Raw genomic sequence first — 259,807 nt, forward strand, 5'->3', positions numbered from 1 at the left:
TAGGGTATGTCTATTTTTAATTTTCTGAGGAACCTCCACACTGCTTTCCAGAGTGGCTGCACCAATTTGCATTCCCACCAACAGTGCAAGAGGGTTTCTGTTTCTCCACATCCTCTCCAGCATCTATAGTCTCCTGATTTGTTCATTTTAGCCACTCTGACTGGCGTGAGGTGATATCTGAGTGTGGTTTTGATTTGTATTTCCCTGATAAGGAGCGACATTGAGCATCTTTTCATGTGCCTGTTGGCCATCCGGATGTCTTCTTTAAAGAAGTGTCTATTCATGTTTTCTACCCATTTCTTCACTGGGTTATTTGTTTTTCGGGTGTGGAGTTTGGTGAGTTCTTTATAGATTTTGGATACTAGCCCTTTGTCCGATATGTCATTTGCAAATATCTTTTCCCATTCTGTTGGTTGCTTTTTAGTTTTGTTGGTTGTTTCCTTTGCTGTGCAGAAGCTTTTTATCTTCATAAGGTCCCAGTAGTTCATTTTTGCTTTTAATTCCCTTGCCTTTGGGGATGTGTCCAGTAAGAAATTGGTGCGGCTAAGGTCAGAGGGGTTTTCCTGCTTTCTCCTCTAGGATTTTGATGGTTTCCTGTCTCACATTCAGATCCTTTATCCATTTTGAGTTTATTTTTGTGAATGGTGTGAGAAAGTGGTCTAGTTTCAACCTTCTGCATGTTGCTGTCCAGTTCTCCCAGCACCATTTGTTAAAGAGACTGTCTTTTTTCCATTGGATGTTCTTTCCTGCTTTGTCAAAGATTAGTTGGCCATACGTTTGTGGGTCTAGTTCTGGGGTTTCTATTCTATTCCATTGGTCTATGTGTCTGTTTTTGTGCCATACATATTACATTTTATACTAACAAGATCATATTGTGCATCTAATTCTGCAACTGGATTTTTTTTCACCTTAATAATATATTTTAGATAAGAGTGACTGGGTGGCTGAGTCAGTTGAGCACCTGATTCTTTTTTTTTTTTTTTTTTTCTCTTTTTTTAAGCATCTGACTGTTGATCTTGGCTCAGGTCATGATCTCTGGGTTCATGGGATCGAGCCCCTGGGTCTGGCTCTGTGCTGGAGGCTCGGAACCTACTTGGGATTCTCTCTCCCTCTCTCTCTCTCTCTGCCCCTCCCCCACTCTCTCTCTGCCCCTCCCCCGCTCTAACTAAATAAATAAATATATTTTTTTTAAAGAATAAACTTTAGAGATCCTTTAATGCCAATACATGTATCTCATACATTTTAATTGTTACTTATTATTCTATTATATAAATGTAACCCACTTTTTAACAATTCCCTTTGATAAATGTTAAGGTTGTTTCTATTTTTTCCTTTTGCAATCAATGCTATAATGAATAAACATCTTTGTACATTATGTGTGTACAGAAGCTCAAGTTTCTCAAAACAGAGAACAAGAATGGAATTAAGGATTTAAGGGAAGGCACGATTAAGTTTTGATAAACACTGAGTAACTACCTCCCAAAAAAGCTGTCCCAATTTACAATCCCACCAACACTGTTTGAGAATATTAATTTCCCTCACTCTTACCAACTAGATGTAATCTATTTTTAAAATATTTTTCAAGCTAGGGATGTCTAAAATATCTCATTTTTGTACTTTGCTTTTCTCTCTCTCTCTCTCTCTCTCTCTTAAGTAGGCTCCATGCCCAGGAGGGCTTTATTTCACAACCCTGAGGTCAAGACCTGAGCTGAGATCAAGAGTCAGATTCTTAACTGACTAAGTGACCCAGGCACCCCTGTACTTTGCTTTTCTCATTGCTAATAATTGCACATGTTTTCATATTTGTTAGCATTTGTATTTCTTCTGTGAGTTGCTCATTTTTCTACTGTATTGTCAGTCTTATGAATTTGTAGGAGACCTTTATAGTTAATTATATGGTGTTTTTTTGTGTGTGAGAAGTTTTCATTTTTCATGTAAACAAAATGTTTAAGAATGCCTTTCCTACCCACCCACCCCTCAAATTTAGAAATACTCTATAGCTTGCACTATTACTTTGTGTTTGAGGTTTATCTGTTTTAATCAAACAGGAATTTATTTTTGTGTGTGGTGTGAAGAACGCTTGGAGCATATTATTTTTCCTGAATGGATAGCCAGTTGTCCCAATATTTGTTACAGCCATTGTTTTCCCCTCTAATTTGAAATGCCACCTTTTTTATATACTAAATTCCAATAGATAGGGGTGCCTGAGTGGCTTAGTCGGTTAGGCAACCAACTCTTGGTGTTGGCTCAGGTCATGATCTCGTGGGTTCGTGGGATCAAGCCCCAAGTTGGGCTCCCAAGCTGACAGTGCAGAGCCTGCTTGGGATTCTCTCTCTCCCTCTCTTTCTGCCTCTGTCTCTCAGAATAAATAAATAAACACTTAAACATTTTTTAACATTTATTTATTATTGAGAGACAGAGAGAGACAGAGCATGAGCACAGGAGGGGCAGAGAGAAGGGGAGACACAGAATCCAAAGCAGGCTCCAGGCTTTAAGCTGTCAGCACAGAGCCCAAAGCGGGGCTCAAATTCACGAACTTCAAGATCATGACCTGAGCCAAAATCGGACAATTAACCAACTGAGCCACCCAGAGGCCCCAATAAACATTTTTTTTAACTTACAAAAATTCCAATAAATAGATGGATGGAGGAAAGAATCTGGTCTTGGACACTTTATCCATTAAAGTGGATCCCAAAAGGCATCATCCCAAAAGATGCCCCCTTCAATGCCCATCACCTACCCTACCCTCCCTCCCACCCCCCCATCAACCCTCAGTTTGTTCTCAGTTTTTAAGAGTCTCTTATGCTTTGGCTCTCTCTCCCACTCTAACCTCTTTTTTTTTTTTTTCTTTTTTTCCTTCCCCTCCCCCATGGGTTTCTGTTAAGTTTCTCAGGATCCACATAAGAGTCCAAATTTCATTTTAAAAAACAGATTAATTTGAGTAGCAATGGCATTTTAATTTTTTAAGTTTATTTATTTATTTTGAGAGACTGAGACCATGAACAGGGGAGGGGCAGAAAGAGAGGGGGACAGAGGATCCGAAGCAGGTTCTGTGCTAACAGCAGAGAGCCTGATGTGGGGCTCAAACCCAAGAACTGTGAGATCATGACCTTAGCCAAAGTCAGACACTTAACTGACTGAGCCACCCAGGCACCCAGTAATGGCATCTTTAAAATAAGTGGTCTTCCATATGTCTTTATTTATTTGGATAGTCTTTTATATCTTATAGTAAAACTTCATAATTTTATTCATATAGGACTTTCACATTTCTTGCTAAGTTTATTTCTTGATTCTTTATAGATTTTGCACCAGTTGTGAATTTCTTCTTTTCTGTGACATATTCTAATAAATTATTGTTAGTCCATAGAAAAGCTACTGATTTCTATATGATTATTTTATATATAACCATATTATTAACTCTTATATTAATTCTAATTATTTTTCAGTTGGTTCACTTAGATTTTGTAGGCACTATCTCTCATCTTGAAATAATGCTTGTATTGGGGCACCTGGGTGGCTCAGTCAGTTAAGCCTCCAACACTGGCTCAGGGCATGATCTCATGGTTCATAGGTTTGGGCCCTGCATCTGGCTCTGTGCTGACAGCTCGGAGCCTGGAGCCTGCTTTGGATTCTGTGTCTCCCTCTCTCTCTGCCCCTCCACCTCTCGTATTCTGTCTCTCTCTGTCACTCAAAAATAAATAAATATTAAAATTTTTTTAATTAAAAAATGCTTGTATTGTGTCTTTTTTCCAATTTTTATACCTCATCTTTTCTTGTCTCTCAGCAATAGTTAAGTACTCCAATATGATATTGACTAGTAGAGATGATCATTGGCATGCTTTTCTTGTTCTTTAATTTAGTGGGGTTTGCCATTTTTATTGTGATAGGTAATTTTGTAGGTAGACTCAATTATCAGAAGCATGAATGTATTATCTAAACAAATTGTTGACTTAGAGTTGCTTTCTTCAACAGATAGCAAGACATCATAGAAGAGATATTCTGCAGCTGACCCCCCCTCCCTTGGTCCCATAGAAACGTCCTAACCAGAGGAACAAGATGTTAACAGTTGACTTGAGGCGAGTTTCATGGAGACTAAGGACCTGCCCAAATACTTTCTTAGTTACTCTTTAAACCCCTTCCTTAAATGATTAACACAGTTTGTGTATATTACAGTAACATGTTCAACTTAATAGGAGGCACTTGCATTTAATATAACGCATTTGATTTAATAGAATACGTCTGTATATAATATTTACATACCTATTTAACTCTGGATGATTGCCTTCATAGAGGTCATCTTATGGGAAACCTCCACTATAAGTATAATGTTTGCCTTTGGTTTCTGGTAGATACTTTTTATCACATTGTGGAAAGATAATAACAATAGCACAAGCTACCATATATTTGTGATAGTTACTGTTGAAAGTGCTTCATATGTAAACTCATTTAGTTATATTTACTAACTCATTTAGAAAATCTCCTTCTTGGGGCGCCTATGTGGCTCAGTCAGTTAATTGTCTGACTTCGGCTCAGGTCATGATCTTGTGGTTGAGATCGATGTGGGGTTTGAGCCCCACATCGGGCTCTGTGCTGACAGCTCAGAGAGTGGAGCCTGCTTCGGATTCTGTGTCTCCCTCTCTCTCTGCCCCTCCCCCACTTCCTCGTGTGTGTGTGTGTGTGTGTGTGTGTGTGTGTGTGTGTGTGTGTTAACAGGAGTGTGGGATTTTACTGAATGCTTTTTCAGCATCTCTTGGGATAATTGTATGACTTTTCTCCTTTATTCCACTATGTAGAGAATGAAATCAATATACATCTCCTAGTGTTGAATCAGAACCTCATGGAGTCCCCTGATCCATCAACATCATCACTTTTCAGTAATTATCCCACTCTCCTCATGTTCTTTTCCACTCTAGATTCCATGGTACATCATTGCAATCACAATATTGTAAATACTCATAATTCTCTTGTCACTTTCTCTTCATTACACTCACTGACAGAACTCCAAATCCTCCTAAACCCAACTGAGTAGTCCATGTCTGCTCCCGAGCAGCAGGACATGGCTGCAGAAACTGGAGTTTGTTTTTCAAATGAAATTTCTGACTACAAACCTTAAATGAGACTCAGAACAGTCCAGCAATTCTGCAATGTTCCGCTGGTAGTTTTGCTTTCCCACTGTCCAATACGACCTTTTCTTCTCCCTTCAAACCTTCAACATACCTGATCCCCCTTCACTTTCATATGAATTTAATTTGTAATTCATTGAGATTCATCCTCCTCCCACCTAATCTACCAACGTTTCTTTTTTTTTTTTTTTTAACTTTTTAAAAAGTTTATTTATTTATTTGGAGACAGAGTGTGTGCATGTGTGTGAGCGGGGAAGGGGAAGAGAGAGAATCCCAAGCAGGCTTTGCACTCTCAGTGTGGAGCCCAATACAGGGCTCGAACTCACAAACTGCCAGATCATGAACTGAGCCGAAATCAAGAGTCGGAGGCTTAACCATCTGAGCCACCCAGGCACCCCTCTACCAACTGTTCTGATCTGTATTACAATCCATATTCTTTGCTTTTTCACCTGGGCCTACACTCTTATCTTACATCCTTCTGCTTTCCCAAGGATCAAATTCCTTCTCTCTGCTGTATCATCAATTTCTCCTTCTCTACTGGATCATTTCCATCACCAAATTCATATGCCTTAGGACCTCTCATCTTAAAATACACATAAATACAAGCAAAACACGCCCTTGACAGCATATCTCACTTTAGCTAACATTCCACTTACTCCTACTCATAACAAAACTTATGGAAAGGTTGTCTATAGTTGCTTTCTCTGCTTCTTAACCTTTGATAATGATCCAACCAACTTTTTAGCCTCTGCACTCCACTGAAATTGCTCTTGTCAAAGCTATCATTGACCTCTAGTTTGCCAAATTCACTTCTCTTTTGTTCTCATCTTAATTGACCTCTATGAAGTTTTCAACATGGTTAACCACTTCCTTCTTGAAACACCTTTTCTTAGCTTGATAATATACCACTCTCCTCATTTGCTTCTACCTCATTGGCTGATGCTTCTCAGTCTCCTTTGCTGCTTCTTGTTAAGCCAACCTCTAAATCTTGGAGTGACTCAGAACTCCATTCTCTGCCTTCTTGTCTTCTCACTCCTTTGGTGATCTCATCCAGTTCCAGTGGTTTTCTTTTCCTTTCTTTTTTCTTTTCTTTTCTTTTTATTTTCCTCTTCTCTTCTCTTCTTTCTCTTATTTTCTTTCCTTTCCTTTCATTTTTTAAGTAAGTCCTATGCCCATCGTGGGGCTTGAGCTTATAACCCCCAGACCAAGAGTCGAATGCTCCGTCCACTGAGCCAGCTGCCCCTCCAAGTAGTTTGGTTTTCAACACCTGATGGCTGACAAAGACTCTATCCTTGATCAAGATTTAGACACTCTCCTCTGAATCCTCTTTTGACTAGGCCTCATCCTTGGGCCCTATTCTCAGCCTGCCTAGTTTTAGCAAGAATACTGCTAAATCAGTTTAGTGAGAATCCTCCCACCCCTGATACCTGATCAAGTTCTCATATCACACTTTTGTCTAAGTCCTAGGCTTGTCTTTAGCAAGAATCCTGTTAAGCCAGTTTATCAAGAATCCCCCTACCCTTGATGCTTCCTCTTAGTAAAATTGACCCCCATACTTTCATTGGCTGTAAATCCCGGGCTGTCTTTGCTGTATTCAAAATTGAGCTCACACTCTCTCCCTTGTTGCAATAGTCTTGAATAAAATCTACCTTCCATCTTTAACAAATGTCCAGTGAGTAATCCTCTTTAAATTGGCTTCCAACTTTATATCTTCAGCCCAGACCAGTCCTCTAAACTCCAGATTTCAATATACTATTGCCTCTTTGACAGCCCCTTTCAGGTAGCTAATTGGAATTTCAAATTAAACAGATCCAAAATAGGACTTTTTTTTTTTTTTAAGCTCTAAGCCCAACATAGGACTCGAACTCACAACCCCAAGATCAAGAGTCACATGCTCTATGACTGATCCAGCCAGGTACTCCTTCCCCTCTCATTTTAGTAGAATATCTTCCTTTCCCAGACAGGCTAACTAGAAGAGAAGCTAGGCACTAAAACATCTCTAATCTCCTAGCATTCAGTTTTCTTCCTCTCCCTCCAAGCTACTTAACCATGGCTACTATGATGATTTTAAAGTACAACAATAAATTCTTTGACATCATTTTCACTGAGAGGTAGGGTCTACAACCCCTCTCCTTGAATATGAGTGGGCTTGTGACCACTTTGGCCAATAGAATATGGTGGAACTATATGACTTCTGAGGCCGAGTCATAAAAGGCCACGCAGCTTCCACTTTGCTCACTGGAACACTGTGTGGGAGCTCTGAGCAGCTATGTCAGAAATCTGATTATCCTGAGGCCACCATGCTGGAGAGGCTGTGTGTAGATGCTCCAGTTAATTGTCCCAGCCTACAAGTACAAAGGTCTTATGCCATGTGCTAAATATTCAGGATGCAGAAATAAATGAGGCAGGGTTCCTTCTTTCAATATTTCCCACTAGCTACAGCTTCAAGAAGAGAATCTAATTGTCTTCTCTCTACCACCACCCCCACCCCACACATTGCTTTGATATTGTAGGGGCTTTTCTTCCTCCTATTCTTTTCCTCTTCATGCTCTTCCTCTTCCTCCTCATGTTCCTCCTCAACTTCTTCCTCCACATTTTACATTTTCCTCTGATCTTTACTGTCTTCCTTTTCCTCCTTCTCTTTACAACCCTTAGGTCATGTCTTCACTCATTTTTACTTGTAGGAATGAGATTTAGAGTTGGGAAAGGAAAGGAAAAGAGACTTATCTGTTGCTGTCATAGTTATCTATGGCTGGGTATCAAATCACCCCAAAAGTTAATGGCATAATGAAACAACCATTTCATAACAAGTGTTGGTGAGGATGTGGAGAAAAGTAAAACTTTGTGCACTGTTGTGGGAATGCAAATTGGTGCAGCCATTAGGGAAACCAGTAATGAGGTTACTCAAAAAATTAAAAGTAGAAATATACAATCCAGCAAACCCACTTTTGGGTATTTACCTGAAGGAAATGAAAACACTAACTCAAAAAGATATATGCACACACACCCTCACATTCATTGCAGAATTATTTATAATTGTCAAGAAATGGAAGCAATCTAAGTGTCCATTGATGGATGAATGAATAAAGAAAATGTGTTGTGTATATATACAGTGGAATATTATTCAGCCTATAAAAAATCTTGCTATTTGCAATAACATGGATGGACCTTGAGGGCATTATGCTAAGTGAAATAAGTCAGAAGGACAAATACTGTATGATTTCACTTATATGTGGCATCTAAAACAGTCAGACAAACAAAAACAAGAAACTCTAGATACAGAGAATAGATAGATTGGTGCTTGCCAGAGGCAGGAGTTAGGGAGGAGTGTGAAATGGGTGAAGGGGGTCAAAAGGTCCCAAATCCCATTTATAAAATAAATAAGTCCTGAGGATATAATGTGCAGCATGGTGATTACAGTTAATAATATTATACTGTATTATTGGTTGAAGGTATATTATACCTATTATTATTGGTTGAAGGTAATATTATACTGTATTATTGGTTGAAGGTATGACTCTTGATTTTGGCTCAGGTCATGATCCCAGGATCATGGGATCAAGCTCCATGCTGAGTGTGGAACCTGCTTAAGATTCTCTCTCTTTCTCGACCCCTCTCTCTGCTTATGTGCACACGCTCTCTCTCAAATAAATAAATAAATAACAAATAACATTATACTATATATTTGAAAGTTGCTAAGGGAGTAAGTAGATCTTAAAAGTTCTCATCACAAGAAAAAAATTGTAACAATGTGTGGTCACAGATGTTAACTAGACTTATTGTGGTGATTATTTTGCAATATATACAAATATTGAAAACATGTTGTACACCTAAAACTAATATAATGTTCTATGCCAATTCTATCTCAATTTTTTTAAAAAAGGCAACCATTCTATTATGCTCATGAATTCTATGGGTCAAGAATTCAGAAAAATAACAGTGGAGGGCACCTGGCTGGCTCAGTCAATATAGCATGCAACTCTTGATCTCAGGGTTGTGAGTTCAAACCCCATATTGGACATAAAATTTACTTAAAAAAAAAAAAAGAAATAATAGTGGAAATGTTTTTCTGTATTCTGGAGCCTCATGTAGCAAGACTCAAATAGATAGGAGTGACTCAAATGGCAGGTAGCTGGAATCATCTGAAGGCTTTTTTACTTATGTCTGGCACTTCAGCAAGAATACCTAGAAAGCTGGTGTTAGCTGGGACAGTCAACTGGAACACCTACACATGGCCTCTCCAACGTGATGGCTTCAGGGTAGTCAGACTTCCTGTACAGCAGCTCTGGGCTATGAGACAGGGCTCCAACAAGCAAGGTACAAACTGCATGACCGCTTATGACCTGGCCATGGAAGCTACATGGCATCAATTCTGCAGTTCTTGGGGCGCCTGGGTGGCTCAGTCGGTTAAGCGGCCGACTTCGGCTCAGGTCATGATCTCGCAGTCCGTGAGTTCGAGCCCCGCGTTGGGCTCTGTGCTGACAGCTCAGAGCCTGGAGCCTGTTTCAGATTCTGTGTCTCCCTCTCTCTGACCCTCCCCCGTTCATGCTCTGTCTCTCTCTGTCTCAAAAATAAATAAACGTTAAAAAAATTTTTTTTTTAAATTCTGCAGTTCTCTGTTGGTCAAAGTGGTCACAAGCATGCTCATATTCAAAGGGAGGGGACACAGACCCCACCTCTTAATAGGTGAAAGGTCAAAGCATTTGTGGCCATATTTTAAAACCACCACAAGTTCTCAGCTGAAATGTCACTGTGTCAGAGAGGCTATCCCTTCCTCCTTTCTCTAAAATGGTCTCCCCTAGGTACTTTATCTCATTTTCTTTATTTATTCAACTCTTGTCATGATTTGTAATTATCTTATTCTTTTGGTTTATTTTCTTTTCATTGTTAGTCTCACTTCTAGACAATGAGCTGCATGAATAGTCTAGGGAAGCCCGCTATTCTGGCTCATCCTTGTGTCTTCATTACCTAGCCCACCTAGGGTTTGGCATATGGCAAATACTCAATAAATAGTTGCTAAAAAAACTCAGTAACATGTAAGTCAGGGCACTTGGGTGGCTCAGTCAGTTAAGTGTCCAACTTCAGCTCAGGTCATTATCTCATAGTTCGTGAGTTTGAGCCCCATATTGGGCTCTGCACTGACAGATTCTTCTTCAGATTCTCTCTCTCCCTCTCTCTCTCTCTGCCCCTCCCCCAACTCGTGCTCTCTCTCTCTCTCTCAAAATAAATAAATAAACTTAAAAAAAACCTCAGTAACATATAAGTCAATGAATATTTTCATATTAACTTAATAGACTCTAAAGAACCATAAAAGTCATCTGACCTTACCTTTTCATCATTTCAAACTTGCTTCGATACTCTCAGAGTCTGGAGCTCACTACTTCCTGAAAACCCCTCCCTTTGGATAAGTCTAGGCATTAGAAAAGTCTTTTTTAAATTAATAATTTTTAGGGTGCCTGGGTGGCTCAGTTGGTAGAGCATCCAACTCCAGCTCAGGTCACAGTTCCCCATTTTGGGAGTTTGAGCCCCGCATCCGGCTGTGTTGACAGCTTGGAGCCTGCTTCAGATTCTGTGTCTCCCTCTCTCTCTGCCCCTCCCCTGCTCATGCTCTGTCCATCTCAATCTCTCTCTCTCTCTCTCTCTCTCTCTCTCTCAAAAATAAACATTAAAAAATAATAAATTAATAATTTTTCCCAACTTGTAGGTTAAAGAAGGCTTGTTCAGGGCTGGGGAGAAAGTCAAAAGGATTGGGCATTTTTTGAGCCCTAAGTGCCAGGCACTGTGTGAGGTGCTTTCCATTCATTATCTTCTTTGATCCTCTAAATAACCCTATGAAACAGTTAGTGTCATCTCCGTTTCACAGATGAGAAAGCTGAGGCTCAGAGAGATAAGGTGACTTACTCAATGTCAGGTGGCCTATAGACTTGAAATTTGAGAATTACAATATAGAACTGAAATTCAAATCTGAATTCCCTAATTCATTCCCTTTATTTCATCTTAAAGAAGAGAGTGAAACAAAGTCAAATGTCCCAGTTCAAAAGTGTAGGGGAAATAAAGGCTGAAAGTAAAAGCAAACATATTAACTGATTTGTTTGTCAAAGCCTCATGTTCTGCTCTCCTTGGTAGCTATGCCAGCTCATTGACAGAGATGGCAAGATCAAATATAGTTGCCAAGTCTCTCTATTCCTGGCCCTAGACCATGAATATGTAGAAAGCTGCCTGCAAAATAGAAAAGAGGGCAACTTTTTAAAAAAGTTTTTATTCAAATTCCAGTTAGTATACAGTGTAATGTTAGTTTCAGGTGTACAATATAGTGATTCAACATTTCTATACAATACCCAAAGCTCATCAAAACAAGTGCACTCCTTCGTCCCCATCACCTATTTCCCCCATCTCCCCACCTACCTCCCTTCTGGTAACCATCAGTTTGTTAAAAAAAAAAAAAAAAAAAAAAAAAAGCCACTTCTATTCAACATTGTACTAGAGGTTTAGGGCAATTAAGCAAGAATATAAAAGAAAAAGCATCCATATTGGAAAAGAGAAAGTAAAACTATCTCTATTTTCAGATAACATGATCTTATATATAGAAGATGCTAAAAAATTCCCCCCCCCCCAACACAAATTAACTGCTAGAGGCAATAAACAAACTCCGTAAGGTTGTAGACACAAGATTAATATAAAAATAAATTGTATTTCTTTTGTAAAATTTTATTCATTTTAAGTAGTCACTACACCTGACATAGGGCTCAAACTCATGACCCCACGATCAAGAGTCACACGCTCTTCTGACTGAGCCAGCCAGGTCCCTGCCCCTCAATTGTATTTCTACACATTAGCAATGAGTAATCCAAGAATGAAATTAAGAAGACAATTCCACTTACACTAGAATAAAATAGGAGTAAAATCAACCAAATAAGTATAAAATTTTCACTCTGAAAACTACAAAATATTGTTGAAAGAAATTAAGGAAGACCTAAATAAATGAAAATATATCCTTTGTTAATGGATTAGATGATTTAATATTATTAAAATGGCAATAATCCCCAAATTAATCTACATATTGAATGCAATCCCTATCAAAATTCCAACTGCTTTTTTTTTTTTTTTTTTTTGCAGATGTGGACAAGCTGATCCTAAATTTCATCTGGAAATGCATGAGACCCAGAAGAGCCAAAACAATCTTGAAAAAGAACAAAGTTGGAGGACTGACACTTCCTGATTTCCAAACTACAAAGCTACAGTAATCAAGACAGTGTGATACCAGCATAACAAAACACAAAGATTGACAAAATAGAATTGAAAGCCCCAAAATAAACCCCTACATTTGCATTTGATTGATTTTGACTAGTGTGCTAGACCATGAGGGAAAGAACAGTCTTAAACAAATAGTACTTGACCAACTGGGTGTCCACATGCAAAAGAAAGAATTTCAACCCTACCTCCCACCATATACAAAAGTAAACTCCAAAGAGATCAAAGTCCTAAATGTAAGAGCTAAAACTCTAAAACACTTAAAAGACAACACAGGAATAAATCTTCATGACTTTAGGTTTCTTAGATATGATAACAAAAAAGCACAAGCAATCGAAGAAAAATTGGACTTTGTCTAAATTAAAAACTTCTGTGAACACCATAAAAGAGAATGCAATGACATCCCACAATATGGGAGAAAAGTTTTGGAAATCATATATTTGATAAGGGATTTAGATCTAAAATGTATAGGGGTGCCTAGGTGGCTCAGTCGATTAAGTATCTGACTCTAAATTTTGGCTCAGGTCATGATCTCAAGGTTTGTGAGTTTGAGCCCTGCATTGAGCTCTGTGCTGACAGCACAGAGCCTGCTTGGGATTCTCTCTCTCACTTTCTCCTTGTCCCTCCCCTGCACATGTGCACATGCACCCTTTCTCTCTCTCAAAATAAACAGACTTAAAAAAAAGATCTAGGGGTGCCTGCATGGCTCAGTTGGTTAAGCATCTGACTTTGGCTCAGGTCATGATCTCACAGTTCGGTTTGTGGGTTTGAGCCCCATGTCGGGCTCTGTGCTGACAGCTCAGAGCCTGAAGCCTGCTTCGGATTCTATATCTCTCTATTTCTCTGCCCCTCTCTTCTCATGCTCTGTCTCTGTCTCTCAGAGATGAATAAACATTAAAAAAAATTTTTTTAAGACTTAAAATGTATAAAGGACTCTTACAACTCAATAAGAAGAAAGATAAATAACTTATTTATTTTTAACTCAGTTAAAAAAAGAAGATTTGAATCAACATTTCTCCAAAGAAGTTATACAAATGGCCCATAAGCACATAAACAGATACTCAATGCCATTACTCCTTAGGGAAACACAAACCAAATACACAATGAGATACTACTTCCTACCCACAAAGATAGGTATAATTTTTTAAATGTGAAAATAACAAATATTGGCAAGAATGTGGAGAATTAGAGCCCTCACTTATTTCTGATGGGAATATAAAATAGTGTAGCCACTGTGGAAAACATTTCCTCAAAAAGCCAAACATACAGTTATCATATAACCCAGGAATTCTACTCCCAGGTACATACCCAGAAGAATTGAAATTTATGTATCTACATAGAACTTATACGTATGCATATAAAAACTTGTAACGGGTGTTCATAGCAGCATTATTATACCTCAAAAATGAAAACAATCCAAATGTCCATCAACTGATGAATAAATCAACAAAATACGGCGCATACATACAACGGAATATTATTCAGCATTAAAAGCAATGAAGTATTTTTAATGCCAAGATAAGAAACAATTTATTATAAAGAGAAGAAAAATTTCCAATCCAAAATTCAGAAATATTTCCAAATTTGCCACAATCAATATACATGAACTATACAAATTTATACCAGTTCATAATTTACGAAATAGAAGATGAGTGTTCACAAAGGAGATGGTGGTTTGTGGAAAAGACTATGACCAGGTTAAGTACAAGGAAAGTTACAAACCAGACCCCCACTTTTTAAAGAAGTTTACTCAGTCCTAGAAAACTACAAGCTAGCAAATGTACCGAGAGCTGGCTGGTGCTAACACCATGGTTGAGACAGTGTCTTTTTAAGGGTCTTTTTAAAGCCTGTTGCCATGGCAGATTCTAGTCACTTGTTACTCTCAAAGCCAAAAACACAACACAACTTCTGACCATTTCCCCAGGTCATGCTTATTAGGTTTGTCTTATGTACATTTATACATATTTTTAAGTGCTAAGTAAAAGTCTTGTCAAATTTTCCAGTGCAACCATGTTTAAAATGTTGAGTTCTCCGATGCCTGACATGAAGGTCAGCCCGACCCAAGGCTTCTCAGCCAAGTGGGACAACTACAAGGACAGGTGGAAGAAATGGGAGCCCAGCATTCATGCACCTGAGCCTTGCCTCATTCTGCCACCTCTGTGCAGCTCAGCATATCTTCTGGAAACTGTTATGTTGCAGTACCAATGCTAATAAGCGAGCAGTTTACGTGAAAAAAAAAAGTTGAAGTTTCCTATTGAGCTGCCAAAAAAGTTAACAATTTTCAAGTGTAACTGTGCAAAATCTACTGCAGAGAAAGGTTCTTTGAAATACAGATTTGCCTTAAAAGCAATGAAGTATTGATACATGGATAAACCTTGAAAACACTGTGGTAAGTGAAAGAGACTAGATTCAAAAGAGCACATATTGTATGATTCCATTTATATGCAATGTCCAGAACAGGAAAATCCATAGACAGAAAGTAAATTAGTGGTTGCCAGGGGCTGGGAAGAGGAAGGAAGGGGGAGTGATTCCTAACAGGTATAGGGTTTCTTTTTGGATGATGAAAATGTGCTGGAATTAAATAGCGGTGATGATTGCACAACCTTGTGAATACACTAAAAACCACTGAATTTTACACTTTAAAATGGCAAATTGTATAGTATGTGAATTTTATCCCAATAAAAAAAATGCAAAAGGCTGCCAATGGAGGAGGAGCAGGTGGGCAGAAATTCCATTTGGATGCCAGGTGGTGTCTCTTGGCAAGCTATCTGGTTCAGTAGTGTCCAGTGCAGGTTCCTCTCCTCAGCCAAGTGGCTCCACTTCAGCTCCCACTTGAGATCTTTGTTTGAATAAGGGGTTCCCCAGCTAAAGCAGAATGAAAGCCCTTGATCAATTGCCAAGAAGCTCCTCCCCAACTTCTAAGCTCCAGACTTGTGGAGTGTTCTGTGAGGAGAGGCCAGGGAGTCAAAACATCAAAAGAGAGCAGCGGCCCAGACAAGGGTTGGAGTGTCACAAGCAGTGCTGTGGGCTGGAGCCCTGCCTTCTGACAGTGTCCACTAGCAAGGCTCCCTCTGGCTCGATCTGGTCTCAGGGGAGCATTGACACATTCGAGAGGTTTAGTTTCATTCATAAACCTCAAGTGAGCATGTTCTGGCTCTCACCCTGGGATGGGTGAGCCAAGTCCCTGTCCTCTGGTGGCCCAGGTACAAGATGTGTAAAGATGCTCAGTCCCTGACAGTTTTGCTCCCCTCTCTTGGACTGAGCTGAGACCTTGGGTTCTCTGTCTCTCAAAGGACAGGGAGACAGTGGCAGGGAGCAGCTTTTAGCTGAGCAGGGAGTGGGTGGGTTGGGAAGGAAGGGAAGAAAACATTAGTGACTATTGGGGACTTACTCTGTGCCAGACACACAGGAACATGCACATATATGATTTAACTTCCTCCTTACTGACTCCTTTAGCAGTAGGTGAAGGGACTGTCCCAGGTACTTGGAGCTAGTATGTTGTTGCACTGAGATTTGAACCCAGGATCATGAGATTTGAAAATATGTGCTCTGAAGAAGCTGGAAAGCTGGAAGTTCACCCAGAGGTTTTCATTGAGGCCCCTCCATTGGACTATGTCTAGCTCCTGCTGTTTATACATTACTTGATCATTCATTCATTCATCCCATAAATTTCCCTGAGTAGGCACTTGGTGCCAGATAATGTGTTAAGTAACAGAGACACAAACCTGAATACCCAAATAAGGCTTAAGCCCTGCCTTCAAGGATTTATAATAATGGTAGCTAATCCTGGACTGAACATAAAACCAGCAGCTAAATTAATTATACCACCAAGGGAGGCCCTATGGTGGTTAGGCCAAATGGCAAGTTTCTTTGTTCATTTGTTTTGTTTTTAAAATCTTTATTTAGTTATTTAGTTATTTATTTACTTACTTACTTACTTACTTACTTATTTGAGAGAGAGAGAGAGAGAGAGAGAGAGAGAGAGAATCCAAACCCCGACTCAGGACTTGATCCTTTGAACCGTGAGACCATGACCTGAGCTGAATCAAGAGTTGGACATTTAACCGACTGAGGCACCCAGGTGCCCAGCAAGTGGTTTTAATATGAGAATGAAAATTCAAGGTTTGGGGCAGTGGGGGCAAATTCTCTACCCACCCCCCACCCTATCCTATAGATGTGTGGGGTGTGGGAGAATGAGTAACCACCATCAGAAAGAGCTGAGGGGGAAGTGGTATTTTGGGGCCTGGCTTATTCTGAGCCACAGCAGGAAGTGGAGGGAGGGCTTGCTGAACAGGCCAAGGCTCAGGGGAGTTACTGACTACAGACTTTTGGTGTGGGAGGGCTCAGTCAGAAGGGTCTTGGGAAAGGGAGCAGTGGGTGCGAGAGTGAGTTTGGAAATGAGAATGCAGATGATCAGAGTGGTCAAGAATGACAGACTGAGACACAGGGACTGAGGTTTTGCAGCTCCAACCGAAACTAAAGGGTCAATACATTTCACACTCTGGTTTCTGAGGCTATTTTTGGTACAGGAAACAAGCTATATTGTCTTTGCTCGGGGTATCAAATAGAACATGGGGGAAATTTGTTAGGAAATGCAAGAGGGAAAGTCAGACCCAACTCAGGCTGGAAGCCACCAGCACTGTTGAAACTATGGGAGGAATTTAGCCTGGAATGGAGAAAAAGGGAGGTGGCTACTAGCTTTAACTCAAAGACTGACCTCCAGTTGGTTTTTCTTATCCTCTTAACTGTAAACCAGTCTGCTTATTTAGTGAACACTTCCTCGTCTTTAAACTTGCCATCTTCTATTACTGTTTCCAGTTAATATCTGGTTTAGCAGAGAAGTAGCATGGGGCTCTGGAAAGAACTTGGAATACGTACGTTATCAGTTACTGTAAAATCTAGTCACTCAATTAAAAGTTCCATTTCCATAGCCAGTCAGGGATGGAAGCAGCTAGAACTAGAATGCAGAATTTAGAATTCCAATTTTTCCATCCTCCACTGCCGCATCATATGATGCAGACACTGACTTCCTTATCTTCCCTGAGCTTCAGTTCCCTCATCTGTACAAATACCTTCCTTAAAAATACCTACCTTATAGGTGATTGTGAAGATTAAATGATGCATAAAGTCCACAGTACAGTGCCTGGCCATGGTGTGCCCCTAACATTTTTAATCATTACAGGTGATAGTTACCTGGTTGTTTGGCTGCACATGGTAGGTGCTCAAATGAATATCTCATTTTACATGTTATGAGCTGACCCGTGTTCCCCTCAAAATTCATATGTTGAAATCCTTACCCGTACTATCTCAGAATGTGACTGTATTTGGAGATAAGGTCTTTAAAGGGGTAATTAAGTTAAAACGAAGTCTGTAAATTGGGCCCTAATCCAGCCCGACTGGTGTCCTTACAGGAAGAGGGCATTTTGACATAGACATATACAGAGGGAAGACCATGTGAAGAAAACGAGAAGACGGTCATCTACAAGCAAAAAGGAGAGATCTCAGAAGAAACCAATCCTTGATCTTGGACGTCCAGCCTCCAGAACTGGGAGAAAATTAACTTAAGTGTTTAAGCCACTCGGTCTGTGGTACTTTGTGATGGCAGCCCTAGCAAGCTAATACAGCACATACACATTGTATCTTTTTAACGGGTGAGCGGACGGCTCCCTTGTTCTGCTGGCTAGAAACTGCTTCTCGGCCTGTAAGTGCTGTGCTCTCCATCCAACTCAAAGTTCCAGCTAAAGGCCCCAAAGGTGCTGGTCCTGCTGGGCTGGCCATGTTGCCCTGGACTGGGTGTTGCTCCCTTGGCTCTTGGCTGCTACGAGGAGACTTGCTGACCAGAGGTGCTTGGGGTGGGGGGCCAGCAAGAGAATGCACCATGCATCATGGTCCATTCCCGGGTGCTTTCGGGCTGCATGGGGAGGGCAACTTGGGAGTGTGATTAAGATGAAGCAATGGAGGAAAAGTACTGCATCTGTGCTACCCTGGTGTTCTCTGTCCCAGGACAGTGGAGAAAGAGGAGACAGAGGAGAAAGAAGGGGTCCGAGATGAGAGGAAAGAGAGGTGCCTGACGTGAATCATAGGACACTTACCACCCCCAGAAGTAAAGAACTGTGTCTGCGTATCAGTGGGCTCTGGAATCCCGGTCTTTTGCCGGGCACTGTTTGCCGGGTGGCTCTGGGACCACGGTGCGAAGCCAGGTCCAGGGCCTGGCCGCCCTGGACTACAGGGCAGTGCGGGCGGGCATGCGCGCATCCGACACGTCCTCGGGGCACTGCCCCCTTCGGACGCGCGCCCGCCCCCGCCCCACCCCGCCCCGCCCCCCCGCCGGGCTCGGTGGACCCGGCGCCCGGGGCCGCGCACGCCCCCTCCGCGAGCCGGGACCCTGGGCCGCGCGCGCCCCGCGCCCCCTCCCCGTCCGGCGGGCGCGCGCGCTGGCTCCCGCTCCCGCTCCCGCTGGCAGCGGCGGCGGCGGCGGGGATTGTTTTTGTTGTCGCTGAGGCCGGAAGAGCCGCGGGAGCCGGGTCCCTGTCCCCGGGCCGGGCGCCGCCGCCGCCCCCTGCCCAGCGCCCGCGCCTCCGCGGCGCCCCCCCAGCGCCAATATTCCGGAGATCAAGCGTTACGCGGCGGCGGCGGCGGCGGCGGCGGCGGCGGGGCCCGGAGCGGGAGGCGCCGGGGACCGGGGCGAGGCGGCCCCCGCCGCCGCCATGGAGGCGCTGGGACCTGGTGAGGAGTGCGCTCGGGCCGGGGCCGGGTCGCGGCCCCGGGACTGGTGGGCGGGCGCGCGGGAGGGCCAGTCGCTCCGCGTGTCCCCCATCGGCCCTTGCTTACCTGGGTTCGGGCCGTCAGGCTTGGGGGAAGGGGATCCGTGCCCCACAGCACAAGGCAGAGGGAGCTGACCCGGGCCTCGGGGGGCGGAGACCGCGCCCCAGCCTGGAGAGACAACCCAGGTCTCGAGGTCCAAGGGAGGCAGGCCCAGGATGGAGACCCGGGTTGCCAGGGGGAGGGGAGACCTAACCCAACCTCAGGGGGGGCGGTCTGCGCTCCAGGGTTGAGGCAGTCCAGTTTGGTCCTCAGAAGGAATGATCTGTGCCAGGTGCTCAGCCGAGGCCTGGTCCGGACTGGACCAGGAAGGACCCCCTTGAACTGCCAGGGGTATTCTTAGCATGGGGCCACACCCGTGTTTTTCTTTGCACTGGTAGACAGTCCAGAGCCCTCAGATAAGGAAGAAGAACTTCGCCCAAATACTTCTTATGACCCCCAAAGGCCAAGGGGCAAAGTACCCTCCCTTTCTCAAAGGCCCTGAAGTCTTGGGAAATATGGTCCTATGCCTCTCTTAGTCTGTGCGACAGTCCCAGAGTGATCAGGGCTAGTGCCTTCGTGACAGGTGAGTTACCAGCGAGCCCGTTCTAGCATAAGCTTTAATGCCTTGAGTTCTCTTCTCACTGGGTTATGGGTGGTTGTGGGGATCAAATAAGGGGAAAGTGCTCTGGAAACTGAAATTCCCCATCTTTATGAATGACCTCTGTTTATCTCCCCCAGTTGACCCAAACCAAAGGAACCATTCCAGGTTATAACAGCTGCCCTGCAGACTGAGAACCTGGTGCTCCCACCTCAAACTGCACCAGGTTTCTAATGCCTCGGCTAAGTAGGGCAGGGTTTAGAGGCTGTGATAGAATTAACTTTAATATCAAACCCTGTCTACATAGTGGACTTCGTTGTAGGGCCCTTCATTTTTTTAGTGGATAGAAAATTCACTTTGCCTTTTGAGTTTGGAAACTGCAGGTTTGTTTACTTAGAACTTGTTTACATAGCTGAATGATTAAACCCTACCTTAATTGGCTGCTTAAAGTATTTTTTAAAGGCCCACATAATCAAATTTCATATGCCTTTTAAAAATGAATTGGTTTGTGACATTAATATTATTTGATAAACCTCAATGTGAGCATTACTCTGGGTTCCTTCAGCTATGTCCCCCGGCTAAAGGCATGATCATGTCTTTAGGAATGTAACAGACTTCTGTTCAAATCCAATCTAGTAATTTAATAGTTGTATAACCTTGGGCAAATTACTTAATTCCTTTGAACTTTCATTTCCTCATCTATAAAATGAGGGCAATAATAATTATGTGCTGCAAGATTGTTGTGAGAATGAAATGTATGTGAGCAGTCTTATTGTGGAGACTAGTGCATTGTAGGTATTCCACAAATGTTTCTTCTTCCCTCCCGTTAGTGATTCATAATTGAAGCAACTGTTGCATTTTATGAGCTGATGCTGGAAGAGACTATGTAACTGTGTATACAAACTGAATTTCATGGAAAAGATCAACCTGGTAGAGTTAGGAGAGGCCTAGGGACTTTGTTTTTTTGGTTGGTTTTAGCTTTTGCAGATTTGAAGACTTAGTTTGCTCAGGATTGTGGAAAGTTCTCACTAATCACACTTTAAAGACACAAATGAATATATTAAAATGTCACATAGATCTTTCCTGTTGACTGGAATATTTTCTTGTCTGCTGTCTAGCAAACTCCTTTTCTGGTGTCACAGTATCTTGGAAACCCAATTAATAATAAGCTGCTTGCTGAGCATAGAATTGGAGCAAAGGGAGTTGATAGTCTTGTGGGATATTTTATCCAGGCTGTCTTAGGACCAAGAGAGAGGCACTTCAGTTTTGTTCAAACACGCTGGTCTAGTGCTTTCTGCCCTCCTCACTTGAAAATCATTGAAGCATTCTTAATCTTACTATGCTCTCCCCTCACCCCATTTTGGTTTCTGGCAATAATAACTTAGAAATGTATTCAGTTAGATTACCATTTATTTTGGCTATATTAATTATGTTTATTTTTACAGTGCTTTACAGTCTGGAAGGTGCTTTCATAGCTCTTAGCTCATTTGATCCTATGAGAGGTAGGTGAGGCAGGCATTAGCCCCATTTTACAGATGAGTAAAGAGATTCAGAGAGCGTAAGTGACTTCAAGGTCTCAAGGCTGAGAGGTGAAATGCAGATGAGTCTGGGTCATCTGACTCCTAGTCTATTGCCCTCTTCTTCATTTTTTAAAAATGTTTTTTTTAATTTTTATTAATTTTTGAGAGAGAGAGAGAGAGAGAGTGTGTGTGTGTGACTGGGGGAGGGTTAGAGAGAGACACACAGAATCCGAAGCGGGCTCCAGGCTCTGAGCTGTCAGCACAGAGCCTGATGCGGTGTTCAAACTCATGAACCACAAGATCATGACCTGAGCTAAGGTCCGACGCTTAACCAACTGAGCCACTCAGGTGCCCTGCCCTCTTCTTCATTTAAGGTTGACTTCCTGCAATCTGTGTTGAGTAATGTTTCCTTTTCAGAAGATGTAATTTTCTGACTTTCTCACTAAATTTTGGAGATACCCCCATTATAAAGCCCAGGGACCTTTGAGCACTGACTGTAACAGTTATTCAAGTACAATCATAACAGCTAACATTTATCAAGCACTTACTATTATCAGGTACTGTGGTAAGCCTTATGTATACATTATCTAATAGGATCCTCAAAATTGATTTATGAAATAGATTCTATTATTACCACACTTCCCATATTTTATAGATGAGGAAACTGAGGCACACAGTGACTAAGAAACTGGTCCAAAGCCATGCAATTAGGGAGTGGTAAAACCAGGGTTGAAACCTACACAGTTTGGTTTTGCCATAGCCACTATGCTTTACTTTCTTTGTAAGCAATTTGCTAAATTCAAAGAAATCAGCTTTGGGAAAATTTTAGGTTATAGTTTTCTAAATAAATCTCCTAAACTTATTCAAAGAAATGACCACTCACCTCCTCGCTTTTCTCTGCTACCAAAGAAAAGGAACACACTATCTGTCTTTCTCCGTTAACCCCACTTCTTTCATTTCCTCTGTCTCTTTCCCTTTTGGTGTCAAGTATTTCAGAGAGATATAGATACCACATGATTGTGAAGTACATTGGGAAGAAAAAGCACTGGGCTGGGAGTTAGGAAACCTAAATTCTAGTCACAATTTAAAATCAAAGCTATATGTGCTTGGGCAAGTCATTTGCTCCAAAATTCTGTTTCTCAATTTCTATCCTAAAGCTGGATTTATGATACAGTGATTGCTTAAATGTACCTTGGAATATGCAGGACTGACTTGTCTATGATTTAATTGGGTGAATTCAGTATGACTATCACCATTGATATTATTTATTATTTATCTCTTACCTTGTTTTTAAATGTCTTACCACACCTAGAGTATATCCCTTCTATGCCAGAAGTGGAACTCAACTCCAAGCAATAATATTTTTAGTATAAATTACGCACTTTTGCTTTAATGAAAAACAATAGTCAATTCCTGGGTTTTAGGAATGACTGGGTTTCTGTTTGGTTTCTATCTAGAGCTAGAGATGATTGGTACAGACATACCTTGGAGATATTAGGGGTTCAGTTGCAGACCACCACAATAAAGTGAATATCACAAAAAAAGCAAGTCAAGTGAATTTTTTGGTTTCCCAGTGCATATGAAAGTCATGTTTACACTATACTGTAGTCTAAGTGTGCAATAGCATTATGTCTAAAAAAAGTACATGCTTTAATTAAAGAATACTTTATTGCGGTGCGCCTGGGTGGCTTAGTTGGTTAAGCATCCGACTTCGGTGCAGTCTGTGAGTTGGAGCCCCACGGCAGGCTCTGTGCTGACAGCTCAGAGCCTGCTGGAGCGTACTTCTGATTCTGTGTCTCCCTCTCTCTCTGCCCCTCCCCCGTTCATGCTCTGTCTCTCTCTGTCCCAAAAATAAATAAACGTTGAAAAAAAAAATTTTTTTTTAAATAAAAAAAAAAAATAAGACAATGATGAAGTTTGCCATATCAATTGACTCTTCACAAATCGTTTCTCTGTAGCATGCAGTGATGTTTGATAGCATTTTACTTATAATAGAACTTCTTTCAAAATTGGAGTCAGTCTCTCAAACCCTGCCACTGCTTTATCAACTAAATTTTTTTAATGTGTGATAGCTCTATATACTTTTATTTTTAATAATTTATCTTTTAATTTACATCCAAGTTAGTTAGCATATAGTGCAACAATGATTTCAGAAGTAGATTCCTTAATGCCCCTTACCCATTTAGCTCATTCCTCCTCCCACAACCCCTCAACTAAATTTATATATTCTAAATCCTTTCTTGTAATTTCAACAATCTTCACAGCATCTTCACCAGGAGTAGATTCCATCTCAAGAAATCACTTTCTTTGTTCATCTATTTTTTAAAAGTGTTTATTTATTATTTGAGAGAGAGAGAGAGAGAGAGAGAGAAGAGCAGGGGGGTGGGGGGCAGAGAGGGAGAGAGACAGAATCCCAAGAAGGTCTTGCACTGTCAGCACAGAGCTGACATGGGGCTCAAACTCAAACTGCAAGATCATGACCTGAGCCAAAATCAAGAGTTGGATGCTTAACTGACCAAGCCACCTAAGCACCCCTCTTTGTTCATCTATAGAAGCAACTCCTTTCTCATCCATTCAAGTTTTATCATGATATTATAGCAGTTCAGCCACATCTCCACGTCTCATTCTAGTTCTCTTGCTATTTCCACTACATCTGCAACTACTTCCTTTACTGGAGTCTTAACCTGCTCAGAGTCATCCATGAGGGTTAGAATCAAACTCCTGTTAGTGTTGATTTTTTTGACCACTTCCCATGAATCATGGATGTTTTTCATGACATTGAGAATGGTGAATCCTTTCCAAAGAGTTTTCAATTTACTTTGCCCCGATCTATCAGAGGAATCACTATGACAACTATAGCTTTACAAAATGTTTCTCAAATAGTTAAGTCTTGAAAGTCAAAATGACTCCTTGATTTATGAGTTGCAGAATGGATGTTGTGTTAGGAGGCATGAAAGCAACACTAATCCTGTTGTATACGGCTGTCAGAGCTCTTAGGTGACCAGGTGCATTGTTAATGAGCAGTAATCTTTTGGAAGGAATCTTTTTGTCTGAGTAGTAAATCTCAACAGTGGGCTTAAAATATTCAGTAAACCATGTTGTAAACAGATGTGTCGTCATCCAGGCTTTGTTTCACTTATAGAGCAGAGGCAGAGTAGATTTAGTGTAATTCTTAAGGACCCTAGGTTTTTCAGATTGATATATAAATATTGGCTTCAACTTAAAGTCACCAACTGCATTAGCCATTAACAAGAATCCGTCTGTCCTTTTGAAGTTTTGAAGCCAGGCATTGACTTATTCTTTCTAGCTGTGAAAGTCCTGGATGGCATCTTCTTCCAGTATAAGGCTGTTTCATCTACATAGAAAATCTGTAGCCACCTTCATTCATTATCTTAACTAGATCTTCTGGATAATTTGCTGCAGCTTCTACATCACCACCTGTTGCTTCACCTTGCATATTTATGTTATGGAGATGGCTTCTTTCCTTAAACCTCATGAACCAACCTCTCTCTTCTAGCTTCAAATTTCACTTCTGCAACTTCCTCCCCTCTCTCGGCCTTCACAGAATTGAAGAGAGTTAGGGCCTTGCTCAGGATTAGGCTTTGGCTTAAGGGAATTTCGTGTCTGTTTTGATGGATTGGTTTGCTTGTTTATTTATTTATTTAGAGAGTGAGTGAGCACAAGTTGGGAGGGACAGAGAGAGAGAGAGAGAGAGAAAGAGAGAGAGAGAGAGAGAGAGAGAGAGAGAGAGAGAGAGAGAATCCCAAGCAGGCTCCACACTGTTAGCACAGATCCCCACATGGCACTCGATCTCATGAACTGTGAGATCACGACCTGAGTCGAAGTTGGACGCCTAACGGACTGAGCCACCCAGGCACCCTCATTTTAATCTTCTATCCAGACCACTAAGAGTTTCTTCCTATAAGCAATAAGGTCGTTTTGCTTTCTTAACACTTGCATGTTCACTGGAGCAGCACTTTAAATTTCCTTCAAAAACTTTTCCATTGCATTCACAACTTGGCTGAGTCTTTGGCACAAGAGGCCTACTTTTGGCCTGTCTTGGCTTTCCACATACCTTCCTCACTAACCTTAATCATTTTTAGCTTTTGATTGAAAGTGAGAGATGTGGGACTCTTCCTTTCACTTGAACACTTAGAGGCCATCATTGGGTTATTAACTGGCCTACTTTCAGTATGGTCGTGTTTCAGGGAATAGGGAGGCTCAAAGAGAGGAAGAGAGAAGGGAATGGCCAGTGAGTGGAGCAGTCAGAACACACAACATCTTTGTATTAACTTTGCTATCTCATATGGGTGCAGTTCGTGGCACCTCAAGACCATTACAACAGCAACTCAACAATCACTGGTCACAGATCACCATAACAAATACAATAATAATGTAAAAGTTTCAAATGTGAGAATGACCAAAATGTGACACAGAGACATGAAGTGAACAAGTGCTGTGGCTGGAAAAGTAGCGCCAATAGCCTTGCTCACTGCAGGGTTCCCACAAACCTTCAATTTGTAAAAGACTCAGTATATGCAAAGCACAATAAAGTGCAACTAAATGAGCTATGCCTGTACTGTTCAACTCAACATTTATTGAATTCCTACGATGTGCTATAGTCATTGAGTTAGATATTGAGGAGGTAACAGTGAACTGAAGGTCCATTTCTTCTAAGAGTTTACAGTCGGATGGCCGAGACAGTAATTTAACACATTGTTTCTACATACTTGTGCTATGTACTCCCTTATACAGAGGGTCTTGGATACACCAAGGATTCATCTTCCAGTCTGGAAGCCTTCCAGAAAGGCTTTCCAAAGGAAGTCCACACCTAACCTGAGTTTTGAAGGAGTAGAATTTAGAAGAAGAATGAACCATGAATTTAATCTGTGAGAAGATTTTCAATACTTTAAAAATTAGTATACGGAGATCTGTCAACACATATTTCGTTAAAGGGTTTGCTTTGATTTTCCTAAGTGATGTTGAACCAGAATAGCTTCTTGCTTCAAAGTTTTCTCTCCTTTGAATTGCCTTTGTTCTTGGTGAAATGCCTTGCCAATAAGAACCTGTTGTAACTTTCCATTGTAATCACAGCCCACTGTACTCAACACCTATTTGTAGCAGAAAAGATGTTTATTTTTTAGGCCAGTGTCTACTTGACATTATCCTCAAAAAGAAGTAAATTTTCTTTAGATAAATATTACCCAGTCTGTGTTTCCTCAAATCCTTATCTCCTGAATAGTGATAGGTATCTGATTTTAAAAACAGAGAAAACTTAGGGGAAAAATAAGTTGGGTAAATGATTAATGTTATTTATTATAAAACTCATTAGAGAATTTAATGCAATAATGCACATTGAAACTTTGAGAAGGGAGAGAATATGCAATTTCTTTAGCTTATGGAATCTTTTCTTTTTGTGGAATATTTTGTGAACCATCAATGGAATAATTTGGGTTGACTGCCCTGTCTAGACCAGAACTTCTCGCCCTCAGCACTATTGATATTTTGGGTGGATACTTCTTTGTTGTAGGGGCTGTCCTGTGCATTGTAGGATGTTTAGCTGTATCCCTACCCTATGTCAATAGCACCTCCTGAGTTGTGACAACCAAAAATGTCTGCAGGCATTTGTCAGATGTTTCCTGGGGGACAATATCTCTCCCACACTGAGAACCACTGGTCTAGACTGTAAGTTCTTTGAAGGCAGACACTCTTTTTCCTAAATCCACAGTGCACTTTGACATGTAATAAACGAATAAACTAGACATTATGATCAAGCAATGTCACATTGTCCAGATAGAATCTGGACATGAGGTTATAAGCTTTAGGTTATAAAGTCTAACATTATTGGTATTGTTTCACTATCTAAATTAGCAAGTAAATTAATAAATGTAGCTGCTGTTAATCTCCTGCCTGTACAAACTATAATAATGGAGGCTAGTTTGTGGAGGATTAATAGATGATCGCCAGCCTGAACATGGTGATGATCCCTAGAGGTTAGGGATGGTTTTATTTTAAAATGCATATAATTTGGGGGCACCTGGCTGGCTCAGTCCATATAGCATGCAACTCTTGACCTCAGGGTTATAGATTCAATCCCCACATTGGGTGTAGAGATTACAATGTAGAGCTACATTGGGTGTAGCTACAGACCTGATGCTCATAGGAAGTTTTATACAGTAGCCTACATCTGAGAGGAGATCATCATACTGTCTATATAATTTTGACGTCTCCCATAATCAAAATGATAACAATATGGCAAAATATTTAAAAATATAGAAAACCTGAGGTTAAAAGATATCACAAACTCTTTATATCAGAGTATGTTCAGTGAATAATAAGATCTCAATAATTATATCTATTATTATTATCATCATCACGATTGTGAAGGGAGTATTGTCCTTTATGACCAAATAGCACATCAAATGCCTTTCAATCTCTTCAGGACCTCCATCCAGCCTGTTTCAGCCACCTCGTCGTCCTGGCCTTGGAACTGTTGGGAAACCAATTCGACTGTTAGCCAATCATTTTCAGGTTCAGATTCCTAAAATAGATGTGTATCACTATGATGTGGATATTAAACCAGAAAAACGGCCTCGTAGAGTCAACAGGTAAGGACTAGAAAGAGTAGATTTCTATATATTTAAATGTGTATCATTTATTTATTATGTATCATATTGTTTTCTAAATTCTTTCAGCATATAGGCTTTGTTTTTTCTCTAAGATGGTAAGTTTCTTGATAGCAGCTTTGTTGTCTCATACTTGGTTATCCTCTACAGATTCTAACAGTGCTGGATACATTATTGTCCAACAGTAAATACTTACCAAATGAAGGAGAAAGTCACTCTCATTGTCCAATGGTAGCAGAAATTTAAATAATAAAATAAAAATAGGTGAAGCGTTAGTATGTACAGGAAACTAGAACTATCTGAAAATTCTGGGGCTTCTGGCTGGCACAGTTGGTAGAACATGCGACTCTTGATCTCGGGGCTCGAGATCAAGAGTCAAGACCAAGTTCCATCCTGAAATTGGATATAGAGTTTAATTAAAAATAAAATCTTAAAAAATAACTATCCCAAAATTAATTTTATTATTAAGTATTGGTATTGGGCATGAGAAAAATTTAAGTGTAAAGACAGAAGAATCATCTTGGAGTATTGAAAAAAGTGAAGTTCAGAGAGAAGTTCTGTTTAATTCTAACATTACCCAAGTGGGGTCTGGATGAGATGATTTAAGCCTTTTTGGTGTGTATGGCAGGAATTTACCAAATGTGAAGACATAGTCCTGTAGTAGATATCTTTACAATGCTAAGAGCACCCAATTTTCTTTTTTCTGTTTTCACGCCATCATATTCAACAATCCTTAATATTAAGATCCTTGCTTTCTAAGAATGCCTTTGGTGTCAAGTGCAATATTTTATGCTGCTGGATATTTTTCTTATTATAGATCAATAATATGGCTTTCTGGTACAGTTTAATCTCATGCAAGCCCATAATTGTTTGGCTATTGTATAACTGAAATCAACTGCAATAGTTACCATTAATGGCTACCATTAATCCATTCAACGAACATTTTATTAAGTGCTTACTATGTACCAGGTATTGTTCTGTGCTCTGGAAATACAACATGAACAAAACAGGCAAAAATTCTACCCTTGAGGAGCTTATATTCTAATAGGGGAGAAGACCAAAAATAAATGAATTAGCAAACAAAAATTATTACGTGTTAGTTGGTGATAAGTGCTATGAAGAAAAATTAAACAGAGAAAGAAAATAGAGAATGGGGGTGGGGTGAGCAACTGAGATGTTTTTAATAATTTTTTGGAGGTAGTGTCAGCACGATGTGCTGATGGATTAAACATGGGATATGAGTGAAGAAATGAGTCATGACTGATCCCAGGGTTTTTGTCCTGTGCAAGTGGAAAAAATAGAGTTGCCACTTGTTGGAATGGGGAAAACTATGGGTTTTCCCTAACCCAGTCAACAGGGCTGGCAGATCAGGAGACCTGTTTGGGCATGTTAGGGCTGAGATGTCTATTAGACATCCTAGTGGAGAGAGATGTTGAGTAGGAACTCGAATAGATGAGGTCGGATTTAGGCTGGTGACAAACATTCGAAGGTCATCAGCATATTGGTGGTAAAGCCATGAGCTGGGTAAGATTATATGGGAAGTGAGCGTGGTTAGAGAAAAAAAGACTGTAAGAGAAAAGACTCTAAGCACCCCAATATTTAAAAATTAGGGAGATGAGGAAGCCAGGAGACTGGCATGGAAAGGCCACTGGGATAGGTGAAAACCAGGACAGAACAAGGAGGCAAGGGAAGAAGATGTTTTAAGTTGGAAGACTTTATCATCTAATGTTTAAGGAACACTGAATTTAGCATTGTGGAGCTCACTGGGGACCTTGACAAGAGTAGTTTTGGTGGAGGAGAAGTGGAGAAGGTTTAGGAGAGACAGGGAAAGAACAATTAGAGACAACTTCTTTGAGGGATTTTGACACAAAGGGGAACAGAGAAATGGGATGTTCAAATGGGGAGGAAGTCAGGTCAAGGAAGTTTAATTTTGAAGATGAGAGAAATGATAGCATATCTGTATGCTGAAGGAAATAATCCAGTAAAGAGGACAAATCTGATAATTCAGAAGAGAGGAAGATCCTCGGAGTCCTATCCATGAGCACACCAGAGTAAGTAGGTTTATTGTGTGGCAAGCACTGTTGTAAATATTCTATGTATATTTATTTACTTAATACAAAAACTTTGTGGTAGATATTGTGATTATCATAATTTTACAAATGAAAAAAAAAACAGATAGGTTTCTTGTAACTTGCCCAAGGTCATGCGGTTCTGCCACTTATTCACTCTGTGACCAGGGGCAGATCACTTGCCTATGCTGATTTTTTTTTCTTTAAAAAAAAATTTTTTTTAATGTTTATTTATTTTTGAGAGAGACAGAGTGTGATTGGGGGAGGGGCAGAGAGAGAAGGAGACATAGAACCCAAAGCAAGCTCCAGGCTCCAAGCTGTCAGCACAGAGCCTAACACAGGGCTCGAACCCACAAACCGTGAGATCATGACCTGAGCTGAAGTCGGACTCTTTACCAACTGAGCTACCCAGGTGCCCCAAGTTATTTTTTTTCTATTTATTATGAAGTAGCATTTTTTTTTTTTCTGTTTACTATGAAGACAATAATCATTGGCCTACTTGTCTCACAACATTGTTGCATAGATTAAGTGAGAGCAGAGGTGAAAATATCTCTTCACTATAAAACTATTTATGGTTATAATTTAAGAATGTAAGATGAGGGGGGCACCTGGGTGGCTTAGTCAGCTGAGCGTCCGACTTTGGCTCAGGTTATGATCTCGCAGTCTATGAGTTTGAGCCCCACGTTGGGCTCTGTGCTGACAGCTCAGAGCCTGGAGCCTGCTTCAGATTTTGTGTCTCCCTCTCTCTCTGCCCCTTACCCGCTCGTGCTCTGTCTTTCTCTCTCTGTCAAAAATAAACATTAAAAAAATTTTTTTTTAAAAAGAATGTAAAATGAGGAATTACCCTGCTAATATGAAAATTGTTCTTAAGTTAGCTTTTTTTAATTGGTAATATATGATACTGCATTTCTCCATTAATTTTTTTCAGTTGCGTGATTGAGTTTATAAATGTGTGTCTTTTCCCACAGATTTTATTTGTGGAATATTAATGCCTTAGCCAGTTGTAATATGTTTTGGCTTTTAAGATATAGTTCACACATGTAACATTCACTAGACGTTGGTGAGATATAGAGCTATCATTGACTCTAGCATTCCAAAATCTCACACACTCATCTGTCCATCTCAAACCATAATACTCTAGTTGCCAGGTAACTAAAGCCGGCATACAGAGTGGTCCAGCATATGTACACACACACACACACACACACACACACACACACACACACAAGAACCCTGAAGTAAAGCTAGGCATGCTTGATTGAGGCTTTCATTCTAAAAAGAAAGAAACTACATTGGTAATCTTTATGGAATAAGGATATTTTACATTTCCTTCTCCACACTGCTCAAGAGTACTTTGGCATAAAGCAAGACAGTATGCAGAATAATAAATTACCAGCATTTGGCAAAGGGATTGACTTATTCCTTGGAGTATATGCATCTTAGATTTATTGGTCCTCAGATTTCTGAATTTCTGCCTACTCTCTTTTCTGAAACCATTATACTTGAATGAGGATGGTTAGTTGCTAACAATTACGAATTACGAATACTCATGCCAAACTTAGATGCCAAAGATAGGTTATTCTCATAAGGCTATATTTATCATCAGAGAGGATTGTGAAAAATAAGAGTTTGAGAGGCTGCCATAAATTTTATGCTCTCTTTTTTTCCCCTGCTTTCTTATCATCTCATAGCTGCTTTTGCTCACTTGTTGCCACCTTTCTTTAGTTGACCATTGCTAACTATTTTTTAATTACTGAAGTCAATTCTAACTTTAACTCTTACTTTTTCCAAGTAGTTTTGAACTCAGTTTAGGTGATTAAAGTATAGTGGTAGTTTCCTTACTATTCACCATTTCTCAAAGCTAATTGCCACTCTCTCCATTACTGTTAAGAGAGGTAGTAGACACAATGGTACGGCACTTCAAGATGCAAATATTTGGTGATCGGCAGCCTGGCTATGATGGCAAAAGAAATATGTACACGGCACACCCACTGCCAATTGGACGGGATAGGGTAAGTGTTAATAGTCAGAAATGTATGATAGGCTTAGGTCATTTCCATAGAACAAGAATGTTTCCCTTTCTAATGGCAACTTATTTCTTTTTTTTTTTTTGCCTTATTTTTAAAATTTTTATTTGTGTTGAGAGAGAGAGAGAGAGGAAGGGGCAGAGAGAGAGAGAATCCCAAGCAAGCTTCATGCTGTCAGCGCAGAGCCCTATGTGGCACTTGAACTCATGAACTGTGAGGCTGTGACCTGAGCCGAAACCAAGAGTTAAGAGGTTAAGAGTCAGACGCTTAACCAACTGAGCCACCCCCGTGCCCCATGGCAACTTAATTCTCAGTTGTTTCACATAGTGTTGATAGATTTGTTATTGTGTCCATATTCCCTTGTCCCTTAGTCAATCAATAATTGAAGATGAGATAAGCATTAGGATCTAGGTTGATTATGTCATCTCTACATACATTCCAAGGTTTTCACATTGCTAAAGTACTTGCTACCTGAATCTGAACAATGGAGTCTTTATAGAGTATAGAAAATTATCTAAACCCACTGATGAAAATATTTGTAATACCATAATAACTTTTTCTAAATTTATTTTAACTAGAAAATCAGTATATAAATATCTACTCATTATAAACTTACTTAGACAATCTAGAAATACTGTGATTTCCAGCCTCCTCACCTGCCTATACTCTTCATCCCATTTTCCTTTTTAGAAGAAACTATTCTAATAGTTTGGTATGTATCTTTTCAGATATTTTTATGTGCATTAGCTATTTATGCATATGTTTATGTGTAATCTTGTTTGTTTGCATATCATTCTATGATTCACTTTATCACTTAACAATATGTCTGGAAGGGGCACCTGGGTGGCTCAGTCACTTAAGTGTCCACCTCTTGATTTCAGCTCAGGTCATGATCTTACGGTCATGGGATTGAGCTCTTCACTGACATTGTCGAGCCTGCTTGGAATTCTCTTTCTCTCTCTCTCTGCTCCTCCCTGACTCACGCTCTCTCTAAATAAACAAACAAACAAATAAATAAATATAAAAAAAAACAATATGTCTGGGGGATCTTTCCATTTTTTTTACATTTAGAGGTTTTATTATTTTTTTAAATTCAAATTCTTTTTATTGTGGTAAAGAGTACATAATGTAAAAATTACTATTTTATCCATTAAAATGTTTTTTTAATGTTTATTTACTTCTGAGAGAGAGACAGACAGACAGAGCATGAGTGGGAGAGGGGCAGAAAGAGAGGGAGACACAGAATCCAAAGCAGGCTCCAGGCTCTGAGCTGTCATCACAGAGCCTGACACGGGGCTCCACCCATGAACTATGAGATAATGACCTGAGCCAAAGTCAGACTGTCAACCAACTGAGCCACCCAGGCACCCCTTAACCATTTTTTTTTTTTGAGAGAAAGAGAGAGAAAGGGAGTGGAGGAGAGGAGCAGAGGGAGAGGAGAGAGAGAGAGAGAGAGAGAGAGAGAGAGAGAGAGAGAATCTTAAGCAGGCTCTACACTCAGCACAGAGCCCGATGTGGAGCTTGATCCCACAAATCTGAGCCAAAATCAACAGTCGGATGCTCAACTGTTTGAGGCACCCAGGTGCCCCTAATTAACCATTTTTAGGTGTACAATGCAATGGCATTTAGCATATTCACATTGTTGTACAATCGTGACCACTATTGATCTCCACAACTTTTTCATCCTCCTGTACTGGAAGTATGTACCCCTTAAACAGTAAGTTCCCCCTCTCCTCTTCCTCTAGTTCCTGCTATCCACTGTTCTACTTTCTGTCTCTACAAACTTGACTATTCTAGGTACCTCATATATATGGAATCATACAATCTTTGTCCCTTTGTGTCTGGCTTATTTCACTTAGTGTAATGTTTTCAAAGTTCATCCACGTTGTAGCATTCCCCTTATTTTCAAACTATTATTTGCATAATGGTCAATACTAAATTATTCCCCTATTGATGGAGACTTAGGTTGTTTACAATGTTTTGCAACTACAGAAAGTGTTAAAGTTAAATATCCTTATGCATATACTATATTGAGTATTCCTGGGATCTTTTTTTCAGCCTTTGTAAATAGGTATATGTAAATGTGATTTTTTTTTCCTTAGGTTGATATGGAAGTGACACTTCCAGGTGAGGGTAAAGACCAAACCTTTAAAGTGTCTGTTCAATGGGTATCAGTTGTGAGCCTTCAGTTGCTTTTAGAAGCTTTGGCTGGGCACTTGAACGAAGTCCCAGATGACTCAGTACAAGCACTTGATGTTATTACAAGGCACCTTCCCTCCATGAGGTTAGTATCTTCATTTGAGTTCTTTCCCAAAATGTCAGGGGTTTTTTTGGTAGGTTGCATCAGAGCCACTGAAAGGTTTCTGCATAAGTCATAGTTCAAACTTGGTTTCAAGTTTGTTTATAAAGTTGAGAGAGAAATGAAAGACCTTGCACGTTTTTCATTGTGAAACATGCCAACTATTTTTTCAGGTACACTCCAGTGGGTCGTTCTTTTTTCTCACCTCCTGAAGGTTATTACCACCCTCTGGGAGGGGGCAGAGAGGTTTGGTTTGGCTTTCACCAGTCTGTGAGACCCGCTATGTGGAATATGATGCTCAATATTGATGGTATGATGGAATTCTCTTTTGATTCTTTGTTCTTTTGGCTGGCTGTTTTTTTTTTTGTTTGTTTGTTTTGTTTTGTTTTTTTGTTTTTTTTTTTGTTGTTGTTGTTGTTTTGTTTTGTTTTTTGTGGTGCTTTCCCTCTCCCTGAAGCTAAGTATCCTTCCTCTCTGTTTGTTAGTATCTGCAACTGCTTTCTACCGGGCTCAGCCTATCATTGAGTTCATGTGTGAGGTTTTAGACATTCAGAACATCAATGAACAGACCAAACCTCTAACAGATTCCCAGCGTGTCAAGTTTACCAAAGAAATCAGAGGTAGGTATTTGCATTGTGGTAGTCTCAGAAACGCAGCTCAACACGGTGGAAAGAGCACAGTCTTGGAGTCAGACACATCTGGGTTTCTAGCCCAGCCCAACCAGTTCTATCAGTGGGACCTGTGGCTAGATACTTAATCACCATGAGTCTTAATTTATTCATCTCTAAGGTAAAGATAATAATATGTATCTTTATGGTTGATGTGAGAATTAAAGGCAATTAAATGTATAAAGCTTCTTGCCCAGTAGCTGACACATATCAGACACTCTAAGCCTTACCCACTTAATAGCTTCCGTTTTAATAAAATAACACAAGTTCATTTATTATCCCTTTGGAATTTCTTTTCTTCTCGTTATTAGCTTTCTTCTCTCACTAGAACACAAGCTTCATCAGGGCTATCTCTAGATCTGATAATAAGTACCAGAGTAGTTGATGCATAGTAGATATTTATTGAATTAATTAATAAATTGAAGTAGATTGCCCATCTTAAGTCATCTGGGTTCTAAGTTTTTCTTCTTAGCTGAGACTTTTTGCCTGTACATGATGAAATTGTTCCCATATCCTTGCAACTTTTGTCCTGTACAATGCCATGCCTTTCCAAAGACAACATTTAAACCTGTTTTCATCACTTTGATTGTAACTAACACCTAATGTCTTGACTTTTTTTTTTTTTACTTCAGGTCTTAAAGTTGAGGTGACCCACTGTGGACAGATGAAACGAAAATACCGAGTTTGTAATGTGACTAGACGGCCAGCTAGTCATCAAACGTATGTTAACCACATCTAAAATGATACTGTTACATTTTTTGGTAACAGGAAGCTGCTATAATCATTTGAGAAATTGGCATCCCATATTGTAATCTTCAAAATCACTGTAATCCTCTTTTAAGCACCAAAGCTTTAAAAAATGTTTTAAGTATTTTTGATGGAGACATTTAGAAAACATATCTCTTGGTGTTTGATTCATTTCACCTCTTAAACACAGAGGATGCCAAACACAGATCAACTTTTATGTAACAATGCCGAGTCATGATTAAAAGCATCCTTTATTATACTGTTGTAATTCTCAATGCGTGTCCCAAAGGGTTTGTCAAGGCCTATACATCATATAAGGCTGTCATGGGAAGATAATTGCTTTGTGTTTTGTTTGGATTTTTCTCTCTTTGTAGTTAGTGGCTACTTCTTCCAGCTGTCAGTATGTATGGCATGCCTCTTAACAGCTCACTCATTTCCATTTTCCAAACTTATTTTTCTTTTCTTTCTTTTTTTATACGTTTTTTAAATGTTTATTTATATTTGAGAGAGAGAGAGAGAGAGAGAGAGAGAGCATGAGCCGGGGAGGGGCAGAGAGACGGATACAGACAGAATCTGAAGCAGGCTCCAGGCTCCGAGCTGTCGGCACAGAGCCCGATGTGAGATCATTGGAGGTGCCCCTCCAATCTCATTTTTCTAATCACCCAACTTCTAATCCACTGGGAACTACGCATAATCAGAAAATATATATGAAAGTGCTTTTTTTTAATTTACTATATCTGTAAGTTTTATTCTTGTAATCAAGATCTTTAAATTCATATCTGACATAAATAAATTGGCTCCTCCAAGTAAAGAGCATGAACTTAAATATATAAACGACATTATTTTGTTTAGTCAGAAGACTTTTGTTTGTTTATATTCTACTCTGACTTATTTTTTTAAACAAATTTTTTAATGTTTGTTTATTTCTGAGAGAGAGAGCACACACGAGTAGGGGAGGGGCAGAGAAAGAGAGAGGGGGACAGAAGATCTGAAGTGGGCTTTGCTGACAGCAGACAGCCTGATGTGGAGCTCGCATCCACAAACTGTGAGATCACAACCTGAGCTGAAGTGAGACGTTCAACTGACTAAGCCATCCAGGTGCCGCTAGTCTTGACTTTATTTTAGATCCATGGTTCTCAACGCTTAAACTTTAGTGTACATTGGGGCACCTGAGTGGCTCAGTTGTTTGGGCATCCGGCTCTTGATTTCAGCTTGGGTCACAATTTCATGGTCTATGAACTTGAGCCCTGCATCAGGGTCCGTGAGACAGTGTGGAGCCTGCTTGGGGTCCTCTCTTTCTCTGTCTCTCCCCTGCTTGTGCTATCTCTCAAAATAAATTAAAAAATAATAGTAAATAAAAAACCTTTAACTTTAATGTACATCAAAATCACTGGGAGGGCTTTGTTCTAGATAATAGAAGTTTTGGAGTGATCTCTGGATAAATGTGGTATATTAATTCAGTGTGATTTGATTAAATTGTTCAGTAAAAACTCATCTGCATCTGATGTGAATTTCTTAAGAGTTATAAAATAATATTTCTTGTATCCTTCATATTATACCATTGACTTAATTCTCTAGGGGAAAAAAATGTTACCCAAACTTTATGAAGTCACTATTGAGGAGTGTAGCTTTTTTTAAAGAACTATCTTTTTCATTAATTACTTCACATAATCCTATAAGAATAATTATACTTGTAGGCTTGTATGATCTTTGCATACAAATTAAAAGCACATAGTTTTAACGTTTATTTATTTTTGAGACAGACACAGAGCATGAACCGGTGAGGGTCAGAGAGAGGGAGACACAGAATATGAAAGACTCCAGGCTCTGAGCTGTCAGCACAGAGCCCGACACGGGGCTCAAACTCACAGACCGTGAGATCATGACCTGAGCCAAGTCAGCCGCTTAACCTACTGAGCCACCCAGGCACCCCAAACGCACATGGTTTTAAATATCACATAGGTGATCCTCACTGCATTGTTACTTTGTAGGGCTGTAGCAGTTAAGAAAACAGATTAAAGTTATTACCAAATATTTGCACCAAGTATTTGAGATAATTTGCCTCCTAGAAAAGCCAAAGAAAGGGAACCTCTTAAATCGCACTCCCCAGTTTATATTACATATCCTGGCAAAGCCTCATTTTCATGTATTTAGTCTTGTTTCCTCCAGACCCACATATATCTGTCCTGGTTTGGGGATCTGGAAATTGGCCTCAATAACTATGTTACATTCATGTTACAAATAGTTCTCTTAAACAAATAAAACTTCTGTGTGGGGGGTGCCTGGGTGGCTCAGTCGGTTAAGCGTCTCTCTTTTTTTTTTTTTTTTAATTTTTTTAAGTTTATTTATTTTTGAGAGAGAGAAACAGCACAAGCAGGAGAGGGGCAGAGAGAAAGGGAGAGAGACAATCCCAAGCAGGCTCCGCACTGCCAGTACAGAGCCCAACGAGGGGCTCAAATCCACGCACCGTGAGGTCATAACCTCAGCCAAAATCAAGAGTCAGATGCTCAACCGACGGAGTCATCCAGGTGCCCCAGCATCTGACTCTTGATCTCAGGGTCGTGAGTTCAAGCCCACTTTGGGCTCCACGCTGGGTGTGAAAGCTCAAAAAAAAAAAAAAAAAAAAAGAAGATTGACCTTTGTTTTTTAAGTGACTGATCAAGGTAGAAAATGTTTGTAGGCTTTTGTTTGCTTGCTTGTTTAAGAAAAAAAAGCCTCGAAGAAATTTCTGAAAAGATGTTCTCTCCTGTAGTTTTCCTTTACAGCTAGAAAATGGTCAAGCTATGGAATGTACAGTAGCCCAGTATTTTAAGCAGAAGTATAGTCTGCAGCTGAAATATCCCCACCTCCCCTGCCTCCAAGTGGGACAAGAACAAAAACATACATACTTGCCACTTGAGGTAAGCTAAGCTGAATTTTCTTTTGCCAAATCTGCCAATCTCTTGAATGAGTTAAAAAAAAAAAAAAAAAAGAAAAGAAAGAAAGAAATCACGTTCTAGGCTAGTGGCAGAATCTAGTATTAGTTTTTAAAATGTTTTGGGCAAATAGCTTCACCAAGTAACAGCATTTTCATGTTTTGAGGAATGGAAGATGTAAGATACAGTTTAGCTCTATCTAAGGCTCACGACATAGAAACCCATTACACAAAACGAATTTCTCTTTGCCTCTCGGTAGGTCTGCAATATTGTGGCAGGACAGCGATGTATAAAGAAGCTCACGGACAATCAGACTTCCACAATGATCAAAGCGACAGCAAGATCTGCACCTGACAGACAGGAAGAAATCAGTAGACTGGTCAGTAAGTCATGGTCTTCAAGATAAGCTAGCTTTAAGATGAGAAAAGAAGAAAATATAAAACTCCTGGTGGGACACAGTTACTCTTTGGTTTTTATATACGCAGGCTTTCCTGTTCCTTAGGTGAAGAGTAACAGTATGGTGGGTGGACCGGATCCATACCTTAAAGAATTTGGCATTGTTGTCCACAATGAAATGACAGAGCTCACAGGCAGGGTACTTCCAGCACCAATGCTGCAGTATGGAGGCCGGGTAAGCTTTTTATTTTATTCAGCAAGCTTCTTCCAACAACCAGTCAAAAAGAGAATAACCCAGGGTTTCTCCACTACACCACACTGAATTTACCCATAGTTTTGTTCAGTATTGCTTTTTGTCTTTTGGCTAATACCAAATAGAATTTTGTTTATCCCCTCATCGACATTAAAATGGCCTTAGATTGTAATGTCTTTTCTCTTTTCTTTTGTTTCTTTTTTGTTTTGTTTTTTTTTAAAGAATAAAACGGTAGCCACACCCAACCAGGGTGTCTGGGACATGCGAGGAAAGCAGTTTTATGCTGGCATTGAAATTAAAGTTTGGGCAGTTGCTTGTTTTGCGCCTCAGAAACAATGTAGGGAAGATTTACTAAAGTGAGTATCTTCATATTTTCAGCTTAGTAATATCCCTTCCAGATATGAAAATACCATCTTTACATGAATGTGCTATGTGCACTGGCACTAAATCCCTGACTCCTATAGTGACACCATCTGGCTATAGGAAAAAGACCTTGTATTATAGTAAATTGCAAACTTGGGAATGACATTAAGAATCTGAGTCAGCTTTCTTACATTTAGAGCAGAAATTTGTGACTAACAAGGCCAAAGCAGTGACAGTTGGCAAACTCTTCTGAGTTCTTAGTGAAGCTTCCTTTGGTATTAATTGTATCTTTTCAGCTAAGATAAAAACTAGTCCATTTTTAATCATTATAATTTACTAGTGAGCTTGTTTTATTGCAGGGTCACTGACTAAGATCATTGGTTCATGTCTTACAGATGCAGCTATCTATAGAAAGGAAGTTAGTAAAAAGGGTGGAAAACTCAAGGCAGGAAAAGGGAACTGGATGAAAGAAAGGAAATCTTGACAAATGCACAAAATCTTGACAAATGCACAAAAGAAATTCGGAAAGCTTTATACATATATTAAAGTAACTTCACAAATTTAAAATTTAAAACTTCACAATGAATTTTATTTTTTTAAAGTGATGATTTCTTTTGATATTGTTATTGAATCAAATCTATTACAAGTTTGAATGTAATCCTAAATATACTGATTTGTGTTTCCATATTCTCGATTGAACACAAGCTTACCCAACTATTCTCGTGCCAGGCTTAACAAAATACACATTATCTGAAATTTTGACTTTGCTTCTCTTTAGTTCAGAATTATTGACCTGAATGTTTAAAAAAATCTTTGAACAGAAATGCTATTCTAGTCCCTGGGGCCCCGTTGAGGTATAATTATTTAAAAATTCAAAATGATAATCTGATAGCTTAATATTAATAACACAGATTCTTTGTGCATTATAATTGCAGTGATACAATTGCCAGCCCATTTTTGGCAACCGGTTATGGATTTTTTGTTTATTTGTTTGTCTTTAATTTTGGCTAAGAATGTGCAAAACTGAAAGAAGTGTCTTTGAGGAAAATAAATGCTAGGAATGTACTCTGAAATGAAAGCACTGTACTACTGGTTCTGTTTTACCAGGAGTTTCACTGACCAGCTCCGTAAAATCTCTAAGGATGCAGGGATGCCCATCCAGGGCCAGCCATGTTTCTGCAAGTACGCACAGGGTGCGGACAGCGTGGAGCCCATGTTTAAACACCTGAAAATGACATATGTGGGCCTACAGCTCATAGTGGTTATCTTGCCTGGGAAGACACCAGTGTATGGTATGGACCCCTTTAATATTGAACGAGGGATGATTTCAAATAGTTGGTCAGGATAAGCTAGGTTATGCTGCAGTCACAAACAACTCCAAACTCTCAGTGGCTCAGATCATCCAAGGTTTATTTTTTGCTTTTCCTGTGCGTCCATTGAGGTAGACTGTGGCCTCTGTTACATGTCATCATGTTATTTTTCACTCTGAGACCTGGGTTGGCATAGCAGTTGCTATTTGGAATGTTCTTGGCCCCTTGGCAAAGAGAAAAGAGGGCTCTGGAAGGCTCTTAACATCTGCAACTTCTGTTTTTGAGAGAGAGGGGGAGGGAGGGAGGGAGGGAGAGAGAGAGAGAGAGAGAGAGAGAGAATGAATGAATGTGTAGCCAGGGCAGAAAGAGGGGGAGAGAAAGAATCCCAAGTAGGCTCCTCACTATTGACACAGGACCCGATGTGGGGCTCGATCTCATGAACTATGAGATCATGACCTGAGCCAAAAGCAAGTTGGATGCTTAACTGACTGAGCCACCAGGTGCCCCAACATCCACAACTTCTTGACCACAACCAGCCACTGGCTCTTCCCAACCTTTTTGCGGGAAGCAAGAATGGGGGCCAGGAAGTACAGTGGGAATGAGTGTCGGGCATACGGTACCATTCCACCGTAGTCCTCAAAGCAGGAAGAACTGGAATGTTTGGTAAAAAGCACTTAAGAATATCAGAGTGGGGAAGAGTGGGAGAACCTACCACTGGCAGAAAAGAAGCTGTCTAGTTTGTATCTATTATCACAAGAATGATACAAAAGTTCCTTTGTCATCTGAGTGAGGGATTTGGGAGCTACAGACCGGCTGTTTGAACTTTACAAAATGTCTTCAACTCCCTCTGTAGTTGTCTCTTCTGTTACTTTCTGGTTATCTCTGTGTTAAGAGGGGAAGAGGGGGAGGGTGGGAGAAAAATACTGAAAATTCAAAGAGCTGGCATGTATACTGATAGGGAGGAGCTGGGAGATGGATTCCTTTGCCAGACCAGTCCTGTGGAAAAAGTAACCTCGGGGGACTGCGTTAGTAGTGGCAGGCAGCATCCAAGGGTAAAAGAGGTGGCCTAGCTTTAATGCTCACCGGAGGGAAGAACAGAGAAATTTCCCTGGGGGGTTAGCAGATGAAACAGCCACATCTAGCACAGGGTACCGTATACAGTAGGCACTCTGTAAATGTTTATGTGTGGATTTTTCCCTCTATTCTTAGTATTAGGAGAATATTTAAACATTGTTAAATTAATTAATGGATTTATTCTTGTAGCGGAGGTGAAACGTGTTGGAGATACCCTTCTGGGTATGGCCACACAGTGTGTCCAGGTAAAAAATGTGGTGAAGACCTCACCCCAAACCCTTTCCAACCTTTGCCTGAAGATAAATGCAAAGCTTGGAGGAATTAACAATGTGCTTGTACCTCATCAAAGGTAAGATTCTGAACTCTGTTTTTTTCCACTCTTGCATTATATAAGATCGAATGTAACATAATTCACAGTAAAGCACACAAATCTCAAACATGCATCTCAATTACTTTTTCTTATATATGTATGAATGCACTCATGTAACCACTACTCAGGTGAAGACATAGAAAATTTCCGGGACCTCGTCAGGCTTCCTTGTGGCCCCTCCCAGCAGAGAACGCCCAGAAGTTAACACTCTCACCATAGATTGGTTTTGCCTGTTTTTGAACTTCATGTAAATGGAACCGTACTACATGTCATGTTTTATGCCCGTCTTCTTTTGCTCATCATTATGTGTCTGGAATTCATTCATGTTACTGTATTAAGTAGTCATTTGTTCTTTTTCATTGTTGTGTATTATTTCATTATGTGAATATACCACAGAATTTTAATCTGTTCTGCCATTGACAGATATTCTTATACATTCATTATACGTTTTTTGGTAGAATTTAAGTACTCTTTCTCTTGAGTATATATCCAAGAGCAGAATTGTTAAGTTATTGAGAATACATGTATTTAAAAAAATTTTTTTTTAACGTTTATTTATTTTTGAGACAGAGAGAGACAGAGCATGAACGGGGGAGGGTCAGAGAGAGAGAGAGACATAGAATCTGAAACAGGCTCCAGGCTCTGAGCTGTCAGCACAGAGCCCGACGTGGGGCTCGAACTCACAGACCACGAGGTCATGACCTGAGCCGAAGTCGGCCGCTTAACCGACTGAGCTACCCAGGCGCCCCGAGAATACATGTATTTAGCATCGATAGATGCTGTCAAATAATTTTCCAGAGTGGTTGTACCAGTTTACGTTTCTGCTGAGAGTTCTGGTTGCTCCATATTCTCACCAACACTTGGTAGTATCAGTCCTTTTAACTTTAGCCATTTTGTTTGGGTGTAATAGTATCTCGTTATGGTTTTAATTTGCATCCCCCTAATGATTAATCCGTTGAGCACAATTTCATATGTTTGTTGGCTATTTGGATATCCTCTTTTGTGATGGGTTTGTTCAGTTCTTTGCCCATTTCTTTATTAATCTTTTCATTAGTTTGTAGTTTCCCTATCTATTGAGATAATATCTGACTCGTTAACTCTGAAATGTTTCCATGTGGGGGTACCTGGATGGCTCAGTTGGTTAAGTGTCCAACTCTTGGTTTCAGCTCAGTTCATGATCTTGTGGCTCTGTGGATCTGAGCCCTACATCAGGCTTTGCACTGGCAGTGCGGAGCCTGCTTGGGATTCTCTCTCTCTTTCCATCTCTCTGTGCCTCTCCCTCACTTGTGCTGTCTCCATCTCTCTGAAAATAAATAAACTTAAAAAGAATATTTTCATGTGAAATTCTATATGTGAAAGCAATTTGAAAAGATAAATTTAGGGCTGTGGTATTAGTCATTGCTATACTTAACAAGAATGTGAAATTGAGTGCCTTGCTGTTAGTACAATCATATTCCAATTCTTAATTTTCCCTTGAATGAAGCTTATAGGTAACAAAATCCTTCCTACAATGTTGGTAGATGAGGTCTGCAGGCCATATGGGAAGTTAAGCTAAAATCTGAAATCATTTAATTTCACCCCAAACATTTGAGACGATATAGCATAGTAGCCTAGAGTGCATACTTTGGTGTCTGACTTCCTAAGGTTTGGATTCCAACTTTACCACTTCCAAGTTATGTAAGCTTGGGTGAGCCCCTTATTCTCTTCTGTCTCATTTTTTAAATACGGAAAATTGAGATGATAATTGTACCACCCTCATGGAATTTTTCTGAGGACTAAATCAGTCAATACAGGTAAAGTGCTTAGCACAGTGACTGGTACATAGTGTATGTAAGCTGTTACTATGTTACACATATGTATGTGATAGATACATGCCGTTGTACTGCTCTGTGCCAGACCCATGTTGCATAATGATACATATAGAGAAATCTCTAGAGAAATCTCGCACAGCCTCTGCCCTCATGGAGGTATCTATTCTTTAGTACCCATTATAGGAGATTTTTAGATTTGGGATGTCTCCTATATTATACTTAAATAGTTAGAACTCAATTCCAAGTCCTACCTTAAAGCATTTACCAGAGAAGGATGCATTATATTTTTCTCCTTGATTCCTTAGAAAAATCAGTGCCAAATAAATGAATTCATTCTTTCAACAAATATTTATTGAGTGCCAACCTTGAGTTAAGCAGTGTTCTAGGCACTAGGGATGCTTCAATGAACAAGACAAAACAAAACAAAATTCTTGCCCTTGTGGAACTTATATTCATGTGTGTGTGTGTAGACAATAAATAAAATAATTTACTGGGGCGTCTGGCTGGCTCAGTCATTAGAGCATGTGACTCTTGATCTCAGGGTTATGAGTTAAGCCCCACAATGGGTGTAGAGATTACTTAAAAATAAAATCTTAAAAAAAATAATCAAGTAAAATATGTGGTGTAAGTGATGAATACTACAGATTAAAATAGGGAGGTAGATAGACTCGATTCTCTTCTCTAAGCCTCACATCTTAAAGAGCATTGAAGTCTCTCTTTCTCTCTCTCTCAAAATAAATAAACAAACAAATAAATAAATTTTTTAAAAAATGGGGTGCCTGGGTGGCTCAGTCAGTTAAGCGTCTAACTCTTGGTTTCCGCTCAGGTCATGATCTCACAGTTTGTGTGTTTGAGCCCTACATCAGGCTCTGCTCTGATAGCTCAGAACTTGCTTGGGATTCTTTCTCTCTCCCTCTCTCTCTCTCTGCCCCTCCCCCACTTGCACTCACACACTCTCTCTCTCAAAATAAATAAATAAACAAAAAAAAAAAAAATTAAAGAGCCCTGGGGGATTTTATTCCAGTTCCGTGTACATTCTGCATTTCTATATCTGCTGTGGGAATACTAGGATCCAAGAGTACTTGTTCTGGTCTTCCCTTTACACAGAGATTTTATTAAATTCAGCTCAGGTCCTCTTTGTTAATTCTTCCCTTCCTGCTATTATAGAAGAACCATGTTGTCTTCTTAAGTCAATTCAGATTCATTGCAGGAGAGGCACAAACACTCAGTGGCCCTTAGAGTTCTCACCTAATGGGCACAGGTCTTCGTTCCCTTTTGTAAGATTATATCTGTGATTGTATCTGGTGAGCTTGCTAAACACAGACGTTTTCATCTGTATGTTTCCTTCAATCTGAGCAGGCCCTCGGTGTTCCAGCAGCCTGTCATCTTCCTGGGAGCCGATGTCACGCACCCCCCAGCAGGGGATGGGAAGAAGCCTTCCATTGCTGCTGTCGTTGGCAGTATGGATGGGCACCCCAGCCGGTACTGTGCCACCGTTCGGGTGCAGACCTCCCGCCAGGAGATCTCCCAGGAGCTCCTCTATAGTCAGGAGGTAATTCAGGACCTTACTAACATGGTTCGAGAGCTGCTGATCCAGTTCTACAAATCCACACGCTTCAAACCCACTCGGATCATCTATTACCGTGGAGGGGTATCCGAGGGACAAATGAAACAGGTACTCTGATTACCCATAGTTGCCTTTTGGGGTTTCTAGGTATCTGATGGAGCTTCCTCCCATCTGCCACTCTGGGTAAATCAGATCTGAGAGATGCTAGGTGAGTTCTCAATTGAACCTCATTCTGTTTGTAACTCCTAGGTAGCTTGGCCAGAGCTAATAGCAATTCGGAAGGCATGTATTAGCTTGGAAGAAGATTATCGGCCAGGAATAACCTATATTGTGGTGCAGAAAAGACATCACACACGACTCTTCTGTGCAGATAAAACAGAAAGGGTAAGAAACCATGGTATAAGCTTCATTATCTGGCACAAGTGAATACGTTTTTTTGTTTGTTTGTTTTTTTAATTTTTTTTTTCAACGTTTATTCACTTTTGGGACAGAGAGAGACAGAGCATGAACGGGGGAGGGGCAGAGAGAGAGGGAGACACAGAATCGGAAACAGGCTCCAGGCTCTGAGCCGTCAGCCCAGAGCCCGACGCGGGGCTCGAACTCACGGACCGCGAGATCGTGACCTGGCTGAAGTCGGACGCCCAACCGACTGCACCACCCAGGCGCCCCAGTGAATACGTTTTTAAATGGGCATATGTACTTTTTTTCCTAAAAGCAGAAGTGTAATAATAAGTTAATATATTAACTCCATTTGAGCTTAGATGATCACTTCTGAATGATACAGGTTTTAAGACTGAGTATTTCTCCTGTATGACAGAAGTGCTGGCTTCTAGAGTTATTTGGCAGAGGCCAAAAACGTACCAGACATGCTGTAGTGATACAGGCAACCTCCAAGGGGCGGGTTTATCTACTTGAATTTTTAAAAATTTTTTTAAATGTTTATTTATTTTTGAGAGAGAGAGACACACAGAGTGTGAGCGGGGGAGGGGCAGAGAAAGAAGGAGACACAGACTCCGAAGCAGGCGCCAGGCTCCAAGCTGTCAGCACAGAGCCCGATGCGGGGCTCGAACCCACGAAGCGTGAGATCATGAGCTGAGCCGAAGTCAGATGCTTAACCAACTGAGCCACCCAGGCACCCCTCTCTGGACTTTATTATCATATTGCTACTTTTTGTTACCAATGCCTAAGGCATAGTTCTAGGATATAAAGTAGAATTTCTCTTCCAAATGATTTTATATCAGTGCATGGGATTCTTGAGATACACACTTTGAACACTTATAATGTTATACTTTCTAACCATGGGCAAGTTAACTTCTCTAAGCCGTAATGTTCTCAACTGTAAAATGTAATAAGAATACCTATCTCACAGGGTTGTTATAAGGATTAAATTAATAAGTGAATATTAATTTGGGGTACAGTTCCCAGCACTTGATGAGAGGTATTTTGTGTACTCGATTTATAATGTTATTTAGGTGTAAACTAGCTAAATTATAGGTATTTAATATTGAGTGACTCTGCTTCTGTGCTATTTTCTATGACATTACTTCATCTTTTCCAAGCCTTCCCTGATCCACCCCAGAGAGACCAGTTCTTTCTGTTGCTTAATCTTGTAATCTTGTGGGTCACTCCCATTATTTTCTAGTACGCCCTTAGTTTTTGTCTCTAATCCAAGGCTGAGCTGTTTCTTTTCGTTTTCAGAATCGTTGGAAAACAATTCTTGGGCTCCAGTTCCACCAATCAGCTCATATGCCAAGTGTTGTCTTCTGAATTGTCCAAACCCTGACTCAGTAGTGCTGCTTAGATCCCTTCTAATACAAATTCTCCAAACTCTTGCCCAAACTCTGGTCACAGAAAACCCCGTCACCCCCTCCTTAACTGCATCATCACCTCTCTGTGCCTCTGTCAGCTTGTTGTCCATGTAGCTCTAGGACCTGAATTATTTTCCTAAAACCCAAGCTATCTCATCATTTTGTTCTTTGCCATCCCATGTCATGCCTAACCTTCCAAAGATTGATAATCCTGGTCCTTAGTCTACCCTGCTGCCTTGACACTTAACCAACATCTCCAGTTTTCTAAACATGCCTTGTGCCAATCTCTAGCTCTGGGTCAGTCCACTTACCCATTTCCTTTGCTTCAACTCAGGCCAGTAGAGAGATTGCTGAGGAAGGAAGTCATTTGTTTAATAAGAATGATATTACAGACTGATGATATCAAATCTCAGACAACCCTGGAGGCTGCAGTTTCTCTGTTCCTCCAGTTCCCCACAGCGTGTATTCCAAACCTTCACACTCCTCAACAACCTGTCCCAATCTGTGATGCCTTCCCTGGCAACACTCTACCTTGCCAGCAATAGAACAACCCTCTATTTCCCCAGTAAACAAAATCTAGAAGGCATAAATTTTTTCAACTTACTCTCCCCTACTTTCAAATGTACTGAAATGTGTTTTCTTTTCTCTATGCTCTCACATCTCAGAGGCTAAGCTCTCCACCTGGACTTTAGTTCCTAAAGGAACACTTCATTAATTACCGTGGTTTTTCAAAACTCCTGTTCCTTCTTCTCACCCTCTAAAGTTCCTCAACTCTTCCTAGGTTCCCATCACTAAACTTCCCTTTACTCTGCTTATCTTTCTTTTATTTCATGACCAAAATAGAGGAAAACTGACTTGACTTTCCTTCTGTACCTTCTTACATATTACATCAATTCTCTGTAGCCTGACTTCAGTTTTAATGATTCTACTGAAGTTCTTTGCTCAGTGACTTGCTCATTTCGAATCTAGTGATATCTTATCAGGTTCTTACGCTGACCTCTTCGCCTCAGCAATAATATGACTTTCCAGATTCAGTGCCCTCCTCTATAATCAGGCTTTTTTTGACTCCTCTTCCTCTGTCCATTAAACACTGACATTTCCAGGCATTTCATACTTTTCTTCCTCTTCTCTTCTGAATTTAAACTCTCTTTAGTCTCACCCACTTTTCTGCATGCATTGATTTTCTTAGAGATTCCTAAATTTGTATTCCCAGCCACAAACATTTCTATGCAGTTCCTGACCTTCACCTCCAATTGTCTCCCAGACACATTTACTTAGATGCTCTGTAGACACTGTATCAGCAAGATAGGCTAGACTGTGGTAACAAAAAAACTCCAAAGTCTTAGTGGCTTGCAAAGATGTATTTCTTGCTTATATCACATACCCACTGTGGCTCTGCTGCGGCTGTGACCCTGATGTCCTCCTTTTGGAACCTAGGCTGACAGAGAAGAATCTATCTTGAACATCACCAGTCATTACAGCAGAGGGGGAGAAAGATACGCACAAGCCATATGCTGGCTCTTAAAGCTTCTGCCCAGAAGTTACACGTTTCAGACCACATTTTTCAGCCAAAGCAAGTTACATGACCATTCCTGAGTTAATTGGGTGGGGATGTATAATCCTCCCCCAGGGAAGGGCATGGGAATTTTTGGCACTAGTGATACAATCTACCACAGGCATTTCAAGCAAAACACGTCTAAACCTTCTACTTATTGTTTTATCCTCATCCAAAGCCTATTCCTCCCCCAATTTTCCTTTTCTTCTGTGACTTGGCATCACTGTACATTGATTCAGCCAAGCTAGAAACTTCAGAGTTGTCTTTAAACTCTGCTTCTTTCCTCTCCCCCCATATCCAGTTGGTCAAATAGTCTTCTGTGTTCTGCCCTGAAATCTCTTGTCTTAATTCTTCCTCTTGTGTGTTCCCTCTGGCCTAGGCAGAACCTTCCGTTTTGCAGGAGACTCCTAGTGGTCTCCCCATCCTCACAGATGCACCCTCAACCTGCCGTCAGAGCTATGTTTAAAAAATACAGATCTCAGGTTGCCTGGCTGACTCAGTTGGTAGAGCATGTGACTCTTGATCTTAGGGATGTGAGTTCAAGCCCCACATTGGGTGTAGAGCTTACTTAAAAAAATACATATCATACCTTGCCGATCTACTATTCAGAAACCTTCATGTATCCCCCATTGCCTGCCAGATACTTCCCTTTGGTGTTCAATGCTTTCCTAAGGTAGCTCAAACATAACATTTTAGTTTCATCTTTCCACAATACCTTCATACACCTCCATTTCCCACATGATGCATTTGAATCCCTGGGATGACCACATCCATCCCACTCTTTTTATTTCCCCCACTATTTTTATTAAGGTATAATGTAGATACCGTAAAATCCACGTTTTTTTAAATTTTTTTTTTTAACGTTTATTTATTTTTGAGACAGAGACAGAGCGTGAACGGGGGAGGGGCAGAGAGAGAAGGAGACACAGAATCAGAAGCAGGCTCCAGGCTCTGAGCCATCAGCCCAGAGCCCGACACGGGGCTCGAACTCACGGACTGCGAGATCGTGACCTGAGCTGAAGTTGGACGCTTAACCGACTGAGCCACCCAGGCGCCCCATAATCCACGTTTTTGGTGTACTGTTTTGCAAGTTGTGACAAATGCATATAGTTGTGTAACCACCATGTCTATGAAGACATAAACAATATATCACACACACACATTTTTCCAAGCCCTCTGCAGTCAACACTTTCCCTCACCTACAGCCCCTAGCAACCACTGACAGACGTTCTGTCCTTATAGTTTTGTTTTTTTCCAGAATGAAATATAAGTGGGATACCATAGCCTGTGGTCTGGTTTCTTTTACTTAGCATAATGCATTTGAGATTCATCCAAGTTTATCATGTATATCAGCAGTTTATTCCTTTTCGTTGCTTAGTATTCCTCATATGGCTGAACCACAGTTTATCTCTTCCTGACTTTAGGGGATATTTGGAGTGTTTCCTGTTTTCATCCCATCCCCCTTTTCAACTACTGCTCATCCTGTAAAGGATGGCTCAACTCTTTGCTCCCACCAGCATTTTCCAGTGCCTTCCATAATGCCCTTATCACACTGCATTGCAGTTCATTGCAGATGGTGTTCATGAAGGGCAGGAATGCAAGTTCATTAGTTCTCTCCATGCCTCCATCTCTCATCCCCAACATCTGCTGCAGAGCCTTGCACATGGGTGCTCAAGCAGTAATTGTTGAGTTAAACGTGCCTGGATCCCTTTTTCCCGAGGGCAGCATCTCCTTAGATTCTCATCTGTTGATTCCAAGAGAGTTGTTTCAAAAAAGATTCTAAGGTCAAATAAGTTTGGGAAATACTATGTCCACCACCTCCCTCGTAAAGATTATACATTACTGAATAAAGGTTCTGAGAAATCCTACAACAGAAAAACCGTTTTAAGTTGAGTTCAACCCAGTATTTCTCAAATCTCTTTGACCATAAAATACCTAAATGCATCCTGCAGAACTAATATTCCTCAAGCACACACTTTGGGAAACAATGCCAGAACTAGTATAACTCCTTTATATTTCCTCTTGCCCAACTAGGTCCCCAAGTTCATATTTGAATTTGATAGAATGAGACTTTTCTCTACTCATAAATGTTCTTGTACACATTGGTATACAATTCAGCTGAAGGTAATGGTAGTTAGAATAGAGCCAAATAAACTCCCATCAAATTCATGCCTCAATGCAAAATAAACTTCCTCATACGGAACCCTGCTGTATATCACAAGAGGATGAAAACTGACCAAATACCAAGGTTTAATTCCTTTACTTGTAAATGCATTTCTGAAGTTCCCCCCTCTACTTTCCTAGAAATTTGATTTTAGAACTTTGGCTGTAATTGAACCTTACAATTTAGAATTTTAAAAGTGTTTCATAGCTAGTTTTATAGCTGATTAGATTAAGACCTAAAGATGTGGGGCGCCTGGGTGGCGCAGTCGGTTAAGCGTCCGACTTCAGCCAGGTCACGATCTCGCGGTCCGTGAGTTCGAGCCCCACGTCGGGCTCTGGGCTGATGGCTCAGAGCCTGGAGCCTGTTTCCCTCTCTCTGTGTCTCCCTCTCTCTCTGCCCCTCCCCTGTTCATGCTCTGTCTCTCTCTGTCCCAAAAATAAATAAACGTTGAAAAAAAAAACTTTAAAAAAAAAAAAAAAAGACCTAAAGATGTTATGTTTTGTTCAAGGTATGTAGTTGCAAGACTAGCCTTGGAACTGAAACCCTGGTTTTCCCAATTCCCATTTCAGAACACTCTTACTGATAATGCATGTGCCAGTGACTTCTTTTACTGATTCTGTCAAAGCAATTACTTTTTTTTAAATTTTTTTTAGTGTTTATTATTTTTGAGAGAGAGACAGAGCACAAGTCAGGGAGGGGCAGAGAGAGAGGGAGACACAGAAACAGAAGCAGGCTCCAGGCTCCAGGCTCTGGGCTGTCAGCCACAGAGCCCAACACAGGGCTCAAACCCACAAAGTGTGAGATCATGACCTGAGCTGAAGTTGGACGCTTAACTGACTGAACCACCCAGGTGCCCCAAAACCATTACTTTTGTTGAGCCTGGTGTACCAGTACAAAGATTTATTCATCTTAACCTTTTTTTAAGTTTTCTTTTTAATTTTTTTAATGTTTATTTACATTGGAGAGAGACAGAGACAGAGACAGAGCATGAATAGAGAAGGTGCAGAGAGAGAGAGGAAGATACAGAATAGGAAATAGGCTCCAGGCTCCAAGCTGTCAGCACTTAGCCCAACGTGGGGCTTGAACTCACGAATGGTGAGATCATGACCTGAGCCAAAGTCAGATGCTTGACTGACCGAGCCACCCAGGCACCCCGCTTCATCTTAACTTGTAATGAAAGTTGTGCATATTTTTTTTACTCCAACTAAGAAATAAAGTTGCATTTTTTTGGGGGGGCGGCACCTGGGTGGCTCAGTCGCATCCAACTTTTGATTTTGGCTCACGTCGTGATCTCATGGTTCGTGGGTTTGAGCCCCGTGTCGGGCTCTGTGCTGACAGTGCAGAGCCTGCTTGGGATTCTCTCTCTCCCTCTCTCTGCCTCTCCCCTGCTCATTTTCTCTCTCTCTCTCTCTCTCTCTTAAAATAAATAAACTTTTTTTTTAAAGTTGATATTTTTTCACAGGAAGCTTATCCATTGCAAATGTCTTTACATCCCCTCTGTGAACAATGCCAATATGTCAATATGCCAATATATCATCTGCAAATAGATGACAATAATGCAACCCAAAGTCATAGGTAAAATAATTCTTTTTCTGGATTCCCTTATAGAAACAATGGAGTATTTTCGTTTGAGAAAATACTTAAGGATAAAGTGGTTGGACTAAGGAGAGTTACAGAAAATTCATCATGTTGAATTAAACTGATTTTCAAAACTTCACTTAAGAACAGTTTGCTAACTTGTTACCAATTAACACATAAAAGGAAAGTATGGTCTGAGTTCAGTTTGGCATTTTGATGACTAATTATACCTCCCCCCACCTCTTTTTGTTTGTTTGTTTGTTTTGGTAGGTGGGGAAAAGTGGCAATGTACCAGCAGGCACTACAGTGGATAGCACCATCACACATCCATCTGAGTTTGACTTTTACCTCTGTAGTCATGCAGGAATTCAGGTAATTTGGAAGCTGGTTCAGATCTTTGACTTGATAAGGAGATGTTTGCAAACTGAGCAACCAGCTTGAGTAGACTTGTTATTCAACACTATGCATCAGTTTGTTAATGCTTGTATTCTAGAACTGTTATCTTTCCTTCTGGGTATCTGCTTGTAGTTGTGCTAGGAAGGAATACTTCTGAATTTAAGGAGTGGATTTCAATTCTTCTCTCCTCTCAGGTAATTAACCCATGTCAGAAATGTATTAATCATACAAGTCTCTCTCCAGGGAACCAGCCGTCCTTCCCATTACCAGGTCTTATGGGATGACAACTGCTTCACCGCAGATGAGCTCCAACTACTAACTTACCAGCTATGTCACACCTATGTGCGATGCACACGCTCCGTCTCCATTCCAGCTCCCGCATATTATGCCCGGCTTGTAGCATTCCGGGCAAGGTATCATCTGGTGGATAAGGATCATGACAGGCAAGTTTCTCAGGCACCATGAACTCTCTTTTTATCTGAGTCAGAAGCATGTTAAAAAAAAAAAAAAAAAAAAAAAAAAAAAAAAGAGCTACTACAGAGGAGTAAAGCTACTTTTGGAGGAGCTAAACTTCCTTTTAGGATTTAAATTTCAAGAAGCAAATAAAATCACATGTGCCTTTGAGAGCTTATAATGTGACTTTTGGTCCAAGAAGTGCTCAGGCTTGCTCATACTTGCATGGTGTGTCTATACTCTGCCCAAGGGAAAAAGTCTAATTTGGAGCTGCCTGTGGTTTTCCCGTGGAACAAAATGCATTCGGTTCTGTTTAGGTCCTGAGCAGCCTCAGAGGTGGCAGGCACAGTGTCTTGACTCCAGTCCGAGCAGTCACAGGCCTGTGGATTCCACTTCACGCAAGAGGAAGTCCTGAACATTTCGCTTTGCTTTCAGTGCAGTCTGGAAGAATGTACCAGAGTGAATTTGGGCATGTGTGTGGGAGAGGAGGGGTGCCAGACCATTTTTACCCCCAAATAGGGATCTCAGTAAGAATCAGACATTTTGACCTGTTACTGACGACTATTAAATAGCTGAACAAGCTCTCTGCATTAATTTTCTTTTCCAAATGACCATCTGTGAAGTGTAGCAGTTTCTGGGCTCTTCCCCAAGTCTGAATTCAGCTGCTAAATAGTAGACATTCCATTGCAAGTCTATTTCTGTAAGAGTTGAAAATACGCTATTATGGAAAATGCCCAGCTGTGGCTTTATACCTTCCGTTCTGTAATATACATTCATTCATTTAACACATTTATTAGGTATTGACTGTGTGCCCAGCACTGTGCTAGGTACTAAAAATAAAAATACTAAAATGGGGAAGACCTGCTTCCTGGGATTTTCTGTTTCAGTATGGCAGACAAAACAGGCAAACGCAGATCTGACAATTAGCCTGAGGCAGTATAGGTGAGGGACCTCAGAAGAAAGGTTGTTAGAGAAGATTTCATAGCTGGATGGATGGGATTTGGCTCTGGAAAGAAGAGAAAAGGATTTTCCAGGCAGAGGGAACAATGGACAAAAGAGAAAGCAAGTGACATGTTTAGACAATAGCGAGTTTTCTTTGGCTAGAGCATATGAAGCTGAAAAAGTATGTCAGAGCAAGGTTGTCTTTGTTAAATGTAAAAAGCTACTTTGGGGATAAAATATCTGGTCCTTAACCATTAATCGGGCTTACGTGGGAGAGAAGATGAAGTAAAAGATAACTAAGATTATGAGTTTAGATGATAAGGACGCTAATAATTTAGTAAATAATGATAAATAATTTAGTAAAGTAATTAAGTGGCAAAATTAATAAATTAAGTCAGAAGAAGGATGGTGTTTTTTTACAGTTTACTAAGCCCTTTGTAATACATGGCACCCTTAAGAGCTATGTTCAGAAGTTATTATTGTTATCCTGAAAGACCAAAGTTCAAAGGAATTGTTACCTCTCCAAGATCATATAGCTAGTGAGAGGAAGATGAGAAGAGATTCACGGCATAGTGACATTTGCACAATAACATGGTATGTTCCAGCACTGTGCTAGGCGCAGAAATTCATTTGTCAAATGGTTATTGAGGATATACCATGTGCCAGGCACCAGGGATTCGGTGGTGAGTAAGATAGACAAAGTCACTGCTTTCTTGGAGTTTACATTTACTGAGCAAAACATATAGCTAACTATCCAGTTAATAATTTCAATTGTGTTTAATACTATGAAAGAAAAATAGAGGATTCTGTGGAAGTATGTCTCAGGTGGCTCTGACCTGAACTTTGGAATCAGGGAAGACTTCTTTGAGGGAAATGACATCTGGCCGAAGCCTAAAGGACAGGTTGGCTTTAACCAGACATAGGAGGCAGTAGAAGTCCTAATGTAAGCACTGTTAAGGATTTGGGTCTTTGTAGACATTATTCTATTTAATTATTGCAACAGCCCGTTTAATAAGTTGTATTGCATTTTTCAGTTGAGCAAACTCATGTTTAGAGAGACATAAATTATTTAAGGAGGCACAGCTTGAACCTAAGATCTTCTGAAACCCAGTATTATTTGTGCTATTTGAAACATGTGAAGTTTGCAGTAGTCTTTTGTTACACCTGGCTTTTTGCATTATTCTCTTTACAGCGCGGAAGGCAGTCATGTGTCAGGACAGAGCAATGGCCGGGATCCTCAGGCCTTGGCCAAGGCTGTGCAGATTCACCACGATACCCAGCACACAATGTATTTTGCCTGAGAGTCTCAGAAAAAGAACTCAATCAATTTGACACCCCATGCAGCCTCAAAATGTTTCAAATGCCTACCGCCTCTAGAGAGAGCCAAGTTGACTTCAGGTGGTCTACCAGCAGCTCGGAATAGTTGCACTGAATCTATACTTCGCAGCACTGTCTGATGCATCAACAAAATTGAGCCATTTTTTAAAAGTAATAGATACTCCTAGATTGTCTTCTCTGATGCACTGGACTGAATTTTTACCTCATCATGCAAAGGCTGATCAGCCTGAACTTCCTTAAGGACTTTACAAGAAAAGGTTTCTATGGAATATTTTGCTAGCTGTGGTGTTCCCCGCATCCCTCTAGTCTTCTAAGAGACGATTATTCCTTGTTTTCTGTATTCATTGAGTGGGGTGTATGCGTAAGTGGGAGAGAAAAACCAAACAATCTACTTCAGTTCAGCGTAACTGTTTTAATTGTGGGGGTCCATAGACTTTTTAATGGAGATTTCTGACTTCGCCACTATAAATGCCTTTAACGAGCATTAACTTTTGAAAGTTTTACAGAGTTTTGTTAGTTTTCCTACTTTATCTTCTTGATCTCTACAGACTTGTGCTGTGCAAATACAGGCTGCCAGGTGATTGCACTATGTTTGGCTGCAGATGCAGAACAGGCAGCTCTCTTATTTGGTTGGCTTTTGTGAATGTGTAACACAAACAGATGTAATGCATGTCACGGTGACAGATAACACTGCCATGGTAAGAGTACTCCTGTTTCCCCCCTCTTTGAAAAAAAAAAAAAATTAGCTTTTAGTATTTTTCAAAGTTTTCAAAAGTGCCCATTTTATGCTGCTGTGTGGTTTGTTAGATCTAAATGATTTTTAAACTTTTCTCACAGAAAATTAACTTTGGCAATAAACATTTTTTAAGGTCCCTTTTCTTCCTCCCCCTGACAACGTAGTTTTCTAGATGAGATTTCGGTATGATTTTATCAGCTATTTCTTATAGGTCATAATCTGGCAACTTCTGAAACTGGTCAGACAAGACATATATTTCCATGGCTTTTTAAAGAATTATTTTTATCTGTTTTATAGTCACAGTTGGTGTCCTGTCACTTTGTTTTAAAATAAGCTAGAACCAGGACGCTTCCTTATCGGATAGGCTTTGCCAGTCCTTAAGGTACATTGAGCGATGCTGCAACTTGCACAGATGTACCAGCATTTAAAACTGTTTTTCCCGGGAATCAAGGTTACTCACACAATTATGTGCAGTGCAAATTTTTTTGCTTCTCTTTCAACCTGAAATGTATTTGGTAGGGTTTCCCTCCTTTCACTAAACTAAAACTGCATTTATAGAAGAAAAGGTTGACTTTTCTTAACAGAGTCTAGATTCCGATCACAAGGAGATGGGTTACTTTCTTGGTCCAGACAAAGGGAGCTGATCTAAAGCAAGCATCAGTGAACGTGTAGGGGAAAGGAAAGTGTATTTTGTATTTAGTGTAGATAACACTTTGTGAATGGACAACAGTTACATAGAGTCTTGGTAGTTCCAGCCAGTGTTTCCCAGCCCAAATTTTACTGACTTGTGATTCTCTCTCCGGGAACCTCAGAAGTGAAAGCTGGAGAAGGGGATAAAAGCCCTAGAACCACACTCCATATGGCTGAGGCAGGTGCTGGGGGAAGAGACAGACACAATGTGGTAAAACGATTTTGCCACCTCTGTCTGGAAACTGCTGGTGGGGAAACACTGGATCTGATGGTGAAGGGTGTTTGCTTGAACTCATTAGCCGGTCCAAATCTCTTAAACTAGCCTTCTCAAAATCCCAGCAATACAAAGCACTGTTTTTCTTCAGTCTTTTAAAGAAGCTTGTAAATACATTGAAGTTTACATTTCCATGTGCTGTTGATCGGTGGCGCCACCAGTGTTTGCTAAGACTGGTCTCTGAGAGTTTTATAACGTATACTGAGTCCTGTAGCTCATTAAGAGGACTGCAGACATCCTCATTCTCTGCATATAGTGGGATGAAAGCAAGCTCTGTAACTGAGGCACAACATAGGCAGGAGCGAAGAGATGGCAGATGTTAATTTCTTAAGATTTTCCTTTTCTGCAAATACCTCACTTGGATACTACAAATCAGGACATGTTGGTGAGGGGCTGGCTGCTGCTTTTATTCACACTTGTTCAGGGAGAGCTCAGAAAAATAAATACCCTTCAGCATGGCTACCCTGGACCCAAGAGGAGGAAAAACAGAAACTTCTTTAGGAGAAGGAGGACTTACTGGCGTCCAGGATGTGAAGGACTCTTGGTGGCTGGCTGGCTGGCCAGCAGGCACCACACCTGCACTTGAGTGCCTCCGGCTTGCTTGTTAATAATGCACAGAAGAAGTGTCACTTCTCACCATCTCCTGCACGTATGGAGCAGGGAGCGAGGCGGAATGCCGGGAAGCCCTGATTTACTTGCCGGCAGTCAGGCTGTATGCTTGACCTTGAACTATACAGTTTGTACAACCTCAGTCAGTCCTATACACTGGGGCAAATCAGTGTGGTGGTGGAGGAAAAGCCGGGAGGCCTATTTTTATAGGAAACAGTACCTTTAAGGGGGCAAATGCTGTAGTTTTGGATGAAAGGAAAGAAATATGGAAGAACTAGGATAATTGGAAAAAACTTGCTGGCGGGGGTGGGGGGGGGGGACGGTGAATCTTTAAGAGGTAACCGCTGCAGAATCAGAGTTGCAGCAATACTGTTGCAAGCAAGTCTAAATACATAGTTTCAATTTGGCTTGACAATTTGAATATGATAACCCCTTTGGACTGACTGAATCGTTATGCATGTGTCAATCAATGGGAGGTGTGCATTCTCTAGAAGTAGATTTACTGTTTGGTTTTTTAAAATGCAGCCTGTTTAGGCACTGTCATGTGGTGTGAAAGATTGAAATGTAGCAATGCTAAAGAGTAACAATTAGGGGATAAGGCACGGGGATATTAAGAGAATGGTGAAGATCCAAATGTTGAACCGATTATGTTTTGTTGTTATTGTTGTTCGCTGTTGAACCCTGAGTGGTTGATAAGGTGAACTAGTGGCTTAATGCAGCCAGCAGTCTGGGCAGGCAGAACATATTCATTCTTACTGTAAATTCTATTTGCTGCTTCCAAAGGTGATGATTTATAAGCAGACATGTTCTATATGGTCTGTATTTTAGGATCTGGCACCCAGACTATATCAGAGCTTATCTACCTGGCTCAGCTATCTACCCTTCCTGTGGGAAAAGGCAATCCACTGTCTAAGAAGGCTCACTCTCTTCTGCCCTGCCCTAGCAACCCTTTGTGGATGTGCTGTAAGATTTTCTTGCTCAATAGCAAGGTGGTAGCTCTGCTTTCATTTTAAGAAAGTAGAGGCTGAGGGCATTGTGTCAATACTGCTTCAACTCCAAGGATTTTTCCTTGTAAAATTAAAGGGAAGATCTTGTTATTGATTAACCATTTTCTTATCCCTTGCTATTGACATTCATGCTCTTTCTATGTCTGGTGGCTAAAAATGTTTGCATTTGTTCATTTGACTAATGGTGTAATTTTGGTTTCTATATTGTTAGACCTGTAATGTTTTAAAATGTATTTTATTAACTCTGGACTGGATGTATGTCTCTAGCAATACGAGGTACTTTCTAAACTATTAAGGGAGGGGTGGTATCCCCATGTTAAGACAAGATGATGGTTGTTTAAATTTTGCATTTTTTTTTTTTTTTGGCCTGCAGGGATATTTTGTGTTCATGTGTCCAAAAGAGAATAAATTGGCATTCTTGTGCCAAAAGTTGTTTTTTGGTGTCAAATTTCAAATACATATGGAGTATACTGTAATGGAAACAGACATGGTTGCTTTTTAAAAACAATTTCCGGGGCGCCTGGGTGGCTCAGTCGGTTAAGCGTCCGACTTCGGCTCAGGTCAAGATCTCACAGTCCGTGAGTTCGAGCCCCGCGTTGGGCTCTGTGCTGACAGCTCAGAGCCTGGAGCCTGTTTCAGATTCTGTGTCTCCCTCTCTCTCTGCCCCTCCCCTGTTCATGCTCTGTCTCTCTCTGTCTCAAAAATAAATAAACATTAAAAAAATTTTTTTTAAATAAAAACAATTTCCTCCATTTAAGAAGTTTGAGATAGGGGCGCCTGGGTGGCGCAGTCGGTTAAGTGTCCGACTTCAGCCAGGTCACGATCTCGCGGTCCGTGAGTTCGAGCCCCGCGTCAGGCTCTGGGCTGATGGCTCAGAGCCTGGAGCCTGTTTCCGATTCTGTGTCTCCCTCTCTCTCTGCCCCTCCCCCATTCATGCTCTGTCTCTCTCTGTCCCAAAAATGAATAAACGTTGAAAAAAAAAATTAAAAAAAAAAAGAAGTTTGAGAGAGAACAGAGGGGAAACTTAGTGTTTTTAACTCCTGGGTCTCCCTATCTCTAGAAATTGATACTTGGGGATTTGGGAAGAGCTTCTCAGCAAAATTTCACATATGAAAATTTTTATAAGATTCATCAGGTTCTCAGGATAGCTCTTAACAGGAAAATCTATTTCAGTGAAGTTTTGAGAAAAATCTGCAGTCTCCAGAGGGCAGTACAGCCACATACTTTAAGACTAACTTTTCGAGAGGAGGAGCTGTCTAAATTCCCCCAACCTGTGGCTATCCAGTCTTAAGTCCTTAAAAAATTCTCACCACATTTGGGTGAGTCACAGCAGGGATAATGCAGAGATTTTCACAATATGGTACTTATTTTCAGGGAATTTATGGTTTACCAGAGGGACAAGTTCTGCATACAACACACTTTACTACAGGTAGTTGTTTTTTTCCATCAGCACAATATCCCCCTCTCCCCGTTTACCCACTGTCAAACATTTATCACAAACTCAGTACATGCCAAACTCTGCCTAGATGCCAGGAAAATAGAAGAGTAAAAACTTAATCCTTCAAAGAGTTCATTCCAATATAGCATGGGGTAAGGGAGGCAGTGAGATTAACATTATCTGAGTGCCTAGTATAACCAGTCAGTTTATATTGACGTCTTTACTTCCAGTGACAGTCCTTTCACGCTGATAACAGTATCCCTTTTTTGAAGATGAGGAGTCTGCTTCAAAAAGGATAAATAACACACAGTCCCTGGATGGCACAGGCCTGTCTAATTATTACCCCTATGGTTGAGCACAAAATGACAGGAGCTTAGAAGGAGAAACAACTTTTGCTATGGGGAGTCAGGAAAGACTTTACAGTGGTGGTGAATTTGGGGATAGGTCAGCAGGAGTTTACCAGGTGGACAAAGAGGATGAGGGGATTCTAGACACACTATTCCCATACAGTAGATTGTGGTGGCTGCATTTTTTGTCTGTCTAAGTGCTTTCCCTTACTCCTCCTTTGGGTGATGGAATATCTCCTATGGGAATCTCATTATTTAGTGTGTTTCAGGTAAGTCTAAATGACCTTCCCACCTTGTCCCCCACCATATGTGTCATGTTCATGTCCATTCTTGAATCAGTCACTGGGGGATGTACACCAGCTAAGAATGACTAGTGTGTCCACTCCTCTGTGTAAGTGTATGTGTGTGGGGGGGAGTGGGTGTCAGTGGGTGTGACCAGCAAGTAGGAGAGGCACAGATTATTACAAGCCATATGCCTCTCTCTCCATCTCTTGGCTCTGATTTCCTCTATGTTGACTTTATTCTCCAGAGGCTAGTGACAATCATATAAGGAGAAGAGGTATAAAAGCAGACGAGGAAAGTAGAATCTATATTGCAAATTGACTGGAGAAGAAAAGAAATAAGTTTAACAAACATATCTGGAGCTCCTATTATGCAGTAGGAAATATGAAAGACACAAGTTATGGCCATGGAAAGGTTCATTTGTAAACTTGGGGTCATACATGTAACAAAGTAGCTTTGAAAGATACGTGCCTTGAGAAATGTATACATGGAACCATGGGATCACTTGGAGAGGTTCCCAACCCAGCTAGGGGATGATAAAGGAAGGCTTCTTAGAGGAAGTGATGAATGAGTTGCCTCATAATGAATAAGTACAAGTTTTATAAATGAACTAGGTGGAAGAAGGCATTCTAAGAATTCTCATCATTGGCAAAGTCACAGAGAGAAAAAAAAAGATGATGAATTATTTAGATGAATTACAAGTAATTTCAGTACTCTTAGATCATAAAGGGTGAGGGAGGAAGAGATGATAAATTTGGATGACAGAGGCAAGCACCAGTTCCTGACAGGACAGGACTTGAATGGCATGCTAAGAGGTTAGAGTTTATCCATAGGTGCAGGGGAATAGCACAATCTTATTTGTGTCAGTGATGTAGCAGTAGTGTTGTGGGTATGTTGAAGCAGAAGTTTTGCTGAAGGGAAGTTAGAGTTTTATTGTAGTAGCCCTAACAGAAGATGATGAGGGTTGAATTTGAGTAGTGATAGTGCAGTTGGAGAGAAGGGATGAACATGAGAGATTCCAGAAAGTAGAAAAAGCAGAACTTGAAAGTGGACATAGAGAGTGTGGGGAAGAAGGCCGACTCATCGCGACTCCCAGGTTTCTGCCACTGAGAGAATGAACACAGATGAAAAAGAAAATCTGTACCTTATGGGAAGGAGGAAGGTGGTAAGTTCAGTTTTGGACAAATTGGATTTGAAGGTGGTACATGTGGACTGGAGAAAGTTTGGGAGTCATCAGTAAATAGGTGGTGATTAAAACTATTCATACATGTGTTCAGGAAGATTGTTCAGGGCAAGAAGAAATAAGAAATATGGATTACCGGGAGAGACAGATCTTTAAAAGATAGACACAGAAAGAGGCACATCCAGTTGAGCGCAGACTCTTGATTTCGGCTCAGGTCATAATCTCACGGTTCGTGAGTTCGAGCCCTGCTTCCGGCTCCGCGCTGACAGTAAGGAGCCTGCTTTGGATCCTCTCTCCCTCTCTCTCTGCCCCCCCATGCTTTCTCTCTCTCTCTCTCAAAAATAAATGAATAAACTTAAAATTTTTTTAAAGCTTAATCTATATATTATGCATATTTTTATATTTATATTTTTAAGTTTAACCTATATTTTTATATGTTAGATATATAATCTATAATTCTTATTATATATAATTATGTAAATATAATTCCCATTATATATAAAATTCCTATTATATATATAATCTTTCTCTCTCTCTCTCTCTCTCTCTCTCTCTCTCTCTTTATATATCTTCCATTAGTTCTATTTTTCTGGAGACTCCTGATTAATATTGAAGGTAACTGCCCTTTTTCTTCTGGCTGCTTCCAGTATCTTCTCTTCCTTTTTGATTTTCAACACTTTGACTATAAAAGGCCTAGGTATCTTTACATGAACCTGCTTGAGACTTTGTCTTATTCATTTTTGTGAAATTGGCACTTAGTGTCTGGCATATAGTTGGTGCTCTTTAATGTATGTTACACACAAAATCCATAGACTATCACAGATATTTAAGGAAGTAATGCTTGAAAAGCCCTCCACCCTATGCTTTGCTCTCCCAGTGGTCCTATCTTATCTAATTCTGAACTCTAGTCTCTGTGATATCTTTCCTTGACTCTGCTCCTTGCCCCTGGACTTGGTTGGCATTTGAACTTGGTGTTTTCTTGTGTTTAATCCTGCCTTTCCCAGCTGCCTTCACTTGGCTGTCCTCAGAGTGTCAGGGTCCTTTGTGACATTAATCCCCCAGTCCCAACCCTGTGTATCGGGGGAGGGGGAGGGCAATTCTGATATTAGGAATAATAAAGAGTTTTAAAATTCTTGTTAGGGGCGCCTGGGTGGCGCAGTCGGTTAAGCGTCCGACTTCAGCCAGGTCACGATCTCGCGGTCCGTGAGTTCGAGCCCCGCATCAGGCTCTGGGCTGATGGCTCAGAGCCTGGAGCCTGTTTCCGATTCTGTGTCTCCCTCTCTCTCTGCCCCTCCCCCGTTCATGCTCTGTCTCTCTCTGTCCCAAAAATAAATAAACGTTGAAAAAAAAATTAAAAAAAAAAAAGATACCGTACATAGGGGTGCCTGGGGGGCTCAAGTGTCTGACTTCAGCTCTGATCTCACAGTTCATGGGTTCAAGCCCCGTGTCAGGCTCTGTGCTGACAGTGCAGAGCCTGGAAACTGCTTCGGATTCTGTGTCTCCCTCTCACTCTGCTCCTCCCCCAGTTGTGCTCTGTCTCTCTCAAAAATAAATAAATAAACACTTTTAAAAAATTTTTAAAAGATACCACACACAATGGCAATCTATTTCAAATATTACCTTTCAATGCATACACATTTCTATATAGTTGTAGTCTTAATGCATATAGGATTTCATATTTCTATTATTTCACTATTACATAATGAAGTTATCCTTTTTCAAGACTGAAGTCATGTCATTTTGCAGTCACAATAATTCATTGGACAACATTTATTGAATACCTACTGCCTACATGACATTGTATTAGGCACTGGGGCTACAAATATAAATAAAGTTTGGTTTTTCTTCACGCTTCTGAGACTTTTACATGTTTAGAGGAGGAGGAGGTGGAGGAGGAGGAGGAAAGGAAAGGCTACGTCGTCGACAAAAGAGAGCAGCTAAGTGTTGCCACATGTATCACAGGAAGTTCAAGCAGGGACACATGGGAGGGAATATCATAGGTTGTCGTGAAGTCAGGAAGCCTTGAGCTGAGTTTTGAAATACAAGTAGTTTCATCAGTAAGATGGAGGAGATGTTGAGGTTTTAGGGGGATTAATATATCATATGCTCATCCCTACACCAGTTCAGAACCAACTGAAAAATGGACATAGATATCATATAGTTGGACAAAAAGCAAGATGTCAGCTTTATTGCTGGTAAGACGTAGATAAGAGGACTTTCTTAGAAGTGATGGCAAATGAGAGTGCTAAAATTGCCATTTATTTAAGCATGCTTACCTTCACAGCAAGCACAGGACAACCTTGGTTTTCCACACAAGGCAAGAGTCAACTTTTCCCAGTTTAGTGATTAAAAACTTGAGAATAAAATCAAAATTTTAAAAATCCCATTTATTATATTTTATTTTTTTTAAGTTTGTTTGTTTGTTTTGAGAGAGAGAAAGAGACAAAATGAGCAGGGCAGGGGCAGAGAGAGAGGGGAAGAGAGAGAGAATCCCAAGCAGGCTCCACACTGTCAGCGCAGAGCCCAATGCGGGGCTCGAACCCATGAACTGTGAGATCACGACCTGAGCTGAAACCAAGAGTCAGATGTTTAACCAACTGAGCCACCCAGGCATCCCCAAAAATCCCATTTAAACAGCATCTAAAATATAAAATTCTTAGGGATAAATTTGAACAAAGATGAAAAGATGTGTAAGAACTGTACATTGAAAACTAGAAAACATTGCTGATGGAAATTAAAGGCCTTCATAAATGGAGAGGTACATTATGATCATGGATCAGAAAACTTAAAAGCATTAAGGTGTTATTTGTACCCAAATTGATCTATAGCTCTAACGCAATCCCAATCAAAATCCAGCAGGCTTTTGGTAGAAATTTACAGCTGATTATTTATTTATTTATGTATTTATTTATTTATTTATTTATTTATTATTTTAAATAGGCTCCACGCCCAATGTGGGGCTTGAACTCATGATATGAGATCAAGAGTTGCATGCTCTACTGAGTGAGTCAGTCAGGCACCCTAGAAATTTATAGCTGATTTTTAAAAATTTATATTGGAATGCAAAGGACCTCAAATAGCTAAAAACAACTTTGAAAAGAAAAACATAGTTGGAGAACTTATGCTAACTGTGGAGGATGGATTCTAAGATGGTCCCACGATCCCCGCTTCCTGGTGTTCATATCTTTGTATAATCCCCTACACTTGAGCGTGAACAAGGCCTATGGCTTGCTTCAAACCAACAGAACACAGTGACAGGATGTCATTTTGTGATTACATTAAGTTACATAAGACTCATCTTGCTAGCCAACTCACTCTAAAGTGACTCTCTCTCTCTATCTCCACCCCCCTTCCCACTGCTTTTAAACATGTTGGGGAGACACAGGTGGCAAAGAGTTGTGAAGGGCCTCTGGAGCCTCTAGGTGGCCTCCAGCTGCTAGCCAACAAAAAAATGGGAGCTCTTGGTTATACAGCCGCAATGAACTAAATGATGCACACAAGCTGAAAAGTAGATTTTTTCCTAGTCAAGCTTCTAGATGAGAATCCAGGCCTGGCCTACATTTTGATTGCACCCTGTGAGATGCTAAGCAGAGGATCTAGCTAAGCTCTGCCTGGACTCCTGACTCACAGAGACTGTGCCATAATAAATATGTGTTATTTTAAGCCTCTAAATTTGTGACAATTCTTATGCAACAATAGATAACTAGTACAATACCTGATCTCAAGACTTATTATAAAGTTACAATAATCAACAGTGTGGTATTGGCATAAAGATAGACAGATAGATATATGAAACAGAATGGAGTCCAGAAATAGACCCATACATATGGCCAATTGATTTTCAACACAAGTGCCAGGACAATGTAATGAGGGCAATTTTTTCGATAACTGTATAGGCTTGTGAAAAGAAAAGAAAAAAAAGAACTTTGACTTTACTTCTCACTATATACAACAAATAGCTCATAATGGATAGATAATAGACCTAAATGTAAAAGCTAAAAACTTCTAAAACTATAAAACTTCCAGAAGAAAACATGGAAGAAAACCTTAAATTCCCTTGTATTTGGCAAATATTTTATTTTTTTTAAGTTTTTTTAAAAACATTTATTCATTTTTGAGAGTGAGAGAGGCAGAGGGTGAGTGGGGGAGGGGCAGAGAGAGAGAGAGAGACACACACACAGAATCTGAAGCAGGCTCCAGGCTCCGAGCTGTCAGCACAGAGCCCAACGCAGGGCTCAAACGCACGAACCATGAGGTCATGACCTGAGCCGAGGTCGGACACTTAAACGACTGAGCCACCCAGGTGCCCGATGATTTTTAAAACATAACACAAAAGCCATCAATTATAACAGAAAAAAAATGTCAATAAGTTTGGTTCCATGGAAATTAAAATTTTTTGCTCTTCAAAACATTGTTATGAAAATGAAAGGCAAGCCATAATCAAAAGAAAATATATGCAAAGCATGTATCTGCTAAAGGACTTGTATCGAGAATATATGAGGAATTCTTACAATTTAACAAGACAGATAACCCGATTTAAAAATGGCTAAAATATCTGAACAGACACTTCAACTGAGAAAATATACAAATGACAAATAAGCACGTGAAAAGATGATAAATATAATTCGTCATTAAGAAAGTGTAAATTGAAACCACAATGAGATACCACCATACTCCCACTGGAAAACTAAAATTAGAAAGACTGAGCACACCAAGTATTTGGGAAGACGTGGAGCACCAAAAATCCTCACACACTTCTGGTGAGAGTGTAAAATAATGCAATTGTTTGGAAAACGGTTTGGCTGCTATTTTTTTTTTTTAATTTTTTTTTTAACGTTTATTTATTTTTGAGACAGAGAGAGACAGAGCATGAACAGGGGAGGGTCAGAGAGAGGGAGACACAGAATCTGAAACAGGCTGCAGGCTCTGAGCGGTCAGCACAGAGCCCCACGCAGGGCTCAAACTCATGGATGGTGAGATCATGACCTGAGCCGAAGTCAGACGCTTAACCGACCAAGCCACCCAGGCGCCCCAGTTTGGCTGTTTCTTAAAAAGTTCTTTAAGATCTTCTTTAAAAGTTATGCACCTTCTGTGAGACCTAACCATTCCATTCCCAGGTGTTTTCTCAAGTAAATATCCAAAAGACTTGCAGGAAAATATTAATAGCTTTTTATTTGTTCATTTGTTGTTGTTTTTAAATTCCAATATAATTAATGTACAGTGTTATATTAGTTTCAAGTGTAAATATAGTGATTCAACAATTCTGAACGTTACTCAGTGCTCATCACCGTAAGTGTACTCTTAATCCCCTTCATTTATTTCACCCATTCCCCTGCCCCCCACCTCCCCTTTGGCAACCACCAGTTTTTTTCTCTATATTTAAGAGTCTGGGTTTTTTGTTTGTTTGTTTGTTTATCTCTTTTTTTGTCTTCTTAAATTCCACATATGACTAAAATCATATGGTATTGTCTTTCTCTGGCTTATTTCACTCAGCATTATACCCTCCAGATCCATCCATGTTGCTGCAAATGGCAAGATTTCATTCTTTTTTACAGCTGAGTAATACTCGTGTGTGTGTGTGTGTGTGTGTGCGTGCGCACCCCACATCCTCTTTATCCATTCATCTACGGATGAACGCTTGCGTTGCTTCCATAATTTGGCTATTGTAAATAACGCTGCAATAAACATAGGGGTGCATATATTTTTTTGAATTAGTGTTTTTGTCATAGCTGTTTTGTTTCTAAAGACCTAAAGCTGAAAACAACCCAAATGCCCATCAACATGTGAATGAATAAACAAATGGTCATATGTCTATATAATGGAAGACTCTGCGGCATTAAAAGTAAGGAATATTGATAAAACATGGATGAATTATAAAATAATTACGGTATGTGAAAGAAACAACCAAAAAAAAAAAAAAAAGAATTTATCTTGGTTATATAAAATAGTAGAAAAACTAAAACCTATGGCACAGAGAAACAGATCAGTGTTTGGGGTGGCAGGGAGGCCAAGAAGAACCAGAGGCAGGATTATAAATGCGCGGGAGCAGGCTTTTGAAGGGGATAGATATGTTCCTCTGTGTCTTGATTGTGGTGACAGATTCACCACATGTATTTTATTCAAACCTCACTGGATTGCACACTTCCAATATATGCAGTTTATTGAATATCAGTTGAACACGGTGAGGTGTGGGTAAGCAAGAACACGCTTTCAGGAGACCTCAGTGGCGGGAATTAGGGGCGGGGGCGGAGCTAGGCCGCGCACGCTCAGTCCTCCTTTCATGCTCACCAATCAGATCCCTGTTGGGCGACCTGGTGCGGCTGCGGCGGTGTGCATTAGCGAGAGGACGCCATGGCGCGCTGCAGCTTGGCGAAGCGCGGGCTGCGAGCTTGCTTGAGGCCTGCTCGAAACTCGGTGGCCTTTTATCATGAGGGCCCACAGGAGCCATTGAAGGACTCAAACCAGGCAAGTGGTATAACCCATGTTCAGTTTGAACTAATATTTTGAAGCTGTGTGGAAAATGGGCTCGAGAGTGGGGAACGACCCGTCGGGAGGTTGTGGTAATTTTTCCCTCTCGCTGTTGGTCTCCCCCATTCAACCGTGAATTCTGGACGAAAAGGACAGTTTCGCATTTGTCGCCAACGTGACCCCTACATGCATCCCGGCCTCGTGGCTGGTGGTCACTGAATTTCTGTGGAAGGGGTTGAGTCGTCTACAGTCACACAGCTCCCAAGAGCAGGATTCAGAACTAGCGCTTTTTGACTCCCGGCCGTTTCTTGCCAAGCGTAATGAACATCTAGACAATATTCGATTTTCATTTGGGGATTCGTCCGTGTAGTCGGTGCAACGATTTTGCCAGCCGTGAAATGCCCATTGTAAATTATGAGGGGTTTCCGAGACTCTGTGGAGGGGTGGGCGTGTTTTGAAAACTACACAAGAGGGGCGCCCGGGGCCTGGGTGGCTCAGTGGGTTGAATGGCCGACTTCGGCTCAGGTCATGATCTCGCGGTCTGTGAGTTCGAGCCCCGCGTCGGGCTCTGTGCTGACAGCTCGGAGCCTGGAGCCTGTTTCAGACTCTGTGTCTCCCTCTATCTCTGCCCCTCCCCTGTAAGTAAGTAAGTAAGTAAGTAAGTAAATAAATAAATAAATAATACACAAGATTGACACAGCAGGGTTGAGTCAGACTAGGGCACCTGCCTTTTCGAGGCACTGCATTTGGCGCGGAATGAGCCTGTTTCAGACTCTGTGTCTCCCTCTATCTCTGTCCCTCCCCTGTAAATAAATAAATAAATACATACATACATACATAAATATTACACAAGATTGACACAGCAGGGTTGAGTCAGACGAGGGCACCTGCCTTTTCGAGGCACTGCATTTGGCGCGGAATGTGTCAATGAGGACATTGTCATTGTTGTCTTTCTTGTACAACAGACAGCGAAATTGTCACTGCTGTCCTGTACAACAAAGAAATAACAAAAAGGGGTGCCAAGTGCCCTGAGAGCAAGTTCTAAGCTCTTTTTTTTTCCCCCTGAAATTTTACCATCATGTGCTCTTGTTCGGGTTTTTTGTTGTTGTTGTTGTTTTTTTCCTTTGGGTGTACTAAGCACAGAATGGCCCCTTTGTGGGAATTTGTGTCCTTTAGTTCTGAGAAAGTATTTTGTATTAGATTTTGGATGATTTCTTCTCCATTTTGTTCTCCTCTTTCCTAAACTGGATCTTTCATTGTTCGGATGTGCGACCTAATGAATGGCTCCTCTAATTTTCTTAAAATTTTCACTTTTGTTTTCCGACTCTCTTTTCTGTTGTTGTTGCTGTTGTTCTACTTTCTGGGATAATTTTCCCTTTTCTTTAATGTATGAATTTAAAGTTTTTGCTATATTTACATTTTCTCTAAATTATTCCCATTAGAATCTCCTTGTAGTTTGATCACTGCAGTATCTTTTATCTTTCTGAGAGTATAAAATGCAATTGGGAGGGTAGTTTTCTTGCATTCCCTTTGTGTGATCTCTGTTTCCTTTGAGTTGTGTTTACTGTTTGCTTTGTTCTCTGACTTTCATGTTGAGGAACCTTCGAATAATAGTATTAGCTACCATTTATTGAGTACTTTAGTGTTATGGGCAAATTTCTAAGCTCTTACAAATATTATTTAATCCTCATAACAACTAATGAAGTGGATGTCACTACCCTCAATTTATGAATGCTAAAATGAAGGAAATGAGAGCATGCATAGCTTTTTAAATAAAAGTAACACAGCTTGTAAGTGGTGAAGATATTTATCAAGGCAGTCGAGGACATGTGTTCTTTTTTTTTTTTTTTTTTTCTTTATTTTTAATTTACATGCAAGTTAGCATATAGTGCAATAATGATTTCAGGAGCAGAATCCAGTGATTCATCCCCTACATATAACACCTATATAACATCCTAACAAGTGTCCTCCTTTTTTAAAAAAAGGTTTTTTTTAACGTTTATTTTTGAAGGAGAGGGAGACAGAGCGTGAGCAGGAGGGGGGCAGAGAGAGAGGGAGACACAGAATCTGAAGCAGGCTCCAGGCTCTGAGCTATCAGCACAGAGCCTGATGCAGGGCTTGAACTCACGAGCTGTGAGATCATGACCTGAGCTGAAGTCAGATGCTTAACGGACTGAGCCACCCAGGTGCCTCCTAACAAGTGTTTTCCTTAATACCCCTTGCCCATTTGGCCCTTACCCCCACCCACAGCCCCTCCAACAACCCTCAGTTTGTTCTCTTATATTTTGTCCCCCTCCCTGTTTTTATATTATTTTTGCTTCCCTTCTCTTAGGTTCATCTGTTTTGTATCTTAAATTCCACATATGAGTGAAGTCATATGATATCTGTCTTTCTCTGACTGACTTATTTCACTTAGCATAATACCTAGTTCCATCCACATTGTTGCAAATGGCAGGATTTAATTCTCTTTGATTGATAAGTAATACTCTATTGTATAAATATACCACATCTTCTTTATCCATTCATCTATCATTGGACATTTGGGCTCTTTCCATACTTTGGCTATTGTCAATAGCTTAGCTATAAACATTGGGGTGCATGTGCTAGGGCATGTGTTCTTAAACCACTATTGTTTACTGCCTCATATTTAAGAGTGAGACTTGGATTCTGGTTATTGATGGTGGATTACACAACCACATTAACCTGTTTCCTCAATTACCCCCACAAAAACAATAATAAGTGGATTTTTTAAAAAAGGTACAAACTCATAAGGACATAGAATAGAGGAGAGGAGAAAACAGGAACAAATTTTTGGAAGTTAGAAATCCTGTGCATCAGTGGTAGCTGACTTTGCACATCCTAGAAAGCTATATCCTAAAGTGATGTGGGAGAAAACCAAAAGGCAAACCAGTTTAACCTGCAGACCACCTTCTTTCTGTCTCCCAGCCTCCTTCTCACACAGACACAGACACCCACAGGTTAGGAATTGGAGGAACCAAAAACCTGTTGGCCTGGAGATAAAGGTGGGGCTTAAAAAGGGAAGATCGGTTGAAAGAATGGTAAAAATCTGCCCAGATCTTTTTCCACTTTACAGCAGTCAGCTGACTGCTCATCTGGGCTATATCTAACCTCAAAGAAGTCTGAAGGTTTATTCTCTGGGGAGGATAAAACACAATCTTAGTCTGGGAGATACTAAGTATAATTGAGGTAAGAAGTATCGCACTGAATATAGGCAGTGAGTGAATGTATACACATTAAGCTGAACCACTGCTCTAAATGTTTTATGTGTAGTAAACAATTTAATTCTCCCAACATCTGTATAGAGGTGGGTGTTGTTTTTCCTAGATTTACAGATGAGAAAACTGAGGCACAGTGAAATTAAATTAGTTGTCTAAGATCACACAGATAATTACAAAAGAATATTCATAATGTATATATGGTATAAAGAAAAATGCTATAGTGAACACCTATTACCATTTAGTTTATCACAAAAAAGAAAAAGAGAGGGAGAATATTACTTAGACCTTTTTTTTTGCCTTGTACTATTTTATTTTGTTCTTTTTTTTAAATGTTTATTTATTTTTGAGAGAGAGAGAGGAGAGAGAGTACAAGCAAGGGAAGGGCAGAGAGAGAGAAAGAGAGAGAGAGAGAGAGAGAGAGAGAGAGAGAGAGAGAGACAGAATCTGAAGCAGGCTCCAGGCTCCAACCTGTCAGCTCGGAGCCTGATGCAAGGCTCAGACCCACAAACTGAGATCATGACCTGAGCTGAAGATGGACACTTAATCAACTGAGCCACCCAAGTGCCCCCCTCTTTTATTTTGTTCTTAACTTTAACTTTTGAAATGTGTTCCTTCAAAATCCAGTCCTATTTTTTCCTCTCTTGGATGTAACTACTACCTTGAAATTTGGGTCTACCATTCCCTTGCTTTTCTATGTTGTTTAATACATATAATTTTGTTCTTTTATTAATGTTTTTTCATATTTATTTATTTTGAGAGAGAGTGAGAGCAGGGGTGAGGGCAGAGAGAGAGAGAGGGAGAGAGAGAATCCCCAGCAGGCTCTGAGTTATCAACACAGAGCCTGAGTTGGGGCTCAATCTTATGAACTGTGAGATCATGACCTGAGGCAAAATCAAGAGTCAGGTGCTTAACTGACTGAGCCACCCAGGCACCCCACATATAAAACTGTTTTGCATATCTAAAACATATTTTTAAATTTTATTTATTTATTTTGAAAGAGAGAGGCAGGATGGGGGAGAGAGAAGAGAGAGAATCTCAAGCACTGATAGTGCAGAGCCTGATGTGGGGCTCGAACCTATGAACCATGAGATCATGACCTGAGCTGAAACCAAGAGTTGAATGCTTAACCACCCAGGCATCCCTGAATATTTTTTTTTTAGGTTTATTTATTTATTTTGAGAGAAAGAGAGAGTGCATGAGAGGGGCAGATAGAGAGGGAGAGAGAGAGAGAATCCCAAGCAAGCCCCAAACCCGCAGTGTGGAGCCCGTGTGGAATCGAACATGGGCTCAAACTCATGAACTGTGAGATCATGACCTAAGCCAAAACCAAGAGTTGGATGTTTAACTGACTGAGCTACCCAGGCATTCCTACTTTTGCATATTTTAAATTTTTACGTAGACTCCTACTCTGTGCATTCTCTTGCAGCTTGTTTTGTCACTCAATATTATGTTTCTGAGATTATATATATCCGACTTTATTTATTCTACTATGGTTGGAGTTAGTGTTTTCAGTATTCTGCTGTTATAAACAGTGCTACTAAGAACATTCTTATGCATATCTCCTCTTGGCAAAAGCAGAAGTTTCTCTGGACCAAAATTGCTGGGTTGTAGGGTATGCACGTTTTCAGTTTTACGAAATAGTGTGTTGGTTGTACCAATATATACTCACCAAGAGGATCTAAGAGTTCTCATTATTCTACCTCCTTATGTTTTACCCAATTTAGTGGGTAAAATTGATGTCTCACCCTGATTTTACTTTGTATTTTTCTCTTTAAAAATAATGAGGCTGAACTTTTTATATGGTTTTTCATTCTGCATGTTTCCTCTTCTGTGATATGGCTGTTCATGAGTTTTGCCTTAAAAAAATATATATAAATTGGGGCGCCTGGGTAGTTCTGTGCTGATAGCAGGGAGCCTGCTTGGGATTCTCTCTCTTTTTCTCTGCCCCTCCCCCGCTTGTGCACATGCACATGCATTCTCTCTCAAAATAAACATCAAAAAAAATTAAATAAAATTACAAAAAAATATATAGGGACACCTCAGTTAAACATCTGACTTTGGCTCAGATCCCACATTGGGTGAGCTTGAGACCTGCTTTGGGTAAAAAAAACAAAAAACAAAAACAAAAACATAAGCCCTGCTTTGGGTGAGCCCTGTTTCTCTCTCTCTCCCTCTGCCCCTCACTCACTTGTGCCCTCTCTCTCTCTCCAAAAAAAGAAAAAAATATATAATTGTTTTTCATACTGATTTGTAGGAGTTAATATATATTGGCTACTCACAATTTGGTGGTTATATATATTGTAAATATTTGTTTTTGCCATGTCTTCACTTTCTTTATAATCTTTTGATTAAAGTTTTTAAATTTAATTTAGTTGAATTCATAGTCTTTTAAAAAAATGGTTAGTATGTTTTTAAAAAAAAATTTTTTTTAACATTTATTTATTATTGAGAGACAGAGACAGACAGAGCATGAGCATGGGAGGGACAGAGAGAGGGGGAGACACAGAATCCAAAGCAGGATCCAGGCTCTGAGCTGTCAGCACAGAGCCCAACATGGGACTCGAACTCACAAACCCTGAGATCATGACCTGAGCCGAGATCAAGATCGGAACGTTTACCGACTGAGCCACCCAGGCACCCCAGTTAGTATGTTTTTAGTTATTATTTTGTGCTTAAGAAATTCTTTCTCAAGTTACTTATATTTTTTCCTACATATTTTTCAAAACTTGCTGTTCACAGGAGTTGATTTTTGTGCATAGAGTGACATAAGTCTCCAATTTTTAATTTTTCCATATAGATAATCAGTTGTCTAAGTTCCATTATTGACAAATTTGTCCTTTGGTGGTCTGAAATGCCACCTCAGTATTGTGTCCATACGTTCATGAGTCTGTTTCCAGAGTAGACAGTTATCTAACCCTAAGCCAATTTAACCCTAAGCAACTACCTCACTGTCTTTAGTTACTGTAGTTGTGTAATAAAACTTGATATCTGATAGGACAGATTCCTCCACCTTATTATTTTTCATCATAAGTGTTTTTCTGTTCTTTGGGACTCTATTCATCTATACACATTTCAAAATAAGCTTTTCAAGTTCTAAAACACAGAGTTACACAGACTTGATGGAACTTTTATTATGATTGCTTTGAATCTGTAGATGAATTTGAGAATAAAATAATGAGGTTTTCTAGGAGCAGAGTTTTTTTCCTCCATTTTTTAGGTCTTTTATTTTATTATTTAAAAACAGTTTTTTTAAATGTTTATTTTTCAACGTTTATTTATTTTTGGGACAGAGAGAGACAGAGCATGAACGGGGGAGGGGCAGAGAGAGAGGGAGACACAGAATCGGAAACAGGCTCCAGGCTCTGAGCCATCAGCCCAGAGCCTGACGCGGGGCTCGAACTCACGGACCGCGAGATCGTGACCTGGCTGAAGTCGGACGCCCAACCGACTGCTCCACCCAGGCGCCCCTAAATGTTTATTTTTGAGAGAGACAGAGTGTGAGTGGGGGAGGGGCAGAGAGAGAGGAAGACAGAATCTGAAGTGGGCTCCAGGCTCTGAGCTGTCAGCACAGAGCCCAGCGTGGGGCTCGAACCCATGAACTATGAGATCATGACCTGAGCTGAAGTCGGATGCTTAACCAACTGAACCACCCAGGTGCCCCTTAGGTATTTTAAAATGTTTGTTCTAAAAAAAAATAACAAACCGTGTTTTGTTTTGTTTTTTAACTTTTTCAATGTTTATTTATTTTTGAGAGAGAGAGAGAGAGACAGAGGATGAGCAGGGGAGGGGCAGAGAGAAAGGGAGACACAGAAATTCCAGGCAGGCTCCAGGCTCTAAGCTGCCAGCACAGAGCCTGATGTAGGGCTCAAACCCACGAACCAGGAGATCATGACCTGAGCTGAGGTCAGAGGCTTAACCCACTGAGCCATCCAGGTCCCCCCAGAAACCCTGTTTTTCAATAAAATTTTTGTAATTTCTTTTATACAGGTCTTGTATAGCTTTTGTCAGATTTATTCCTTGGTACCTTCCCCGCCCTCCTTGGTACCTTCTTATTTCTTTTTTTTAAATCTTTTTAAAAACATTTTTTAAAATGCTTATTTATTTTTGAGAGAGAGAGAGAGAGAGAGAGACAGACAGACCATGAGCAGGGGAGGGGAATTAAAAGTGGAATTAAAAGTGAAAGAGTAGAAACATCATTATGACTGTGGATAAATACTGCCAGTTTGCTTTCCAATATATCGTTTCCAATATATCATATAAAATGCCAGTGTACCAGTTCCATCACCATATCTGATGCAGTGTGGCTCATTTTCTGTTTTCATTTACTTTCCTCTTCATTTTCTATCTTATTTACTATTTTTTAAAAGGATAAGGGAAAGTAAAACCATGAGAAAAGAAAAAAATAAGCAGCTGTGCCAGGAACAGAGCAGAGAATCATAGGAATTATCATATATTCAGCACCTATAAGTACTAAGTTCTTTGGTGTTGGCCATTTATTAATTAATTTAATTCTCCCACAACTCTGAGGTATTTACAGATGAGGAAATGACAGTTGATAATGGTACTATGACTTGCTTAAGGTCACACATCCTCATGTGGTAGAGCTGAGATTTGACCCAAGTTTGTCTAATTCCTAGTGTTTCAGTATGTAACTGGGTGGAATTAAAAGTCAAAGAGTAGAAACATCATTATGACTGTTGATAAATACTGCCAGTTTGCTTTCCAATATATCGTTTCCAATATATCGTATAAAATGCCAGTGTACCAGTTCCATCATCATATCTTGATCATTAAGTAATAAGACTTTTTTTTTTTAGTTTATTTTTGAGAGAGAGAGGGAGAGAGTGTGTGTGCATGGGGGGGGGGAGGGGCGGAGAGACAGGGAGAGAGAGAGAATCCCAAGCAGGCTCCACACTGTCAGCGCAGAGCCTGATGTGGGTCTCAAACTCAGGAACCATGAGATCATGACCTGAGCCGAAGTTGGACACTTAACCGACTGAGCCACCCAGGTGCCCCATAAGATTTTTTAAATTCATGGGTATATAATTATTATTCTGTGTCGACTTTCTTTTAAATATTTTTTAATGTTTATTTTTGAGAGAGAGACAGTGTGTGAGCAGGGGAGGGACAGAGAGAAGGGAAATACAGAATCTGAGGCAGGCTTCAGGCTCCAAGCTGTCACAGAGCTTGACGTGGGGCTTGAATCCATGAACTGTGAGAGCGTGGCCTGAGCTGAAGTTGGATGCTTAATCAACTGAGCTACCCATGCTCCCCTGTGTTGACTTTCTAATGAATGAATGTTAATTATATAGTTGTATTTGTGGAGGCTGTCTTTTTCCTTGGTGCATTGATACACTGACACTATATTTATTGTAAATATTTTTCCATTGAGCTTCTTTATGTATTAATGAAGGTGAAGGAAGGAAGATAGTAGGAATTAATTCTGCACATGTCCTTTCCGCTAATCAACAGCCTGGTAACATCCACCCAGATAGATTCTGGGTTGAAAGTCGAATTATTAGTTTACATTTTCTAAGCGGTAATGACAGGACACCACAGGTTGACTGCCATCTTTGGGATTCATATGTTATGGTATATCTACATCTATTTTTATATCAGAGACCATGCCTTTCCTGGTCATACCTGACTTCGATATGTTATAATTCTTTCTAGACTTGGATGTTCCTAAGATTCTCCAACCCACTCAGGGTTAGCCTGTCCAAAGGGATCTCCTGTTATGCTAGGGCAAGTTTAGAGTTTGGGGGCCTCCATCTGGGTTAGTTCACTTCCATCCTGAGTGGAACTGAACTATGAATCTAAGTGGAACTACGCGGTGACTCTGCCTTGGGTGTCAGAACCAGGGACAGCTCCTTTTGTCCCTCCCCCAGCTACCCTTCCTTTGGCTTCTGCCTGGGAGAGAGTGGGCAGATTTGGGCATGGTGTACTTCTCTAGGCTCTTCTTACTGTTCTTGTTTCCATCTTTATGCTGGAATATTAGTAGTGATAGTTCCTGGAATATGGCTATTTCTCACCTTTATTCTCTACTAATGATGCTTAGTATGCCTTCCTCTCATCCTTCCTTTGCCTGGCTAATTCCTGCTTACCCTCCCAGGCCTGTTTAAGTAGTATCTCTTCTAGGAAACGTACCCAGATTACCCCAGACTGGGTTAGATATATATCTTCTTAGTTCCCATGGTGCTCATGTTGCCTCTGTCATTACACCCGGAATTGCATTGAAATGACCGTTAGTGTTGTCCAGTATAATAGCCACTAGCCACATGTATTAAACACTTAGAAGTGTGACTGGTCTGAATTGTGATGTGCTACAAATGTAAAATATACCCAAATTTCAAAGACTGCTATAAAAAAAAGAATGTAAATATTAATGATTTTTTATATCGATGACATGTTGAAATAATATTTGGGGTTAAATAAAATATATTATTACAATAAATTTGACCTGTTTCCTTTTTATTTTTTATAACGTGGCTACTAGAAAATCTAAAATTATATATGCATCTTGCATGATATTTGTATTGGATAGCACTGATCTATATATTTATCTCTTCTTAGGGGTAGGAACTGGCCGGAATCCATCCTTATCTCTGTATTTCTGGAGCACAATACATGGGGTTGGGTGGGTATACCTGATGCTAGTCCTCAGAACTTGGTACTGGAGTAGCAAGGGTCCAACAGACATTATTACATTATTTGCTTTTTCCATCCAGGAGCTTGACCTCTCTCTACTCAGGCTTTTTTTTGTATGTCCTTTATTGATTCTTTTTTTTTTTTTTTTTTAAATTTTTTTTTTTTCAACGTTTATTTATTTTTGGGACAGAGAGAGACAGAGCATGAACGGGGGAGGGGCAGACAGAGAGGGAGACACAGAATCGGAAACAGGCTCCAGGCTCTGAGCCATCAGCCCAGAGCCCGACGCGGGGCTCGAACTCACGGACCGCGAGATCGTGACCTGGCTGAAGTCGGATGCTTAACCGACTGCGCCACCCAGGCGCCCCTGTCCTTTATTGATTCTTACAGACTTTCTCATAGTCCACAAATATTTCTTATTAAGTTTATTTCTAAGTATTTTGAATTGGATATTTTATTATTATATTTTCTAATTAGTTATTACTTGCACCAGCAGTGAATGCTACAGATTTTTGCTTATTTTCCTGAATCTTTCCACTTACTTAGTCTTACTAGTTTTAGTAAGACTGTATATTTTCTTGTTACATAATTGCATCAACTACAATAAAGATATTTTCTTATATACTTAAGTTTATATTTCTCTTTCTACCACTCCTGCCCCTTCTCTTTCTTTCCTGGCTAGAATATCTAAACCAGTATTAAAATAGTGTTAGTGGTGTAGACTGACCTTATTTGTTCCTGTTTTAAAGGGAAAGTATCTACTGCTTCTTCACTAGCTAAAAATATTATCTTATCAATGATGAGTGATTTTAATTATTTTATTTTAATGGGTATTAAAATTTATAAAATATTTTTATCTATTACTATTATCATGTTTATTTTTTATTAATCTACATACATGATATATTAAGGTATTTCTTTATTTTTTTATTTATTTTTTAATTTTTTTAATGAGTTTTTTTTAACGTTTATTTATTTTTGAGACAGAGAGAGACAGAGCATGAGCAGGGGAGGGTCAGAGAGAGAGGAAGACACAGAATCTGAAACAGGCTCCAGGCTCTGAGCTATCAGCACAGAGCCTGACGCAGGGCTTGAACTCACGAACCGCGAGATCATGACCTGAGCCGAAATCGGACGCTCAACCGACTGAGCCACCCAGGCTCCCCGGTATTTCTTTATTTTTGAACTATCCCTGAATTACCCTTATGTTTGTGATATGCTTTTATTTTAATAACGTTATATAGTGTTGTCATTAAGAGTGTTGACCCTGAAGCCATCCAACTGAGTTCAAGTTCTGCCTCTGCTAGTTGCAAGTTGTATGATCTTGGGCAAATTACTTATCTGTGTCTCCATTTTTAGTAATAGTACCTGCCTTTGCTGGTTATTTACCTATTGCTTCTCAGCCCAAACCCACCTACCTGTTCTATGATGCACCAGGGTTTTTGTGAAGATTACGTGAGTAAACATATGGGAAGTATTGGAATAGTACCTGGCACTTAATATGAAGTAAACACTTAAGGTTAGCTATTGTTGGGGTGCCTGGCTGGTTCATTTGGTAGAGCATGCAACCCTTGATCTCAAGGTTGTGAGTTTGAGCACCACCTTTGGCATGGAGTTTACTTAAAAAAAAGTTATTCTTGGGGCGCCTGGGTGGCGCAGTCGGTTAAGCGTCCGACTTCAGCCAGGTCACGATCTCGCGGTTCGTGAGTTCGAGCCCCGCGTCGGGCTCTGGGCTGATGGCTCAGAGCCTGGAGCCTGTTTCCGATTCTGTGTCTCCCTCTCTCTCTGCCCCTCCCCTGTTCATGCTCTGTCTCTCTCTGTCCCAAAAATAAATAAACGTTGGAAAAAAAAATTAAAAAAAAAAAAGTTATTCTTATTATCATAATTTTAATTAATCTCATAGAATTCTACATGCTAGTATTTGACTTGCAATTTTTGCATCCATATTCTTGAGATCTCTTTTTATAATATCATCTGATAAGAGATGAAGATCTATACCTGCAATTGTGAACAGACTAGGAAAATTCCTCTTTCTCCCATGTCCTAGATCCATTCATATAACATGGAACAGAATTATTTCTTTCAGGAATGTTTGGAAGTATTAAACAGTGAACTTTCTGGGCCAGATTTCTTTTGTCATTTTTGATAACTTTCTCAATGTCCTCTGTAATTGTTGCTCAGTTCTTGCTTTTGAGTCCTTGTTTTGCATTTTTTAAAGAAAAAATATGTATGTAATTTTAAATTTTACTCAGGGTTTCAAATTCAGTAGTCTATAGTTGTGTAAAAAGTTCCCTTTTATTTATTAAATCTCTGTGATAAGCTTTAAAATTTGGGAGTGATAGATTTGTTCACTGCTTTGATTGTGTTGATGGTTTCATAGGTTGACACATAGGTTAGAATTGACACTATATATATATGCATGCAATTTAGTGTATGCCAATTATACCTTAATTTAAAGATTAATTTTTTGGGGTGCTTGGGTGGCTCAGTTGGTTGGGTGTCCTGATTTTTGATTTCCGCTCAGGTCATGATCTCGCGGTTCCTGGGATTGAGCCCTATGTTGGGCCCCACGCTGACAGCACAGAGCTTGCTTGGGATTTTCTCTCTCCCTCTCTCTCTGCCCCTCCCCTGTGTGCACACACTTTCTTTCTCTTTCTTTCTCTCTCAAAATAAATAAACTTTAAAAAAATGATAATTTTTAAAAAGTCTACCAATTTCATAAGTCTTTTCAAGGTACCAGTTGACATTTATTCTATTGTTCATAATTTCTGATTTTTAAAATTATGTCCTGAAATATATGAGAAATATATTTTATTTATTGCTATTTTTTATTTTAGAGAGAGTGCATGAGGTGGGGAGAGGGGCATAAAGAGAGAAACTTAAGAAGGCTCCATGCTCAGCATGACACCTGACTCAGGGCTCCTTCTCATGACCCTGGGATCATGACCTGAGCAGAAATCAGGAGTCTGATGCTCAACCGATTGAGCCACCCAGGCACTCCTATATTTTACTATAGATAAAAAGAGATGGTGCATGCAAGAGCTGTTGGTGATTCATTTCAGATAGTAGGGTATATGATTTGTTTCCTGTCTATTTTAATACCTTGATCTTATTGTTCCCAGGCTGTATTTTAAATACAAAAAGAGCAAACTACAGATGGAGATGCAGTTTTTTGTTTTTTGTTCTTTTTTTCCCCAGGTCATTCTTATTGTTTTGTGGCCAGGAAAGTCAGGCCATAGAGAAAGGTATATAATAAGTGGAAAGACCTGGGCTCTGGCCCACACAACAGAGGCCCTTTAGTGGTACACAGAGATGCAAGGATTGAACTGCAAATAGCCAAGGACCCAATAACTCTCCGGGAAAGTATATTAGGAATTACTGGAAGAATTTTACATAAAAATACCAAAATGCTGTGAGGATTTCCTTTATACTCTACTACTTTGCCTACCCTAGAGTGAAACCCGTGATGATGGAGACAGTCTGCAGAAAGGCCAGGGCCAGGCTTGACTCCACTAGCCACTTTGGAGACGGGTCAGAATAGTAACCAATGGCTTTCCATAAAGTTAAGTGTGAGGCTTGGTATTTAGAACAGGGGATTCATACTCTTCTAATGGAATGCTGAGCTTCTAGCTTAGTTGTGCCAAGGCAAAGGTCTTGCTATTTCTGAGGTTGTTTTGAAGCCATCTGTTTCAGAGTCAGATCAACCCATATTTACTGATCATTCTAGGCATAGCTTGCGCCAGGCACTAACAGGGGACAGAGATGCATCTGATTTGGTCCCTGTTCTTCAGGAACTTAGAATATAGTGCAAGAGGCAGACAGTGATTATGATAGTGGCTAATACTTTGTCTGCATCCTTCTAGGTACTGTTCTAAGTCCTTTATATGTATTAACAGCAGCCCAATGAGGTAGATGCTATTTCACCCCCTAAAATGGGAGAGGAAGAAATTGAAATACAGAGAAATTAAGTAATTTGCCCCCTGTTACACAGCTAGTAAATGGCAGCACCAGGATTAAAGCCAAAACAGTCTGGCTCTAGAGTCTTTGTTCTTTATACGGTAAAGCAATAGTTCTCAGAGTGTGGTTCCTAGATCATCAGCATCAGCCTTATCAGGCAACTTATTAGAAATGCACCCTGAAAAAAAAAAGAAATGCACATTCTTGGGTCTTACCCAAGACCTACTGAATCACAAACTCTGGAGGTGGGGCTCAGCAATCTATGTTTTAACAAGCACTCCAGGTGATTCTGATACTTGTATTTGAGAACATCTGCTAGAGAGAAGCAAGGCACACTATGGTAAGTGTCAGAAATTAATCTTCCTATGGGTAGAGACTGGGTATGTTCTCTCTCTTAAGTTCCTAGCCTTCTGCACAGTATCTAGTGTAAAGTAGGCATCAAAAAATATATATGGGTGAATACATATGAATATATGGGAAAGTTACCACTTCTCAACTGCAGCCGACTGAATGGGAGGAATTGTCCCAGGCACTGTGAGACTAGCATGGAAGTAGTTGTGTTACTTTTGGCAAGGTATGAACTAGCACCAAGGATCTGCACTAGCACAAGGAGCCTTCAGAATGGCAGAGTCATGTGAGAGCAAGTCAGGAGGTAAACATGTCAGGACTTGGTGAACAGCTGAATGGGGGCAAGAAACAAGGAGGAGAAACTGTCAGTTCTGGGATGAAGGCACCATTTGCAGAGAAAGGAGGCATAGAACAAGCACATTTGTGGGGGAAAGATAAAGAGTTTGATTTTGGACTCCAAATTTGAAGTGCTGGAGATTCAGGTGGAGCTGTCCAGCATACACTTGGAAATATGAGTCTAAGACGTGGCTGGAGATAGAGATTTGGAGAGATAGTTGAGCCATAAGAATGGATGAGACCTTCAAGGGAAAAGTGGAGGGAGAAATGAAAAGAGAGCTGGATTTGAAACCACAGTGAACACTGTTATTCAGTGGGGCAGAAAGGCAACAGGGAGCCCTTGAAGAAGACTGAAAAGGATTTAGGCAATAGGAGACCTCAGAAAATTATGGAGTCTATGTAAGGCTCAAAAAGGAAGGGGAGGCCAGTCTCAGATGCCACGGAGAAATAATCAAAAATTATCTTTTGGATTTTGACACTAAAAGTATTTTAAGTGACGTGGTGAGTGCAGAAGCAGATTGACCGAATTCAGGGGTGAGCTCCGGATGAAAAAGCGGAGGCAGGTTCTTCCAAGGTCCCACAGATTGAACTCTGTAGCCACGCTTAAGTTGAGACTGTGACATCTTCCAGCGTAGGCAGGGTCTCTTTCGCATCTGTGGTCCCAGCGCCCAGCACACGGCCTGGAAGAGAGGGTGGCGTCAGTGAGTTCATTGACTAGGGACGGAGAAAGGCTTCGCGGAGGCAGTCTCTTTGCAGCCGAGGCTCGAAGGATGAGGGTGATTGGGAGGAGAGGTGGGAGGCAGGGCCCCTGGGTGATGGGGTGCTCCGAGTGTGTGAGGGGGACCTGGGAATGAGGTGGGGTTTCTGTGATGTGCGTGTGGTTGTGTGCAAATGGGAGGAGGCTGTGTGTAGATTTGGAGAGACCTATTTGGGTAAAAGACACAGGGCCAGAGCTGCTGCGGGGTGGGGGGGGGGGGGGGTGTTTCCCCTGCTCCACCCCACTTACGCTGCTGCGCGATTCCGCGGCGCCTCTACCGGAGCCCTCCCGCCAGGCTGCATGGCGATGGGTGACCGCCAGGGGCCGCTGCCTCGGGTCCCCGGTGCTCCCGCCCCTCTCCATTGGCCTTTGTTGCCGTCGGAGCGCCCCGCTTGACTCGTTCCCGTCCGCCCCCTGGGCCTGGCGGTCGCGCCTGCGCACTGGCAGCTGGCCGGGCGCTCGCTGGGGGAGCTGCTGCAGGCTCCGCGGCGGCGGCGGCAACGGAGGCTGCGGGGGCAGCGGCGCGAGCGGCCGGGCTTGGGGGGGGTGCCGAGCCCGGCCCGGAAGCCCGAGCAGCTAGAGTGCTGGGTACCTAGGCCCCTCACTCTGGACTCCACAGTCTCCGGGCCGCCTGACCTCCACACGGGTATATGGGATGGAAGCGGGACCCTCGGGAGCAGGTAAGGGCCCCTGGGAGTGGGAGACGGTGAGTGCCCCCAAGGACCGGGGGAATTCCCGCGTGAAGAGCAGGATTTCCGAGTGAGGGGAGGTTTCCTGAGTGAGGAGAGGGGCTTTTATGGGATGGGGGGCCCAGTTTGAAGGTGGCTGTGTGCAGTTCCGGGGGAAACCTTGTGAAGGAAGCCCTGAGACGCGGGCCGTTTATCAAAGCCGTTTATCCCACTCCTAGAGGTGGGAAGTAATCAGGGAGAAGGGCCTGAATGCACGTAAGGACTCCGGGAGATCCTGGGAGGCCTAGGGAGAGGCCCGGCAGGTGGCAGGGGGCGGGCTCCAGGTGTCCAGGATAGGAGGGGGTCACACAGATGGGCCCAGTGCTGCTGCATGCCGGGGGCGGGGGCTCATCCAGGCTGGGCTGGGCTACTGTCTCTTGGGAGAAGGCGCCAGAGCTGGGCTATGAGCTCCGCCCCAGCCGGGCCTGACGCGGGGGCGAGGGTCAGGGGGCGGTGGGTGGGGATCCAGTCCCGGGATTCCCCCCGTTGAGTCTGGGGAGCTGGAGCGGAGGCGCCTGAGCATGCGCGAAGGTGGCAACTTGAAGGGGCTGCCCGAAGTGGTGGGGGCGTGGCTGCCCGAATCCCCCCACCCCCCACCCCGCCTGATTTGGCTTGGAAAAAGGAGCCCGCTGATGGGATGCATTCTCTAAGGTTAAGCTGGCAGAGTGCAAATGGAAATTATCCCCTTCCCCATCTTTGGGGCTCTTACACTTGATCTTGGAAACCCTCAGTCACAATTTGCCAAGAACGGGTTGAAGGAAACTGCCAAAGTGCCGCCTTATGTCACTGGGATGAGGAAAGACTAGGACCAAGGCAATGTTCTGGCGGCGAGTCCTCCTTAGAAAAGGTGTTGGTTACTGAGGGACCAAGGCCGGGACCAGGTTTACCTGAAAGGGGTTGTCTGCCTGGTTTCCTCGTTTGTGGTCCAATAGTTTGTAGACGTGGGATCTTTTAATCCAAAGATTATGATTTTTCCATTGAAATGTCTCCTCAGGTGATAGCCTAATGTCTTTCTATATTTTGTGGCTTCTGTTCCTCACTGGGTATTTTTTCTTTTTCCTCTCTCTGCTCCCAAGAAACTGTCAAGGCCATGACATTAGACCCAAGGTTGCCAAGCTTGCCCTTTGTTTGGGGGAGGGGGAATCCCAGGTGGTAGCCTTAACTCCCTGGTATTCACAAGCAATCAGGAGGAAAGGAGATGAAAACAGGAGAAATTGGGGTAGGGTTGCCTCAAGAAGACCAGAGTCTCCAGGATAGGCTGTGGGGTAGTGGGACTTGCTGTGTCCTAGGTCTTTTTACCCTTTGATCAGAGGAGCATTCTGGATCTGGGAATCCTTTAGGTCTTGTCTCACTACCTCCTTCCATTTGCTCTAGAGGTGGATATAGGATTTCTATTTAGGACATGAGTTTCATTTCTGGTGGAAGAATCTCATTTTTGCCAGATCTTAACTTCCTCAAGGAAATAGCTCCTACCAACGTACCCAAGTTATCCGTTTAGTGATCTGCAAGTACTTTGTGACCACTTTCCCCAAAACAAAAGCAACCTTGTAAAGGCTATGTAGGTAGGTCTTCAGGTAGAGTGCAGGGAGCAACTGACTTCAGAAAACTACTTCCTCCTTCCCTCTGGCTTCTTTCTCCATTCTAGGAACTCTCCTGGTTTTCTAGGCTGGAGACTATTTGCAGCAACCTGTGTACTAGAGTAGGAGGAGGTCACAGAGGTCCAGATGGATTGCTGGGAGCTGGCACTCATATCAAACTGCTCATGATTTCTCCTGATGAATTCCTAATGGACTCTGGGGTGATGAAGAAATGGACTTTTTTGTTTGTTACAAGAGATAAACTTCTAGGGAAGGGACTAGAGCCTGGTATCTGGAGTTGGCTGTAGCTTAGTGGGATAGGCTTTGCCTCTTCAAAAGGTGTATTTGGAATTCATTCTGGAAGCTGTGAATGGCAGGAGCCTATAACTGCCTGCTTCCTAGGCCCAGACTTTTCTCTTGGAAGTTGGAGGACACAGTACACAAAACTAAAGGTATTGGTGCTGGCTTCACTGGACTTATGTCCCAGTGTGTTTTCTGTGCTCAGGTGTGTTCCACTCACATATACTGGATTGGAAGCTCCAGGAGGGTAGAGGTAATGTCTGATTTATCTGTGGAAATAGTGAGTGTCTAGGCCCTGAAACGAAGTACACATTTAGTAATTGAATCACATTCCAGTATGAACATAAATGGTTAAGCACATATATGGATATCTAATAAGTTGCGTATACTCATGTGTGGACAAATTCTTTTTCGGAGAGATTGGCCTTTTAATCTTTGCTTACTGGGCGGCTACCCCAGCCTTGAGTTTGTGTTTTGAATAGGCAGTCTGGCTCCTTAGGAGGTATGTGGGCCTCAGAACTACAGGGAAGGAATCTCTGAGCCAGACCTTTCAGCTCTGTTACTTTTCCTTCTCAGGGCTGGTTGGGATGGGGGAGGAGGAGTGTCCTTTTCATGGCCCCTCCCTCCTTGCTTTTGTCTGCAAGGAAGGGCCCCGCCCCTTTCCCCCAAGGCCCAAGCTTTGTCCTCTGTGCTGGGGCCCTCATCTGCATCACAAAGTGGCCGTCTGTCCCTGTCTGGGTTTGAAGGGAAGTGTCTCCCTTTCTCAGACTAAAAGCTGGGGGCAGGGTGGGGTAAGGGGAGGACTTTGTACAGCTCTAAGGCTTGCAGGGGGATGGGATGGGAGAGAGGCTCTCCCTTTTGCCTTCCCTAGTTTGGGGATGAAAGGGAAGGTGGGGGTTCTCCTGTTTTCCTAAAGCTTCCTTGGAGTGGAGGGTGCCTAAGGCTGAATTTGGTGTGTAGTCCTATTTCTGGGGAAGAGAAGCCTTTGAGGCTAGAGTGTCTGTCCCATCCCCCATTATTTCTACCCAGCCCCCAACTCTAGGGTATGTCTTTTTCCCAAGACTCCACAAATGATTATTCAGCCTGGGAGGCTAAGGAGATGAATGGAACATGAAAACTTGGGGAGGGGAAGGGTGTCTCTTACATCCACCAGGATGTTTATCTTGTTCAGGGTTTATAATTGTTTTTGAGCAGTTTGCAGGTGTTTTGTGTTTGTGTGCTATACATGCTTGTGTGTTCTTTGTGGTGTGTCTGAGGATCTGTTTGTTCATTCATTTATTGCCTGTATGTTGAACACCTATATGCTAGGAGGCAAGATACAGTCCTTGCTCTTGAATAACTCACAATCTAGGGTGGTGTGGGGTATGCATATAAAGGTAAACTGTCTAGGTGTAAGTGTGTGTTTAGGTGTGTATGACAGGAATGTGCCTTACTATGTGTCTGCATCTATCTATTGCTTGTGTGCAATTTCTGTCCAGCTCTTTCTGGGATAGGCACCCAGGTGCTAGTTAGTAGTTAGGCTTTCACTTCCCCATATGGCTGAGTCCTTGAAGGCCTTTTTCCCCCAGGCTGAGCCTTCATTTTTCTGTCTGTGTTTCCCTGTCTGCAGAGTGGGGCTGGGCTTGACAGGTGGTCAGAAGGAGACACAGCAGCTTAGCTCTGGGAATCGTGCCCCTCCCGTGAATGGTTCTGACCTCTTCCTGACCCCTAGCTGAGGATATGCCCCATCCCCCCAGCCTGGCCGACTGTGAAAGCAGAGCTCTGGTGTTGGGAGGTTCTGGGCTAGTTTATCCCTCTCTCCTCCCACCTGGGCTGGTCCTCTAATGGCAAGGACAATAGTAGCTATGGACAAAGGCTTCTCTTAGACAGCTTCCCTTTTTACTCCCTTTCCCCTCAAGCTAGAAAATAAAACCAGGGGCAGCAACCTAGCTGGTGGGAAGAGAGGAAAAGCAGTGGGAGCTGGCCTTGTCCTAGACTTTTCCCAAAGGGCCTGCTCTATCTTGAAATTGATCCCTTCTGCTACTGTCTGGGCCCTCTGTGTGGAAGGAGCTATGGCTGTGGAGAGCACCTTGTATTCTCCTTCCTGAAACAAGTATCTCATTATTCTCTAGCATGCTAATGGCCACCTCTCCTTCCCAAGTCCTCTACTGTAGCCTACTCTTGCCTCATTCTCCTGTGTTCTGCCAGTCTTCATTCCCTAGCTTTTTCTTTTGAACTTTTTTATTTATTGTCTCCCCAACTGCAGCCTTATTTCTTACTCACCTTCCCAACTCTAACCTATATGTTGCCCAGGCCCTAACTCCAGCCTTCCTAGATCAAGCCTCTTTCTGCTCTGACTTCCAATTGTGGCTCTTTGTCAGCTCCCTATTTCAGCCTGTCTCCTTTCTTTTGTCTCCAAACTCTGTTTTTTTTTAAAGCCTTTTCTGCTTTTTTGTCTCTCCAACCTCAGCCTTTCAGTGGCCTCAATCCTTTCTAAAACACCGTCTCCCCTCACATCTCCCTAGCCTGACCTTCTTTGGATCTTCCTCCCACCTACATTGCACAGGAGCATTAAGATGTTGCTGTTTCATGTTCAGGATGGTAATGAGTGAAGAGAGCATCTGGCTGGCAGAGAAGACAAGAATTCTTGGTCTACTAGATACCTGGTGGAGGCAGGTGTCTTACTCTAAAATAAGGAAGAGGGGCGCCTGGGTGGCGCAGTCGGTTAAGCGTCCGACTTCAGCCAGGTCACGATCTTGCGGTCCGTGAGTTCGAGCCCCGCGTCGGGCTCTGGGCTGATGGCTCAGAGCCTGGAGCCTGTTTCCGATTCTGTGTCTCCCTCTCTCTCTGCCCCTCCCCCGTTCATGCTCTGTCTCTCTCTGTCCCAAAAATAAATAAACGTTGAAAAAAAATAAAAAATAAAAAAAAATAAAAAATAAAATAAGGAAGAAAGTTTATTATTGGGAGCCAGATTTAGCCTCTCTACTTGACATATAATAGGAACGTATTAAATATTCACATGAATTTAAGGTAGATGACAAAGATAATTTTCCTAACTGGAGAGAGGTTTTTAAAAAAATGAATATGGAGAGACACGTGGTGGCCCAGTTGGTTAAGCGTTCAACTTCAGCTCAGGTCATGATCTAACACTTCATGAATTTGAGTCCTTCATTTGAGCAGTGTAGAGCCTGCTTCAGATCCTCTGTGTCCCTTTCTCTCTGCTCCTCCCTTGCTTGCTCGCTAGCTCTCTCTCAAAAATAAAGAAACATAAAAAAAAAAACCCCAAAAAAAACAAAAAACAAAAAACATGGATTGACTGAGCCAGTGGAACCCTTCAGTTGGGTTGGGTAGGCAGGAAAGAAGCTTCCCCTATACTTTCCTGTTCCTCTTCTGGGAGGCTTTGTGCCTTCTTTGATCAGAATGGTAAGGAGATGCCAGACTCTACCCTCACCAGCCTCTTTGTCTTGTAGCTGCAGGCGCCTACCTGCCCCCCCTGCAGCAGGTGTTCCAGGCACCTCGCCGGCCTGGCATTGGCACTGTGGGGAAACCAATCAAGCTTCTGGCCAATTACTTTGAGGTGGATATCCCTAAGATTGACGTCTACCACTACGAAGTGGATATCAAGCCGGATAAGTGTCCTCGCAGAGTCAACCGGTAAGTGATACACATCTAAGCCACCAAGTCCAGGAGTCTTTACTTTCCTGAGTCTCAGAATCTTGAGAGGATCCAGAGAAAACTGGTAGAGTATGATATCACCAGATTCAAGGAAGTTTTTGAGGAGGTTTAGGTAAGGTAAGTGTTGAAAAATGTCATTGAATTTGGCTCTGTGGAGATAATTGGTGCCTTTTGCAGAGCAGTTTTAGCAGATTAGTTGGGCTAGTAATCTGTAGTCAGTTGAGGGATCAATGGAAGGTAATGTGGTAGGTATTGTGAGAGCAGATTGCCTTTTCGAGATAGCTTACAGTGAAGCATGCGGAGAGAGAATATGTTGGTTAGAGAGGATTTATAGAGGTCAGTACAATGTGTTGCATGTTGCAGTGTTTGTTAAAATGAATGAATGAAAGGTTTTTAAGAACGAGACATGGATATGCTTATAAACTGAGGAGAAGTTGTTGGAGAAAGAGGTTAAAGGTACAGGACAGAGAGGAGATGAATGAGTTTCCTCTCATTGCTAAGTCAGGAGGACATTACAGGATACATAGTTGGAGGAATTAGCCTTAGAAGAAGCAATATTTCTTTACCAAATTAACTAATTTCATTATTATTTGAAAACTACATATGTACAAAGTAAGAAAAAAGTTAAAATATTAAAAAAAGAATAGCAGTGAAAAATATCTCCTCTTATACTCTGGTCTCTAGTCCCTGAGTCCCTTTCCCTAGAGACATTCATTGTTACCATTCTTGAGTATGTTTCCATATATTTTTGTATGCATATGCAAGCATATGTGTATATAGAACATTTTTTAAATGCACAAAATGTAGAATCCTATATGCCTTGTTCTGCACCTTTTTTCCATTGAACAGTATGTATCAGTACATGCATATCTGCCTTTTGCATAGCATCATAGATATTCCATTGAATGGATGTATTATAACTTATTTAATAAATCTGTTGAGGAACATTTAGGTTTAGCTTAAACTTTTGCTACAAAAGTGAAACTGTTGGATATTATTAAACATAGATACATTTTTTTCACTCAAATATGAATGTATAGGATAAAGTTCTAAGAGTAGAATTGCTGGCATAATACTTTGAAAAATTTTGAGGGGTGCCTGGGTGGCTCAGTTGGTTAAGCGTCCGAGTTCAGCTCAGGTCATGATCTGGAGGTTTGTGAGTTTGAGCCCCACATTGGGCTCTGGGCTGACCGCTTGGAGCCTGAAGCCTGCTTCGGATTCTGTATGTGTGTGTGTCTCTCTCTCCACCTCTGCTCTGCTCATGCTCTGTCTCTCTCTCAAAAATAAACATTACAAAATTTTTTTTGAGGGACACCTGGGTAGCTCAGTCGGTTAGCATTTGAGTCTTGATTTCAGCTCGGGTTGTGTTCTTATGTTTTGTGGATTTGAGCCCCACATTGGGCTCTGTGCTGACAGTGCAGAGCCTGCTTGGGATTCTTTCTCTCCCTGTCTCTGCTGCTGCCCCTCCCACCCCCATTAAATAAATAAACTTAAAAAAGAAAGAAATTTTGAGATATTACCAATTTTTGTTTTAGGGTAAGTTGTACCAATTTATACTCCCATCATCAAAGTATCAGAGTGCCCCTTCCCATAACTGCACCCATCCAGTATATTGGATTTTTTGACCTTTGGAATTATGATAAGTAGAAAATTATATCTTGGTCCAGTTTTATTTTCTAAAAAGTTTTTAAAGTAATCTCTGTGCCCATTGTGGGGCTTGAACTCACAAACCTGAGATCAAGAGTTGCATGTTCTACTGACTGAGCCAGCCAGGTGCCCCAGTCTTGGTCTAATTTTAAATTGTGTTTCTCTAATGAGTGAAGTTGAACATATTTTCATATTTTTAAAAATTATATATGGAAGGGAAATTTCAAATGTGAGAGGAAAAATAGGAAAAGAGGTGTGCATATGTACATATGTTTATATGTCTGGGAACTTGAAGGTATCCTTGCCTATTTTGTGCTATACTATTTAGTAATTAGAGGTGTTTTGTTTTGTTGTTGTTTTTAATGTTTGTTAATTTTTGAGAGAGGGCACAAGCTGGAGAGGGGCAAAGAGAGAGGGAGACAGAAGATCTGAGGCAGGCTCTGCGCTGTCAGCACAGAGCCCCATGCTGGGCTTGAACCAATAAACTGTGAAATCATGACCTGAGCTGAAGTCCTGAGCAGGAAAGGGACAGAGAAAGAGGGAGACACAGAACCTGAAGCAGGCACCAGGCTCTGAGCTGTTGGCACAGAGCCTGACACGGGACTCGAACTCACGAGCCGTGAGATCACGACCTGAGCTGAAGTCAGAGGCTTAACTGACTGAGCCACCCAGGTGCCCCTAGAGTTGCTTTTTTTTTTCAACGTTTATTTATTTTGGGGACAGAGAGAGACAGAGCATGAACGGGGGAGGGGCAGAGAGAGAGGGAGACACAGAATCGGAAACAGGCTCCAGGCTCTGAGCCATCAGCCCAGAGCCTGACGCGGGGCTCGAACTCACGGACCGCGAGATCGTGACCTGGCTGAAGTCGGACGCTTAACCGACTGTGCCACCCAGGCGCCCCTAGAGTTGCTTTTTGATTGGAGGTAGGAATGGGTTCTGGGGTTAGAGGGTAGAGGAGAAAGTTTGGCAGTCTGTAAGGAATGAAAGTGATTAGGGACATTAAAGAGATTGCTCGGTAGCACTAAAGCCTAATTGGGATTGAAACCATGTGCTTATAGTTGCTTACAATGTACAATTTGAGTCTTTTTATCAGTAGTATTTAAGAGCTTTGGTTTAGAAAGTGAAGAGGTCACATAGTTGGATGGATGGTATTTTGAAGGCTAGATGGGCACTCTGGGATCTTAGTGGCAGAGGACAGGAAGTGAAATCAAGAAAGAGATGATAATGAGGTGATAGTGGGGTGGTAGGACTAAGGGCTTCAGAGAGATGGACGAGATGGGGTTCTTCTTCCATAGTTTAGTCCTATTCTAATTCAGATCTCTTCCTCTTTACCTTTTTTGTTTTTTTTTTAATGTTTATTTTTTGAGAGACAAAGCATGAGTGTGGGAGGGGCAGAGAGAGAGGTAGTTGCAGAATCTGAAGCAGGCTCCAGACTTTGAGCAGTCAGCACAGAACCCGACATGGGGCTTGACCTCACCAACTGTGAGATCATGACCTGAGCCGAAGTCGGACATTTAACCGACTGAGCCACCCAGGCGTCCCTCATCTACCTTTTATATGTCTCAGCTCGGGGATTGGAGCTGTCTGGATTCTATTCCTGATTCTAGATAGACCCTGGGAGTAATCCCCTTTCCCCTCTGCCTCCTTCTCTGCTCAGAAGGCACTCGTACCTACCTACTCTTTTAGATCCTTCAGAGTTGGGATCCTCTAGAGATCTGAGAACCAGAAACATCCCTTGATAGCTTGTTAGAACTGTAGAATTTCAGGCTTTGCTCTAGACTTGAATTAGAATCTCCATTTTAATAAAATCTCCAGGTGATTCATATGAATGTTGACGTTTGAGAAGCACTGCTATAGAGTAGATGAGATTAGAGTAGCTGTTAGGAGGGGATGGACATTACCCAAACGTTGAATTACTTCCAAGAGCTTGAAGTAGTAGTCTCTCAGCTTCTACAGGCTGCTCCTATCCCCCACAGGGAAGTGGTGGAATACATGGTCCAGCATTTCAAGCCTCAGATCTTTGGTGATCGCAAGCCTGTGTATGATGGGAAGAAGAACATTTACACTGTCACAGCACTGCCCATTGGCAATGAACGGGTAAGTTGGGAGTCAGACTAGACCTGTGTCAGGGGTCTGGGGTGGGACAGAACTCGTTTAAGCCTATTAGAGTTTGGCAGTCTAGAAATCCTTTTCATCTTTTATGATGAGAAAGTGTGTATTAGGGTGAGGGATGGGTAGATGCTGATGTTTATTTAGCTTACTGTATGTCTGTCCCTACCCAAACAGACTGAGATTAGACTTAAAATAGACCTAAAGGACTTCTGCTAGGTGTGGTTGAGAGGGACAGAAGCACTGAACTAAGGTGGCTAGAGACTAAATGGCTGAATTTCCTCTGAAGTCTTCACTGTGAGCCCCTATCAGTTTAAGGAGCAGATTCTTGGCAGATCTGTGTGGTTGGGGACAGTTGGGGCAACACCAGGAATGTTGGATTGTTGGAAAGCATTGGCAATCCTTCACTCCTTTCTTTTGAAGGTTGACTTTGAGGTGACAATCCCTGGGGAAGGGAAGGATCGAATCTTCAAGGTCTCCATCAAGTGGCTAGCTATTGTTAGCTGGCGCATGCTCCATGAGGCCCTGGTTAGTGGCCAGATCCCTGTTCCCTTGGAGTCTGTGCAAGCCCTGGATGTGGCCATGAGGCACCTGGCATCCATGAGGTACTGGGTGTAGTTAGTATCTGGGCTAGTAGTGGTGGCAGAACTGCTATGTGGGGTTGGGGGGTAAAATGAGCACATACTAAGGTCCCACAGTATGCCTTTCAAATAAAACATTCTTTGAAGCCCTACCATATGCCAAGTGGTATGCATATACATTTAGGTGGTTTAAAGCCTTGGCCCTGTCCCTTTTAGATATCTTTGGACCTTCACCCCATCTGTCCCTGCAGGACAGAGAAAGGATAGAGACTTGCACAAGGTCAGTCATACAACTAGTAAAGGATCAGAGCTGGAATTAAAGCCCTGGTGTCCTGCCTTCCAGGCCAGGGCTCCTCCGTGCCCAGGATGCCTCACAGGGTGGGGGCCTGTGCCCGAGGGACCAGTTCTCTGCCTGTCCCTGCCAGGTACACCCCCGTGGGCCGCTCCTTCTTCTCACCGCCTGAGGGCTACTACCACCCGCTGGGGGGTGGGCGCGAGGTCTGGTTCGGCTTTCACCAGTCTGTGCGCCCTGCCATGTGGAAGATGATGCTCAACATTGACGGTGAGTGGGGAGAGCTATGGAGCCAGGGGCACCCTGAGTCCAGTGACCACACTCCCAGCCTCATCCCTCCCAGCTCTGCAACCACAGTCCTAGTCTAATCCCTAAAGCCCTGGTACCCCTCCCCCATCCCGATACCCTATAAGGAAGAGGGTGTAAAGAACAGTGCCTCCATTTATACTGAAAGACTGAACCTAAGTTGAGCTCTACCCACCCTGTCCCCACAGTCTCAGCCACTGCCTTCTATAAGGCGCAGCCAGTGATTGAGTTCATGTGTGAGGTGCTGGACATCAGGAACATAGATGAGCAGCCCAAACCCCTCACGGACTCTCAGCGTGTGCGCTTCACCAAGGAGATCAAAGGTGAGGACCCAACCAGGTGGGGAAGGGAAACGGCACTACTTTCTCTTTAGTCCTAAAAGGAAATCCCCTTGGGATATGTTCAGGGGAGAGGCCAAGCCTGGTTGCATGAACAGCCTTTTCCAACCCTGACTGGCAGTGTGTGTATCCCAGGTCTGAAGGTGGAAGTGACCCACTGTGGACAGATGAAGAGGAAATACCGTGTGTGTAATGTTACCCGCCGCCCTGCCAGCCATCAGACGTGAGTTGACAGGCTGCTAAGCCATACCATTAGTGGAAGAGAGCTGATATTTCAGCATACTCCTTTCACTTCCTATGCCCTCCCCCATTGGTCCTGAGGATGAGCCCTGTTTTTCAAGATAAACTTTGGTATCCCTCCTCCAACCTTCCCAGATCCTTGATACTCTCCTTACCATTTTTACCTTCTTGGTCTCCACCTCTCCTCCTTGGTCCTTTATTATGGAGCAGGAGTCTTCCCCTGACTGCTGTCTCAGTTCTGTTCTTTCTCAACTTACTCTTCCACCTGAAAGAGAAAGCTAGGCTCCTGGGCTCATTCCATCTACCTTCTTGACCTTAGACTACTGGTCTGTGAGTGCCTATTGGATACTGGGCTTTATGCTCAGCACTAGAAATGCAAATGAGTCAGATATGGTCTTGACTGTTGTGGAACTTGCCTCTCAAATCTTTGGCTTTACTCTGGGAGCCCTGTATTGCCTGCTTTCCCATGAGTGGCAATGCTCAGAGTCTGGATAGGGATGAAACCAAGTCTGGGACTTCCCATGGTTGTAAGTCTAAAGAGGTGGGATTAAATGCTGGGCCCTGACACCTTTTTCCCTTCACCCAAACAGGTTTCCCTTGCAGTTGGAGAGTGGACAGACTGTGGAGTGCACAGTGGCACAGTATTTCAAGCAGAAATATAACCTTCAGCTCAAGTATCCCCACCTGCCCTGCCTGCAAGTTGGCCAGGAACAAAAGCATACCTACCTGCCCCTAGAGGTGAGGCTGCCAAGTAATGGCTGGGCTGGAGAACAAGCACTGTACCTGCGCACTGATCATAAGAGTTCTGTTCTTCCATTCGTAGTCTCTTACTCTCATTTTGAAGTTAGGAAAATTGACATTCTGAGAGGTATGAGGTCATTCTGTGAAATGTAGGCCCCATTCTTACCTGCTACGTTCTTTCATTATCCCTCATCCTGCTCTCATGTTCTTTCAGGACTGCCAGGCAGAGGTAAAAGCTGTGTTTACTATTTAATAAATAATTAGTTCATTCAGGACAGATATTTCAGATACCCACATTCATGTCCTTTTAATTTCTCTTACCCTGTCTGGAGCTGGGGATCCTAAATGACCTAGAGATGTAAGTATACCTTATTTTGCAGAAAATGGAGATAGGTATTACCTATAACGTGAATTCTATTCATGTTATCAATGTGATGATCAATGTGTCCTTTTGAAAAAGTTTTAGTCCCAAGATCGTATTTTTATGCTTCAGACCTTTGAAATCCTGCAATTAAAGAATAGTAATGCTATTTAAGCCACAGAATACAAATGCAGAGTCATTGGGCTGTATTTGATTTGGTATACACACACTAGCCAAAATGTCTTTGGAGAAATTATTGCTGACTACTTCATTGTTTAGTCTAGTGCTACCCAAAATGTGGTCTGTAGACCAATAGCATAGATATTACCTGGGTAGGAGCTTGTTTGAAATGCAGAATCTTAGGTTCCACCTAGAACTATTGAATCAAAATCTGTCTTAACAGAATCCAAAGAGGACTCATGAACATTAAAATTGGAGAAGCACTAACCTAGAATGACATCTTACTCTGTTCCCATAGCAGGAGTCAGATAGCTGAGACCAAAGCTCAAGCCTTCTGTGAGCTTCTAGGATTAAAAAAAAATTTTTTTTTTATGTTGATTTCATTTTTGAGAGACAGAGAGAGACAGAGTGCAAATGAGGGAAAGACAGAGAGAGAGGGAGACACAATTCAGAGAAGGCCGCAAGCTCTGAGCTGTCAGCACAGAGCCTGATGCAGGGCTCAAAGCCGTGAACTGCAAGATCATGACCTGAGCCAAAGTCAGATGCTTAACTGACTGAACCACCCAGGAGCCCCTAGGATTTTAGAACTAGCCAGAGGGAATTAGCCTGAGAAGCAATGAGATCCCAAAACCCAAGAATTCTGACTTTAGTTAATAGCTGATGATACCTGGAAAGTGAGAGGAAGGCAGTATGTTCTTTTGAGGTGTAAACAAGAGTCTTCAGGGACAATCCCAGCTTAGGCTATCTACTGTAAGCTAAATTATGTTAAATATATTGTCAGCAAATTAACATTACTTTTGTTGAAACATTAGTTTCCAAGGGGAATAATTTATATAATGTATATTTTTATTCTTGTTGTTTATTTAACAAATATTTATTGAGCTCCTACCGTGTGTCATATGCTCTTTTAGGTGCCTGGAATGTAGAGATTAACAAGACAGACAAGGTCTCTGCTGTCATGGAGCTTACGTTCTAGAAGGGGGAGATAGACAATAAATTGATAAATAAGATAGTTTCAGATGGTGGTAAGTGGTATAAGAATAATAAAACAGATTACGGGGATAGAGGTAAAGGAGGAGGGGGTTGGAGAGCCACTTTAGTTATTGTACTCAGGGAGGTCCTTTTGTAGGAGACATTTGAGTCCTAAACTATGAGATAGAACCCACCTCGTAATAACCTGAGGGAAGAACCTTTCAGGCAGGAGGTAAATAATAAGTACAAAGGCTCTAAAGCAGCAGGGAACTTGGATTTTTTGAGAAATAGAGAGAAGGCCATAGTGGCTGGCATATGGTATATGAGGGGAAAAGTAGTAGGGGATGATTTCAGAGAGAGGTACAGGGTTTTATCATGTAGGCTTTTATAGCCAAGTGGGATTTTTTTAAGAATAACTTTATCGAAATATAATCCATATACCATAAAATTTACCCTCTTCAAATGTACAATTCAGTGGTTTTTAGTATATTCAGAGTTGTATAACCATCATCATTATCTGATTGTAAAACATTTTCATCATCCCCAGAAGAAAACCCATACCCATTAGCAGTCACTTACATTCCTACTCTCTACCAACCAGCCCCTAGTAACCACTAATCTATTTCTGTCTTTGTGCATTTGTCTATTATGGACATTTCATATGAATGGAATTATATATGGCTTTCTTTTGACTGGCATATTCACTTAGCATAATGTCTTCAAGGTTCATTATACTGTAGCATGTGTCAGAATTTTCCTCCTTTTTAAGGCTGAATAATATTCTATGTATATACCACTTTTAAAAAAATGCATTCATTCATTGATGGACACTTAGGTTGTTTCTACTTGTTTAGCTGTTATGAATAATGCTGCTATGATTATATGTGTACAGTATTCATTCTAGTCTCTGCTTTCACTTTTTTTGAGTATATACTCAGAAGTGGATTTACTGAATCATGGTAATTCTGTGTTTAATTTTTTGAGGAATCCCCATACTGTTTTCAACAGTGGCTGTACCATTTTACATTCCACCAGCAATGCACAAGAGTTTCAATTTCTCCACATCCTTGCTTTAGTCTTTTCCTAGTGTTGATTCTGTAGCTGAAATCATCAATCAAGAATGCTACAACTTTAAGGTGCTTTTAAGAGAGCAACCTCGTATTTTTTGACAATTCTGGATTTTTATTAATTGAATTGACTAATTTGTGTATTCTTTGGGATATGGAATTTAAAGGCAGGTGACTTTGTTCTGCGTTTCCCTATCATTGTTCGGCATGAAGTTTGGAAATTAGAAGGAAAACCAGCACTTACATAGTGTTGGCCCTGTGGGAACAAGTTATATATTTCATTTTGTCTGAATCCTCACAACAACCCCCATAGATAGCTAATGCTTTCTCCCATAACTGAAATTAAAGAAGCATAGTTTCAGAGTAGTTAAGAGACCTGCCTAAGGTAATATCACCTAGAAATGGCAAAGCTGGGCTTCAGATTCAAATCTTCCCAACCTGCTGGCTCTCTCTACTCTCCAAAAAGGTTTCCTGTTCATGGCATCCTGAATATAGTATATTGGGGAATGGAAGTCTTTCACATTGCTAGAAAGTCTTTTCTGATCTCCACTGTGTTCTCTTGGGCCCCAAACAGAGGAACACATGACAGGATATTCCTCACACCAACAGAGGATGCTGTCAGCCAACTGAGACAGTGATTTCTGTAGTCCAGGGCTCAGTGATCATCTGTAGGCTGGGGCTCACGCATTAAGAATCATTTCTAGTTTTCCTGGTGAGTTGCAGGGGAGCAACTGACTGCTTGTCACCATTGGAGAGCTGTCTATTACCTTAAGAATCCAGTTTGTGTATATTGAGTTTTTTAGTATGCAGAAGAGCTGTTTACTGGGTCATTTGGTAAATAATAATTTATGCTAGAGTTTACTGAGTGTTTACTGTGTTCCAGAATTGTACTCAGTCCTTTAAGTGCTTTATTTTATTTAGTCTCCAAACAGCCCTATGAGTTTGTTTCTGTTCTCCCCAATTAACATGAGACCTGGGCCCAGATCTGGCTCTGGATCCCAACCTCTTAATGACAAAGTGGCTATATTGCCTTTGTATTGCAAGTGGGTATTTTCTAACTTACCTATCTCTGCACAGGGGATTTTGCAGTCCCCTTCCCAGGGCTGACAGCCAAGGTCTCTTCCCTTATTGTGGGGCTCTGGGTACAGGGTGGACTGTACTCAAGCCAGAGCTACCTGTCCTTCTCGTTTCCTCAGGTCTGTAACATTGTGGCTGGGCAGCGCTGCATTAAGAAGTTGACCGACAACCAGACTTCGACCATGATAAAGGCTACAGCTAGGTCGGCCCCAGACAGACAGGAGGAGATTAGCCGCCTGGTCAGTAGGGCTGCAGAGAAATGTATGCTTGGTTGCTCAGTCATTGGGGCCCCTGGTAGCATAGATGCTTTTCTGCCTTGGCAGGATCCTCAGGAGAACACAAGTCTGGATTTCTTGCCTGGGATTCCATAGGACTGCTCTTGTTTCTTGACCCTGTAGCTACTTGGCTTCCTATTTCTTTTTCCCTCCTGTATTACTTCCCTGTGTTATCCACTCCCACTTACTTCATTTTCCACTTTCCCCCCTTTTTTAGGGCTATTACTTGCCAGCCCCAGCTGCTCTTCAGGGCTTTCTCCTTGGGACCCAGAGGGTGAGCAGTATTGCCAAGCTGCTGCTCCCCTGAGATCCCCTTCTTTTGTCTTACAGATGAAGAATGCCAGCTACAATCTAGATCCCTACATCCAGGAATTTGGGATCAAAGTGAAGGATGACATGACGGAGGTGACAGGGCGAGTGCTGCCGGCGCCCATCTTGCAGTACGGCGGCCGGGTGAGCAGGGTCAGGGCCAGACAACATCTCTGGGGCATATGGTGGGGGGAGTTGGGTTTTGTTTCCAGGGGCTTTTGTTCCCCTACTCACCTGGCTCTACTGAGGCTCACCTGGACGCCCCCTCTGCCTATCCCCAGAACCGGGCCATTGCCACACCTAATCAGGGTGTCTGGGACATGCGGGGAAAACAGTTCTACAATGGGATTGAGATCAAAGTCTGGGCCATCGCCTGCTTCGCACCCCAAAAGCAGTGTCGAGAAGAGGTGCTCAAGTAAGGAGGGTTGGGTGTATGGGTGGAAGGGTGGGAAGGACGTTAGAGCTGCCTACCTTCCCCTACCCACAAAGAGCCAAGATTTGTTCTGTAGTCTCTTCTTTCTGACTTTTGACCCTGCTTCCCTGTTCTTTCTGGTTCAAACTTTTACCTGCTCCTTTTCTGTCCATCTGCGGTCAGAAGTCTTGATGAAGAGCTGTATCTGTGTCAGAGATGATTTCAGGGCATGAATCTCCTGAGGGGGGCCTGAATTATTTTATTGTTATAATTATTAACATTGGTAGTAAATAATAGTAGTGATGACCATAGTGTTGTACCAGCACCATACCTAATTTTATGTTCTCTCATTTCATCTTCACAGTGAGTAGGTGGTGGTATTTCCATTTTCAGGAAACTGAGGCTCAAAGAGTATCTTGTACAAGGTTTGCATATCAAGAAAGTGTCAGAGTTGGGATCAAATTAGATCTGAGGTTTCTAAGTTTCTATTCCTCATTGGAAACAAAAGCTCATCTGGTTCTCTGAGCTATTCTCTCCTATACATACAATTTTTTCATTCAAGTCCAAGTGACCTGAATTAGATGAACATGAGTTGTAAGGGCCTCTTAGCTACCTGTGGCTGAGAGACTAGGAATAGATGACAGCAATGAAGAAAATGATACAGCCAAATGGTTTAAAGGAACATTTTAGGGGAGTAATGGTCTTGGGTGAATGAATAAATAGTAAAGAAGTAACTGACTTTTCCCTGCAGTCTTATTATAATTATTATTATTATTATTTTTTTTTTTAATTTTTTTTTTTCAACGTTTATTTATTTTTTTGGGGACAGAGAGAGACAGAGCATGAACGGGGGAGGGGCAGAGAGAGAGGGAGACACAGAATCGGAAACAGGCTCCAGGCTCTGAGCCATCAGCCCAGAGCCCAACGCGGGGCTTAAACTCACGGACTGCGAGATCGTGACCTGGCTGAAGTCGGACGCTTAACCGACTGCGCCACCCAGGCGCCCCGATTTTTTTAATGTTTTATTATTTATTTTTGAGAGTGAGAGGGACAGAACACAAGTGGGGAAGGGAAAGAGAGAGAGAGGGAGACACAGAATTCAAAGCTTTCTGAACTGTCAGCACAGAGCCTGATGTGGGGCTTGAACTCACCAACTGTAAGATCATGACCTGAGCCAAAGTTGGACTCTTAACCGACTGAGCCACCCAGGCACTCCCCCTGCAGTCTTATTATTAATGAGGTATTTCAAATACCACAAAATTAACCCATTTAAAGTGTACAGTTGATTAGTGCCTGCATTCTTTTGAAGCAGTGGCTTCTTATTCACTCTGCGTCCGGAATAGGGTCAGTGCACTCCTGGGCTGAGGAAGAGCTGGTGGAGCTGACCACTTTCATTATTGACAAGGATGATAGAGCTTTGTGCCCTGGCAGGTTCAGCTGGCTTTGGGATTTTAATGAGAATTAGTTACAGTAGCACCTGATGAATGTGGGGACTCTGGCTGCCCTGCCTGTCCTTCTCCCCTCTGCTCTCACAGATGCACGACTACTACCATCATACTTACAGTTTCTTTTAAATGAGTTCCTCTTGTCTCCTTTCCTGGGTTTTTGGGACTTTAGCACCATTTGGGTCAAGCCATTCCTAGCCTCTGCCTAACATTGGAGAGTTGGCCCACAGCAATATTGGAAAGGCTCCCAGCTCTCTGCCTTTGTGTCACCTTATTGGAAGATAAATCCTTTTGTGTGCTTCTCTCTTATTCCCATGTTCAGTTCGAGAAACAATCCATTGTTTTGGATATTTTGGGGTACAGAAACTAATAAACCTAGAATCTTGGAATTGGGAGTCAGTTCATCAGACATCCCATTCTCTCAGTATCCTCAGATGCAAGGGGTAAGAATATGGCTTGTATACCTGCGTCAGTGGTACGTAGTTGGATGTTTGGTTCTAGGCTAAAGATTAAAATCTGGGAGTCTGAAGGTATGGCAGTGGATGAGATTGTCCAGGGAGAATGTAAATAGTGAACAGAAGCTAAAGACAGAACTCTGAGAATCTAGAAAGGAAATAGAGCAAAGTTCCTAACTGTGTATGAGGGATGGGATCCCCAGAGTACAGGAAAAGGCATCCTTTCTACTGAGACAGAGGGAGAAGAGGTGGCTGTGGAGGTGTATAAATTGGTAATTGGAGATGGATGAGGGTGTCCTAGGGTCAACCCTCAGCATTTTACTTCTGGCTAAAGAAGTCTTGTTACCTCAGCTGTATCACTTTTAGGACAGGATTTCAAGACCTTCTCCATTCTAGACTTCTTTAAACACATCGTGGTCCCCAGCACAGGACACAATATACCAAGTGTGATCTGGTGGTAGAGAGAAGATTGGGAATACCACTTTCTTTGAAGTAGAGACCCACTTATTAAATTTGACTTATTAAATTTGATGTTCCTTTATATCCTCAATCCTAGTTCCATTCCTGCCTTCTGATGTAGCCACTGTCATGAACTATCATGACCTTCCTATCTAATTTATATATTTTGTAAACCTATATATATATGCTTTTAAATTTTATTTTATTTTTTTTTTTTTAAAGTTTATTTATTTTTGGGACAGAGAGAGACAGAGCATGAACGGGGGAGGGGCAGAGAGAGAGGGAGACACAGAATCGGAAACAGGCTCCAGGCTCTGAGCCATCAGCCCAGAGCCCGACGCAGGGCTCGAACTCACGGACCGCGAGATCGTGACCTGGCTGAAGTCGGACGCTTAACCGACTGCGCCACCCAGGCGCCCCAAATTTTATATAATAGTATCATACTGTATTTATTTTGTGTGTGTGTTTACTAAATATGTTAAAAAATATTTATTTTCTTACTATATAGACTTTTGAATCTATCGTATTGCTATTTGTATGGTATATAATGTCCCCTAAACAATTCCTTTTATTGTCTACTTGTATATTGCTTTTAATCTGAATGTAGGATTTTCACAAGTTAAATTTCCTGCTACCTATTTCAATTTGTTACTGTATTTATGTAGTTAGATTTTTAAAAATCTACTACATATGTACCCTTTCTTCCTTTCGTAGGGCAAAGCCCTAAAGCCAAAGAAAAGAAGCTTGTTTAATTATTTGCTCTTAGGTCTCAAAGAATCAGTAGGGGAGGAGGGAATTCATTTTTACTGAGCACCTCCTGTGCTGTGATCACTGTTGGAGCTTCTTTTAATATGAGCAGAAGCCTTTCTCTTGGGCATTTGCCTATTGCTATGGACTTAGTGCACAGGAATCAATTGCTGATTGGGACAAGGTAGAGACTCAATTCCCACAGATTCTTTCTCTGGGCTCCCTTGGCTCTCTGTTTGCACCATTAAATACTTAGCAAGCTTGGTTTTGTCCTACTCAACTACAAATGTGTTTTTTACACTGGCTGTGATCATATCTCATTTATCTCAGAATCTCTCAGTGGTTATCATAGTGCTAGATACCTAAGATGGAGGCATTTATTCAGAGGTATTAAAGTGGGACTCACTGCCTCCTGTCATGATCATACTTGTGCTGCAGGAACTTCACAGACCAGCTGCGGAAGATTTCCAAGGATGCAGGGATGCCCATCCAGGGCCAGCCTTGCTTCTGCAAATATGCGCAGGGGGCAGACAGCGTGGAGCCCATGTTCCGGCATCTCAAGAACACCTACTCAGGGCTGCAGCTCATTATCGTCATCCTGCCAGGGAAGACGCCAGTGTATGGTACAGTTCTCTGGGGACAGTGATAATGAAGATAGGACTCTTCTCAGGGTAGCTCCCTGGAGGCTCCTAGGGAGGACTCAGTGTGGGTTCTTTGATCTAGCCAGAGTTCTTCCTTAATGTCATTATTCCTTTTATAGGAGAAATATCAGCCTATATGAGCCATTGAATCATCCCAGGTCCTGCTTACCTGCTCACACTCCATCCCAGTAACATTTACTGGGATCCTCTGGGTTCTGGTCTTTATGCCAGGCAAAGCTGGGCCAGATAGAGAAATGGGTCAGTCCAGACTCCTGTTCCTGGGAGTGTGTTGTCTACCAGGACATTGTAAAGCACACTCAAGTGGAATTTGTGGTGGCTCTGTAAGTGGTCTGTTGCCTGGGAATGACTTGGACTTTCTGAGAAGCTTTCTTCTCTCCCACTTTTAAGGAGAGGGGTGACAATATATAACTCTGTCACAGTTCTTTTACTCTCTTTTCCCTCCACGTCTCCAGTTTCAAAGGAAGAGCTGTTCCTCCTCTTACCTTGTTCAACCCTTGTATGCGCTTATTCCTGTCTTATCCTGCTACTTTTGGGACTTCATACCCTTTAACCCTCCAACTTCTTCAGTTTCCCCACCCAAGAGCACATTACCACAATCATGCCATCTCCTTTAGCTTTTGTCTTCCTAATTTCTTGATTTTCTTCATCATACCTTTTGAATGTGTTCTCTACATTTTCTAGGCCATTTCCTCACCAGCTACTTACTCCTTTGCGTCTTTCATCTGTCTTCTAACTTTCTCCTAAACTTCCCTTGCAGAAAGCCATCTGTGACCTTTCTCACTTCTCTTGACTTCTGATATTTTCTCCTGTCTCTCTCGAATTACTTTTGTCATTACCAGATATGCCTGGTATTTTCCAGATTTCTGTGTCCTGCCTTCTCTGTCTTTACATTCTAGTGAAATTTTCATTTATTTCAGTTGCTTAAATCATCACCTATTATTATATGCTATAATGTATTATTAAAATCTTGATCCAATCCTTTACCTCTGTCTCTCATTTGTTGCTTTTGACCTTTTTCCCGTCTATAGGAGTTTATTGATTACCTACTATGTGTGAGAAATACTGTGCTAGGTCCTAAATGCGTTGGTGAATAAAATGGATATATTGTCTGCTCTTGTAATGTGTTTTGGTGGACCATGTCTTTAGTATCTTTTCCTGTCTTTATTAGTAAGCTCTTATCTTTACTTCTTCTGTGTTTGGCATCATAATTACTTCTGAGTACCTTTATCCAAATTCTGGAGGCAGTCTGTCTTCTCGTTGCTTCATCTCCAGTGTTCTTTTTTACAGTTTTAAGATACATTCTCTGGTCTCCACCCATACTTTTCAACTTAATTTTAACATTTCTCCTTTTTCTTTTTTCATTTAAATGTTTGTTTATTTATCTTTGAGAAGGAGCACAAGTGGGGTAGGAGCAGAGAGAGAAAGAGAGCACAAGTAGGGGCAGAGAGAGGGGGAGACACAGAATACGAAGCAGGCTCCAGGATCCTAGCTGTAAGCGCAGAGCCTCATGCGGGGCTTGAACCCACAAACTGTGAGATTGTAACCTGAGCCGAAGTTGGGCACTTAACTGACTTAGCCACCCATGTGCCCCTCTTCTTAAGTCTTTCTTGAATAGGTTACTTGATGAGACCTTTTGTGACTCTGCTCCTAAAAAAAACCTTCATTGGCTCAAATTCACAAAATAAAAATTTTTCAGGGTCCGGATCTATGTTTAACTTTTCAGCTTTATCTTGTATTGTTCCCTTTGCCACACATACTGGAACGATCGCTTTTTCTGGAATTAGATAGAATTTGAAATAGATTTTAATCCTGGTGATGCCAGTTTACTGATATAGGCAAATTACCTAACCTTTCTTAGCCTCATGAATTAATTATATAAAAAGCAGCATGTATGGCTCAATTGGTTAAGTGTCCGACTCTTGATTTCAGCTCAGGTCATGATCTCAACAGTTGTGGGTTCAAGTCCCTGGTCGGACTCTGTGCTAACAGTGCAGAAACTGCTTTGGATTCTCTGTCTTCTCCTCCCCTGCTTGTGCGTGCTCTCTCTCGCTCTCTCTCTCTCTCTCTCTCTCTCAAAAATAAACGATAAAAGAAAGCAACATGTAACAGTGCTTAGCACACTGTAGATACTGTAGATGCTCATTTCTTGCCTGTGCTTTCTATTCTCTGGTTTTGCTTACCTCATTTGCCTTTGTCTAAAATATCTAAGTACTCTTCTTATTCCCCATGTTGCCCTTAAAATTCTCTCTATCCTTCAAGTCCCAGTTTAAATGTATTTATTCCAGGGGCACCTGGGCGGCTCAGTTGGTTAAGCATCTGACCTCGGCTCAGGTCATGATTTCACGGTTGTGGGTTGAAGCCCCACATCGGACTCTGTGCTGACAGCTCGGAGCCTGGAGCCTGCTTTGGATTCTGTGTCTCCCTCTCTCTCTGCCCCTTTCCCCACGTGTGCGTGCTCTCTCTGTCTCTCTGTCTCTCTCACTCTTCCTCACAAAAATAAACTTATTAATAAATATACTTATTCCCGGAAGCCATCTCTTATCCTACTTAGAGGATAAATCTTTCTGGAAATTGTATCAGGCTGCTGATCAGTTACTACCTACCTTGATATTATTTTGAGCATAGGGTAGATCTTATTTTGCTCTGAAACCTTCTTTCCTCTGCACATATAAGGTGGAACCTTCCATTGACATGATACTTAATAATTGCTTATGTAGTGAAGTTGGTTGATCTTCAGTCCAAGTCTCTCTTGGACCTTAAATTGATGGCCCTTGGATGCAAAATAAGGATACTTTTTAGGAGAACTGCCTTGAGTAATTATCCACATTTCTGGTTCCCTCCAGCAAAGGGGAGAATCCAGTATTTGTTTTGCTTGGAAAGTAGTATAATGTAGTATAGCATGCTTGGGGAGGTCAGTGCTTACTCAGAGAATTTTCCCCACCCCAGGCTCAGTAATGTTATACCTCTGTCCAGTCTCAGCCTTGATTAGGATTTTGGGCTTCTTCTACTTACATACTGTTTCTTGATTATACCACTTGGACAACTTAGCCAATTGTTTAGGAATTAAGCCAGCAGATGAGAAGAGCAGTTAGATTCTTCTAAAGACCCCTACCTTCCCTCCCTGGAGGCCAAAGCAAGGTCAGTTGCATTGTGGCTGCCCTAAGAATATAAAAGGACAGTGTGACATTTGCCCCATTCTGATCTGGTACTGTATCTCAACCTGTCCTTAGCATTTTCAACTCCATACTTTCCACTAAATTGATACTTTTGCCTTTTTTTTAAACGTAAACTTTTTATTGTAGTATACATATAGAAATCTTAAGAGTTCAGTTCACTGAATTTTTACAAAATGTCACACCAAGGTAACCAGTACCCAGTTTGGGAAACAAAACATTACTACAACCTCAGGCTGCTGGTCACTACAACTCCCCATTAGTGGTAATCACTTTTCTGGCTTCTAATATCATGGATTAGTTTTGACAGTCTTTGAACTTTATATAAATGAATTGTTTATTATGTACTTTTTGGTGTCTGGCTTTTACTCACTATTATGTTTGTGAGATTCAACATGTTTGTTTAGTTGTAGTTTGTTGCAGTTTTTCCATCATATTGAGTAAAATACAGTTTACGTGTATTTATCCATTCTACTGTCAGTGGACATATTTGCATTGTTTCCAGTTTTTACTATTATAAATAATGCCTCAGTGAACATTCTTGTACATATCCTTTGAACATATATACCCATTTCGATTGGGTGTGTATCTAGGAGGGATTTATATATATATATATATATATATATTTTTTTTTTTTTTTTGAGAGTGCACAAGCAGAGGAGGGGCAGAGGGAGAGAGAGAGAATCCTAAGCAGCCTTTTTACCCAGTGCAGAAAGACATGGGGCTTGATCCCACAACCATGAGATCATGACCTGAGCCAAAATCAAGAGTCAGACGCTCAGCCAGCTGAGCCACCCAAGCACTCGAAGAGGGAAGTGTACGCTTTACACTTAAACCAGCAGTGTATGAGACTTCTAGATATTTTATATCCTTACCCAAATTGGTATTCTCTCTTTAATTTTAGCCGTTTTTGTGGTATTCCGTAATAATTGTGTTGTGCTTTTAATTTGATTTCTCTGATGATTGATAAAGTTGGATATCTTTTTATGTCTATTGGCTATTTCAGTAGCCTCTTTTGTAAAGTGCCTGCTCAAGTCTTTCCCTTTTTTTTCTTTGCCTTAACTACTTTTTTCTTACGGATTAATAGATGTTCTTTATAATTCCTTTACTTAATACGTATGTGCATTATACATATCTTCTGTGCTTTGTGGCTTGTCTTTTTGCTTTCTTAATGGAGTCTTTTGTTGAACAGAAATTTAAAATTTTAATGTGGTTCAATTTGTGTAATATTTTTTCTTTATGGCTAGTACTTTCTGCATTCTGTTTAAGAAATCCCAAGATCATAAAATAATGGTCTATGTTTTCTTTAAAAAAATTATATATATATATATATATATAGTATAATATGTATTATATATATATATATGATTTTAACCTTTCACATATAGAACTGGTCTGTCTCCTTCAGAAACTCTTGCTTTCTTCATCTCTTGGCAGTGGTTCCTCTGCTGGTGCAAAGCCTAGAATCTCAGCCTCCTGTCCATACCTAGAATCAGCAAATGTACCCAGGGTAAAAGCAGTTGCAGAAGACAGCTCACCTTGGTGAGATTCTGTTCCTCTCTGGAGTTTTTGCCCTTCAGTTCTTGTCTGAGCACCTCTCTGCTGCCTTCAGAAGAGGATTTCTGTATTTTGTCTGGCTTTTCTGAATGTTCTCTGCAGAAGCACTGGTTTGCCACTAACTACTCCATCTCTCTTAACAGTGGAAATGATCATTTTAGCTTTTTAAACATGCTCAGTCTCTCTCATTGAAAACACACTAAATCCTTCATTGATCCCACATCTCCTCCTTGGTACTTTGTAACACCTAAATAGTTTTTGCCTTTATGCATTACCAATGTCAATCCAAAGGACGTTTCTGGTCCTTATTTTACTTGATCTTTAGTAGCATTGACTTTGTTGAACACTTGCTCCTTTTTGAAATACTCTCTCCCCTTGGCACTCATGATACAACACTGTGTTCCTCCTAGTTCTCTGTATGCTTCTCCTTTGCAGACTCATCTTCTTAAACGTTCTGCAAATATTGAGAGTTCCTCAAGATTCAGGTCTAAGCCCTCTTTTCATCTGTTCTCTTCCTTGATGATCTCTTCAATTACTGCCTGTACCTGAACAGCTGACAAATTTGCATCTCCTTTCAGACTGTTGAGCTTTCAACTAACTATTCTCATTTGTCTAGTTGATACCACTGGGATGACCAAAAGCACTTCAAACTCAAACTATCTCAAAATTACTACAAAAGCTAGAAACTTGAAGTTATCCATAAAAATTCTTTTTCCTTGCTCACATATATCATCACTGAGTCCCTTAAATATCTCTTGAAATCGGTTTCTTTCCATCTAAGCAACTGTCTTAGTACACGCTACCCTCATTTCTTGCTAGATCAGTCTAATGACCACATTCTTTCTCTTATACCATGGTTCGTTTGGTCTCCTTTTTAGTTTCGTTGGCCTTTCAATTTCTCAAACATATCTCTTAGAGTGAATTTTTGGATGGTGTTGCCTCTGCCTGAAATGTTCTCTCCCAACTCTGCCTCTCTCTCTTTTTGTTTTTTGTTTTTAATTTTTAATGTTCATTTTTGAGAGAGAGAGAGACAGAGTGCTAGTGGGGAGGGGCAGAGAGAGAGGGAGACATAGAATCCAAAGCAGGCTTCAAGCTCCAAGCTGTCAGCACAGAGCCTGACATAGGGCTCAAACCACGAGATCATGATCTGTGCTGAAGTCGGACACTTAACCAACTGAGCCACCCAGGTGCCCCACTCCGCCTCTCTTCTAAGTCCTTTTCTATCTTTAGGTTTCATTTCAATCATTACTTACTTAATCCTTTCCTGACTGGGTTATTGCCTGCTATTAAATGCTCTCATAGCTTCATGAAGTTTTCTGTTGTAGCATTGATCATTTTACTTTTCATGACTTAAGATTAGTCACTAGAAAGTAACCTCTGATTAGTGACCCTATGTGTTTCTGGTTATCATTGTGTTCCTACCACCTCATATACTACCTGACATCTAATCAGCATTCAGTAAATATTTGTTGAATGCACTAATCACTTCTCTCCCTGCTCATAGCTGAAGTGAAACGTGTTGGAGATACACTCTTGGGAATGGCTACACAGTGTGTGCAAGTGAAGAATGTGGTCAAGACCTCGCCTCAGACCCTGTCCAACCTCTGCCTGAAGATCAATGTCAAACTTGGTGGCATTAACAACATCCTAGTCCCACACCAGCGGTATGAACTCTATTGCCCACTTGCCTTGCCAAGCAAGGTATCATGGTGGGGACTGACAAAGAGATAGGACCCTGGCCAGGGAGAATCAATCAGACACAAAGGAGAGGTGACCAAAATGAGTGCTAGATGGTGCCAGGAGAAGACTCAACTCCTCACTATTTGTTTTCTCTTCTTTGTTTAGCTCTGCCGTCTTTCAACAGCCAGTGATATTCCTGGGAGCAGATGTTACACACCCCCCAGCAGGGGATGGGAAAAAACCTTCTATCACAGCAGTGAGTGATACTCTCCAGCTTCTTCTTAAGGTTCTCATCTTAGCTCTGAAGACTACACATAATCTCCTTCCCTCAGCTCTTATGCTTGACCCTTCAGAAGAACTTTTTTTCAGCTGGTCATCCCCATTAACCACTCCCTTGGTATCTTCATAAAACTGACTCTGTATGGTATCTGTTTTTCAGAGAAAGCAGTGGGAGTGTAGGCAGTGGCCAGAGACTTTGCCTAGTCTACATCACTCTTGCTCTGTGTTCAAATTTCTCTCTCTCTCCATGCCCACTTTGGGGATATGGGAAAGACCATGTCTCTTCTCTGAGATCCTTTTTAAGGTGGTTACTTAGTTGCTGGGATTGTCCTTTCCTCTTTCCCATCCCTACCCCTGATCCATCTAATAGATTAGATGGTTTTCTAGTCCCTCTCCCGACTTCTTTGCTCCCTGTCCCTGGAGCAGGGAATTACAAATTGCTAGAGGGATCAGGCTTACCTTCCCACTTCTCTTTCCTCAACTCTCAAGTTTCTCTAGGCAGATTGGGATAATCTCAGTAAATGCAGGGAAATCCTATAATGTGCTTATTGTTGTTTTCCTTGTGGTCATCCATCCTAGGCTCTGGCCCCTACCCACTTTGAAAATGATATTGTTTGTACCTCCTGCAAGAACACTCTTCACCACAATTCCTGGGTAGATTCACACTTGAATTGAGAAAAGGACAAACTTATGGCTCATTGAGGCCACTCTTTGAGCTAGTAGTGCCTTCACATGCTCCCCTGCAAGGGGTAAGAACTGAACTAATCAAGTACTTACTGTGGGTTCTATGCAAGGTGTTTTATATGTACCACAGTAACACTGTAAGCAGGTAGCATTCTTATCTCCATTCGAGAGGAGGAAAAAGATCAGTTTTTTTTTTTGCTAAGAAGCTTTCTCCAAATCTATGTCCTGACAGTACTGGGAGAGTGGAGGTTCTGGGAGCTGATCCTGCCTCTTTGATTGTTAGGTGGTAGGCAGTATGGATGCCCACCCCAGCCGTTACTGTGCTACTGTGCGGGTGCAGCGACCCCGGCAAGAGATCATTGAAGACTTATCCTACATGGTGCGTGAGCTGCTCATCCAGTTCTACAAGTCCACCCGTTTCAAGCCTACCCGCATTATCTTCTACCGAGATGGGGTTCCTGAAGGCCAGCTCCCCCAGGTAGGGTCCAAAGTAGGTGGTGAAAACCTTCATGTTGGGGCCAGAGGGCCTAATGGGTGCAGAGAGTACTGGTGTGTTTTTTAGGCTATTGGCATCAGGAGGGGCTACTTCTTTGAGAGCTTTGCTTATTGGCAATAGGCTTGGGAGCAGAGATCACAACTGAGAGGTGGTATGTACAAGCATCTATAGACCTTTCTTTTAACAGAAGACCCTCAGTGCCTATATACTAGTTGGTTCATGTTGAAGTCTGATTCTTTAGACTGGTAGTTCTCAGAACTTTAGCATGCGTGAAGATCACCTGAAGGGCTTGTTACAGTAGTTTGCAGGGCTCTAAGAATTTCCTATTCAGTGAGTCTAGGATGGTTCCTGGAATTTGTAGTTCTGACAAATTCCTAGGTAGGCGATGCTGCTGGTCTAGAGGCCACACTTTGACAACCACTGCTGTTGACCTTCATAATGTTCCTCCTATTTCTCCCTGCCAAGCCTTCATATTCTCTTGTTTAGAGTAGTATAATGAACTGGTCTCCTTGACTACCGTTTAATAGTAATATTGGGTACCACTTACATACTATGAATTGTAGTAAGCACTTCATATGTGTTCTGTTTAATGCCTAGAATAATTCTATGAAATAAGAATAATTATTATCCCATTTGACAGATGAAACTTGAGGCTCGGCAATGTTAAATAATTTCTTCAATGTCAGCCAAGCTAAACAGTGATGGAACTGGAATTCAGACAAATTGGTCCTTGATTCCAGAGTCTATGCTCTTAACTATTATGCTCAATTTTCTCTAAGTCATCCAGTGTTCCCTAAAATAGCAGACAAATTTTTCCTATCATTTCTCTGTTCAGGAACATCTAGTGGCTTCACCTAGCCTTGGGTTAAAATTCAAACTGCTTAGTAAAGCAATCAGCAGTTATGAAGCCCCTACTAGATTTTCTTTTTTTAAAGCTTTTTTTCCCCTAAGTTTATTTATTTTGAGACAGAGAGACAGAGAGTGCATGCAAGTCGGGGAGGGGCAGAAAGAGAGAGAATCCCAAGCAGGCTCTGCACTCTCAGCATGGAGCCCGATGTGGGGCTCGAACTCAAGAACCACGGGATCATGACCTGAGCTGAAGTCGGATGCTTAACCAACGTAGCCACCCAGGTGCCCCCTACTAGGTTTTCTATGTTTTTACTTAATTAATCTGTTTTACTCTTTGCAATGGTTTTGTGAGGCTGATCTTACTAGTAACTTTAGTAGATGTGGAGAAAATGAGACTTAGAAGAGTTAAGTAGCTTGCTCACAGGAATACAGCCAGATAAAGCTTGAGTTTAAACCTATTTCTAATTGATTTCCATTGTATCCATTTCTGCCATACAGTTTTGACCCCCTATATCTGACATCTAAGGCCACAAGGCAACTATTGCATATGGTTGTTTACCTTCTTTAGCTAGTCCATTTTCTTCTTTGTAGGACTGAATTCATCTACTACTTCTGTACCAATTCCTGAACTGTGTGTCTGCTCTTCTCTGATGGTCTCAGCTCCATTCTTGGAGCTCACAGGGGAATTCCTTTTATCTTTCTAAACCTGAAATTTACCTTACTTTGGGCATTGTGATTATAGTGATGTTTGTGTATTTTGTTTCTGTGTCTTGACATTAGGTCTCTTTATGCATAGGAACCAGGTGAGTATTCTCTGCTGATACCAAGCCTCCCAGCCAAGGCTTTATAGCAGCATATCAGGTGAACTGAGGATAAGGCTGATTTTGGCAGGAAGAGGCTGTCCTTACTAATGGTTGGGTGTTAGCTTATAAAGGGACGCTGAGCAAAAAGCCATATTACAAATGGCAACCACTTAGTTCAGAAAAATGTGACTCAAGAGGAGCTGTATGTCTCTTTGTCTCTCTCCTTACCCTGTGCCTAGATCCTCCACTATGAGCTGCTGGCCATTCGTGATGCCTGCATCAAACTGGAAAAGGACTACCAGCCTGGGATCACTTATATTGTGGTGCAGAAACGCCATCACACCCGCCTTTTTTGTGCTGACAAGAATGAGCGAGTGAGTGAGAAATTGAGGAAACCATCCATACCTTTGTCCTGTCTCCCTTCTCTTAATGTGGAAGAAGGCCTTGAGATAAATCTGGGGATTTAGTCCTTGGTCTGTCTATCCTCCCTGGCCCTTTCCCCCTAGGGCTCTTGTCCTTCCTCTGCCGCTTTCTTCCCTTTTTTCTCTCTTTCTCCCCTCCTTCCCTTATACTTTCTCTTCCTCTTTCTAGCTTTCTGGCCTATAGACCCTATATAGACCAGCTCCCAGAGAAAAGAAAGGGAACTACCATTCATTGAACTTGTCCTATATGCCAGACATTGCACAAAGGTGTCTTCCTCACAGCAGCCCTGTGAGTTAGGTACCATTATTAGCTGGAGTTTAACCTCAGAAAAGTTAAATGACTTGCTGAGATCACACAGCTTATAAATGGTGAAACCAGCACTTAACCACAGGTCTGTGTGACAGGAGAAGTCCATTATTTTAAGATCTAGTACCCTCTGGGAACAGAGATTTTGGTGGAATCAGAGTAGGATTGAGTCAGAACCCTTCTTAGGGCCAAGCAGATCTTGGGATCTTGGTTGTCTTTTCTCTGTACAGATTGGGAAGAGTGGTAACATCCCAGCTGGGACAACTGTGGACACCAACATCACCCACCCATTTGAGTTTGACTTCTATCTTTGCAGCCACGCAGGCATCCAGGTAGTCGGGCTATGTCCTGGGGTTTCCAGTGGGTCAAAGATGAATTGATTATTCCCACTGCCTGTAGAATATATCAGTCATCACTGAGTGGCATTCAGAACAGGATTATTCTCTTAATAAGCCTTTAGCATACTTGAACAGAAGTACGTTTTGAATGTCTTAGGCAGGTTGCCCATAACAAGGGTATTTTTATGACATAGGTGGCTTTGTGTCTGCCTATTCCTGAGTGGATCTTCCAACCCAACTACACTTGTAACAGTGATCCTGTTCCTTAGCATTGGCTGTCCCCTCTGCCCAGTCTGGGGCCCCTCACCTTCCTATCTTCCCAGGGTACCAGCCGACCATCCCATTACTATGTCCTTTGGGATGACAACCGTTTCACAGCGGACGAGCTCCAGATCTTGACATACCAGCTGTGCCACACTTATGTACGATGCACACGCTCCGTCTCTATCCCAGCACCTGCCTACTATGCCCGTCTGGTGGCTTTCCGGGCACGATACCACCTAGTGGACAAGGAGCATGACAGGTGAGGCCTGGGATCAAGCTGGCTTCCCATTTGCTTCAGCCTCGGGTACCAGACCCTCTCAACATTCCTTGGGCAGAAGGAAACGAATATTGTACAATTTGACGTCCTTGGGCTCTTCTGCCCAGATCTGGGTTGGGGTTTTCTCATAAGGTGGTATGGGAATTGGTACCTGGGGGAATGGATTAGCAGTAGCTCAGTGCACCAGGAAGGACTTGTTTCATTTTTGCTTTTCAGTGGAGAGGGGAGCCACATATCGGGGCAGAGCAATGGGCGGGACCCCCAGGCCCTGGCCAAAGCCGTGCAGGTTCACCAGGATACTCTGCGCACCATGTACTTCGCTTGAAGGCAGAACGCTGTTACCTCACTGGATAGAAGAAAGCTTTCCAAGCCCCAAGAGCTGTGCCGCCCAAATCCAGAGGAAGCAAGGAGGAGGAGGAGGGAGGGTAGGGAGGAGCTCAGAAGGCCTTGTTTCCTTCTTTCTACGAAGGGGGCGAAAGGGTGGGGGACAGGGCCAGTAAGCCAGACCACCAGCCAGAAATTTCTGATGTCCACCTCATGACCCCCACCCCTCACCCATCTTGTCACATCTGGCCCTGACCCCACTGGACCAAGAGGGGCAGCACTGGTGCCCGCCATACACACAGGTGTCTCTTGTGACTCACAGTGCTAAAGACTCATGCCTGACAGCTTGGTAAGGTCGGCTCTGCAGCCCCGCGGACAAAAGCTGGTAGGTTTGGGTTTGATACTTTAGATGGGAGAGTGAGGGGCTTAAAAAAGTGGGTGGGAGGAGGGAAGGATTTTTTAGGAGCCTTAATCAGAAAAGGTCTAGATTTGTTTAAGAGGAAAAACGAAACCAGACCCAGATCAATATTTTAGAATACTAGATGTTTTAATGGGTTGAAAATCCAGTTTGTAGGAAGATTTTTAATGCTAATGGTTTTGGTTGACCCTCCCCCAGCTGCCACCCCCTTTCCATTATTCCTTTCTCTCCACTTTTTCTACCCCACCTTACACCTCCTCCCTGACAGACATCCAGCCCCTAGTAAGACTTAAGGCACTATGGCACTTAGCTCTGAAGTGACACGACCCTGTCTTCCTTCCGCCTACTGGTGGGTAACCAGTGCCTTCCCTGTAACGGTAATGCTGCAGAACTGCAACCTTTTGTACCTTTCTTTGGGGGGGATAGGGTGGGGGTGGGAGAGGAGGTAGGTGGGGAAGAAATACCCTTAACCCAACAAGCCTCCAACCAGAGCGCCAGCTATTTTGCATTCGAAGGAATTGACTTCCATATTCATTAAGCTTTTAAAAAGACCACAACCTCAAGATGGTTAAAATCCATTGACATTTGCACTTTCAGACATGACAAGTCTTGGAGCTGCTGAGATGACTGGCCCCTGGCCTTTCCATTTACACCTCCTGTTCTTCCTGTCCCCCCGGTTTCCCCACCTGCCTGGATCTGGAGTTACTTTCATAGCATTTCTCACTCTTGGCTTCTTTTTTCCCCTGATGGTCAAGTTGCTTATGTTTCAATATTTCTTAACTGGGGTGTCTTATAACAAATGATCTTTAGGTCTAAAATAAGAAAAAAAGAGCAAAAACTAAATGTTATTTTTATACCATAACTTGAGTCTATTGCCAAAATCTGGAAATCCCTCCCATGCCCAATAAGTTTACATCCCAGAAACATTGAGCCATCAGAAGGAACTATGTACCTGACTTGTTCTTTGGCCTGGCTAGGTAGGGGATGGTTATCTCCCTAAGGTGGGGCTCAGGCTCCATCCTTCCCCTGTGCAGATAATATCTTTTTCTTGCTATAGGATCCCTCTTCTGCACTGCCCTGCACTCTTTCCTGCAAGTTGCATCTTTCCTTTCTCTGGTCCTCTGACACTTTGGCTCATCACAGATTCCAGTGTGTCCTGTGGACAGGCTGGGGGATTTTGCTGCTCCCTATTGCTTCTGTTTACACAAATGAATTTTTCCCGGTTTCCCACTAGGGCATGTGAGTGGGTGGCGTGGGCCTTTGTTTTGTTTTGTTTTTTGTTTTTTGTCTCCCTGGATAGAGGTTGGGTTTGGCTGTCTTGCAGAACTGGAAAAGTAGGGGGTTTCTAGCTTGGTGCCTACTGGCCTTGAGGCAAGGCCCCCTCTTTCCTTAACTGTTAATTTTTTCCTGTCCCACTGCTTGGGATGAGGAGTTGCAGCTTCAGTGTGGAAGTTCCTCTTTAAGGAGCCTGAGTTTGGGTTTACCCCAATCTGGTGATGAAGCCATGACACTTTAGACCTAGCTCAGGCTTGGAGGCTGGTCTGGATCCGGGCCTGTGCGCTTAGAGCTACCATTTCCCCTCCCCAGCAGCCCTTGTACAGACCCAGATTTGCTATGCAAAACAGTCTATCCCAGGTTCTGTTCTGGTTGGCTACTTTGTTCAGCAACTTCACAAAACGTAGCACAAACATTGATTATGGAGAAGGCATCAGGACTGTTGAGTAACTCCTCCTTTACTTCTTTCCTACTGGCTACAGTATGGGATGCCCCATGGGCACAGCCCAGCTGAAGAACAGAATGGAGGGCTCTGGGAGGAGGCAGCTCACTGGAGAGCCTACATTCCTTACACAAGTGCCTAAAGAGAGTGATGCCAACACTCCATCTGCCCTGTCCATCGCCTTCATATACTGTCTACTTCGTGTTCAGTCACCCTTTGGGGAGGGGAGCTCTCTTGGGACAATGGGCTCTGCATGTTCTCTTCTTGGGTGCATTTTGGGGCTGGGATCAGGGCACTGTTCCTGGAGGGTCCAGTCATTCACCAGCATTTGCAAATATCCATAGGGAGCTGGTGGTAGCCACCTACTCTCAGCAACAAGTTTATGTTCTCTCCTTTTTCTCTCTTTGCCTCACTCTCTCCATTTGGGTTTTGAGCTGGGGCTTGCAATGCATTTTTTAGCCCTTTGGCATTGCACATGCTGTTCAAGAAATAAGCAAGAGAAGCAATTTGGGCGATGGCAAGAAAATAACCTCTTGCTCTGAATTTTTTTTTTTTTTTAATCTTTGAGACTTGAAAAATACTTTGACCTTGATGATTATTCTTGTTTGAAAGATGGTGCATGCAGATTGAGAAGTGGTGTTAGCAACAAGCTTTGGCTTTCTTGGATTTGGTTTAAGTGGTGCTTCTTACTTGTGCTCTGAGGAAGTGTTGGGGGACCCCAGCCTCATCCTCTTGGACAGGTCTCTTGCTCCCTTCGTTTTACTCTTTTGCCTCTCTTTTCTACTTTTCTCTTTCCTTGGGATCCTTTTCCCTTTTTCAATTCACTAAGCTTGTTTGCTGGCCTGCCTGCCTATGTGATGATGAATTCTCTGCATGGCTACGATAATCCCACTGTTAGCTAGCACAGTCAGGCTTAGCTTCTTGGCTACAGACAACCAACAATCTGTTCCCCAAGCCCAGTAATGTCCTCTCTGGGCTGGACTGCCATCAAAGTTACTCAGCAGGCATGCCTACCTGGCATGAAATCAGGGGGCTTCTGATAACTTCCACACGTGTCCACTCCTTGGAGTAGGTTTCTCTCATTGCTTTTTCTGGATCTGGTTCCATTTCTCTCTACATGGGACCTCCCTTTTCTGAAGACATCCTAGAGTTGAGCTACTTGGTTTCCAGGGTTGGAGGGTTAGGGGGATGGACATAGGGGAAGAAGAGAGTGATGGGAAGAGAATGGAGAGAATTTGGATAAAAGATGGGAAAGAGCACTGTTCGTTGATCATTTTTCTAGTCCAGTCTGACCCATTGGGGGTTGAGGTGCTACTGCTGAACTCAGGATAAGCCTGGAGTTGTTGTTGTTCATGGGAACTTAGGCTTAGAATAATGTTGAAGAAGAAAGTATCTAAAAGCGTGAAACCTCCCTAAAAAGCTCCTGGTTCCCATCTACTAGATAGCTCCTCTGTGGCCTCCTGTTTGGCTAAACAACAATGTTCTTGGATAGTTTGGGGTGTTTTTCTTTTTTATTTTTTTGTCCAGAATTCAGTAAATGAGGCTGACACTCAGGATGGGCATCCAAGGGGACATTTTGACTTCTTAGCTGGCCCATGGGTTATCTGTCTACAAGGCTGGCGAGGCAGTGTTTTAAACCTGGCGTCATGTGTAACAAAGAAGAATGGAAAGTTCCTTCCCTTTCAGGGTGGAAAGTCCTCTCAAACTAGCCAAAATGCAGTTTTGGAAACTACATTGGGGGAAGTTATTTTTTATATTTACTGGGCCTAGGCCAATCTAGGATGGTAGCTGGGATGCCTTCCTTCTTAAAGTCTGATCATGGCAGGGATATGCAGGGCACTCTTTCCTATTTAGCCTTCTAAGCAGATTGGGGAGAAGGGATTCTCTGGTTTTCTCTTCCCTCCCCCCACCCCCTCCTTTTATTAGGACTTGCCTTCTCCCTGGGCAGGGAGAGAGGCTAGGTTGGTGCTCTCCCCTTACTCTATTCCTACTGACTTAGAACCTCCGGCTGCTGTTTGGGAGCCTAAGAAAGGGAGTGGAGGTAATGGGCTCAAAACAAAACAGAATAAGGTGGGGAGGGCAAAGTTCCTTCTTTAAAAAGGAAAATAGGAAACTCTCCAAGGATTGTGCAAGTAAAGACAATGTGTCGAATGCACTGAGTCCCCTGGTGTAGTAGCAATAAGGAATAATGAAATGACTTTCCTGTGCACAGTCCAACCTGATTGGTGTGTGATGTTGCACTTAGCAGCCATCTGGTGGGCATGTGTGACTACTCTGGGTTTCACTTTAGTTTCTAAACTTTTTATCCCTCTCAAGTCCAGCATGGATGGGGAAATGTCCCTGAAGCCCCACAGCTGTGTACTTGTTTGCATTTGTTTCCCTTTGAGACTTGTGTTTGTGTCCTGCTTTGAGCTGTACCTTGTCCAGTCCATTGTAAAATTATCCCAGCAGCTGTAATGTACAGTTCCTTCTAAAGCAAGCAACAGCAGCAGCACAATTCTGTGTTTTATAAAGACAACAGTGGCTTCTATTTCTAAAGTGCGGTCTCTCTCTCTCTTTTCCCCCACCCCCATTAGCAAAGCAAACTGTTGGGATTAATTATATGTGATAGATTTTAGGTTAGAGTAATAGATTGTTATAAGAGCAGAACCATTACTTCTAGAGGAAAATGGATAAAAAACACCAGAGTATTGAAACTGCAGATTGTATGTAATCATACGTCACAAGGCCTCCGTTTATTCTTCATTCAACAAACCATGTAAAGCACTGTGTCCAGCAGTGTTGTTAGGGGAGATGGCAAACATAATTCAATAAGGAGGAAAACCATGTCTCTCTCCTTAAGGAGCTTAAAGTTTGGTGGTGGTGGGTGGGTATGAGTGGCCAAATGGTTCCCTGGTACAGGAGAGAAATGATGAAGGACTGAAACAAGGCTATAAGGCTATACACCAGTGAAGATAGGAAAGGGAAGATTTTTGAGAGACACTCAGAAAGAATTAATAGGACTCGATAGATGGTGAAAGAGGAATAGACACTAATGCTCAGGTTTCTGCTTGAGCAATGAGTATATCGGGACATTCTTCTAACCAAGACTAGGGGAGAAGGGAGACTAGACGGAAGGTGGTGAATTTTGTGAAGACAGTTAGCCTTGTATAGACGGAGTTTGGAGGTTCCCATGAGGCAACAATTTTAAGGTTTCCAGTAAACACTTATATTTTGGTGCTCAGGGAAGACTATAAAACTGTAGTTGTAGATAATGGGATTCATACTCCTATATATGGTAGGTAAAGCCATAGGAATAAACAAAATAGCTTAGAAAAAGAGCGAGAAAAACATAGTATCCCGTTCTGGAAACACAATTTAAAGGATGAAGACAGGAAGCTGAACCTAAGAAGACAGTCAAATCACTAGTAGATACCTTGTATATTTTTTACTTAATGAGGTAGGAGAAAAAAGAGAATGGAATAGGATCCAAGAAGGGCGTAATCAACAACATGAACTGCTGCAGTGAGGAGGAGGTATTTTTTTTCTACTCAGTTTACCATCCTCCACCCCATCTTCTCTGGGATCTTATAACTATATGGTCATTCAGTATTTCTTGAAAATGAGCATTGAAAAAACCTAATTTAAATAAAGCTAAGTCTAGGACTTCGAGTTGTTCATCACAACCACCACTTCCACCTCCAGCTTCCTCCTGTCCTCAGGAGTTACTTGTAAAAGAATAAAATAAACAAACCTAATTTTGTTCCTAACCAGTGTCATAGATGGTGTTCCAGTGCACTCGATAGCACTTAGCAGCTTGCTCTATTTATTTTCATGACTTGCTTTCTCCAGAGCCTATGAACTCTTAGGAGCAGAAACTACATTCTGTTCATTTTTTTTGTCATCTCAAGGCCATAGAATATATATCTAGGGATCAATATTTGTGAATAGAATTGAAATGATCTAGAAATTTTTGGTTTGTGAGTACAGAGGGGGGAGTCAAGAAGTGATATTGAGTGCACAGGATGGACTCAGCATTCCTGACTCTTCAGGTAAGCAGAAACTTAACCAGATTACCATCATCTTTCTTACTCTCGTCCCAACTTGGCGATTCTGTGGTTTTGTACCTCAAGCTGATGGTACAATTGTCAAGCATGTAAGTTCTGGCATTCCTCCCTGGTAGTGCTAGAGCACTGTTATTTCTGTGTAATGGAGGAAGATGGCTCAGAGATGGATTCTGGCACAAGGCCCAGTGAGAAATTTTCAGTGGCAGCTAGTGTGTACATAAATGGGCCTAACATTCCTCTGGAGGCCAAGTGTTGTGACTTCAAATTGCAAAGCTAACCTGTGTCTACCACCTGTCAGATTCCCTTGAGAGCAAGCCGACCGTACCCAGCTCCTTTTCAGCAACGAGGGTTAGTGAGGTTGATCAAACTTGAGCAAATTGGAACATGGAGAGTTGTCCCAGTTAAAATAAAACTTAAAGTAAATCTATGCCCCTCAATGAAGCAGAAACAAAGTATTTAGCAGAGTAAGTGGGAGGATGATCATTATGACACATTTTTGTGACAAATTTCAGTTTTAGAAATGGATGTTCAAAGATTTCAGAATTTGCCTCTTGGTTGCTTACTCAAGAGAAAAAGACAGTGGGAACCTAAGGCCTAATTTGTTTGGTCCTGGAGCTCAAGCTTTTTTTTTTTTTTTTTTTGAGTTAAAGCTTGTCCTAACATCCCTGGACATCCCTCTTTAGTATTGGTGGAGCAGCCTTTCCTTTGCCCTGTCAATTGGCAACATACACTGTAGCACATTCTTATCTAGGAAGTGCCTTGTAACAAAATGAGGCTATTTGTTGGGTATCTCTTGGCTTAGCAAAACCCAAAATCTCCTGGCAATTAGGGTTTGGTGGCTAAATGAAACAGTTATGTAGTGCAAAGAGAGGACTGGTTTCAAAAGTTCTGAGCCTGGGCCATCCCCAGACTGCTGCCTGTACTGCTTGAATGGAAAGTAGCATTAAATTGTAGCGGATAGCTCACCTATTTGTTTCTAGCTTTTAAGCCAGTTTATTCCTCTGGCTATAGGCTGAGGAAATGTGGCAAGCTTAGAAGCCGCAGAGCATGACAGAAGCATTCCTTTAAACTATCAAGGAGGAACTGGGAAAGTGGACTTGCTGGGGATGAGGTACATTTAAAAGTTCTCCACTTAGCGCCACAACTGCCTTCCCCAGGATACCATTTCAAGGTTTTTTTAGACCATTGTGGTTTACCCTGTAGGAACAGACTGTCCCTTTGTTCTAGACTGCAGAAGCTTCAGCACTATCCTCTTGGCAATGTCTTTTTGGGACAAAGAAGCCAATTGGGACCTTTCTAGGGAGCCCTCTGTCCCTCTTCCCCACTTTCTGAAGGCGAGGAACTTTCCTCTTAGAAGAGACAGGGAGTTCCCGGCCATGTTTTTGGAAAAGGCCTATGGCTTGTTAATGGACGCGACCTGAAAAGGAGGAGGTGCTTGGGTACTTTGAAGTATTTGACTAGGTGTTTTGTACAGTATGTTATGTATCTTCACGGCATTCATGTGAAGTAGTTTATCACATAACATTATCACATTCAATTGCACATAACAAACCCCCAACTATATTGGCTTAAATAAGAAACTTACTACAAAGAAGTCTTGATTTAATATGGCTCCAAGATTGGCTGATTCAGTCGCTCAGTGATAATACCAACAAACCAGATTCTTAGAATCACTTTCCTCTGCTGTTCTGTGTTGGTTTATCTGCATACTAGTTCACCTCAGTGTCCCAAAGTGGCTACTGTAATTCCAGGAAGGAAGTGCAAATAAGGCAATCCTTGGAAGCCCCAGCAGATCTGGCCTGTCTCATTCACTAGAAATGGGTCATCTTCCCACTCCTGCCACTGGCAAAGCAAATGAGATCATCTATCATGAGTGGCTTAGATTAGGAGTTATCCTCTGAGTCATGTGGATTAGAAAGACAAGTTTTGACTGCTACGCAAGAAAGAAGGGGATAAGGACTCCTGGGTAGGCATTCAGCAGTGTCTGCTCTGCCTAGGTGCTCTGGCTTTTAGAGATGAGGAATGTGAGGTTCAGAGAGAGTGACTTTCTTGGAATCATATATAGTAGCAGCAGGCCTCAGTCTCAGCTCTGTCCCAAAGGCCGATATGTTTTATACTGTGTTCTCCTGCAGTACAAAATAGCTTTCTCTCTGCTGTATAAAAACTGATGGTCTCAAAGAAAGAAAAACAAAAACTCATGGTCCAGGAGAATATTTCTGAACTTGACTCAAGTTGAGGATCATCCAGTGATGTTTATCTAGTACAGGAAGCCTAGGAATGCAACTTTCAGAGGACATGGATTTCCGTGTTCCTTAAATGCCTGTAGTATTTTATAGTTCTCCCTTCTGAAAGCAAGCAGTGCCACAAGGGATAAGGACAGAATTTTAGCCTGAGCCCCATTCTTGAAGCCCATTCATTCATCCATCCGTCCCACAAATATTTATGGAATGTAGCTATGTGCCAGGCATTGGGGCACATAGGCTAAGCATTAGGCACTGGGGCTATGACAGTTAAATACACAAAGACCCTGCTCTATGGCCTTAAGGGCCAACTCATTTGGGAATGAGGTTATCCAAAAATAGGGTATGCATGTGGTCAGGGGAGAGCCTCTTACAGTTTGCTTTTGGCGGAATTATTGGACCTCTTGCCTTCCTACTTGATATTACAATTCATGAACCTTTTACATGGGCTCACTCTAAAGAGGTGGTGAAGTCCCTGAATAGCAGAAGCATATGGGAAGGCGTTATTGACATTAAATTGGACTGAATTAGGAGGTCCAAATCCTGCCTCATCAATGTCAACAAAGAAGACAGTGCCTACCCCTCAAGTGCTCATCACCATAACCATGTCTGTTCTGGGAGATGACAGTGAAGCCTGCAGTCACTTAGTCACTTAGTCTGGAATCAGTTCCAGAATGGGAAGTTGAGGGTGTGATAGAACCTTTCACAAGAGTTGGTATTTACCCTGTTAGGGTGCTGCTACTAACTTGGATTCTGTGTAGTCAGGTATTAAAAATTTAGGATACAGTGTTTCATTTGGTGACATTTAATATTTTGAAATGGAAATTTTCTGTAAAGGGGTTAATGGTTTGAAGAAGAAAGGCAGAATTGAAGTCAGGTGGGTTTGAATCCCATCCATTTATGAAATGTTTATTGTAATAGGTGCAGGTAATAAGTGCTTTAAAATGTTAACTATAGTAAACTTTTTTTATTCACTAGCATGTAGTTAGGGAGGATTTTCTCTGCTTTATATACATTCCCTAACTTCATTAACCATTATATAAGGTATATTTCTCTCCATTTCTCAGATAAGAAAACAAGCCCAGAGGCTTAGTGATTGTTGCAAAGTCCCACAGTGACTTAAGTGATGGGGGGGGGGGGGGCACTGAAGATAGGATATTTTTTCTCCTTTTCCTCTTTGTTTCAAGCTTTAAAAAGCAAAAGTACTTTGATTTTTAAAAGTCTAAATGATGTTCCTACTGATGTTTGGGATATAGGCAAAAATCAGGAATCATTCTTCAGCTTTAAATAGTTATCACCTCTCATTAAGGCAACATGAAGGACCTACTATTTCCTAGCGAGTGTGCTGGCCATCGTAATCTTACAAAGCTCACAAACTAGTGCGGGAGGGGGCACACAAACTAGTAAGCAAAACAAATTACAGATTGGGAGGATTATTAAGGAAATGCTGTGATAGAAAAACGGGCCCCCGTCATAGATTGGTGATCCGGAAAAGACCTCTCTGAAATAAGTCTTAGGTTGAGGTATAAAAAGAAGCATCGCGGGGCTGGAGAGGGAAGAAAAGGTGAGTGTGAAGAAAAAGGAGAGGCTCTGTTCCTGGCCAAGGGAAGAGGGGCGCCAGGTCGGAAAGGGAAGCGCTTTGCCTGTTGTGGGAATTAGCAGATCAGTATAGCTGTAGCATAGTGATGAGGAAAAGTCTTGCTTGAGGAGAAAGGAAGGGCCCATTTACGCGGTGCGTTTTGGCACCGGGAAAGCGTGATCTCAGCGTGAGGAGACGCTATTAAAGCGTTTCAAACAAGGAAATTATCCGATACGTTGTGTAATGTCCTCTCAATCCTCTTTTCCCAAACTAAATTGCACCCCCTCCCCCCCCCCCCCCAAAATGGTCGTCAAAGCAACCCACGGACTTGGAGTGATCAATTATGGTGGTCACTTGACCGCCTGCTGAGGAGGAGGCGCGTGGTGCCGCCCAGGCTGGGCGGGGCGGGAGGGGCTCCTTAAGGAGGGTGGCTCTGCCCTAGACGTGCTCTGCCCTAGTCACTCTCAGCTGCAGGTCCGGGCTTTGCTCCTCAGACCGGCCACGCTCCAGGTAGGCTCCTCCCCAGGTAAGCTACCCCCTCAGCGTTGTCGCCTTCCCCCGGCACGGCCCAGCACTAGGGGTGGTGCTAGGAGTCCAGCCCCTCCGAGTTGTCTCCGGCCGGTACGATACTGCTGAAAACCGTGGGAGGGGAGGGCCCGCCCGTCGCGCGTGCCCCACGCCCCGCCCAGACTCGGCGCCGGCTCCCTGACACCTCCCCCGCTTCCTCCGCGCCGGCCGCGCCCGCACCGACGTCGCGCCCGCACGGCTTGGGGCGGAGAGGCGAGGCTTGGACGTCGGGCGAGTCCGGGCAGCGGAACTGACGCCAGCGGGCTTCCGGGGGCGGCCCCCGGGGAGGTCGGCGGCGGCGCCGCAGTCGTGGAGGGGCAGTGGGAGCGTAAGCGGCCGCGGGCGACGCAAGTTCCGCACGGGGTTCTCCTCTCCTCGATTCACGCTTCTCCTTCCTCTCGCCTAGTCGCACGCTGCCTCCCCACGGCGGCTCTTCCTGACGAGAGCTTTCGGAGTGCGGTAGCTGAGGAGAAGCCATCACCACCTCGCCTCGGGGCCGAACGAGGGTGCCTGTCGCGCCTCGTTGCCCCCTGCGCTGCCTCCTTGCCCCCAGTGGTGGGCGCCCTTCTCGCTCGAAGCACTCCCCCCAGCTCCATGAATGGAAATCGGCTCCGCAGGTGAGCGAGTCCGAGCTGCTGGCCTGGTGGGTAGGGGTGTCCCCAGAGCATCGTCGCTCCCTCCGCCCCTGCCCAGGTGCGAGAAGTGTGCGCGGGCCCGGCGGCTCTCCCCCGCCCCCCGCGCGGCCCCTCCCCCGCAGCCCCGCAGCCCCGCCGCAGTTCCCCGGGGCCACTGAGTAGGCGAAACTGCGGGGAGGGGGCACTGCTTAAAGGATTGAAGTTTGGGTATCTCCAGGCGGTATTACTCTTTTTTTTTTTTTTTTTTCTGGAGTCTAGAAGGGTTTGTCGTCTTTTTTTGTTATTCCAATTGAAGGTGTAACGGCGTGCGCGTCCTTTAACCGCGTTGTGTGTCCCATGGAGGCGCTGGGCGGTCAGCTCTCTTACCTCTTAAGGTAGTTGTGAAGCTACATGGAGATAACGGAGGAGTGTTAAGTTTGAAATAGGTATTACTACAGCGTCAAATGCAAGATGGCATTTCATCCATCCCCGATTTCTCTTCTGATATTTGCGGCCGCATGGTATGTAGTTACTAAGGATTTCGGAAATGTCATATCGGCCCAGATTACAGCTTACGTGAGGAGGTGGATCTTAAAATTGCTGACAATATATTTTTCTCATTCCTCATTCCCTAGGAAAACGGATATTATATTCTTGGCAATTTAGAATTAAAAAAAATTCTTTTCTCTCCTTGGGAAAACTGCAGTCTTTAAGGAAAATTGCAACATGGGCAGTACTTACCTTGAAAAAAAAAAGCTTTCTTTATGGTTCTAAAGTAATTAATTGAGAGACATAAAGTAGGTGTTACATAACCGTTTGCTTTCCAAAGGGTAATACTTAATATGTTAAATTTGAAAGTGTGCTTTATTCAGACAGTAACAAATTTGTAAGTTAATTTTCAAAATATTGGTGGGAGGGGGCGTCATGTTACTCATGGGACCGCAGGTCCCTGAAGTTCACATCTCATTTTGCCAGTTTGGGAAGTGCTTGAACATAAGAAAAACTTAAATACAAGGAAACCAGTGACATAATGATAACAAAGGGTTTGTTATGATTAGATTAAGAAGTATAATTGTCAGTAGATGCAAACAGCACTTAGGATTTATAGAGGTGGGATGAGGAGAGGGGCTTATTACAAGTTTCACTACATGAAATTTTCTGTAATCGGTTTCTCCCATTTCTCTTTCGCATGCTTTTTCTATAATCTTTATATTTTCTTAAAAAGGGAAGCTTTGTAGATTGTGAAGAGTTTTAGACTTTTATTTGTTAATCATTGGTTTGTGTATTTCTGAAACTGTGTCCTGCCTTTTTAATTTTTTAATTTTTTAATTTTCTACTGTACTGTTTAGTGAATATGATGATCTCGGGCTATAGATAACTTTTACATAACTGTCCTTTCATCACGCCTGGAAAACAAAACATGAAAGTTAAACACTTTATTGATTGTCCTAATATTTTAAAAGATAGTTCAGTTTTGTTTTTTTTTTTAACTTCTTTTGTCCTTTGGGTTTTTCATACAAAATTATGCCTCAGGGTGTGGGCAATATCTTAGAAAATATTTCTGAAGTCCAACCACCTAGCCGACTGGTCCAACTAGCCAGGTACGATTCAGTAAATGCTCCTATGAATTCTTGAGCTATAGATAAGTTTTACATCTTTTTGCATGTGTCATTGCTGAAATTTATACCCGTTAAATTGTCTTCACATCTGGGGAGGTACAGTTAGATAATGTCTATCTCATCTTAGATATCTTGAAACTCAGAAGGTTGTTCTTCAGGGATGTTTATACATGATTAACTGTAATAATGAAGTTAAAATATAGTCTGTCTGAAGGTTGTCATCATCAAAAACAAAATTTTCATTCTTCCTGAGACTTACATGTAATTGTTATGCTGCATGTGAAATTGAAAGCACAGTTGGGCAAAATGTGCAACGAAGTTTTAAATCCAGAATTGGACAGGTATAGAGAGGGGTGCCTGGCTGGTTCAGTGGAGTGTGTGATTCTTGATCTCAGAGTTGTGAAGGAGAGCCCCACCATGGGTGTGGAGATTACTTTAAAATCTTTAAAAGGAAAAATAAAAAAAAAAGAATTAGACAAGTATGTATTTTGGTTTAAAATTTTTTAATACAGGTGAGCCTCGGTGGCTCAGTCAGTAGAGCATGTGACTCTTGATCTCTGGGTCCAGAGTTTGAGACCCACCTTGGGTGTAGAGATTACTTAAACAATTTTTTTTGGACATAAATGCTCTCTGATAGTTGAGTCAATGTTGGATCTTTGTACCAATTTTTTTTCAAAGTTTTGTGTGTGTGTGTGTGTGTGTGTGTGTGTGTGTGTGTGTGTGTGTGGAGATTCTTAGGAATTATGAATTCTTAGGATATTTTATTTTTTTATTTTTTATTTTTTAAACATTTATTTATTTTTGAAACAGAGAGAGACAGAGCATGAACAGGGGAGGGGCAGAGAGAGAGGGAGACACAGAATCCAAAGCAGGCTCCAGGCTCTGAGCCATCAGCCCAGAGCCCAACGCGGGGCTCGAACTCACGGACTGCGAGATCGTGACCTGAGCCGAAGTCGGACACTCAACCGACTGAGCCACCCAGGCGCCCCTATGACAGGATATTTTTAATGCTAGTTGTTAGGTAGATACATAGAAAACTTAAAATTTACATTGGAAGACTTAGGATACAAATACTATATAATTGTTTCTCACTAAAAGTTAATATTTGTTCTTCCTTTTTGCATGTAATACTTAAAGCGACTTTAAAGGTGTCCTGTACAATGTACTGATTTAGTACTATGTGAACTTTGATTTAACCCGAAAAGGTGGCACAGTTGGGTTTTTAGCTATAACAGTAGTTTTGCATTTTTTCCTAGAGGTACTTCCGATGGAACCCTGTTTTTTATGGTTTAGTTACATTTGGACTAAAAGTATACGTTTTGTTTTTATTTACAAAGGTTTTTTTAAAAAAGTAATCTCTGTACCCAACGTGGGTCTTGAATTTACAACCCCGAGATCCAGAGTCGTGTGCTGTACTGAGTCAGCCAAGCACCCCTAAAAGCATATGTTTTAATTCCAAATAAAGTGTGAATAGAAGCAGAAATGTACATTGAGATATGAGTTCTCATGAGTAGCAGTTTTTAGGACATTAATACTCTAGTCTGTATTTTTAGGTAAAGTCAGACTACTGTTTAGGGTAGAAGGAAATGTACTTAGTTGCAATGGAAGAAAAACACTGTTACTTTAAATTAATGATAGGCAAAGTGATTTGACATGTTTGGTAGTTGTTTTATACAAGGGGTGACTAGACCATATTAATGATACTCTTAAATTCATGTTTGGATCTGCATAGTAGTCTTAAGCTTCTACATTTCTTTAATAATAAAAATCTAGAAAAATCATTCAAGAACAAGTTCCAAAGGAACAGAAGTTGCATGTATGGAAACTAGATTTGAATGAAATGAATTAAAGTTGTAGATTCAAATTAACTAAAATATATAATGCCATTATAGGTTCTCAGTTTAGTAACTAAAATAATCTTTTTAAAATCACTTTGGGATGTAAGTTTTCTCACTTGTAGATTTTTGTCTTGAAGAAAAAAAAATGTCAAAATGCTGCTCTGTCTGGAGAATATGAATTTTGGAGGTAGAAAAGGTTTTTCTACTTGGTTGCTACTTAAATTTTAGCTTGTGCTGTTCTTGAGTGGCCATGATAATTTTTTCCCTAGTATTTACTGCTCTTGACTGGCAGTGGGACTTACAAAAATATGCATGATTATTTTGATTTGTTTTAGAACTTAATTTCTCTGATAGTGATAGAACACCCTGAGGGAATATAGAAAAGGAGGCAAGAAACAATTTTGTTCTTCTCAACAAAGATTTAAAGGAGAAAAAGAACGTATAGGTAACTCTCAAATGTAATTTGATTAACATAATAAAGACCTTTAAAAATTATCCGTGATTCCATCACCCTGATCACTTTTTAAATTTGTAAGCCAGATTTCAAACTAGTAAATCTATTTTAAAAAAAATAAGGAATTAAGTAATTGAGGAAAGTGGCTAGAATGAATGAAATGATTTCAAGATGCTACTCCCTTTTGCTCTTTTGGAGACTATTATGTACTAAATTGTCAACTTAGATTTAATTCATATTAATTTATATTTTCCAGTGGGAACATTGTATTTGTTTGGTTCTATAAGCCTGGCCTGAGAGCATGCAAAGAGGCCTGGGGCCCTGTAAAGGGATATTTCCTGGAAGAGTTCTCTGTTGTATATGGAAAAACCCTAGTTTAGAATAGAATTCTTGCTAAACTGACATAAACTATTGTATTCTAGTTGAATACTATGTTGCTTTCTATCACAAGCATCTTTTTCACATTGATTTTTATAGTCTTTAAATACTTGAGGGTCTATCTGAAAGATGAAGTAAGTAAATATTTTGTTAATCTAACAAAACATTTATGATACTTAAAACTAGAATTTAAAGTAATTTATAGGGGATTTTTGTTTTTGTTTTTTTTTTTTAATAGATGAGGGAATAAGACGAGTGATAGTTCTTTTTTTGGGAAAGTAAAACTAAAAATATAACTTAAGAATAGTATCCTTTCCAAACCTATTTAGTGTTCATTTGTTGGAATAAACAGTATTCACCAGACATTCCTACTTCTAATTCAGTTGTCTAGGATACCCAATAGACCCCCATTCTTGGCTCATTAACAAAACAGATGTGAGAAAGAATATTGTGTGGTTTTTCAACCATAATGGTTATGCTGTTAGGATACATGAACAGCCTTTCTGTATTTGGAGTTTCTGTAGTTTTCTGCCATTATCTGTGTTAATATTAACAACTTTCTTTGACTAATCATTGCTTTAAAAAAAAAAAAAAAGACTATTGAGATTTAGCAAAACCATGTTAAACAGTGTTTTTTCTTAATGTGGGCTTTTTGTGATTTGGTTAAAATAAAAAATTATTTTATGAAATACATTATTATGAAATAATGAAATAACTTATAAGAATTCTTTGTTTTGTATCATCCAGTTTTTTCTACATTATAAAACTACGTTATTTCTAAATTGTCAAGTTTTTGAGAAATGAGAAGGTATCTACAGAATATAAACATGAGATATTTTTGTATTTTTCATTTGTGGAAGGAATTTTGCAAGAAAATATTCTCAATTGTAGATTTACATAATACTATTTTTGAATCATTACCAATACTTGATATTTTAACTGAAGTTCATTACTGTGTCTCAGAATTTAAAAAAAAAAAAAAAGGTTAAAAAATAGAGTGCAAAATGGGTTAATACCTTAGCAATGAAGTCTTTTTTTTTTTTTTTTTTTTTTTTTTTTTTTTACTTTTTGAACAAGAAAGTTCTGCCTTCTAAATTAGGACTTGATCTATCTGTATATTTAACATAAACATGGCATTACTCTAAAATTACTCAAAACTTTTTTATGTAATTTTTTTTTTTTTTTTTGAGAAAGAGACAGGCTGGCCTGGTAGGGGCAGAGTGAGAGGGAGACACAGAACCAACCAGGCTCCAGGTTCTGAGCTGTCAGCACAGGGCCTGATGTGAGGCTCAAACTCACGAACCATGAGATCATGACCTGAGCCACCCAGGCGCCCCAAAAATTTTCTAAAATTTTTGCTTGGGTACTCAAAAAGTTTTTCAAAAGCTACCCAGCCTTTAATTCTGAAATAAATCTCGATACATTTCCATAGGGCAGGACCTACTTGGGCCATGTCCTCCCTTGTTTTCAGGGGGCACAATGCCTTTTTAAAAATAGTTCCCCAGTACTGCCATCTGAGAAATTTTACCCTCAGCAGGCTGAATCTTCTACAAGTGATTATTAAGCTATAGTGAATATAATAAAGTAATATGGTAATAAGTGCACTGTTTGTATAAGTTCATCGAATGAATAGGTAGAATTAGTATGTGGGAGGTTACTAAAATCTTTTGCTAATGTTTACTGCTTAGCCTTGTGGGTATATGTAGTAAACATTTTATTATGTCAAATTTTGAGGCCAACACAATATGTTTATTTTTCCAAAACAAAAATCGAATGTTTTCCTGACTATAAAATAAAATATTATTTTATTTATTTTTTTAAATGTTTATTTTTGAAAGCACACACACAAGTGGGGAGAACATAGAGAAAGGGGGACAGAGGATCCAAAGTGGGATCCATCCTGACAACAGAGAGCCTGATGTGGGGCTTGAACTCCAGAACTGTGAGATCATGACCTGAGCCAAAGTCGGACGCTTAACTGACTCAGCCACCCAGGCACCCCATATATTTTCAAATCTAGTAGGCAATATATGTATTTGTTAAATAAATGTGCTTCACTGGAAGTATAATTTGTTGTGTTGACAGAATTGTTTCTTCATTAATTTACATTAAAATATTTTTTGGATACTTAAACTTGATTTTATAATAACAGTAGTTTGTTACATTGCTTATTCATGAAACAATTTTGGTCTTTTGCCATTTGTATAAATAACACCCAGCAAAATAATGGAAAACAATTTGGGTGTGTGATATAGTGCACAAAGCATGGGTTTTGGAGACAAATCCTGGCTCTCAAATTAACTGACTTGATAATGATGTGTCATTGTAGATTCAGTGATTGTAACAGATGTACCACTCTGGTGTGGGGTGTTAATAGTGATTGAGGCAGGCTAAGTCTATTTAAAAGAATTAACTGACTTTGGGCAGTGCATTTAATCTTCCTTAACCTTAATTTCCTTGTCTGTACAATGGGTGGTAAAAAAGTATGCAAGGGAAATGGTACTTCTCTTCCTACTTTTTAAGACCTTTTATTATAGAGAATTAAGGGTGTATACAAATAGGCAGAATTACATAATAAGCTACTATGTACCCATCATTTAAACCCAATAATCCTCATCCACATCCAGTTGTGTCCCTTCCTATTTCCCATGACCTTGTACTTTTTTGAAGCATATTCTAGTCATAATGCTATTTCATTCATAAATGTCTGCTAAGTGCTTATAAAAAATACAGAGTCTTTAAACCATAGTACCATTCTCATTGCAAAATAATAATATTCCTTTATATCAAATATCTGGTCAGTGTTCAATTTCTACTTGTCTCGTATATTATACTTTTGTTTCTAGTTTGCTTTGGTTTATTTTTTCATTTTTGAATTCAGATCCAGTAAGTTTCACACATTGTGATTGATATGTCTTTTAAAAATACCAGTATAATTAATGTACAGTGTTATATGAATTTCATGTGTACAACATAGTAATTCAGTTCTGTGTGTTAGTACTCATAAGTATGCTCTTAATTCCTGTCACCTGTTTCACCCATTCCCCCCCCCTTTGGTAACCACCAGTTCTCTTTATTTATATTTAAGAGTCTGTTGTGGGGGCACGTGGGTGGTTCAGTCGATTGAGCCTCCGACTTGGTGTCCAACTTTGGCTCAGGTCATGATCTCATTGGTTCATGAGTTCAAGGTCCATATCAGGCTCTGCACTGACGGTGCAGAGTCTGCTTGGGATTCTCTCCCTCTCTCTCTCTGCTCCTTCCCCACTTGTGCTCTTTCTCTCTCTTTCTCTCTCTCAAAGTAAATAAACTTTTGAAAAATTAAAAAGGAGCATTTGGGTGCCTTAGTCAGTTAAGCGTCCAACTTCAGCTCACATTGTGATCCCATGGTCTAAGTTCAAGCCCCACGTTGGGCTCTATGCCAACAGCTCAGAGCCTGGAGCCTGCTTTGGATTCTGTGTCTTCCTCTTTCTCTGCCCCACTCCCCTTGCGCTCTGTCTCTCTCTCCCTCTCTCTCTGTCAAAAAACAGACATTAAAAAACCAAAAATAGACATTAAAAAAAAAGAAAAAAAAAAAAGCATTGGGACGCCAGGGTGGCTCAGTCAGGTAAGCGTCTGACTCTTGATTTCAGCTCAGGTTATGATCTCATGGTTGTGAGATTGAGCCTGACGTCAGGCTCTGTGCTGAGTGTGGAGCCTGCTTGGGATTCTCTCTCTCACCATCTCTCTCTGCCCTTCACACGCACATGCTATCACTCTCTCAAAATAAACATTAAGGGTTGGCTTTAGCTCAAGCGGTTACTTCACCTGTGGTTATCAAAATAAACTTTAAAAGAAATTTAAAAAACTAAAAAACATATTTTTAAGGTTCGGTTTTTTGTCTCTTTTTTGTTTTGTTTCTTCAATTCCACATATGTGTGAAATCATAAGGTATTTGTCTTTCTCTTTCACTTAGTATTAGACTTTCTAGATTCATCTGTGTTGTTGCAAGTGACAAGATTTCATTCTTTTATGTGGCTGAGTAATATTCCATTGTATATATACTACCTTTTTTATCCATTCATGATTGGTATGTCTTTTAAGTGTCTTTTAATCTGTAAGTGTGTTCTATAATTCTTCCCTATTCAGTTTATGGGTTGTTTGTCCTTTTAGAGTTTCTCACAGTCTGGATTTTGTTGGTTCCATCTTCATGGTGTAATTTAACATGTTTCTTTGTTATTTTTAATTTTTTTTCATGTTTGTTTATTTTAGGAGAGAGAGTTTGAGCATGCCAGTGGGGTAGGGGCAGAGAGAGAGGGGGGGAGAGAGAATCACAAACAGGCTATCCTGTCAGCATGGAGCCCAACAGAGGGCCTGATCTCATGAGCCTAAAGATCATGACCTGAACGAAAATCAAGAGTTGGTCACTTAACCATCCGAGTCACCCAAGCTCCCCTAACATGTTCCTTTGAATTTACTGTAAACTACTAGGACCTAAAGTCTTGATTATATTCGGGCCATTCCTTTTGAAGTTACTCCAGTCAAGGTTTTGTCCCTACCACTCTGTTGAAATTGCTTTTATCAAGGTCAAGAGAGTTTGCTAAACCTAATAATCAATTCCCAAATCTTCGTTTTGTTTGGCTTTATTTGATTATAAGTTGCTTCCTTTTTGAAATCCTCTTTTTCCCACTTTCTCCAAGTCCTCCTCAACCTTACTGGATATCACTTTTCTGTCTCCTTTGCTATGCCCTCTTCATTTCCCTAATCTCTAAACATTGGGAGTATCCCAGGGTTTAGAGTTCTTCTGTATCCCACCACAGAGTGGGTAATCACTAATCCAGTGGTTTCAAATACTGCTAATATGCTAAGGACTCTCACGTTTATGTCTCTAGCTGGACCTCTTCCTTGAACTTTATACCCATCTAACTGCCTATTAGACACCTAGTTGTGTAGACCTCTCAAATTTAGCATGTCCTAAAAATCCTCTTGATTTCCTCTCCAAACTTGCTCCCATCACTCTTTCCTAATTCAGTAAATGACATTTGCATTCATTCAGTTGCTTAGACCAAAAAACAAAACAAAACCCTTGAGAGCTCTTTTCTCTCATACCACACACCTACTCCATTAGCAGTTCCCATCAGGTCTACCTTGTAAGTATTTTCCACATCAGCATCTTTCCCCCAACTGCTACTTCCCCAGCCCTAGCCAACATTATCCTTTGTCAACTAGCCTACTAACTGGTCTTGCTGCTTGTACCTTTACAGGCAGTTTTTAATAAAGCAGCCTGAGCGATCATTTAAAAAAAAAAATTAAGTCAGATCATAATGCTTCTTGAACCAGAACCCTTGTTGGTTTCTCATGTCTCATGATACAATCCAAAGACCTCATGATGGTTTACAAATCCTGTATGATCTGATCTCCCATTATCTCTCTGACCTCCTCTCTTACTCTCTTCTTGCTCACTGTGCTCCAGGCATAGTGGTCTCTTTGCTGTTCTTCACCAAGCAAGCTTCTGCGTTTTCCTTTATATTTGATTTTTCCTCAACCTGAAATGTTCTTCCAGATGTCCATGGACATGAGAAAACATGACTTGTTTTCTCACTTCCTCTGTTTTCTGATTACTTGTCACCCTTTCAAAGAGGCCTTTGACAAACCTGTCTAAAATGGTTAACTACCTATTTGCTTTCAACCCCTCCTTCTATCCCCTTAACATATTTTATTTTTCTTTGTAGCACTTACTACTACCTGATTTGCAAAAAAGAAATGCAGTGTAATCTGCTCCCCCCAACCCTCCCATAAAAGCTTCATGAAGACCAGGTCTTTATTAATATTATGAAAATTATTGTTCACCTGAGCCTGAACAATGCTTGATAGTTAGAGGCAATAAATATTTGTTGAGCAAATTAATGAGTCGATGAATGATAGACTTTCACCAGATGTTAGTTTGTAGTGTAGTGTAATGGTTAAAAATGCAGTCTCTAAATCAGACTATTTACAGATCCTGACTTTATCAGTTTATAAGTGTGAATATGTTTTTTAATCTCCCTGTGCTTCAGTTTCTTCATAATATAGTACTTGCCTCAAAATTATATTATGAGAAATCACAATGCATTTCAAATATTAATAACACAGATTAGCTATTGTTGTTGTTAATATTAACTTTAAATATTAAGGTGGAATATCCCCCCCACAATATATTAGGAACTAGTTAAAACAGATAACTGGCTTATTATTTAATCTGTGTATCTATAAAAACTTGAATATGGGGTGCCTGGTTGGCTCAGTCAGTTAAGTGTCTGGTTTCAGCTCAGGTCATGATCTTGGGTTCAAGCCCTGTGTCGGGCTCTGTGCTGACAGCTCAGAGCCTGGAGCCTGCTTCATATTGTGTGTCTTCCTCTCTGCCCCATCCCCCGCTCACACTCCGTCTTTATGTTCCTCAAAAATAAAAACATTAAAAAATAATTTGAGCATAACGTTCAATAAATACTTAAAGTAGATATGACTTTTTATGTTTTTGATTATAAAGTTTTATTTATTTAAGTAATCTCTACACCCAGCATGGGGCTCAAACTCACAACCCTGACATCAAGAATCATGTGTTCCTCTGACTGAGCCAGCCAGGCACTGCTTTGTTTTTTATTTTTAAAAAAAATTTTAATGTTTATTTATTTTAGAGAGAAAGAGGCAGCATGCACAGGGAGGGGCAAAGAGAGAGAGAGAGGAAGACATAGAATCCAAAGCAGTCTCCAGGCTCCAAGCTGTCTGCACAGAGCCTGATATAGGGCTTGAACTCACAAACTGTGAGATGTCTCAAGCCGAAGTTGGATGCTTAACTGACTGAGCCACCCAGGCGCTTCTGTTTTTGATTTTTTTAAAGATTATCTGGGTCGGGGGTACCCACCTGGCTCAGTCAGTAGAGCATGTGTTTTTATTTCAGGGTCATGAGTTGAAGCCCCACGTTGGGCATAGAGCCTACTTTTAAAAAAATTAAAAAGGAATTATCTGGGCCACCTGTGTGGCTCAGTGGGTTAAGCATCCAACTTCTGCTCAGGTCATGATCTCACGGTTGGTGGGGTCAAGCCCTGTGTCGGGCTCTGTGCTGACAGCAGTTTGGAGCCTGCTTCAGATTCTGTGTCTCCCTCTCTCTTTGCCCCTCCCCCACTTGTTCTCTCTCTCTGTCTCTGTCTCTCTGTCTCTGTCTCTCTCTGTCTGTCTCTCTCTCTCTCTCTCTCTCTGTCTCTGTCTCTCACAAAAATAAATAAACATTAAAAAAAATTAAAAAAGAAAAGGAATTATCTATAGGAGCAGTGAGATTAATGAGAATTGGGGATATAGAGCAGCAAAATACTATTTTTAAGCCAATCTTGATAGTAACCGCATGTAAATAAAATAGCAGAAAAAAAATTTTTAACACATAAAAGGTATTTTGAAAATGTAATGCCTAATTCTAGAGAGGGTAAGAGAGAGAGAGCTGGGGATAATGATGTGTTCCCATGACAGTTTGGCAGTAAATATCAAGAGTCAGAAAAACAGTTCTCTTCCTACCCTTTGATTTTGTAAGTCTACTTCTGAAATTGATATGAAGGGGCAAAATTTCTATATACCTGTTTCCCTCTGTACTTCCCCCCCCCCCAATAGTAGGTGCTTAATACAGGATGGTGCACTTAGTATATTGTGTGACATGTGGTACATGCCTGTTAATATTTGTTGAAAAGGTATAGTTTTTTTTATGACTTAGTGCCAAGCACATCTTGAATGTATAGTTTTATCTCATTTTTTAAAGCATTTATTTTTGAGAGAGAGAGAGAGAACGAGGTGGGGGGAGGAGTGGAGAGAGGGGGACAGAGAATCCCAAGTAGGCTCCGTTCTGACAGCAGAGAGCCCTATGCAGGGCTCAAATTCACGTACCACGAGATCATGCTAAATAAGGATTTACCAGAAAGAAATTAAGGAAGCAATATCATCTACAATTAAATCAAAAAGAATAGAATACTTAGGACTAAATTTAACCAAGGAGATGAAAGACCCATATACTGAAAATTGTAAAACATTGATAAAAGAAATCGAAGAAAACACAAATAAATGGAAAATGCTCTTGGATTGGAAAAATTAACATTGTAAAAATGCCCATACTACCTAAAGCAGTCTACAGGTTCAGTGCAATGCCTATCAAAATTCCAATGGCATTTTCCACAAAAGTAGAGCAAACAATCCTAAAATTTGTATCAAACCACAAACCACAAAAGACCACAAATAGCCAAAGCAGTCTTGAGAAAGAACAAAACTGGATGCATCATGTTCCCTGATTTCACATTATATTACAAAGCTGTAGTAATCAAAACAGTATGATATTGGCACAAAAAGAGATACATAAGTCAATGGAATAGAATAGAGAATTTTGGAATAAACGCACACACATATGGTCAATTAATATTCGACAAAGGAACCAAGAACATGCAGTGGGGAAAGAACAGTCTGTCTCTTCAATAAATGGTATTAAGAAAACTGGACAGCCACATACAAAAGAATGAATTTGTATCCCTGTCTTTTTTTTTTTTTTTTTTTTTTTTAATGTTTGTTTATTTTTGAGAGAGAGAGTGGACAGAGCATGAGCAGGGGTGGGCCAGAGAGAGAGGGAGACACAGAATACGAAACAGACTCCAGGTTCTGAGCTGTCAGCACAGAGCCCAACGTGGGGTTCGAACCACGAACCTTGAGAACATGACCTGAGCCAAAGTCAGATGCCTAACCAACTGAGCCACCCAGGCACCCCAAAATTGTATCCCTATCTTATGGCATACACAAAAATTAATTCAAAATGGATTAAAGACTTGAAATTAAGACCTGAAACCATAAAACTCCTAGAAGAATACATAAGTAGTAAACTTGACATCAGTGTTGGAGGTGATTTTTTAAATTTTCATTTGCATGGAATATATTTTTTCAACCTTTCACTTAAAATCTTTGTGTGTCCTCACATCTGAAGTGAGTCTCTGGTAGGCAGCATGTAGATGGGTCTTTTTTTTTTTTTTTTTTTTTATCCATTCAGCCTCCACTCGATGTCTTAGTCCATTTACAGTCAAAGTAATTATTGATAGGTATGTACTTAATTGCTCTTTTGCTAATTGTTTTCAGGCTGTTTTGTAATTCTTCCCTTCCTTTCTTCTCTGCTCTTGTCCTTTGTGCTTTGATGATTTTCTTTAATGGGTGTTTAGATTCCTTTCTTTTTATCTTCTGTGTATCTACTGTAGGGTTTTGCTTTGTGGTTACCACAAGGCTTCATGACTTTTTCTTTTTTTTTTTAAGCACCAGCAGTGCATTCCCTTCGTAGGTACTTAGCAGGCTTTAAAAAACTTGTGTAGAGCCCCTGACTTAGTTGGTTGGGTGTGCGACTCTCCATCTTGGGGTGTGGGTTCAAGCCCCACATTGGGTGTAGAGATTACTTAAAAAAAATCTTGGGGGTACCTGGGTGGCTCAGTGGGTTAATCGTCGACTCCAGTCAGGTCATGATCTTGCCTTTTGTGAGTTCAAGCCCCATGTCCGGCTTTATGCTGACAGCTCAGAACCTGGAGACTGCTTCAGATTCTGTGTCTCCCTCTCTCTCTGCCCCACCCCTGCAAACACTGTCTCTCTGTCTCTCTCAAAAAGAAACAAACATTAAAAAAAAATTTTTTTTTTAAATCTTGTATGTGTGATGTCTGGTATTCTACCAATTGCATTGTAGTGTAATTTGAAACTTCTTTACACATTGTCTTGCTTTAAAAAAAAAAAAAAAGGCTGTTTTGGGGCATCTGGGTGGCTCAGTTGGTTGTGCATCATGATCTCGTGGTTTGTGAGTTCAGCCCTGTATTGGGCTCTGTGCTGACAGCTCAGAGCCTGGAGCCTGCTTCGGATTCTGTTGTCTCCCCCTCTCTCTGCCCCTCCCCCGCTTGTGCTGTCTCTCTGTCTCTCAGAAATGAATAAATGTAAAAAAAAATGTTTTTAAAAAAAGGCTGTATTGAGTTTGGGGGACTTAGTGTAAACGTTTGCTGTATAAAAATAATTTGAAAAAATTATATCGGAAGATGTTTAAGCATATTCTAAGAAGTTTAGGGCTCCTGGGTGGGTCAGTCAGTTAAGCTTCCAACTTTTGATTTTGTCTCTGGTTATGATCTCCTAGTTAGTATGATCCAGTTCCACATCAGGCTCTGTGCTGACAGCATGGAGCCTCCTTGGAATTCTCACTGTCCCGCTCTCTGTCCCTCCCCCACTTGCATGCACGTGCTCGCTCTCAAAATAAATGTTTAAAAATAAATAAAAATAAAAACGAAGAGGTATTTCATAGGAAAAAAATTCAGTTCTGTGGTGTATGCCTGTAATTACCGGGCCAAAATGGAAGAGAAATGGAAACCTAGAAAAGTAATGACCTTGAAAGCCACTTTTTCCCTGAGGGCATTTGCTGGTTTTGGAAACATTAAGTTTTGGTGCCTTGAAGGTGTGGAGTGAACAGAAATTAAAGTCCAGAGTCTGCATATGAGAGTATACAGGAGACTTCTGTGCCATAAGCTGAGACCCTCGAATGCTATGCTCAGGGTGAGAATAATCTTGAAGTGGACAACTCTTACTGGAAGCCTAAATTGTAATCTTGAATTTATTTTAAGTTGTACTGGACAGGTAGTATTCCCAGGTACCCGACAGAAACAAATGCAGACCTTTTCTTGAGGAATATATTTTTATCCTAGTTCTCAAATTATTTGTGCAAACTACTTTTCGAGTACAAGGCCCATCTAGATATACATGCTAACAAGATACCATGAGCAAGAAAGACAATAATGAAAACAAAATCATAGACTTCAGATATTGAAGCTATTGGTTGCAAATTACAGAGCAAATATTTATAAACAACTGTATTTACAGGGTTGTTACTACAGCCTGTTACTACAACTGGGTTGGCTGTAGAATCCATGCGTGCAGGCTACTGAAGGCAAATTTTAGAGGTGTTTGAAAAAGACAAAAATAAAAAATGAATAAAGAAATAACAGAAGAAACCCTTCTGCAATACTGATCTCAACTGAAAACTGAACATATATTATGTTCCAAGCAAACCTAACAGAAAGAGAACCGCATGAGGACATATTTATGGATTTTCAAGTCTCAGATATAAAGAACGCATACAGAAAAAGAAATCCATAATAGCAAATTTTAGATGAAAATTTAGATGGAAATTTGAAGATCAAATTGTTAAATATATAGGTTCAATTTAGGTTGTTTGTATATGAAGGTAACAGACATTCTTTAAATGTGCAAGGGCTTGGGAAATCTGCCCTCCCCATGCCTTTTTGTGTAACATTACTTAATGACAACATTAGAATAACAAGACAAATTTGAAACCTCAAGAAGGGAGACTACTGGGGTTGTAAAGGATGGGTAGTAATCAAAGAAACCATATAAATTTATAGATTTATATTTATTATTTTTAAAATTAATTTTTATTTTAGAGAAAGAGCATGCAAGTTGGGGAGAGGGGCAGAGAAAGAATCTTAAGCAGGCTCCATGCTCAGTGCAGAGTCTGACATTGCTCGGTGTCATGACCTGAGCTGAAATCAAGAGTCAGACACTCAACTGACTTAGCCACCTAGGCCATCCCATCCATCCATCTTTCTTCCTTCCATTCTTTCTTAGTTTCTTTTGTCTCTTTTCTTTCTTTCTTTCGTCTCTTTTGGCGCTTTTTTTTTTAATATCTTATTTTTAAGTAATCTCCACACCCAATGTAGGGTTCAAATCACAACCCTGAGATCAAAAGTTGCGTGCTCTACTGACTGAGCCAGCCAGGTGCCCTGCTATTGTATGTTTTCTAATTTGATCCTGACAAGATTCAAAAGAAAGAGGCAGATCAGGTATTATTCTCATTTTATAGATCAGAAAATAGAAGTTTCAGGGCTAGTAATATTTGACAAAGATCAAGTGGTTAGATAAATGGCAGAACCACAACTATGACCTGGTCTAGAATTACTCAGTGTTAGCTATGATGTTATCAGTATTATCTAGGATAACAGGAACAGTAATATCCTCATAAGAGGTTTTACCAAAAAAAAAAACAAAAACAGAAAAAAAAAAAAAAAACAAAAAAACCTGATATAGGTAGCACTTCAGTGTACTTTCATCCAATGAAAAAAAGTTAATTAACCCAACTTTTAATTCGTGATATAAACTTGATTTTTGTGTGAAGCATTATCCCTTTGATACATTGCTAGATTTACTTTGTTAAATTTTTATGATTTTTGCATGTATATTCATGAATGATACTGTTCTGTGATTTTATTTATTTTTCATAATGTTCTTGTAAGGTTTTACTATCAGGGTTTTTCTGGGATCATAAGTTGAATTGGGAAATATTTACTTTTTTCCTGATCTTTGAAAGAGTTTGTATAAGGTCCGTATTATTTTTTCCTTTAATTTTTGCTGTAATTCTCTAGTGGAACCATCTGGATTTGGAATCTCTTAGTGTATGTGTGGAAATATATATATTTTTTAAAGATTTTATTTTTAAGTAATCTCTACATCCATTGTGGGGCTCAAACTCACGCCCCTGAGATCAAATGTTGCATGCTGTACCAACTGAGCCAACCAGGTGCCCTCTGGAATTATTTTTAATTGTGGATTTCATTTTTTCAAATAATTACAGGACTTTTCAGATATTTTAAATGTAAGTTCATTCAGGTAACAGTTATTAATTAACTGAATTTATTGTTTGAATTTCATTTAACAAAGTTACAACATTTTGAGTTTTAAAATCTTAATGCTAGATATCACTTAAGGCGTTTTTTAAACTTTGATAAAGTATACGTAACATTAAATTTACCATCTTAGCAACTTTTTAGCATACAGGTCAGTACTATTTAAGTATATTCACATTGTGTGCAACAAATCTCCAGAACTCTTTTCATCTTGCAGAATTGCAGCTATACTCACCAAGCAACAATTCCCTACCCTCCCTTTACCCCAGCCCCTGGCAACCACCCTTGTATTTTTTGTCTCTGAATTTGGCCACAGTAGATATTAAATAAGTTGCATCATACAGTGTCCTTTTGTGATTGGTTTATTTCATGTAGCATAACATCCACAAGGTTCATCTATGTTGTAGTGTGTCAGAATTTCCTTTTTATAAGGTTAATGTTCCATTATATGTATATACCACATTTTGTTTATCCATTCATCCATCAGTAGACCCTTAGGTTGCTTCTTCCTTTTTGATGTTGTGAATAATGGTGCTATGAACAAAGGTGTACAGTTATTGGGGTGCCTGGGTGGCTCATTCGGTTGAGTGACTAACTCAGCTCAGGTCATGATCTCACAGTCTGTGGGTTGGAGCCCCACGTCGGGCTCTGTGCTGACAGAGCCTGGAGCCTACTTCTGATTCTGTGTCTCCCTCTCTCTGACCCTTCCCTGCTTGCTCTCTGTCTCTGTCTCTCTCAAAAATAATAAGCATTAAAAAATAATAATGTGTATAGTTATCATTTCAATACTCTGAATTCTTCTGGGTGTATACCCTAGAGTTGCTGGGTCATACAGTAATTCTATTTTTAATGTTTTGAGGAGCCACAATATTGTTTTCCATTTTATAGTTATAGCAACGGAAGACTTCAAATTTTATATACTTTGGTATGTCAGTAACCTGTATTTCTCTAGTAATTTGCCTATTTCACCAAACTTGAAGATTTATTGACATAATGTTGTATCTTCAATATCTGTAGTGATATCATTTTTTTTTTCACTTAAATTGGTCACTTAAGCCTTTTTCCTCCTCTTTTAAAAATCAGTGTTTCCTGGGGGCACCTGGGTGGCTCAGTTGGTTGAGCATCCAGCTCTTGATTTTGGCTCAAATCATGATCCCAGGGTCTTGGAATTGAGCCCTGCATCGGGTTGTGCACTGAGTGTGGAGCCTGCTTAAGATTTTCTTTCTCTCTCCATCCTCCTTTTCCTCTCTCCCCCCTCCCCCCACCTCTGCCTCACTCCTCCACTTGCTCTTTCTTTCTAAAATAAAAAAATATCAGTGTTTATCTTTTATGGTATTTTGTTCATTTGTTCTTGTCCTTATTATGTCATACTTTAAGTTTAGTACTTTGTTGTTGGTCTCACACTCTTCGGGTCTGATTTGTGTTTGCCCATGCTCGTCTGGGTTTGTGTGATTGCTCTCCCCTTCTTTCTACCCCTCTGAAAACAAGTTTTCACAGGTACCATTTTTTTGTTTGTATGTTTAAATGAGGAGAGTAAGTTGGGTAGAAAAAAGTTGAAGTGTTAGAAATGATAGCGTCTTTTAGCACTAGGCTTCATCCATTATCAGCTGTACTAAAAATTCTCATATACTCTGATTGACAAGATTATCAAATGCAGCTTATAACCGTGTTACTCTTTTTTTTACCCTCTCTTTGGCAGGACCCGTTGGGGCCCAGCCCCTACTCATGGTGCCCAGAAGACCTGGCTATGGCACCATGGGCAAACCCATTAAATTGCTGGCTAACTGTTTTCAAGTTGAAATCCCAAAGATTGATGTCTACCTCTATGAGGTAGATATTAAACCAGACAAGTGTCCTAGGAGAGTGAACAGGTAAGAATCGTGAAGTCATGGAGATTATTGTGCTGTTGATACTTGTTTGCTTTAGTTATTATGTTTATCTTTCACATTGAATAACAATAATAATGTTTAACAGTTTGACCAAGCACACATGGTAATTTGTTTTGAAATTGTACTTCAGGGGCGCCTGGGTGGCTCAGTCGGTTAAGCGTCCGACTACGGCTCAGGTCATGATCTCGCGGTCCATGAGTTCGAGCCCCGCGTTGGGCTCTGTGCTGACAGCTCAGAGCCTGGGTCCTGTTTCAGATTCTGTGTCTCCCTCTCTCTCTGACCCTCCCCCATTCATGCTCTGTCTCTATTCAAAAATAAATAAACGTTAAAAAAAAATTAAAAAAAAAAAGAAATTGTACTTCAGAGCTGTGATGTTGGGAAAAATCTACAAATAGCCTTGAAATTTTCTCATTATAGCATAAGCTCACATGTTTTCTCTGTGATAATAGAGAAGGTCCAGCTCCTTTTTACATGCTCTTGAAATCAGACTAAGCATATCTTTTCCATTGCTGTTGGTTAACATATCTGTGCTTTCTTTTTTTCTCCCCTTTACATGCCCACCTTATTTATCCCTTTAAAATGATGGGATGGTAGCAGTAGTGGGTAGAAATAGTGGTTGTCATGTTTCATGCTTTCTGTTCTGGTCCTCAACTCCTGACTTTCCTTCCTTTTATGTAGGAACAAGTACATAATGATATAGAAACATTTATCAATATGCTTTTAGTAAGCTGCTTCTCTCAACCTCCCTCAAATGTATGTGTGTATGTATGTATGTATGTGTATATACGTATATGTATGGTTGTGGTTTAGGCATTAAGGGAAGATAAATGGAACTTATGACATGGTGTACACCATGAAGGAGGTTTTAAAAAACAAAATAGGCGCCTGGGTGGCTCATTTGGTTAAGTGTCTGACTCTTGGTTTTGGCTTAGGTCATGATCTCACAGTTTTGAGAGTTCAAGCCCGTGTTGGGCTACATGCTGGCAATGGAGGCTGCTTGGGATTCTCTGCCCTTCCCCCGCTTACTGTTTCTCTCCCTCCCTCTCTCTCTCTCTCAAAATAAATAAATAAACTTTTAAAAAAAAGCAAAACAAAACAAGACATACAGACAAAACACTTAGAAAACAGTGATACTCAACTTAGCATTTTGATTTATGCTATCAAATATCCCAGCCTTTTCTTATTCAATAAGTATTATTAAGAGTCTTCATTTAAGACATAGGTGGTTCTTGCTGTCAAGAAATTCATCATTTAGGGGCACCTGGTGGGGCTCAGTTGTTTGAGCGTCCGACTCTGGCTCAGATTATGATCTCCCAGTTCATGGTTTTGAGGCCCATGTCATACTCTGTGCCGACAGCTTGGAGCCTCCTTCAGTTGCTGTGTCTCCCTCTTTTTCTGCCCCTCCCCTGCTCTTGCTCTGTTTCTCTCTCAAAAATAATTAAGCATTAAAAAAAAAAGAAATCCATCATTTAGATAAGACACATAAGAAATATGAAATGAATGAGCACTAAGAGACTTTGCTATAACGTGTAAAAAAAAAAAAAAAACCATCATATGAATGTAATAATGTGGAGTGCAGAGTTCTTTCTGAGGTCACTTGTCTACTGCAAAATTTATTTAATTCCCTGTGGCCTACAGAATGACATCTCAAATTTAGTATAATATACCCTTCTTTGTTTGGCTCTAATCTATATCCTTTACCATATTCTGCAGTCTTACCTGGAATGCCCTTTCTGCCCTTATCTATCTGGCAAACTTCTATTATGTTTCAAGACACACCTTTTGAACTCCGTAGTCAGAGGTAGTTCATTCTTCTGTGACCTTATAGTACTTGGTGTACAATGCTGTTATAGTATTTTTAGTGTATATTGGTTACTTGTTGCTTTCCTCTTCTCACAGTATAATTTCTTCATGAAAAGGAATACTCTTTTTCATTATCTTTGTAGTGCTGATATTAGCTTGATGATTGGCACATAATAAATAGTAGAGTGAGGGGCGCCTGGGTGGCGCAGTCGGTTAAGTGTCCGACTTCAGCCAGGTCACGATCTCGCGGTCCGTGAGTTCGAGCCCCGCGTCAGGCTCTGGGCTGATGGCTCAGAGCCTGGAGCCTGTTTCCGATTCTGTGTCTCCCTCTCTCTCTGCCCCTCCCCCGTTCATGCTCTGTCTCTCTCCCAAAAATAAATAAACGTTGAAAAAATAAATAGTAGAGTGAATGAAAGCTTATAAAAGTAAAATGAGATGAACATGATGGTGAGGGGGCAGGAAAGAGAACTGGACATTATAAAAGGCTATATTTACCCAGAGATTTTCAGTGTCCTACCCTTTTCTCTTAAGGTCCATAAGCTAGTCTTTGTCTTAGAGTCCTTCCTCTCTCATCTGTCTTTCTGCTAGCCATCTGCTTATGGGGACCCAACTATCTTCATGCCACACTCTCAAATTCCCTTTTTCTTGTTTCTCAAAACTGGGGTGTTAATCTGTAAATTTGAAGGATAATCCTGGCCCTTTGATTGATGTCTAACATTTTATTTTATCTTATTTTTTTTTAATGTTTATTTATTTTGAGAGAGGGAGAGAGTATGCACTCAGGATGGGCAGAGAGAGGGAGAGAGATAATCCCAAGCAGGCTCCATGCTGTTAGAGCAGAGCCTGACTTGGGGCTTGATCCCTGGGAGCATGAGATTATGACCTGAGCCAAGATCAAGAGTTGGACACTTAACCGACAGAGGGACCCAAGTGCCCCATATTTTGTTTTATTTTTTAATATTATTCTTTTTTTTTTAAGTTTATTTATTTATTTTGAGAGAGGGAGAGAGAGAGAATCCCAAGCAGGCTCTGTGTTCCACACTGAGCCCAATGCAAGGCTCAGTCTCACAAACCACATGATGATGACGTGAACCCAAGAGTCAGATGCTCAACCGACTGAGTGTTGGTAGATATTTCTCTAAGGCAGATTTTTTTTTTTAATGTTTATTTATTCTTAAGAGAGAGAGCAACAGAGCATAAGCAGGGGAAGGGCAGATCAAGAGGGAGACACAGAATCTGAAGTAGATTCCAGGCTCTGAGCTGTCAGCACAGAGCCTGACGTAGGACTTGAACCCATGAACTGTGAGATCGTGACCTGAGCCAAAGTCGGATGCCCAACCAACTGAGCCTCTGAGGCACCCCTAGGGCAGATATTTCTGAACTCAATTCCTTACTACTGTCTTTCCCCCTTGCCCTGCCCAAAAGAGCCCTAATTTTAGCAGTATATAGTAAAGAATTGTTGTTGGTTATTGATTAAGTAGGAGAATCATATGATGAAAATGTTAGGAAAATAAAATTGCTTTAAAGACAAAACGAGTTATAATTTAGAAAATAATGGGAAATGGAGGCTTGGGGCTTAGAGGGATGTCAGCTGAGACTTTTTTTAGTTTTTCAGAGTTCTGAGGGACTAGTGTAATATTAGGTTAAAAAAAATAACAAAATTACTTATTAGGTTTGTTCCTTCTATATAACTTTTTATTTTTGGTAGGAACGAGGAAGTTATTTGTATATTATGTAAGTGTATATGAAATTGGGGTGCCTGGCTGACTCAGTCAGTAGAGCATTTGACTCTTGATCTTAGGGTTGTGAGTTCAAGCCCCATGTTGGGCATGAAGCCTACTTAAAAAAAAAAAAAAGAAAGAAGTTAAATAGCATAGAATTTCACATGTGGATGCTCAACATATTGGTTAAGTTTGGGAGAAATGTATGTAATAATTTGGTGTGTGCATTCTGGTTTTAATTTACTTCCCTAATTATATTTTGTGTTAGGGTTGTTTTGTCTTGTTATGTTGTTTGCCAGTAGGAGTAAAACATCTGTAATTTAGATGTTTCCAAATGGAAGTTTTTTATCCTGTATTTTTAATTTGAGTTTTCACAGGAGCTACAGGATTTCTTTGAGATTCTTAAAATGATATAAATCAACTTTACTCTGTTTCTTTGTTAATAATGACTTGATTTTATGTCAGCATTTGTAGAACTTACTGCCTTTATTCCTTCAAAAGAGTAAATTTTATCCTCACTTTTTGCAATATTGCTACATAACTAGTTAGTTAAAATTGTTGGTAGACTTCTGAAATTCATTCAGTTCCTACTCTTTAACAGCTAGAACTCGAGAAGTTAGAAGAAACTAGATACGACTAGACAATTCCTATTCCATATTAGCTAAACAGATATGGGCCAAAATGCCTCAGTATTTAAATCAACGGATAGGAGGTTTTTCTTGTCCATATGCCACATGCTCAAATATTTGGCACCATGGTATTAATCATAATAGTAGAATGATGGATTGTAGCCAAACAAGTTTCCACTTTAGTCATAGGAGTTTTCTTGGACAAAAAATACCCAGGAAATGCTTGTGAGTCATTTTTTGTGAGTCAACTTCTCTACTTCAGATTTTCTGTCTATTGCTTGTTTTGTCCTTTCCTCACCCCTTTAGGCTATGTGTGTGTTGTTTTTTTGCCAACTTAATGATTTTGATTGAAAATGATCATTTGGTAAAAGAGCATGTTTGTTAAGCAGACTTTAAATGTTTCCAGTTTTTTTTAAGTGCATGGTCTCAATAACTAAAAATCAAATATTTTTAGAAATACTGACCTAGAGTATAAATTCCTTAACTTGAGGTTTTATGCTAGTTTGTCCAACTGCTAAATATGTATTGGGATAAACCTCAAATAGATTGTTATGTACTTACTCAAAATCATTAAGTAGTGAAATATATACATGGGAAAAATTGTATAAAAGCATGATTATAACTGCAAGATCTGTTATTGTTAAACATGAAGTAAAGATTCAAAGGAATCTTGAGATGGTATTAGATTGTGGTTGAATTTTTTTGGTTCAGTTTTCTTTTATAAGTGAAACATTATCTTATACTCATTGTACTATTATCACTGTTACTCTTGTGTTGTAATTCATGATACAGTGCCAAATATTTGTGCATGTTGCATATGGTTGTGGTGTAATACTGATGATTGAATTTTAGAAGAAAAAAAATAAATCTATATTGATTCCATTTTGGCTTTTAAATGGAAATCTCAGATCAGAGTCTTGGAAAGAACTCCCTTTCTGGTGTTATTAGGAATGTCATTGGCACAGTGTTGTGAATAAGTGATAAGCCAAGAGAGGGACATGCTTTTTTAAAATGATAACTTCATTTATACGAAATTCACATAGTATACAACTCAAAGTGTATAATTCAGTAGTTTTTAGTATGTTCAGAGAGTACAACTTTCTTGATAATTGCTTATTTCAAGTTTTTATTTAAATTCTAGTTAGTTAACATATACCACAATCAAGTTTTAGAACATTTTATCCTCCCAAAAAGAAACCCCATTACTCCTTAGTAGTCACTTATCATTGCCTCCCCACCCCTACCCCACAACCCCTGCCAACCACTAATCTACTTTCTGTCTCTACAGATTTGCTTTTTCTGAGTATTTCATATAAATGGAATCATATAATGTGTGGCCTTTTGTGTGACTGACCTCTTTCACTTCACATGTTTTCAAGGTTCATCCATGTTGTAGCATGTATCACTACTTCATCCCTTTTTATTACCAAATAATACTCCATTGTATGGATATTTTGTTTATTGATTGATTCATCAGTTGATGGACATGAGTTGTTTGCGCGTATGAATAATGCTATGAGCGTTTGTATACAAGATTTTGTGTGGACATGTGTTTTCGTTTCTTTTGGGTGTATTGCTAAGAGTGGAATGATTTGGTAACTCTGTTTAGTCTTTTGAGGAACTGCCAGACTCTTTTCCAAACTGGCTGCATCATTTTACATTCCCACTAGCAGTGTATGATGATTAAAGTATCTCTGCATCCTTGCCACCATTTGTTATCTTTTTAATATAACCATCCTAGGAGTTTTAAGTAGTGTCTCATTGTTATTTTTATTTGCATTTCCCTGATGGTTGATGATGTTGGGCATGTTTTCATGTACTTATTGGCCATTTGTATATGTTTGGAGAAATGTCTATTCAGGTTCTTTGCCCATTTTTAAGTTGGATGTTTTGTCTTTTTGTTACTGAGTTATAGGAATTTTTTTACAAGTATAGTTAAAAGTGCCTTATTAGATATAATGATGTGCAAAAATGTTCTCCTTTTCTGCATGTTGCCTTTCACTTCCACTTTCTTGACGTTTTCCTTTGAAGCACATTTTTTATTTTGATGAAGAACATTTAATTTTTTCTTGGGCCAGTTGCCCTTTTGGTGTCATATCTCTAGAGGAGTATACTTCTGATTAAAATGATTTAGAGAACATACCCCAGAAAACACTGCTGGTGAAAATCAAACAATTGTAGTTTTGAGTATTTAACTATCTTGGAGAAACCGTACCATACAGTATATGTCAGTTAATACGCATGTTTTATTTTTCTTGTTAATTGCTTGGAAGACAGGAAAACTAACAAGTGGTGATTATTTCAAGTCTCAAGAATTCTTTTTTTGTAAGTTTATTTATTTATCTTGAGAGAGAGAGAAGGACAGAGAAGAGGGGTAGAAAGAGAGAGAGAATCCCAAGCAGGCTCTGCTCTGTAGTACTCAAACTCACCAACTGTGAGTGAGATCATGACCTGAGCCGAAACTAGGAGTCAGCCACTTAACCTACTGAGCCACCCAGATGCCCCTGAAATCTCAAAAATTCTTTTAAGTAGCATCTAGATAAGTTACTCAGTAGTATTTAGTCACCTAGCTAATATTTCTACAATATATCTGAAGTTCAAAGATAGTTTTATAAGTAAATGTATTTCTAAAGGGACTAGTAGGTAGGGTTTATTTCTAACATCTATTTGTGTAGATTTCAATTATAGTAACAGCTGTATAGTATTCTGTTATTGGTGTGGAATTTCCTTATTTTTAGTCTGCTGCATTTTTTTTTTTTTTCTTAAATTGAGTTAAATCAATTTAAACCAATTATCTGAGGGGCACCTGGGTGGCGCAGTCTGACTTCAGCTCAGGTCATGATCTCATGGTTCGTGAGTTCGAGCCCTGCATCAGGCTCTGTGCTGACAGCTCAGAGCCTGGAGCCTGCTTCAGATTCATTCATTCTCTCTCTCTCTCTCTTTCTCTCTCTCTCAAAAATAAATAAACATTTAAAAAAAATTTTTTTAAGTAAACCAGTTATCTGAATTTGCTATATAGTTGTACCAAGGTAGAATGCTGTTTAGTACAAGATTTAAAGAATATATGGACTCTGACTGGAATTACAATTCTAAATTCTGCAGTAACTTTTAAAACTTAAAGATCATTTTAAGATCATCCTGCTTTCATTAAGTGTTTCACTCACTGTGCCCCTTTTTTGTAAGATACAAAAGATGCAAGATACAATAAGGTACAAGGCAAAATAAGATGATCTCTGCTAGAGATTCCATCGTTTGTATGTAGTGAGAAATCCTGTGAGTTGTGCATTATATGCTGTGATGAAAGAGTAATGATTCCTGCTTTTAGTTAGGGAGGAAGATGTGATACATGACATGGTATCTGAACCAAATAGTGGAGTAGGAGAAAGAATATATAGAGTGAACATAGCAAAAGCTTGACATATTTATGTAACAGAAATAGGCCAATATAAATACAGTAGCTCGAATCTAAAAATTTAGCCGGAGGGGAAGTTATGAAGGGTCTTAAATCCATGCATGCTGAGGCTTATGAATTCAGAAACCGTGAAGAGCCACTGGAGGCTTTGAGCAAATGAGGAACATCTATAGTTAAAAGCATAACTAATGGCAGGGTGACGAATGAATTAGAGAAGAGAATGACCAGAGTTCTGGAGAACATTGGGAAGACTGTTGCAGTAGTCTAGATCAATAGTCTTCAAATCTTTGATTACTCATCCCCATTAGTTAATACATGTTTGACCATGGACTGAACAGTAAATAAATAAATGTATATGCACACACATTTAAAGTTTTTAAATTTATAGAAATGTACTAGTGTCCTAATGTATTACATAATTATAGAAAAATTCAAGGTGGGAAACAATATTTTGAAATAAACTATTTAAATTTTTTTTTTTAACGTTTATTTATTTTTGAGACAGAGAGAGACAGAGCATGAACAGGGGAGGGTCAGAGAGAGAGGGAGACACAAAATCCAAAATGGGCTCCCGGGGCTCGAACTCACGGACCATGAGATCATGACCTGAGCCGACGTTGAACGCTTAACCGACTGAGCCACCCAGGCGCTCCTGAAATAAACTATTTAAAAATATGTTTACTAATTTGAAAATTTCAGATTAATACACCAAAAATCTGATTGAATATATTCCATACACTTGAACTGAAATAAGTTGCAACATGCTGAAGTGAATGAATGAGAATTCCAATGTTGATTTTCTTTTTTTTTTTTTTTTTTTTTTTTTAACGTTTCATTTATTTTTGAGACAGAGACAGAGCATGAACAGGGGAGGGTCAGCGAGAGGGAGACACAGAATCTGAAACAGGCTCCAGGCTCTGAGCTGTCAGCACAGAGCCCGACGCGGGGCTCGAATTCACGGACCGCGAGATCATGACCTGAGCCGAAGTCGGACGCCCAACCGACTGAGCCACCCAGGCGCCCCGATTCTTTTCTTTTTAATTGAAGTGTAGTTGACATACAACATTATATTAGTTTTAGGTATACAACATAGTGATTTGACAACTCTATACATTATGCTGTACTCATCACTGTACTCATAAAAGTGTAGTTATCGGGGCGCCTGGGTGGCGCTGTCGGTTAAGCGTCCGACTTCAGCCAGGTCATGATCTCACGGTCCGTGAGTTCGAGCCCCGCGTCAGACTCTGGGCTGACGCTCAGAGCCTGGAGCCTGTTTCCGATTCTGTGTCTCCCTCTCTCTCTGCCCCTCTCCCGTTCATGCTCTGTCTCTCTCTCTCTCTGTCCCAAAAATAAATAAAACGTTGAAAAAAAAAATTAAAAAAAAAAAAAAAAAGTGTAGTTATCATCTGCTACCATACAGCATTATTACAATACACTGTTAACTCTTATATGTTGCAGAAGTCCTATTATTCTCTTAGGGTTCCTGGTGTGCCATATGTTATATCTGATCATATGACATGGGATAAGTGACAATAATAGTGTCGATTCATATTCATGAATGTTTATAAATCTTAATTTCTAATTATTAGATGAAAATTAAATGTTTTTTTTTTTTCTCACATACTCCAGCATACCCCCTAGTACCTCTGATACCTACTTTTCTAGATTAGAGGTAGTGTTTTCTAAGACTTAACTGCCAGCAGTGGCAGTGGTGATGAAAGGGAGGGCTTAGATGTAACATTTGGAAGAAAAATGAGTAATTTCGGTGTAGAGGGAAAGGGAAAAGAGATTTAGGTGTGGGGGGGAAGACCTCATAGTTCCTGGCTTGTGCAATAATGATAGCCTTCACAGAAATACAGGTGGTGAAAGGACCAAGTTTTTTATTTCTGTTTTGGATATTTGGAGGTAGAATTGCATAAGAAACATGAAAATAGAGAAATTCAATAGATAATTGGAAATAAGTGTCTAGAGTTCAAGAAATCAAGATAGAGATTGAGATTTGAGAAGTGTCAGCATATAGGTGATAGTTAAAAGCTAGAGGCGGGGAAGAAGGTAGGGAAAGTATGCAGAGTCAAGATTGAGAATGGATTTCTGGGGATTCTGTTGTTTAACGTTTACCAATGAAGACACTTAGATTGGAAAGATAAGAGAACCAGGACAAAGTATAAGCTGTTTCAGAGAAGCCAGGACTGTAATAGTTGAAAAGAGATCATGTCTTTTAAGAAGTCATTGGTGGCCTGAGGGAGAAGTGTTCTAGAATAGAGTTGTTAGTGTAAGCCAGCTTGAGTTAAAAAATGATTGCTCAGGGGCGCCTGGGTGGCGCAGTCGGTTAAGCGTCCGACTTCAGCCAGGTCACAATCTCGCGTTCCGTGAGTTCGAGCCCCGCGTCAGGCTCTGGGCTGATGGCTCAGAGCCTGGAGCCTGTTTCCGATTCTGTGTCTCCCACTCTCTCTCTGTCCCTCCCCGTTCATGCTCTGTCTCTCTCTGTCCCAAAAATAAATAAACGTTAAAAAAAAAAAATTAAAAAAAAAATGATTGCTCAATCTAAAGTAATCTATCAGTTATCTGTGAATACTAGAAATTTACTCCACTGGTTTAGCTAGTGTGGTTACATAATACTATGAAAGAATTCACACCCATGTGAAATTATTATGAAGATAGTTTATAGTAAAATGCTCTGGTGTACTACAAATTTTATATTATAAAATATTAAAAATTTGATCTAAAGTATAACCCCTTCTCTACTCTCTATTTCTAAACTTTATTGTGATGCAAAAGTATTCATTTGGTTACCTTCTGTCTTACTGAGAAGTTATGAAGATAAATTCAAGGTTGGAAGGATATAAGGAGAGACTGCCAGCTTGTTTTAGTTGTGTTTTATAAGTAAGCGTCTGGGTGATTTTATCTTCTTGTTATACCTTAGCAATCTTCCTTCTTTCTCTATATACTATAGTGACAGATTAATTTATTGTAGCTGTGAATACTAAACTAATGTGAAGAGTCACTTTTGGGGGAAAATATTATTTCATGGTTTCTCTTATAGACTAGAATAATATTTCCCATTCTACCTTTTGGGAGCAGAGAATAAGAGGTACCTAGAAAAGAGATGAAGGTGGGTCTCTGTGAGCATATAGTAACAATTAACAAAAATAATTTCTTCTCTTTTTTACATTAAAATTTCCCTCTCCTACCATTTTTCTGCTGTATGAGTCAGGTGGTAAAGTGGAACTTACTGAAACCAATATTAAATTTTACTTTACAGTCTGTGCACCAGAGCATGATGGAGTCAAAAGACTTGGTACCAGAATGTAGGAAGTGGTGGTTGAGGTAAGAGTGGGAAAGGTAGGCTGTAGCCCTTTGTAAGACCAATATACTCAGGTAGGTTCCATTTTTGTAGTGATCACCAGATATTCTTAAGGAGTTTTAAATTCTATCCTGAGGTTCTACAAGAATGTATCATATTATACTATACAAGAATTCTTTCCTTCTCAGACTAGGGTTATTAGTAAAAGGAAGCCACTAAAGATTGGTTAGAAGTTCTTCTCTCCCTTTTCTCAGATTTTCTTTCCCAAATTGCTTTCCTAAATATTGCTTTAGAAGTTAAAATATTTTGTGTGTCTTGGTTATTATAAACTTACTACGATTTACTCTTTAAAATTTTTTTTTCTTTATGTTTATTTATTTTTGAGAGAGAGCGAGCGAGCAAGTAGGGGAGGGGCAGAGAGAGAGGGAGACATAGAATCCGAAGCAGGCTCCAGGCTTTGAGCTGTTAGCACATAGCCTGACACGGAGCTCGAACTCAGAAACTGCGAGATCATGACCTGACACTTAACTGACTGAGCCACCCAGGTGCCCCTCCTTTTTTAAATTTTTAAAAATTTTAAATAAAATAATTATTTTTATACTAAAATTTACTCTTAAATGTTGCTCTAAAATTTCTACATTTGAACAAAAGATCAAAGGAATTCTCCTCATTGTTATAAGACAACCTCACATAAGACAAAAACAGCTCCACACTATGATATAGAGAAAATTCAGTTCACAGTTTATGTTAATTACCAGAATGCATTCTTTGTACTAATGCATTGTGATGCATCTGTTTGTTGTTTGGAAGACTTAAGTATTTCAACATAGTTTTGAAGTATATTTATGAGATAATTATGCTTAAATTTTTAAATAAAAATAGAATATATATTGGCTTTTTCCCCCCAAAAGTGCTTACACTGATATCCCATATGGTCCCTGCAACAGCCTATAGACTATTAGCCCATTTTTACTGATGAAGGAACTAAAGTCAGAGAGGCCAGGTAACTTTCATAACAACTTAGTGGCAAAGTGGGACTAAAAACTTATTTCTCCTCCAGTGCTTATGTTACCACGTGTTGCAAAGGTTTCTCATATTGGCAGTTTCCCAGTTCAGACTTTCTTCACAATACAGTGAGCAACTTTGCTGCTATAGCTGAATAGATGACTAGATAAAGCACTATTTTAGAGTTTTTTCTTCAATTCCACAGCCTCTGTGATGAACATTCTTTTTTTTTTTTTTTAAATTTTTTTTTTCAACGTTTATTTATTTTTGGGACAGAGAGAGACAGAGCATGAACGGGGGAGGGGCAGAGAGAGAGGGAGACACAGAATCGGAAACAGGCTCCAGGCTCCGAGCCATCAGCCCAGAGCCGGACGCGGGGCTCGAACTCACGGACCGCGAGATCGTGACCTGGCTGAAGTCGGACGCTTAACCGACTGCGCCACCCAGGCGCCCCTATTTTTTTTTTTTTTTTTTCTTAAGGTTTATTATTTTTGGCAGAGAGAGAGAGAGAGAGCACCACGCAAGCAGGGGAGGGACAGAAAGAGAGACAGAGACAGAGGATCTGAAGTGGGCTCTGTACTGACAGCAGAGAGCCCGATGCAGGGCTTGAATTAATGAACGAGGAGATCATGACCGGAGTTGAAGTCAGACGCTTAACTGAGCCACCCAGGTGCCCTGCCTGATGAACAGTCTAAAATACATTATCCTTTGCCATAGTATCTTTTGAGATAAGAAGTAAAATTTTGCAGTTCCTTGATTTGTCATTTTGTTAGTTTGCGTACTAAAGTTTAATTAAAACTCTAAAGTGGTGCTTGGATGGCTCAGTCAGTTGTCTGACTCTTGATTTTGGCTCAGGTCACGTATGATCTTAAGGTTCGTGGGTTTGAGCCCTGCATCGGGCTCTGCGCTGACAGTGCAGAGCCTGCTTGAGATTCTCTCTCTCCATATGCCCCCTCTCAAAATAAATAAATAACCTTAAAAAAAACCAAAAAAAACCAACTTCTCAGTTACATCATGTTAGTGAGAGATGAAAGTAAAGAGACATAATGATAAATAATGGTCCTTATAAAAGCTGATTCCCTTTGAAATATAGGTTTTAGTAGTTATGAACTTAAAAGTAGTTTAAAGTCAGAATTGCCCAGTGTATATGGAATTCTAACACCATTCTTCTAAGGCTTTGAGAGCTTAAATTCAAATCAGTGTTTAGTGTAATTATTCATAAAGAAGTTTTTATATCTGATGCCATGGGAAAATCTGCAGTGTTTCATTATTTGATATTCTCCTAATTAAATTTTACGGTTAGAGTAGATTACAGACATTCATTTCAATCTTCTGGTTGGTGTGTTCTAGTTGGTATCTTCATTGACATAACTGCTCCTCGAACTGTTCTAGCAAAGATGAACCCAGGTACTTTATAAGATAGTGTAATCTACTTGTGAATAGTTCTGGTGGTTAGGAAATGTGGGAAATTTTGTTCCAAAGTCTAGCGTCTTACATCTTTCCAACTATTTGTCCTAGTTCTATCCTTTCAAACAAGATAGATTTTCTACTTAGTTTATCACATGACAGTCCATCAAAATAGCCAAAGGTTTCTATAATTTCCTTTGAGTCTTTCCTATTCTGGACTTGAGGTCCGTAGTTTGATTTATTTATACTCATGTTACATGAGGTTCTATCAGGATTACCTTCTTCTGGTTATATTTCATTTTTTTTAGGGTCTTAAATTTTTCCAAATTGAACAGAGTACTTCAGAATGTGAAGTGACCTATATAATATGTGATGGAATGGTTACTTGCTTTATACTGGGATACTTAAATATATGCAACCTAATTTCCTTAATTTTGAGGAAGCTCTATCCCACTATTAGCTCATTCTGGACATAGAGTCATCTAAAGTCCCTTTCCACATTTTAAACATTTTAAACGTAAATGTTTAGATTTTACAATTGCCCCTGTTATGTTTCATCTTCATTGTGTTCATTGTTTTAGTTTTTTAGTGAACTTTAACATGCTAATTTGTTTTCAGCATACTAGTTGTGTCTCCCAAGTGTGTATAATTTGAGGGTTTCTTAACAGGTATTTTATTATTACTTACTATATGTAGGGCACTGGATACATTTCTTTTGTTATGGTATTGATAGTTTTTTTTGAAGGGGGTGCACTTTAGAAGTTTATTCTGGTTAAAAGTTTCCATGAATGTCCTAGTTAACTTAGAAAAAGAAAAGGAACTTGCCTTGCCCCATGTTACAGCATAATAAAACACTTCAGTAATTGTGAAAACATAATGATACTGGTTTAAGAACAAATAGACTACTGGGGCAATATAGAGAACTCAGAGCCAGATTCATTTATTTGTTGAGACCTTATTAAGATAATAAGTTCTTATTAATAATAAATAAAAAAATTTTTTTAAGTTTATTTATTTTGAGGCAGAGAGAGAGTGCCAGTGCATAAGCAGCAGTGGGGAGGGGGGACAGAGAGAGACAGAATCCCAAGCAGGCTCTGCTCCATCAGTGCAGAGCCCAAGGCAGGGCTCAAACTCACAAACTGTGAGATCATGACCAGAGCCAAGATGAAGAGTCAGATGCTTAACTGACTACACCACCCAGACGCCCCCCCCAAAATGGCATTTTTATTTGATTGTTTATGTATAGACATAAATAGATGGTATGGGACAACTGGCTTACTATATGGGGAAAAATAAGACTCCTTATATAACACTGTTTATAAAGAAAAACCTCAGATGGATTAATGACCAAGATAATGTAGATAATACTATAACATTAATAAAACATAATGCATCTTTGTGCCTTAGTATTAGGAAAGTATTTAAAACATCAAAAGCATGAAACCATAAGGTGAAAAATGATTCATTTGTTGATACAACATTAAGGATTTCAGTTCATAGACATAGACATTGTCAACAGGCATATACAGCATTTGGAAGAAGATATTTGCAATGACTAAACCTGTTAATGAATCAATATCTGGAATATCGAAGAAACTCCTTCAATTCAACAAGAAGACTGGGGCCATAAATGAAAAATGAGCAAAGGAAACAAACAGGAAATTCACAAAAGAAGAAACACAAATGCATGAAGGGATGCTCAAATTCATTAGTAATAGGAGAAATCTCAATTAAGACCATTTAGTTTGGGGCCCCTTGGTGGCTCAGTTGGTTAAGCGTCGACCTCAGCTCAGGTCGTGATCTCACGGTTCATGAGTTCAAGCCCTGCATTGGATTCTCTGCTTCTGATCCTCTCTCTCCCTCACTCTGCCCCTTCCCCACCTGTGTAGTCTCACTCTCTCAAAAATAAACATTAAAAAAAATAAATAAAACCTTTTAGTTTTACCTGCTAGTCTAGCAAAAATTAGAAAGCATAACTATATAACGCCAAATCTTGTCTGGGATATAGGGAAATGGGAACCTCCAGGAATGTAGGTTGTGGAGCCACCCTGGAGAGCAATTTGACAGTTCGTTTAGTTGATAAAATTCACTTGGACCTAACAATTTTGTTCCTGAGTGTATAACCAGAGATTAAGTCTCACTTAAGTCCATAAAGGGACATAGTAAGAGATATTGCATTGCTTATATCATATTTGGTGGCTGCAGTTAAAGTCTGCATCGTTGGGTGACAACATATGAAGTATTTTGCATCAATCAGAAACAATGAACTAAGTGTCCCACAGCAATATAAATACATTTTATTATTATTATTTTAATGTTTATTTTTGAGAGAGAGAGAGAGAGAAACAGACAGAGCACGAGAGGGGCAGAAGGAGAGGGAGACACAGAATCGGAAGCAGGCTCCAGGCTCTAAGCTATCAGCACAGAGCCTGACTTGGGGCTCAAACTCACAAACCATGACATCATGACTTGAGCCAAAATCGGACACAACCACCTGAGCCACCCAGGCGCCCCAATATAAATACATTTTAAAAACCTAGTGCCAGAGAATAAAGAAGGGAATATATACAAATAGAAGGATGTTCAAACACATTAGGAGAAAATTTATGAAGGGGACAGGTGCTTAGGAAATGGAGGTGGAAGGAAAGAAGAGATGTCTTACATAGATGAATAATGATATGAATTGAGGAGTATGATTTTTTTTTTAATGTTTATTTATTTTTGAGACAGAGAGAGACAGAGCATGAACGGGGGAGGGTCAGAGAGAGAGGGAGACACAGAATCTGAAGCAGGCTCCAGGCTCAGAGCTGTCAGCACAGAGCCTGACGCGGGACTCGAACTCACGGACCGTGAGATCATGACCTGAGCCGAAGTCGGACGCTCAACCGACTGAGCCACCCAGGCGCCCCTGAGGAGTATGATTAACATAACCTTTCATACCTAGGAAATAAAAATGGAGTTTAGGGACTTGTTTGGCAGTGATACGTAAGTTGTGTTTGAGAAGAAAAAATAAAAGGCATAAAAACCAAGAGACTTAAAATAATCCAGGTACTGGGACATGAGGTTGTAATTTAGAATGGTGATAATTGGAAATGAACAGAACATCCTTAAGATGTTTTGTCACAGCTATTTTAATCTCCACCATTTTGATCCTGAGAGTGCTTTGATTGGGTTGCTAGGATTTGGTAAGCTTGAAATTATACCAGTTTATTGTTGAGTAAAAATTTGACAAAATAGTCAAAACATTCTTAAATATTAGATCTGTATAGTTTCACCTAAGAAACTGGACTTGATAATGGCTGCAAAAGAAAATCTTAAATGGCAGAAAATCTTTGAAATTTGTTTTCTATATAAAAACTGATCAGTGAAGCAATCGCTCTAGAAGAATTTGCTCTTCTAGAATTTGCTCTAGAAGAGGCTTGTTCTTGATTTAAATAGTTTCAGCAAATTTGCTCTAGAAGAGTAAAATTTTTTTTACTCTAGAAGAGGCTTGGTCTTGATTAAAATGGTTTCAGCAAGATGAAATTGAAGAAGGGAAAAATGGAAATTTTGAGCATGTGGAAAATTGCTCTAGGTATCAGGTCAGCTTACTGTGTACCAGAAAACGCCTTTTTCTCTCCTTTCTCTCCTACCTACCCGTAGGCTAGAATTCAGTATTTTTCTTTCCAATTATTACATTTTTAAGTGTGTTGTAAGTTTTACCAGTAATATGTAAGTATATTCTCATCATAATATATTTAGATTATTTAAGCAAAATAAAAAAATCATTCTTCACTTCTCTCTTCAGAGGTAACCACTGTTATCTATTTGGTACATATCCTTCTAGATAATCTTTCTACTGCTTTTACAAATAATGTGTGCACAAAAATAAACGTTGATTTGTGGATATTTAGTATTATTCTCACTATAGTCTATTTTTTTTTAATGTAAAAGTCTTGAATATCTTTCCATGTAAGTATATATAGGATAAAAATGTTTGCTAGGTAAAAACAGGCTTCAGTATATTCTTACTGGCTAGATAACGTAAGGATGATTTGGGGAGTTGAAAGGATTGAGGGGAGTATATGTGTGTTCTCAAAAATCTCACAGTCTAGTAGAAGTGAAGCCTATAATAATTATAATGCATTGGAGTAAATGTTCTAATAGATGTACGTATTAAGGTGGTATTTGAGCACAGAGGGAAGAGCATCACTCTTTTGATAGAGAAATTAATGTGTCAGGTAGTACTCAGAGATGGTAAAAGGGTTTTAGGATCATTTTCTAGGGATAATATTTTACAGGTCTACTGTGGCCCAGAACGATTTAAGTAATTCACTAGATTCATTTCTCTGTCTTTTGTGAAATTTGTATCACTTGCCAGAAATTATTCTTTCTGGTGTCCTAAGGTATGGTCCTGAAAGTAGTATCTTTATCATGTATGATTGTCTTTTAGAATTTTGGCAGCTTTAAATAGTTCAGGAATTACTTTAGTTAAATGCTTGTATTTCATCATGCAGAGGATTATGTGAATGTATTTTTTTCCTTTTTTTAGAGAGGTGGTTGACTCAATGGTTCAACATTTTAAAGTGACTATATTTGGGGATCGTAGACCAGTTTATGATGGAAAAAGAAGTCTTTACACAGCCAATCCACTTCCTGTGGCAACTACTGGGGTAAGATGCAGTTCTTTATTGGAAAGTTATACTTTGGTGATGTCTCCTTTTAAATGCACTTACTACATTTTATTATAGTCCATAGATACATAAGAGTGTATCATTTATCTTTTTTAACTTTTTATTTTGAAATCATTTAAAACATATAGAAAAGTTGCAAGAATCATTCAAAGAACTCATATAGACCCTTTACCCAGATTCACCAATGTTCCCTTTTTTCCCCCCAGATTATCTCCACAGGCACATTATTATTTTTTTAAGTTTACTTATTTATTTTGAGAGAAAGAGAGCATAAGTGAGTGGGAGAGGGGCAAAGAGAGAATCCCAAGCAAGCCCAATGCAGGGCTCAAACCCACAAACTGTGAGATCATGACCTGAGCTGAAACCAAGAGATGGATGCTCAATTGACTGAGCCCCCCAAGGGCCCCTCACCAGTGTTCTTTAACATTTGCCACATTTGTCTTATCATTGTCTTTTTTTTTTTTACTCTCTTTATATCTATACTTATTTAGAGAGAGAGAGACACATACGTACTTTTTTTCCTGAACCATCTCAACAGTAGGTTGCATATATCACACCCTTTAATATGTATTTCCTAAGAACAAGGATAAAAATTAAAGTACATGTATCTACTTCACTGAATTTTTCATCTGTATGATACTTTGGTCTAATCAACAACCCATATTCTTCCAGTGGTGACTTTTAGCATTTTTTTTTCCTCTGGTACAGAATTCAGTCCAGGTTTGTGATTGTATTTAGATATCATGTCTTTTTAGTCTTCATTATTCTAGAACAATTCCCCAGCATTTTTTGTTTTCCTTTCATGAAATTAACATGGTGGAAGATTACAGGCAAGTTATTTTGCAGAGTGTCTCTCAGTCTGTGTTTGTTTGGTGTTTCCTCTTGATTAGATTCTGATTTCGCATTTTTGGCAAGAATAATTACACAAGTGTTCTTTCTTATCAGTGGATCATATCAGGATACATTTATATGTGTTTGTTCCATTAATGATGGTACTAAGTTGATCACTTGATTAAGTTGATATCTGCCAGGTTTCTCCTGTCAAGTTTTTTTTTTTTTTTCTCTTTAACTCTTGTGGGGAGATTTTATTTTTAATTGTGGTAAAATACACATAACATAAAATTTACCAGCTGAGGGCTCCTGGGTGGCTTAGTTGGTTAAGTGACTTCATTCAGCTCAGGTCATGGTCTCATGGTTTGTGAGTTCGAGGCCCACATTGGGCTTGCTGCTGTCAGTGAAGACCCTGCTTTGGATCCTTTGTCTCGTCTCCCTCTCTCTCTGCTCTTCCCTTGCTCATTCATTCTCTCAAAAAAAAAAAAAAAGAAAAAGAAAAAAAGAAAATTTACCTTCTGAGCCATTTTTTAGGTCAGTTTAGTGGCATGAAGTACGTTCTCAGCCATCACCACCATCTATCTCCATAACTCTTTTTATCTTGTAAAACTGAAATTCTGTGCTCGTGAAACACTACATCCCCATTCTTCCCTCTCCTCAGCCCCTAGCAACCACCATTCTACCTCTGTCTCTATGACTTTGACTACTCTCAATGACTCATCTAAGTAGAATTATATGGTATTTGTCTTTTTGTGACTGACTTATTGCACTTGGCATTATGTCCTCAAGATTCATCCATGTTGTCACGTATGTCAGAATTTCCTTTTCAAGGCTGAATAATATTCCACTGTATGTATATACCACATTTTGTTTATCCGTTCATCCATTGATGAGTACCTTTTGGCTATTGCAAACAATGCTGCTGTGAACACGGTTGTACAAATATCTGTTCCGGTTCCTGCTTTCAGTTCTTTTGTGTGTAAGTGATAATTCTGGGGTGCCTGGGTGGCTCAGTCGGTAAGTGGTAATTCTATTTTTAATATTTTGAGAAATCACCTTACTGTTTAGTACAGTGACTGCACCATTTTACATTCCCACTAACAATGCATAAGGGTTCCAAATTCTCCACACCCTTGCCAACACTTGTTTTCTGTTTTTTTTTTTGTTTTTTTTTTGATAGTAGCCATTTTAACGGATATGAGATTATATCTCATTGTGGTTTTGATTTGCATTTCCCTAATGATTAGTGAGTTGAGAATCTTTTCATGAGCTCTTAGAAGCTCATTTGTATATCTTCATCCTTTGCCCGTTTTTTAAATTGCGTTTAGTTTTTGTTGTTGAGTTTTAGGGATTCTGTATATATTCTTATCAGATACATGATTTGCAAATATTTTCTCACATTTTGTAGATTGCCTTTTCACTTTGTTGATTGTGTCCTCTGATGCACAGAAGTTTATAATTTTGATATGGGAAATACTTTAAGGATCTTGTTTCTCATTAGAGAAAGTATTTTTATTTTTTTGAGGGGTGGGGGAGCTGCGTGAGTGGAGGAGGGGCAGAGAGAAACGAAGAGAGAGAATCATTTTGGGGGCAGGGAAAGGACAGGGAAAGAAAATCTTAAACCTAAGCTCCATGCCCAGCACAGAGCCTAATGCAGGGCTCAGTCTCAAAACTACGAGATCATGATCTGAGCGGACAAGAATCGGATGCTTAACCGAATGGTCACCCAGACACCTCTCTCATTAGATTTTTAAGTAATTGATGATTTTTGCTTGGAAGGATTATTACTATGTAGTAATGGTGATTTTCTAATTCTGTCATTCCTTCAACATTTATTAGTTGATATTCGACTATAAGGGAGAGAATTTTCTTCTCCCTAATATATTTCCCCTTATTTATTTCACTGTCCCAGTTTTCCTAGATTTGGCCATTGGGAGCCACTTTAAGCTAGCTCCTGTATCCCTTTGACATGACACACTTTTTTTTTTGAGTACTTCCTTATTTTCTGGCACAAGATGTTCCAGGCTAATCTTATGTTTTCCCTGCTATACCCATGCAACTGGCCCTTTGTCAAAGGAATAGTGATTTCTTTTGGTTGGAGGATGCAACTTAGAAACTGAAATCTGGGTACTGAATGTATTCATTGCTGCTGGAGTGCAGGTATTTGTAAAATGGACAGATGGGACATAAAAATACACAAATAAAAGAGACAATATGTCATAAATATTATATGTCATGTAATGGACTTAACACATGTATCCTACAAATACTATTTACTGTGCAATATACAATATATATATTCGAAATCATGAGTTCAGAGTGATTCTTCCAAGTTTCAGTCTGTTTCCCCCAGGATTCTTTCTTTACTCCCCTTGTTGCTTATTTGTATCTTCCTTCTTTTTTGAACCTCAAAACATCACCACTTTTACTCATTTGTTCAATCCTACCGTATACATATAAAATCATATCTGAATTACTACACCATACCACTACAGAAAACAAGCTTCCTCATTAGAGTTTAAGATTTTATTTTGTATGCAGTTCTTTCCCACGTGTACAGCCCCCAATATGTTCTGTGTTCAAGAGTTCATTGTATTTTTTTCCCCCTTCTTTCATTGTGGTCATGTTATTCATTTGAAACATATTTGGTTCCATTTGATTTTGTTTATATTTAGTTTTAATTTTTTCACTTCATTCTTCTTGATTTTGTTTTTAATTTTTAACTTATAAAACTTTATTAAAAAAACACACACAAAAAGGGGTACCTGGGTGGCTTGGTCAGTTAAGCCTCTGACTTCAGCTTAGGTCATGATCTTGAGCTTTGTGAGCTCGAGCCCCCGTCGGGCTGTGTGCTAACAGCTCAGAGCCTGGAGCCTGGTTTGGATTCTGTGTCTCCCTCTCTCTCTGCCCCTCTTCCACTCACAGTCTGTCTCTCTCTCTCAAAAATAAATGAACATTAAAATAAATAAATAAAAACACAAAAAAAACCCTTTATTTAATATGCTTCCAGAAGTCAAAACTGTACTGAGAAATATACTCAGAATTGTTCATTCCTCCTTTATTTCTTCTGGTCTGTTCCTTCCCATCCTTTGAAAGTAATCAATTTCTTTGTTTCTGATTGATGCTTCTTACGTTTCTTTTTGCTGAAATAAGATATATGAATATTTTCCCATTTTCTCCTTCTTTCTCACACAAAAGATGGCATACTATTTGTAATCTTCTCTACTTTGCTTTTTGTACTTAACAGCATAGCTTAGAAAGTATCTATTGATTTAGCATTGAAGTTGGTTTTTTATATTTTCCCTGTTTTTTCTTAAATATTTTTATAACTTAAACCTAAAAATACTTGTACTTATCTTTTTCAATTTATCAATTGACTGTTTTCCCATCAACAGGTAGATTTAGATGTTACTTTACCTGGGGAAGGTGGAAAAGATCGACCTTTCAAGGTGTCGATTAAGTTTGTCTCTCGGGTGAGTTGGCACCTACTACATGAAGTACTGACAGGACGGACCTTGCCTGAGCCGCTGGAATTAGACAAGCCAATCAGTACTAATCCTGTCCATGCTGTTGATGTGGTGCTACGACATCTGCCCTCCATGAAGTGGGTGCTTCTGGCTTTTTTTCCTTTTTAGATTTTAAGTGTGTAGGCTTTTTTCCCAAGAGTGAGTTGTGCAGGCTTCCTTTAATTAACCTTCACATGTTGTATATTTTGATTGCTTCATTTAGAGAGTAGCATGCATACTAGTTCATTGACATGAGAAGTAAGTTACAGAAAAAACTCTGATTTTTGAAAGTAAATGCACATTGTTAACTTAGCTATTCTAATAGATACCTTTTAGAAAAATGTCTAACCCTTTGTCTTAGAAGCTGTAAATCTTGAATAACTGATATGTTTTCAGATATATTCCTATAGTTAAATCCCCTTGTTCTAAAGGTAATTTTGTTGTTTATACAATAATATCAATTTGTATTGAAATTGCTGTTCTCTTAATCATACTTCACACAAGTGTGTGTTTGTATTTGTGTGCCTGTATATATAGGATCAATGTGTCCTTTTAAAGAAAAATATGTCTTGCAAACACATTTGTGGAAATAGCATTTTCTGAGATTGGAACTGGTTTTTCTTTTCATCTAAGAAAATATTTTAAATAAAATTTATTCTTACCCAAACTAACAGTTTTAGGAATAGAGAATTTCAGTGAAGGATGCTGACAGGTTTGTTTTGTTTCTCTTAGAATGGTTGCTTTTTGCTTTTCACAAATTTGGGGAATATTTATTTTCATATATTCCTAATGATAAGCATCATTATGATAAATTAAGTTTGTGTGCTCTAGACTTAACCTCTTCTGCAAATTTAAATACCTATATGGGAAGGAAAGGACTGAACATGACATTTTAATTTTTGTAGATATACGCCTGTGGGGCGTTCCTTTTTCTCAGCTCCCGAAGGATATGACCACCCTCTGGGAGGGGGCAGGGAAGTATGGTTTGGATTCCATCAATCTGTTCGGCCTGCCATGTGGAAAATGATGCTTAATATTGATGGTAAGGGAACTAAAACCATATTCTGTATTGGGCAGTTGATTCGTGTATTGCGCACATGCACCTGTGTGTGTGTGTGTTTGTGTGTGTGCGTGCACGCAGTTTATATATAATTATATGTACTGGTGTCTTGAAGTAATATTTGGACATATGTTAAGACAAAGTGGAAAAACTTTTGTGTTACATTTTATTTAGAAAGCCTTTCCACAGAAGTTGTCCTGGAATGCTACTAAGCGTGAAGTAAGCACATGAAAGCAAATATAGAAGCCTTGACATGATTATCTGAACAATCTCACTTTTGTCCATTTAATTCTTATTAATATTTCATTATGAAATACATGTTTTAAAGCAAGAGAAGACTGTTGGTCATTTTGACCCCAGGTGTTATACCTACTGCTGATGCTTATAGTGGTACCAATTTCATTCTTATTTTTAGGTGTTTTCTATTAATGTTTTTGAGCATATTTAAAAGTAGGGAGAAAGTATGATAAACTACCGCCTATATGCAAACTGTCAAGTTTGTAGAAATACCTTTACTCCTCAATTAGAGTATTTTTAAATCAGATCCCGGATAGCAAGTTTTTTTGTTTCTACTACTTAAGTATGTACCTCTAAAAACATGGGTGTTTCCTTACATAGTCATAATGCCATTATCATATGTAAGAAAATTTTAAGTAATCATTTGTAGCCTCTAATATTCTCTCCATAATCAGATTTCCTTGATCTCAAACATGTCTTTTTATAGTTACAATCCTAATTAGGATCCAAACAAGATCCATGTATCATGTTTGGCTGATCTGCCTTTTTAATGTAGTAGTCCCATTTCCTCCCTCTTGTTTTGTTTTTTCTTTTTTTTTTTTTATGCCATTGACTTGTTAGAGAAATTCACTTGTCCTGAAGAATATTAAAAAATCCACATTTGTCTTCTGTTCTTGTGGTGCCACTGCCTTGTTTCTCTGTCCCCTATATTTCCTGAAAGTGAAGTTGACCCTAGAAGTTTGATTCAATTCTGGTTCAGAATACTTCATATGTGCTTCATGTTATATTATATTAAGAGGCGCACAGTATCTAGTGGTTCCAGTTTTAGTGATGCTAAGATTGACCAGTAGGTTCAGAGATCAGTAGGCCTCATCTCTCCATTGTAAATTTCCCAGTCAACTTTTCAATGACTAATATTTTATTTAATGATCATTGTTACCCAAATCATTTATTTCACTAGGGATTACCAACTGGTATTTTTTCTCATTCTTTTATTCCTTTTGAATTAGATGGAATTCTTACGTGAAAAATCACAATGTCCTATTGGTAATTTAGTAGTCATTGGTAGCTTTTTTGCTTTCTGGGACAGTAGGATATTTCAAGCTTTTCTTATATTTCCTACCCTGTACCTGGAATCAGCCATTCCTTCAAGGATCCCTATGTCTCTTCAGATCACTGTATAGTTTCTACATCATTTTCAGCTGCATCTACCATTGTGGGTATATGTCATTGAGGAGCTATATCTCAGAAGTCCTCTTTCAGTGTATACTAGAGCTGTTTTTATTTGCCATTTCAGAACATCATTTCATGTATATGTAGATCTTTAGAATAGATTTCAGGACATAATGGGTCAAGGGCAAATGTGTTTGTAATTTTGGTCATTATTGCCAAATTGCCCTTTTTAGAGCTTCTAAATATTGTGCATTCGAGAATGAGACTACCTGTTTTGTTATGTCTTTGCCACTAGAGGTGTCAAACTCTAGATTCTATTAATTGCATTTGCAAGAAACAGTTTCCTTATCTACTTTTATTTTGCATTTGACCATCTTTTCATATGTGTAAGGGTCACCTTTTTTTTTTATTAGCTATTTATATCTTTTGCCTTTTTTCTTTCTGTTGGATTTTTGGTTTTCTCATTTACTGAGAGCTTTCTAAATTAAGGAGATTAACTCCTTGTGTCACGAATTGTAGATATTATCCCTAATTATTTGTCTTTAACCTTTGGTACAGTCTTCTTTTTATTTTTTGCCATATAGAAATCTGTATTTGGTTGGGAGATGGTAAATACATACACACAAACACTTAAATGTATTAGTCATTTCTTTTATGGCTTTTTAAATCCTATAGGGCTAGTCTCATTTTTCTCTTCAGGCTTTTCTAGGCTATCCTTACTTATTTTACCATGTAAACTTCAGGAACTTCTTACCTAGGTTCAGTGGGTGTGGGAGGATGGGCTGTAATTTTTTTAAATGTTTTATTTTTATTTATTTTGAGAAAGAGAGCAAAAGCACAAGTAGGAGAGAGGGAGAGAGAGAATCTTAAGCAGGCTCCATGCTGTCAGTGTGGAGCTGGAAGCGTGGGGTCCAATCCCATGAACTGTGAGATCATGACCTGAGCCAAAATCAAGAGTTGGTCTCTCAACCAAGCTACCCAAGCACCCCAAGATGGACTATAATTTTTATTGAAATCTCATTACATTTAGAAATTGTTAGGACAAATTGGCATCTTTAAGATACTGAGTCTTTTCTGTCCAAGAAAATGCTATACCTTTCTATTGGTACAACATTAGTTTTGTTTTCTTCAGGAATGTTTTAGAGTTTACCTTACATGAAAGTTGCACGTATCTTCTTGTTATTCCTAAATATTCCACCCCCCCTTTTTTGCTATTAAATGGGTTTTATAGATTCTAACTGGTTATTGTTTACATACATGAAGGCTTTTGACTTCTGTGTACTTTATGTCTGCCTTATTCCATTTATGTTTATAGTAGTTATTCAGGTGGTATTCTTGGCATTTCTAGTTATAATCGTTTCATCTACAAATAGTGATAGGTTTAACTATTCCTTTGGATTTTTATACTTCTAATTTTTGTCTTATCAAATTATATTGACTAATTAGACAGTGTTAAGGAGTAGTGACTAACAGGCATCCTCTTTACCTTAGGAATGCTTCCAATGTTTCTGCATTAAGTATGATACATATATATGTATGTGTATGTATACGAGCATCTGATGATTCCTATTTTATCAAGTACTTTTTAAATTTTTTTTTTTCAACGTTTATTTATTTTTGGGACAGAGAGAGACAGAGCATGAACGGGGGAGGGGCAGAGAGAAAGGGAGACACAGAATCGGAAACAGGCTCCAGGCTCTGAGCCATCAGCCCAGAGCCTGATGCGGGGCTCGAACTCACAGACCGCGAGATCGTGACCTGGCTGAAGTCGGACGCTTAACCGACTGCGCCACCCAGGCACCCCTATTAAGTACTTTTTAAAAAAATGTTTTATTCATGTTTTGAAAGACAGAGACAGACCATGAATGGGGGAGGGGCAGAGAGAGAGAGAGGAAGACACAGAATCCAAAGCAGGCTCTAGGCTCCAAGCTGTCAGCACAGAGCCTGATGTGGGGCTCAAACTCACAAACCGTGAGATCATGACCTGAGCTGAAGTCAGACACTTAACCGACTGAGCCATCCAGGGGCTCCTTATTAAGTACTTTTAATCAATAATAGATAGTGAATTTTGTCAGATTCCTTTTCAACGTCTATGGAGCTGATAAGATATTTGTCTTTTTAACAAACATTGAACCGAACTTGTATTTCTGGATTCTTTTAATGTGATACTGTATTCTGCTTGCTAATATTTTGCCTTTTTAATCAAAATGCAAAAGTAAGTTTGACCTGATCTGTAATCTTCTTTTTTGTGTGTGATCTTTTTCAAGTTTTGGTATTAATCTTGTATCTCATAAAGAATTTACAAGTTTTCTGTTTTCTAAAATGTACAACAGTTTTTAAATAGTACTAAACTTGTTAACTCTTTCAAGGTTTGATAGAATTCTCTTGTGAAGTCTGGTGTTGTGGCATGTTTTGTTTTCTTGATGCATAATAGCTCTTTGAAAATTGTTCCATTTGTTTTGTGAAAACTAGTTTTTTTTAGGCTCAGTTTGTGGTTCAGTTTTGGTAGATTTTATCTTACCAGAAAATTATTTTACCTGTATTTGATATTTTATAGAAAGTTTTACAAAGTCATTTCTTATTTTTTGAAATTGTGTCTACTTCTGTGGTTTCCTCCCCTTTCTTATTTTGTATATCTGTGTTTTGTCCATTTTACTCTTGATTAGGGTGGCGTAGTTTAAACAACTGATTTCAGTGCCTCCCCAAACCCCCAGCAAAAGAGCTTTTGAATGTTTTGGTTTTTTTTTAAGCTCTCTGGCTTTCTGTTTTCTAACTCCTTAATTTCTGCTTTTAGCTTTATAAATGTTTTCCTCTACTTTTTTCAGTTACTTTAGTTGTTTTTCTAACTTTTTGAGCTATATTAGTAATTCATTTACTTTCATCTTTTCTTAATGATGAAAGTATTTAAAGTAATGAATTTTCTTCTGATCACTGTTTTAGCTACCTCCCAAAGCCTCTAATATGTAGGATTTTTATTATTGTCCAGAAACACCATGAATTTCATTCATATTTTCATTATTATCCAAATATTACTTGAGATTTTTGAAATTTGCAGATTGAAGATCTTTTTATTTTCTGTTATCCATTATTTATTTTCCAATTTTCTGATTTTCTTGGGTTGTTAATCAGAGGATATGGCGTGTATTTCCCCTATTAGAATTTGTTGAGGTATGTTTTGTAGTCTGATACATAGTCAATTTTTGTGAACGTTTAATAGCTATTTGAAAATAGGTATATTTATTTATTATGATAGAGTTAAATGAATATCCATCTGTGCTTACCATTTTGATTAGGCTGTTTAGATCATTTCTTAGTTATTTTTGTTTAATTGTTCTCTAAGACTAGGGGAAATGACTTAAAAATTTCTATTATTATTGCGTTTCTCTCCTCATATCTCCTGTGATTTCTGCTTTCTTAATGTTACTGCTACATTTTAAGAGCATGCACACACACACACACACACACACACACACACCTGTTCATTGTGAATTGTACCTTTTACATGATAAAGTGAATTTTTTTTTTTTAATTTTTTTTTTTAACGTTTATTTTTGAGACAGAGAGAGACACAGCATGAACGGGGGAGGGTCAGAGAGAGGGAGACACAGAATCTCAGAGCCTGACGCGGGGCTTGAACTCACAGACCGCGAAATCATGACCTGAGCCGAAGTCGGACGCTTAACCAACTGAGCCACCCAGGCGCCCCAAAGTGAATTTTTTTTTTAACTTTGGTCCAAAAGTCTGCATTATCTAATGAAAGGATTATAATTTATGTGTGTGTGAACCTTATCCTATATGTTAACTTCTTTCCTGTCCTTTACCTTTTTTAATATTTTCTGAATCAGAGATGCATCTTGGTGATAGCATAGAATGGTTTTGCTTTATGGGTCATTCTAAAGCTTTTTTTTCTGTTAATAGATTAGTTGCCAGATAGATAGGAAGGAAATACATGCTTGGTCTTAGTTATGTCAGATTATTTTATATTTTCTGATTATATATGTTTTTGAAACTTTAAGTGGTCTCTTTTCTGTGCTTTTTAAATGATAATTTTGATACTGAGAAGAGTTTTTTTTCCCTGCTAGTGGTAAATCTTTATACCTTTACCTTCATGTAATGCTCATGTTTCTTTCTTTTAACTTTTTGTAGTATGGTTGACACATTACCTTTCAGGTGTACAACGTAATGATTCGACAAGTTGATTATGCTATGCTCATCACTCATCTTTCTCTTTTTAAAAAAATTTTTTTTTTAATTTTATTTTAGAGAGAGAGGGAGAGAGTATGAGTGGGAGAGAATTTTAAGCAGGCTCCATGCTCAGGGCAGAGCCTGATATGGGACTCCATCCTACAACTCTGGGATCATGACCTGAGCTGAAATCAAGAGTCAGATGCTCAACCGACTGAGCCACCAGGCACCCTCATCTTTCTCTTTTTTAAAGCAGTGTCTTTTTTCCTTAATAAGTAATAATTCAGTTAGCTTTATTCTCTTCCTTTTTTTCCTCCCTCTCTTTTACTGACTACTTTTAGCCAATATAGCAATATTTTATTGTTCTTTATAATTTTGTTTAAACTTTTACTACTTGACTTTCAACAGTGACTCCTATCTATTACTATAAGGTACAGTGAGTTTATTCTTCTTTTTATTTTTCTACTGTCATTGGTTTATTTGTATGTACTATTATTCCTGCATTCTTGGAGCATGTAACAGTTGCATTCCATTCTGTCACCTGTATATCCATTTGTTTTAACCTTAAATCTGCAATTAAATGTATTTGTGCTGTCAGTCCTGCTGAAATTTTTCCTGTCATCTACTAGTTGCAGTTTGTCCTCAAGTTGTTTCTTCAAGAAGGGCTCATGAATAAGAGCTAAGTATTTACATACTGAAAACCATTTGCCTATAGCATTATTCCTGAAGGATTGTCTAAAACAAAATTATTGACTTATACTTTCTGGAGTATCTTCTAAGTATTTGTCTACTGTCTTCCGACATTGAATGTTCAGTAGAGAAGTATGATATCAGCTTGATTTTCTTTCCCCTTGGAGGGGCCTGCTTTTTTTGTCTGGCTGCTGAAACTTATCTGGTTGCTTTAACACTAATTTCACTACATTTTTTGTTGTTGTTGACCATTTTGGGTCAGTTTCCAAGGGATTCCCTTTGAAAATGGAAGTTTTGAGTCTTTTTTAATTTTTTAAATTTAATTTTTAAATTTATCTTGAGAGACAGAGAACATGAGCAGGGGAGGAGCAGAGAGCAAGGGAGAGAGAGAATCCCAAGCAGACTCCATGCTCAGCACAGAGCCCAACTCAGGGTTCTGTCTCACAACTGTGAGATGACCTTAGCCGAAATCAAGAGTTGGACACAGCCTACTGAGCCACCCGACACCCCAGTTTTTCTTTGTTTATATTTAAGTTAATTTCTTTTAAAAAGTAACTGTTCTCGGGGCGCCTGGGTGGCTCAGTCGGTTGGGCATCCGACTTCGGCTCAGGTCACGATCTCACGGTCCGTGAGTTCGAGCCCCGCGTCAGGCTCTGGGCTGATGGCTCGGAGCCTGGAGCCTGCTTCTGATTCTGTGTCTCCCTCTCTCTCTGCCCCTCCCCCGTTCATGCTCTGTCTCTCTCTGTCCTAAAAATAAATAAATGTTAAAAAAATTAAAAAATAAATAAATAAATAAAAAGTAACTGTTCTCTTTGCTCCTTACTATACCTTTTGTGGTGTAATTTTTACCATGTGCTTATATTTTTCAACTTTTAAAAATCTTTTTCTTCCATTTCTTTCATGAATTTTTCAGTACTTTTGTTTTTACCTCTTCCTGTTGACTGGCTGTCTCTTCCCTGAGTTGTTAAATTTCTACTCTAATATTTTACTTTTTTTTTTTTAAGTTTATTTATTTAAGTAATTTCTTCATTCAGCATAGGGCTCAAAATCACGACCCAAGATCAAGAGTCCCGTGCTCTTCTGACTGAGCCAGCCAGCGGCCCCTCTGAGATTTTCTTAATAGCTGCATTAAGAATTTTTGAATTCATGTTATGAAGTAGTGTTACAGTTTTCATCTACTTTGTGATAATTTTTTGTTGAATTTTATTTGTCAAGGATGTTGTACTGTCTTACATTTTTATGGTATCTTTGTATGGATACTTACCACTTTTTTGTTATTCATATTTAATGAGATGAGCTTTTCCAAACCACCTGTTTGAAGAGACTAGTCAGGAAGAAGAATTGGAAGAGGACATGAGGAGTGAGGTGGTTGTCCAGGTTTCTGTGTTCAAGGCCTCTGTCCTCAGATGTTCTGATGGATTCTTTCTTCAAAATATAGGTACATCTCCTATGCCTCTTAGTAATTTACAAGTGTAAGAGGTGTGAGCTGTCAGCTACCAGGTCCTTATTAGTTTCTGCTCCCAAGGGTTACAGCTCCTGCCTTTTAAAGTGCCTGCTTGAAATGTTAACAGAGAATTTGTGAACGGTATACAGGAGTTCTTCGCGGTATTCTTTGGACATTTCTGTAAGTTTGAAATTACAGATAAAAAGTACGTGCCTTGGTTTTAGAAGAGTTGTAGTATCTGAGATCTGTCACTTGTAGACTACCCTCCACTCATTCTCATGGCACTTTCTACACCTCCTTTTTCTACTTCCTTCTGAGATTCTGCCATTCAGCCTCAGTTCTAAACATTGCAGTTCCTACTTATGATAGAACCCTCTGTTTCTGGGAATTAAAATTCGCTGTTCCCCAACTAGGCTCTTTTCATACTTCATGTCTTCTCCCTTGCCTAGGTTCTACCAGTCCCAAGTACTTTAAGCCATATTTAGTTATAATTTGGCATTTCAGGTTTTTATTGTCTCCTAGGTTCACTGAATACAATGTTTTAAAAACATTCTCTTTGTTGTTCTATATTGGGTTCTAGGAGAAAAGGGGGAAAATTTGGAAGTAAATTGCTGTTTTCCTACTGGAACTTAAAGTCTAGCTTTGGATATTATTAAATTTCTAAATAATAAATTGGTCAAATAAATCACAAAGAAAATATTAAATATTTGAACTGCAGGATAATGAAAATACATATCAGAACTGGTATGATTAGCTAAAGCAATGCTTAGAGAGAATTTAAAACCTTAAATGCCTATTAGAAAAGAAGAAAAGCATCAGTACCTAAGTATTCATTTCAACAAGTTATAAAAACAAAGAAAAATTAAATGCAAAGCAAATAGAAGGAAATAAGAGTTAAAAACAGGACTTAATGAAATACAAAACAAATTTATTTCTATTCTGTAGGTAGAGAGTTTTGAAAAGTTTTTAAGAAGGATAGTGACATGATCATATTTGTTTTCCAGAAAGAGACCTCTGGCAGCAGTGTGGAGAATAGATAGAGGAGAAAAAACTAATCTCAGGAGCCAGTTAGGAGGCTTTTTCAATCCCTAGTTCAGGTAAGAGATGGTGATGGTCTAATGTGGGGTGGAGAGAAAGGAACATATTACAAGGAATAAGTTGAAAAAATAGGTTTCAGAACCATGTCCAGGAAAAAACAACAAAAAAACAAAAAAACTTTGGGTATAGTTACTGGTACATGGTACTGACTGGAAATGAATAGACCAGAAGGTTTACTAGGTTATTGAAGGAATTGTTTTTAGAAATAAACTACAGACCTGGTATATCTGTCAGGTTCAACCAGAGAAGCAGAACCGGTGGGAGGTCTATGTAGAGAGAGAGATTCAGCTTAACAAGTTGTAGGGGTTAGCAAGGCAAGTCTGAAACCCTTAGAATAGGCTGTCAGGAAGGGCAGACTGGGATTCTTGGGTAATGGCTAAAGCTGCTGTTCATAGGTGGAAGTTTTTCTCTCTCTTAGGGAAGCCTGAGCCCTGCTTTAAGGCCTTTCAGCTAACTGAATGAGAATCATACAGATTATCCAGGATAATTTCCTTTACTTAGTCAACTGATTATGAATTTTACTTATATCTATAAAACACCTGCACAGTAATACCTAGATTAATGTTTGAATAGCTGACAACGAGTAGCCCAGCCAAGTTGACACATTAAAACAAAAACATACCTAGCCTGCAAAGTTCTGTGATTATTCAGTCTTTGAAATAACCTTTATGTTCCTAACCAACCCTTCAGGCTCAGTGATTGTGCTGTATTATAAACTAGCTTCCAAGAAGGGCATACTCTCCAACATACACTCAGAGTAGTGACTCATTCATACCAGGTGTGAATGGTGATGCTGTCAGTTGAATTCAGAGATGGATCTGCTGTCGCTGGTTAGTTGGCAGTGTACACCATATATAAATAGATAAAATGTTAACATATCCAAAACTTGAAGTTCCTATGGAACATATGGATAGAAACGCCAGTGTGTCATTGGAAATGCAGATATGAAAATCTGTAGTGGTGGGAGCTAAAAGTAAAACTTTGGAGACTGTTCAGTATATAAATCCATATTTGAAACTGTAGAAGTAGAAAAACTTTTTTTTTAATGTTTATTTATTTTTGAAAGAGAGAAAGACAGCACAAGTGGGGATGGGGCAGAGAGAGAGAGACAGAAGATCTGAAGCAGGCTCTGTGCGGACAGCAGAGAGCCCGATGCAGGGCTCGAACTCACAGACCATGAGATCATGACCTGTAACCAACTGAGCCATCCAGGCACCACAAAGTAGGAAAACTTCTTTAGGAATAGTATTTAGAGTAAAAACCGGAATGAGGATAAACCCATGGCAAATACTAGTATTTAAGGGAGGAAGAAAGACCAGTTAGCAAATTAATGATTATCGCAGCAGTATGAGAGCCCAAAAATGGTGTCAAGGAAGCCAAGGGAGGAAACATATTCAAAGAGTGGATGATTTCACAGTTAAGCAGTGGGAGCTTTTCCAATAAAACCAAGAGTAAAACAAGGATGTCAGGACTATGATATTTAGATATATTGTGTTTGCCAACTTCTGTTCTTCTTACAGGTTTCAGTCTACATGTTACTTCCTTGAGAAGCAATGTTTGATACCCATCTCTCCCCCCTACATCCAGCCATCCCCCAAGTCTGAATTAGGTATTTATTTCATTCATGTATTCCCATAGCACAGTGTACTTCCCTTATAATATAGCATGTGTCACTCTGAATTATAAATGTTTTATTGTTCTTTCTCCTATTAGAATGAAAGTTCTGCAAAGGTAGGGACTGTCCATCTTATTCACCAGTGTATGTATCCTCCATGCTTAGCACAATTCTGGGTCATACTAAGCAAAGAATAATTAGATAAAACTAAGAGCATAGAGAAGGAGTATCCCAAATGAGCCTGGAAAGTTAGAAAAATATTTGGAGGAGTAAGTGATGCCTTAGCTGAGCTTTAACAAACATGAGATCAAGAGTTGGATTGAAAAGGAGGTACATAGGAATAAAGATTTTTGAGAAGTCTCTAAAATAAAACTTGATTGAGAAGACATAAGAAAAAATCTAAATGAAATGAAATGAAATATAATAGGCTTATTGAGAAGGCTCAATTTGATGTCAGTTTTCCCAAAATTAACCTGTAAATGTAATTAAAATTTTTATTTTATTTATTATTTATTATTATTATTATTATTATTATTAGTTGTTTTTTTTTGTTTTTTTTTTTTGTTTTTTTTTTTTTTTTGAGAGAGGGAGAGAGAGAACATGAATGGAGGAGGGACAGAGAGAGTGGGAGAGAGAAATGCCAAGCAGGCTCCACACTATCGGTGCAGAGCCAGACACAGGGCTCAGTCCCACAAACTGTGGGATCATGACCTGAGCCAAAATCAAGAATCAACCAACTGAATTCAACTGAATTCAACTGATTCAACTGAATCAATCAACCAACTGAATCAACCAATTAACCAACTGAAGTCACCCAGGTGCCCCTGTAAATGCAATTTTAAATAAAATCCCAATAGGGTATATCATGAAACTTAGTAAGTGAATATTAAGGCTTATATAGAAAAATAACTATAATGACTAAGAAAAGCCAATGTAATTTTAAAGAAGAATAAAGACAGAGGAATTGCCCTCTTTGTTTTAAAACTACAATAATTACTATTCCATACTGCTGTAAGTGCAGGGATTGAAAGATTAATGAAGCAGAATACAGAGCCTTGAAATAAGCCATGTGTATATGAAAACTTTGTAAATATTATGTGGCTTTTCGTATCATTGAAGAAAGAGTAGAATATTTATCAAACGGTGTTCATACAGTTAACTACATGAAAAAAATAAATTAGACCCGTCTCACATCACACCCAAAATTTATTTCTGGGTGGATTTTAATCCTAAATATGTAATGCCAAACTTTGAAACTCTTTTAGAAGAAATCTTACAAGAGAATATATCCAATGTTGGACAAAATATAAAGTGTGTAAATTATAAAAGAAAATACTGACAAAAACTTGTATGTTATAAACAGTTAAAATGCTAGGAGAAATAACCAAGACCTTTAGAAAATATAAGGACAGATCAATAGGAAAACAAGTACTTCAAAAAAGAGGAAACCCAAATGGCCAATAAATACATGAAAATCAGATTCTCAAATTCATTTGTAATCAGGAAAATGCAAATGAAATTAAAAAGGTTCCATTTCACGCCCTTCAGGTTTGTAAAAATTAAAGTCTTATATTAGATGTTGTTGAGGATATAAAGTTACAATGTTGGTAGGAGTACGATTGGGTATAGCTGCTTTGGAGAACAGTTTTCAATCTCTAGAAAAGTTGAAGTAAAGATGGAATTGCACGTGTTTGAAAACCTATAATATACCATAGAGATACCTTGCATTTGTGCTTGAGGCATTATTTGTTATGGCAGAAAATTGGAAGTAGCCTAATTCCTTATCCGTGTTTCTTTGGGAAGCATTGTGAATGAGTACATAAATTGTTATAGAATATTGTGGTGTTCTGTGTGACAGTAAAATGAGTGAACCAGATCTACATGTATCAACATATTATCACTAAAAACAATGTGGAGGGGGTAATAGGTACTGAAAGGTTATGTTATTATTTATGTAAATTTAAGAAAACAAAAGTTTATACAGAGTGCATACAAATGCAGTAAAATTATCAAAACATGGATGGGACAAATACACACCAATTTCAGGATAGTAGTTCCCTTTAGGAAGAAAGAAGGAAGAGGAATGGAATAGGTTGGTTGGCATAGAGAGAATAGACCTAAAAAGCTGCATGTTACAAGAAAAAGGTGAGAGTATTTTTTTTGTGTGAACAAAGTGTGTAGATAACTTACGGTGCACTGTGAAGCAAAGAAGTCAGAAGATTGATAGCTTTTGTAAAAAAAGATATGTGGCATACTAATGAAATGAAAATACAGCCTAAAAGTTTAAATGAGTTTATTTTTTAGTTGACAGTAAAATATAGTGCTGCTGTGAAAAATAACGAGTGAAAATATTGCTCTGACCACCTTACTTGCTTATGTTTCCTTTTTTGTTTCTGTGTGATTTGATTTTGCATTGCTTGTGTTTGGTATATTGCACTAAACAAAACAGCCCTTATTGATCTTGAAATCTACTATTGAGCAATGTAAGTATTATGGAGGAGAAGTACTAAATGCAGAGGTATCATGTAACAGGGATCCATTCTAGTCATTGGATTTGAGGAACATTTCTCTAAGAAAGCAACAGATTCCCTCTAGGTGTTATTGGTGGTGGAAATAAGAATGGAAGAGTGAAGAACAAGAAAAGAGCAATTTAATTCGAATTATGAGACTTAATCTTGTCTTCAAAATGATTGCTTTGTGCTATGTAATATTCTCTCAACTATGTAGGTAGACTTACCATATTTTACCAACCTAAGACTCAAAAATATTTTTTCTTCACATTTCATCATCTCTGAAATTAGAAGATGTCTTACAGTTGATGGTTTGTCACAGTTTAATTGGCAAGTTTCTTTTTAGGATACATAAAATATTGATGTACCTTTCCATCACTGGTGTCTTAGATTCAATGATATGTGGGATGAATATATGTTTAGTTTAGCCTACATTTAAGCCAAACTCATTTGCAACTTGCATTTTATTATAATTCCTGCATTTCTAAGACTGTCACAGTGATGTGGTATTAGTTGTATTTCCCTTCAGATACCTTTATCACTCATTGCTAAGCATTTTACGTTAATTATTTGAAGTAAATTCTACCAAAGTTGCATGAGTTAAGTTTAGAGAGAGAAAATTTCAATAAACTTTCTCTCTAAATTGACTCTAAGGGTCACATAGTTTATATTTAACATTTATGTTAAATAATTTATATGATTTTCAGAAGTAACAGAAGCAAAATCAATGAATTACTGAAGTAGTAATTAGTATAAGTTTATTGTGCACACACCAAAAACAGTTTGCAAACTGGGAGCATTCAAGCCAAAATATGGAATGAGGCTCAGGGGCATATTGTTATAAAGCAGTTTATATATAGAGAGAGAAAACAATGATTGTTTTATTCTTCAATGATTGGTTATAATATTAGAATTTTTATCTTATTATCAACCTTGGGAAACAGTTTAAGTTTTGCTTATGATTTTCAGAGGCATGAGCAAGAAATGACCCAGGTCAAGTTAGTCTTGTAAGATAAGCTAAATTAAGCTTTGTTTGTGTGACTAAACTGGTTTTGTCTGCTCAGGGAATTTTCAAGGCTGGTGTCCCATATGCTTTTGATTTTAACAGTATAATGTAACCTATTAAGCCAATATTTAAATATAGCCATAGCTTATATTTAAGGCTCAAGGTCACATAATTTACATTGAAATTATAGAGGTCAACCTCTGACTCCAAATTATGTCCATATTATTCACAGCTCTATACTGTATCCCTTAAAAAGCAAGATTCCTGGCAGACAAATTTCAGACCCAGTACATCTGAATTGAGAAAGGTTATATTATTTTTATTTACTTATTTACTATATTTATTTTTATATACTTATTTACTATATTATTTTAATTATTTTATTTACATATTTTTATGTCCTTTTCGGTAGAAGTAGCTTTCTGCAAAACATTCAGTGTCTGTTTTGCTCGTAGAAGAAAATAGAATATATAAATTGTAGAATTTAGTGATGGTAATTTATTCTGTGTAAGAGTCAAAAGTTTGCACTGAATATGCTTTCCTTTGCAAGGAAAACAGATTTCTAGAAAGTAATTTATTAATCACAGTATTAGTGTTGCTTGCTTTATATGTTTGTTTTGAGTTCGGGTATAAGATCTCGAAGATTAAGAAATAATTTATGATAGTCAAATTAGTCTTCTCAGCAGTAAACAAAAGCAGAACATTTTTTTGGAGTATAATGAGAGTCTCATTTCAGGCAACAGGACAGGAACTTTATCAACATATGGTCCAGCCAGGCAAAGTAAATATATGTGTGTCAGGCTTACCCAGACCATCCTCACATTACAGAATCAGAATGATGGCAGCAGAAACCTCAGTGACAATCTTCATCCTATTTGTTTCAGTCTCATTGAGTATGCCCTTCGTATTTGGTACACAGCTGTCCTCTTGGAATTGCACATCACTATTTCCCTTGAGAATTTTTGTCTTTTTCCTTTATTGATCTTCTGTTTCCTATATCCTTTTTTTTAGTGTTCAAAAGTTTCATGAGGAAACGTTACGTACCTAAGAGGCAAATATTGTGATACCTTGTGTATTGGGAAATGAACTTAAATGATAGTTTAGCTGAGTTTCTATGTCGGAAATAATTTTCCTTCACAAATTTGAAAGCAGTGCTCCATTTTTTAAATAGCTTTAGTGAGGGGTTTTGTTTGTTTTTTATACATACCATAAAATGTACCCATTTTAAGTGTATATCTAGTGTCTTTCACATATTTTGCTTTGCCTTCTGGAACATGTCCTCAGCTTCATCTTTTAACCCTTTATTCACTTTTTCATTCTGCTATCATGTTCTTCTTTTCTAGTAGTTATTTATTTCCTGAATGTTGTAGGATACTATTCTTGTTTCACAGTTACAGTATCCTCTCTTGGCTCACTAAGAAACAGTAAAACCTTGGTTTAAGAGCATAGTTCATTCCAGAAACATGCTTGTAATTCAAAGCATTTGGGTTTCTTTTTTTAATAAAGAGAAATCTTTTTTTTTTTTTAATATTTGTTTATTTTTGAGAGAGATGAGTTTGAGTGGGGGAGGGGCGAGAGAGAGGGAGATGCAGAATCCAAAGTAGGCTCCAGGCACCAAGCTGTCAGCACAGAGCCCAAGGCAGGGCTGGAGGCAGGGCTGAAACTCACAGACCTCAAGATCATGACCTGAGCTGAAGTCAAATGCTTAACCAACTGAGCCATCTAGGCACCCCTAATCCAAAGCACTTTGTATGTCAAATTGAATTTCCCCATAAGAAATAATGAAGTTGAGATGATTCATTCTACAACCTTAAAATATTCTTTTTTTTTTTTTTAATTTTTTTTTTTTTCAACGTTTATTTATTTTTGGGACAGAGAGAGACAGAGCATGAACGGGGGAGGGGCAGAGAGAGAGGGAGACACAGAATCGGAAACAGGCTCCAGGCTCTGAGCCATCAGCCCAGAGCCTGACGCGGGGCTCGAACTCACGGACCGCGAGATCGTGACCTGGCTGAAGTCGGACGCTTAACCGACTGCACCACCCAGGCGCCCCAGCCTTAAAATATTCTTAAAGAAATTATTACAATACTGTAATATAATACAAAATAATAAAATATAAAGAAAAGTAAATTAATCTGCACTTACCTTTGAAAACCTTCGTGGCTGTTGTAAGAGAGATGAGAGAGGAGGCTTATTTTGTAGGACAACTTTCATCATCACTACCAGCATCAGTGCTATCTATTGGCTCAATGGAATCTTTTCATGCACCGTTAACAAGGAACCTATCCAGTGACACTTGCTTTTGCCTCCTTTTGAGGATTTCGTGGAAATGTGACATTGCATTGTCGTTAATTGTATTCATTGCTCGCACTGCTACAGCCTTATTTGGGTGGTGCCTTTCTACAAAATTTTGCACTGTTTCCCACATTTTACACATCTCCCTAATCTCATTTGAAGTGAGGGGTTCCTCTGCCTTTTTCTTCTCTGCCTCCTCCTCCTCCTCAGACAGGATGCAGACGTAGATTTCTTACAAAATCTTGCAATTTCAGTCACTCGCATACCTCGTTCGTACTTCTTGATGATTTCCTTCTTAACTTCCACTAGTAAGTGGAAGTAATCATCTCCCTCTTACTGCCTTTCTTTTCAGCCTTTTTCTGCATGGGGGCTATTGTATACACTCGCATGGATGTTCACTATACTACAGTGTTAATAAACTCTTACTGTATTTAATATAACTGGTAATAAGGTAGCAGAGGAAAGGGTCTATATCTGCAGGCAGCCTGACCTAGGATGAAGCAGAGCATTCCTAAGCTTACTCTTGTTGGAAAAGCAAAGGACTGTCCATAGGTGCTCTGAAGTGACAGGAAATACACTAGTGCCAGTTGTGGGCACTTTCCAGCGTTCTGAAAAATTCCTGATTTCTGCCAAACACCATGGCCTGAGACCGAGCATGCAAGCACAGGAGACAGTCACCCACAGTCCCACAGCGCTCATGAGAGAGATGAACTGTCGGCTCAGTTGTGATCGTGTGACATTCGGTGTCACGTACTGCTCATCTTGTGGAATATTCGCAGAACAAGTTATTTGCAATCCAAGGTTTAACTGTAATCTATTTTGGAGTTTTCTTTTTCCTGTAAATGTTTACCCTTCCTACTCCTTTATGTTTTGTTCTCTGCCTTCCATGTTAGAGTCTTTCTTTCTTCAGATACATTGTATCTTTGGTTATCTACTCATGATTCATTAGGATCTAAAACACTGACTAGAATCTCCGAATGCATCATTGGGGCCAGTTGAATATGAACTTCATTATAGGGTGGTTTCAGTGGACTGGTGTTAGGGGACCTACATTTGTATCCTCAAGTCTGTTTGCTTGGCTGGTCAGGTTACTCAAAGATAAGTCTTTTCAGCTCCTGCTTGAAGGGTATCAGTCTGATTGTCTACATTCTAGAAGCCAACATTCAGCATTTAATGTTCATATTCATTTAATCCCTTCTTTTTGGTACAGTCTGTGCCCTCAACTGTGCCTGATATGCTCCCTCCAGAGAGCCTTTCCTTTATTTTTTTCCAGAAAATAAACCTCTGGATTTATGTAGAGATGACAAAAGGGCAGTTGTTCAGCAATGTGGGATTAGACAAGGGTCTAGAACGCCGCCTGTTTCTCAAACAGCTTTCCTCTTTATTTTTCCACACCTCCCCCCATTCTGTCACTAGTTTCAGAGGTACTGCCTAGTTTCAGAGGTGCTGCCACTCCTCATGCTTTTTGAAGATTTTATAGTGTAGATTCAGTTGGTTCTTATCTTTCCCAACCTAGCTGGCTTGGGATTTCATTTTCTTGGATCTACTATGTCAGTTACAACCTGTCCACTTGCTTTTCAGCTTTTTTTTTTTTTTTTTTTTTTAATTTTAAATTTTTATTTAATTTTTTTTTTTTTTTTTGAGAGAGAGAGCACCAGCAGAGCAGGGAAGGGACAGAGAGAGAGGGGAATAGAAGATCTGAAGTGGGCTCTGCAGTGACAGCAGCAAGCCCAATGTGGGGCTGGAACTCACAAACTGTGAGATCATGATCTGAGCCGATATTGGACACTCAACCAACTGAGCCACCTGGCGCTTCTTGCTTTTCGTCTTCTGAAGTGTTGATGGATTTCCTGTTTTCTGTTCTCCCCTCTTTATAAGATTATGTTTTTGGTTTTTTAGAGAGAGAGCATAAGTCTGGGAGAGGAAGAGTGGGAGAGAGAGATCATCTTAAACGGCTCCATGTTCATGGAGCCTAACGCAGGGCTGGATCCCATGACCCTGTGATCATGACCTGAGCCAAAATCAAGAGTCAGACGCTCAACAGACTGAGCCACCCAGGCACCCCTCCCCCCTTTTATAATTCCTTACCATAGTTATAACGGAGTTTGGGGATCGGGGAAGGAATGAAATGAGCATCATAACCCAGAATTTGTTCTTAAAAGGCAGAGTCTTTGTCTGGATCATCTCTAAATTTCAACCCATAAGAGAGTCCTTGATATAGTAGGTACTTAATATGTTTACAGGGATGATTAAGTCTTGCTTTACAGCTATAAAACTCAATTGGTAACAAGTTTGTGATGAAGGCCTGGTTTCTTGCCACATGGACCGTTCAAGAGGTCTGGTTAAGTTTTCTCACAGTATTGTGGCTGACTTTCTCTGGAGCAAGTAATCCATGGTAGAGCAAGGTAGAAGCTGTAATGACATTAAGGCCTAGTATTGAAAGCTACATTTTGCCATTTTCATAATATCCTGTTAGTTACACAGTTATATTCATTGTAGGAAAGACTTATACAAAGTTGTGAATTCTATAAGGCAAGACTTATTAGGGACATCTTGCAGGCTGGGTATCACACAAAGTTTCTGTCCTAAGCTAAAGAACAAATCCAAATTAAAAGAAGGTAAAAAATAATAAAGATCAGAGCAAATATTAATTAAATAGAAAACAGTGCAGAAAATGAATGAACCCAAAAGTTGGTTCTTTTAATGAAATTAAAAACTCCTAGCAAGACTAAACCGATTTAGAAAAATAGAAAAAAACAGATTACCAGTATCAGGAATGAAAGAGGGTCTCACTAAAGGTCCTTTAGAATTGAAAGGTTAATAAGGAAATGTTATGAACTTTATACCAGTTAATTTGATAATTTAACATGACTTTACAGAAATTTACTCTGAAGAATAATCTGAATAGCTCTGTATCTATTAAATTCAATTCATAATCCCCTGAAAATTCCAGTGATTTTACTGGTGAATTTTATCTAACATTTAAGGAAAAAATAGTACCAGTCTTTCACTAATTCAGGAAATAGAGGAGGAAAGACTTTCCAACTTTATGAGGCTAGTATACCTGTGATACCAACACTTGACAAAAACAGTATAATCCTCCCAACAAACAGAAAAATCATTAGACACATTCTAACGTTCTCATGATAAAAATTTACAATAAACTAGCAATAAAAGGAAACTTTTTCAGCTTGATAAAAGCGTCTAGAAGACATAAGAGGCATCATCTTCATACTAAAGGGTAAAAAAAGATTAAAAGCTTTTACTCCAAGATCAAGGCAAGGATACTTGCTTTTCACTGCTTGATTCAGCATGGTGCTGGCAGTACAAACCAATGCACCCAGGCAAGAAAAATAAAGACATAATGTTGTAAGGGAAGAAATAAAATTCTCCCTGTTTGCAGAAGACCTGTTATTCTCTACATAAAAAATCCTAATGAATCTACCAAAAAAAAAACAAAAAAACACACAAACCTACTAGAATTAATAGATGAATTTAGTAAGGACACAGTATACTAGTAGCATAGACAAAAATCAATGCAAGCAGTATAACAAGAAATAATACTAGCATTCAACAATTAAGAAAAAATACCACTAATAATAAAAAAAATAGATTTAAAGAAAGATGTGCAAGTCCTGTATAATGAAAGCTACAAAGACTTCCCAAGAAAGATATAAAGATACCATGTTCTTGGACCAGAACACTAAAATTGTTAAGCTGTCCGTTCTCCCCAAATTGACCTATAGACTCAACACAATCCTAATGAAAATCTCATCAGGATTTTTTTTTTTAATATAAGTTGACAAGCTGTCTTAAGATTTATATGGGAGTACAAAGAACCTAAAATAGCCAAAAACATTTCAAAGAAAAACAAAGTGGGAAGATTTATACTACCTAGTTTTAGGGCGTTTAATTTTTTTTTTTAGTTTTTATATTTTTAAAGTTTATTTATTTATTTTGAGAGAAAGAGTGCACTGGCAGGAGAGAGCAGAGAAGGAGAGAGAATCCCAGGCAGGCTCTGCCACTGTCAGCACTGAGTCCAAATCGGGGCTCAATCTCAGCAATTGTGAGATCATGACCTGAGCCAAAATCAAGAGTCTGATGCTTAACCAACCAGGCACTCCATACTACCTGGTTTTAAAGATAGGCTACAAAACCATAGTAATCAATACAGTGTGATATTGGGGTGAAGGTAGACCTGTTAATCAAGTTATAGAAAAGCTACAGATATTAAGATACTTGATGTTTATTTTTTTTCTTAAGATACTTGATCTTAATCACAGGCTGAGAAGCAATTAGAATAGCTCAGCACAGAGCTGGATGCAGGGCTCGATCCCAAACCCTGGAGTCATGACCTGAACCAAAATCAAGAGTCGGTGCTCAACCAACTGAACCACCCAGGTTCCCCGAAAGGATAGTCTTAATGAGTGATGCCAGAACAACTGGATATGTGTATGAAAAAAATAAACATAACCCCTACTTCACACCATACTCAAAAATTAATCCACAAAGCTAAAACTGGGAAATTCCTAAGGAAACAGGAAAAATATTCATGTCCTTGGAGTGAAAGATCTATTTTTTCAGTTTATTTATTTTGAGAGAGAGATCGTGAGCAGGGGAGGGGCAGAGCAAGGGAGAGAAAATGTTATCAGCATATATCCTGACGTGGGACTCCATCCCATGAACTGAAAGATCGTTACCTGAGCCAAAATTAAGAATTGGACACTTAAGCGACTGAGCCACCCCAGGCTCCCCAAAACATTTTTTAATATACTGGAAACTTCATCTGAACGAAAACCTTCTTTTCAAAACACTTAAGATGAAAAAGTAGGCACTGCTGGGAGAAACTATTTGCAAAACATCTGTCTAAATAAAAGACTTGTGTCCAGAATATTAAAAACTTATACCAGACAATTTTTAAAATGTGGTCAAAAGCAGACACTTCACAAAAGATGTATGTGAATGGCAAGTAAACACTTGAAAAGATGCTAAACATCATTGCTCATCTGAGAAAGGCAAATAACCACAATGAGGTAATTACTTCACACCCACTGCATGGGCTAAATTAAAATGACTGGCAATACCAGGGCACCTGGGTAACTCAGTTGGTTTAAGCATCTGACTAAGGTCATGATCTCATGGTTTGTGCATTTCAGCCCCACATCAGGCTCTGTACTGACAGCATGGAGCCTGTTTGGGATTCTCTCTCTGCCTGCCTGCCTGTCTCTCTCTCTCTCTCTCTCCCTCTCTCTGTCAAAACAAATAAAAACTTTAAAAATTCCACCATTAAAAAAAAAAAGACTGTCAATACCAGTGTTAGGGTGTGAAGCAACTGGAAATGGTAGGTGTAAATTGTACAACCACTTTGAAAAATATTTTGGCATATTCTTTTAAAGTTAAACATTTTCTGGCTTTATAACCCACCAATTTTATTCCTAGGCCTTTCCCCAAGACAAAAGAAAAAGGAGGTCATACAAAGATTTATGTGCATATATTTGTTTATTCATAATAACTAGAAACAGGAAATAACCCAAATATCCAAGAACAGGTGAATGGAGAAACAAATTTTGATCTATTCATACAAGGAAATACTACCCAGCAATTAAAAAGAACTATTAATTTATACAGCAGTATGAATGAATCTCAATTAAAATGTGCAAAAGAACGAACTCAAAATGGTATATACAGTATAATTACATTTATATGAAATTTTATAACCAGTTAATCTATTGTGAAAGAATACTATAAGTGTTTGCCAAGGGCAGATGTGGGAGAAACTAATTACATAGAGGCAGGAAAGTACTTTCTGGGGTGATAGAAATTTTCCTTCTTAATTGGGGTTGTAGTAGCATAGATATATACATTTGTCAAAATCATTGAACTTTACACTTAAAATGCATTTTATTATATGTAAGCCTGAAAATCCTTTTCTAAAAGTAAAGTATTCCTACATAACCCACCAGAAAGGCTAAAATTCAAGTCTGACAGTACTAACAGTGAGAAATTAGCACAAAAATGACTTATACATTGCTCATGAGAGGGTCAGTTGTTAAAACCATTTTGGAAGAGTTGGCATTATCTAGGAAAATTAGAGATACAGATCCTTCATGACTCAGCAATTCTACTTTTAGATGGAGCCTTTTCTACCAGAGAAATTTATATGTGTATGTGCATCAATAAGACCAACTATAGGAATTTTCATAACCTTACAGTAACCAAAGGAAAATGCCAACACAAATGTCCAACATTAGAATAGATAACTATATTTTTTTACCAGAGTGTTAGTGCAGTGAAAATGAAGAAACTGTTTACATTTAATATATATGAGCTAGAGACCATCCTTAGCAACAGTCTCAAAAGGATTACATGCTTTATGTTTCCAGTTATATAAAGTTCAAGAACCAGGAAAACTAAACTGTTTTTGAATCTGTACTTATGTTGTGTATTTATTTTTTTTTTTCAACGTTTATTTATTTTTGGGACAGAGAGAGACACAGCATGAACGGGGGAGGGGCAGAGAGAGAGGGAGACACAGAATCGGAAACAGGCTCCAGGCTCTGAGCCATCAGCCCAGAGCCTGACGCGGGGCTCGAACTCACGGACCGCGAGATCGTGACCTGGCTGAAGTCGGACGCTTAACCGACTGCGCCACCCAGGCGCCCCATGTTGTGTATATAAAGAAAAGGAAGTGATTACCTGAGCCAGGACTTTGATTACCTTTGAAGGAAAGAGAGGAAGTTAGGATTGGGAAGGGGCTAAGAAAGAGGTTGCTAAGATACTGGCAATATTTAGTTGTTGATCCAGTGCTGGTTCTGTATATATTTATTGTATAATACTCTCAGTAATATTCATATTTTATATACTTTACTAAATGTGTGATATTTTATATTAAAAATAGAAAAAATAAAACAATTCTTTAATCTGTCAATATCTCCTGGATGCTATGTTAATAATATCTTGCCAGGTGATAATAGGAAATTCAAGGATATTTAACATGACCTCTAAAGTGCTCACTAATTATAACCATAAAAAGACATTCATTGTGTAATAAGTAGTCTTAATCTCTGTTCTCATACTTTCAGAGCCATGGGAGTAAGCCTATTAAAATTGAAGCAGATAACATCCATACCATGTAACCTCTCAGGAGGTAGTATGTGTACATTAAGGTATAATTGTGATTATGTTTTTACAAGCTTCCAATGTTATTTACTGTTCTATTTTATACTATTCATTTGGACCTGGACTTATTTCATAGTCATAGTTATTTTAAATATGGCAAGCAGTTACTACTTTCTTTTTTCTTATCTGTTATTTTCTGCCATGTCTTTTGACATAGTGAAAAGCAAACTTAAGAATTCTAACCCCTTCTTGGGGCACCTGAGTGGCTTAGACCGTTAAGGGTCTGACTTGGGCTCAGGTCATCATCTCATTATTCCTTAGTTCCAGCCCTGCATATGGGGCTGTCTGCTGACAATGCAGAGCCCACTTTGGGTCCTTTGCCCCTCCTCTTCTGATGCGTGTGTGCAGTCAGTCTCTGTCTCTGTCTCTGTCTCTCTCTCTCTCTCTCTCTCTCTCTCTCTCTCTTTCCCCCTCCCCCCATCTCTCCCCGCCCCCCTTCCCTCTTTCTGAAAAAAAAAAAAAAAAAAAAAATTCTAAGGGCACCTGGGTGGCTCCTTCGATTAAGCATCCAGCTTCGGCTCAGGTCATGATTTCCTGGTTGGTGAGTTCTAGCCCTGCGTAGGGCTCTGTGCTGACAGCTCAGAGCCTGGAGCCTGCTTCACATTCTGTGTCTCCCTCTCTCTCTGCCCCTCCCCTCCCCTCCCCTCCCCACACTCTCTCTGTCTCTCAAAAAAATAAGTAAACATTTTAAGGGGCGCCTGGGTGGCGCAGTCGGTTAAGCGTCCGACTTCAGCCAGGTCACGATCTCGCGGTCTGGGAGTTCGAGCCCCGCGTCGGGCTCTGGGCTGATGGCTCAGAGCCTGGAGCCTGTTTCCGATTCTGTGTCTCCCTCTCTCTCTGCCCCTCCCCCGTTCATGCTCTGTCTCTCTCTGTCCCAAAAAATAAATAAACGTTGAAAAAAAAAAATTAAAAAAAAAAAAATAAGTAAACATTTTTAAAAAATTCTAATTCCTTCTTAATGGAACATTCTCCCATAAGACCTCTTTAAGGAGTTAGTTTACATTAACAAAGTGATTTTGCCTAGAATTAAGACCTCACTAGATCAGTGAACAAATGACATGAATGAACAGTTCTTCAGAAATGAAAAAAGAGGGATGCCTGGGTGGCTCAGTCTGCTGAGTCATGGACTTCAGCTCAGGTCTTGATCTTATGGTTTGTGGGTTTGATCCGACATTGGGCTCTGTGCGGACAGCTCAGAGCCTGGAGCCTGCTTCAGATTCTGTGTCTCTAGCTCTTTGCCCCTCCCCCCCACACGCTCTTTCCCTCTTTCTCCTTCTCCCTCTCCCTCTCTCTCTCTCTCAATGAATAAACATTTAAAAAAATTTTTTTTAAAGAAATGAAAAAAGAAGCTCTGCTGAGTTCCTATTATGGTCTGCGTACAAGTAGGCACTTTGCATTGAATCCCCACACTAATGCTATGAGTAGTAGGTATTCTAAATTTACAACTGAACAAATAGAAATTCAGAGAAATCATAATCAGTAAATGTTGGACCTAGGATCAAAATCTGTGTCTATTTTATTTTAAAGCTTGTCCTTGTTTTATTATTCAAACACTGCTATGCATGAAAAGAAGAAAATAAACATAGCTTGGAAAAATCAATGTGCAACAAACAATCAGTGACAGGAATTAAAGGATGTATTTCTATCAGCAAAAAAATTTATCATTTATCAATCTGTATAAAGATACATTAGAGGTGTAGAGTGTATTACAAAACCTTACTGAAATTTAAATGTCCTTAATAAATTTGGAGATGAATGTTGATGAATTGGAAGACTATCCTACTGGTATTCTAGACATAGTCTCTTTTGGTGATTTTTTTTTTCCTTAGTTGTAGATTATATATATCTAGATACTGGCAATCTAAGTAGTAGATAATATCTCATTTTCCACCAAAGTCCTCTCAATAATATCTGTACTTGATTTCTAATTTTATTGATCTGAATTCTAACACCTGGCTAGTCCATTTTAATTATGTGCACACACTCCAGATTTATCCATCTGTTGATGGATATTTTGGTTTTACTATTAAAAACAATGCTACAATAAGCATTCTTACTCATGCCTCCTCTGGCATATAGGGAATTTCTCTAGAGTATGTATTTCAACATAGTGGAACTGCTGGATGGAAAAGTAAGCATATCTTCAAATTTACTATACATTACTATTTGCTCTCGTCATTGTATCAGTTTATATCCCTCCAGTCTGCATGAGAGCATTCATTCTTCCATTGGCTTGTTGTCAGTTTGTGTTACAGGTCTTAAAATTCTTTGCCCATCTTGACTGGTGTAAAATGATAGCTCAATATTGTTATATGTATTTCCTTAATTACACATAAAATAATTCATGAAAATTTATGGGTTTCAACATTTAGATTTCTCTTTTATGTAATGCTAGTTCATGTCATTTGCCACATTTGTTGTATCTTGATTATAGGAACTCATTACATATTTCAATACTAATTATTTGTGGGGTGCCTGGGTGGCTCAGTCGGTTGAGTGTCTGGCTTCGGCTCAGGTCATGATCTCACGGTTTGTGGGTTCCAGCCCCACATCAGGCTCTGTGCTTGATGGCTCAGAGCCTGGAGCCTGCTTTGAATTCTGTGTCTCCCTCTCTCTCTCTGTTCCTCCCCCACTCATGCTCTCTCTCTCTCCCTCCTTCAACAATAAATAAACATTAAAAAAAAATTTTTTTTTAAATACTGATTATTTGTTATAGGTGTTACACATGTCCTCTACCAATCTATAGCCTCATTTTGCTGCTGTTTTGGGTGGTTTTTTGTAGTTTTGCTTTGTTTATGGGTGCATTTCTTACAGTTTTCTTCCATAGTTTTTTTTTTCCCTTATAGTTTTAATAGTTTATAGTTTACGTATTTTAAGAAATTCTTAGGGGTGTGTTGGTTGAGCATCTGACTCTTAATTTCAGCTCAGGTCATGATGCTAGGGTCATGGGATTGAGCCCCATGTTGGACTCCGCACTGAGCATGGAGCCCACTTAAGATTCTCTCTCCCTCTGCCACTCTCCCCTGCTTGTGCTCAAGAGAGAGAGAGAGAGAGAGAGAGAAAGAAATTCTTATGATTTCAATAGTTTATAGTTTTAATATCTTGTTAAGAAATTCTTCCTTACCACCAAGATCATAAAGATATTCTAGGGGTGCCTGAGGGGCTCACTGGGTAAAGCATCTGACTGTGGGTTTCGGCTCAGATCATGATCTCAGAGTTCATGAGATCGAGCCTTTTGTTGGGCTCCACACTGACAGCACAGAGCCTATTTGGGATTCTTTCTCTCCCTGTTTCTCTGTTCCCCCCACCCAAAATAAAACATTTTTTAAAAAAGATATTCTATATTTTCTTCTAAATGTTTTTTTTTTTCATATTTATTCTCTGCATAATAATTTGTTTTTGTATATTGTGTGAGGTAGGCATTCAAATCTGTTCTGCTGGTCTGTGTGTCTATCCCCATAGTCTCTTGACTTGAATAAGATTATAACAAATCTTGATAAATGATAGGGCAGACCTTAGACTTAAAAATTGTCTTGGCTAAGGTCACCTGGGTGGCTCAGTGTGTTAAGCATCTGACTCTTGATTTCAGCTCAGGTCATGATCCCAGAGTTGTGGGATTCAGCCCCTCATTGGGTTCTGTACTGAGCATGGAGCCTACTTGAGATTCTCTCTCTCCTTCTCTCCTCACCCCTGCTTGCATACTCTCTCTCTGAAAAAAAAAATTTTTTTTTAAATAAATATTCTTGTTTTGTTGCCCTTTCGTGTTAGTTTTAGGATTAGCTTCTTAATTTCCAGAGGTCCAGGTGATAGGTATTTTGATTGAAATTACTCTGAATTTGCAGATTAATATGGGAATAATTTATACAAATAGGGTATATTACTCCATTTATTTAGATCTTCTGTAGTATCTTTCAATAGTAAAGATACCCTTTACTTCTCTAGACCTTTTGTTGTTTTTACATTTTTATTTTTTATTTTTGAGAGACAGAGAAAGAGCAAAAGTGGGGGAGGAGAAGAGAGAGAATGAGACACAGAATCCGAAGCAGGCTCCAGGCTCTGAGCTGTCAGCACAGAGCCCGACACGGGGCTCGAACTCACGAACCATGAGATCATGGCCTGAGCTGAAGTCGGACACTTAACCGACTAAGCCACTCAGGCGCCCCTACTTCTCTCTACATCTTATACATATTTTGTTTGGATTTCATCCCAAGTCCTACTGTTTTTTGTTGTAATTTAACATGTATTTTGCTAAATTACATTTTAATTTGGTTGCCAGTGTATAAGAATAATTTCTTTTCATATATTGATCTTAAGTCTAGCAACCTTGCTGAACTCTCATTAATTCTATAATTTATCTGTAGATTTTATTGGGTTTTCTGTGTAGTCATACTGTGAATAATTTTTTCCCTTTCCAGTCTTTTTACCCGTTATTTCTCTAACTTGCAATACTGTGCTAGCTAGAACTTCCTAGTAAATAAAGTTGAATTTACCATAGATGTTTTTTAATATGAATTTTTAAAAATTATTTTAGAGAAACAAAGTGAGCGTGAGCAGTGGAGCAGAGCAGTTGGAGAGAGGTAGGATGGGGGGGGGGGAGAGAGAAAGAGAGGAAGGAAGGGGGAGAGAGATAAAAAAAAAAAAAAAGAGAGAGAGAGATAGGTAGATAAACAAATCCTGGGCAGGCTCCATATTCAGCGAGGAGCCTGAGGCAGAGCTCCATCCCAGGATCCTGGGATCATGACCTGAGCCAAAATCAGGAGTCGGATGCTTAACTGACTGAGCCCAAGTGCCCCTGAATTTGCCATAGGTTTTTGGTAGATAATTTTTATCAAATTAAGGAAATTCTTGGGGTGCTTGGGTGGCTCAGTTGGTTGAGCGTCCAGCTTTGGCTCAGGTCATGATCTCACAGTTTGTGAGTTCGAGCCCCGTGTCAGGCTCTGTGCTGACAGCTCAGAGCCTGGAGCCTGTTTCGGATTCTGTGTCTCCCTCTCTCTCTGCTCCTCCCCCGCTCGTGCTCTGTCTCTGTCTCTCGAAAATAAATAAACATTAAAAAAAATTTTTTTAATAAAACATTAAAAAAAGAAAAGAAATGAGTGATGGTGATGTACTAACTATTGGTGAAGCTCTTCTAGTTCTGAAGCCCAAGATTTAAGAAGTCATGCTGGTTGACTGTTAGTAAACTACCAACTGTAGCTAGATCACATCGGGCAAATGCTCTTTACTTATTACTTCCTGTAATTTGGATTAGTACCAGTATCATTTACTAACACTGTCTTCTCAAATCTGTGCAAGACAGGAAAAGCTTTCACTAGAATAAACAGGCCAGGGTGGCACAGCAAGCTTTGTTTAGGAGCGTATGTGTGGCTCAGTCGGTTAAGCGTACGACTTCAGCTCAAGTCATGATCTCGTGGTTCTTGGGTCCAAGTCCTGCATCAGGCTCTGTGCTGATAGCTCAGCCTGGAGCCTGCTTCAGATTCTGTGTCTCCCTTGCTCTCAGCCCCTCTCCCACTCATGCTCTGTCTCTCACTCTCTCAAAAATAAACATTAAGGGGCGCCTGGGTGGCTCAGTCGGTTAAGCGGCCGACTTCAGCTCAGGTCATGATCTCGCGGTCCGTGAGTTCGAGCCCCACGTCGGGCTCTGTGCTGACAGCTCAGAGCCTGGAGCCTGTTTCAGATTCTGTGTCTCCCTCTCTCTGACCCTCCCCCGTTCATGCTCTGTCTCTCTCTGTCTCAAAAATAAACAAACATTAAAAAATAAATAAATAAAAATTAAAAAAAAACCATTAAAAAAATAACCTGATAAAAGTTAAAAAAAAAAAAAAAAAAGAATACCTAACCTTTTCCTCTGCTAAGGAGCTCTAGCATGTGTCCCCTTACAGGCCTTGTCTCATACCCAGAATATTTCTATACATGTAGCAGAGAAAGGTTTTATTCAGTTACCCATGAAGAAAAATAGATAATAAAAACTATAGGACTTGGCTTTTCTGTTCTTCTGCCTGTCTCCTAGTCAAACAGCCATCAAATTGAAACTGCTTGATTCAGAAATGCTTTTTTATATAATAAGTATGCATAAAGGGTAATTATAATTTTATAATTAGTTAATTATCATGGAAACTGAGAACAAATTTCTGAATTTTTTTGCAGAAACATTAATTTGTACCATTTGTGTTTTTCTTAGTTTCTGCCACTGCCTTCTACAAAGCACAACCTGTAATTCAATTCATGTGTGAAGTTCTTGACATTCATAATATTGATGAGCAACCAAGACCTCTGACTGATTCTCATCGGGTAAAATTCACCAAAGAGATAAAAGGTGAATTAATTAGCATTTGGAACAACTTAAGTATAAAATGCATGAATATAACAAACTTTTATTGAAAAAATGTTTAAAGTCTGTTCATGTAACATCATCTGTAAAAATATAGATAATGAAATGTTACATTAAATTCATTACCATTACATCTTAGATAATTATTTGAATGAAAGAAATGCTGAGTAATGAAATTAATATTGATACCAGCTAATATTTTATTAATACTTTGCGTTGCTAGCTAAAAGTGTAAGAGTATCTCATGGGAAAATGCTTCTATAATACTGTTAAAAGTAGGAAACTTATTCCAAGAACATGGTTAGGGCAGAACTGGAGTCATTATTTTTATATATTATAATATAATGACCTCCTTATTTTTCTGAAATGATAGAATATTTTATTCCTTTGAAACTTTATGGATATGGGGCTAGCTAGCCTGTTTCATGTGTTATTTTAGAATTGGAACTTCCATTATTTCATGTACGTTATACAGTTGATCACTGATCTTGCCTATTTTATTTAGAGCTAAAATTTGTACAGTGGTGTTGCATCCTATGTATATTTTACTAACATAAATTCATCTCTATAAGGTCTTCTGGAGAGAAAAAGAAAATTTTAATAGTGTTCTAAAATTTGTGTGTAATTCATCTTTATCTAAACGTACATTTCTATGTACATTTAAATATACATTTATAGTTTTATATGCAATCCTATTGACAGTGTACTTTATTAGCATTTGAAGGTATTTTTCACGAGTAATTTTGATTGTATAAAATTCTTGCCTTGTTCATAACTTAGAACTTAATCCTCATGTAACGTGTGACTCCACTGGGGGCACCTGGCTGGCTTAGTTGAACTTGTAACTCTTGATCTTGAAGTTGTGAGTTCGAGTCCCACATTGGGTATAGAGATTACGTAAAAAATAAAAAGATGTGACTCCACTGTATTTAGTTTTTTATTATTTAGGCAAGAAGAAAAATTAGATATTCTCTAATTAGAATGAGTAGTATAAATTCCATTTGTAAGTGTTAAATCTTACATAGAAATAGTTTGTTTTGTTTTGTTTGTATTTTAAGATTTTGACTGTTGTAGATAATTTTCAGCTTCTGGTTTGAATGAAACATTGAACTGTTTCAGTGTTCACTGAACATCTTTCAGTTCCCTGAATCAGTTAGAATACCTCAGTGCATTCTGCTTGCTCCAGTAATCATTCATTCTTTGCCATTCAGTACCCAGGGGAGAGAGAGAGTGTCAATGTAATAAAACATTAAAAGGAAAGTTCTTCCTGCTTTGAAAATGAGCATCTATTTATCTCAAGTTATCTAACTGCCAAAATAACAAAGTGTCATATATTAGTGTATTGCAACCATATCATTGTCCTTTCATAATCCGTATTAACTGCACTGTTAGCATTGTCGAGAGGTTAGTGCATTACCCACCATTAATGTCTGATCATCAAAATACCATGGTTTCCAGTGGAGTTGCTGCTTAGTTACCACCTCTGATATCATGAAGTCACTTACATTATTTTGCGGTAACTATGCAATCAACTCATATCACCACTCTATCACAGAAAATACAAGATGTACAGAACAAGGATTCAACTGCTGCCCGAAGAGCATGGACTCGATCTTAACTTCAACTGCTCAGGGGCCCAAAGAAATGACTGAAAAAATGACTAGAAAGCATTATAAAGTTGATGTTAGAGTGAAGGTAAAGCCAAGTTTATAGGTTAAATATTTGATTTATTAAAGCCAATTTTTTTTTTTTTTTTTTTTTTTTTGGTTGGATGGAGGGTTTCGGGAGGGACCTGGGCAGAGAATTATCTAGTCCATTTTTTTTTTTTTTAATTTCAACTTTTTGCTAAGCCCTGGGTTCGGTCTAATCCTTAGGCACCTATGACCCTGGATTTGGGGTAGAAAAATCTGAGTTGGATCTACTTGATCAACTGATGATTTTTTTTCTCCATTCAAATTCAAAAAGGCTTTCTTCTTCTTCTTCTTCTTATTTTTTAAGAAGGCTCTTTAACATACATCATGTAACCCACCATGGAAACTCAGCAGAATCAAAGTTCTATGTTCTGTGCTATATATTTGGGCTTAATTTTTTAGCCAGCGTAAAGGAATTTGATGGTAACTGTTAAATAGTGATACACACTGTGCTGTAACGAATAGATTTATTTAGTATATTCATTAGTTCCAGTTGAACTTTTTGCTAAATATTCAATAGTAACTTTAGGGTTGTTCCTTTGTATAATTATTCCTGATGGTTTAACAGAAATATTAGAGGAAGTGTACGTAGTAAAAGTACCATATGTTTATACAAGAACCAATTTATTTTTGGTATAAACTTATTTAGTAGGCTATTAGAATATTACTAATAACTTCTTTAATTCAGGGGGAAGACTTGAAAACAAATGGCTAGGTGGTATAGATAACAGAAAAAATTTTATAATTTTTATATTGTGTTTTCTCCCTAAACAATATTTTTACATCCTGCTTACTTCATATTGTTACTTCATATTGCTTACTTCACATTTCCTTCTTATAAGGCCTTCTCTTGATAGTACTTTATTTTCTAGTTTCCTTTATAATATAGAGGCGTGTTTTATACTCTAATTGATCTGAAATTTAGTCTTACAATAGTAATTACTAATAAAAACTATTTATATCACTGATTCAATTAGGAGTACTTCTCAAGAAAAATCCATACCAATCTGGTACAGTTGACGCTATGTGCATTTAACATCTTAATTTGTGCTGATAAATCAGAAGAAAATATTACTGTGAATGAACTTTGTGTTTGGTACTGCAGTTAGTGATTACATAGGAAAATAAATTACACTGTTTCAGGGTTTCTCAACCTTGCCACTATTAATATTTGGGGCTGGATAATTCTTTATTGTGGTCTGGGGTGGGAAGTAGTGCTGTCCCGTCCATTGTAGGATATTTAGCATCATCCCTGGATCCAAGAATCCTAAATCTAGCATCCAGTAAATGCCCATAGCACCTCCCAGTCATGACAGTTAAAATTGTCTCCAGACATTACCAAATGTTCTCTGGAGAGCAAAATTGCCTGTGGTTGAGAACCACTGCACAATAGGAATCACAAATATAACAGGGAAACAATGCAAAAATAATAACCATAAATACTATCAGGAAACTAAAAGTTGTCCTTCATCTGCCCCTTTTTAGATTTTCTGCCTTTGGAGTCTAAGCCATAGTAATGGAGTTGCTTATCTGTAAGCAGCAGCAACTGTATCAATTTGTTACTCTTTTCTAAGTAGCTCCAAGATTGCACTGGCAAATATGGTACCACTACCCACATGTAGCTACTTAAATTAATGAAATTAAGTTTTCACTTTCTTAGTCACACTAGCCACATTTCATGTACTCCATAACACATATTGCTAGTGATTACATATTAGCACAGATGTAGAACATTCTATCATTTCAGAAAGTTCTGTTGGACAGTACTGCTTAAGAAAATTAATCCCAAAGATTTTACCAGTGGTTTAAAAGACCATTGCTTCACTTTGTAAAGCAGGTCTGGGATCTTCATACTCCTATGGTCCATAGATGGATTACAAGGATCCAGAACATCTATGTGTATATGCAATTTTCTGAGAGTTTACCGCTTTCATCAGATTCTCAAAGGGATCAGTGATTCCATAGGAAGGCAGGGTCACCTGCTCTAAGAATTGTTTGGTTGCATTTAATTTCTAATAGTAATAAGAGAGTTGTGTCACTATACTATACTTCAACTAAATTGTCACTCTGCCTCTGTTAAAGGGCCTGGAATTTTCTGCTTCCTCCTTTAAAAATCTTTGAAGGACTTCCTTCTGAGATTTATTAAATTCTAAACTTCAGTCACTTTGTGATGACTAGACTATTCACATATCACATACTTTGAAAATTGTGGAGTATGTTGAGAATTGTTACAGCTCTTCTTTCATTTCTCATTCCCTCTCCCAGCAATAAATACCTAAATTTATTATAAACAGGTTGTTTTGTTTTGTTTTTAATTGATGGAGAACTTTGTCCCTTGCTCTATAGGCTTTGCAACTTTTATGATTCTGTTTTTTAGTGTGTAGATCTTGATAGGGTAGGGAAAATATTTGGAGATAGATATATCATGATTGTAATCATTACTAGCAATGTTATTTATAAAATGTTAATTTCACATTGCCTGTATCACAAATTTTCTGTCTGTTTAGAATTTGAGTTTTTCTGTAGTGAACAGGCTTTATAAATATTTGACATGTGACAGTTCTATAACCTCAGTTTTTCTTGTTGGGAACAGGTCTGAAGGTTGAAGTGACTCATTGTGGAACAATGAGACGGAAATACCGTGTTTGTAATGTAACAAGAAGGCCTGCCAGTCATCAAACGTAAGAAAAGCTGGTGTTTGTCAGAGCAGAGATGATATGAGGCAGCTTGCTGTAGTTAGTGGATTGGGAGTTTTGCTTACCATAATGAGATGAGAGTTGTTAATGTGTACCTTTTTTTTTTTTTCTCCAGCTTTCCTTTACAGTTAGAAAATGGCCAAACTGTGGAGAGAACAGTAGCACAGTATTTCAGAGAAAAGTATACTCTTCAGCTGAAGTACCCACACCTTCCTTGTCTGCAAGTGGGGCAGGAACAGAAACATACCTACCTGCCACTAGAAGTAATGTGTTTAGGCTGTTTCTTAATATCCTCTTGTTCATCATTCTGTTGGGGTTTTTATGGCATATAACTTACTTCAGACTCTTGCATTTATTTTGGAGATTGAACTGTTTTAAATTTTATTTTAAAATTTTAGTAATGAAATAATACAGAAAATTTCATCCACAAACCCTTATTGCTCTAAAGTAACCATTGTTAACATTTTGGTACACTTCTTTTCAGCCTTTTTATCGAGTGTACATTTTACCCTGTTATAATCATACTATAAAGCAGTATTGTTTACTACTTCTTAACATATTAAAAAGAAGCAGTTTAGGGGTGCCTGGGTGACTCACTTGGTTAAGTGTCTGACTCTTGATTTCAACTCAGCTCATGATCTCATGGTTCATGAGTTTGAGCCTCATATCAGGCTCTCTGATGTCAGCACAGCTTGGAATCCTCTGTCTCCCTACCTCCCTCTCTCTCTCTCTCTGTCTCTGCCCTTCCCTTGCTCATGCTCTCTCTCTTTCTCAAACATAATAAACAGACATTTTAAGAAATTTTAATTTCACATGTAATTACCAATGAGAGTTTACAGAAAGATATATGCATCTAGTACAAAACTTTTTTCCGTTTGTAGGTCTGTAATATCGTGGCCGGGCAACGATGTATCAAGAAGCTAACGGACAATCAGACTTCCACTATGATCAAAGCAACAGCAAGATCTGCGCCAGATAGACAAGAGGAGATTAGCAGATTGGTTAGTACTTGACCCTAGAAATGTGAATTAAAAACATGTTAGGATGAGCTACTACTGAAGAGCCATGTCCTTATCAGCTCATACCTTACTTACTACCATTTCATGGACTATCAGAATTAAAAGGGATCATGGAAGTCATTCATTGGTGTTCTAGGGGTAAACCTTAATGGGTTCTATGAGAAGGGTTAGATCCTTCTAATTTAACCCCAAGCTCTTTAATTGTAGATCTAGAGCAGATTCTCTCAGAACCAGTGTTTCAGTTTAGTGAACTGGAACTTTACTACCTCCCACCTAGTAAAGGAGAAGGAAGAAAAATCAAGGTATTATGACTAGCAATAGTGAGTCTTAACCATCAGTAGAATTGCTTAGTACCCAGTATCAGACTGGCAGCTGTATAGGATGAATAAAGAAATACAAGACTGGGGTGCCTGGGTGGCTCAGTTGGTTAACTGTCTGACTTTGGTTCAGGTCATGATCTCACAGTTTGTGAGTTCGAGCCCCACATTGGGCTCCCTGCTGTCAGCACAGAGCCCACTTTGGATCTTCTGTCCCCCCTCTCTCTGCCATTCCTCCACTCATTCTCTCTCTCTCAAAATAAATAAGTAAATTTTATAAAAAGAAAGAAAGAAAGAAATACAAGACTGCTCCAACTATGTAGGGTCTCCAAGCTATATCATTGTTGTGAGTGGAAGAGAAGGAAAGTAGCAGTACCACTTAATAAAACTGATGGGATAAGGCAAAATGAAAAATAAAAGGAACCTGGATCTTCTCTTATTCTCTTCTTGAATGCCATTTAAATTATGTAAGTGAAGAGGAAAAAGTCTGGAAATAGGAATATTGCTTTGAGTAATAATGAAGATTGTTATAAAAAAGTTAACAACTGGCCTTTTCATTTTGTGAGCCAATTATGGGAAATTCCTGTATAGTTTTATAAAGAGCAAATAAAAGCTGTCACACGATACTTAATTAGGAAAATACAGATTTGTTCTCATGGATTTTTTTATGATCTATGACAGGGTTTTAAAGCCTTTAAGAGGCTAGAACTTCTCACTGTCTCTGTGAAATCTCAATAACTACTTATAACTCATTTATTTCAGCTTTCCTATCCAAAGAGAAAATATCATACAGTGTTTAAAGTACAAGCTTTGGAATCTAACAGCTCTGGGGTCCATCTTCTGTGCTTACTTACTGTTACCATTATTGTATTATTATAATTATACCATCTACGGGGCACCTGGGTGGCTCAGTCAGTTAAGCATCTGACTTCAGCTCGGGTCATGATCTCATGGTTCATGAGTTCGAGCCCCACATCAGTCTCTGTGCTGACAGCTCGGAGCCTGCAGCCTGCTTTGGACTCTGTGTCTCCCTCTCTTTCTGTCCCTCCCCTGCTTGTGTTCTGTCTGTGTGTGTGTCTCTCTCTCTCTCTCTCTCAAAAATAAACATTAAAAAAAATTACAATTATACCATCTGGAAGACTAGTGCAGTGATTGAGAATAGGAATTCTAGAATTAGAACATACATGGTTTCAGATTCTAGGTCACTTGCTTAGCTATATGGTTCTAGGCCAGTCACTTAACTGAACTAAGCTTTAGGTTTATCCTTCGTAAAGATTATAAAAGTTACAAAAGACCTACGTTTATAGGTATACGTTTATTGTGGGAATTAATTATACAACTTAACACCAAGCACATCACACAGCAAGTTTTTATTTATAGTAGTTGTTATTCTTTGCAACTTTACTATGAAGGTACACTGAAACACACCAGAAATGAATGGCATTTAAGCTTGAAGAAGCATTAGTGCCTAATTTAGAAAACAACTCTTCTGTTTATTGTGGGAAGATTTTTTTTTTTTACATATTTGAATTATATAGTTTTTTTTTAATGGATTGTTACTCAAACACTTGAATACTGCCTTCATTTTGTAACCTTATTTGACCTCTACACTGAGACCGAGTAAATATGTTTTGAAAAAACATAGTTACTATAGTATGCTATAAACATGAATTATATTATGAGGTCCAAGTCTATACTGAATTAAAATAAATTCTTGGCACCTGGGTGGTCAGTCAGTTAAGCATCTGACTTCAGCTCAGGTCATGATCTCAGGGTTCGAGCCCCACATCAGGCTCTCTGTAGTCAGTGCAGAACCCACTTCAGATCCTCTGTCTCTCTCTCTTTCTGTCCCTCCCCCTCATTATCTCTCTCTCTCTCTCTCTCTCTCTCTCTCTCACACACACACACAAAATGAACTTAAAAAAAATATTTTTAATAAAATCTTAATCTTCGTATCTACAGATATATTTTGTAAAAATTATTTATCTTATACTGGTTTCCTTATCTGTTTTAAGTGTATCCCATTAAGTATATTTTATAATATGGCAATTTTTGTCAGAAAATATTCAAGTAGTTTTATATAAATTGTAAATCAAATGATTCAGGGGAAAAAAGCCTCAAAATCATCAATAGCTGCTGTCAACCTCTTAAGTAAAATTTAATAATATATGCCTGAATCTTCTAATTAGAAGTTTTTATTTTTTAGGTCACGAGTTTCTTCCTCTAATGATCCCTAGACCACCCTCTCCAAAATGTATTAGGTTTAATCACATAAAATTGCCATTTTCATGGATTATAAATAGTTGAAATTTCTTATTATTCTACCTTATACATTTAAATTTCTGTAAATTACCAGGAGGTTCACAGACTTCTACAGTCCATTCATGATCTGTAGTCCCAGGTTAAGATTCTCTATCCTGTAATTAAGGCACCATTACTAGATCTAAAACAGTATTGATACAGTGAAGAGAAGAAAATGGAAGGTTCTAATGAATAAAGCAGGGGTTGGGGAAAATTTTGAAAATAACTACTAACTTTTTCTGTTGTTAGGTAAGAAGTGCAAATTATGAAACAGATCCATTTGTTCAGGAGTTTCAGTTTAAAGTTCGGGATGAAATGGCCCATGTAACCGGACGTGTACTCCCAGCACCTATGCTGCAGTATGGAGGACGGGTAAAACCTGTTGATGGTTTTTAAATTAAAAACAATTTCTGTTTATAAAGAGAAGGGCATCCTAACTAAGTCTGAGATTAGAAAGTGTTGTTTTACTCCAACAATACTTTTTTTCTTCTGGGTATCTTTGCCAGAGTTTAGATGGTTTGGTTTTGTAGGATAAAAAATAGAAATACTATTGATGTAGAGTAGCCTATTACATGTAGAATGTCAGATATACATCAATTCAGCAATTTGAAATGTTTTTCTTTTCAGCTCATTAAAATAAATTGTATGTTAAGTATTTCTTTTTTGCCTTATTTCTCTTTTTCCTTTTTCTGTAGAATCGGACAGTAGCAACACCAAGCCATGGAGTATGGGACATGCGAGGGAAACAGTTCCATACAGGAGTTGAAATAAAAATGTGGGCTATAGCTTGTTTCGCCACACAGAGGCAGTGCAGAGAAGAAATCTTGAAGTAAGGCATATCATTACATTGGTTTGAGAATTTTTTTGTGTTTCAATTTTAAACTACTTTAGCTAACGTTTTAACTGTATTGTCTCAATATGGAGTAGTCACTGAGCCTTTGAAAATGTTTCTTGTCAGTACTTTCTGAGTTTGTTAGTAAAGTTATTGATTCATGCTTGTAGGCACCTTAACAGTCCAGCTTATGTGGTATGGAAGGAGCATCATTGGCTTTTGATGGCAAATAGGTTATGTTTAATTCCTAGCCTTGCCACTTCCTGGCTATATTATCATGAATAATTTATTTAATTTCATTATGCTTCAGTTTTCACCTTTTTAGAGATAATAACACCTATCTCTTGGGTGAGGATGAAATAAAAACCTTATTTCTCAATTGAGCTCCTTGAAAAAATGATTTAACTCTTCATTTTCACTTCCTTACTTTCGAAAATTTGACCTCCATCTCCACCACTTTCTTCCCTTTTTCCCAAATTCATTTTCTCAGCATATAAGTGCTCAGTAAGCTTCTGTTTAAATTGAAAACAAACAAAAAATGGTCCATTTTCAGTGGACAGGCTTCCAGACTTCCATTTTCTCACCTTCCTTGAAAGAAAATGATTATTGTCTAAGTTCAATCTCCACTAATAGATCTTATAAAGTATACTCATAATGAATAGTTCTTGAAAGATACAGTTTACCAACCAGGTCAGTTCAGAATTTGCTTTGCCTTCATATGAGAAATAAAAATATTTTTTTCTATTTAATTATGTTCACTTCTTATTAACTCTAAATTTCTAAACGTATGTCTTAAGGTTCACTTAATATACATTTTTCTCCAGAGTTTTTATCCCCTTGCTTTCAAGTAAAATGTCAGAAGGATAGTTTACCACGATGCTATGATTATCTTGACCTCAAGACCAAAGAAAATGCCTCCAGTTGTTTTTCAGGCTTAGACTTACTCTTTTCATTTTACATTTGTTATTCATGGCTTGATAGAAATTCCATAATCTTTCAGCTAGTAGTTCTTGTTCAGGCTGACTGAAAATATCCAACTTTATACTTCTTGAATTAAACACTAATAAGGAAAAGGAGAAGGGAATTCCTACAAACTTTGTCTCTAAGGGAATTAGAATGTTTTTGAGCAAAGATGACTCAGATCCTTGGCTTAGGACCTTATTTGTTTTAAAAACAAGTAGAGTGATTGTTAAAGCATGACATCATTACTTGTTTATCCTAAGTTAAATGCAGAATTTTGTTTTAATATGGATTTAGTCTTCTGGGGTTTTTTTAGTGTGGATAAAATGCATTGAAATGCTTCCTGCCTCATTTGTTCTTAAATGTTGGTTTCTTTTTTTTTTTTTTTAATATATCTTTTCTGAAGACACAGCCTTCCCTGCTGTTCTAGTATCAGATACATAATATTGTGGAAGGAAATTTTGGAGTAGGTCATACTTCTGATTCTACATTCATGTAGCCATTAGACATTGGTCAAATACTTAATGTCCCTGAAACTGTTGCCTCATCTGTAAAATAGAAATAATACCTCACCTACCACTTTCTTATGAATGTTGTCATGATCAAATTAGACAATGTGCAATGGGGCACCTGAGTGGCTCAGTTTTGTTAAGCATCCTCTTGGTTTTAGCTCAGGTCATGGTCTCACGGTTTGTGAATTTGAGCCCTGCATTAGACTCTGCTCAGACAGTGCAGGGCCTGCTTGGGATTCTCTGTCTCCCTCTCCCTCTGCCCCTCCCCTGCTCATGTATGTGCTCTCTCTCTCCCTCTCTCTCTGTCTCTCTCAAATATAAATAAATAACACTTAAAGAAATTGGGCACCTGGGTGGCTTGGTTAGTTAAGCGTCTGACTTCAGCTCAGGTCATGATTTCACGGTGTGTGGGTTCGAGCCCCACATCGGGCTCTGTACTGACCTCTCAGAGCCTGGAGCCTGCTTTAGATTATGTGTCTCCCTCTTTGCCCCTCCCCTATTTACACTTTGTGTGTGTGTCTCTCTCTCTGTCTCTCTCAAAAATAAATAAAAATGTTAAAAAAAATAAACACTATTTAAAAAAAAAAGAAAATGTACAATAGTTTAAATTTATCAAGTTCTTACCATGTCTTGGGCAGTGTGCTAAGCTCATTTATTATCTCACTTTATTCACACCAATTCTGTAATGGAAGTAATCATCTTACAGAGGAGAGAAACTAAAAAAATTTGCTTAAGATTTCAGAGCTAGTAATTGACAGAATTAGGATTGAAACCTGTCATGCTAAGTCTAGAAATGAACTCTTAACCAGCACACTGTATTACCAATGCCCTTTATAAACTACAGAATACCACATAATTCTATAGTAATGTTCTTAGTTTGGAAAATAGATTACTGATCCCCCATTGCCTTTATTTCAGTAATCTTGGTGACCTCTTTATATATGGAGCACACAGATCTTTGCTTCATTTTCCATTCACTTCTCAAACTTTCCATTCCACTTTGTAGATGTGAATAATTAGACAAAGGATTTAGTTTTAGTGATTTCTCTTTCTAGGGGTTTCACGGACCAGCTGCGTAAGATTTCTAAAGATGCAGGGATGCCCATCCAGGGCCAGCCTTGCTTCTGCAAATACGCGCAGGGGGCGGACAGCGTGGAGCCCATGTTCCGGCATCTCAAGAACACCTACTCAGGGCTGCAGCTCATTATCGTCATCCTGCCAGGGAAGACGCCAGTGTATGGTAAGGATGTCTTAAGATTGTTTTTTTCTTCAAGTACTTGATATTTTTGGAAAAGATAAATCAGTAGAGCAAACTAGCCCAAGAAGAAGGGCACCTGGGTGGCTCAGTTGGTTAAGCGTCCGACTTCGGCTCAGGTCATGATCTCACGGTTCGTGTGTTTGAGCCCTGCGTCAGGCTCTGTGCTGACAGCTTAGAGGGAACCTGCTTTGGATTCTGTGTCTCCCTCTCTCCCTGCCCCACCCCTGTTCGCACTCTCTCTCTCTCCCTCTCTCTTAAAAATAAACATTAAAAAAAATTTTTTTTTAATAGTCCCAAGAAGAGACCCTGTGAAAAGAATTTTAGTAAAGGAGGCATCACAAAAAAATGGTTAAAAAAAAGAATTATTTCTTTAAAATGGCATTGAGATAACTTGAGTATCAGTATATGATATATTGGTTAAGAGCACAGGCTCTGGAGTCAGACTGTGCTACTTAAAACCCAGGTTCTGGGGGCTCCTGGCTGACTCAGTTGGTTGAGCATCTAACTTCAACTCAGGTTATGATCTCACTGTTCATGGGTTTGAGCCTTGCATCAGGCTCTCTGCTGACAGCACGGAGCCTGCTGCAAATCCTCTGGCCCCTTCTCTGCCCCGTCACTGCTCAGACTCTCTCTCTCAAAAATAAAAACAAACAAAAACAGGTTCTGCCAACTATACTACCTGTGTGATATAGCTGAATTACTTAACCACCCACACTAGGCTTTAGTGTCCTCATCTTTGAAATTGGGATACTAAAAATAACTAACCTATAGAGAGTAGTTGTAAGGATTAAATAAATTTACATATATAAACAGGGCCTAGAATAGTACCTATTATATAGTGAATACCCAGTAAATGATAACTATTATTGTAAACAAAAAGTTTAGTCATAATTACAAGTTGAACATAAATCATTGAATCTTGAAAAATACAAAGAAAGTATAATTTTCAAACTACTGAATGGAGTATAGTCATTTAGGTTTAGAAATGATAGAACAGGTGGAAACAGTCTACAAAACTAAAAGGCAGCCTACAGAATGGCAGAAGATATTTGCAAACAACATATCTGATAGTATCCAAAATCTATAAAGAACTTACCAAACTCAACACCCGAAAAATAAATAACCCAGTTAAGAGATGGGCAGAAGGCACCTGGGTGGCTCAGTCAGTTAAGTGTGTGACTTGATTTCAACTTGGGTCATGATCTTGCGGTTCGTGCATTCAAGCTCTGCATCAGGCTCTGCGCTGAAGCTGGAGCCTGCTTGGGATTTTCTTTCTCCCTCTGTCTCTGCCCCTGCCCTACTCATGCGCTGTCCCTCTCCCTCTCCCCCTTTTCCCCCTTTCCCCCTCTCCCCCTCTGCCTGTCCCTCTGCCTCTCCCTCTTCCCCTGTCCCCCTCTCCCTCTGCCTGTCCCTCTGCCTCTCCCTCTTCCTCTCTCAAAAATAAATAAATATTTTTTTTTAAAGGGCAGAAGACATGAGTAGACATTTTTCCAAAGACATCCAGATGGCAAACAGACACATGAAAAGATCCTCAACATCATTCGTGATCAGGGAAATACAAATCAAAACCATGATGAGATACCACCTCACACCTGTCAGAATGGCTAAAATTAACAACACAAGAAACAACAGGTGTTGGTAAGGATGCAGAGAAAGGAGAACTCACTTGCACTGTTGGTGGAAATGCAAACTGGTGCAGCCACTCTGGAGGATAGTATGGAGGTTCCTCAGGAAACTAAAAATAGAACTACTCTGTGATCCAGCAATTGCATTATTAGGTATTTACCCAAAAGATACAAAAATACAGATTTGAAGGTGTACATGCTGCACCTCATTGTTTATATAGCAGCATTATCAACAGCAGCCAAACTATGGAAAGAGCCCAAATATCCATTGACTAATGACTGGGTAAGGAATATACAGTATTTATATACGATGGAATTACTCAGCCATCAAAAAGAATGAAATCTTCCCATTTGTAATGACATGGTTGGAGCTAGAATGTATTATACTATGCAAAATAAGTCAGTCCAAGAAAAACAAATACAATACGATTTTACTGATATGTGGAATTTAAGAAACAAAACACATGAACATGTGGGAAGGGAGAGGAGAGGGAAACAAACCACAACAGACTTTATTTTTTAATGTTTATTTATTTTGAGAGAGATGTTGGAGGGAGGGGGAGAATCCAAAGCAGGCCCCATGCTGTCAGCGTGGAGCCCAACAGAGGGCTCAACCCCACAAACGATGAGATTACAACCTATGCCGAAATCAAGAGTTGGATGCTTTAACTGACTGAGCCACCATGCACCCCAACCACAACAGACTCTTAATGATAGAGAATAAACTGGGGGTTGACGGAGGTGGGTGGAAGATGGGCTAGGGTGGAGTGATGGGTACTGAGGAGGGCACTTGTGATAAGCACTGGGCGTTATATATAAGTGATGAATCACTAAATTCTACTCCAGAACCCAATATTGCACTGTATGTTAACAAACTTAAATCTAAATTTAAAAAAAAATTTTAAATGATAAAAGTGCCTTAGTGGCTCATTTGGTTGAGTATCTGACTCTTGATTTTGGCTTAGGTCAGGCTCCCAGGGTCATGGGATTGAGCCCCATGTCAAGCTCCACCCTGAGCATGGAGCCTGCTTAAGATTCCTTTTTCTTTTTCTTTTTTTTTTTTATGTTTATTTATTTATTTTGAGAGAGAGCGAGCATGCAGTCACGTGCACAAAGTTAGGGAGAAGCAGAGGGGGAAAAAGAGAGACAGAGAGAATCCCAAGCAGGCTCTACGCTATCAGTGCAGAGCCTGACGTGAGGCTCAGTCTCACCAACCTTGAGATCATGACCTGAGCTGAAATCAAGAGCTGGATGTTTAATGGACTGAGCCACCAGAGGTGCCCCAGAGCCTGCTTAAAATTCTCTCTCTCCCTCTGCCCTCCTTCCCAACTCACATTCTCTCTCTAACTCTTAAAAAAAAAAAAAAGAAGGATAGAACTGTTCACAAAGGAGAAATTGTTAGATTTACTACATAAAAATTCAGTTTTCTATATCTCACAAATATATAATGATAATAAGTAAATAAATGGAAACCAATAGAATCTAAAAAGTGTTTGCAGCAAATGGAGACAACAGAGGGCTAGTTTATTATTAAAATATCCATATAGATCTGTTATTGTGATCAAAGAAAAAATCCTTATATTCTTATAGATTAGTGAGCAAGAATATAAACCAAAATTTCTCAAGAAAAAACAAAACCAGTTATATGAGAAAGTATTGGTTTTCACTAAAAGTTAAAGAAAACTACAAGTAAATAAAAGGAAAAATTTTTGGAGCAGCTGGGTGACTCAGTTGGTTGAACATTAGACTCTTGGTTTTCGCTCAGGTCATGATCCTGAGGTGGTGGGATCGAGCCCCATGTTGGACTCTGCTCTGGGTATGGAGCCTGCCTGAGATTTTCTCTTGCTTTCCCCCACTCAAGCACATTCACTCTTTCTGTTTAAAAAAAATGAAAGAAAAATTTTATGTTACTAAATTAGCAAATGTATTTAAATATTATAATACTTAGTGCTTGTGAGTATGAAGTGAATCTAGAATTTTAATATATTGCTGATGGCAGTTAAATTGATAATATCCTATCAAAAGTATAAAAATGTGTTTGTGTGATTCAGTAATTTCAATTACAAAAAGGTGTTCAAGGGAAAGAATTCATAATGGAGAAAATTCTATGCACAGAATTTTCATAATGGTATCTGTGATATTAAAAAACTATTGAGAGGGTGCTTGGTTGGCACAGTTGGTTAAGCATCCGACCTCGGCTTTGGTCATTATCTCATGGTTTGTGGGTTCCATTCCCACATCGGGCTCTATGCTGACAGCTCAGAACATGGAGCCTACTTTGGATTCTGTGTCTCCCACTCTCTCTCTGGCCCTCCCCCACACATGCCTTATCTATCTCTCAAAAATAAACCTTTAAAAATAAATAAAACTATTGAGAACTGGCTTTAAACAATGAGTAAGCTATAATATGTTAATAAAATAGTATGCAGTGGTTACAAATGATGTTATAAAATTCAAAAGATATTTTTAGTGGTGCCTGGGTAGCTCAGTTGAACCAACCAACTTCGGCTCAGGTCATGATCTCACAGCTTGTGAGTTCAAACCCCAGGTTGAGCTGTGTGCTAACAGCTCAGAGCCTTGATCCTGCTTTGGATTCTGTGTCTCCCTCCCTCTCTCTCTCTCTGTCCCTCCCCCACTCATGCTCTGTCTCTCCTTCAAAAATAAATAAACATTTAAAAAAAAAAAAAAAAAGGCACAGAGCCCAGTGCAGGGCTCGAACTCATGAGCTGTGAGATCATGACCTGAGCCGAAGTCAGATGCTTAACCAACTGAGCCACCCAGGCAACCCCCCAAAAAAGATATTTTAAAAACTGATAAAAGTCAGAAGCTTGAACTCAAAGAATTTGTAAATCAATAAGGAAAGGACAAACAACTCAACTGAAAAATAGACAAAGGACATAAAACAGAAAAACAAATGAAACAAATGGTCAGTTATCTGATGAAAAGATGCTCAGCCTCATTAGTCATTAAGAAAATATGAACTTGAATAAGTAATTTTTTACTAATAATCATAATACCCATTTCTGGCAAAAATAAAAATAAATATTGACTCTCATACACTGTTCATGGGAGAGAAAGTTGGTATTACCATAGCCTCCTAGCTGACATTCTTGCCTGCATTCCCTGTAGTTCCTTTTCAGTCCATTCTCTACATTTCTTCTAGTGCAATTTTTTTTTTTAATTTTTTTTTTCAACGTTTATTTATTTTTGGGACAGAGAGAGACAGAGAATGAACAAGGGAGGGGCAGAGAGAGAGGGAGACACAGAATCAGAAACAGGCTCTAGGCTCTGAGCCATCAGCCCAGAGCCCGACGCAGGGCTCGAACCCACGGACTGGGAGATCACGACCTGGCTGAAGTCGGACGCTTAACCAACTGCGCCACCCAGGCGCCCCAACTAGTGCAATTTTTTAATTAATAGATTTTTTTTTTTATTTTAGATATACAGAAAAATTAAGCAGATAGTGTAGAGAGTTCCTATATATTTACCCCTTCCTCTGCAAAGTTTTCCCTGTTATTAACATCTTGTACTGGTGTGGTACATTTAATGAACCAATACTGATAAATCATTATTAATTGATTTATAAATAAATAAAATTTATAAATCTTAATTAATGTAAAAGCTTACATTAAAGTTCACTTTTTGTGTTGGACAGGCTTGTGGGTTTTGATAAATGTAAAACATCATATATATACAGTATCGTAAAAAATAGCTTCATGGCTCTAAAAATCCCCTGTACTCCACCTGTTCATCCCTCCCTGTCTCTCCTCAAAACCTTGACACCCACTGGCCCTTTTGTTTCTATAGTTTTGCCTTTTCTAAGATGTTGTATAGTTGGACTCATACAGTATGTACCCTTTCTAATTGGCTTCTTTCACTTAGCAGTATGCATTTAAGGTTCCTTCATGTCTTTTTGTAGCTTGATAAGTCATTTCTTTTTACTGCTGAAAAATATTCCATTGTATAGATGTATTAGTTTGTTATCCATTTAACCTGTTCTTACCTCGTAATCAAGAAGGATGTTTTCATTGCTTCCAGTTTTTTGGCAATTATGATTGCTGCTGTAAACATTCACGTGCAGGTTTTTGGATAGACATAAATAAGTTTCCAACTGACTTGGGTAAATAGGAACACAATTGCTTTATCTTTTGCTGAGACTGCCAAAATGTCTATACTCGGGCACTGGCTGGCTCAGTCAGAAGAGCATGAGACTTTTGATCTTTGGGTCATGAGTTTGAGACCAACATTGACTGTAGAGACTGCTTAAACAAGTAAATGAATAAACTTTTTTTTCTTTTTTTTTTTTAATTTTTTTTTTAATGTTTATTTATTTTTGAGACAGAGAGAGACAGAGCGTGAATGGGGGAGGGTCAGAGAGAGAGGGAGACACAGAATCGGAAGCAGGCTCCAGGCTCCGAGCTGTCAGCACAGAGCCCGACGAGGGGCTCGAACTCATGGACTGTGAGATCATGACCTGAGCTGAAGTCGGACGCTTAACCGACTGAGCCACCCAGGCACCCCTGAATAAACTTTTTAAAAATGGCTGTACCATTTTGTATTCCCACAGCAACGAATAAAAGTTCCTATTGTGTACTACATCCTCTTCAGTATTTAGTATTGTCAATTTTTAAATATTTTAGCCATTCTAATAAATTTGTAGTGTATCTTACTGTTGTTTTAATTTTCAATTCCTTAGTGACACATAATGTTGAGAATCTTTTCATGTGCTTACTTGCCATCTACATATCTTCTTTTTTTTAAATATGAATTTATTGTCAAATTTGTTTCCATCCCAACAGGTGCCCTCCTCAATGCCCATCACCCACTTCCCCCTCCCTCCCACCCCCCATCAACCCTCAGTTTATTCTCAGTTTTTAAGAGTCTCTTATGGTTTGGATCCCTCCCTCTCTAACTTTTTTTTTCCTTCCCCTCCCCCATGGTCTTCTGTTAAGTTTCTCAGGATCCACGTAAGAGTGAAAACATATGGTATCTGTCTCTGTATGACTCATTTCACTTAGGATAACACTCTCCAGTTCCATCCACCTTCCTACAAAAAGCCATATTTCATTCTTTCACATTGCCACATAGTATTCCATTGTGTATATAAACCACAATTTCTTTATCCATTCATCAGTTGATGGACATTTAGGCTCTTTCCGTAATTTGGCTATTGTTGAAAGTGCTGCTATAAACATTGGGGTACAAGTGCCCCTATGCATCAGCACTCCTGTATCCCTTGGGTAAATTCCTAGCAGTGCTATTGCTGGATCATAGGGTAGATCTATTTTTAATTTTTTGAGGAACCTCCACACTGTTTTCCAAAGTGGCTGCATCAGTTTGCATTCCCACGAACAGTGCAAGAGGGTTGCCATTTCTCCACATCCTTGCCAGCATCTATAGTCTCCTGATTTGTTCATTTTAGCCACTCTGACTTGGCATGAGGTCGTAACTCAGTGTGGTTTTGATTTGTGGTTTTGATTTCCCTGATGAAGTGACATTGAGCATCTGTATATCTTCTTTAGTGCCATGTCTATTCCAGCCTTTCACCCACTTTTAAGTTGTTTTCTTATTTTTCAGTTCTAAGAGTTCTTGTATATTTTGGTTTCAAGTTCTTTATCATATATGTATTTTGCACTTATTTTCTTCCAGTCTGGCCTGTCTTTTCATCCTCTTAACAGTTTCTAGGGGTGCCTGGGTGGCTCTGTTGATTAAGGGTCTAACTTCGGCTCCAGTCATGATCTCACAGTTCATGAGTTCAAGCCCCACATCGGGCTGTCAACATGGAGCCCATCTCAGATCCTCTGTCTCCCCCTCTCTGCCCTTTCCCTGCTCATGCTCGCACTCACGCTCTCTCTGTCTCAAAAATAAACATTTGAAAAAAGAGTTTCTAATGTTAATAAAGACTAAAAGTCTCTAATGTTAATAAAGTCCAATTCATTAATTTTTCTTTCACAGATCATGTTTTCGGGGTTATAATTAGAGCTTGTTGCAGGGCCACCTGGGTGGCTCAGATGGTTGAGCGTCTGACTTCAGCTCAGGTCGTGATCTCATAGCTCATGAATACAAGCTCCGTGTCGGGCTTTGTGCTGACAGCTCAGAGCCTGGAGCCTGCTTCAGATTCTGTGTGTGTGTGTCTCTCTCTCTGCCCCAACCCACTCGCATTCTGTCTCTGTCTCTCTCAAAAATAAATAAAAAGTAAAAAAAAAAAAAAAAATTAGAACCTGTTACCAAGCCCAGGGTTACATGAAATTTCTTCTATGTTACTTTCTAGTAGTTTTATAGTTTTTTTTTTTTTATATATATATAGGTTTATAACTCACTTTGAGTTACTTTCCATGAAAGATGTACTGTCTGTTACTAGATTCAGTTTTTTGCATGTCACTATCCAGTTCTTCCAGTTCTATTTGTTGGAAGGACTATCTTTCTCCATTAAGTTGCCTTTGCTACTTTGTCAAAGATTGATTAAATATATTTGTGTGTCTATTTCTGGGCTTTTTATTTTGTTCCATTGGTCTGTATGTCTATTTATTTGCTAACATCACAGTCTTGATACTAATGTAAGTCTTAATGTCAGGTAGTGTCACTTCTCTGACTTTGTTCTTCTTCACTATTGTGTTAGCTATTCTAAATCTTTTGCCTCTCTGTATAACCTTTAGAATCTGTTTGCAGTATCCACAAAATAATTTGCTGAGATTTTTATTAGGATTACATTGAGTCTATTAATCAGGCTGGAAAGAATCGACATCTTAAGAATGTTAAGTTTTCCCATCCTTGAAGACGTACTGTCTCTCTGTTTAGAGCTTCTTTGACTTTTTATCAGAATTTTACAATTTTGTATAGATCCTGTACACATTTTGTTAGATTTATACCCAAGTGTATCTTTTTTTTTCTTTTGATACTAATGTGAATGGTAATTGTGTTTTTCATTTTCAATTTCAGTTGTTCATTTTTGGCATTTAGGAAAGCAGGTGACTTTTGTATATTTACTTTGTATCATGCAACCCTACTATAGTCACTTATTAGTTCCAGGAGGTGTTTCTTTCATTCTTTGGGATTTTCTACCAAGACAGTCATGTATCCTGTGAACAAACAGTTTTATTTCTTCCTTCCTAGTCTGTATACTTTTAATGTAATATACACATATTTGGGGATTTCCCAGCTATCTTTCTGTTACTGATTTCTAGTTTAATTCTGCTGTGGTCTGAGACCATATTTAGTATGATTTCTGTTCTTTTAAATTTGCTAAGTTATGTTTTTGGACCAGAATGAGGTCTGTCTTAATGTTGTATAAGTTTGAGAAGAATGTATATTCTTGCTGTTATTAAGTGAAGTATTTTATAAATGTCTTTTAACTGCAGTTATTTAATGATGCTGTTCAGGTCTACTGTATTTGCTTCTTTTATAGCAGCTGCACCATTTTGCATTCCTACCAGTAACGCACAAGGGTTCCAGTTTTTCCACATCCCAGCAATACTTATCATTTTCTTTTCTTTTTTTTTTTTTTTTTTTTTCCTTTTTGGTAATAACCATCCTAATGAGTATGAAGTGGTATCGTGTTGTGGTTTTGATTTGCATTTCCCTAATAATTAGTGATGTGGAGCATCTTTTAATGTGACTATTAGCCGTTTGTACATCTTCAAAGACATTGTGTATTTAGAGCCTCACACAGTACTAGCATGTATTAGGTGCACATTAAATATTTGTGGAGTGAATGAATAAACCTTTTTGGAGAGCAATTTATCAGTATCTACAAAAATGTTAAATATATATACCTCTAATCCCTCAATTCTATTTGTAGAAATGTATCCTGAAGCTGTAGTTACATAACCAAACAAAAATAAATGTACAGGGATATTATTTGTGTAGCTTTGTTTGAAATAATGAGAACCTGGAACAAGCTATAAACATATCTGTGTATGACTGATTAGATTCTTTATGACATTTAAAAACAGACTGTTATTATTACAAATAATAGCAATTTATATATTAAGATTCAGAATATACTACATTATTAAATGAAAATGCCAGTTTGCAAAGTAGAATGCAGGTTTGCTTTTAAAATTTATTTATTTATTTATTTATTTATTTATTTATTTATTTATTTATTTCCATGTGTGGGGCACCTGAGTGTCTCAGTTGGTTAAGCATCTGGCCCTTGATTTCGGCTCTGGTCGTGATCTCACGGTTGGTGATTTCAAGCCTTGCATCGGGATCTGTGCTGACAGCTCAGGGCCCTCTTTGGATTCTCTCTCCTTCTCTGTCTCTGCCCTGCTCTCTTTCTCTCTCTCTCTCAAAATAAACATTAAAAAGAAACGTTTTATGTGTGTTTTATAAAAAAGAAGGTATGTATACTGAACTCTTTATGGTTGTCATAATGGCAAAGAGAAGGAAAGTTACAGGGACCTTTTATTCTTTACATAAAGACTTTTTATTTTATTTTTTTAATGTTTATTTATTTTGAGAGAAGGAGCATACATGGGAGAGTTGGGGGGGGGGGGTGCAGGTACAAAAAGAGAGACAGAATCCTAGGTGGGCTCTGGCAGCACAGAGCCTGACTCAAGGCTTGAACTCAAGAACCGTGAAATCATAACCTGAGCCAAGACCAAGAGTCATACACTTAATTAACCAACTGAGCCGCCAAGGTGCCCCATACACTGTAAAGACTAATTTTAAGTTAAAAGTTGCAAAATAAGATTGAATGCTATAACTATACTATGAGTATAACTGCATTAAAATAATATAAATGAGAAAAGCACTGGAAGAAAGTACAATAAAATGCTAACAAGGGATTATGTGTGATATTTTTCTTTCTGGATTTTCACTTATTATGGTTATATTATTTTTATGATGACAAAAATATACTTTCTTACATAAAGAAGAAAACAAATGGGAAAATTATCACTAAATATTTAAGCTAATCTTCAAGGCAGTATACTTTAAATTATAACATCATTGTTTTAGTATTGTTATAATTTTTAGAGTCCTGTAATCCAGTGATGTATTTCAAGGGGGGAAATATAGTAGCTTAGTTTTCAGTGAAGCTTGACCTTTTTTCTAACTGGAGGTATGTGTATTTGTTCCATAGCTGAAGTGAAACGTGTAGGAGATACACTTTTGGGTATGGCTACGCAGTGTGTCCAAGTCAAGAATGTAATAAAAACATCCCCTCAAACTCTCTCAAACTTGTGCCTAAAGATAAATGTTAAACTCGGAGGGATCAATAATATTCTTGTACCTCATCAAAGGTAAGATAAGCTAATCACTTAATTAAATGTTAATTACTTTTCATCTTAATTTTTCTATATATCACTATATCTAAAATCAGTGTAAGAGACATTTTTGATGATTCCTGCCATGGGAGATAAGTAGACATTTTAGCAAAAAAATTTAAGGCAAGATTAAGAGATTCCCTTGTGAAAAATCCCCTTTCAACTCCATTTTTATTTAGTATATACAAATAACCTCTTTCCCAGCTAGAAAGTATTTGAGAACTTTACGTATTTCTCACTGGAGAGCTCAACTTGAAGAATTTTCTCGTTATTTGATAGTCCTCTTTAATCTGGTATTATGAGGCTGCTCACTCAACCTAGAAAGTAAGGGAAGAATGGAGGGTCTTGGGTGGGGTATGTCAGTTAAGTGAATCATTTAAGTGAGCCTTGTCAACCTCTGCTACCTTCAGTGGGACAACAGATGTTACTGTCAAATTGTTATCATGTCTAAGAGCTCTTAGGAAGAATGACATAATGACCTAGAAACAGGTGCTGGGCAAGAGACTGAGAATTGAACAACAGGTTTCCTTTTAATAGTTGAAGCAACTGAGGCTTTAAAAAAATATCTTGACTAGAATGCACCACAGATAAGCATTAGAATAAGGATAGACCCATGTGTGTTTGGCACAAAAGTCCTTTTTGTTTTCTGTTTTTCCATGCTGTCTGTTAAATAGATGAGAATCATAAATGAGATGGGTATAGAATTCTATCAAGTCCACCAACTAAGAGACAATCATTTGAATCTTAAAGGATATAATTGTTGGTTTTCTTTAATGTTTATCTTTTTTGAGAGAGAACACAAGCAGGAGAGAGAGGGAGAATTCCAAGCAGGCTCCGCACTGTCAGCACAGAGCATTATGAGGGGCTCTGTCTCATGAACCATGAGATCACGACCTGAGCCAAGATAAGGAATTAGATGCTTAACTGACTGAGCCACCCAGGCACCCCATAAAGGATATAGTTTTTTAAATAAAATGACTGACCAACTACTTTATGACTGTTAAGTATTTATACTTTTGGCCACAGGAAGGGGAGTAGTAGATTCCTATAATCCTTTTCAGTGAAAAGGTTAATGATTCTTTTTCTCCTTGAGAGATTACATAGTTTAAATGTAAATAGATTACAGAAAGATTGATACAAACTGGGATTAATATGAGGCAGTTTATCATTTTATGCCTCTTATGAAGAATGCCTGCCCTTTGCAACCACCAGCACCAATGCTTAAGGCAGAAAATTGCTCTGAATAGGACATTGGATAGACCTATTGTGATAGCTTCTACTTCATTGAGTTAGGGATTCATGAATGAAGAGAATAAAACAGTAATTCAGGCCTTTGAAGCTGTCTGTGTAAGACCTCCTCTGTGCTGTGTCAGCAACTTGTATTTGTGTGGCAGTAGTATGAACAGATAAATGCATTGTGAAAAAATGAATTATCTAACTCTTTTAAAAAATGTGTTTAAGACCTTCTGTGTTCCAGCAACCCGTGATCTTTTTGGGAGCAGATGTCACTCATCCACCAGCTGGTGATGGGAAGAAGCCTTCTATTGCTGCTGTGAGTGTCATTAGGTTTATCTTGTCTAAAGTTTAGAGGATCAACATTTTGGTTTCAGCTTTTTGAATTTTAATAACATTTTTTCTTTGAAACCAATTTTTATAAATATATATATATCTAGAACCAATTTTCAAATAGTCTTTGGATTTTTTTAAAAGGATGATCATTCCCTTGGGGCACCTGGGTAGCACAGTTAATCTTCCGACTTCGGCTCAGGTCATGATCTTGCAGTTTGTGAGTTTGAGCCTCACATTGGGCTCTGCCAACAGCTCAGAGCCTGGAGCCTGCTTTCAAATTCTGTGTCTCCCTCTCTCTGCCCTTCCCCTGCTTACTCTCTGCCTCTCTCTCAAAAAATGAATAAACATTTTAAAATTAAAAAAAAAAAGGTTATTCTCTGGTTTGGGGGCTACAAGTTACATATATTTATTAAATCAAGCTTATTAGTTGTATTATTCAAGTCTTTTGTTTCCTACTTTAATTTACCTATTTGACCTCTCTATTGATTATATATTTTCAGTTAGTTTTTATTTAAAGAGTTTATGTATTTCAGTAGTGTCTTTGCATTTTTTCAATGTAAAATTCTTCTACCTTTGTCCAGTCTAATACTTTGCACCTGAATTCTTTGTTTTAATACTACCGTTCCTACTTTTAACATTTGCCTTTTTTTTTTAATGTTTATTTATTTTTGAGAGCGCACCAGAAGGGGAGGGACATAAAGAGAGGGAGACACAGAATCTGAAGCAGGCTCCAGGGTCTGAGTGGTCAGCACAGAACCCAACATGGGGCTCGAACTCACGGACCGCAAGATCGTGACCTGAGCTCAAGTTGGTCGCTTAACTGACTGAGCCACCCAAACACCCAACATTTGCCTTTTATGTCTCTGCCCACCTCTATATTTGTAAAGTTTCATCAGTTCTTTTAAGTGTAGTTCTTATAAACTTCAGAAAGCCAGATAATATTTTACCCACCTTGAAATTCCTTGATTTTCAACAAATACCAACATTTTGAAAATGTCAACATATTTTATCCATACTTGATAAATTTCACAAATTAAACTGTAAAACGTTTTACATATGTTTTCTGTTACCTTTATAATAAACTTTACATAAATCTTAAGTTACAACAACCTGGTACATTTTATTTGTCCGTGTAAATGATAGTAATGTTAAAATTCTTACTTAAGATTCCAAAGCTATTTTTATTAGTGAAGGAAATTTGCTTTTATCTGTTAGTAAATTTTATTGCTTTTTATTCTTATAGTTACGCATGAATTGTCATTTCACATGTCCTAGAGGTAGTATTGAGCCACTTCCGATATTCATAAAAATGCTCTTATAGAAGATGAAATTATTTTTTCAAAAAAAATTCAAAAGACTTACTTTGAATTTGCTATCTTGGGGTCATTTTCCGAGAAAATTTAAGCCTAGCTTAAATTTTGGACTTCTGGGTAGTCATTGTCCTTTTCTACTAAATCCATTTCTGCCAAATATCCATTTTCTTTTATTATTATCAGAGGTCTTGTAAATAGAATTTATTAATTAATTCTTTTTGCTATATGGCTTCTATTCCCAAGAACTTAAAGACCAGTGTGAAAAACAAATGTAAGTAATAAATGCCACATAGTATAATAGATACTACTTTAATAGCAATATAAATTAAAATTTAGATCACAAAAACCTGGTGTGTTGAGAACGTTGAGCAATGTAGGAAATTGGAATGCAGTATAGCAGATGTGAGGCTAGTAAGCTTTTGTGTGGCTTTTTGTGCCATACACAAAGGGGTATAGATTTACTTGTTAGTAATGAGATACCATTAAGAGGAACGAAATGGCTAGAGTTCTTTTTTTTTTTAACCTGTAGATGATAAAGTAGATAAAATCCTGTGTACATAGTAGACAAGTTCTAGTTCATTTCTTTAAAAACTCTTGATTATTTTCTAGTCTGACCTAACACAGAAGAGAAACATAAGAATTTTCCATATTTTGGTTTCAAGTAATAAGGCATTAAATTACTGACAGGAAGTTAGGTGCTCTTTTGAAGTACTATTTTTTATTATTTTTAATTGAAGTATAATTGACCCATAATTGCAACGTAATGATTTGATATATGTATATATTGTAAAAAGATGTATACAGTAAGTCTAATTAACATCTGTCACCATACATAGTTACAAAATTTTTTCTTGTAATGAGAACTTTTCAGATTTACTCTAACAACTTTCAAATATTCAATACAGTGTTATTAATGATAGTCATCATCATACTGCATGCTATACAGTACCTCTCAATGACAGAATTTATTTTATAACTAGAAATTTGTATCTTTGAACCCCCTTCCCCATTTCATCCATCACCCACCCCCTGCGTTGCTTTTGTTTTATTTTGTTATGTTTTCCTTTACTCCACATAGAAGTGAGATCATGTGGTATTTGTCTTTCTCTCTCTGACTTTTTTGACTTGTATAATGCCTTTAAAGTCCACCCATATTTGCACAAATGGCAAGATTTCATCCTTATTTATTTATGGCTGAGTAATATAATATTCCATTGTTTATACATGCTACATTTTTTAATGCTTTCATCCATTGATGGACACTTACGTTGTTTCCACATCTTGACTACATGTACAGTGAACATGGGGTTACAGAGTTCCATTTTTGAAATATGGCTTTGATATAGATCCTACACTGGAAGAAAGAGAAGCTGGAGGCAGAGTGACCAGCTGGTTCTCAGACTCAGCTCTGATTAGAATGATGTGTAGACATTTAAAAAATATTTGGGTTCCAGGGGCACCTGGGTGGCTCAGTCAGTTAAGCGTCTGACTCTTGATTTTGGCTTAGGTCATGATCTCACGATTCACGGGTTTGAGCCCTGCGCTAGCAGCACGGAGCCTGCTTATAATTCTCTTTCTTTCTCTCTCTCTCTCTCTCTCTCTCTCTCTCTCCCTCTTCCCCCCCCCGCCCCTCCCCCGCTCATGCATGCTTTCTCTCAAAATAAACATTTTTTTTTTAAATATTTGAGTTCCAGAGATTGTGCTTCAGTAGGTCTGTGAGTAAAAGATATAAAGAAAAATGAAGCGTTTGAATGGGTCTTCTTTATTACTTACCTCCTTTCTCTTCTTCTCTTTTTTTTTTTTTAATTTTTTTTTTTCAACGTTTATTTATTTTTGGGACAGAGAGAGACAGAGCATGAATGGGGGAGGGGCAGAGAGAGAGAGAGGGAGACACAGAATCAGAAACAGGCTCCAGGCTCCGAGCCATCAGCCCAGAGCCGGACGCGGGGCTCGAACTCACGGACCGCGAGATCGTGACCTGGCTGAAGTCGGACGCTTAACCGACTGCGCCACCCAGGCGCCCCTCTCTTCTTCTCTTTAAGAATGTCTTTTTGTCTCTCTTTCCTTACTAATCTTTATATATACCAAAAACATCTATAAATTAGAATCTTGTTAAATGTAAAGTGCAGGGGTGCACGGTTGGCTCAGTCAGTAGAGCATGTGCCTCTTTTTTTTTCTTTTTTAAGTTTATTTATTTATTTAGAGAGAGTGCATGCGCATGGGCAAATGGGGGAGTGAAAGGGAGGAGGGTAGAGGGAGAGAATCCCAAGCAGGCTCCACACTGTCAGTGAGGAGCCGGATGTGGGGCTCAAACTCATGAACTGCAAGATCATGACCTGAGCCAAAGTTGGACACTTAACTGACTGAGCCACCCAGGGCCCCTGAGCATGCTAATCTTGATATCAGTGTCGTGAGTTTGAGCCCTGTTTTGGGTGTAGAGTTTAAAACCAAAAACAGGGGTGCCTGGGTGGCTCAGTCAGTTAAGCGACCGACTTCAGCTCGGGTCATGATCTCACGGTTTGTGAGTTCGAGCCCCGCATCGGGCTCTGTGCTGACAGCTCAGAGCCTGGAGCCTGCTTCGGATTCTGTGTCTCCCTCCCTTCTGCCCACCCCCATCCCCGACACTCTGTCTCTCTCTCCTTCAAAAATAAACAAACATTTAAAAAAATTTAATAAATAAATAAAACTAAAAACATATTTTTTTAATTTTTTTAATATTTTATTTATTCTTCAGAGAGAGACAGAGACAGAGCATGAGTGAGGGAGGGGCAGAACAAGAGAGGGACACAGAATCTGAAGCAGACTCCAGTTTCTGAGCTGTCAGCACACAGCGTGATATGGAGCTCAAACTCATGAATCTTGAGATCATGACCCTAGCCAAAGTTGGACGCTCAACCAACTGAGCGCCCTGATTTTTTTTTTTTTAATGTAAAGTTCAACCTACTCTTAGGAAAATAGTTTTGTTTTTGAAGATTTTATTTTTAAGTAATCTCTGTACCCAGTGTGGGGTTCAAACTCACAACCTTGAGATCAAGAGTCATAGACATTCTACCAACCAGCCAAGTACCCCAGCCAAGTACCCCAGAAAATAGTTTTTGACCCTATACTGGATCTTTTATTCTCTTCTTCACTGGGAATTATCAATTTTTTATTACTTTGAAAATGAACAGTAATAATGTTATAGTAAACTACAAATTTAAATAAAATCCATGTGCTTATTTTCAGTTTTTTTTTATTGTAAAACTCATAATCATGGAGCTTTGATTGTCTTAATTTCTATTTTTCTTTCCTTTTTCCAACCTAGGTTGTAGGTAGTATGGATGCCCACCCAAGCAGATACTGTGCCACAGTAAGAGTTCAGAGACCCCGACAGGAGATCATCCAGGACTTGGCTTCCATGGTTCGAGAACTTCTCATTCAATTTTATAAGTCAACTCGGTTCAAACCTACTCGTATCATCTTTTATCGGGATGGTGTTTCAGAGGGACAGTTTAGGCAGGTTGGTTGCCTGGGATCTCATCATTCTGTGGTTAAATCAGATACTGTGTTTATAATATGGTATCTAGTTCTAAAGTTAGAAGCCTTAATTAGGTTGAAAATTCTCAAAAGTCAAAATTTGATGGTTCCTTAGATTTTCCCTTCTAAAAAGCTTACTATGGATGTGTAAGCCTTGATTGCTAACATCATTCTCTGATAATAGTTTAAATGGAATAAAGAAGTGTATTTAACTGTAAGGTGATAAGATTAAGAAGTTCTGAAACTAAATTATGATCTTAGTTTGAAGCATATATAAGAGAACAACTGACTATATCAAATGTTTCCATTTCATCTCCTCTAGGTATTATATTATGAACTACTAGCAATTCGAGAAGCCTGCATCAGTTTGGAAAAAGACTATCAACCTGGAATAACCTACATTGTAGTTCAGAAGAGACATCACACTCGATTGTTTTGTGCTGATAGGACAGAAAGGGTAATTTTACATCTGTTGTAATGCTATAATAAGACAAACTTACCTCAGATAGCTCTTAACAGAGCTCATAGAACACTTAACAGAGGCTCTCTGCCAAGCAGAGGTCCCAATATATACTAGCAGATTTCAACTTAGCAGATTATGAGTATAAAAGCATCCAAATAGGTTGTTGCTTTTAATTTTCTAGAATTTCTGTTAACCAAGTTCTATTCTCCAAGTATTCAAAATCCTGTTAATGCTTTTCGTTATTGTGAAGAAATTCTTTGTTTTGTTTTTTTTTTTTTTTTAAGGATGGGAGAATCTTTTTTTTTATGTTTATTTTATTTATTTATTTTTTATTTTTATTTTTTTTTGAGAGAGAGACCAAGAGACAGCATGAGCTAGGGAGGGGCAGAGAGAGGGGAGACACAGAATCTGAAGCAGACTCCAGGCTCTGAGCTGTCAGCACAGAGCCTAACACAGGGCTTGAACTCATGGACCATGAGATCATGACCTGAGCCAAAATCGGATGCTTAATCAACTGAGCCACCCAGGCGCCCCTGGGAGAAGCATTTTTTAAATTTTATTTATTATTACATTTTTTTGAGAGAGAGAGAGCAGGGGAGGGGCAGAAAAAGAGGGAGAGAGAGAATCTGAAGCAGGGCTGAATCTCAGTGACCAGAGGTCATGACTTGAGCCAAAATCAAGAGTCAGACTCTTAACTGACTGAGCCACCCAAGTGTCCTGAAGCTCATAGTTTTAAACTTGTTCTTTCTATTCCTATGTGTCTTAAATGTTCAGAGGGAATAAGGTACATTCATTTTTTAAAATAATCTTGTAAGAATTAGTTTTTTTAAAAGCTAGGGACTTGGGGCACCTGGGTGGCTCAGTTGGTTAAGCATCAACTTCGGCTCAGGTCGTGATCTCACAGTTCGTGGATTTGAGCCCCACATCAGGATGGGGCTCTGTGCTGACAGCTCGGAGCCTGGAGCCTGCTTTGAATTCTGTCTCTCCCTCTCTGCCCCTCCCCTGCTTGTGCGTGCTCTAACTAGATAGGTAGGTAGGTAGGTAGGTAGGTAGGTAGGTAGGTAGGTAGGTAGATAGATTATTTTTAAAAAAACACCTAGGGACTTTCTAGAGTGATTAGTGGAAATTCATGTAAACCAACTTTTTTTTTTTTTTTTTTTTTTTTTTTTTTTTCAACGTTTATTTATTTTTGGGACAGAGAGAGACAGAGCATGAACGGGGGAGGGGCAGAGAGAGAGGGAGACACAGAATCGGAAACAGGCTCCAGGCTCTGAGCCATCAGCCCAGAGCCCGACGCGGGGCTCGAACTCACGGACGTGAGATCGTGACCTGGCTGAAGTCGGACACTGAACCGACTGCGCCACCCAGGCGCCCCGTAAACCAACTTTTAAATAATGCTTCCTTTAAAATTCACAGAAGTTTTTTTGAGATTTTATTTTTTTAATGTCTATTTTTTTTTTAATGTTTATTTATTTTGAGAGAGAGAGAGAGAGCGTGCACTACTGGGGAGGAGCAGAGAGAGAGAGAGAGAGAGAGAGAGAATCCCAAGCAGGCTCTGCACTGTCAGCATGGAGCTAGACAGGGGCTCAATCTCACAAACCGGGAGATCGTGACTTGAGCCAAAACCAAGAGTCAGACACTTAACTGACTGAGCTTCCCAGGCACGCCAGAATGTCTCTCTCTCTTTTTTTTTTTTTTGTTTTTTTGTTCTTTTGATGTTTATTATTTTTGAGAGAAAGAGACAGCAAGCAGGGAAGGGGCAGAGAGAGAGGGAGACACAGAATAAGAAGCAGGCTCCAGACTCTGAGCTGTGAGCAGAGAGCCCGATGCGGGGCTGGAACTCAAAGACCGTGGGATCATGACCTGAGCTGTAGTCGGCCACCCAACTGACTGAGCCACCCAGGCGCCCCTCTTTTTTTTTTTTTTTAATGTTTATTTATATATCTAGAGAACACACACACGTGCAAGCGGTGAAGGAGCGGGGAGAGAGGGAGAGAGAGAATCCCAAGCAGGCTCTGCAGAGCTTAATGCAGGTCTCGATTTCAAGAAGCACAAGATCATGACCTGAGCTAAAATCAAGAATAGGACACTTAATGACTGAACCACTGAGGCATCGCAAGATTTTATTTTTAAGTAATTTCTATACCCAATGTAGGTCTTGAACTCACTACCCCGAGATTAAGAATTTCATGCTCTACCAACTAAGCCAGCCAGGCACCCCCTCACAGAATTCATTTTTATGTTTTGTAGTATGACTATGTATTTTTATAATTAGAAAGAGGAGGAGGTGTAAATACCTAGGGAAATCTGTATTCTTGTCTGAATGAAGCATAGGCAAGTAGCAGTCTTGCTGTCATTTCCATTGCTCTATTCCCATCCTTCAAACTGTGGAGCAGAGAAATTTGAGAATTGCAAGTGTTAGTGTCTCCTTGGGGAAAGGGTTCAACAGAAAAGACTGAGAAGTGTATGCTGGGTTTAGTATATATTTTGTCTTTGGTTACACTCTCCATGTAGCTTTGGGCAAGTAACTTAACGTCTCTGTGCCTGTTTCCATCCCAGCAAGGTTTGGGTGATATTAATTTCTTCCTTATTTGGGTTGTTAAAAGGATTAAATAAATAAAAATATGTAATATACCTAAAACAGTGCTTGGCACATACATGCTAAGCACACAATAAAGGTTGGCTAGTTGTAGAGTGGTGGTGATTGTGGTAATAATAGAGGAAAAGAAAAAAGAAAAATAATAGAGAAAAAGAAATAATCATAGCAGACTAGGTATTTGTTATAGGTATTTGTTATATATTTAACTCATTTAATCATCACAACACTATGAGGTATTTATTATTATTATCATTTTCCACAGAAGGAAACTGGGGCATATGAGGTTAAAGAACAAGGTTTACAAGCCTAGTTGTTGGTAGAGCTAGGACTCAAATCAGGCACTCTGGCTCCAGAATGCTTATAATCACTGTTAACCTCTCTGATAGCAGTAGTGTTAGTTTTTTATTGTGGCCTCCAGTTGTTAAAGGCCTTTGACCCCAAATTTCTATGTAAATTTTTTTGTGCCTGAAAAAAACAAATGTTTCTTCAGAAGCAAGATTAGGAAAACCTAAGTTAGATTTAATGATTACTAGCATCTGATGTTTAGTCATGTTAGTTCTTCATTTGTCAGCTTCTCTTTCACCTTTGTTCTAAATACTATTACTAATAATAGATGAGAGGTAGTTAAAATACCATGCCCTAGATAGAACAACTAGAAACCGGTGAAGCTGTGATATGAACCCATTCTGCTGTCTCTGTAAGTAAAGTAAACCTTTTTATACATGTTAATTTGATTTGTGTATTAAGAATAGGCATAATTTAGTTGATTATGAACTGTTTTCTTTGTTTTGTGCTTAGTATGAGCTGTTTTCTTTGTTTTGTGCTTAGTGAAGGCTAAGCTACATAGCTATATAGCTACATAGCTATATATAACTCATGCCACTACCTGATAGTGGTCCCTCGCATGCAGAAAGAATGTCTGAGTCAGTAAAATAGTTTCTAATTTGCTAACCTTATAAACCTAGACTTAGAATTACTGATTTTAAATGTGTTAGAGATACAGAGGTAGAGGTGAGTATACATATGCATTTTGAAGTGTTTTATTAGGAACCTTTTGGGGCGCCTGGGTAGCTCGGCTGAACGTCCATCTTCAGCTCAGGTCATGATCTTATAGTTTATGGGTTCAAGCCCCATGTCAGGCTCTGTGCTGACAGCTCAGAGTCCAGAGCCTGCATCAGAATCTGTCTCTCTCTCTCTCTCTCGGCTCCTTGCAAAAATAAACAAATAAACTTTAAAAAATAAGCCTTTCCTTATCAGAAATTTTGAACCATTTCAGTCACATTCACACCATCGCCATCATGGTGTTGGCTTCCTTACAAGATGTTAAAACTGCTAGTATGAAATAAAAGGAATAGGACCTTTGCAATCAGTTCCATATTTCACTACCAGTTCAGCCCTTTATTGTGTGCTGTACAGCAAATTATTTCATATTCCTGAGCCTAGGTTTCCCAAACAGGAGGGAATAACACCTGACTTGCAGGATTATTAGGATTAGAAATAATGTACGTTAAGTGCCTGGCGCATAGTTAACAAATGGTTACTACTGTTGTATGTTGTCAGCATTCTTGCTCTCTAAAAACACAGTGTTTCCAAGGAAAATGCTAGTTTTCATAAATTACACATTCAAGAGTGCCTGTTGTTCACAGGTACCATAAATTGGAACATGTATAGCAGATTTGTTTTTATTTTTATTTTTATTTCTTTTGGGGGAGGGGGAAAAAAGGGAGAGAATCCCAAGCAGGGTCCACAAGGTCAGTATAGAGCCTGATGGGGCTCGAACTCCCAAACCATGAGATCATGACCTGAGCTGAAACCAAGACTTGGAGACTTACCTGACTGAGCCACCCAGACACCCCTAAAGTAATTTTAAGAAAAATTTTACGTGTTCCACCCATATTGGGATCACCTGCTAGCTAAGCACCAATAGACACTAGTAACTCTTTGTTGTTTATCAGCTCTCACTTTCAGCACTATGTAAGAATAGGAACCAGGACTAGAATAAGGTTTCCGGTTAATGCCTGCTCAAGTAGTATTTCAAGTTAAAGGTAGTGAAACACAGGATCAGCTGATATATTTATACATTTTTGAAAGTGCTTTTAGATACATTCTTTACCTTTGTCTCGTTTGTTTAAACTTTGGCCAAACAAATCTAGGTTGGAAGAAGTGGCAATATCCCAGCTGGAACAACAGTTGATACAGACATTACACACCCATATGAGTTTGATTTTTACCTCTGTAGCCATGCTGGAATACAGGTAAGCCTACACTTTCAGCAAAATGTTCTAATTCAGGAACTTCCATTCTTATGTGTTTTGTTTTGTTTTGTTTTTAATCTTTTTTAACGTTTATTTATTATTGAGAGAGAGAGACAGAGCACGAGCATGGGAAGGGCAGAGAGAGGAGGAGACATAGAATCTGAAGGAGGCTCCAGGCTCTGAGCTGTCAGCACAGAGCCCGACGCGGGGCCCGAACTCACAAACCCAGCGAGATCATGACCTGAGCCGAAGTCAGACACTCAACCGACTGACCCACCCAGGCGCCCTGTTATGTGTATTTTTTTAATTGAAAGAAACACTGTTTTCTACACTCTAAATTGTTTCCACATGAAATTAGATGAAACTTTCAGTAAATAAATTTCTTTCCCTTTCTTACCTTGGGGAGAGGGGCTTAGTTCTATTAAAATACCAGAATGTAAGTAGTTTAACAGAATAAATCTCCCAAACTAGGTCTTCAATTTAACCTAAAACTTCAAAAATTTTAAAATACTTGATTCTTCCTTTGACATTTGCTTCTTTTTGATAATAATACTTCATAGAGAACTCTGGCATTTACTGGCAGATATTGAGCATGTGAAAGAGTTTATCAATTTGTAGCTTTAAGTTTCAGTGAAATAATTTTAGAGTCTTACTCTTTCCGGGGCACCTCGGTGGCTCAGTCGTTTAAGTGCCTGACTTCACTCAGGTCATGATCTCACAGTTCATGGGTTCGAGCCCCTTGTCAGACTCTGTGCTGACAGCTTGGAACCTGGAGCCTGCTTTGGATTCTGTGTCTCCCTCTCTCTCTGCCCCTCACCCACTCACTCTCTGTCTCCCTCTCCCTCTCTCTCTTTCTCTCTCTCTCTCTCGCTCAAAAATAAATAAACATTAAAAAAAAATTAAAAGAGTCTTACTTTTTTCATAAGATCACATTATTTGTTAGCTTTATTACTTAGTAGAACATAAGCTTTATTTATTTTAAATGAATCCTCTTATTTATTTAGTTAGGTATGTTGAGAGAGAGAGAGAGAGAGAGAGAGTACAAGCTTGAGTAGGAGAAGGGTAGAGAGTGGGGGAGAGGAAGAGTCCCAAGCTGGCTCCAAGTTGTAAGCATGGAGCCTGATGTGGGGCTTGAACTCACAAACTGTGAGTTCATGACCTGAGCCAAAGTCTGACCCTTAACCAACTAAACTACCCAGGTGCCCTGAACATAAGCTTAATTCAGTGTTTCTCAAACTTTTCAATGACAGAGTGAACCTCTGTTCCTAGGATGTCTGACAGAATGTAGCACCAAACTATTTTAGGTTACTTGCCATTGATTAAAACAAATTTCAGGAAGATGTTCTATGCTGAACAGCTGTATCTCACATACACTAAGTATGTATGTAGTCCCACATACACTAACCCCTTGTTCCACTCTTACAGCTTTAAAATTATTATCCCACTCATTTATCTGTGTTCTTATATCTGTTCCATTTCACAGTCAGTGAATCAATGTCAAACATTTCCACTGTGGGTGGTAACAGTCATTTAGCAAAACAAAGTTAAAAGTACCTTCCAGAGATGAAATCTGTAAAATTGGAGCACATATTTTTTAAACGAGTGTTTCTGTCCATGTATCCCATGGAACACTACTGCTGTGACTTTTCAATAAATATTATAGAAAAGAAAAAAAGATTCTTCGTTCAGATGAATTCTGGAAATGCTGGTTAAACAGAATTTTTTACTCTAGATTTTTTGTATGCTACTGATAGGCAAATGGTCATTATGAATCTTAAAGGCAGAGGTATTTCCATACTGTGTTTAACCAGCAATTTTAGGGACCAGTTTTCCTTTTGAACACTAAATTGAGACTTTAGTCAGTAAATAACCAGGAACATTTCACAAGGACTGAGGATGGTTTTTTACACATCTTCTCAGCTTTATTAGAATTTTCAAACTTCTCAGAGATAAAAACAGGAGTCTTGGGTTTTGTTTTGTTGTTGTTTTTGGAGTCTTGTTTTTTTACCAGCTAAAATTAAAAACCCAATCATTTCTAACCAGTATAAGAGATTATTTTTTTGTGTCATTGTTTTTAACTTTATCAGTGATTAACAGACCCTTCAACATTTTGGCCAAATTCCATAACATTTAATACTTTTTATTGGTCTTGTTGGTATTATTTTCTCCCTTCTGCATTTTATTTTGAGGTAAAATTCACACTCATCTTTAAAACTTAAATTTACAAATCACGTCAAAGCTTGCTACTACTGTGTTCCGCCCTTTACCTGCCCAGATCAGGCTAGAGCTTTGGTCCTGGTAACTTTGAATAGAGAAGGGGACCATGGCCTGATTCTGAGATACCTCTTTCTCCTCCTCCTTCAGGTACTCTAACTCATCTCGTATTGCTGCCAGTCTGCTAGTATTTAGGAGCTCCTGCACTTATGCTCACTTTCAGTCCTTTAGGCTCCTAAAACTGTTTATAGTAATTCTTACCATTCCAGCCCTGTGGAGATGGCAGAGTGGGCCTGTGGGCTCTGAGCTCGGCAAGTGTCCAGCTGGGGCATGAGATAAAAGTCTCCCTTTCCAACAGGTTCTTATCTTTATAATGTATTCTCCTGGAGTCCCTCTTATTATATTTTCATGAGAGAGAGTGTACCTTTCCTCACAAGTGCAATTCCATGTTTTCACAAAACCCATAATCATTCTTTTCCTCTCCTGGGAGGATGGGGATTAGGTGAGAAGAGGCCAGCACCAGGGAATTGATGGTAAGACCTGTCCTAACCTGGCTTCTCTCAGTGAGCCCTTGAGGAGAGGTGGCTGGCTCCAAAGATTGGTAATTCTTTAGACTGTGGGGTGCCTAACACCTTTAGTCCTCTCCTTCAGACCCTAGTTGCAATTCCAGGACAGCAGGGGGGAAAAAAACCCACCTGACATACTATTAGAAATGTGTTAACTGAAGGGAGCCTGGGACCCCTCTGAGCCTCCACAGGGAGTTCTCCTAAAAAGATAAATGCTCCCTGTTGAGGAATCACAGCAGACAGTGACCTAAATTATAATTTCCTGATATAAATCCCCACAACTTCAAAGATCTCCTTCACTATTGCTTAACAATCCTTGAACTCCTCTTTTGTTAGCTCTTTTTTTTTTTTTTTTTTTTTTAATTTTTTTCAACATTTATTCATTTTTGGGACAGAGAGAGACAGAGCATGAACGGGGGAGGGGCAGAGAGAGAGGGAGACACAGAATCAGAAACAGGCTCCAGGCTCTGAGCCATCAGCCCAGAGCCTGATGCGGGGCTCGAACTCACGGACCACGAGATCGTGACCTGGCTGAAGTCGGACGCCTAACCGACTGCGCCACCTAGGCGCCCCATCTTTTGTTAGCTCTTAATACCATTTTCCAAGGGGCCCTAACCTTGGTCTCTTGCTCTGACACTCAGAACATGACCCCTTCCTTTTACCTCAGTAAGAAACTATACTGTCAGTCACACCTGCTTTCTTCTCCCCTTTCTCACAGGAGGAAAGGTTCAGTGTGTAGTGTTGTTCGAATTTGCTCTCGCCTGACTCGAGTTGGTCTCAGTTCACCAGTTATCCTTCTTTTTGTACCTTCAGTCATTTCCAAGCTTCTGACCTCATCCCCTTAGCTGACACTTCCCCATCCTAAACTACAGTTCCTTGATCCTGTATTTCCCTTCAAGTTGTTCTCTCGTATATTTCTTCCATTTGTAACTAAACTATTCTTAAAACAATAGCCTAAAGACACTCACCTGAAATATAAAGAGACAAATGATATTAAGGATATAGAACAACTGAAACTTTACATTTTGCCAGTGTGAGTATAAATTAACATGAACATTTTTCAAAACCGTCTTGTCGTTATCTACTAAAGTTAAATATATGCATACTCTATGACCCAGGATCTCCAAGATAGCCAACAGAAAATGCATATCTATGTTCACCAAAAGATAGTACATTAATGCTTAGAGTAGCACTGGTCATAGTCAAAAACTACAAACAATTCAAATGCCCACAATCAGTAGATTGGAGAGATAAATAATGTATATTTATACAACAGAATATTCTACAACAAAGAGAATGCTGCAACAGTATGGATGGATTTCACAAACACAGTGTCAAGCCAAGGAAGTCATACCCGAAGGGCACATGACTGTGATCCAGTGATGTGATTTATTATAAAGTTCAAAAGCAGATACAATCTTTAATGTCACCTATAATGTTAAAAGTCCAGTTACTGAAGGCAGAGTAGATAGGATGGTGACCACAAAAGGGCACAAAGGGACTTCTTGGTTGCAGTTAATGTTCAACTTCTTGATTTGGGTACTGGTTTCATGGGTATTTGTGAACATTCCTCATCCTATACACTTATGGTCCATGTGCTTTCCTCTGTGTATTTATATTTCTGTAAAATGTTTATATTAACAGAAGAGACTATACTTGGCTGTATCCTCTTCAATTTATAGCAGCCTTCCACTGCTGCTTCTTGAACTCTGCAACATTCAATACTGTTGTCACTCACTCGTTGAAACCATCCACCATTTGATTTCCATACACATTTTGCTCTTTTCATCTTGCCTTTCCATTTGTTCTTCATTTAGTTTAAATTTTTAAGTTTAAATATTTATGACTTTGAAATCTCTTTACAGAGAGAACTTTTTCCAGACCTTGAGGTTGTTTTTGACTACACCCTCTCACCTGCCACTCTTCTCGAATCCACCCCTCAACCCTGTAGAATTTACCATCTCACTCTCAGACCCTTCTCATCCTCACTTCCCCTGCTTGATTCAGCTCTCATTATTACTTTTCCTGTACAATTGCAAAATGATCCTAAGTGCCCCCATTTAATCTGTTCTCCTTCATTAATTAAAACATAAGACCCTATCATTCATCTATTTAGTGCTAACATATCCATTGAGGGTAAAGTCTTATTTTCTTAGGACAGCATACATACTCAATTCCTGATGTCTGCATCCTGCTCCCTTCACTTCTGCTACACCTCAGTCTGTTTTGCTTTTTTTCTCCTACTCTTCCTTCCTATTTTCCTTTCTTTTTCTCCTCTCTATATCTCCTCCCTTTCACATACACAAACGCACAGAAACACAACAGGACTACAGCTATTCTAAACAGCCATTCTAAACAGAGTTCTCATAACTCTCCTGACCATGTCTCTCCCTTACCTTAATTACTCCTTCCCTAATTTAGTCCTGTTCATCCCTTAAGATTCATCTTGAGGATCAGCTCCTCCCAGAGCCTTTCTTATATCCTTCCCCAAGACAAATAAATGCCCCTCCTCTGCACTGCCTGAGCACCCTATGCATACCTCTTTATTGCATTCATTAGACAGCATTGTAACCATGCTTCTGTTTCTCTCCCCCTTACACTAGTCTGTGAAGTCCCAAAAGGCAGAGACTACTCATTCATTCAGTCAACAGATATTTATTGTATCTGCCTCCTAGAAGATAGGTGTTGATGCTAGGTATACAGAGAGAACAAATAAATACAGTCCCTTACTTTTATAGGTGGGGGGGGGGGGGGAGACCTACTAAGTAATCTCACAAATACATATTTATAAATTGGGATAAGCATAATAAAAGAAAAGTAAAGCTAGGAAGAGAGATTTTAGTGGGGAACTGATTTAGGTTGGGAGATCACATTTGAGAAATGACATTGAAGGTAAAATCAAGAGGAATAAGTGGGAGTTAAGCCAAGAAGGGGGAAGAAAATTCCTGCCAGAGGCACATACAGGCTCTTTGGTAGAAAAGCGTTATCCATTGAAGGAATCAAATGGAGGCTGTAACCGCAACATGGGGGTAGGTTAGAGAGACAAGCCGGGGCTGAATTATACAGGCCTTGTCAGGCAGGGATGAGCACCTGGATTTTAGTCAAAGTGCATTGGAAAACCATTAAGAGGCTTTAAGCTGGACATGAACATCGTTAGGTATATAGTGTGTGTATGTGTGTGTTTTAATTCACTCTTACTGAAAACAGATTCTACTGGGGAATAAGAGTTGTGTAGGGGACATCAACTAGGAGTCTTAACATAATCCAGGCAAAAGATGATGGTGATGGAGACAAGAACAGTGATAGAACTGAATGAATCACATGTATTTAGGGTTTTTACTCTGTCTCTTCCCTGTGCCTGAGATGCTCTTCCCCCCAGTCTCACAAGCCCTCTGTTATCATTCAGAGCTCACATCCATGTCTCCTCTTCATGCATTACTGTGCGCCTGGCATTCAATACAGGACATGGCATATAGTGAGTGTTCAGTAAATACTGAATGTGTGAATGTACAATATAAATGCATTATAAGCCTGTAATTTGGAGGAGCTAAGATTTGGTAATTTGAATTTTATCCCCAGAATCTTACGCAGTGTCTAACAAATGATGCTCAAATTACTTGTTAAAGTATTAACTCATCTTTCTCCTTTTCTCTCTTGCTACTGCCATTTCCTTAGTTCAGATCTTCATCGTCATGTGCTCAAACTAATGCAGCAGCCTCCTGGCTGTTCCCCTTGCTTTCAGTCTCTTCCTGTTTCTTTCTTTTTTTTTTTTTTTTTTTTAATGTTTATTTATTTTTGAGGGGGAGAGAGCATGAACAGGGGAGGAGCAGAGAAAGAGGGAGACATTGAATCCAAGGCAGGTTCCAAGCTCTGAGCAGTCAGAACAGAGCCCAACGCAGGGCTAAAATTCACGAACCATGAGATCATGACCTGATCTGGAGTCAGATGCTTAACCGACTGAGCCACCCAGGTGCTCCAGTCTTCCTATTCCTAATCCAGGCTCCATGTTATTGCTATTACTTTAATAAAACCCCAGTCTCATCCCAACTAAAGTCTCTCTTGTTTAAAAAACAACCAAAAAACCCAACATGCAGTACTTTCCCTGCTGCCTACAGGTAGAAGTCCAAATTCTGAGGCATGTCATTGAATCTGATTCCAAACTTTATTTTCAGACTTCATCTTTTTTCCCTTGTGCACCATACTCTGCTCACACAGGTCTATTAGCCATTCCCCCTGTGCTTTTGGTAAGGCTGTTGACTCTTTCTGGCGTCTTCTCACACTGGCTGCCCAAAAATGACAAAATCTCCCTCTTTCCCCTTCCCCTTGGTGAAGAACCATGGCTTAGCCCTATAATTACTTCCTTTGGTATTCTCATACAGGACTAAGTGCCAGTAGTACTATAGCTTTTGTTAGTTTTTTTTTAAATTATAGATGCCATTAACTCCTCTACTAAATTATGTTTTCCAAAAGAAAGGAAACCTTTGACTTTGTTTTTCTTTGAATCTGCAGTATCTAACATAGTAACTATTACAGAGGAACTCAACTAAATGTTCTGGGTTTTTTATTATAGTAAAATTATACAACATACAACTTAACCATTTTAACTACTTCTAAGTGTACAGTCTGTCACATTAAGTACGTTCACATTGTGTGCAGCCATAAGACCATCTATCTCCAGAACTTTTTCATCTTCCTTGACACTCTATACCCATCAAACACTTAACTCCCCATTCCCTTTCCCCACCACACCCCTGGCCACTGGCAGCCACCACTGTACTTTCTGTCTCTCTGAATTTGACTTCTCCAGTTACCTCATATGAATGGATCATACGGTATTTGTCCTTTTGTGACTGGTTTATTTCATTTAGCATATGTCATCAAGGTTCATCCATGTGTTAGACTTTTCTTTATAAGCCTGAATAATAGTCCATTTTATATATATACCACCTTCTATCCATTCTCCTATCATTGGATACTTGAGTTGCTTCTGCCTGTAGGCAATTGTGGATACTACTACTTTGAACAAGGGTGTGCAGATATCTGTTTGAGTCTCTGCTTTCATTTCGTTTGGCTATGTACCCAGAATCAATTAAGTAAAGTATGTTTTATTTTACTAATGTGCAAAGCTGGTTTTTTAATATAACTTAGTCTGTGATGAGCATTTATTTAAATGTTTAAAAACCAACAGAACATGCCACTGCCTTCTCTACAGGGTACCAGCCGTCCTTCACACTATCATGTTTTATGGGACGATAACTGCTTTACTGCAGATGAACTTCAGCTGCTGACTTACCAGCTCTGCCACACTTACGTGCGCTGTACACGATCTGTTTCTATACCTGCACCAGCGTATTATGCTCACCTGGTAGCGTTCAGAGCCAGATACCATCTCGTGGACAAAGAACATGACAGGTAGTATAAAAGCACAACAAATATAGATTCTCACCCAAAACCAAGTATGGGTCAGCATGTTAGGCTTTTCTTGCAAAATTTCTTTTAAGTGTTTCCATGTATGTGCCTCTCTGCCACAAGCTGTTAGAGGACTCAGTGGTCCATATGAAAAGGAACAATAGGCAGAACTGACTACCCAAGATAAGGGCTCCATTAAAATGTGCACTTTAGGCTTATTAGTATTAGAATGGTATAGTGATTTAGTTGCTTTACCAGATTAATTCAAGGGAGAGATCATTGCTAATAGACAAAATGATGGGATGTCTGAGATTTGCTTCTAAACAATCCTGGGGAGGTGAGAGAAGCAAAACAAAATTGGCCTTGGGTTAATAATCATTGAAGCTGGGTGATAGAAATGTTCATAATGCCAGCCTCTCTTTTTTTAATATAAATAGTTTTGAAATTTTCTATGAGTAATATTTTCTAAAATTACTACATCAGAATAGGGTTTGTTTTTGTGTTCATTGCCACTTCTCTTACAGTGCTGAAGGAAGTCATGTTTCAGGACAGAGCAATGGACGAGATCCACAAGCTCTTGCCAAGGCTGTACAGATTCACCAAGATACCTTACGCACAATGTACTTTGCTTAAAAAGTCCAAGAATATTCTCTGAGAGGAAGAATTGAAAGATGCATCGACATAGAGCGTATGTTTCCAGTGGAGTCAGTTGAGTGGGAATGCCTCCAGCCATACAGCAACCAACACTGTGTGGGGACCAGGGTCTGATTTTTATGTTAATATAAGGAAGATTGTTTACTTCATCAAGGAACACAGCACCATTATGCAATATGAAACCAGCCAACTGCTTTTTTGTGCGGTCTCCTTAGGAAGTATCGCCATTGTTTTGTTTTCACTTTCTTGTAGTCTAACCCTTTTAATGCCTTTACCTCAAGTTGCTTGGCAGCACAACTATCTTTGCAAAAAAAGTACAGAAAAAGTAAATGACGGTTTAAAAAAAAAACACACACACCTTACATGAATAATCAAAGTGATTGTTCACAATTATGTGTGCAAAAAAATTAATGTGCATTCGTGTATTCTTGTGAAAGGTATCTGTGTATATTTTAAATATATACATGTATACTTCATATGCATATATATCTGGATCTACACTGACAGTAGATATATATGTGTCTGTGTGTGTATTTTATAGTTCATTCCATCGGGGAACTTTCTTTCCCTTTTATCATCCTCCCACCACCACTTTGATTTCTCTCTACCTCCCTCGCCTTCATCACCTACATTTTTTTTTCCTGATGCTACCAGTGACATTCAGATGTTCATGTATCTGGTTCATTTGGATATGAAGCATGGCAAACTAGAGTTTTATTTTTATTTTGCACACCCTACTCCTGTCTCTTGTCTCATACACAATTCTAAGTCCTCAACTCTTGATATTGCTTTCTTAAACAAAATTATTATATATATACACACACATGTATATGTATGTATATATATATGTGTGTGTGTGTGTGTGTGTGTGTGTATATATATACGTATATATATATGAAGTTTCTATGAGAGTGTCTGCCCACTCCTGCTCTGAACTTAACATTTGCCATTTGTGCAATGTGTATATAAGCAGTAGCAATCTTAAACTATTATTTTTCTTTAGTTTGTTAAAGCTGCTATAAATATAAAACTTTGTCAGAAATTGTAACTCAGAAATTTCTCTATAACTGATATGTATTCTAAAGCCTTCTGTTGCTATGGGTTATACATGAAAATCCCTTACAGCTTTCATAAAGGGCAAATATTTTAAATGATTGAAACTCTTTAGGGTTGAGGCCTCTGAAATTGGGTGGAGAGAGAGAAGGGGTTGCTGAGGGTTTTTTTTATTTTAATTTTTTTTTTTTTTTTTTGCTAGTTTACTTGTTGCCTTTCATACCTTAATGTGATTTTCATATATATATATACATACATATATATATATATATACACTTATATATATATGTATGTGTATATATATATATATATATACACATATATGTATGTTTTGAAGTACAGCTTCCTTTTATATTTATTAGGATAGTGCTTTAATAATTAGAGACCTGTATTGGCAACATCTTTTATAGAAATGTAATCATGTTTATTTTAAGAACTGACAACTTGTTTTGCTGTCTTTTAGTGCAATAAGCAGTTTTAAAGGAAAGGTGTGTCTGTTTAATTTTTTACCACAGATAGTGGGAGAAACAGGCACCTCCATAATTTTAAAAGGGCAAAGTAATACAGCCTTAATTTCAGAAGGAAAGTTTTGTAATTTTTCAAGCTTAAAGAATGTCTTTTAAAAATCCTAATGAAAAGGAAGTTAAATTTCCTAAATGAGTCTGATCTTAAATATTAGAGATAGAGTTGAACTTTGATTTAAGAAATGACAGTGAATAGGGGCTTAGTTGGTGGAGCATGTAACTTTTGATCTCAGGATCATGAGTTCAAGTGCCACTTCAGGTGTGGAGCCTACTTTTTAAAAAATGACAGTGAATAACTTAAGATTTAGAAGACATTTAATATTTTGAAAATAGATCATGTTTATTGAACAATCATACTGGTTAGGTGCCCATTTTCATTTACTAAAATTAATTAGAAAAATGTAAAATGATATTTTTAAAACATTTTTTGCCAATTTATTACCAGTGTAACTTTCCTTTTAAAATTAGGGTTATGGTGGCAAAGGAGGTTAGGACTGATCATTTTAAATGAGTTAAATCACTGAAATATGGAAAAGGTTTTACAAAACTTCTGTTTTATTGATTTTGTTTTAAGGTATTAAAAATATTATAGAGCTGTCAAAATCAAGTTCATCAGTAACATTGGATTCAGGGGAGCTTAGCACTTTGTAACTCATGAAAATTGCATTTTAATTTTTTTTTTTTTTTTTTTTTTTTGCACTGGTTCAGAGTGTAGATACTACAGATTGTTTCCAGTGGGCATTTTAAACCTTTCAGAATTCCATCTGCACATGATATCAAATGGATTAGCTCTTTAGTTTCTCTCTTACCTGTAATCCACTCTTATTGCCAATTTACTGTATTTTGAGCCTATAATCTGAGCCCGTGTCCTCCAACAGGTATGAAATATTTTGTTCCTCTGCCAGAAAACTAAGAAAGTACTGTATTTTGTATGTTTATTATTACTGAAGTGTCTGAAATGCAATTTACAACACTGTTTCAAAGCTCTTTACATGAAGTAATATTTGTATAGTATATACATTTTTTTCTCCCAACCCTGCCCCTCTCCTCCAAAAATTTCCTATAAAGCATGTATTTTTTTTTTTTTTTTACATTAAAATTTCACTGAATATAGTCAGGAATATGAACAAGAGAAGAAAATAGTTTATCCTTGATTGTTATATGCTTGCTCAGTATGAGTAAAACACCTTCCTTTACCAATGGGAGCTACACAGACATGTGGGAAACTACAGGGCCCAGGGAAGAACTATAAGATACCATTTGCCTATTTAGTGCTTCACCTCATTTTCAGTTGCTTAGTTTTCCATGTGGTAGAATGAAACCCGTAATTTAAATCTATTTGGAAGGACTTTTACTGAGGAAAAACAAAAAACAAAAACGTTTTTTAATATAAAGCTTTACCTTTGAAGTGAGTTTTTTTTAGGGTTTCTTTCTTACAGTTTCAACATTGCTAGTTTAAGGTTGGTTAACTTGAAAGAATATGTATAGTATATTTCTATTTTGCTTACTAACAAATTGGTATGTCAAACTTAATTAAAAGGAACCTTGTGCTTAGAATTTTAAGATAAAAGACTAAGTGGCAAATACTTTTTGAAATTTGTTTTAATTATTATTGCACTCTGGTGTAGAATTCCTGATCTTTTTTTATTTAAAAAAAAATTGTTTTGAATTTAAAGGTCATGAAACTCAACAATGACCTTTCTGTTCCTGCCTTTGCTCACTAAACTGTATAATGAATGCTAAATTTTGGTCTGCTGTTTTCTATGATGCATAAGATTTACTTTAAAATGTCAGTCCCAGCCACTGGTATAATTGATTTTCATATGAAGAAGAGTTGGGAGTTTAATGTATATTCTGGATGACAAATGTGTCTGGGTAAAGTGCTGATACATGTTATGACAGTATCAGGTTACTGGCATCGAGGACCATACATTTATAATACTATAGCTGCTATATTTATTTAATTAAGTAGAGTCTGACATTTACTGCACTAAACAATAAGGAGATGAGCAGGATTGGAGACTAGTGTTAAGACACACCCTTTTTTCCTAAATAAGATTAAGAACATGAAATAATAAGGTAACAAAGGGTGCTGCCATTTTAGTTTCAATTTAATATCAGGATACGCTTTGTTTTTAGAAATGCAGATTTTAACTTTAGCTGTTTTGCAAAAGGGTACCTCAACCTCCTCAGTACTGGTTTTTGGCATATTTTCACAGAAGTACAGCTGCCCTTTATTTTTTCTTAATATTTTACCTTTTAACAAGTTTCTCAGAAAAAAAAAAAAAAGTTCTTATATGGAAATCTACCTGTTTATAATCCATTAATTTATTTCTCTTTCTAGAAGAGTCTAGAAGGGATTCTAGTAGGAATGTACTGGGTGTTTTGGAAGACACTAGATAAAGATTCATCTCTACTGTCTAGAATAGGGACTCCTAGCCTTCTAAAGACCTATACTAGTTTTCCAAACTAGGTTCTTTGATGACCCACCACTGCCTAATGTTTACTTGTATATTCTGTAATGGATTTTAGTATGACAGACTGCATGACAGGCTTAGTCCTGACAGACTTAAAGGAAATAAAATCTGAGTTGTCATTCAGTAGAAATGGCTGGCAGAGGATCTCAGTGTTTAAGGAAGAGGTGAACAAGCAGAGTGGCAGTAATAGATCTGAAGTAATTAGATGGATTATATAGGCCAGGAATTAGAAACTGTTGGTAAAGGAAGTTGATGAGTGTTTTCAGAGGCTAACATATATTTGCCAAGGGTGGTGATTTTTATGAAATCCATGAATCTAGCCACTTGGATTCAGCTTAGAATATTTTGTAGTCCTGCTTTTTCAAACTTGATAGAAATATTTTGCCAAAAAGCTTAACTGAAAACTCTGTATAATTTTTATTCAGGATCGTTAAACCTGAGTTAAATATTTGGTTAAATCTCTCTTAGATGTTCTCCTATTGAGTATTTTTAAAAGACAGGTTGTTCCTATCAGTAACTTCCTACTTAAATTACCTTTTAGGAGTTATCAGTCAAGCTGCAAAAAGACATCATTGGCTTGGCATCTTTATTTTGCCTTTTTTATCCATACAGAGTTTTAATCCTTTGCATTCTTTTTGAGAATTCTTAGATGTCTTAAAGCTTCAATGATAATAGTTGGGAGGCTTTATAGATATAGATATGGATAGATCAAGTGAGGCTTCCCTGAGTGGTGGTATAACCCTGACTCTAAAGTCTGTCTTTATTTTCCTATTCCCCTCCCATTTGATCATATAAAGCACTTTCGTGATTCTATAGGAGTCAAAAATAAGCCAAGAATTGATGTGTAAAATTAGTACAGAAATGTGAAAGTAAGGGTTTTCTCCAGAAAATCTTTTTTAAAAAATTCCTGCTTATACTAAGAACATTCTTGATCAATGACTGTTAGAAATACCATGATTAGTAAAATGTAAGCTGACTCTCAGGAGGAAAAAAAATCTCTCTCTCTCCCCCTCTTCCTCCCCACCATATATATCTCAAAGGGAAAAAAATATTTTTTTACTTTTTCCTGCTTTTAAAAATGGTACATTTCAGTTTATAATTTTCCCTGTCGGTCAAAATAATTTTTTTTTTTAACTAACATAATGGTCAAAGCTTGTGCTAGTATTACCTACTGCTAGTTGAATTTTATTTTTCTTTACCCAGCAAAGATAGTACTCTAGATTTTTACATTGTACATTAAACCTCAAGAATCTAATGCTCTTAAAGTATGGAGAAGCTAAAGATTTTAATTTGGATTGAAGATAGAAAAATAATAACTTTAATATGGAAGGTTGAGATTTACCAATAGCAAACCCTGTTGAAGTATCAGGTAACAAAGAGTGTGACAAAATTAAGATCCTATTAATTAATCTGTCCACCCATTGGTCTCCCTTCCTTTTTGAAATCAATGTCTGAAGCAACCAAAACCTAATGTTGTATCTATGTTAGTGTCTCAGTAAAGCAAAGATGTTCTTCAGGGTAGATGCTGAGTTAAATTGTTAAATCTTTTTTTAAAGCAAGGCGGTTCTTAGAAAGTGCCTTTTCAGAAGATGGTGCTGTAGATTTTTATTTTTCAAATAGCACGAGACTAAAAATTTAAAAGGTAAATTATTTTAGAACTCCAAGAGTGTGACAGTTTCATATAAATAATGTTATTCGTTGTCCTGAATCTGGTCCAAGGAACCAAGTAAAGGTTTCATTCAGTAAAATATCTAGGTAAATGCTCACCAAATGTATTTTGCAAGTTTGAAAAATAAATTTTTAATAGAATTAACCCTTTCAGTTCTCAGCTGTGTTGAAGGTAATCTGTAAGGTGCATAAAACAGCAAATCTGCTAAACTTTTTAACAAGAGTATGGGTATAGTAACAAGTGCCCAAAGGGAAAGGTAACTTTCCAGGGAACTATATGTCATAGCTACTTTTTTTTTTTTTTTTTTTCAGTATAGATTGACCCTTCTATAAATATCTTTTGGCATCCTTTTCTAATTAATATTTGTTAAAGAAGACTGCTTATATATAAAGGAGAGCCAAGTCATCATGGAAATTAGTTTAAGAGAAAAAGTAAGTGACTATAACTCTAACTTTAGAGAAATTTTCTTTTTTAGGCACCAAGAAATATATGATTCCCTCTTTTTTCTACCATGGGGCAACTATGAAATATGATGACAGTGCATCTAAAAGGGCATGACCAGTTAATTAGAAATGCAACATGAAAAATTGGGCTTTGGAGGAAATAAGCAAAATGAACCATTCATACTTACTAGAAACATAGTAATCTACCAGAAAGCAGTTTTCCGCTGGGCTTTTTACTCTCCTAGTAGACAACAGTAAATGATCACCTAACCAGTTCTTGCTTGTGAATTTGGTGAGCATTTCTCCAGAAAAGAATTGACGTAAAACAAAAACACCACACCTCAGTAACCTTGTATGCTGCATTATGTAACAATGATAGTAAGATTATATGGATTGTTTGGAGTGTACTGTGTCTGTTTGCAAATATACATGCACATTAAACTTTTTCATTTTTTATAATGTCTTAATAGCAATTATGAGTTTATTTTTTTAGTATTAATTTTTCTATTGTGATGTTTATATTTATTGGCAACTTGTGTGCAAGTTTTATATTTTGCTTAGATGTTGGTTTTAAGGTATTTTATTTTTATAGATATTTCTAGCTTTTCCTCTTTCTTTGTGATATTAGCAAAGATTAAGATGGAATGTTAATATACCAACCAAAACTACTAATTCCATAAAGTCTAGAATTTGGATTTTTACCAATAAACCATTAACACTATTTTCTAACTTAGAATATTTAATGTTGTTTATATAGTGGGCATTAAAGACAGTCTTTAGACAGATTTCTAAATGTGGAGGGGGAGGTGGGGCTTTTCTATGAGTTAGATTTCTTTCCCTTAGGTAGCAAACTAACACTAACAGATTGGATTTATTTTACCTGATCTGCCGTTTTAGGGCAACTTGTCAATTAAATGATTGTTACATTTCTTTTTTTACCTTTAACTACATTGAAACTAATTTAAATGGTCACATCACCCAGCATTAGGATTATGATATATTTATAAGCCTGGGAAGCAAATAACAAGTGATCCTGGAGTCATTGATAATTGACTTTGAAATGAGATTTCCTTCCCCACCCCCATAATTATATTATATGAAAGATATACTACCTTGATCTTTTCCCTAGCATACTTTCAAAGCTGATTCAACCCGAGCATCAGTGAAGAAACAGAATTTAAGTGGCTAGGTAGAAAAGTGATAGCAGCAGAGTAATACAGAATTTCAGTTAATCAAAAATCTAAAAAGAGCTTATGAATGCAAATTAATTGGAAGGCAGTGAAAAGTATTTATTATAGGATATTAATTTCAAACAGTTATGCTCACTCCAGTTTCCTAGTAAATAGATCAAGGTTATTTGTTTTGGCACACTAACTTTTTACAAAACCGTGTGAAAATAAGTAAAGTACTTCCATAGTATTTTTACACTGTGAATTTGTGTGGTAAGCCATTTTTCTGTAGGTAAAAAGTAAACTTTATCCCATCCTCTGAGAATTTAAAACTCAAATTTTAAATTTAAAATTATCAGGGCTTAGTGTATGACATTTTGCTGTACTGTAATCTGTTCTTTCCACTGAGGGAATAAATGAGAAAGTTTCAAGTAATTATAATTGGGGAAATGTTATTTTTATATTATGTAAAATTTCACAATTTAAAGTGAATCAGCATGTAATTTCATAGAGACATTAGTCGTATCACTTTTTCTGAGTTTTTTGCCAGTTACAGTAGTGTTGTTGTTTTTTTTTAATTATGTACTATTCTAAGCTACTTCCTTCACCCCCACGTCAGGTATTAATTGAAGACTGGTACTCTGATTATAGGAATTTGTTGCTACTAAATAAAAATTAAATATGTTTCAAGCAGTCAAGATATATTTTTGTTGCAGGTATAAGCCACCTCTTAATATTTATTATGCTTTTAATATTAATAGTTTTACTCATTATGTTTCAACATCATCCTAGATTGACAGGCATGTAATTCTTGTAGACCCAACATTTTTAAGGCAACCTCGAGTAGAAATAGTCCTTTCTTTCTTTTTTTTCTTTTTCCTTCTGAAAACTCATAAGAACCTGACACATAGAGCTTATTTTGCTCTTTTAACTGTTGGTTCTATAAATCAGGGCACCTGGCATCAGTACCGAATTACCACAGTGGAGTTACTTGGTGACTTGTTCCTGGTTTATAGTCCACCTCCTAAGAAAGAAATACTTATGCAGTAATAGTTAATCCCCAAAAAGAACTGTCTTGAACAGTCCTATTTGAGTAGAAAACAGATGGGTGTGTTGGTCATCAGCACTTTTTTCCTGGTTTTGGTTTTATTATTTCCCAAAATTAACTATAATTTTGTGTTTGAAGTTTAAAGGCAGTGGCCAGATACTAGAGAGGGAGATTACTCTGGTATTTAATGCGTGCAACTTTCCATCCTCATTTACTCCATGCTTTAATTGGAAGGACAAACAAAATTCCTTAATTTGGCCTTTTAATAATATTTTTAAAAACCAAACAAGGAAAGACTTTCTACTGATTGTTGCAGATATGGCCATCCTTACTCTGAGAACCTGTGGAAACAGGAGGTCTTTGTAAAGAAATGCTCTGGTGAGATTGTGAGGTGTGTGTAGTGAGATGTGGGAAAGGCTTCTTTGCTGGGATCCTTAGAAACCTTACAGCTGTTGTGGTATCTGCCTTCGTTCTCACAACCACGTTGTAAAAGAGGGACTTGAACTCACAGAAGAGACCTGAAAGAGTTCTCTGTAACCTAAATTTATTTTCTGCTGTTGTCCCAGACCTCAACCTGTATCTCTTCTTGTTAAGTTAAAGAAGTCTTGGAAGTTGCTTCTGAATTATAACAAGTTAAGTGAAGTATTTATCCTTAAATGGAGCTATGGCTTGGCTACCAATATGGCTTTTCCCCTTTACTTAGAAAACACCAATGAAACAAGGTATCCTTTCCTGTAAAGGAAATGTTTTTGGTAGAAGCTTTGGGGAAAACATGGATACATTGTGATGAAGGGGAAGTCTCACCTCCCATAGTTCAGCTAGGTTAGTGGATACAATTTAGGCTCAGGTTGCTTAACAAAAGGAAGCTTTGGTTTTGGTAGCTACAGATTTGGATCTCCAGTGGTAATTAATTGCACATATCTCCCTGGTTCACAGAAAGGGAATGTTCTCATATTACTGACAACAACCCTCCAAATGTGCATGTGCTCTTTCTCTAATTCAAAAACCAGGAATAGTAAGCACTAAGAGAAATTTTCTAATAGTTTGTCCCTAAAGGATTCTTCAAATGTTTTTCAGGGGCTTTCTCATTTCTTAGCCCAGGGTGCAACACCTTTCTCCTTTCTAAAAAAAATTTTTTTAATGTTTATTCATTTTTGAGAGAAAGAGACAGAGTGTGCGTGGGGGAGGGGCAGAGAGAGAGGGAGACAGAATCCAAAGCAGGCTCCAGGTTCCGAGCTGTCAGCACAGAGCCTGATGTAGAGCTTGAACTCAAGAACCATGACCTGAACCAAAGTCAGGTGCTTAACCAACTGAGCCACCCAGGTGCCCCCTTTTCTTCTCTTTAAAAAAGGAAGAAAAGAAAAAGGATTTAAAGGTCATTTCTTACAGAATTCTACTATAAGTAAATAATAGAGTCTTTAAAATACTTAGGGAAGGAGGATCACACACAAATTATAGCTTGATTGAGAGACTATCTGAGCACTTTTTTTTTGTTTGGGTTCCAAGGTTTTTCCTTTTTTTTAGTATATGTGCTGCCGAAGCGAGCACAAGGTTTTTCCTTTAAACAGACCATCCTTTGATTTGCTTTAGTGCCATCATTCTGTTTTGTGACATAATTGATGTTTTATGCCATTTATGAATTGTGTAGTTCTTCTCTCCCCACCCTCTCCCATACTCTCTCTCTCTCTCTCTCTCTCTCTCTCTCTCTCTCTCAAAAATAAAGGGGAGGGATAAAGCAAAAAGATAATAATGAGAATCATTAGAACCTAACTTCAGTTTACAGATGGGAAGAAACCCTAACTCTGTTCAGTGAAAATTAAGATTGAAAGTGTTAGTTAATGCTGCAGATTTTATCTCTAGCCATAAATTAATTTTTGCCAACTAGAGAGTGATAAAGTAAACAGGATGTGTATCTGAAATATGTTAAAGCGATAAAAGAAAATTATTCTTGAAAGTACTGTTTCAACCTTCAGTAACAGAGATCCCCATATTCTTTTTTTTTTTTTAATTTTTTTTTCAACGTTTATTTATTTTTTGGAGGACAGAGAGAGACAGAGCATGAACGGGGGAGGGGCAGAGAGAGAGGGAGACACAGAATCAGAAACAGGCTCCAGGCTCTGAGCCATCAGTCCAGAGCCTGACGCGGGGCTCGAACTCACGGACCGCGAGATCGTGACCTGGCTGAAGTCGGACGCTTAACCGACTGCGCCACCCAGGCGCCCCGAGATCCCCATATTCTTAAGGCAAATTAATGTAGCTTCTGGTTTTAATGAATGAGCCAGACTGATTAAAACTCTAAAATGTCTCATTCTGACATATGTCTTCTTAAATATATAAAAATTATATTGAATGAACACTAGACTGTTCTTTTCCCTTAATGTACATATCATTTACATAGATATCTCTCATATGCCTCTTGATGTGTGCAGAATTCTATACTTTAAAAAAAAGCCTTTTTTAACCCAATTCCTAGTCAAGCCTGAGCTATAAAGGAGAAAGTATAAGGTGTTTTCGAATGCAAGAACTTTTTAGAAGATCACAAATGGAAAAAGACTGTTGAAAAATGTGTTGCCTTTTAGAGTAGAAAGGGCTCTAAACATGAGCCAGAGACTTGGAGTTTGGTCAGAGCTCTACCACTAACTCGCTCTGTCCTTAGGCAATTTCCTCAATCTCTCCAGGTCTCCTTTCTCCTTGTAACATAGTAGTGATAATACCTGCCCTCACCTACCTCACAAAGTTGTAAGAATAGGATAAAGTTTGTGACAGTGTTTGAGTTCTCCGATATTCAGAAGTCCAAGACCATAGAATATTGTTGTATGAAGGGTTCATTTCGTTTGCCTCTATGAGTATCTTTAATAACCATGGATCATTTTATCAAACAGGCATAAGAGAAACTTAGGACTTATCCTGGTATGATATTCACTTACAAACATAATCCTGTTTGTTTCTCCCCTGCCAGATATCCAGGCTAAATTTTTCTTTATAATAATCTTGGGCAAAAGCGTAACTTCAAAAACCAAACTCCTTTTAGTGGTGCTATGGCAGCTGCGATTGTATTTTGAATTAGATTAATGTGGTGAAACTATCAGATAATCAGAAATTAACTTTGCCTTTGCCTTCAGGCATTTTTGCTACATGTTGGCATCAGAGGCTGATGTACAACCAGATAGTTATCCCTTTGTTTCTTGTCAGATTTTTGGCACCTTTTTTTGGAGTAGGGGTTAGGTTTTAAGAAAGAAAGTGTGCTTATTTCATTCATCACTTTGCAGTGTTGAACCTTGCTTTCCAATCACCATGTATCTGTAAAAGCTGAAATATAGTAAAAGTTTTCTCCTTCATTTTAATTCAGTTCTGAGCATCTGCAGGTGATATCAGGTAGCCTGTAGTTGGTGTCTGACCCAGTTATCTTTACAGATCATTGGTAGAACCTTCACATTTGACAGGCTTACCCATTTTTCTGGACAAAAGGGGCTCCTGTTTCTAGGAAAGGGCACATCATCACAGGTTGTGTAAGCAATTGCCTTTTTTTTTTTTTTTTTTTTGCAACAGACAAGCTTGGTTTTTGTTGTTGTGTTTTGTTTTAAGAAAAAAAGGCTGCATTTTAGGTACACAGGGTATGGGTGCATTCAACACTTATTTTAATCAACAAATGCTGACCTCTCCTGTTGTGGCAGTTGGACTTTTCCAACTCATCACTAACATGGGTGGTATCTATCTTAGTTTTATAGGATAATGAGAGTTACAGGTACTGAAAGTGGAAAGTTGGGGAGATTCAGGCTTGGAAAATGAACAAAAGTCCACCTTGCTGAGTGAGATAGCTAAAAACATTGATATATCAGGAATACTTTTAATTAAGCAATTTTTGCTGTAATGTGTCGCTTTAATATTTCTCTTTAGTTATGGACCCAAAAGTATTACTGTGTCTTGTGAGTAAAGATCATTCTTGTGGACTAGTATATGGATGCATACATAGGCTGTGAGAAGCAATGGTGTGTGTGTGTGTGTGTGTGTGTGTGTGTGTGTGTGTGTATAAATATTCTATGTTTATAACACTATGTGTATTACTTAAATTTATATAGAAAAAAATAATGTGTTTCTTTAGTGTTTTGGGGACTAAAATTGTAATATAACCATTCCAGTGTAATCTGACGACTCACTCTAGAGAACATTTATATTACACACAAATGCACACCCCTAAAGCATTGCTAACTGCTCCCACTTTAGATAATTGCTGCTTTTTTTAAACCCTAAGTAATGGAGGAGGAAATAGCACTCTTTTTAAAGGGGCTTTTCTGAAAAGTCAAATGTAAATACAAGACATGTGGGGAGGGTGGGACCACCTGCAAATATCCTGCAGATGGACAAATAGCCTTTTAAATTTTACTTTTTAACCATCTTGACCGTGTGTGCCTATTTGTATTGCAGATGTGAACTATTTTTGGGGGTTGATATCAGTATGTTTTGAAACTGAATTATTACATAAAATCAGAGTAACCTCTTCTCCGTCCTCCTTTTCCACACTAACTATTCTTGCCAAATATTTCTGCTGATACCAAGGTTCAGCATGGTAAAATGATGGACTCTAAAACCTCCTTCCTCATCTTCCCCATCCTGTCTTACACCTGGTCTGGCCTTCTATTTTTTGTTGGCTTTTCATAAGTAAGAACAATTTACTGTAGCGATATAAAGACTGCAGAATTTCAAAATGTTTATCTTAAGCCTTCCTTTGTTAATGTTTGGTTACACAGTAACATCAGTTGAAACAGTGGAGTCTGAGTTTGTAACATTCTTTAGGACTAGATAAGATCTTGAATGATAATGAAACTTGACTGCCACGTTTTATTAACAGGAAAGCGGAGGTGGGAGCAAACTACGATATATATGTGATAAGTGTACAATTAGAAATACCAAATGCCGAATCCTATCACTGTGTACTTGGGGGGCCAGGCTTTTGGATTTGGTTGTCATTTTAATTCCTTGAAGACTATATGTAATTATGCTCAGCAGAAGGCAAATAAAGTTTTTAAACAAAAGTGCTTCTTTTGGTATTTAAGGTTTGGTAGCAAATTTTCTACTTTGAGTTAAGTTACCTTCCCCCCAAAAATTACTAGAAAAACCTTAGGGTTGAGGTTGAGAAGCTTAAAGAAGATGCTTTTTAAGCAGTTGTCACTTATATATTTTATGTTAAAGAAATTGTCATAATTCTTCCTGAGCCAAACTGTCACTAAAATGTCCCGTGACAGAACCACTCCTCTTTTTCTGGCATTCTGCATATTGGAAGGGTTCTGTGTTGTATTTGTTTTTTAATCCTTAATTTAAAAAAAAATTAATGGTTTTAGTGTTGCTTAGCTTCAGTTTGAAGTGTAAATTTCACTAATAATTGCAATAAAAAAGAAAAGCTTTGCTCCAAACTTTTATTGTGTTGGTCATCATTACAGTTCTCCCAGCTTAGGTAAAGGGAGCCGTTGTGATACAGTGAAAACGATTGAGACTCTAAGAATCATGAAGTCCTGGGTTCAAACTATGATTGTGTAACACTCTGGACAGGTTGCTTGATGCTTTTAAGTCTCAGTTTCCTCCATTAGAAGAAGATAACAGGGCTCTTGGGACATTAAATGAGATGATCCCTCTGACAATGTGCTCCTTCCTTGGGGCTAACTCACTACTTTGAAACAGTCCAGCTTAAATATGAAATCTTGGGGTCATGAGTTTGAGCCTCATGTTGGGCGTAGAGCTTAAAAAAAAAAAAAAAAAACCTCGTCCCTTCATAATCTCCACTAAGCCAGTTTATGTCTTCCAGAACATCCCTTCTTGCTCTTATGTCTTCCTCACTCCAGTCTTCTCCCAGCTACATGTCCCCAGACTCTGTACAACCCTAACAGTACTGTTTGTTCTTGAAGGACCTTGTTACCAACACTAAAAAAAAAACTAGTTAGCTTACTAACAAATGCTGATAGGTGACACTGTATGTGTCAGTAGACAAGTTTGACAGTTGAAGAGAAACACTCTACTGGGAATTTTGCCCAGTAACTACACGGGTATAGGAAATTTTTTAAAAATCAGTAATTATAGCCAAATGCATACAGTTAAATGGAAATATGTGTAGCAATGACACAGAGACCATGCTCTGAAAAATCACAGAGGCTCTAATGTAAGACAGGCATAGAAAAGTGGCATGGTTCTCAAAGCACACTTCAGTTGGCCTGCTGCTATGATTGTTTAGGGAGACGTGAACTGGACAGAACAAATAACCAATTATATTAGAGTTCAGGGGCTTGAACTTTCTTCATAGAAAGGGGTGCTCAGTGCAGTACACTTAAGCATGTGCAGAAATGAGGTGGCAGTCCAAGAGTCCAAGGTGATTTTGCTTTTGGGGGGCTGTGCCTCTTGAACTTTAAGTTCTTGTGGTTTCCGTTGTCTGATCACTTGACAGATTCTTCATAGTTGCTGAGACTTGCATACCTTGCAGATGCTTCCAGAAAGTTAACTAGGTTTATCTGTCAATGCCAGGAAAGGACATGATCATTTTTATGATATTTTATAAGATGTTTTTATCATACGGGGGACTGAAATCTTTAGTCTTATCTGTAGAAGGAAGATGATTGGATTCCTATCTTCCATCACTTTTGTTACTTCTACAGTATCCACGGTTTACAAAGATCATTGCAACACCTTTACTCAGCAGCCCTTTTCTCGTGCTTGTCTCTATGAAAAGATCTTCCTCTAAGAATAATGCTTGAGTTCAAAATGTGTCTATAATTATAAACAAATCAGACATATTAGAGGCTTAGGATTATGAAGGCTAATATGACATCTGATTCTCAGCTAAAACAAAGTGTAACAGACTTGCTAAATGGTTTAGAAATAGCCCAAAAGTATTTGAAACTGCTAAATGTACACTATGACTCTGTCTTTACTGTAACATATCTTGCTAAATGGAGTTTGCACATTATCTTGTAAACACCAAGACTGAAAACAAAGTAGGAGTCATTTTTTTATTTTGGTGGGGGGGGGGGGTGGTACCCCAGGTTGGGAACATAGGAATAGTTCTGATGCTGCACCAGACAGGATTTCAGTAACCACCATCATTCAGGCATCATTCAAAATGTCCTTTGTATCTTATACAAATGTAGCGTTAAGGTCGTTATTTTTTTAAGATTTTTTTTTTTTAAGTAATCTCTGTGCCCAACATAGCACTTGAACTCACAACCCCGAGATCAAGAATCACATGCTCCATTGACTGAGCCAGCCAGGCACCCCAACAAGGTTGTTTGACCATGTTTATATATTTTGTTTTGTGAGTTTAATTTTTCTAATTTATTTTTGTACTTTCATAGAGATTTTATATTATGAAAGTTGGCCATCTGTGGTATCCTTCTGAATTGTATTTTTAAAAATCTAGTAGGAGGTGCTATCTAACCCTTTAATTACAAAAAGTATGACTATTGTCTACATTAAGGCCCTTTAGATACTGATTTGGAAATCTGGGGGCGCCTGAGTGGCTCAGTTGGTTGAGCATCTGACTCTTGATTTCTCAGGTCATGATCCCAGGGTCATGGGATCGGGTCCCACATCGGGCTCTGTGCTGAGCGTGCAACCTGCTTGGGAGGGATTCTCTTTTCTCTTCTCTGCCCCTCTCCCCCACTAGCACTTACTCTCTCTAAAATAAAAAAGAGAAAGAAAAAACCTGCACAAAAGTGTAACATTTTACCTTGAGTATGGCGAGCTACTTTCCATTCATTTTAACCGAGAGATTTTTTTTTCTTATGCAAGAAGAGTGAGCTCTGAGGATAAGAAGAGAAAATCAAGTGGAGGAAAAAACAAAACAAAAACCTGTTTCAACCTCCAGGGCAAATCAGCAGCAGCTCTGTAGTGGAACTAGTAGTCATTTTTGACTAATGTGCTATGCGAAACTATTAGCCTCACCTAAGTCTCCGCCCTGAGGATCTCAGGACAAATGCCAGACCAGCAGAAAAGCAAACTGGAAAAAAGGACGGAGTCAAACGGTTCCCTCTGGAGTAAGTAATAAATGTACAAGCAAAGAAATACCTAAGTGAAAGAGGCCACCTCTTTCCACCCACTCCATGTTTAAAAAAAAAAGAAAAAAGAAAGATTGGGGGGGCCCTGGCTGGCTCAGTTGTTAAGAGTATGTGACTCCTGATTCAAGCCCCACGTTGGGCATAGAGCTTACATTTAAAAAAAAAAAAAAAAAAAAAAGTAATTTCCTCTGGGACAATGATACCCAACTCTGTTGGCAAATAACTCTTATATAAAACCTCAAGATCTTCCACCAGACCTTGGAAGGAGGGTTACTTAACCATACATAGCCAGACCCAGTCCCAATTTAAAGCAAAACTCTTCTAATGTAACACCAAGTTGTTGCTTGAAAAACATTCCCGCAACCACAGCTGCCACATTCTAAAACAGCGATTTCCAGAGTTTAATTCACTAGTAAACACCTTCAGTATTTGCTGTCATTTGCCAGGCATGTTG

At 39.2% G+C, this 259,807-nt stretch overlaps 3 protein-coding genes across 12 annotated transcripts; all 3 read left to right on the forward strand.

Moving 5' to 3' along the window:
* Window positions 1-18,767: 18,767 nt before the first annotated feature.
* AGO4 (argonaute RISC component 4) lies at window positions 18,768-59,773 on the forward strand. Its single transcript, XM_045476702.1, has 18 exons — window positions 18,768-19,100; window positions 27,739-27,904; window positions 31,883-32,003; window positions 34,121-34,302; window positions 34,491-34,627; window positions 34,803-34,937; window positions 35,618-35,705; window positions 38,485-38,632; window positions 38,907-39,026; window positions 39,150-39,278; window positions 39,519-39,652; window positions 40,767-40,951; window positions 42,233-42,392; window positions 45,584-45,899; window positions 46,041-46,175; window positions 53,167-53,268; window positions 53,536-53,735; window positions 55,880-59,773. Exons 1-18 carry the CDS (start codon window positions 19,082-19,084, stop codon window positions 55,986-55,988), a joined length of 2,586 nt encoding a protein of 861 aa, XP_045332658.1. The 5' UTR covers window positions 18,768-19,081; the 3' UTR covers window positions 55,989-59,773.
* A 24,940-nt stretch (window positions 59,774-84,713) lies between these two features.
* Window positions 84,714-122,615, forward strand: AGO1 (argonaute RISC component 1). 5 transcript variants are annotated; one of them, XM_045476700.1, is made up of 19 exons: window positions 84,714-85,024; window positions 90,399-90,582; window positions 94,227-94,347; window positions 94,783-94,964; window positions 95,366-95,502; window positions 95,727-95,861; window positions 96,012-96,099; window positions 96,707-96,854; window positions 100,634-100,753; window positions 101,120-101,242; window positions 101,380-101,513; window positions 105,055-105,239; window positions 111,513-111,672; window positions 111,854-111,944; window positions 112,935-113,129; window positions 115,039-115,173; window positions 115,759-115,860; window positions 116,190-116,389; window positions 116,624-122,615. In XM_045476700.1, exons 1-19 carry the CDS (start codon window positions 85,000-85,002, stop codon window positions 116,730-116,732), a joined length of 2,574 nt encoding a protein of 857 aa, XP_045332656.1. In that variant the 5' UTR covers window positions 84,714-84,999; the 3' UTR covers window positions 116,733-122,615. The 5 variants fall into 5 exon arrangements, with proteins under 5 accessions (XP_045332656.1, XP_045332653.1, XP_045332655.1 ...); XM_045476697.1 differs by having other exon boundaries at window positions 84,777-85,024; window positions 101,120-101,251; window positions 111,854-111,974; XM_045476699.1 differs by having other exon boundaries at window positions 84,778-85,024; window positions 101,120-101,251.
* Window positions 122,616-127,546: 4,931 nt separating this feature from the next.
* Window positions 127,547-243,407, forward strand: AGO3 (argonaute RISC catalytic component 3). Of its 6 annotated transcripts, none has more exons than XM_045476703.1 (19): window positions 127,547-127,915; window positions 146,593-146,764; window positions 164,595-164,715; window positions 168,963-169,171; window positions 169,979-170,115; window positions 199,744-199,878; window positions 204,178-204,265; window positions 204,396-204,543; window positions 205,162-205,281; window positions 208,167-208,289; window positions 208,613-208,746; window positions 211,277-211,461; window positions 222,190-222,349; window positions 223,835-223,925; window positions 228,560-228,754; window positions 229,094-229,228; window positions 233,987-234,088; window positions 242,081-242,280; window positions 242,802-243,407. In XM_045476703.1, exons 1-19 carry the CDS (start codon window positions 127,897-127,899, stop codon window positions 242,908-242,910), a joined length of 2,583 nt encoding a protein of 860 aa, XP_045332659.1. In that variant the 5' UTR covers window positions 127,547-127,896; the 3' UTR covers window positions 242,911-243,407. The 6 variants fall into 6 exon arrangements, with proteins under 6 accessions (XP_045332659.1, XP_045332660.1, XP_045332661.1 ...); XM_045476704.1 differs by having other exon boundaries at window positions 127,548-127,915; window positions 228,560-228,655; XM_045476705.1 differs by lacking the exon at window positions 127,547-127,915 and adding an exon at window positions 157,610-157,674 and having other exon boundaries at window positions 146,652-146,764.
* The last annotated feature ends 16,400 nt before the right edge of the window (window positions 243,408-259,807 follow it).

The sequence above is a fragment of the Leopardus geoffroyi genome, chromosome C1 (genome assembly GCF_018350155.1).
Source record: "Leopardus geoffroyi isolate Oge1 chromosome C1, O.geoffroyi_Oge1_pat1.0, whole genome shotgun sequence".
NCBI classification, from domain to species: domain Eukaryota; kingdom Metazoa; phylum Chordata; class Mammalia; order Carnivora; family Felidae; genus Leopardus; species Leopardus geoffroyi.

Excerpts from the sequence above, each read along its gene's own strand:
- AGO4 (XM_045476702.1), top strand. Across the intron at positions 35,706-38,484 it reads CGGCCAGCTAGTCATCAAAC|TTTTCCTTTACAGCTAGAAA; the intron begins GTATGTTAACCA and ends TCTCTCCTGTAG. Across the intron at positions 39,279-39,518 it reads TGCTGCAGTATGGAGGCCGG|AATAAAACGGTAGCCACACC; the intron begins GTAAGCTTTTTA and ends TTTTTTTTAAAG.
- AGO1 (XM_045476697.1), top strand. The coding sequence starts at position 85,000 with ATGGAAGCGGGACCCTCGGGAGCAG. Across the intron at positions 90,583-94,226 it reads TGTCCTCGCAGAGTCAACCG|GGAAGTGGTGGAATACATGG; the intron begins GTAAGTGATACA and ends TATCCCCCACAG. Across the intron at positions 105,240-111,512 it reads AGGGAAGACGCCAGTGTATG|CTGAAGTGAAACGTGTTGGA; the intron begins GTACAGTTCTCT and ends CCCTGCTCATAG.
- AGO3 (XM_045476703.1), top strand. Across the intron at positions 205,282-208,166 it reads AAGAGGAGATTAGCAGATTG|GTAAGAAGTGCAAATTATGA; the intron begins GTTAGTACTTGA and ends TTCTGTTGTTAG. Across the intron at positions 208,747-211,276 it reads TGCAGAGAAGAAATCTTGAA|GGGTTTCACGGACCAGCTGC; the intron begins GTAAGGCATATC and ends TTCTCTTTCTAG.